The sequence below is a fragment of the Pogona vitticeps genome, chromosome 1 (genome assembly GCF_051106095.1).
Source record: "Pogona vitticeps strain Pit_001003342236 chromosome 1, PviZW2.1, whole genome shotgun sequence".
In the NCBI taxonomy this organism is placed as follows: Eukaryota; Metazoa; Chordata; class Lepidosauria; order Squamata; family Agamidae; genus Pogona; species Pogona vitticeps.
In genome coordinates this window covers 19,839,850-20,088,637 of record NC_135783.1, presented here as the reverse complement: position 1 = coordinate 20,088,637, position 248,788 = coordinate 19,839,850, and the positions used below count along the sequence as shown (strand labels likewise).

The 248,788-nt window shown below is 41.8% G+C and overlaps 5 protein-coding genes across 20 annotated transcripts; 1 reads left to right on the top strand and 4 right to left on the bottom strand.

Annotated features, from left to right (window-relative positions):
• Positions 1-17,166: 17,166 nt before the first annotated feature.
• On the bottom strand, positions 17,167-52,449 carry LOC110080739 (ribosomal RNA processing protein 36 homolog). Of its 3 annotated transcripts, none has more exons than XM_020796876.3 (8): positions 52,310-52,449; positions 46,902-47,371; positions 27,865-28,003; positions 20,723-20,789; positions 20,305-20,409; positions 20,130-20,204; positions 19,713-19,830; positions 17,167-17,838 (listed from the first exon to the last, which is right to left on the bottom strand). In XM_020796876.3, exons 2-8 carry the CDS (start codon positions 47,326-47,328, stop codon positions 17,699-17,701), a joined length of 1,071 nt encoding a protein of 356 aa, XP_020652535.3. In that variant the 5' UTR covers positions 47,329-47,371; positions 52,310-52,449; the 3' UTR covers positions 17,167-17,698. The 3 variants fall into 3 exon arrangements, with proteins under 3 accessions (XP_020652535.3, XP_020652536.3, XP_020652537.3); XM_020796877.3 differs by lacking the exon at positions 52,310-52,449 and adding an exon at positions 52,006-52,209; XM_020796878.3 differs by lacking the exon at positions 52,310-52,449 and adding an exon at positions 51,987-52,183.
• Positions 52,450-53,157: 708 nt separating this feature from the next.
• LOC110080736 (neuronal PAS domain-containing protein 4) lies at positions 53,158-92,347 on the bottom strand. Its single transcript, XM_020796868.3, has 10 exons — positions 92,140-92,347; positions 86,705-86,827; positions 74,271-74,437; positions 65,843-66,006; positions 64,821-64,926; positions 62,457-62,709; positions 61,035-61,144; positions 59,202-59,343; positions 56,161-57,116; positions 53,158-53,318 (listed from the first exon to the last, which is right to left on the bottom strand). The coding sequence occupies exons 1-10, from the start codon at positions 92,301-92,303 to the stop codon at positions 53,287-53,289; spliced, it is 2,217 nt and encodes a 738-aa protein (XP_020652527.3). The 5' UTR covers positions 92,304-92,347; the 3' UTR covers positions 53,158-53,286.
• Positions 92,348-110,864: 18,517 nt separating this feature from the next.
• Positions 110,865-178,721, bottom strand: KLHDC3 (kelch domain containing 3). Of its 6 annotated transcripts, none has more exons than XM_078382895.1 (12): positions 178,498-178,721; positions 165,476-165,581; positions 151,772-152,025; positions 146,536-146,712; positions 137,462-137,577; positions 134,801-134,872; positions 134,131-134,344; positions 133,629-133,715; positions 126,487-126,595; positions 112,382-112,455; positions 112,091-112,169; positions 110,865-111,739 (listed from the first exon to the last, which is right to left on the bottom strand). In XM_078382895.1, the coding sequence occupies exons 3-12, from the start codon at positions 151,923-151,925 to the stop codon at positions 111,673-111,675; spliced, it is 1,149 nt and encodes a 382-aa protein (XP_078239021.1). In that variant the 5' UTR covers positions 151,926-152,025; positions 165,476-165,581; positions 178,498-178,721; the 3' UTR covers positions 110,865-111,672. The 6 variants fall into 6 exon arrangements, with proteins under 6 accessions (XP_078239021.1, XP_072845042.1, XP_020652530.1 ...); XM_072988941.2 differs by lacking the exon at positions 178,498-178,721 and adding an exon at positions 178,151-178,281; XM_020796871.3 differs by lacking the exon at positions 165,476-165,581 and having other exon boundaries at positions 178,498-178,716.
• MEA1 (male-enhanced antigen 1) lies at positions 177,052-185,053 on the top strand. Of its 4 annotated transcripts, none has more exons than XM_020796883.3 (4): positions 177,052-178,377; positions 182,293-182,572; positions 182,692-182,788; positions 184,370-185,053. In XM_020796883.3, the coding sequence occupies exons 1-4, from the start codon at positions 177,905-177,907 to the stop codon at positions 184,531-184,533; spliced, it is 1,014 nt and encodes a 337-aa protein (XP_020652542.3). In that variant the 5' UTR covers positions 177,052-177,904; the 3' UTR covers positions 184,534-185,053. The 4 variants fall into 4 exon arrangements, with proteins under 4 accessions (XP_020652542.3, XP_020652539.2, XP_020652538.2 ...); XM_020796880.3 differs by lacking the exon at positions 177,052-178,377 and adding an exon at positions 179,898-180,046; XM_020796879.3 differs by lacking the exon at positions 177,052-178,377 and adding an exon at positions 179,902-180,096.
• PPP2R5D (protein phosphatase 2 regulatory subunit B'delta) lies at positions 184,934-237,734 on the bottom strand. 6 transcript variants are annotated; one of them, XM_072988917.2, is made up of 16 exons: positions 237,584-237,734; positions 233,947-234,057; positions 217,252-217,492; positions 214,791-214,990; positions 213,781-213,891; positions 211,277-211,369; positions 209,366-209,496; positions 208,793-208,852; positions 208,399-208,507; positions 205,818-205,871; positions 200,305-200,475; positions 198,748-198,875; positions 198,237-198,338; positions 196,611-196,683; positions 189,691-189,807; positions 184,934-188,583 (listed from the first exon to the last, which is right to left on the bottom strand). In XM_072988917.2, exons 1-16 carry the CDS (start codon positions 237,608-237,610, stop codon positions 188,446-188,448), a joined length of 1,866 nt encoding a protein of 621 aa, XP_072845018.2. In that variant the 5' UTR covers positions 237,611-237,734; the 3' UTR covers positions 184,934-188,445. The 6 variants fall into 6 exon arrangements, with proteins under 6 accessions (XP_072845018.2, XP_072845020.2, XP_072845017.2 ...); XM_072988919.2 differs by lacking the exon at positions 237,584-237,734 and adding an exon at positions 234,285-234,570; XM_072988916.2 differs by lacking the exon at positions 237,584-237,734 and adding an exon at positions 234,207-234,310.
• Between the last annotated feature and the right edge of the window lie 11,054 nt (positions 237,735-248,788).

Here is a 248,788-nt window from a genome sequence, read left to right as displayed (position 1 = left end):
AAATTTCAGCTCCCTTCTTTTGCTGGCCTGGCTTGCAACCCAGATGGCAAATCCAGGAGGTAAGCTGTATCTGTCCTTCAAGCATCCTGCTTCCTTGGCCTCTTGCAACCATCTATTCAAAAGTACCCTGGAACTTTCTCTAAACTACTGTCCCCTGATGTCTGGCCTAAAGCCAGGCCTTCAGGATTTAGCACTTTCTATAAAGACGAGGATCTATTTTTCCACCGTTCAAGGTGTTCATAATTCATAGTGTTGGCAACTTTGATATCATCGTTTTTAATACCATTTTCAGCAAGATTACAACTTTTTGAAAAAAAAACAAACCCAGAAGGGAAATGGGGCCAAAAGCTTAAAATAGAAGCCTAAAACACATTTCCTTGTATGGATTTTGAAAGCTGAACTGCAATCTTTCTACATGAGAACCGGGACAGCTATCGTAGAAGAGAAGGTGATAAATCTTGGGCACATTTGCTCATTAAATCATTTAAATGTACTTCTGGGATTGTCCATTTGCTAGTATTTGAGGCCAAGCTATGAAAAATTGCACATTTAGTCAATTCAATGTATGCAAATGTAAAACAGCCTTCTGGAACATGGGAAGTCGACGTATATCGAGTCATCTGTCCATTGAGTTCAGTGCACCAGCCCTTCTTAACCTGTTCTTTGTAACTGTGGTTGTTACGTGCCATCAAGTCACTCCCATCAAGTCACTCCCAACTCATGGCAGCCCGATGGATGCGTGACCTTTAAAATGTCCCGTCCTCAGCTCCTGCAAACTCAAGCATGTAGCTTCCTTTAGAGCAGCGGTGCCCAACCTTTTTGGGACTGCGGACCGGATGAGCCTCTTAGGAAGGTGGGGCATCCCCACCCCCATGAGTGTGCACTCTCTTGGGTGCATGCACAAAGGCGTGGGGGAGCGCGCGTGCACCCGCCAGTGTGAGTGCTTCCCCACCCCTTTGCACAAGCGTAGGAGCTCCTGCACACCCACCCATCCAGCCCTTTGCGTGGGCGCTCAGATGCATGCATGAAGGGGGGAGCACTCACATTGTCACTGGCACATGTGCACAAAGCAGCTGTGGGGAGGGGAGTGCATGCAGGCAGCGGAGGTCTGTCTTTGCAGCCCGGTCTGGCTCAGGCCACAGACCGGCACCAGGCTGCAGACCAGGGGTTGACGACCTCTGCTTTAGAGAGTCAGACCATCTCGTATTTGGGCTTCCTCTTTTCCTGCTGCCTTTCACCTTTCCAGTATTATTGTACTGTATGTCCTAAGGAATCCTGTCTTCTCATGATGCGCCCAAAGTAGCATTTTTCAGACTTGATTTAATCTAGAACCCATTTCTTTGTCTTTCTGGAAGCTCTCCTTCACTACCACATTTCCAACAATTCATTTTCTTCCCTTTCCAGGTGTTTTGCACCTTTACATGGTGATTGGAAATACAAGAGTATGGATAATTTTAGTCTTGGCCTCCAGTGACACACCCTTATACTTGACGAGTGCCTTCATTGTTGCCCTTCCAGGTCTCAGTCTTCTCATTTCTTGGCGGCAGTCTCCATTTGAATTGATGATTGAACCAAAGTATACAAAATCTTTAACAATTTCAATTTCTTCATTGTCAACATTGAAATTGTGTAGCTTTTCTGTAGTCATTATTAAAAGTCTTTGTTGCAAGCCCTTGAGCATCACTTTACTTTCAGGGGAAATTACAGCAATCCTCCAGTTTCATTTCCACCATCTCTAACCAGTGTGACTACAATGGCTGAGGATCATGGGGGTTGTAGTCCAACATACGTGAAGGACACTAGGTTAGGGAAGCCAGGTCTTAAATGACCAACAGGCACTTTCTATGGTTCCTTAGCCTTATCTGGAGCTATCAGTTATGACCTGGGATTTCTGCATAGAATGCAGGTGCTCAGTTCCACCACTAAGCAAAGATCCTTGGGTGAATTATGGTTAAAGCCCAGGCTAGGAAGAAACTCTTGATATTTTGGAAAACTGGTATGCCTGAATATCCCACCTGAGTCAATATCAGCTAGGTTAATTGCTGGAATGCCTATGTTCACTGAAGGCTTCTGGAAGTAATAATAAACAAACAAACTTCCAAGCTGTGCATGAGGCAAGGGTTCAGACAATCAAGCAAGTCAACTTAACTGGTTTTTCCATCTTGACCAGAACATAGTTATTGATAAAAATTTCAGGTTGTCATTGATCATGCATTAAGTTCAATGCAAAATACAGTAGAACCTCCATATCCATTGGGGATTGGTTCCAAGCCCCCCCCCCATGGATATTGTAAACAATGAATAATAGCAAATGCTATATAGCATGATAAAACGAGAAAAAAAGGAAACAAATTATTTTCACATGTATTACCAGAACTGGCCACTAGAATGTGCCAGAAACCATGTTACATACTCTTAACTAAATATTCATAACATGGACTCTGGTTCCCTCTAGTGGCCAGCTCTGGTAATGCGTGTGAAAATAGTTTTTTTCTGGATTTCTTCTTTTAATATTTTTAATATTTTCACACTATAGATAAGTGAATCAGTGGATACTGATCCTGTAGATAAGGGAGTCCTGCTGCATTCACACATTCAGCTGCATCTCATCATGTGTTGCCTAAATGAGTAATTTCTAAGGTCAGGTTCAGACCTGTAGGAGGAATCTATGATTCTGATTCAGAACAAGCCCATAACTGTGTTTCAGCATACTTTATAGCCTAGGGTACCTTTAGACACTGGGGAGGCTCATAAACACAGGACTCAGATTGAAAGATTGTGAAATGGACTCTAAGCTCTCCTTCTAAGTTGTATCCCAGGATTTTCTGTCAGCCCATAATCTCTGGCTTGCCCTTCACTAGTGCATTGCTTTCCACAGTGATGCAGGCCTCTCCAATTTATTTTTAAAAGCCAGGCCAACATTCTGGGGTGATTAAGATCTTTAACATCTTGTAAGTGAGCAGGATTGCCTAAAGAAACATGCTGTAGTACCACAAGTGGCACAGAGTTTCTCAGGCAATCCCACTCCCTTAGATAACAATGCAGGGAGGAAATTCATCATTGCTCCCAACTGGTGCAGGAAGGAAAGAAAAGCAGGAGCAGCAAACGTAAAGGGGTCCGGCCATGTGAGACCCATTCATTGTGCCAATTAGCACCCCCTACACATAAACAGTGTGCTCCTCCCAGCTCCTGAGCAGAATGCAAAAGCACAAAGTTCGCCTTCCCAGGACAGCTACTCATTAAACACTGACAAAACATTGAGGAAGCTGATTAGCTAATAAGGGATCCCATCCCTCCTAATCGCTATCCTGTCAGTCAGCATTGTGAAGTTGGGACCATCTGCCCTCTCTCTCTCTCTTGGCAACTGCTGTTAGGGGAACAGCAAACCAGGCCCAGCTTTAAAAAAAAAAACACAGCAGGGAAATCTCCCCTTTCCCCACCATGTGTGAACACAATGGCTGTGTTTGGCTAATTAGTTAATGAAGTGGCTATTTATTAATCACCCCAGCTGGTTTATTTGCAGTTGAAGGAGGAGGGCAAGCCTTTTTGGGGTGGGACTGGGGTGGAGACGGTGTACCTTCTGGCACGAAACACAGCCTGAACCTGAAGATGTTCAATCATGTGGGAGAGAAAGCCTGTAGAGGCAGGCAGTCCAGACTACAACGCCCACAAATCCTTACCTATGCTGCTTAAGGCCAACGTTTAGAAAAGTTTCATTTTCAGACAACAAAACCCAGCACCCCCCAGAAAGCATGGTCATGGGCTATGATGGTTAGTGGATTCTGGGAACTATAGTCCAATAACTGACCTTTCCACACTCTGGCTCAGGCCAATGTGAACTGTAAATGAAGAGCACCTGGAAGACCACAGTTGCCCGGCAGAGCGACCAGACAAGTCTTCTGTTCCTGTGTCTTTTTGTTCCCCAAACACCCTTTTTAATTTTAAGGATCCTTATGAAGTTGCTGGTGTGGGTTGGAAGTATTTGACAGCTCCTTCTGTATTGGAGGACCCCTGCAGTGTCTCATCATTCCCAGCATGAACAAATTATTGAATATTCAGACAACAGATGTAAGGAAGAACCCAAAAAAAGTTACTGAACCAGTTAAACATCAACAAGAAGAGTCTTCAAGGCGAGAGATATTTCTCAACAGGGGTGATGCTGCAGCCTGCACTCCTGCAAGAGCAGCTTTCACCAGGCGGTTTTCTGCAAACTTCAGATATGGCTCCTACCCCTCTTAAGCATGTATTATAGTTAGGGATGGCTTTGGCTCTGCCTCCCATTCACTGTCCTGCCCTCCACCCCCACCTGGTTCAGTGGGCACCATCCGCCACTGGAAAGGAGCACTAACAGTGAGGAAGCTCCAATCTAAGCTGTGTGTCAAGCTAGGCATTCTCAGGGTGTTTGGGGAACAGTTCTGGTGCCTGGCTGCTTCTGTCTGCACTCCATGCTCTGGCCCCAGGACTTCAATATGACCCAATTTGAGGCTGCAAATAATCAAACATTCAGCGAACACAATGCACAAGCCCTCCTTGCCAGGCAGATGTTGGCACTGGGCAAGGCCCCTTTGCACCATAAATAACTCAAATCATGCGGCGAGACCTTGGAACAGGTTGACACGACCAGGCAGTGATGAAAGTCGAGGGTGGCTTAGCAGAATTTCAAACAGCGTCAGTAATGAACACCAAACAGGCCCCACGCATAGGAAGTTGCAGGCTCAGCATGGAGACGTGAAATGTCAAAGAGCTGGCCAGGAGCAAGATTATTCCTAGGCTATAAGATGAGCCATTTCAGGTATGCGCTCAAGATAGTCTCCCATCATAGCACAGGTGGAAGAGCGAGGCAGCCTCTCTGGGGAGTTTCAGCATCACTAACTCTCCCAGCTGGGATCCTAGCAAATCGGGGGGGGGGGCGGGGGGGAACCACAAAGTGAAGTGTTGGGAATTGCTCTCTCCTGTAGCTTGATTGTGAATCTTAACAGCAAGGGCAGCTGTTCAAAACGCATTGTTTCCAAAGCCAGGGTTACGTAAGTGCTTCATTTTTAAATGAAGAGCAAGTGCGTCCGAGGCCTTTATGCGAGTGAAATGTTCATGCTTAATAAATGAGCAGGAGGCCTGGCGACAATGCCTTTCTTTCTTTTTGAAGTGAAAAGTAGAGACTTTTGAGTAGAGCAAACAGCCAAAAGAAAGGGGGAGGGGAATCGGTGGAATGGATCTTAAAGCTGCGAAAGAAGAGCAAATAAAAGTCTGCCATGGGGGGGGGGGAGAGAAGACTAGGAGGCAATGGGGCAGTAATGGGTCCTTAGTGAAAACTAGGTGATGAAGAATTACTACATATGTTCTAAAAGCAACTGACATGCTTGGCATGGCAGCTGCTACAGGGATTGTAATACACACAAGCAGCTTGCTATGCAAAGTGTCTTTGTTTAAAGGACAGCCTGATTAATCATGCCCCCCTTCCAATGTCTAGATGCGGCTGAGAAATTCTGTTCAATAGAACAATTACCTGTTGGAGCATCTCTTCCTAAAGGTGTCCACCTGACCCGCTAGGTCCTCCCAGGCCATGATCCCCTGGATAGCCGCTCCAAGGGAAGCCAAGAAATCCTCTGTTAGAGCAGGGCCTTCTTTGCTGTGGTTCCAACACTCTGGAATCAACTACCGGTGGAACAGCTTGGCTGGCCTCCTCCCTCCCAACTTTTCAAAGGTCTTTGAAAACACTGCTTTACGGAGAAGGCTTATTTTGGCAACCTTGCTTGTTCCATTCCTTGCTGCTCTATATGTTTACATATGCTCAATGTCACATTTTATTTTGATAGTTCTGCCTCTTGATGTGTTGACTGTTATTTTGGGTTTCATTTTACTTACATGTAGAGATGGGGATATTTGTATTCATAAATAAATATAAATGTTCCCATCCCAGGTGCATCCTAATGCAGGTCCGGCCCTTGGAACCAGTCGGTCCCGTTGAGGACGGGGGATGCGGAGACCTGCCTTCCCCCTATTTTGAGTTATCATCCCTCTATAAACATGTTGAATGTGTGTTCCACTGCCAGTCTGTGGAGAACCTTCACCCTGTCACATCATACAATTCCTGCCGGCCGCTGAGCTGGGTGGGCCAAGAGTGTGGTTCAGCATACGACAACATCCTACGTCGCTCTCTGTGGTGCTTGTGAGTCACTCAGGAAGATTCTTGCATGCTTTTAAAAGCAAGGGTGCTTCCTGAGGAGGATTGTATTATGCAATCCTCCCGCCTCATTCAGAGAAATTTCCAGAGAGTCTAAAAGACACTGTGATCAGCTCTAAAAAGCTTGTGTTTTCCTACTGCTGCATTTGACTCCCCCACCCGAACCACTGAAACATCTGGTCAAATAACAGTGGAGTTCTTATTATTAGCATACAACAGAGTTCTCTCTCTCTCTTTCTCTCTCACATTCACACACCAATTTCAGTGTGTCAGGGCCAGTGAAAATCTAAAATCTGAGAACAACAGGAACTGGAAACATTTAATGAAATCCAATTTGAATCTGCATGTGGAACCTCAAGAGTTAGGAAAATGTGTTTTATTCATTAACCCTCAACCAAGGTGGATTAATTCAAAAAGTGCATTCATTAACCTTTGTGGTATTTCCTTATCCCTTGGGAACTTCATTGTATTAAAATACCTCATGTTCACAGGAATTCCCTAGATACTGAAGGGCATTCCATAACACTCAAACATCTAGGGCCAGTAAACACACGCTGATATGAACTGGAACATTTGTTTCAAGTAGCTGACAGCTTTCCTCCCCCCCATAAAGTGTAAACAACACAAATTCCCTAAAATTCTAGTACTATCACTATCAATTTAAAATAATAAAAAACCTTGTTTTGACACCTCCCCATATCAACATAATCAACATTTAAATCTATGCTCCAACTACAGGTGCTGAAGAAGATAACACTAAAAGCTTCTATGCAGGTATCTGGAAGATAATTGATTACACACCAAAGCAAGACACGCTTATAATCACAAGTGAAGCAGCAGAACAACTCATATAGTTCTGTGACGCCAACAAATATATTCTTCAAGCAAGTAAACAGATGACTGTACACGTGGGCATCACCAGAGGGTGCTTATAGAAATAAAACAGACTATGTAACTGGAAGCAGGAGGTGGAAAACTGTATCAATCCTCTCTGTCAAAACAAGACCAGGAGCAGTGGTACTTTTAAAAGTGCCAAAATCTAATTTGAACAACATTCCTGATGAATTTAAACTCCACGTAATTTACAGATTTGCATTACTAAATTCAACTGATCACAAACCAAAAAACTACAGATCAAAACTAAAGATATTATTAGGCAGAATGCAAAAATACAATTCCTCTGGTTAAAAAAAGATAAAGACCTAGTTGGATGATTGACGGAACACACAAAATTGTAAAGGACGCATAAGAAGCAATGGTAAAAGGTGACAGGAATAGGGTCAGAATCCTAAATGCAGTTTTTCACCAACTGTCATGTAGAGACAATGAGAACTGGTACAAAGAAATAGAGAACAAAAGAGGAAAACAAGAGATCTCTTCCAGAACATCAAAGAAACCAAAGGGAAATTTAAGCCTAGATTAGAAATGCTGAATAACCAACAGGGACCAGAAAAAAAAATGAGAAGGGAAGACCAATATAAAAGGATGGCAGACTCCTTTGAAGAGGAATCCTACGATGAAAAACCTGCAATTCTTGAAAGTGAAGTGAAAGCTATTCTGAAAGTACTGGGGGGAAAAATTGCTAGGGCTAGATGGGATACCCATACTGTAGAACTAACTGCTCAAGCCACAAAGACTAAATCTGTCAAAATCCTAACAAGAATATGACAACAAATATGAAAATAAAACAATGGTCCAGAGGGTGAAAATATTCTATAGGCATTCCAATCCCCAAGGAAGGAGATGGCCAAGGAGTGCAAGAAAATATAAGGCCATTACTCTGACTTCCCATACAAGCAATGTGATGCTCGAAGTGTTGCAACAAAGGCTTTTATCTTATATGGAATGAGAAATCACTGATGCTCAAGCTAGATTCAAAAACAGAAGAGGCACTTGAAAGCGTATTGCAAAAATCCGCTGGCTACTGAAGAGCACCAAGAATTTCAGAGGACCAGTTTTTGCTATAATATAGCAAAGGCTTTGACTGTGTAGATCATGAGAAACTATCAGTTGTTCTGAAATACGTAAATGGTATGCTGCAGCACTTGATTGTCCTGATGTGTAAGCTGTTTGGTGGACAAGAAGCTACCATTAGCCTAATCTGTTCAATCTATATGCAAAACATATACAGAAAGCCAGACTAGATTCAGATGAAGGAGGAATGAAAACTGGTGGAAGAAACACCAGTAACTTAAGATATGCAGATGACACAATCTTAATGGCAGAAAACAGCAATGACTTGAAATGACTTCTGATGAAGGTGGAAGAAGGAAGTGCCAAAGCAGGACTGCAGTTGAACATTAGGAAGACAAAAATCGTGATTACAGAAGAACTACACAACTATAGTGCTTACAATGCAGAAGCTGAAAGTGTTAACAGATTTTGTATACCTCGGTTCAATCATCAATCCGAACAGAGACTGCAGCCAAGAATTCAGAAGTATTTTATCAAATATCTTATCAAATGTCCAAACGCAGAAGCAACAGCCAAAAAGAGGGGGGCATACATCTTCTTCTTCTGAACAGTGGCAATGGAAATTGGTTAGCAGACCCAGAATAAGTTTTATGATAGCGGGGACCATGATTCAACCAGTGTGGTAACCACAGTGTAGCCATGCCAGGCTGTGTAACTAAGCTGTATCTCTTTGTTTCAGAGATTTTCTGGCAAATGATGCTTTTGTGAGGAGCAGTTCAAAAGTGTCTACCACTTCTTGTGTACAACTTTCTGTGGACCGGGTGTTCCTAAGCTGTGTGTCCGAGAGCCTGACCGTGAACTGTTGGTGTAAGTCTAAACAAGGTCCTTCCATTCTTGCCTCTCATGATTTCAGTGTCTCGACTTGTTCTTTCCTGGACAGGATTGTGTAAGCCTACATATATTGCCCTCTGATCTATAGTTCTTTTACTCCCAGATGTTCATGGGTTCCATCCCTTTCATGGGTACTTGGAGCAGCTATTCCTCAACTACTTATATTTGAAAATACTCAGAGAACAGTGTCTTCATATTTTGAGCAGCGTTTGGCAGGCAGCACAATGTCTTCACCTCCAGATGTTGTTGTTATTCTCAGAATCCCTCTGAAAGAGGTGTTCCAGAGCTTCCTTTGAAAGATGTTTTCATTGCATTGCATTTCCAAACTGCAGAACAGATAACTCAGAAAAAGCTATGGGAATGTGTGCTTTTCTTTCTTTTATCAGTGAGGACAGACATTTATTCCATCTTACTCTGATATGAAGCAAGAGTATTGTAGGGCTTTTCCCCACTCCACTTACTTCACCAAGACTACAAAACAACAGAAATCTGTACAAACACATCTTGGTTTATTTGCTAGTGAATTCTGACTCTTTGAGGTTTTCCTGATTACCTACCTGTAAAGCAACTGATAGCATATTTTCACCTTCATGAACAGTACACTTCATTTTCTTAGTAAATAACTAGTATTTTAAACAGAAGTTTCAGATGGTAGTTAACTTCCACTTCCTCTCCATCTCATTGTAGGAGAGTCTGTTTCTCATCAGTACATTCAAACCACTTTTTCTGAATCATATTTCAAGCACAAATTAGCATAGGTTGCTTTTGTCCCAAATACATGACACTGTGTGGAACAAAAAGCTGCCTGGCAGGAAAAGGTGATGTATGTGTTAGGACAGTGGTCCCAAACCCCTGGGCCAAGGACTGCTCCTGGTCCGTGGCCTTGGAAGGACTGGGCCGCCAAGACAGATCTTCGAGGGCTGAAGGAATGTGTGTATCCACCCATTTCCGTGTGCATGTGCACTCCTGCCCACCTGCTCGCACTCTGTGATAGTGCAAATACTGGCAGTGATGCAAAAATAGTCAGTTTCTTTTGTCAAATTCAATGCTGCCATTAAGGAAATACAAATTGGAAACAATGAATTAAGGGAATCTCTTTGAAAGTCCAGAAAAGGTGTTGCAAGATTACAGATGTGAAAAACTTCTGCAATCTTCTAATCCAGTTATGAAGCTGCCCAGCAAATCCAGGAAGGGGATTTGAAATTGAATAAACCTATCCATTCTAAAGGAAATCAAGCCTGAGTGCTCACTGGAAGGACAGATCCTGAAGCTGAGGCTCCAGTACTTTGGCCATCTCATGAGAAATCTCCCTGGAAAAGACCCTGATATTAGGAAACTGTGAAGAGGAGAAGGGGACAACAGAGGACGAGATGGTTGGACAGTGTCACCGAAGCTACCAACATGAATTTGACCCAACTCTGGGAAGCAGTGGAAGACAGGAGGGCCTGGTGTGCTCTGGTCCATGGGGTCACAAAGAGTCGGACACAACTAAACGACTAAACAACAACAACAAGAAAACCAGGCAGGAAAGTTTCCTAGCTGCGTTGCAAAACTGAGCATAAATTCAGCACTGTCCCAGTGTAACTTTATGTACTTTTCCTCTTCTGGCTGGCATTCTTAATAATACATTTTTAAAGTACACAAAATAAGATGTTGAGGACATCAATTTTAAACTTTCTGAAGAAAGGATAGTCATGATCACAATGAGAACAAGAAGCTAGAACTGCCAATTTGAACACATTACACTTACTGTGTGGAAATAACATTATGAGATACACACACAAGGCAATAGCGGTCCTGAACTGCTTATGGGAAGTAGAAAATTATACTCATTTCTAGCGGAACAGCAATGATTGGCAGCAGTAGTGGCTTTCTAGCTGGAAGCACCCCAAGAATCTGGAGAACAGGAAAAATACAGCAAGAGTCTTAGGTGGGATGGCAGTGCCAATGGTCTTGTTGAACCAAGATAGGAAATGGGAGACTTTCCCCACTGGCTGCAAACAAAAACCTTTCTCCTGCTCTGAAGCTATTCAAATCTCAGTGAGGTTAAAATTCAGTATATTTCTTGGGGGCCTAGAAAAAGGCATAGCCAAAAATGTTAAGATGTGGTTTTGAAAGAGCTGAACTCAACACTGCATATAACTGTGCTTATGGAATTGCTTTTCATTTTCCCTAAGAGGCCAGGGACCTATTCTTTCTCCCCCCCCCTCCAGAATTGCTGGCTGCCCAGCATCCACTTTAAGCCAGTAGTTCAGCTCCAAGGTATTGAACTGGCAGATGTTCAAGAGGCATTGCCAGATCTGGAAGGGAAAAAGGGGGCAGACGATGAAGGATGCCGTTAGGGCTAAACTAAAACAGAGCCAAGCCTCTAGCCTTGAATTTAATTCACCATTCCTGCCCTTGTCCATGTAAGGTAGTTTTTCAACACATCCCCCTTCTTCTCAACCCCCCTCTTCCCCCCCCCCCACAGGCATGGTTACTTTTCATTGCTTTTTATTATTCCCAATTGCTGTTTTAATCTTTTATGATTTCCACTAATTTGAGAAAGTAGCTTTCTTCCTTGTATTTGGGTCATTCATTTCCATGAGTACGTTGCAAGGCAGCCCACGTTCCTTCAATACACTTGGCCCACTAAATAAAACTCCTCATTAACTTTGTAAATATATTCAAAAGGGAAGTTTTATGGTGAGGGGGAAACAGAAACAAACTGGCCTCGTATCTCTGTTTTCCTTGCACAGGCTTGTTGGGACTGCTATCGGTGGGGACACAAGGATGCTGACGTAGCGCTTTTGTCCCGATAAAATAGATGCAGGAGCTGCTTCAGCATCTGCTGATCTGTCAAGAATTACCCAGGAGCAGGCTAGCCTTACCCTGCTTTTCCTAGCATGAAGCCCTCCAGAGGTGTTTGATAACACCTCTGATTATCTGCAACCAAGATGACAGCAGCTGTAGTCAAACACATCTGGAAGACACCATGCTAGAAAAGGCTGGCCTCAGCCACGGCACACTTCATTGCACAAAGAAGCAGATTTATCATTCTGAGCACATTACGGGCCATAGGTATCTGGTACAAGGAATTTATCGGGAGCATAGCCATGGCCATCTGGTGCAGCAAAAACAACAAGTCTAGTGACACCTTAAGGACTAACCAGTTTCATTTGCCACCTGCACAGCCTTGGACAAGCTGCATAGTCCCTGAGTGCCACTAGAAAGGTGACTTATATTCATCTTTCCAGGATTTTCTAGGGAAAAATACTCAGAAGTGATTTAAGGATCCCTAACTGACTTGACAGAACATAAATAATAATGATCATGATGGTAATGATCATAACTAGCTTATGCCAGATAACTATGTCTGTCTTTAACATGCCAGTAGACCTTTCATTTTTGGTACAAGAAATGGACTTCATACTAGGAATCAGAAATGCATGGAAGAGTGTCAGCATTTCCGACTCCATTTAAATTATTCCATGTATGCAACAAAACCTTTGTTTAATGGTCAGTACTGAGGATGACCAATCACTTATGGATGAACACATACATGAATCAAATCATTTTACATAAACCAAGTGGCAGCAATAGGCCAGGAACATTTGCATTACGTTTCTGTGGTCAGATCATCATGGCTTAGCACAAGAATCAGCACAACTATTCAGAAGAAGAATTGTGCTCAGCCAGTACATATGCCTCCTGCAAAACATCAGCATCTATAGCTGGTTATTATATTGTTAATTGTTGAAAACCAATTTCATGTACAAGCTGCATTTGGGTACTTACTGGAAACTTCTCCTTTGCCTAAAAGTGGAGATATCAAACTGCATGTAGTGCAACGCACACAACCAACTCTCCAATACTGATTAAGATGCAAGGTGGATAAAAACCAATGATTTTTTTAAAAAGCAAGTCAATTTAAATTGCAAATTGAATCATGATTTAAATTTTAAAAATGATTTTCAATAATTTAAATGGTCAAAAATCCAATGTTTTATTTAAATAATTATTTAAAAATTTGATTTAAATCAAATCCACTCAGTTAAGAAGTGTAGTTAATAACTGTAACAGCAGCAGCAGCAGCAACCAATTTAATCCTCTCCTGTGCTCCAAACTAGGAGAACAAGCAACTGTTTGATTAAGATTAATTTTGCTTTTTGATTAGTTCTATTTTAAGTCTGTGTACCTCTCTCAGCTGGCTGACTTTTATTACATTTTTGGAATGTTATTGTCATTTAATGCTATTTACTTTAAATTCTCATGTTTATCATGATGCCTTTGTGAAATTTTATTATTGTTGTTCTGTTCCTTTCATCTTGCTCTGTTACCTGCCCAGAGCAATGGCTTTGCTGCTAATAGGGCAGGATACAAATGTAAATAAATAAATAAACAAACAAACTGTTGGCACCTCCTGTGACTATACAGTACAAGCACAGTATGGGATACTGAGCACAAAATTTGGCCTCTTGAGGGGAAATCTTATTAAAAACTAATTTTTAATATGCATTACGGAATGATAAGTGTTTGTGTCATAGCTGGTAAAGTTAGAGAAGCGGCATTCGGTGACCTTATGCCACTAAATAACAACTGCAGGGGGAGCATGCATAACAGTCAGAGCGAACAGTTGCTTTAATTCCCCACTTGTGGGCCTCACTTGAAGGTACCCAGTTGGCTACTGCAGGAAGCTGAATGCTGCACTAAATGGATTTTTCTCTCTCTTTCATCTATCAGGTCTGTTCTTATGTTAATAATCATAAATCTACTCTGTTCTGCACTGGCCAGACCATGTTCCGTTCTGGGTACGACATTTTAAGAACGACACTGACAAACAGGAGTCCATCCATGTGAGGCCAAGCAACATGAATAAGGAAGATTAAAGCCATTGGGAAATGTTCCAGAGAACTTAATACATTTTGCCTGGTGAAGAAAAGATAAAAGGAAGGCATAATAGGACTCCATATACGAGGATGAATTAGATCAGGATGACAACTTTGTCTGGTCTTTTTTTTTTCCTCCCAGAATCCCATGTTCCACCAGCCACAGTCAGACAAAAAACAACAGATCAACAAAGCAGAACTACATTATAGATAGAGTGCTTTTTAAAACATGGTCAATCAAGTAAAAAATTCCTGCAGGGTAGGCATCTTTATCGGATCTAAGGGACAATTCTGCCCCCTACCCTGATCAGTCAAATTTCAGTAGCATAGTGAGAAATGCCACGAAAACAATCAGAAAATGTTTCTTCTTATGGTATCTGTTATTCAGTTTGCCACCAACATTTCACAGCAGAACACAAAAAGACACATAAGGCGTTTTCGATTTGTCTTAATGGTATTTTCTGCATTTGTTGCCAAAGTCTGGTAACATTATTTACCACTAACGTTTAAAGTTTACCTGGGAATGCCAGAAACACAGCCTCAGGAGATCTGCATATGAGTTATCACTGATCTACTGGAAATTGCCCAGAGATCAGTAGCATATCCCAATTAACAATCTTGCCCATCCCTTCCCACTCTAAAATACCAAACTGCCCAGAGTAGATGAGCGGGACAGAAATCTAATGAATAAATAAATAAATAAATAAAATTAAAAGCCACAACATGAAGATCAGGATTTCCCCAATGTCATTTTCATTTCTCACATCCCCAGACTAGCCGAATAAATGGCGTAAAGTAGAAGAGGCCTGGTAAAATAATCTAGTAGCCTGTTGTTGTTTAGTCGTGTCTGACTCTTTGTGACCCCATGGACCAGAGCACGCCAGGCCCTCCTGTCTTTCATTGCCTCCCAGAGTTTGGTCAAATTCATGTTGGTTGGTTCGATGACACTGTCCAACCATCTCATCCTCTGTCGTCCCCTTCTCCTCCTGCCCTCACACTTTCCCAACATCAGGGTCTTTTCCAGGGAGTCTCCTCTTCTCATAAGATGGCCAAAGTATTGGAGCCTCAGCTTCAGGATCTGTCCTTCCAGTGAGCACTCAGGGTTGATTTCCTTCAGAATGGATAGGTTTGTTCTCCTTGCAGTCCAGGGGACTCTCAAGAGTCTCCTCCAACACCACAATTCAAAAGCATCAATTCTTCGGCAGTCAGCTTTCTTTATGGTCCAGCTCTTACTTCCATACATCACGACAGGAAAAACCATAGCTTTGACTATTCAGACTTTTTGTTGGCAAGGTGATGTCTCTGCTTTTTAAGATGTCATCGCTTTCCTCCCAAGAAGCAGGCGTCTTTTAATTTCGTGGCTGCTGTCACCATCTGCCGTGATCATGGAGCCCAAGAAAGTAAAATCTGTCACTACCTCCATATCTTCCTCTTCTATTTGCCAGAAGGTGATGGGACCAGTGGCCATGATCTTAGTTTTTTTGATGTTGAGCTTCAGACCGTTTTTTGCACTCTCCTCTTTCACTCTCATTACAAGGTTCCTTAGTTCCTCCTCACTTTCTGCCATCAGAGTGGTATCATCTGCATATCGGAGGTTGTTGATATTTCTTCCGGCAATCTTAATTCCGGTTTGGGATTCCTCCAGTCCAGACTTTCGCAGGATATACTCTGCATATAAGTTAAATAAGCTGGGGGACAATATACAGCCTTGTTGTACTCCTTTCCCAATTTTGAACCAATCAGTGTTTCCATATCCAGTTCTAACTGTTGCTTCCTGTCCTACGTATAGGTTTCTCGGGAGATAGATAAGGTGGTCAGGCACTCCCATTTCTTTAAGGACTTGCCATAGTTTGCTGTGGTCCACACAGTCAAAGGCTCTTGCATAGTCAATGAAGCAGATGTTTTTCTGGAACTCTCTGGCTTTCTCCATAATCCAGCGCATGTTGGCAATTTGGTCTCGAGTTCCTCTGCCCCTTCGGAATCCCGCTTGTACTTCTGGGAGTTCTCGGTCCACATACTGCTGAAGCCTACCTTGTATGATTTTGAGCATAACCTTGCTGGCGTGTGAGATGAGTGCAATTGTCCGGTAATTGGAGCATTCTTTGGCACTGCCCTTCTTTAGGACTGGGATGCAGACTGATCTTTTCCAATCCTCTGGCCACTGTTGAGTTTTCCAAACTTGCTGGCATATTGAGTGTAGCACCTTAACAGCGTTATCTTTGAAGATTTTAAATAGTTTGACTGGAATGCCATCACCTCCCCTGGCCTTGTTGTTAGCCAAGCTTTCTAAGGCCCACTTGACTTCAATCGCCAGGATGTCTGGCTCAAGGTCAGCAACCACACTATCTGGGTTGTTCAGGATATCCAAATCTTTCTGGTATAATTCCTCTGTGTATTCTTGCCACCTCTTCTTGATGTCTTCTGCTTCTGTGAGGTCACTCCAATTTTTGTCCTTTATCATGTTCATCAATCTAGTAACCTACCTGAAGTCATATGAACTGATCTAATTTTATATACAGTGGTGCCTTGCTTAACGAGCGCCCCGTTTAACGATGAATTCGCATAGCGATGAGCTTTTTGCGATCACAAAAGCGATTGCATTGCGATGTTTTATATGGCAAAACATCGCTTTGCGAAGATCGGTAAGCGTTTCGCTTACTGATTATCACATAACGATGTTTTAAAAACAGCTTATCGGTGGTTCCAAAATGGCTGCCGGGAAAAAAATGGCCGCCTGCAGTGTTTTCGCGCCCTTTCCTTGCTTACTGGGCAGCAAAAATGGCAGCCAGATGGAGGATTTCCACATAGCGGTGAGGTTTCCCCCCACAGGAACGCATTAAACGTGTTTTAATGCGTTCCTATGCGGTTTTCCCCCCGCATAGCGATGAATCCGGATAGCGACGATTTTTTCGGCACGGATTATCGTCGCTATGCAGGGCACCACTGTAAGGTAGCTTAAAAAGGAGCAAACAGTAATTTAAGATGTAAAAACCTATACAAAGAGCTAAAAACAAGAATAATGAATATACGCTAGTGTGACTCCCTCTAATTTTTGTGAATATGTCCAGAGAAAAATACAAGGTTCTTTCCACCAAACAATAGGACACAGCAACTATCTGATGTGCTGACAAAATTTGGAACACAACATAAAAACCTGAAAGTGATCTGCTTGTCTGGAATGAAGCCAGTCTGAAAATTACCAGTTAAAGAGCTGCTTCCATACTAAAAAACAGAGAGGAACAAAAAGCATGAGGGAACAGGAAGAATCATTTGCAAACTAATGAAATAACCAGTCTTGTGGATATAATCATATGGATTCAAATGCTCCTCTGCTTTTCAACAAAAGATGAAAGAAGTTTGGTTTTATTTAAAATAATAATTTTACTTTTTACATTCAGTAAAATGTTGCTGCAAAACATATTATCTAGCGACACAAGATGAAAACGGTCACATAATGAAACTCTGTAGGTAGAATCTTTGTATCCTAACTGGATTGCAGGCTGTTTCCTTGTTTTTAAGAAACTGCTTGCAGTCATTAGGAGCTGATACAGTCACAGCAAAAGGACTTTTCTGTGCTCTGAGAAATTGGATGAGAAAAGCAATCCCCAAACAATGCTAAGTGGAACTTAGCCCTCAGAAAGCTCCAGAGTTTTGTGAGGCTGGGAACTTCACAACATAATCCTGCTGAGACTTGTATCTATTAAATGGACCGGAAGCCTCCTTGCCTGGCAGCACAGGAACCTGGACCACTAGATGCCAGTTTGCTGGGAGCAACAGACTTGCAGCCACCACACTGTTACTTGTACAACTGCCATAGCCAGAGAATTTTTCTTACAGCCGGCGATTACACATTCTTTCTAAAAGGGAGCTTCTTTTTGTCCTTCGCTGCATTTCTTTTCCTCTTCTTGCTCAAAAAGCTCTCCAGCTTCCCACTCTTCTTCAGCTCTTTGTATTTCTCAGCCAGTTCCCATTTTTGCTTATCAGCTACGGAGCACAAAGAGAAGAGGTGGTTGTTAGTCAAGCCAGAAAGGTTCACAATGGCAAGAGCACTTCCCGTTGCTTTCCCACTCCTCACTCTCTCCTATTAATGCACTCTTTCAATAAAGTCCCATAACAAAAGGTCCCAGGGATATCAGCAGATTTGACTGCATGCTCCAAAATTAAAGGGACAGGTCTTTTCACTTCGCAATGTCCCCTACTGTGAATAGTAACTTCATCCTTTAAGAACAACACAGGAAGGCTCCTTTCAATGGGGTGGTAGCAGGATACCAAATATCAGGCAAGCAAACAAGTACAGAGAAACCACTTCTTTACTCTACAGAAGTGTACCATATAGAAAATAAAGAAGGTCAAAGCAAGACTGTTGGGTGCCCAAAGTCACTTGAGAAAACCTGAGGCATAGCTACTGCTCTCCTTAGTCTACTGAATGGATTCCAGGAAGCCCTACCTAAACGGTCCATACACTGATTATAATGAATCCTTCCACCTGGTCTGTTCAAGCGACGTAGCAAGGCAGACCCTGGAACCCAACTGTTCTGATGTCCAGTACTACAAGATTTTACGAACAATGAAGTAACCTGTTACCTATTACAGTGGTGCCTCGCTTAGCGAGTGCTTCGCTATGCGATGAATTCGCATAGCGAGGGGGTCCGGGCCATCGCTGGAGCATTCGCTCAGCGATGGCCCCTATGGCGATTTTTCGCTTTGCGATGATCGCTAAGCGATTCGCTTAGCGATCCTCGCAAAACGAAGCGGGGGAGAACAGCTGATCAGCGGTTCCAAAATGGCCGCCGGAAGGTCCGCGCCGCATTTTCGCGCCCTGCCCTCGCTTACCGAGGGCGCGAAAATGGCGGCGCTATGGAAGAAACATCGCTTAACGGTGAGTTTTCAAGCCATAGGAACGCATTGAACGAAGTTCAATGCGTTTCTATGGCTTTTTTAGTCCCGTTTAGCGATGTTTTCGCATAGCGAAGGTTAATCCGGAACGGATTAACCTCGCTATGCGAGGCACCACTGTACTTCAGTGGAACAATAAGGACATAACAATGCTATCTTCACAAACAAACAAAAATTACCCCAGCCCACAGCAAAGCATAACGGTCTTACAGTGGTGTCTCGCTTAACCATTTTAATTGGTTCCGGAAAAAACATCGCTATGGGAAAACATCGCTAAGTGAAACGCGTTTTCCCATAGAGATGCAATGGGAACGGATTGCCGTCCTTAAGCGAAAATCACCATAGGAAACATCGCTAAGCAAAACGTGGTTCCCCCATTTCAACAGGAGAGAAAAAAATCACCAAAAATTCAAAAAGAGTCAGAACGAAGCCAAATTTGGTTAACAACGGGTTTATTAAGTGCCCTAACAATTTAAAGCACTCTAAACCCTTTTTAAACAATTTATCACCTTTTAAAAATAGCGAAAACGGAGCTGTCAAAAACATTGCTAAGCGAAACAGGAGGACCTAAACTGTCATCGCTAAGCGAAGCAAGGTCCCGAACATCGCTATGCGAAATTCCCCCATTGGAAACATCGCTAAACGGAGTGCAAGATCGCTCCTAAAACCTCATCACTAAGCGAATACATCGTTAAACGAGGCAATCGCTAAGTGAGGCACCACTGTACTTTTCTTTTTTTGGCATTTATGTATTCACTGAAATACTGACTGCCCTATTTGAAAATATCTACCAACACCGATATGTTACTTTGTTGAAGCAATAAAGCACCAGTCAGTACCCACTGAGGGTTATCCACCCAGGTCTTCTATCCGACAATGTAAACTAATGCGATGTTGGTAACATGCAATGATCAAAACCCCAACAGTGAGTTGCTGCCTGGCTGTCCACAGCTGCAACTTACATTTCTTTAAGTAGAAGGGCTTCTTTCCTTGCTTGGCCAATTCCCGTTGCTGCCTCTTGAAGGCAAGGTCCTTTTCTCTCTCTTTCTGGCATTTCCTCTGTGCATCCTCCTGCTGTGTCTTAGAAGCAAAGACAGGCAAGTTGCAAACATACCAGAACAGACCAATATTACACATTCTCTTCCTTCCCACCTCATTTCTCTCACTGAAGCTTTCTGCTTGATGGCTGTTCTAATCTTTGGCTTCCCTATCTTCCACACCACAAAGATAGGGAAATAATGGTTGTTGTGGGTTTTTCGGGCTCTTTGGCCGTGTTCTGAAGGTTGTTCTTCCTAACGTTTCGCTGTTTTCTGTGGCCAGCATCTTCAGAGGACAGCACTCTAGGGAAATAAGCTGATTCAATTTAATTACCAACTTACCATTCGCTTAAGAAGCTGTTCCAACTTATTTTTCTGGTCTGTATTTCGACTTTTCTTCAGTTGCTTCTGAACTATCTGCAGGAAGATAGAGTAAGGTACTAACTCACTCTCCAGGGACATCAGCTTTCAAACCTGGGACTCAAGATACTCAGAAACAGGTTATTTGCAGCATTACCTCTTTCTCTTTCTTCCTGATGTCATTCAAGAAACCATAGGTCTTCTCAAACACTTCTGGCTTATATTCCCCAGATAGGTCATCGAAGCGTGGGTCTCGAGGCACCTGTGGAGCATGAAAAGGAAGTAAGCACAAACAACCGAGTGGCAACAGAAGCAGCTTCTTCCATCTAGGAATCTAGGGCACCCACCTTTTATAAGCAAGAGTAACTGAATCCATACCATTGTAGTCACACTCCCTGGTATTTTCCCCATCTCATCTCCAGCAGCACTGCACTCTGCAGAGCTTTCTAAGTAAGCCCACTTCTCCAACGTCACACAACATCTATCTGATTCTTTCCTTCCAAGCACATTTCCACATCTTACTCCTCCAAATTATTCAATTTTCTATCTCTGCTCGCGGATCCAAGAGTACTTACCTTCTTTTTAACCGGGACTACTTGTCGCAGAAAGGAGACTGGCATCTTGGCTGAAATTTCCAAAGGCCTGTAAGATAGGGCAAAAAACACTCTTGGATAGTGTAGATGAGGAAATCTGTGCTATTGGGTGGCTTGATTCCCTTGAGCTATCTCACAAAATGCGAGAGTCACATGAATGAGATCATGGTAGATTTACTTCCATTTTGCCATCTTTGCCTTTATTCAAAATACTGCTCAGATTCCTAGAGGACCACGAATGCCACAGGATTTTTGCACAAAGAAACTCAATTCTCCATGTATCTTCTTTAGCACTAGCACTATCCCAACACTTAAAGACCTATCCTTTTTTGTTCCTGCCCACCTACAGATGTAATATATTCCTTGTCCCTGTATGTACGTTGTGGGGAAGAGGGATAAAAATGAGTCACCTCAGCCCATCAATGATGGTTTCTGAGTTCCCATGTTTTCCTAGGGTCTCCAAAAAAAAAACAAAAAAAAAAAAAACATGGCCTCTAAGCAACACACACTGATAACTCTCCTAAGAGAAATGTTAAGAATTACAGAGTTTAGAATTACAGAGAGGAAAGGGGTCCCAATAAGTCATATTAGTGGGAAAAACGCATCTCATAACAATGATAAATGTCGACAGCATAGCAATATTTAAACAATTTATTGTTTTTAGCTATTTTTTTTTAAAAATTGGTAAGACACCTTGGATCCTTTTATGGGGAAAGGAGGGGTGAAACTATTATAAATAAATAAATGCACAAAAGGTAATTTAATGGGCCATTCCTCCTCCCTTAATAGGAAGATATCCTGTATCTCCTACTAAGAGTTCACCTGGAGAAAAGCAACCAACAGTCACTTGCTTCTCTTCAGATCAATGCTTGGCTAATCAGCTATCTTGGGATCTACACCCATCCATAGTTCTCTGCTGCCAACATTAACAAGCATGCAGACAAAGCCCTAAGCAGTCTCCGTTTGGGGAATGAAAGAAGTTGAGAGATAGCTTCAATTATTTTTTCTACAGGAGATCTTTACCTTTTGCAGCCTCCTTTTGGACTTAAGGATGCAAAACAATGTCAATGAAGTCAAGATTCTTGAGCCAACTATTCATTTTGCACTCACTGTGAGACAAAAGTATACCTCCCATGGAATTTTGCATATTGAGACTCTTGTGCTACATTTTAGAGAAATAAAAATAAACTCATGCATACACTGAAAATAATCCAAATGGTTAAAGACGTATACCGCTGAAAAGTACAAGCACACTTTAGTCAATGAGGAAATACCTGCAAAAATGCATGGACTGAGAAAAATAAGAAATGAAAACAAATTCTTACAATCTGATAGGAAGAAAGGAAAGGACAATGCATTCAAAGAAATGCAACAGAATTAGGACTGAGAGTTTTACACATTACTGCATGGAACTTGCCCTCTCCACTATTCATCCATCCATTTATTAAATTTATACCTTGCCTTTCTCTCAATAAGGGACTCAAGGCAGATTACAAAATTTTAAAAAGACAATGGTCCAGACAGTCATAATACAAAAAATTACAATATTAACAAACTAAGCATATTATGTAATAAAACTATTGAATAAAGCAATTTAAAAGCACATAAAAAGATGAAAGGAATGGCACCCCAACCATCCCATCTGTAAAATGCTTCCTTGGCTATCAGTTGCTTATTATGCCTGCTGGCACATTAATTTTAACTGTGCAAATGCAATTCTTGGCCATTAACAAGACCTGGACATCCAAGTCTTGTCTGAATTAAGTTTCAGTTTATTTGGCCTCATCCCATCCATTACTGACATGAAACATCTGTTAAGAATCAAAACAGCTGTTCGGATTTAGGTGGAAATGAAGTAAGGTGTCATCAGCATACTAGTGATGCTGCACACCTTAAACACTTGAGACAGCTCTGCTGGACACTTCTGTGCAGGGGCAGTGGTGGCAGAGAAGAATTTTACTACCATCCCTGCCAAAGAGTCAGCCTTCCAACTGATTCTAACCAGTTTCTGATTAGACCCACTCTGAGTTTTCTGCCAGCATTGCTCTGGTCTCCATGCCACTCGTTTCATCACTATCAGCTCCACAATAAATTATGTTTTATTGGTTTGGTTCCCCCAATCTGTGGGAATGCAAGGGGATAAACCACACTGTTGTTTTGGCTTCTAGTGCATCCACATACTCATCAGTTACTTTGCTAACATGCAGATGACAGTGAATAAATATAGAAACTAAAGGAAGTATTTTAATTCCATTGGTGCAGATGGATTCTGATAGAATGGCTGTCCTGTGTGATTGCAATCTGTAAAGCAAATTAATTAGTATCTTCATGTGTATAACAGGAAAAAGATGGCTAATAAAAAAGGCTTCCAGACTATGTGCATCTAATTAAGTCTTTCATCATGCTGCCCCTTCTCCATCTGCATTCATTACCTTTTAGGAAGGCTTTGCTCCTCTTAGAATTGGAGGCAAAAAAACTGCAACTCATTAAAACTACAATACTCTGACTAAAGGTGATGGATTAAAGTTTTTTTATATAAAAATAATATGATCAAATTTTGCAGAAAAGATTTTTTGTTGAAAAGCTGCTCCTTAATCTTCACTTGCATATTACAGTTTACTAATGATGCTTCTTTGCTTACATTATGTGGCAGCCAAACTGCTAACTGGGGCTGGTCACAGAGATCACATCACACCTTCTTACAGCAGCTCCACTGGCTGCCAATCCAGTTCTGGCCACAATTCAAAGTGCTGGTTCTAACCCATAAAGTTCTAAATGTCTTGGTCCCAAGCTATCTCAAGAACTACCTCTCCCTTTATGAGCCTGCCCAGGTGTTAAGATTATCAGGAGAGGCTTTTCTATCAGCCCCATAGCACCTTCATAGTTGCATTTGGTGGGGACACAGGAGAGGACCTTCTCTGTTGCTGCTCTCAGACGTTGGCACCCACAGAAAGCCAGGCTGGCACCATCATTACTGTCCTTCTGTAAGCAGGTGGAGGCCTTTCTCTGCAGGCATTTCCCTTAGTGATGCCTGAGTAGGGTTAGTTTAATGTACTGCTGTACTTTACTGCTTTGAATATGTTTTGGTGTTGCCTTTGTTTACCATTTTTAGTGTTATATTTGTTTGATCCTTTCAGTATTGTACACTCACTGTTACTAGCTTTACATACTGTATTTTAATCATGTAAGCAACCTTGGGTTTTTTCTAAGGAGAAAGGCAGGGAAATGAATAAATAAAATAAATAATTATTTAAAACATTACCCAACAGAGATTATTTTAAGACTCCTACAATACAAGCTGCATATTTCCATCTCAAAATCTAAAGGCAGGTAAATCACATATTTAGGATGGAAAATCCTTAGACTAATGGGGGAAGACATCTGCGTAATTCTGAAATTGACCCACTTCAAGGTGCTTCGGATATTTAGAATCAGAGTTCCCCCAACCTCTGGAATGCACGCCTACTGGAGTTGGGACTGGTCTCCACTATTTCATTTTCTTACATTATTGTATTTTTTTAATTTGGTGACATTGACTTGCTGAATTGCATTAAGATAGTACAGAAATAAACAGGGGCTGAAGGAAACCAAATACCACTCTTGGCTTACAGGAGGAGGGTTTTCCTTCTAATCTCTTTGTGCCTTTTAATTGTTTTAACTGCTTTGGGTTTATTAGTGGAAAAACAACATATAAAAGACAAAACTAATTAAGTACTACAGTAAAGTGGTGCAAAGCAAACATTCAGATAATGTATATAGTTTAGCCTTTTTTTACCTACTACTAACTACCTCTCTTCAATATTACATCTTACTATAAAACACTATCATTAGCCATATTCAGACATTAGAACAAACACAGAGGGGGAAGAACAAAACTGCTGTATATATTTTTGTCACTCACTGCATATGGAAGACAACTTTTGCAAAGAGAAATTGTAAATCCAGGGTTTATGGATAAAAGATGCTCTCTATTTCAGAAAGCTACCTTCCAGACAGAAATGGAAATCCCTAAGGGGATTAGCATGATCTTTATATTAGGTTTTTTACTTCCTGATCTGTTATATAATATCTGAAAGGTTTCATCTTTCAAATGGTCTCGAATGCCCACCAACCAATTATTTCACTGTACATGTTGGAACACCTGTCCCCTCCTCGTGGTCCTGTCTATGGGCCACACCTGGGGAGTCATGGTCTAAGCAAGTGTCTTCTTGAGTATGGCATCCTCTGGTTTTATTTATTTATTTTTTACAAATGTTATGCCACGTTGCAAGGCAAAGCTTGCTTCTGGAATCTTCCACCATTCAGCTTCTCTGGTTATTTAAGGTGTTTGGGTCCTTTAGATAAGTGCGTAAAGCACTTATCTGGCTATTGTTTGAAAGAGGAATCAGCCAACTGAGGATTTCAATTACACAGTTTTGTTGGCATTTGTATTTGTTTTTTTTTTCAAATTTGTATCTGTAAACTGTTCATGATTTCTTGTGAACAGTTTACAATATATAAACTTAAAGAATCAAAGGACTTAATAGTTAGGATTAATGATTTTTTTAAAAAAAAGAAGAGTATTTTCCCATTGTGGGCTGGAAAATCAGTTTGAGATACAGTTAAGATATAAAAATCCTTTTTTTTCTTTTTCTGAATTCCACACCGAATTCCACTAATTCAACTTTAACAAAAGGACTACTCGAAATTGTTATTCTAGTTAATCAATAGCTCAGTGGTTCAGGCATTTGGATGCAGAGCAAGAGGTTGGAAGTTCAATTCTCCATTCTATCTCCTTGACAGGGTGGACTTGATGATCCATAAGGTCCCTTACAGCTCTGCAGTTCTTAGAAGATGATGATGATGATTAATCAAATCACTGACAAGAAGTTGCAGATCGAATCCTGAAATTGAACTACATAAAGGAGTAAAGAGCTGTATCTGTTAAATCACTAGCTATGTGCATACAGCATAAACCCTACTGCTAGACCAGCCTTTGAAATATTATCAACACTCACATGGAAATGCTTCACTCTTTCTCCAACATACTGGTCTACTAGAGTCATCATGTCATCCTTTTGATCTCTTTCACTCTCTTGGTGGGACCCCAACAATGTTTACTTTCAAAATTTTAAAGATATTATATAAATCCTTCAGCAGTGTGATGATATGATACCCCTATTCCATTTGGCAGTAACTTTAAAAAACACCATTCTCTCTTTGAACAAATTATATCTTTGTTTAGTAATCTCTCAGAACAACAAAAAAAGGGAAGAAACAGAAAGAGATGGCTCTCTTAAAACCTAGCCTGGCAGAACTGAGGATGAAGATTTAGAAACAAACACAGTTATGAGGGATGAAGTCAACTGTTGTGATTAACTGTCATGAGCACGTTTTGACTTCTTGACTGACAGCCAGTGAGATGTCAGACGGCGTTTATGGGGGGCTTTATTAAATAGCTTAAGACAGCACCTGAAAGAACTGTCGTAACAGTCGTAACAGTTTATCTGTGATGGATGACATGATAACCACGTGAGGTTACAGTATCTGGAAGCTGAGTCACGGCAACTGGACTTCTTTTCAGGTTGAAAGACTCAGTAAATGTGCAGAGCTGCAGGGAGGTGACTGAGGAGGAATTAGGATGCTCTGCCTGCATTTCTGTCTCCTCTACTATCTAAATTAATCAAAATACCACTGACATTTACAAACCATACTGAAGAGTGAGAAACTATGAACAGAAGTCATAACAGTTATGTGAAATCTTACTGGTAGAACTACTAGTTCCTGATCCAAAGACAAATACAATGACAAAACCTGTTGTGTTTACATCCCTTGGGGAACAGTAAAAGGACACTATTTTCTTGCTGTTGCCAAGAATCCAGTTCCCTACTCTGTTCTTCTGCTATATTATAAGACAAAAAAATAGGATCCTGCTTCCTACAGAGGGGAGTGGAGGACCACAGGGAATCCACCACAGTCATGTGGGAGCAAGCCTAGGCATTCCAGATCCCCTCCCCAATGGAATTCTCATACTAGCCAGGCTCTGCATATTTCTTCACTTTCACTTCTATAACACAGTGAGTTGCAACTTGCATGTAGAAGACTTTATAAGTCCCACTCAATTCATTTAAATCAATCAAACAACAAGCTATGCTGTGTTGTTCCTGAATCTAATTCTGTTCTAGAATGCAGCACTCAACAAAGCAGAATTTGGGGAATGCTCCCTTGAGATCAATATGGTTCTTTAAAAAAGAAATGAGCAAACATTCACATACCCCACCAGATTTGGTTTCAGCTGCAGTGGAGTCTTTGTACAAAAGCATCTCTTCAAAGGCTTTGAAGAGTTAAAAATAGAAATAAGTAATCCATAACAGGAAAGGCATTTTCAGAAGCTTATGGCATTCATTGCCTGGAAAAACCAGCAAGAGCCTCAGGTAGAAAGAAGGTGAACAGCAAAAGATATTAATTCAGCTGAGAGGAGAGATGTTTCTAGTCGAAAGCAGGAAACAGACAAGGGAGAACTGATGAAATGGAAGAGTAAATGTCTGCTCATATTACCTTGGGCATGACACTTATATGGATTGAAGCCATGCTTTAAGATCGTGATGAACAAAGGAAAATGTGCCGAGCTTCAGGGTGGTGACTGAGGAGTAATTAGGGTGATCTGCCTGCATTCCTGTCTGCTCTAATGTCTAAACTAATCAAAACACCACTGACATTTACAAACCATACTGAAGTGCGAGAAACTATGAACAGAAGCGGACATGTGAAAAGATCCCAAAAGGAAGGAAGACATGAGTTGGGTGGTGTAGATGGTCCAGTGGGACAGACTACAAGGTGGTTGCTTAGTTGCTGAGAAAGGGCCATCCTCACAAAGTCTCCCATCTTCATGGAAAGAAGTGGAAAACAAACTTCAAGTTAAGCTGGTTCCTCCTTTCCAGACTGAAAGTCTTCTGCTCTAACTCTCCTCCAGATACAATTATTAAGCTCTGCACTCACTCATTCCTAAGCAAGCTTACTTAGAGGATAAGTCCAGTGAAGTTCAAAAACGATTATTTTCCAGTAGGGATCCACAAGATTTCAGATTTGACCAATGCAGACATGGTCTTTACTTTAGAGATAATCATCAGGAGAAGAATTTTTACCTATGTTTGCTTGGACACTGTCTCCTCTCTCGTATTTTTACATTTGACGATCTCTTCCCAGTAGCCATCTGATGATACGCCTTGGTTCCAACTTGGTTTCTCAACTGCAGAAGCTCCTCAAAAGGCACTGAAGACAACTCTGTAGCAGAAAGGCAAAGAAAACACAACCACCCACCAATGCACATACATTAGTCTCTGAATAACCATGAACTTCCTTTGTCTCTTAGTGTAAATGACACATCAAACGCAGCACTATCTTCTGCTTTCAAACTGCTAAGGATGCTGAACTGCTTCCCTGCTGTCTACTGACACAAAAACACACACCCCTGGCCTAGACAGCCATTGTAATACCCTTTCTTGCAACTTCTGACAATAATTCCACATCCCTGCCCAAATCCATTCACACAATCGCATGCAGTACCTTTCATCTCATGGTCTCTTCAAACAAGTACCAAGTTGTGCTGCTATTGAATGTGGTTGTGGCATGTATGCTGGGGCCACCACTGTGTCCACAGAATATGTGGGCTTTCTCAACCAACTGATGTCTTATCAGGAGCAAAAGATCCATGTGAAAGTCCTAAGCACACAGCTCTAGCATTCCTTTCACAGCTGTATTAGACAACACCATAGTGAATGTGTTAAGGGGACACTTGTGTACTGGGATTCTGTAGCCTGACACAGGCTTTTCTCTGGCAGTCTCCTGATTACTTAGCTTCTGCCTCCCTCCCTGCTCATTTGCTTGGTACCATCATTACTATCTTTTAGTGCCTAGCTAGAAGTGCATAACTAAATGAAATAAGAACATTTCCATACCAGTCAAGCTTAATCAGTTTTGGCTTGTACATCAGTCAATAACATAAACAGAAAAATGTTGCTTAGTACATACAGTTTCCAAAAAAATACGCTATTCAGTGCTTTTACATATGGCAGAAATAGTAGAAGAGGGACTCCAAGGTATTCTTTAGCAAATGTAATGGCAGGATGAGCACACCCCAAGTCAAAGAAAAATGGGATACATGACGCTCCACTGTGCCTCAAAGGAGAAGCCACTGGGATCACTGAACTTCTTGGTTGACTGGACATCATAGTCCATTTGAGCTCCTGGGTTGGGAGTTTAATTGCCTACTCATATCAAAAAAGCCAGCCAACATTGTTGACTTGGCAGTATATCATCAATTAGGGGGAAGATTTCTATGACATGTCATATTGTTTCTGCAACCTATGTTTGAGCTTATGGGTGGGTTTGAGTAATCTGTTGAGAAAGGCCAGATTGATTGATTGATTGATTGATTGATTGATTGATTTAACTTCTATACCACCATCTAGAACATGTCTACTCTGGGCAGTTTACATAAAACATAAAAAATAAACTAAAGGTAAAATCCGAATTAATTACAGAGTCCAAGATGGAAAACGAAGAAGAGGAAAAAAGGAAAGAAATGGGCTAGATTATTCATAAACATGTTTGAACTTGCTTGTGGGTTCAAATGTAGGTTGCAGAGAGAATGTGAAATGTCACAGAAATTCTCCGCTTAATTCAACATCATCGTTCTGTGCCTGTTATACTGAAAATGTGTAACTGACTGCTTGACTCCAGAAACATCACAGCAACACGAATTTTCTTTATGCTTTATGATCCAAGGGGTTTCTCAGTCTTAATTTTCCACATTGCTAGAGATTGCTTTGTAATACAGACAGTGTTCTGAGGATTCAGAAAAAGCCTCTCTAGCACCCCATCAACTTTATGATTTATGCCTAGAATACAGCTGTTTCTAAAGAGTGCCTTCCTTAGCACTTTCTGGCATGTAATTGCCTTTTTTACAAGGGTCCAAACCATCACAGCACCACCAACATACATGCTTTCTAGACGGAACGTGAACAAGTAAAATCAATCCTGAGGTTTTAAGACCTTTTGAGGAGGCCCTTCTCTCAGTCAAAGCACCTCCATTTTCCTTCATTTTCTGAGGATGCAAGAAAATGCATCTTTCCTCTTTCCTTCTGCTGTTAGGCAAAGACTTTCCTTCTTAAGCAGGCTTTCAAGTGATAAGTTGTTTTTTTAATGAATTAAAACATTTTAAAAATATTCCATAGAAAAAACTGATGGTGGTTTTTAATACTGTTATGTATTTTTTTTAGCATTGTTCTTATGGGTTTTTTAACGGTGGTTATTGTATTGCGTTAATCAATCAATCCTTACCACAATGTGTGTGACACAGTGGGGCAGACAGCAAGAATTATGGCAAGTACAGGAGAGGCAAGTAATTACAGAAGTGCATGAAATTCCCTTACATCATTTCATCCAACTAGCAAATACCCATCTGCTCAGACTAGCCTGTCTCATGATGGGGTTCCTTGTACTGGTGGTGATTTCCTTTCTTTCGACAGCAGATGCCAAGGATTAAGTCTGAGACCTTCTGCTTACAAATAATGTATTGAGCCATTGAACGAGGATCTACCTCCACCTTAAGAGAAGACTGTGGCCTAAAAGCAGCACCTTAGAATGTTCAAAAAGGCAGAAGGTGGTCAACAATGGCATTTGAACTAACATGCTTAATCGAGAGACTTTGGGCTTTATTTATTTATTATTATATTCATGTATTACATTTTTATCCCACATTTACACACATACGAAATTCAAGGCAGTCACACACAAAAAATAACTAAAAATGAATAAAATAATAGAGCCATTACAACTGACATAATGGCATCAGACCAGTTTAAAAAGTGAAAGTGACACATTTCTTCTTGAAAGCAGTGAGACTAACAATTAATTGCAAGGAGGAAAAAGTGCATTCCAAAGTCTGGGAGACAGACAGAAGAAAGCCCTCTCCAGTGGACTCAAAAGCACCCTTTTACAAATGCTGATCTTGTCATGCGGAGCCATGAGCCACTCAAATATTCAAAGGATGACATTAGGGACTAATGCATTTACACGTTCTTGGGATCTTTTCAGCCCTGTTGAGAAATTAAGCCAAAGGTGTCAAAGAAAAGGTGTGACTGGAGGAACCACTGAAGGATGAGATCTGACTGACAGTTATGTTTTAAGCTAAAAATAAGCCATTTGCTTTTTCTTGCTTTATGTACATTTAGAACACTGAGGCACTGCCCTTTGTCTTCTTTGTTTGAACATTAATACTACTGTACTAATATCAGTCTTCCACATGCCAAACGTATTATTGATCATCTAAATCCTTCCTGACACTAACCATCCCAAAACATCATTTCATCTAGAGGTGCCCTGGATAGGCCAGCAGAGGATATGATAGCAGCCTCCTAATGCAAAGCTTCAGAAAATGCCAGCCAAACATTGCTCTCCATTTCAGACATCAATATTGTATATGTCATATTGGATCAAGCCACTGGCCCATCAAGTCAGCCATCCTGCCCTTGGCAAAGACCGCTACCTTCTGCTCCAAAATATAGAGCGGGGGGAAGGATTTGAAGCAAACACATACCTTTAACAACATGAGAGAATTGTATATATATTACTTGGATTCCGCATCTTGTTTGTATGTTAAAAAAAAAAAGACTGAACGAAAACAAATGTACGTTCAATTTCTGAATTTTACAAAAATTGAATATTTTCTTTTACAACCTAAGTGTCACTTCCAAATAGAAACAATTACATTTATTCCTTTACCTGGCTAACTGTACACTGACTTCAACAGGTCAACTACATGCTTGACTAAATAGCATTTCCTTGTGTTAATAATCAACCAATATTACTATGTTACTCCCTTTGTTTTTGCCCCCTTCTCCTTCCCTCTTATTTATTCCGAGGTCTTGCAAATGTTGAATTACAGAAACTACAATGGAATGCAATTTTATTCTTGCAATGTAATAATAAAATAAAAGAGCATGCTGTTTGAAAGGCAATTTCTTGATCAAGGTTGTTTCAAATACATAAAAGCCTACAAATTGGTTTGGGTCTTTTCAGATCCAGACAGCCTGAGGCAAAGTCTGGCTTCTACAACTACAAAAAGGAACAATTACAAACCATACTAAGTTCCTGGTTGATAAAAAGGAAAAAGGATACTTAATTAAAATAGAAAAGAGATGTTCACAGCGCTCTCCATATTATTTTAGTGTAAAACCCCATCCATATGGAGGTAGGATTGCTTCCTAGACCATATATGAAAAGAAGTAATAAATAAAAATAGGGAAATCAATGTAAATACTGTACACCACTGGATAGCATAACTATGTTGTAAACTGCCCACAGAGTGCTTTGGCATTATGGATAGGTGTCTGGGTGTTTATACACACACATAGGTGAAGAAGACGAAGAAGAAGATGAAGACGAAGAACAAGAAGAAAACAAGTGATGTGCATTATTTAGTATCTCACCTGTTTCCTTATATCATGCGTGGAAAGTCTCAATCAGCAGTCTCATCCTCATTTTAAAACCTTCACATATCTTCTGTGAGGTAGATTAGGCTGAATGATAGACCTTTGGTCATCCAATAAGCTTTTGGTTAACCAGGGGCTTTAATTCAGGCCTCAGTCCAACACTAACCCTAGTTGCTATGCTCCTGGAAGATAGCTTGAAATAAAGAGCCTTACTTAACAAATTGAATTGGACATAAGCTTTCATGGACTGCAGCCCACTTCTTCAGAAGCATCTGATCAAATATATCTGATGAAGTGAGCTGCAGTCCCTGAAAGCTTATGCCAAATAAAACTGGTTAGACTTTACAGAGCCATGATACATTTTTTGCTACTCTTGCTCCAACAGATCAACACATCTATCACCTGGAAATTCAGGCTAGGAATAGGATGTGTGGATTGTCTGGGACTCAAACCAGAGCAACATGGTTTCAAATCACTGCTCAGTCATGAAGATACTTTTGGACTCCTGGCCAATCAATATCCTTTATAACCATTTAGAATATAAGGGGAGGGGTACCCTCTCTCCTAACTCTTCAGATAGGACAGTAATTTAATACATACAGAAAAAAGGTTTGGGGTTTAGCTTGATCCTGAGAAGCATGCATTCCTGCAGCATTTTTTTACATCAAGAACCCTACATGTGCATTATCAAGCTATACAGTATTCTAATAAAGGCAGTTGCTAAAGAGATTATTGCTACACCATTCCAAAAATTTAAATACTGTGTAGATATTTAGAAATTGTCCATATAAAGGAACAGAAGTTTTTAATTCAAGTGCATAATACAGGCATTTAAATTTAAAGGCTTATATACAGAAATATTATTCATGACAGCACTAAGAAGATTGCTCCTAAATGTCTAACTGGGTAGACCTTTCAAATGTTTTAAAAAAGATGCCCTGTTGCAGACATTTCTTCCTCAATTTTCCACTTTCTGATCTAAAAATGCTTCAAATGATGGCAAGAACACATGGCCTAGACACATGGTTTTGAAGCAATTTCCTTAATGTTTGGCACAGATGACGTGGTATCCATTCTGAAAAGAAGATATGAGGAAATAGACTGGTATAGTTCATTACAGTACATTCCTTAAGGGATTGTTTTGTTTTGTTTTTTTGCTTTGTTTTGTTTTCAATGTTAAATACAGTACAGGCCACTTCACTTTACATGGGTATTTACAACACCATGTTAAGTACTCAGGTTATAGGAAATGCAGCCGGAAACTACAGCATATATAATCTTGGATATACAGTCCAGGATACGAGAACTGAAGCCTTTCAGTCTTGAGTTCCATTTATGCTGTTCAACTATAATGGGAGTTGTAGTCCATCAGTGTCAATTATAATCTAATATAATACAATATGAAACATAGCGCAGCTATACCAGGGAGCCAAGGCTGAAAGGCTGCTCTAGCCAGAGACCTGTTGAACTGGCACGTCCACCTTCACATGCAAAGTGATTAAGAATGGTTTTAATCAACTACGCCACTTCTCACATGTCTCCAAGGTCAACTCTTACCTTACTCCCTATAAAAAATATGCCAGCCACACAATCCTATCATTTGAGATTGGCACTGCCACCGTATAAAGTACTTCTATGAGCACTGAATACTCAAGCTTTATGCTACCAATACCCCTAATTACTTCCAGATACTGTTGACTTCTTAAGAAAAAAAAATTAATCTCCCAGAGAGCACTATCCTAGCAACTATGAATATGAAGCAGAAGTGAAAAATATGCAGTTTTTAGATGTTGCTGGGTTGCAACTCCCATTAATTATAGCCAACATAAACAACAATGAGAGCCAATGGGAGCTGTAGTCCAACCAAATTTGGAGGGTGACATATTTCTCACTCTGATGCAGAGAGGCCATACACCAATACTACCTGCAGATATAAAAACATAAGAAGAGCCCTGCTGGATCAGGTAAAGGGCCCATCTAGTCCAGATTCCTGTATCTGACAGTGGCCTCATCAGATGCCTCTGGGAGCACACGAAACAATTATTCCCCTGCATCTGGTATTTTGGGGTACCTTCCTTTTAAGCTTGGAGATTATACATCCCCATCATGGCTTGTAACCTGCGATGGATATAAACCCATCAAGAATATTATCATTGGTGAACAGATAACCCTTGGGCTTCCTCCTGGCTCTAAAATTCTAAGATTTTTCACGATCACAGTATTCTAGGCGCCACTTTCTGCTCCCATGTTCTCATTAGAAATTACTTCAAATAGCTTGTATCTTCAGAGAAAAGTGCACTACCGTAGATATGCCAATACACTAATATCATTCGTAACATCTTTATCCTCTGGACTTACACTAGCAGGGGGCAGGGGGTTGGACTGAATGGCCTTATAGGCCCCTTCCAACTTCATTATTCTATGATTTTATGATTCTAAGATGGCCTTAGATAAATAGCATAGGAACCTCCGCAACTATCTTCATTAACCTGAGACAATACCAGTAAGTGTAGTCCTTACACAAATCCTTTCAATATTTGAGTATCAGAACACATTGCAAACAAATACTGTATATACCACACTGTAGCAGAATCTGCTGAGCACTTGACATGCACATGGTTCTACCAACTATATAAAATACCATGTGATGCATCGTCTAAGTAAGCCAAGCTCTAATACACAATTTCACTATTTCAGTACTTTGGACAGGGGTCTCACAGGAGAAGGCTTTATGTCAAGTATTCTTGACTACATAATAGTTTCCCAAGTAAAGTTAAGAAACATATTGAAAAGCCTCAGACTGGTCTCCTGGAGTCGCCCACTGCAGTCCAGGCTCCCAAAAGCAAGCTGTGGACTTGTCACCTCCTGCTGAAATGTAACATCAATGACTCACTATCAATTTGGGATTAAAACTGCTTCTCTCACACAAGCTGTGAGGCCCTGTCTCACTTCCAGAGAGTCCTTTTCATCTCAAATATGTCTGCACAACAACAGGTCAGTCACAACAGATGGCCCCTCCCTGTATCTAGTCCAGATGCTATTTTTACCACCATTATCTACTTAACTAATATTATGACATCAGCCATACTATCAGGAATTTATTCCCTTGCTGATCCTTAAGCAGCATATATGCAATCACCTGTCACCTCTATAAGATCAAATCAAACCTGAACTGTTTCTGGAGGCAAAATGTTGAAACTAAGGCTGTCCTACTTAGCGAACATTATGAGAGGCAGGATCCTCTAGAAAAGACAAAAAGCTGGGAAAGGTAGAATGCAGCAGGAAAGGAGGAAAACCAAATACCAGATGGACTAACTCCCTAAAGGAAGCCACTGGGTTGAGTTTCAAAAAGCAGGGGAGCTGAAGACAGGATACCTTGAAGATTGCTCATTCACAGGGTCTCTATAAGTTGGAGGTGACTTGATGGCACATAACAATAACAACAGAAGTGTTACAGATGCCCAAAATGCCATGGTCATTCTGTCCTTTAATTTGGTTCTCGGGCAGGGGTAAAAATGAGACACTTCCAGGCATCAATGAGCTTCACAAAATGCTGACTCTGTATAGACAACTAGGTATAAGAAGGCACACATCCCTTTATCTTTTTGTATTTTGTATTGTATTCCTCCATTCAGCAGGGAGTTGGACTTGATGGCCTTGGAGATCCCTCCCAATTTCACTTTTCTATGATTCTATGATTTATCTGAGGATAAAAGCTCTGTATGCAACAGCCCACGTCTACCATTTACAGGGATGGTAAACTCTTCTGAACTGTGTTTGTAAGCTACTATGACAGAGGACACTCGTGTCCGCCTCCCCTTGCTTGGGTTTAGCTTAGCCAAATCCTTGGCACACTGTGCTAGAGGACTAAAGACCAGAGGGGTGCCATTACAGAAAAGGGCTGTTGTGGCTGCTGATGAAGCTTGAGAGAGAAAGAAAGAGAAAAGGATGTTGAGCGGTCAATGTAAAAAAGATGGGAGCAGAACTCTAGGAAAGATTAGAAGAGACACAGTTAACTGAACATGAACGGTTGTTAGTCGACCAACATTGCAAGTGTTTGGTACAAACCATGAAAGTAACATTTGACCGTTTTGTGTTGTAATCCCCATTAAGGTCTATCTGACCAAGAGAGCTATTGGATTTTGACCACATACTGGAAATCCCACATTCCTATCCATTGTGGAGCCCCCTACTTCCTTTAGGAGTTATGGGAAGAGGATCCCCAAGCTGTTAAAGGATGCTTAGTCACTGCTACTTTTTAACTTTTAAAATACTGCAAATATCCCTTAATATTTGAGGGAGAAAAAGAATAAGAATTGGAAATATGAATGGGTTCTATATCTTCTCATTAAGTTTCTTTCTGGGATTTGCCACAAATCCATCCCTGGGACACCAGTGGATCTACCTCCTCATTTTTCCTTGAGCTTTTGCCTTTTTCTCCCACTGCTATCTCAATGACTTCTTCGATATTGTGCTTTATGATTGAACAGCCATCTTCTCTGAGGCTAACCTTCCCCAACACGGTACCCTTCAGATACACTGGGCTGCAACTACTGTTACTTCTAGCCAGCTTCAGCTCAACCCAATGAGTTCATCAGGTTGGTGAAGTATATGCTATTTAAACCACTCCCCCCTCATTCATTCCCATCCCTCCCCAAAACATGGCTTTTAAGCACAATTTTTCCTAATTTCACTTAGTCTTACGACAAATAATTACCACCGGGAAATGCATGTGGATATAATGTATTTATAACATTATTAATGGATTTTAATAGAGCCTGTGTGGTGTTGTGGATACAGTGTCTAATTAGGACTCAAGAGACCTGGGTTCAAATCCCACCTTGATCATTTAAACTCACTGGGGAGTGGCAACGGTAAAAACACTCCTTAAATATCTGACATACCTTGAAAACCCTATTAGGGTTGTTGTAATCTGAATGAGATTTGGTGGCACATTACAAAAACGTGACTTTCAAAGTGAGAATGGGTACACTCTGGAGGGCTATCAACTGTTGTTAGCAACGGCAGTTTAAGTCGAGCTCCCAAGTTTAGCAGCACTGTTTTTGAATAGAGCTGTGAAAGTTACTTGGTCATGCTGGCTTACAGATTCGGAGAACAGATCAAGAACAACAGCATTCAAATGGTGCCCAGCTATACAGATTTATAGACGTCTGTAAGCCTGATGAATAAAAGTTATCATTTGCTCCTGATATAACATGGGGAGCAAATATAACTTGCCATGTCATTAAGGCAAGTTATTCCAGACTAAGAAAACTGAGGAATTGCCATAGGACTGAAATCAACTAGTCGGGAAGGTGACAGTACAGTAAATAAGAAGCAGTATTGGCACATTCACAACGAGGCACAATAGGAAGAAGGATATAGAATGCTCTGAAGTTAATGGCCGCTAAATTATCTGAGATATTTCTGGGGAAAGATTAGAAATCTACTGCGGTCCAGTCAATAAAATCCTTTCTACTATATTCAACAGCAGACACAAGAAGACAAAGTAGTATATGAGTGCATAAGAAAAGGGCTGAAAAATAAAATTGAAAACCTATACTATTAAATAAACAAATGGTCCATTGCTCAAGCTGATCTTCTGTTCAACTCTCCTTGTTTAAAACTAATTAAAGGGGGAGGAAGACAAATGGGTGGGAAGAGATCAAAGTCGTTTAGGTTAAAAGAAACAAAATGTCCACAAAATAAATGTAAAGGAAAAGAAGACGAGTCAAGGACTGAGACTTATCACTGCAATATTAAGAGAGATGTTCAGGAAGGTAAAAACACAAAACCAGAATTTAGGATCTCAATAGCTGTCAGAATGTTTATCCTACAAAACAGATATCCATCCCACATGCTCTTTGCAGTCTAGGATGTTGAAATAATAACTCCAAAGGATGCCAAAAGAGTGAACATCAGGAATTGGCTTTCCAGTTGTGGCCCCACACCGCTGGAATAAATTTAGTAGTTTTCAAGACGTTAATGAAAAGAAAAACTGTTTAAAGTTGTCTGTTATTAGTGATCTTGCCTGTGATATCCATGTCGTTTTTAATTGTTTATTTATCTTAACATACGTTAGCTAGTTCAGTGGTTTGTTTGTGTGTTTGATTTCATTGTTGGTTGATATGTATTTGTATATTGTTTTGAATTTATTCTTTATTTTTATGCTTTGCTGTAAACTGCCCAGAGTGTGCGTTGCACTCTTGATGTGGTATATAAACTGAAATAAATAAATAATTTAAGCAAACTGAATTATACGACGAATTATGAAATATTCCCTGCAAAAGCCATTCTCGGATCCAGCAGTAAATTATGCAAATCATCCACTGCAGAATGTCCTAAGTATCTCAGCATTGTGTTTTCCAATATATAAGAAAAAACACTGGCAGAAAGTGATCTTCCTGCCCTTCATCAGCCTCCTGAGACTCCACCCCAAAATACAACTCAAGGTTCTAGGCTAAATAGGATGGGCTGTGGTGCCAACTGGTGGGAACAGCTGAAGAGGAAGGGAGAATTGTCAACAATTTGATACTCTACATCTGACTTTCCATTAATCTCTCAGTCCCTCTCAGTCACACTGTAACACCCACACCCCACTGTACTGAATGGGGTCCTCTGACTCTCAGAAACATTTATGGACTGCCTGTGGTAAGGACGGGGCTGCTACATAAAGAACAAATTAAGAAGATCACCCATCCTCTTCTGCCAGTGCTTCCCTGGATCCAATTTTCACATGAGATATCTAGGGAGCTACCATTAATATTCTTGCAAAGCCCAAAAAAACACATTTCTTCCAGCTTCTCACATAGTTTATGCTTCCAAATGAGGCTTATTATTGAGCAAATTGTGTTTCAAACTTACTTAACTGGTGTTTGTGCATAGATCTTATTAGCTTTTACTTCTAACATGCCTGGGGTTTCGCCCACCACTCATTATGTCCTTTTTTGCCAACTATAATCTATGCCCAGGGGAATGAAAAACAGAGGCAAATGCATGATGACTTTTTTATCAGTAGCTAGGAGCTGTCTGGCTAGAATCACCTTACCTCTCCCAGCTCAGGGGAATCTGGATGAGTCATTTCCTCTACCACCACTGACCTTTCTTGGGCCATCTTAGTTCCCATGGAAGCCCATCACCAGCTGTTAACACTTTTTCTTTCATGTCCCTGAAATGCAAGTCTTTTTATTTTTCTTTCAGGTCTGCAGATTAGGAAGGCTGTGTACAGAACTTTCACTTACACAGCAATCAGATATGGAATGGCCCTCAGGCTCGCAAGAAAGCTTTGGTCTAGATGGGATTTTGGGGCTGACATGGTCTACCAATTTCTAATGCACAGCACAATTTTATGCATGCTATTAGCAACCAGTCAGCTGTGACATACTTTCTATCTGATGTATTTTATACCAAAAGAATGTAAACTATATCATCTTCCTCATACTTTTTGTTCTCTCCTTCTTCATTTCCTACCGACCAGATGCTTTCCCACTATTTGTTCTTCATTCCTGTTTCTTTTTGCTCTCTGCTTAATCCTTTCTCCTTTTTCTCCTCCTACATTGTTCTTTACCTTTCCTATTCGGTGCATTTTCTTTCTCATTCACCCCAAATCGGCTATACCCTTAAAGCCTTTATTCTCTAAATCTTTCAGGCTTGCTCTTGTAGAATGTGTTCTCTTACATTTCTTTCTTTCTCATGGTTACCCTTATTATACTCTTGGATATAGCAGTCACTTCTAAGGCAGAGGTGGGCAAAGAGTGGCTCTCCGGCCCTATGCAAAATAACACTGGGAAGGGCTGCATTTTGCCCACCCTTCTTCTAAGACAACAAACACAGGGCCAAGCAGAAGAACCAAGCAAACTATCTGGTCCCAAATGCTTAATAGTGAAAGATAGGATAGCTAGTAGTCCTAGAACAAGCTGGAATTTTTAGCATGTATGTATTACTGAAACAGCGACGTCTACGTTGGTTCAGGCATGTCGTGAGAATGGCTGAAGGTCAGATTCCAAAAGATCTCCTGTATGGAGAATTAGTGCAGGGAAATCACCCCAGAGGGAGACCACAGCTGCGACAGAAGGATATCTACAAGCGGGATCTGAAGGCCTTAGGAATGGACCACAACAGATGGGAAACTGACATCTGAGCGTTCAGCCTGGAGGCAGGCAGTGCATCATGGCTTCTCCCAATTTGAAGAGACCTTTGTCCAGCAGTCCGAGGCCAAGAGGCCGTCCCGAGACCAGCAAAATCAGCTGGACAGGGGACAGACTGTATTTGTCTTCAGTGTGGAAGAGATTGTCACTCTCGAATTGGCCTTCTCAGCCACACTAGACACTGTTCCAAGTCCTCCATACAGAGCACGTTATCATAGTCTCTTGAGACTGAAGGATGCCTAATCGAAGGATGGCTAGTAAGTTGTAATTCTTACCCAGCAGAAGCAATATATACTTTTAAAATACAGATAATGACATGAAAATTGGATCTTTGGTGTACGCTGCTGCCTATAAAAAGAAGTGATAGAAAAGACATGTTTTTTAAAAGAACAGAAGGACTGGAATCTTTTGCTTAAATTGATTCTGATTTTTTTTTTGTTAGAAAACTTATTTGAAGTACAATATAGATTGCATCAGGACAGTATTCCTTTAGTGCAGGATTTGATCCAGTAGGTGAAGGAGGGGATGTTCCTGGTGAAGAGAACTGGCAAAACTAGTTATCAAAGCCAAGCTCCACTTAATAAGAATGGAAGCAGTCCTGTTCAGCATGGATTAGATTTCACACATGCACAGTTGGGCCAAACATTTTAGCTGCAAGTTACAGTCAGGATGAAAGTCAAGTTCACCAACTGGGTCTGCTTCTGGTCCTAATGATAAGTACCAAGATCTGACATTTCAGGCTGCACAACAGAAAAGAATTAAAGATTCAATACTGTCCAACATATTCAAGTTTATATCCTAAGCATGTTGGATCGGGAATAAGTCCTTCCTGAACTCAGTATGGCTTCTGAGTGAATGCATTCACACTCTCAAAAGAGCAATTGTTATGAATCTGAGAATCTTACAGCATTCATTTGCTTCAATTACCTGGATAAAGTCATTGCTAAATGCCAAAAAGAGGTACTGATTTTTGTGCAATTTGCAAAACATTAGATTGTCTCATGGCTACATCTACCAGGGAGAAACTACATTTCTCCAGAAATCTAGTGCAATACAAATGGAAAAGCTGATTAAAAACTCATTATTCAAATCTGATGTTTAAGCTTGCTTGCTTAAAAGAAGTTTAATTAAAAATCTATTCTCTGCAATTCCTAGCACTGAAAATATGGCAAAGTTCTGAGCAGTAGAAGCAGTTGCCCTCTACTAAAAGTTCAGAAGAAACAACTGTGCCAATTTTACTATAGTCACATTTGCTAACCTATGGAAGCTGGGTGTGTGAGCGAGAAGAACTGCACTCCATTTCCTACAGTTCAAACTACAGTTGAGTAGCATTCCAAAGCTTTCCTAAGCTGGCAGCTCAGTCTATTCCTCCTCATTGAAATCTCCTTTTTGCAAATCACAAAACTGAATTCATCCACTATAACTCATTTTGATTTATATTATTAATCCTCATCCTACACTGTCTCCTCTTGTGCTTTCATCACCAGCGTTTGCCTAATATAGATTGAAATCTCTCTAAAGCACTAGACATGTATTAATGCACTACAGAACCACTATAAAACAAAACTGCAATTAGAGCCTCCAGACTCACTTTATTATCTTCATGATAACTGGGGTCCTTCCTTAGGCTTTTCATCCTTAGAGCTTTTACTAAAAATATATACAATCCAAATTTAAAACACTACTGCAGAAGTCATGCATTCAATATATTTATTACTTTTCACTCTTTCTGTATACTTCTATACTCTATTTGAATAGCAGCCAATTGTCACAAAATTTGCTGTCCTGATACCAGAACACGACAAGAGAAGAATGTAAATAGCAGACAAACAATGGTAAACCTCGGCACCCAATCCATATTTTATGGAGCACCAAACTAGAACATGCTCATACAGACAGGAAATTCAGTGTGAAATTCACTTCTCTAGCTCCCTTGCTCTTTTTATTCCAAAGACCACCTGCTCCCTATTTATTTATTTATTTATTTATTTATTTATTTATTTATTTATCTATCTATCTATCTATCTATCTATCTATCTATCTATCTATCTATCTATCTATCTATCTATCTATCTATCTATCTATCTATCTATCTATCTATTTATTTATTTAATTACATTTCTATCCCACCCATCTAGACCAAAGGTCTACTTTACCATTTCTGTCTGAAAGGTTCTATTAGAACACTACCTTTGTTATGTTATCCCTCTCTTCTATCCCTACCTAGAGGTTCTTGGTGTTCTCTGGTAATATCACATCAAGGATAAACAAATTCAGTATTAATCAACACCCACACTTTGGCAGTAGCTAGTGAGATACAATGAGTTACTTGCAACTAATTACTTTTTGTTATTAGAATGTTATACTAAAAGCAATGTAACTGGGTAATGTTTTCTAGTTACCTTCATAGCGTAGGCATCCTTCAGTCTCGAGAGACTATGGTAACATGCTCTGAATCGAGGAGTGTCCTCTCCAGAGCATGAAGCCCGGGTAAGGTAATATGGAGGATAGGCTGTTACCCAAGCAGCAGACCCCCCCTCTCCACATTGCTGAAATGGTCCAATGGAAAGGCAAGAGCCAATACAACTGGTTCCAGCAATGTCACAGGAGTTGGCAGAAGGACACATGCTGCCTTCGGGACTCCAGCTCCGGATTTTGCCACGAGGTTAACTCCTGAAGCCTTTTCCAAGAGTGGATATAGCCACAAGGCAGTGGAGGTTTGAAATTGGAGTTTTCCTTCTGCTAGATGGGCTGCCTTCCATGGCTGACGAGCCCCACCTACCTGGCCTGCTCTTTCATACTTTTTTTACCTTCAGAAGTTATTAAAGATTTCTTAAGCTTCTAGCAATAGCTAGATAGCAATTTTTCACATTTCATGGTATCTGTTATGAATCCTGAATAGTCAGGAAAGTGTTTTTTTTGTTTGTTTGTTTTTTTGCATTTGTGTAAATATTTGCAAGGTATAATAACAGAAAGGGCCACGAGAGGGACCAAAAAAGTTTTTCCCTGTATTTTTCTGGCTTGGTGGCAAGGTCAATGCAATACAATGTTCAAAGTTATTAATTGCGCAAGAAGTGACTTACGCAATTTGAGGGATGACAGTAAAAACCTGGTTGCCAACAATTAGGACTACAATGAGCTCCCTTTAAAAACGAGCCTTCCAAGGTCTGCCAGAACTGACTCTCCTCAGCTTCAGGGTATATTTGATCTAAATCAAATTCATTTAAACCATAATTAATTTTTAATGGATTTTTTTAACAAGTTGTGATTTTAATCAATTTTATTTTTTAAAAAATCATTGATTTTTGTCCACCTTGCTTAGCATTCAAAACCAAATTAAAGTTTAGGGAGGTCTCGTGATGCTTTCTTCATATCTTTTACCTATGACACCTTGAGCCCAACTCCTTAATCCTCATCTTTTCTAAAGCTAAACTTAAGTACTGTACATGCAATTGAAATGAACAGTTTGCAATCTTGCTCTCATTTATATTTTCCATCCATGTTTCTGAAGTCCACTGTCAACCTAACATGGCCAAGTACAGACTGTAAGTTTCCTGGGATAGAAACCTATATTTTCTTTATTGCCAAGGACACTGTTCATCCTGGATAAATTTACTACTAAATTAATACCAGCTACAACATTAGGATGTCTAAGGAGTTGCCTCTCTTTCTGTATTATTGATTGATTGATTGATTGATTGATTGATTTGATTTGATTTATATCCCGCCCATCTGATACACTCTACCACTCTGGGCGGCTTCCAATATAAAATATATACATTAAGTCAACATCTTTCCTACAACAAACACATGTATTTGGCAGGTTGAGAGACCACGAAAGAGATTACAGAAGGAGCACCAGCTCTGCACCAGTCTCTATCCGTATACATTCTTGCACCCATCCTTCTATACATCTTTCTTCCTGATCCGTATTTAAAATTAATTTGTTCCTAATGATTTATTCTCTTCAAAAGAACAACTTTATGTGCCCATCTTCTGTACCACCATACAGCTGCCTATTATGATTTGTATGTCAAATGATGATGTTCTCACCTCCTCCTATTTTTATATTTGAATTTCATTAGTGGTCTTTGCTCCCTCTTCTAGATTAATTTATTATGCTAAATTAGACTTAATCCATGTCCCCGCTGAACTCATTAGACACCTTCCCAATGAACCACGCTGCTATTTATAATTGTGCTTTGTTTGTGGTACATCAACCATTTTTTAATTCATGTAAAAGCTTCACTCAGATCCGCCAACTCTCAATATTTTTTTAATTAAGATTTTTGCGATAACTGGAAATTTTCTTAGAGATGTAGCTCTTAGTAGCACATCCAATATAAAATGGATCTCAGTTATCATTTGAATCCATTTCTGGGCTTCACAAAGCTGATAAAAACATGGACGCTTGGAAAACTGAAAACAGAAGGAGGTGGCAGCAGCAATAACAAACAGTGAAGACTCATTATTTCAACACTGTAAAGTCACTTGGAAAAAGGCAGCCTATAAAGGATACAAAATAAGTAAATAAATAAATAAAGCACATTTTGAATATATTTAAGTTGCATGGCTTTTCATTTCATCCCATGTTTTTGGAAGGTAAACAAACAAAATTCTGATGGCTTGAATCTTAAAATGCCTATATCAGTTTTAGAGACTTCATCACAGGAAGTCTTGTTTTTGTGCACTGTGAACCAAGAATTTCAATGCCAACTTAAAAGTCTGCCTTAGGAAGTCTTTCTGAAACATGCAAATATCATGCCACATTATTATTGCATTTAGGAAGGACATTTTCAAGATGGAAAAACATGTTTTGAGTGGCATCATTTGTTCTTCATTAATGCTCCAGGCAGCTTGTTCTTGACAGTTCCACAATGCCTAATAAGCTCATTCTGTGGAAGAGACTAAACTGGAGTTTTCGCTGAGGCCTGAAGCATGCATTTAGGACTCCAGACTTCCGTCAATTCTCAACAGGCCTAACAATGAGAGGGAATCTGCACAATTACCAAGAGGCAAATGCGACTTTTATGTAACAACTTCGCTGATTTATTAGAAAGTCAGATGCTATCTGCAACAGTCAGCAAGACTCACATATATAGTTATTTTCAGTAACTACATTTGTATCCTAATCCTTTTTCACTGTTCAGTCTGCCTTGTCTCTGAATTTTCTACACCTTGCCTCAAGTCTGGGGGAAGTAGCAGAATGGATTTCAGCTCTGAAACCAATGGTAAATTATTTCAAATGACTATTTCAGAATCATCTGAGATCACTGGTTCTTAACCTTGGGTTACTCAGGAGTTTTGGACTGCAACTCCCAGAAGCCTTCACCACCAGCTGTCCTGACTGGGGTTTCTGGGAGTTGCAGTACAAAAGCATCCGAGTAACAAAGGTTAAGAACCACTGATCTGAGATAAGACAAGTTGGCATTGTCATAATATCTCACATGTACAAATCAAGTCTGATTACCTTTCTAATTGATTGGCTGAAATCCTGTTGGTTAACAGGACTAGAATAGACCCATTGGATTAATGGAACTTATGGATGAGATGACTCAGTAATTATCCACTGGCCATACTCTAGATGCAAATTACTACACCAACCAACAGGATTTCAGCCATTGTCAGGCCAACATAAGGAAAACCAGCCTGTCCTACTTATTTGATCTGTTAGTAGGCTTTAGAGACTGTAGTTTTTCAATCACACCAACAATTTCAACTTCCAGTAGCTTTCAAACAGCTCAACAGATGAGGTCAGGGAGAACTCTTTTAGGAGACTAATCCCCTAACATAGCGAGAAAATGTAATGCAATGTCTAACTAAAAGACAAACCCATACTGAGGCCATGGCACTGATGATTTGGCAATAAATTAGAACTGGCATAACGCAGTAACTAATGTATGAAACAGTTCAAATCTCTCTTCCTCATCTATGATCATTCAGTGATCCAGGGCAAGCCATGATTCTCCAAGTCTTTCTTCCCCAGATTCCAATCTGCAGTTGGGGCAATACTGATCTATCTTGTTTGCTGTTGCAAAAATTGACAAGATCACGTTAGCACCCGGAATGTTAACATTTACATTGTCCTTCATTTTACAAGTCCAGAACTGCTTACTCTATATTTTTATTACAGAAAAAGTCATAAATACTCGTATCCTAACAAGATGTTTCCATTACAGTTGCTGGAAGTTATTCAATTGGTTGATCCCCAACCTCTTTGATATCTGCGCAGAGCATATAGAAACACAGCATATTGCACAAAAACAAAAGACAGCCTCAATGCTGGCAGAAGAAGCATGAAACATATGGCACAGCAGAAGATGTAAGGCAGCTATGCTGGCCTATTATGCAACAAGCAGAGCAGTAATCAGAAGCACAAATGTATGGTGGTCTTAATACAAATTAACAGTTACTAGCATAACTACATCAGAAATGATTAATTAGAAGCAAAAGCCACCAGAGAAAGAAAAAGCTCAGAACTGCTCATAGGTGACACAGAGATGCACAATTTATTGAATTTTTCGAGGCTTCAGCATTTACCTTTTGTTAAATCAGACCTTGAAGAAGGCCGGCTTGTTTTCTCATGGTCTTCACTGCTACTTTCTGAGGCGTCACTACCAGTTACATCATCTTCCTCCTCACTGCTTGTATCATCACTGTCATCATTATCACTCTCTCTTCTCTCATAATCACCATCATCTGACTCCTCGTCTTCAGATTCTTGGCCAGGAGAAATCACTTCAGGTAACAATTTTGGCCTTTTAGCATCATCAGCGCTTCCTGCAGTGTTGCCTCCTGTACTGTTCAAATTGTGTAGAGGTCGCTTTTGAGCCAACAGTTTAGAGTTTAGGATGTTGATCTGCCCACTCTCTTCTGATGTCTGTCCTGGAGGGGTGCTACTGTCCTTACCAGAGGAGGAAACCTTTCGGGGGTGGCCCCCATTTTTATTCCCACGTAGCTCCTTCATAAGGCTTTGAGTATTTTGGATCCTTCAGCTCTTTGGCCTCAAGCTGAAAGAGAAGCTTCTCATTAGTTTTTTGACACATCAAAGTTTAACCAACATCTCTGATCATCTACCTCAACTCCTTGGTCTGAATGCCAACTGGGCACATGCAATACAGGATTAGAAATAACTTCACCAAAAGTGATTTTGCAAAGTGAAAGACTTTTACCCTGAAAGGGCAGTATGTGGTAATATTGCTATGTTAGTAAAAATTATGGTAGTAGACACATTACAGTACAAAAAAAGAGTACTGTACTGTATCAAGTTGTGCATCCATTAAATCCTGTCATCTCCTAAGCATATATATATCTTCCATTGTACACTTATTAGAGTTTGGCATGACTTAAGGCAGCCCGGGAGATGAAATTCATCGGCATGGCACCTCTCTCCCCACCTCATGGCTGGCTGGCCCACTCACAAGCCTTTGTGTACTGTCTGGGTTATCCCCCCCTTTGCCAGTTTGCCTTCCCCACTTCCTCTGACAGCTGACCATTCAGATGAGGAGGCAGGACGGGGATTCTCCCTGTGCAGCCATTGAGTGGTTGACTGCCAAAGCCAGAAAACGGAAGCCTGAGCTTCTTTCTTGGACTGGGCAGCTAGCAAAGGATGACAACCCAGGCAGCACATGGGGGCTTGGAAGGGGGACAGCCAGCCAGGAGTGGGTGGGGAGAGGGACTGTGCAGCACCTGTGGTGCCATGTTGATAAATTTCATCACCCCAGGCCGACTTAAGTCGTGCCCATCTTTATTCATTAAGGGATGCCTTCCTTGGAATGGAACTCTGTGGAATTTCGAGAATAGCAATTGTTTAGTTCTTCCAGGGCCCTATATTTTCACCTCGAAATTCTACACACAAAAAAGCCAATATGTAATATATTATGTCTGCTCCTACATTTGATACAAGTTGTAGACGACAATATTATGCCTGTTTACTTGGAAATAAAGATAATCATCAAAATCTTATTGGATTTTTATACTGCTTTAACACAACCCGTGCAACTTTTAAAGGTGAATTGTCTAAAACAGAGGTCCTCAACCCCCAGTCCGTGACCCGGCAGCGGTCCGCGGCCTATCCAGGACTGGGCCGCAGACATAGATCTCCTATCCCCGTGAGCATCCCCGTAAGCACTGTTGCGCACAGGCGTGAGCATGTCCCATCCCCTGCGCTCACACTGTGCACATGCACGTGAGCATGTTCCACCCATGACTGCGCTTGTGTGCATGCATGTGAGGCCCCTCCAGTGCAACGTGTGCATATGCATGCGCGAGCTCCGCTCCCCTGTGGATGCGCCACACACCCCCAACCGTCCGTGGTTGGGAAAAGGTTAGGGACCACTGGTCTAAAGTTAAGAAACCATTGCAGGCATTACCTATTGGGTGCCACCTTGTGCAACTCAATACACAATAATGTCAAAATGTTTTTATAAATTCAATTTTGTTCTGCATCATCCATAGCTTTATAGTGCCCAAGTTGAAGAAGACCTTGTATAGTTTGAAAACTAGTTTATGTTTGTGTTTTTCCAGTGGTCTAATGAAAGTATTGTGTACAAGAACCACATATCTTTTTGTCTTTGTGGTTGGGCTATGGAAGATATGCTGAATAGCCTATCAGGCCACCATGTACAACTATGCATGGCCATGAAACATCATCCAAGCAGGACTATGAGTTTAAAACAACTTCTTTCTCCAAACATTAATAATCTGTCTGAATTGGCTCATCTAGAGTGTAGAATAAATGTTCTCTCAACTACAGTGATGATATGCGATTTGCCACATTATGTGTACCTCTATGAGCAAGATGAAAAGGAAACTTGTGTTTCTACCTATGGCAGGGAGGGCAATGTTGAATGAGTGGCAACTCTTTGTCTAACAAGAATGGAAGAGCCATTTTAATCCACATCAGCAAGGATGGAATCTGAAACCCACACCTCTGACTGAGATTATAGCCCTCATTTTGCAACTTACTTTTAATAGAAGAGGCTAGCATATAAATTACAGTGGTTGCCATGAATTTTGGAACTTCCATGTTTTTTTCTGCACCACCCATAACTCTGTGGTGCCCAGCCTGACAAAGACTCACAAAGGGTCGAATGCTACCTTATGTTTCTCATTTTTAGGTGTCTTATAAATACTTTAGTTGTCTTATATTTAGGCTACTTATATATTTTTTGCATGCAATGACAACCATTCCTAACCAACAAAGCCTATGGTAAGGGACCAAGTTGCAGTCCAAAATAACTAGAGAGCAATAACTGTCTGTCCCAATATTATGACCTAAATTCAGCCTAAGAAGTCAGCCAAGATAAGAATCAGTGTAAGAATCAGGGTGGTGCAGGAGCTAGGGTGCTGAATTAGGATGTTTAAGTTCCAGGTTTTATCTTTCACTAGACCATGACATTCATTGGATGACCCTGGACCAGTCATTAGCTTGACCTACTGCACAGAACTGTTATAAAAATAAAGTGAGGAGGAGGAGAACCATATGTATGCTGCCTTGAGTTCTGTGCATGAAAGGCTTTTGTAATTAATAAGGAATAAATAACCACTAATCAAAATGGGAGTGGGCATATGTACATACAAACTTGCGTTTGCTTTTCAAATGACTGAAATAATGATTCAAACCAGACCAAGGTCACCCCTAGCTCTCCATCATCCATTCCATAAATTATACCATCACAATCTGTATGTCTATGTTATTGCATGCATTTTATTCATAACAGCACTTTTTTCCCACATGAAAATGGAGGAGAATGTATCTAATTCATGGGAGACTTACATGCTGTACAGAGACCCTGGGAAGCTGTGTAAAGACACTTATTCTGTCCTACAGAGATGTAAGCCCAACAAAGTAAAAAAAAAAGATCCAGTAGTCCAACAACCTATTTACCACTATTCCAATGCCTTAGCAGTTCCAGAATAATTCAAATGTAATAGATTCATGGATATGAATGACTATTTAATGACTATTCTCTATGTAAGTGGTGATCAATCTTGGATCCACATATGTTCTTTGTAGAGCCAGTGGTGAAGGCTTCAGGGAATTTTAGTCCAAGAACATGTGGTGCCCAAAGATTGGGCACTACTGCTCAATGTGAGATCTAAGAGGAGAACTTCACTCTTATCAAGGACATCTAACTTGTCACTCAGAGGCGGGACCAGAAGGAGTCTTGGTCTACTTAAGCAAGGCAATTCTTATATTTCCGGTTGTTAACAGAACATTGCTTGTGGAATGGAAGGAGACTTTCAAGGTTTTAGACACAGTTATGAGTCATATTCAGAGCAATTCTGGCCCACAGAGCTACAAGATGGTGTATTCTACAGACAAAGGATATTGCACACAGCAACAAGGGACCTTCTTTAATTTTTAATTGGAACATGGGTGGGTATAGACTGGAAGGAGCCAAGCACTGCATTTCAGTGGCTCTTCTTCCAAGTTCATTTCATTATAATATTCTAATGAAAATGGCTTGATTTTTGCCTAACATTAGATCTTCAGAATCCATCCACTATAAATAGCAATCCTGGGATACTTTCTCTACTTAAAATGTAACAGATTATTGAGGTAGAAATTTTAAATTTGATTTCTCCCCATTTTGCAGTTATTAAAGACTCAGAGCTGGTGCCCGTAAATAGATGACAAAGGCTTATGCAGACAGCATTGTTCTAGAAAGCATGTATTTAGGGATTCCAGTTTTACAAGACTTCAGATCTTCCACCCACTTGGATGCTTGCTGGCCAGGACCAGCAGACCGCATGGTTGCTTGAGTCAAAAAGGGAAACTGAAATTGTGATATCTGTGTGTCAACTACAAACTGCAAAACTCCAGATGACTTGGCACTCAGTGGTTTCAACATTTCTTAAAATCAAAAATCAAGTGGGGAGAGTGACAGAAGTGCCAGGTCTAGAAAGAGATACTGGTCAGTGTAATGACAGGTATTCCATGGGATGTAAGATTGAAAGCATAAAAGCCAGTGCTCGCTCAAAACACTTAGCTCAGCAATTGTCCATAAACAGCACTGACAGGCATAGCTAACATTCAGGTGATAAAGGGGTAACAGTGTTAGTTTGTAAACAGAAACAATAGCCCCCCTCATCATTCTAAAGATTAAGAGAGGTATTGAGAGTATGAATTTTCCCTACATGTAAAGGCAAGAAAAATTGATCAAGATATTTTGCTAAGCTAGTAGGTCAACAGGCCTACTCTTTGTTGTTGTTTAGTCGTGTCCGACTCTTTGTGGCCCCATGGACCAGAGCATGCCAGGCCCACCTGTCTTCCACCGCCTCCCAGAGTTGGGTCAAGTTCATGTTGGTCGCTTCTGCGACACTGTCCAACCATCTCGTCCTCTGTCGTCCCCCCTTCTCCTCTTGCTCTCACTCTTTCCCAACATCAGGGTCTTTTCCAGGGAGTCTTCTCTGAACAGGTATTCCATTTTGATGCAAACTAGAGACCTACTCTAGTTTGCATCAAAAGCTGATTTTAGGGTCTCGATTCTAGGCCGGAGATCCACAACACAGCAAAGGAGCTTTCCTTGAAAGTTTTGGCAGACACCACCCAAGCAAGCGAATTGTTTGCAAAAAATTCTGTTAAAGGGACTGCTATTTTTTAAAAAAAACCCGACGTACTTTTTGCGTTCGCTGTTACCTTAAGATATACTGCTTTTCGAACCTTGAGGTTCAATTTAGTGATAGTGGCTTTCTTCCGAGAAGGGGTCCTATCCAGCACGGGGCATGCGATGAGCTACCTCCCACCACCACAACCACCACTACCCCCCCCCCCACGGTCCTGACCTGATAGGCCTCCTTCCTCCACGTGCTACTTTACAGTTTTGGGGGGGTCACCCGAGAGAGGAGGGTGAGAAGAGACCATGAGTTTCCCACCGGAAGAGGCGGCGCCTAGGAAAGCAAGAACGAACTACCAGGGGCCTCCCCCCGGACTCGAGTGCTACCTGCCGCTGCTGACGCGCTGCCCGAGCTCATCCGCCTCCGCACGGCCACACTCGGGTCTCCCCCTTCTGGGCTGCCTCCACGCTCTACTCGCCCGGTCGGCCCCGCGGCCAGGCCTCTTTCCCGTGTCCTAGCAACGGGGTTGAGCCCGCGGGAGTCACAAAGGGGCGGGGCGCGTTGCTCAGCCCGCGGCGGCGCAAGGCGCGTGCGCGGACGCCATGTTTCCGAATGGACGGGCGACGGGCGCCTTTCCCGAGGAAGCTCTGAGCGACCTCAGCGCCCGCCTTCCGCCCGGCTTCCGTTTTGTGCGTCACCAAAAAAAAAAAAAAAAAGAACGAGCAGTTTATTATTTTCAAAGCCCTTTATTTACAAATGTCCGGGTGAGCCCGCTCTCCCAGCTGGAACGCCGCTACAGCGCCCCCTGAAGGCTGCTCCTCTCGAGCCGCTGACCTCGCAGTGAACAGCACTTGCCTCCGCCAACGTCAATATTAGGAATAGGTTTTCTCGACTAGCAATGGCTCCGAAGGGTTGTGCTCTAATCAGGGCCGGCCCTACTGTTAGGTAGCATAAGGAGGTTAGCTACTCATTTTCCGGGACGAGGGAAGCGGCAGGAGGAGGATGTCATAGAAAAGAGCTGTACATCACTGGCCCTGTCTTATGCCCCATAAATTAGCCTGCTGTGCAAATTGTCCCATAATCAGGGCTGAAGATTTAATTGACAAGCTCACCAGCTGGAATACATGGGAGAGGAAACAGATGCCATCTTGTCCTTTGCCTCAAGCAACAGCTTATGCAAGACCAGTCTAATGTCAATGGCCCTCCATTTGCTACTCTTGGGAGAGGACACAACACTTCTCTCCAATTATTTTTCAGCACATGTAATTTCGCTAATAACATAGAAGTTGGCTTGATGGAAATTGTGCATGGAGATGCACCCATAGTCCCCACTGGGCTCTGGAATCTCTGGACAAGGGGAGGGTCAGCAGAGCATGCCTTCCTCTGGAAGGAGACCTGTGGGATGGAAGAATAAAGAAATTAAAGGGCAGCACCTTGATTAGAGGGGATTTTTGTGATGTTCCCCTTCAGTTTTCTGTAAAGCTAGAGGAAGTCTGATGATTTTATTCAAATTTGGGAGACCCACAGAGTGAGGTCACATGGGATTCATTACAATGCCCCATCATTCTCCTCATAATTGATCAGTGACATGCGATCAGCTTCTGCCTTGTAACAAAGTCCTTTATATGGGATCCATTCATCTTTTATTGTTTGTTTCAGAAATGAGTCCTGAGTAAACTAGTCAACAGTATGTTGCCTTGACTATACATATTTGCAAATACCCTATCTAGCATTTGACAGCCCCTAATTTTGGATTGATAATAGCTGCCATTTATAGAAACATCAACACTGTAAACAAGAGACATCTCCAAAAGAAGAGAGAAAAGGAGTCCCATTTTTTAAATCTTAGAATCGTAAAGTTAGAAGGGACCTATAAGGCTATGGAGTCCAATCCCCTGCTCTTGAATTTTCTCTTGAATGCCTCCAGTATTGGATTGCTCACCATCTCCTGAGGAAATTGGTTCCACTGCTATAGCAGTTAAATTTTTCCTGATATTCAGTCTCAATCTGGCTTCCTGTAGCTTGAGCCCATTATTATATGTCCTGCACTCTACGATGACTAAGAACAGATCCTGCCCTTCCTCTGTATGACTACCTTTCAAGTATTAAAAGTGCTATCATATCTCCCCTCAGTCTTCTTTTCTCAAGGTTAAACATACCCAGTGCTTTCAGTATCTCCTCATAGGCTTGGTTTTCAGTCCCTTGATACATAATCTCTGATTACATGACTTTCCTAAATTTAGCAGAATAACTTCCATCTCAAACCTGAAACCAGACACCTTTTTCATGGGGGGCGGAGTGTACTCTGTCAGCTAAGATTGGAACTTGTGAACATCTCTGGGTATTTGTACTTTTTTTTTAGTCCCCAAGTGGTGTTAGGGTATTTTGTAGCAGTTGAGGCAGTGGTCAACAATTTTTTCTTCAAGCAGGAAAGCCCCACATCCACCTTTATTCTCTGTATAGATTTGTACCTGCAGCAGCTGTTAAAAAGCTTTTCTTTGGCATTGTTAACTATATGAAAGGCTAATTGTTATTTCCAGAGAAGCAGTATTTCTGAGCAGTTTGGGACACTGTAATTGGCCTTATCATATGAATGGAGGTAGGAAACAACTGCTTTTTAACATGCTGCAAGCAACCCACACTGAAGGTTTCTGTAAGCTGTTATGTGATTCATAGACACCTGATGTCATTCTGAATCAAACTTGAGTTGAGATCAATGCAAAACTGGTCTCAACAGGTTTAATTATTTTCTTCTAGATAAAGCAAACCAGTTTGGTATCTGCTGACTTTTTAAAAGCCTAAACTGGCCCTGAAAATTATCTCTAGCCTTGTTAATTTTAAAAACTACCAAGTTTTATCCTCTTTTTCCCATGTTAAAGTCGCAGGTGTGCTTCATCCAGGATGGAGACACTTCTGAATTTGCAGCTGGATATATTGTATTTTCAGAAAAAGCTGAAAACTAAAGTTTTCTCCTTTTTTCCCTCCCAGGACTCTCAGGGGTCACTTGAGAGGAAACCTAAAACTATGACAGCACCAGCAGCCAGAGCCCATCATACCACTCTGAGTACATCGAATCTCAACTGCTTTTGGAAGCTAAGCAGCATCAAGCCTGATTAGCTTCTTTGAATCCCTTTATTGGGGAAAAGGAGAACAGAATAAAAAAGAAAATTCCTGAATGAACTATTTGGATGGGAGACCCCAGCGAATATCTAGATTATATAGTATGTGGACAATACTGGGGCTTAGTATAAGGCAGTTTCCCATGTTACTATATCTGAAGACTCATTCCATCTCAAGACATCATGAATTCCAAATTAAGTCAAGTTTTCCCTCAGCCTGCTTTTTGTAACATCCTGATGACATTCAACTTTCTGGAGATCCCAGAAATGTACATACAGTGTCCTTTTTGCTGGCTAAAAAGATGTTACACTAATACGGATTTTTAAATTATTTTTGAAATATGGATACCCCCCCTTTCCCCCACTTAAAAATGGCTCAATGTGGCTTATACAACATAAAAAGCATAATAACAACAGTTTGTTGTTATTGTTACATGCCATCAAGTTGCTTCTGACTTGTGGTGACCCTATGAATAAGCAATCTCTCAAATGTCCTTCCTGTCCTCAACAGCTTTTGTAAACTAAAGGCCATGGCTTTCTTTATGGAGTCAAACCACCTTCTAGCTGGTCTTTGTCTTTTCCTGGCGCCTTCAACTTTTCCTAGCATTATTATCTTTTCCAGAGATCTTCTCAGCAATGTGTCCAAAGTATGACAGTCTCAGGTTTGTCATTTTTTGCCTCAGTTTTGTCATTTTTGAAAGACAAAACACAAAGATCAATGTTAATGGTTAATAAATAAAATGAAGTAATATGATCAAATGCTTGTTTTACAGAGAAAGGTATTCATGTGGGGGTAGCACACTGATTAAAAAAAAGAAGGTGGCCTTACTTCATGAGGTAGGAATTCTACATACAGTATAGGGCATTGCATTACTACTATATCTTGGAAAAGTTGCTTTTGGACTACATCTCTCAAAATCCCCCTGCTAGCATAGCTATTTTGACTCCAAAAAGTACCTTTTCCAAGATCTAACTCCCAGAGAAACAACAGTCTGTGTCTCTGAAGGCAACAGCATGTGCAAGAAGCGCATAGCAACCATTTTTAAAATAATAGGCAGGTTCATATGGGAACAGAGGATTTTACAAAATGTAGAATTATGTCAAAGAGGAAGCATTACCTTGCTCTAATGTGGTGTGAAATCTTTGATCCCACTGATAATCAGACACATGATGAGAATCAGGTGAGGAAAATAAAGGTTGCAGGGAGAAATTCTGGTCAAGGCAAGAGGTTGCTTCTGCTAAGGGTGCTTGGAGAAGAGAAAGCTGCTGCTCGGTGTTTGATGAGGGGAAATTGCTTGCTGATCCCAGCTCAGAACTGGGTTGATTCACACTCTCATTGTGTAGGAGGTTGTTCAAGATATTGGTGATGATTTCTTCATCCACAGAGATCTCCTCAAGGAAATCTAGAGCACCATCTGTTTCCCAGACTTGTTTAGGTACTGCGTGGGGGACCTCAGCAGGTTGTCCTTGGGCAGTGGACATAAGGATGGTGGATGACGCCTGGGGTGCTTGCTTTGTATACTGAGAGAAAACTTCAGCCAAGGAATGGATTTGTTCAGCCAGCACATTGATGGCCCACTTGTCAAAGTCAGGTCTTGTTCCCACTTCTGGGACTGTTCCTATAGAAGATTCTTCTTCAAATAATGAAGAAACATCTACAGGAGGGGTGCTGTGCGGGGAAAACAGAGTTTCTGTGGAACACAGCACGCACGGGCTCATGGGGGCTGGCCTGTCTCCTCTGTCTGCATGAGGGAGACCAGCACTAAACAAAGGAAATTTAGCTTCTTGAGAAGATGGCAGGGTGGCTGTGCTAGGAGAGACAGGCAAGTTGATTGGAAAGGGAGGGTGCAGAGAAGCAGGAAATATATTTTCTTCAACAGCATCAGGCAGCTGGGAGGGGTAGTACTTGACTCGTCCATTGCTATTTGTCACTGGTTCTTGAGGGGAAAGGCTGACTTCATCGAGCTTTGTCTGCTGATTTGTATCTCCGTAACAGTATCTTTGTCTGGAAGTAGTTGGAGAAACAACTTCATTCTGGGAGCGTTGGCTTTGGATATAGATGGCTTCTTCTTCCCTATAGGGAACATAAGAGGTTAGTCCAAGATCATCTGGGGAACCAAGGTTGGGAACTAGTGCTCTGCGAGACCCCAAATCAAACTCATATAAGCTTGAAAGTATATTCACAGAGGATGGAGCTGAAGAATCAAAGCTGATCCACAGACATTTAGTGGCCTAAAATAAAGAACAAGATGGTACCTGCTTCCCATTTCAACCAATTAGACCGACAAAATTGTCTGCCAATACTCAAGATCGGACAATGTTACTCATAATATTTGAAACAGCAGACTAGATAGGGGAAATGAGGGGTAGTTCAGAGTCCACACAGGTACAGTATCTCCTCAAACACCCTTCTACCATTTCTCAGAGTCTGCTGTTTGAGACAATTGGTGACCCCACTTTGGCTAATGATAAGGCAGGCCCCCTTGAGAAAAACTTCCAGAGTAGAACATAATACATCCAAATATAATTCAAGATGTGAAACACATGTACACTGGAACCAATTTAAATTACAGACATTAAACTGCAGATGCATCAACAGGATGCATAATGAAGCTTTCCTCTTAGAGCGTCTTTGCTCTAGGTGGTCACCATCATCTTATTTTCAAGGAATGTTCTTCCATGACAGATGATGGCAATTACTATTGTCTCTCTGATCCGGACCTGTTCTTTAAATCATAGCCCCGAGATGACAAATATCTTTACATTCCTCAATACTGTATAGCTATGGTTTCTCTCCCTCATTCTTCCCACTACAAATTTTAAGATATCTTCTGGTGCCCCCACTGGGCCATGCCTCCTAGAAATTTGTTTACTACAGAAACAAAATTGAACTTTTGGGAAGAACTGAAATATATGAAATACTTATTTCATATTGAACCTAAACTTTTTTTACTGCTCTATAAACTTTATTCTTGTTTTTGGGAGTTATAAACCTGCAGCGATGTGGATGCCCCATCACTGGAGGTTTTCAAGGAAAGATTGGACAGCCATCTATCCGGGATGGTACGAGGTCCAGGATGGTATGAGGTCTCCTGCCTTGGGCAGGAAGTTGGACTAGAAGACCTCCAACATCCCTTCAAACCCTTCTATGATTCTATGAATAGCACAACTCTGCTCAATTCTAATAGTTCACATGCTACACTGAACAAACAGCTGAAAACTGTTACTGCTGAACCTTATTCTACCTAATTAAACCTGTCTTGGTTCTTAACATCTGAGAACATTGGACAAAAGGAAAGCAAAAACCATACACTTGTTTAAAAACACACACACATACATCTTATTTAGGCATAAAGGCTGAAATCCTGTTGCTTGAAAGTTGCAATAAAAGTAGTTCCATTGAATCAGTGGAGATTTGGTAAGTCAGCTCCTCCATAAATTCCATTAATTGAACAGGTTTACTGTAGTTATAATTTACTCTGCTAATCAACAGGATTTCAGCCATTGTTTTGGACAGAAACACATTAGAGGATTAGGCTAGCAGCATATTTGGATTTGGTTTGACTTAATGCTGAAAATATTTAATTTTTCAGTATTGTATGGTCATCGCACACATATGGCACATTAATACAGTAGTGGAAAAAATGAATCACAAACAATAAGCATCTCCTGGAAAATACTAATATCACAGCCAAGAGTGGTCCATCCTCTAATTTAGTAGACTGTCTTACATATAGAGCCTCATACTGGTGTTTTCATTGAGCATGCTCTGTTGTAAAAGGCTTTTCACTCTTTCCAAAAGAGAAAAAATTTTTTATCAAGGTTTTTGTTTGCTTCCTTCTCCAAAGTTCCCAGCTTTTCCACCATGTATGAAAATGTTTCCTCGGGAAAAGAATCATCCCCCCCCGCCCCATAGTGGAGGCTTTATCTTTCTACTGCTGATACATCACTGTTTCTAGTGATGTATCAACAACAGAAAGTAGCACCAAGAATCATCAATACTTGTAGAGACTGCATTATTGATCCGTACGTGTTTGTTGTGCTTTAATTTTCTGCATTCTGAGAATAGATAAAAGAATGTGAGTGAAAGAGCCACAACAATTTCTTGCTAACCACCACCTACTGAAGAAGCACTCCTAGAATTCATCTGTGCCTTTACCTGAGGAGGTGGTTGGTGGAAACGATGAACTCTTGTCCATTTCCATTTTCTTTCAGTGCACTGACTTGCACCCAAGCCCAGGTCAGGTCTTTGCAGAGAAGACGGACTACTATATGCCCATTATGTCTCCCAGTACTATAGGCTGAAATTACAGCAAAAAGAAGACCACCTTAGTCCCAGTGAAACAGAAAGCTTGAGAACAAGATGATTGGAATGTGTCATAGTCACAAGGGTCTCAAAGGCCTACGCCAAGTGAATTCTGAGTCTCAAAGGTCAGCTGAAATAAATAAGCTTTATCCCAAAGATCCTCCACATTGACATTTTCTAAGGACTCAAAGCTTGTTATGCACTTTATTTCAGTAAAGCCTCCAACAACCCTATAGAGCAGTGGTCCCCAACCTTGGGCCTCCAGATGTTCTTGGACTACAACTCCCAGAAGCCTTCACCACCATCTCTGCTGGCCAGGATTTCTGGGAGTTGAAATCCAAGAACATCTGGAGGCCCAAGGTTGAGGACCACTGCTATAAAGTATGTACACCAAATAGTAATAATTCCCACAATTGTGGATGTACTGAAGCCAAGAGACAATGATCTACCTAATATCATCCAGAGAGTTTGAAGCAGGCTTAATTTTTTGCCAGGGTTGTCTAACTGTCGAGTTTTCAACCACTGTTACACCACATCCAAACGTTACTAGTGTAAAAACCAAGTTTTATTGCATTCACTTGAATTTACTATCACATATGCAAATTCAATCAGAGTTGCTGTCATGTTCTGGACAGCAGTCTTATCCACTACATTATACCTAATAAGAGAACGGCAAATCCAGGATGCAATACTATAACCAGAATGGTGAAAGTCTGGCTCTCCTGATGTTACTGGCATGCAGCTGCCATAGTCCTTCTTTATTGGCTATGTTGGCTAATAGAATACTAGTCCATCAAGATCTGGAGGGCCTCACATTTCCCAACCCTACTCCAAAGCCCAACTAGGGCTTCCCTGCCTCTATGTGCCACTGACCAATCTGGCAAGAGAAAAAAAAAGCAAAGCGTGCTGCTTATATACCGCCCCATAGCGCTTCAAGCACTCTCTGGGCGGTTTACAAGTTAATTATGCAGGCTACACATTGCCCCCCAGCGAGCTGGGTACTCATTTTGCCAACCTCAGAAGGATAGAAGGCTGAGTCAACCTTGAGCCGGCTACCTGGGATTGAACCCCGGGTTGTGAGTACAGTTTTGGCTGCAGTACAGTGGTTTAACCACTGTGCCACGAGGTGGGATGACAGGTCTCCTCACTCAGCTGCTAAGTGGTCAGCAGTGCAGGGAGGTGTGGAAGGACTGGCCAGGCTACTTCCATGATTGGCGCAGTGTGAACAATGATGGGTGTGCGTGCTGCACTGCAAGCGGTAAGTAGGCAGCCCGGTTCTGGGGGGAGGGTCCAATCAGGCTGGCCACCTGTGATGGCGATATACATATTTCTCTCTCCTGGGAGATAAATATGAATATCTCATCTCTAGTTGTGTGGTTCCTGCACCAATTATTATTTATGAAAGAAAGAATCTGGACTGGGCAGCTAGGATAGGCTCTTTCCAATGGATTACAACTTCAGATCACCAGATGTGTAACCTTGTGAATGGTGGCCAGCATGGTCAATTACCAAAGATGATATTTGTGATCCAACAATATCTGGGAACCCATCGTTGGGAACAAATTATCTCTAGACCCATTGCTGGGCCTCCTGTTGCTATAGCATAAACTGCACAAGCATCTCTTCACCTCTAGATCTAATCGAGCTCAACCTCTATGAATAGTTTGTCCCCAGCACAATACTCACTCAGGGCCTTGTGCATCTCTGCAGCTATTCCAGTATCTTCAGGATGGAGAAGACTGTACCAAGATTGGCCAATTAGCAATTCTCTCTGGTACCCAAGATGGTAAATAACACTGAGGGGAAGGGGGGAAATTGAAGAGTTTAATCAACATTGTCCTTAATACAAACATTTGTGATCACTATGTTAGCAGAGTACAGTTGGCTAGTAAAGTTAGTTTATGGCCATGTAATGGGAGTACAGTAGTTACTCAGGTTTCTCATGGTAATGTAAATGGGGAAACAATTTTTATTGTTCCAAGAAATCCACTTAGGTTAAAACAGAATCAAATCTCGACCTGAGTGCAGAAGTCCCAAGGACTGGCTTCCATTTGTGTGCAACTGACGGCTAACAGGGCAGCACCCATTCCTTGTAACCAAAGGAGAATACATTTTTTCAATGCAGAAGAGGGAAGTGATCTAAAAAGGAAGTGACTTAAGGGGAATAATCTACTGTATAAGCCATCACTCAATTACACAAAAGCAAGAGAGGCCAGCATGCCCAATCCAACCTGGCTACACATCTATTGCACCACATAGTTTACTTTTACAACTATGCTGCCCTTTTTTAAGGCTTAGATGTCTTAATTATGGGGAGGGAAAATTCAGCTGGAATTTATACAGAAAATAAACACTACTCATAATAGGGTTATCACCATATCACCCTGAACACACATAATCTCATTTGATGTTAGAAGATTACCAAGGTCAAGCATGAATAGTAGAGCAGGACCCCCATGTCTGTGGGTGATTGGTTCCAAGCCCACCCCCATGGATGCTGAAAACCATGGATAATAGCAAAAACTAGACAAGTATAAGAGAAAAAAAATCCAGAAAAATGTATTTTCACATATATTACTAGAACTGCCCACTAGAGGGAGCCAGAGACCATGCTAGGTATTCTTCTTGTTCATCATGCAGTGACCCGTTCTGGTGAATATATAATGAAAATACAAAGTTATATATATTTTCTTTTAATATTTTAAATATTTTCAGACTATGAATAAGTGAAAGCGCAGATAAGATACTGTAATTGGATAAGAAATAATCACAAATATTCAAGTAAGTCTAGAATGGAAACCTTCCTGAGACTTTGGGGAAACCTGTTACTGGTAAGGGTTGCTGGTATTAGGCTTGATGGCTCAATAGTGTGACCCATTTTTAAATCAGTTTCTAGGATTGCCAACTTTTTTTCTGGTCTTCATTTCTATGCCTATAATAGGAGTGCAATCTTCTGACAGTGCCATATGGTGATTCTGGCCTCTATGGTATGAAAGCCGTCACCTACTAATAACCCCAAATATACTAAGTATACTAAGCATTTTTCCCCAAGGTAGTTTGGCAATTCTATTCACAATGCCCCCCCTGCAAACAGCAGCTTGTGCTTACTTTTCGGTTATCTCTGCAATCTTCATATCCAATGTATGTTTGCTCTGGAAGATGGGGTTCTGGGAAGTATTATCCATGTCTTCCAGCACAGATGCGACAGGAGTGCAGAAGGCAATGAATGTCAAAGCCAGAGAGGAAGGAGTCAACTGTGTGTCACATGTGACAAATCTGCCTCGCATGGCCATAGCACGGTTCTTCCCTAATCTTGTCCGAAAGACTCTTGAGGTGCGCATTTCAGCAGCAAATTCTATTTCTGCAACAGTTTTTTGTAAAAGTTAGGATAATAGAAGAATCTCAAAACTACACTGAAGTTTGCTGTGGAGACAGAAATCATGTATTAACTATGGGGCTCATCTGGATTTCCCTTTTGCAAAACCTGTTCCAAATGTGGGTGAAACATCCGTGGTCCTCCAGATGTTATTAGACTACGACCCCCCAGTATTCCTCACCGTGGACTATGCTGGCTACGACTGATGAGAGATACAGTCCACCAGCATCTGGAGATCTGCACTTTCTCTATCCCACCTCACCCACCCTAACACATCACTTAATTTCTATCTCAACCAAGTTCAAATTTAATTTCTTTAGGTAGCCTTGGCAGATCATTTCAGAAAAAGTCACAAATTACATGGGGTTTTTTTAGATGCAGATATACATTTCTTTAGAATTTAGATTTTTTGGGGAACTGTGAGTCCCAGAATACTGAGGTCCAAGGTGTCTATTGAGTAGGGAGGAGAAAGGGGCACTTCTCTCCCCATGCCAGGAATCTTAAACTCATCTGTCATTTTAGTGAACACAAACACATACACCGGAAGAAATCCCGTTCAATTACATTCTGCAGCTTATGACGTCATTTCAGTTAGGGCAATTTTCTAGAAATTAAATATTTCCTCTTTGGTTGTTGTAGGTTTTTCGGGCTGTCTGGCCGTTTTATTCAAGTTTTTCTTCCTAACGTTTCGCCAGTCTCTTGGCCGGTATCTTCAGAGGACATATTTCCTCTTTCCTTCTCCTTCATTGTCAGGAACCCATGCAGTCATGGGATCCGAGGAGGAGGTCTTTAATTATCGAATCACCACTACCAGGACAGTGTTACAGTGTCATCCCTGGCACTATTGATTCTACACTGTTGCCCTGTGCATCTTATCTCCACTTCTGTTGAACTTAAAGATGCCAACAAATGGCAACCTTTATTTGAAATTTTGTAGGAAATATATATTGCAGCTATTGACCTAGATTTACACAGAGAACACTTTCAGAAAGGTATGCCTGCTTAAATCCTTTGTGACTTTGCTATACATTAACATGACTTTCTTTTCAAAAGACAAAAACAAGAAATTGCCTGAAACAAAGGTTTGATGCCTACTGAGCCAGGATTTTGTTTGTGTTTAAGATGTGGAAAATGCTGCAAGTTATTTACAATTTCTTTTTAAGGCTTTACAATTCATATTGTGTGTTTGTGTGTGTGTGAGAGAGAATATGATCGTATGAAGCTGCCTATTGTGTAAAAAGTTCAAGAAGTTTCTTCCAGACCCTATCTGCACATTATGCCTCCATTCTCCAGGGGATACTGGAATATCAGTAGCTTCTTGATACCCAATTCTTCTTCCTCAATGGAGCAAACATGGTGGGGACAGGAGGGGGGAAATGCCACTAAGGAATGAGATTATGAGTGGGAAAATAACTAGAGAGAAATCCCAGAGTGTAGGACATGCAACAATGGGCTCAAGTTATAAGAAACCAGATTTCGGCTGAATATCAGGAAAAACTTCCCAACTGTTAGAGCAGTACAGCAATGGAATTAATGACCTCGAAAGGCGTTGAGTGTTCCAATACTGGTGGCATTCAAAAGAAACTTAGGCAACCACCTGGCAAATATCCTTTGATTTGTATTCCTGCATTGAGCAGGGGGTTGGACTTGATAGCCTTAAAGGTTCTTCCAACTTCATGATTCTATATTTCTATGATTCTATTATTCTCTCTTCTCCATTTTCCATTCTCCAAAGACAGACATGTGGAGATGTGTCTCCACATTATATACATAAGAACAAAGCCTTTGATCAAGAAACATCCAGATGATTTTTCCCCTTTTTTCTTTTCTAAGGAAAGGGGTGAGTCTGAGCAGAGAATGCCATGTTTTTCTCTACACTAGAAAGGGAATAAGCCAATTCCATATCCCTTCTGACAAAAAAAAAAACTGTAGATAAAACTGATTTGTTAGTTAATTTGGTTTTGCTTTTAAAGTCATTGTCCAAGACACTTGGACTTGTCAATAGCAGAAGTTGCTTAATTAAACATTTAGTTCCACAGAAATATCAGCTGCTCTCTGGTTGGAAAGATCTTCGACCAATCCTTTGTGGTCCTTACCTGTTCCCACGTGCTTCCTGGCAAAGTGAAGCTTCTCCTCCATGACTTTGCACGCTGAGCTATTCAAGAGGTCAAAGATGGAGTCCCCATGAGCTAGGAGTTCTACCTGGTATAAGAATAAGAGGGAACATCTTAATTGGTGAGACTGACAATTGGTAACTTGTTTAAAAGTGAGGCCATGATAGTAATTAGTGTATTGGCACCCAATGGTCCAAATAGGATGGGGAACCCACCTCAATATTTGGAGGTTAGGTCCATCCCTGCTTGGACCATATGGTGCCCCTAAATATATGGCCATCTCATTTTGCACATGTAAGAACGGATACGAGAAACTTAGTAAAGGAAACATGGGACCTGCACTATCTTAACAAAAGCTTTGGGGTGTAAGCTAACTGCCCTATCTGATCTCCTTAAGCATCATCATATTTAATGCTACTAGTCTGTGGAAGCTGTCCATTGCAAACATTTTATGGATTGAGTCTTAAAGCAGATGTATGGCATGCAAAAGATCCCGGCCTCAAACCAACTGCATCTTTGGTGAAAATATTTAGAAACAGGTTTCAGACGGATTTCATATTAAACCACTGAGAGATTGGGGGTGTGATCAGATAGTGATAAAGGATTGTGTCTGATCACACTGGGAGGGGTCATATCACTGGGTGTAATCACCCTTAAAACAGTCCTTCTGTGTGTATAGAAATTGCTCCTGGCCAGCTTCAAAAAAAAGGAGCCCTGCTATCAGCTTGGAGCAGAGTTGGGCCGGCTGGTGATCTCCTAGACATTTGTTGATTGATGGGAAATAGCTTGCACTGGGCTGTGTCACAAGAGATCCAAAATGCAAGCTATTTCCACATCTGATTGCACCTTGAGCTTGGTAGGGTAGATGGAACTGCGTTTGATGAATGCTGATCTGACAGCCGAACAAGATAGCTTTATGATGCTTCTGTCACATCTAATCTCTATCACCTTGCAGATAACTAGAGAAACTTAGATGCCTCACTCCTGTAATATCCTTGTCTTACCACAGAATAGCCGAGGAAGTGGGACACGTTCTCAGAGATGTAGGCTAGTTTGCCATGAGCGGTGAAAGCCAAGATGAACCCTGGTAGGGAAAACAGCAGTTCTTGATCTCTCCATGCAAGAGTAGCAGCCAGAGGAGGCGGTGGTTGCATGAGGCCATGTGAGCCTGAGAAAATAAAAGGACAGTAAATTGCTTTCATTTATGTATTATTTGCTTGCCATATATTGCCAATCAGCCCTGCCTACATATTGTCTAGGCTATAAATAAAAATCAAATCAAATCAAATCAAATCAATCAATCAATCAATCAATATGCTCAGAAATTGGAGGTAACAAGTGGCATAGTTATGTGCATGTAGTTGCTTCTTGAGTTAACAGCTTAACATTAAGTTACATTTCAAAAACACAGCAAGCACATTAAGTTTCTTTCCCAGTATACCAAAAAACGCTTTCTTGTTTCCAAAAGTTATTTCTAAAAGGCATCTCAAAGTATTTTTAAATACATGTTGAGAACAATTTTTGCAAGTTTTATGCCATTCTATAATTAATAAAAATAATTGTGTGCCGTCAAGTGGATTCCCACTTATGGTGACCTTTTCCAGGGTTTTGTAGGTAGAGAATAAACAGAAGTGGTTTACCATTTCTTTCCTCTGGGGGTACCCTGGAATTATGCAGTTTCCCCAAGGTCACACAGACTTCCAGGAGGCACAGTGGGGAATTGAACTCCCAGCCACTGGCTCTGGAGTCAGAGACCTAACTCACTGAACTATCCACCCAGCAGGTCATTCTCTAATCAGCCCTAAATGGAAAGGATGTATTCTTTTGTTTATTTTTTTTTAAATTTCTGTAAATATTTCAAGGTGCCATGTCAGAATATTTCTCGTATTTCTGGCTACTAGCAGAACAACACAGTGCATTAATAATGTGTAACCAAATGTCTCTCTTTCATGAATGCAGCAGTTATGATGATAACCCGGCTACTGCAGAGCCATGAATCATGCAGCACAACACTACAAGGGCTGCCTCTGTGCTGAGACAGGAAAACAGAATCCTGACCTCACAATCTGAGAGCACACTTGGCATTCACACAGAAACACCATTACTCTAGGTACACAACTCCACTAGCAACAACATATAGGAGGGCCAATATCAAATATTGCCAGTGGCCTGAGCCAACCCTGCATGTGAGCTACTGGAGACCTGGGAGTTGTTTTGCCCAGTGGTGAAGCCTGGCTCCAGTGCAATGTAGCTCTACTGTGATGTTACATTGGTTCCAACAATTCATCTTGCTTTGCATAACTCTGTTTGCCAGCCCCTTTACAAATGGCAACTTCATTCGCCAAATGGCAATTTGGCCTTGAGCACAATCTACAATAATCACCAAAATAAAAATCTAAATGGGAAAGCAAAACTGTTATCAGTGTGATCAAATCCCCACTGATTCATCAATGAATCTACTCTAGTTGTGATTTGCTATGCTACGTAAGCAGCAAGATTTCAGCCAACATGCCATTGCACACAGCAAAATAATCATCACTGCCAGACAGGGGAAGCTGCCTTCCTTGTTCTTGCAGTTTTGCCTTGAATCAGGGGTAGGATTTACTGGCACTTGCATTCAAACTGTAATTTTAGGAGCAAAACTGTGTGTCTCCTATGAAAATCTAGAAGTCCTTTTCAAAATACAGCTTGTGTGTGTGTGTGCTCCTTCAGTCTCGAGTGACTATGGTAAGGTGCTCTGAATAGAGGTCTTGGAACAGCATCTAGTGTGGCTGAGAAGGCCAATTGAAGAGTGATAATCCCTTCCACACTGAAGACAAATACAATCCGTCCCCTGTTCAGTTCCCTAATTTGGCTGGTTTCAGGACAGCCTCTTGGCCTTGGCCTGCTGGACAAGTGTCCCTTCATAATGGGAGAGGTCTTGATGCACCACCTGCCTCCAGGCTGAATGCTCAGATGTCAAGGTTTCCCATCTGTTGAGGTCTATTCCTAAGGCCTTCTAATCCCGCTTGCAGATATCCTTGTATCACAGCTGTGGTCTCCCTCTGGGACTAGGAAGTAATAACCACAGGGATTCTGGGTGGGGATTCTGAGAGATAAAGTCCAAAACATCAGTATACAATGTACAGTATACATTTATAGAGAAGTAAATCCCACTATATTCAATTGAGCTTATTTCCTGGTCTTTGTTCATCACAAAAGCTCCACAGCCCAATTAATAAATGTATCTGAAAATTTTGGCCCGTTCGTTCGTTTAGTCGTTTAGTCGTGTCCGACTCTTCGTGACCCCATGGACCAGAGCACGTCAGGCCCTCCTATCTTCCACTGCCTCCCGGAGTTGGGTCAGATTCATGTTGGTTGCTTCGGTGACACTGTCCAACCATCTCATCCTCTGTCATCCCTTTCTCCTCTTGCCCATCAATTTTGGCCCATCAAGAGCATTTCAGAGCAGCTAACATCAAATCTGTTGGAGCTGATGTTGAGTTTAGTAGGTTTGGCTGGGAGGAATCTTTCTGGTCTGAGGTGAATTAATTTATCCAGCACTAACCAGTCGTTCCTCTGTGAGTTCAAAGAGAGCCCCACATCTCTTTTGTGCCTTTTCCCCTCTCAGTCGTCTCTTGGAAGCAGTCAGGGAGTCAGTCGAAGTTTGTTGTTGAAAGCAGTCCTGTATGTCAGTTTGCTGTTCGATCTGCTCAGTTGTAAGTAAATAATGAAACCTTTTATTTATTCCCTTATTAATGTTTCTGAGTGATTTATTGAGACTATAAATGCCAATTAATGAGGGGGAAAAGACTTGATGAGGTAACTTTAATCTCTTTTGCTCTGTGAATCCCTGCACTTCTGCTGCACAACTAGAGAAATTTAACCAGAAATTGAAAACTCTACAACAAATCTTCCACAGTACATGTTGAGGAGTTTAGAGTAAACTGAGATAGGTGTGAAGTTGTCTGTTCTTCTCTGCACTCACAAAAGACTGTGTTGGTACCAATGACCAATTTTCTTTGGTTCTGCCATCTCCCATCCACAGCCTCTTAAGATGCTTCCAGGTAACCCAATAGTTTATGTGGTCGAAGGCTAGACGTTCCCCGGGTTCCATATATTTTAAGAAGTGGGGAGTTCTTTCTTTCCCCATTATAGTCCTGCCACTCTTTGTTGTTCTTCAAGATTCACAAAGGTCCTGAAAAACCTTTTTCTTGATTTTGATATGGGAGAGGCTGGGTGGTAGCCAAAAAGTAGATGTGCATTTGATGTAGATGCTTTCAGCTTTTCTCTATTAGCTGCTGCCTCTCTCTCTCTCTCTCTCTGCATGTTGCTGGGTGCAGTACCTGCTTGGCTTCAGGCATCCTGTAATGCCTTTACAGCTTCCATTGGATGTTACATCTATCTGTTTTGTATGGTTTGAATTATACTACAATTATACTATACTGGAATATTTGCCTGCAGAGTAGCATAGGACCAAGGCTGTAGTTCTTAGTGCTTGCAGTTGTGTGCCTCAACTGGTTCCAGATAACTTTCAAAGAAGTAAGAGTATATATATTGCTGCAACTGAAATTAACCAATTTATAAGGGAAAATTCAGCTAGAATCAGATTATCTCAGGCTGTTTCCAAGCCAGCATATTCTTTTTCGTCGCTTTCAATAATTAACATTTTTACAAGGAGTTCTTCTCCCCACAGGGCTCCTTGCGTGAAGTTGATTTAGGTCTTAACTGTTCTCTGCCAACTGAGCTCCACGTTGTTACAGACTGAAAGAGAACAGCATCTTTCAGGCAATCTGGTGTGCAGAATAGAACATGCTTATCTTCGAACATAATTATATCAAGATCATCGCTTCCTTCACTTTTATCATGTGGTCTAATGGTTTAGCTATCAATAAATAAAGAAGAAGAAGAAAATAAAACGAAATGAAACTATAAGGGCACAACAACACCTGCACTGATCCTCAGGAGGAAATTTTAGACATGTAAAGAGAAGATGGAAAACTGTATTCAGGTAAGAGACACCTTTGGGGAGGTGAGACTGTGATGGATAATACATTAGGACTGATCCAACCATCTGTTGCACGCAGTATGGTTGCTTTTTACTGCCTCCTTCAACTAAATAAAAGGTGTAGTTAGACATAGTGAGGAAGATACACAACTAGAATTTCCTGACATTTTCCTTAATAACTGCCCCTGATAGGGTATGACAGAGATCCAATCGATACGACAGGGTTTGTGGGAAAATGTATAAACATTTTTTTTCTATGCTATTTTTATAAGCAAAAGGAACACAACAACCTATAACTGCTTTGAAACTTTGAGGAGGACACAGCTGGAATGTAAATGTACATGAAAATGCACAGTCCAACAAGATACATGCATTTGTGAATCGCAGCTATGACTGGACTGAAAAAACCAGATGCAGTGGTAATAGCAGCACAAATAACTCTCTCTGGAATGGCGAACATTGATTTGAGGAGCATACATGAAGTTCTTTGAGCATTCCAAAGTACTATATAAAGTCACGGAACTGTGGTTTGAATGCAAAGGCCAGCCATCCCGTGAGGCAGGGTGAGACCCTTGTCGAGGAGCAGATTAGGAGGATGATGGTGGATTGTGTACCCCTCCATCTTGTATCCAAAGAGCCACTCTTTCCCATCAGGTCCTTGACTAAATGGCTGTGTTTGTCGAGGCAGCTGCTGCTATTTGCCCACCACAGACTCCTCAAGAGATTGAGGTGTGGGGTGCCCACTCTGGAAACCTTAAGCTAGGTGCTCTTCAGAGCAGCTGAAAGATCTAACATCTGTCCAAGGGGTTTCTCCTTAGAGCAAGACATTGTGGGTAAGGCGACCATGGAGACCACCTGTGACGCCGTTGCATGGCGGCGCTGGCCATCTCCTTGGAAAATTACTCCACAATGCCTCATTATGAGGACCCCTCAAAGCAAAAGGCATGATAGTGCCTCCATGGCAGCAGTATCAAAACAAAAACAAGAAGTGAAGGCCTGCAAGGCTCTGCCCTGGCCCTGCTGAAGACACAACATGGTGCAACTTTGCTGAAGCTACATGCTGGTTTTGCCAGCATATAGATGGAACACCAACTGAGATTCTAATGCATGCTTCTTGGAGCTCAAAGGAAGAAAGCCAGGAAAGAAATGGAATTGATACTTTATTTAGTTATTTTCTGGCTAGTCACGGAGCCGACAAATGGCTTACTTTCACCAGGTGAGAGCAGTCTGGCTCTGCCCATTGACTTTATGGAGGCTCCCTGGCTGGGAGGCACAGAAAGCTGGAAGGTGTCACAGCCAGTCATGCAGGGAAGACAGAATCAAAGGCTTATCACATTTGCAGATGACACAAACCTGGGAGGGATCGCTAACTCAATGGAAGACAGAATCAAGATTCAACATGACAGGCCTGCACGCTGGGCTGAAATTGACAAGATGAAATTCATGAGAGATAAAGATTAAGTCTTGCATTTGGGTCCCAAATAAAAATAAAAAGCATAAGGAGAGGATGAGAGAAACCTGGATTGGCAGGAGTACATGTGAAAAGGATCTAGCTGATTACAAGCTGAACATGAGCCAACAATGTGAGATAGTTGCTTTGAAAGTAAATGTAAGCTTAGGCTGCGTTAACAGAATTAGAGCTTGGGAAAGATACACCTTTCTAACTACAAGTCCCAGAATGCCTCAGGTGTCATAGACAGTCACCCTACTGGCTTAGTGGATGCTGGGAACTGCATGGCAAAGGAGCAACTTTCTTGACCTCTGATCAACATAGGCACAGTGACCAAATAATGGAAAAATAATACTTTGACTCTGTACTCTGCAGGACAGGACACATACCAAGTACTAAAGGTAAAGGTAAAGGTTCCCCTTGACAATTTTTGTCCAGTCGTGTTCGACTCTAGGGGGCGGTGCTCATCCCCGTTTCCAAGCCATAGAGCCAGCGTTTTGTCCGAAGACAATCTTCCGTGGTCACATGGCCAGTGCGACTTAGACACGGAATGCTGTTACCTTCCCACCGAGGTGGTCCCTATTTATCTACTCGCATTTACGTGCTTTCGAACCACTAGGTTGGCGGGAGCTGGGACATGCTACGGGTGCTCACTCTGTCGCGTGGATTCAATCTTACGACTGCTTGGTCTTCTGACCCTACAGCACAGGCTTCTGCGGTTTAGCCCGCAGCGCCACCACGTCCCTCACATACCAAGTACTACTACTATATTTATAAAGGACACTGACAAATGAGAGTGTGTCAGAGAAGATCACCAGGATGGTGAAGATATTAAAAATATTTTGTGGGAAACAATTGGAAGAGCTGGATATGTTTAGTTTGGAGTACAGAAAATCCAAGAGAAATGTACTGTAATAGCTTTCTTCAAACAGTTGAAAATATGTCACATGAAAGACTTATTCTCTGAGAAGATCTAGAAGTAATGGGTGGAAATTCAATGGAAATGGATTTCAGCTAAATATTAGAAGAAATTAAGATTAAGTGGAAGTCACTGTCTTGGAAGGTTGTCAATTCTTCTTTGAGAGTATTTCAGCACAGCCTGGAGAGCCATCTCCCAAGGATGCCATACTTGCATAAGTTCTGTATTGGACAGGACTAAATAATCACCAAAGGTCCCTTCCAACTCTGAAGCCCTGTGATTGTATCTTTGGCAGTAGCTATTTTGAAATCTCTGAATATTTGTCAGCTTAATGGCCAATTATCTAGAGGAGGCTGGAGAGGGAAGAGCAGGGGGGAAAATTAAGAAAAAGAGAGAATGAGAGAGACAGAGAGAGGGAGGGAGATGACAGATTGGCAGCATCTCTTTCATCCCTGGGTGCTTGACTTGCTCTCTTCTTGCCCTTATTAGTCATATTGGTAGCACACGTTCTCATAGAGTTCTGGGGTGATTTGGTACCATATACCACTTTTCCAAATAACTTTCCCAAGCAACTCTCTTCTGTTTGCGTTCAAGGCTGAACCAGGAACTCAAGTCAGGCTGGCTCTTTCAGCACCTTGGAAAGCTCCAACTCCAAAACTAAAGAGAAGGCTTTTCTAAAGGAACCATGAAGCTCCCTCTTAAACTCTACTTCTTCCTACAACATGGGAATACTTAAAGGGAGATACCTTTTACCTTGAGCCTAGTGCACCTCCATGTCTCAAAGAGCCCATGTCAGGTGAGCCACCTAGCATTAGTATACCCGTTCCATGGATTGTGAAACTCCTGGTCAAAGATAGGTTGTCCAAGCGCTGGAACTAGGCTTGGGACGGCCAGCACTGGTTGAAGCTGAAGGGTCTGAATTGAGGGTAGATGGATGGTGTTTCTGGCCTCTTGGATTTAGGATGGTCCTTGATTTCACAAAGGCGCTCATGCATTGTGTATCCCCTGTAACGATAACTGGTTCTTGAACCTTTGATCTGTGCTCATGTCAGAGTTGGACATGGCAGAGGAAGAATTGAGAATCTTCAGCAGGCAGAGCAGGGCTGTTCTTGCATTCTGGTCATCATGACAAGCCGTCTTTCTCGGCCAGTGATACACATACCATTAATGGAGCATAGAAGCAGTAAACATGTGATACAGTTTTTTTTAAAAAAAAAACTATTACAAAGATAAATAATCTCCATGTCCTCCCTGCTCAACTCCTCCAAACTCCAGGCTGTGGCTTATTTTACTGGGTTAATCAATTTCTCACTTGATATTGCTCTTTTCCTGCTGCCTTCAATTTTCCCGGCTTTATTATATTTTCCAACCTAGACATGTGCGAAAACTGTCAAGAATATGCAAGGAGAGACCAAAACCTTTGTTGCCTAATATGATAGAGGGACCTCTCCCCTTATGTGTGCAAAAGACAAACAAGGAAGTCGGATCTTGCTTCAGTACTGGAAATGGGACATTGCCCTCCTTGTACCTGAAGGCAGCAGACTAGTTTAGGGACTGCAAAACAGGCTACATGGTAAACACACCTCTGCTCTACTCTAACACTGTCATTCCCCACACTTTAGCATTTGAGGCAGCAGCCTCAGTGTGCCTAAAGAAAAACGAAGCAAAGTGTGCTGCTTATATACTGCCCCATAGTACTTAAAGCAATATCTGGGTGGTTTGCAAGTTAATTAAGCAGGCTATACATCCCCCCCCCAACAAACTTGGTACACTCATTTTACTGACCTCATAAGGAAGGAAGCGTGAGTGAACCTTGAGCCGGCTACCTGCGATTGAACCCCGAGTCGTGATCACAGTTTTAGCTGCAGTACAGCAGTTTAACCACTGCATCACGAGGCTCTCATGGGAAAACTGCTTCTATGGGCATGAGATCCATGGAAGAATTCACGCCTCTTTTCACACTTGATCAGACTTCCTTGGGTGGGCTACAGCAGGTTTGAGAAACCTGAATACAGCTTGATTAGATAGAGAGCTGGCATTAAGTGTAACAGTTCTAATAACATGTTTTGTTTTTACCTGGAGAAAAAAGTTGCGCCTTTCGAATGTGGAAGCAAACTAGAGCCATGGTGTGAAGGTACGAGAGGCGTTCTTTCTCTTCCTCTGAGACAGGTAGGAGAGAGCGTAGGGTCTGAAGCTCAGCATTGATCTGATCCCGTCTAGCCTTTGAAGCACCTTTAGTTGATCTGCACAGACCAGAGTTCACAGATATGCATCAACTAGACAAGTTTATCTTCATATGCTCCCACTCTCTTAAAATATTTTCCAGCAGATCAGAACATAAAACCTTTTGAATTCAGAATACAAAAGCTTCATTCTTTCTGACTACATCTCCCAGAATCCCCTAGCCAGCATGGCCATGCTGCTTATGAGATTCTGGGAGCTGTAGTCCAAGAAAACAACTTTTCTGGATCTGATACACATGACAATTCTCAACTTTCAAAAAGTGCAAGTGTTCTTGTGAATGCACAGACCCAAGATAAGGTTGCAAAGTTAATTACTATTTTTTTTTGGCTAGAATCCTATTGCAGATTTACATTGGAGTGAAGCACAGTTGCATAAATCCCAGTGCTGAATGGCTGCTTGCATTCCTAGTCACGTGCCAGTCATGCAACTTAGCACACAACTAGGTATACGAGCAGCATTTTTTAATTAGTAGCAATTTGCCATCCTGATTCATGCTATTACACTCATACTGGCATCAATCCACAACACTATTCTGGCAATTGGTTTGTTATTTCCTAATACAACTATTTAAAAAAACAAAATGACAACAGCAGCAATAGATTATAATACTGAACCTAATGTGTCACTTTGGGGGTAAAACTACTTTCACACAACCCTATCACTTCTTTCGAATAAAAGATTAAAACATGTTTTCCATGTCATAAGTGGCTTTTTTAAATTAGACCTCAGTGAAGCTCTGTTTTACACTTTAGCTGGACAGGATGAATCATCACAAAAAAGCATGGGAAAGCAGCAAACTGGTGGGAATTGTAACTGGTGGGAAAGAATGAGAGGGTGCTTTGAAGTACGTACGAACACACACACACACCTGTACACATACACACACACGCACTAGTATGTTACAAAGAGGTTACAAGCCAAACTTCCACTTTCCTTTTGATTTGGTAAAGAAATTTCTACAAGGTTTTCCCTCAGTTTCATAGAGACAGTACCTCATAAGGGGGCTGAGCCAAGACATTTGGTGGCCCAAAGAGAAGAGCAAAATGGCACACATGCATCCATCTCTTACTACATAAACAGAGCGATACTGTAGATGAATCCTGAGAACTGGTTGGATAGCTCAGTGGTTTAGGCATCCACCGTGCCTCCTAGAAGAGCCAGCCTATGTGGCCATGGGCAAACTGCACAGAGTTGCCAGGGCACCCTCAGAAGAAGGGAACGGAAGCCATTTCTGGGTATTCTCTACCTAGACGACCCTGAAAAATGGTTGCCCTATGTCAGAATTGACTTGAGTCCACATTATTATTATTATTAAACTAATCTTATTTCAACAGTAAGAATTCTAGTACACCTTCCACATCTGAAAGCAGATTTCTGTCAAATGGGAAGGCTGGCTTTATCTCTTGAAGGTGCTTCTTTATCTGGTGGGAACTGGAATGTTCGGTTTTACACAAACGTCCTCAGAACTAAACAAGGCCTCTTAAGTGGTTAAATAATTCACCATATGGCACAGTGAATTGTTCCCCGCATGGAAAACAAATGAGATAAGATATTCTTGTGACAACTTGACCTCTTCTGTGAATATGAGAACCAAGCTTCACAGAGAACTATTTCAGAGGTGTGAACAACAGCCATTTCTGAGGTGTTCCATAACGTAAAGCTCAGTGGGAGTTTTGACTGAAAATAAGGCCTCTTCCCTATGTAAGTGATTTCTTTCTGAAGAGACAGTTTCGCCAGCTTTCAGGCACACCGTGGGCTCCGAGAGCTTGGGGGGGGGGGAGCTGCTTGAGAGAAGTCATGTTAGACCAGTATGACTCAGATTTAGTTCTCACTGAAATGGCAACTTCTTTGGTGTGGGTTGCACTTTTTCAGAACATACAGTAGGTGGGGTTTAACATAGTTAAATGTTCTTTCATACAAAACGAACAGACACCCACACAGAAAAACTAGATGTCAGGGAGAAGAGTTCTGGCCCAGACTTCTCCCTGACATGCTCCTTTTTTTTTTGTGGGCAGGGATTTGTGGGGGTGGGGGGAGTGTATGGCCATGAATTCCATTGTGTATGAACTGTCACATCCCATCAAAAGCAATTAGGGCTGCTTCAGGGACTTCAGGGTCCAAACCTGAGATAAGGAAGTTGATCCTTATGATGTCACAGAAGCGAGGAGGCAAGAATTAGAAAAGGAAGGTTTATTTCTCATAGTGGCCCTGTGTCACCGATGCCAGAGCCTGCATAATCGCAAGGCTATGAATTATGATGTTGATAGTCCTTTCCCTGCCTTGTTCCAAATGGCTCAGTTAGATATGGATATAGTTCAAAATCAACACTGTAGCATGCAGGTACTGGGACATTTTTAAAACAAAGAAAAGAAAGGAAAAAGGGGGGAGAAGCGAAGTGTAGTGCTCATATACTGCCCTACAGCACTTTAAAGCACTCTCTGGGCAGTTTACAATTAAGCAGGGTGCTTAATTGTACTCCTCACAAGCTGGGTGCTCATTTTACTGACCTCAAAAGGACAGAAAACTCAGTCATCCTCGAGCCGGCTACCTGGGATTGAACCGGGGTTGTGGCTGCAGTACAACAGTTCAGCTACTGAGCCCTGAGGCTCCTTTAAAGAACAAAGAACATTCTAAAAGGTGAGGTTTGGACAAGGAACAGAAGCTCAAGAAAGGGGGGGAAAAATTAAGACAGGAATTGAGGAACAATAAAACGGTGCAGGAAAAAAATAGTTTTATTTATATAAAGGATAGCCTGTTCTGGATAGTGGTGTTGGTGGTAGCAAAGGAGCGTAGAGGACCGTTCAGGTATATTTTCCTGGACAAATGTGTTTAGATGACCCCTTATATGCTTGAATGTAAAGAAAGATTTTTAAGTGGTCCACACATTTAACAGTGGCAGACTAAGAGTGCCATCATACAGACATGTAGCCTTATATGTAGTGAGGTCTGGCTAGAGCTATTTCTCAGATATCCCACAACATAAAGGGAATTGCACTCATTCTGACACTGATCCGTGCCAAAGCTGGACCTTTTTGGCATGATTCCCTGATGAATGGAAGAGTCGTTTGAAGGGAGATCATGCCCAGCAAAGCAACCCTTTCTGGTGCGATCAGAGGCAGACCTTTCTTGCTGTCTGATTGCACACTTTAACTTCAGTCCTGACTTACAGTAGAATGATAGGTATGATCAATTTGACTACTTTCACTGGGGCTTAATCTTGAATAAATGGATTGTTGCAGCCGCACATAATTCTAACACTTTTTCTCAGCCTGTTATTTTTATGCAGTAATAGCAGAACAGCTGTTCTTTGAGTTTGATTCTCCTTGCTTGTTAAAAAAAGCCCTGCTTGCTTTGATTATATTTTCTGCAAATCAAAAGCTTATATTAGCCCTATCAAAATATATTGCTTTGCCCATTTTATATTTCACTTTTCTTGGCAACCAACAAAATGGCAGTGAAGTAGACTGCTGGTGTGAATATGATCACAGAATGTGGAGTAGGGTGACAACAGAATTAAAGACTTGTCTGAAACACACATACACAGTTTTTAAAGTTGGTTGCCACTGACTGCTATACTTCACTGTTGTTTTGCTCGTTCCAAAGACAGTGGAATATAAAATGGGCAAAGCAATATACTATTATGGGACCAGTATAAACATTTGCATTGTGCAACACATCACCAGGATATCCAGATGTACTTGTTTCCTACTTTTAATCCTGTTGTGCTTTCCCATGGCTTCTACTTCATTTTTTTCTTTGCATGTACATGTGCACAAACACATGTGTGCACAACCACACCGCCAGTAAGGCGGGTGTCAGAACTGTTACGCAATACCATTGGACATGTGCAGAAAGAGTCGTCCATTCAGGAGCAGACCAAGACTTAGGCCCTTTTAGAGAGACAGCAATATTGATTCCGCTCAGTGATTCATTCCCACGCAAGCCAGCATCACCATGGCATCTTGAATACCCCAAACCTTGTCTGGTTTTGGAAACTAAGTGGAGCCAGACTAGGAAACCAAAATGGAATACCAGGGACCTCTAGGTAGGGGTAGGAAAGAGTTGTTTCTGAAACCTTGGAGAACAGCTGCCATTCAGAGCTGACAATATAGACAGACCACTATAAAAGTTTTCTATGTTTTTGTATTCCGGTATTCCAACAATGAAACTAAGCAGTTGATTCAGGACATATGAAAATTTTTTCACACAGCATATAGTTAGACGGCCACCAATGTGAATCACTTTAGAAGGAATTTAGAGGCAAATTAATACAGTGGACCTTCAACTTACAGACGACTCGACTTACAGACTTTTTGAGTTACAGTACAGACTTCTGTGGCCGCAAAATTTAGATTCGACTTGCAGCCGGAGAATCGACCTACAGACTGGAAAAAAAACCCAAAATGGAACAAAAATAGAACAAAAATGGCTGGTTATGGGATTAATCGGTTTTCAATGCATTGTAGGTCAATGGAGACTCGACTTACAGGCTTTTCGACCTGCAGCCACCGTTCCAATACGGATTAATTCCGTAAGTAGAGGGTCCACTGTAGAGAACCGAGTTACCAATGGCTATTTGTCATAATGGTTATATAATTTACCTACTGCAGTGGTTCCCATTCTTGGGTAACCCAGGTGCAGTCCAGGGACACCTGGTTACCCATGGTTAGGAACCACTGACCTATGGGATCAGAGGCAGCATGTTCTAAAGGGCTTGGGCCAGGTTTCTTGAAGAATCTGGTATATAGGTCTTCCCTCACACCCTTAAACAATCTGCAAACTCACCCCTGCCAAGTTAGTTGACATAGGTGACTACTAAGGCACTCCAAGAGGAGAATGCCTTTCCCAGAGAGACTTGCCCGGCATCTACATTTCGAAATGTTCAGGACCAAGTGAGTAACATTTAACTGTCTTGTTTATTTTTGGTTCTTCAATTAAAACAAAACAATGTTTAGTTTTCTCTGGCCCAAATTATACATTACAAACAACATCACCTCAGTGGTTTCAGCATTTCAGGGTTTCTGGAGATGATTCTAGTAGGCCTTTTTGTCTGAGCAATCAGACAAGGCAAGATAATTCACAAATTTCAGGAGTGTGAAAAGGAACCAGCATGCCAATCAAATGCTTTCAGCACTAAAGAAATGATTTGTGTTAATGCAGTGTTCTGTGTAATGTTTAGCTGGATCTGTGTATCTTTGAACTGCAGCAAATTTTTTCTTTGGTTTTATTCTATTGCATGTCACTTTCAGATGAGACTTTTATTGCACAATTGCTGTGCCTCATTCATAGAACTTTACAGAGTTCCAGATGCAGATTTCCACATCTCATCCTCCCCTGTTTTAGAATTTCTTCCTGTGCCCATTTTTTTTAAACCAGAAACCAGGCGGGGCAGAGTTCAATTCCAACCCCCCCCCCATATTTTTTCTTCCCTTCATGCTACCATACCCCATTCTGGATACCTTGATTCCTTCTGATTCCAGCAGCTAAGGAGGATCAGACCTGGTTTAGTATTTGGATAAGAGATCCTTAGGAAATACAAGGCAGCTCTAAGTAGAATCAGGAAAATGTCCTGCCAGAAACCTTGGAGGATTGCTGCAGGTCAGAGTTGGCAATAGTGGGCTAGATGGCCATGGCCTGATTCAGCATCAAGCAACTTCTGTTTTCTGTGTGCTTGGAAATGAGCACTTGAAGGGCATCTCTGGGAAAGAGGAGGGTTCAAAAGCTTTTCCTGCAACAGCACAGATAGGAGATTATAACAAGAGTGGGTGGGTGGATGGTCCTTCATGGGCTTATGCCCTGATCCTAATGTGATCTGTAGTGGGTATACTGAAAATCTGGATCTCTAGCTGTTTCTTCTCTAGCCTTTCTTTCTTCCCAAAAAAGGCCTGGGCTGATGCTGCAGCTGCTATTGAGTTTTCAGGAATTTAGGAAATTGAGGAAGCCCGGGGCTGTGTGTTTTGGCAGAACGACAACACTGCCTTCAAACAATTTCAATATCAGCTTGTTTACTCTGCCTAATAAGGATTGACATAGGACAGGCTGGATTTCCGGGCAGTCTGGAACTGCAGAGGTGGGTGTCAGTGCAAACCAAAATTAACCCAGTTTAAATCTGGTTTTTAAAATTTCCGGGCGGGGGGGGGGTGCTTTTAAAGAATGTTCTGATGTTTTTGTGTTTGTGCTTCTACAATGGCCTGCATGGGCTGAAAGGCACTAAACAAATGCTTGTAAATCCATAACTAAAAAAGAACAAGATCAAGGCTGCAAATCAGGAGATGAGAGCCTCCCTCACTTTTTATAACTGTGCAGAACACAGAGGAGATTTGGGTACGTGCAAATTTCCTGCAGAGCCGAGGGAGAAAAATGGCACAATCTGTTAACTAAAAACACAGAAAGTCTCTATCTTTTGCTGGATCTGGACATTTTCGATTCAGCTGGAGAGGGCAACTTTAGTCTAAAGCCAAGTTGACCTTTTGCTTTTAGAAAACAGATATTTCTCTTTGATAAAACTCTGCTCTGCCTCTTGTCCCAGTTATTTTTTTTCTTTGCAAGGGCCCCCCCAGGTAGATGTTAGAAAAAGACCATCAATAAAGAAACAACAGCCAACAACGAGGCAGACGAGAGACGAGGGCTGGCGGATTTGAGAGAATTCAGTGTAGCCAAAAATGGACCGTTCAGGCTGGAACTTTAAGATGCACTGCGGTATTATACGTGATGGTTCCCATGACAACCACCATGCAGCCATGTGAGATGCTAAACCATGCAAGGGGCTGGAAGCTGTGGGGGACACGAGTCGGAACACCCATTTCTTTAAGCTGAGAATTTACAGGGTTAGAAGAATTACTGATGCATCATTAGTTCAGCTTCCTAGCAGCCAGTTTTAAAAGGCCAAAGCAAGACTGGTGCAGTTTTACTTGTTCTTAAAGGACTGAGAATTAGGAGTGGGGCGTGAGGGGAGATGGTAAGGTTTGTCATTGAGAACTGCCAGGTCTCAGAGTGTCAGATGAAGTATGAAGACATTCCTGTGCTTCTGTGGATCTTTAATGGAGAAGACAAACCTCAACAGTTGCCCTTGGCCAGGGTTCCCTTCCCCTCCCTAACCCTGGCTTGTCATATTAACTTTTTAGAACATTTTTACCTGGATGTCAGGCCCATTTTAGGGTGACGTGGTGGCGCTGCGGGCTAAACCGCAGAAGCCTGTGCTGCAGGGTCACAAGACCAGCAGTCGTAAGATTGAATCCACGCGACGGAGTGAGCTTCTGTCGCTTTGTCCCAGCTCCTCGCCAACCTAGCAGTTCGAAAGCATGCAAATGCAAGTAGATAAATAGGTACCACCTCAGTGGGAAGGTAAAACTGCGTTCCCTAGTCACGCTGGCCACGTGACCACGGAAACTGTCTTTGGACAAGCTTGAAAATGGGATGAGCATTGCCCCCTAGAGTCGGACACAACTGGACTAAAAATGTCAAGGGGAACCTTTACCTTTTTACAGGTCCATTTATCCCATTTTCCTTTGCATCCATTTTCACAACCAATTAACCAACAGCAGTTCTGTGGCTGTTCTCTGCTCCTGTGACATCAAAAGGACTTGCCCTGGGTCCCACCCTAGGTCTCGCCTTCTGGCCCTCATATCTGAGCAAATGGGATGCCTCTGACCTGGCACATTTGGAGGTGATCACACAGCCAAAAAAAAAGAGTTGTGTCTTATTGCACTGTAAAGGGCAGTTTCACTGGGAGTGATCTTTCTTAAAGTGACCCTTCCACCCCCACAGGAATTGGTCCAGCCCTCCTCCAAAAAAAAGGGTAGCTCTGCTGCTGGACCAAAATGATCTAGCATGGAGGAGGGTTGGGCTGGTTCACAATCTCCTGTGTATTGTGTGATCACCAGAAAACAGTTCACACCAGACTGTGCCACAAACAGTCTGAAACGTGAGCTATTTCTCCCTCTGATTGCACCCTTTATTGCTAATATCACTAAATTGTTGTTAGAATAAACAAGGATTTGAAAATGTCCAAATGGATCTTTCTAAACTAGAGGGCATTAAAACAACACATATAGTTTAATGCAAGGACATATAAGGCGATGCACATCCGAGATGCAAAATCCCAGCTGATGAACTCTCTATGACTAATTGATGGCTCATCTACATTGGTCCTTTTGGGGCGGACTGGGGCAGTCTAAATAGGGTTGCTATTGGAGACACAATATGCCATTTGGTGCGAACATTGCATCAAAGCAACATACCAACCTCAAATGACCCTATTTGGTCAAGCTCCTTATGCTGTCAATTCCCAAAAGTACGAAGTGGCTTGATACAGGATTAAGCCACTTCATAATTTTGGGATATTGGCAAATCAAACAGAGGGCCAAGGGAAGTGAATTTTTTCACTCATTTAGACCATCACTGATGTGCTGCATCACTTAGATTAAATTAAAAAAATATTTTCACTGCCTTGTCTGAACTGTCAATCGAGAACCTGCCTGCAGCCGAATCCATGGACCAGTGACAGAATAAAGCCAGTTAATTTACAAATGACAAATTTTGGTTTTGAATTCATTCTTTATAAACACATGACTACCAAAATTGCATATTTACTCTGGAATAGGCCAGAGGAGATTTCATTCAAAGAGAATACATCCTACTCACCATGTCTCCCTAAAATGAAATACATTTCTGTTTCCCCAAATGGTGCCACCCTACTGATAAACAGAGCACCGTATCACTTCTGTTTCACTGCATCCTGGTTTGCCAAAAATGGCATGTGATGTTGTATTTTCCATCCCAATATGTCACATTACCTGGGGCAAATAATATCCTAGTGCAGAAAAAATAACTAGATTTTTGGAGACTTTAAAACAACCTACCTAATTTTTGTTTGTAAGATCCTCATTCACAGTTTCCAGCATTTCAAAAATTTGGGGAAATTGTGTGTAAACTGTTCCAGGGACAGAACACTTACATCATAAGTCCAGTTGTGTGCAGATTCTGTGGTTCACTGTGAACACAGGGGACTAAGAGATCCCATGCTGGTGGATCAGAATTGGAGAGGGAGTAATATGTGGGCTAGTTTTCCCACTGAGGGAGAATATTTCAAACATGCTGGGAAATAAATATTTGGTATTTGTACTCCATCCTGCGACAACATGTCAGAGAAAGAGCTGAGAAAGACACACACCCCCATCTGAAACCTTGGAAAACTCTGGCTAGTCGCTGTGCCTAGTCACTTAGTTGGATTGGCCCAGTGGTTCATCTTGGTGTAAGGCAGTCCCCGGTATTTCTGCTCTTATTTCTATATTCCTGCATGGCACTGTCCTGTTTTTACTTGCAACTGTTTGTGTGTATTTTCGCAGCAGGATGGCCCAAGACATTTGGGTGCCTGAGGCAAGGTGGCAATGCTACCTCCTGCACGAAGCGCAGAAGGTGACTGAACCGAGTTTCTTTAGGATTAGCAATAGGATGACCTCTTCATAGTACCTGAAAGCCTCAGGCTGGCATGAGGCAGTCCACATAGCACACAGCATCTGCAGCTTGGTGTGTATGTGTGTGTGTGTGTGTGTGACTGCCTCATTTTGCCTAGTGGTAGGGCTGGCCCTAGATTCCAGGAAGGCCCATGTAACATTTAAGTTACCCCTCTCAGAGAGCTATGTCCAGCAGGTGACCTATTAGCCCCTTCTTCACAGCGTTCATGAAATAGAGGCTCCTCGGCTTCTAGATTAGGATTCTACCTGAAGTGCTCCTTTAATTTGCAAGCTAGGGATGGATAGCTTCATAGCACAGCCTGGAGTCTGGCCAGGCAAGCATTTGTTATCTCAGTGATTCACCCCCCGATCACAATACCAAGCCAGCCTCTGCCAGCTGATGCCCTGCCACAGGTGTCAGGCCAGGGTTGGCACTGGCTGGCTGAACTGTTTCACTTTGCTCTCTGCTTGGTTCCTGGCATCCTGGGTTTGGCACATCTCCTCTCCCAACAGAGGAAGCTATTGCTTTGCAGACACTTTGGAACAGCTGTGCTAACCCTAAAACGCTGGCTGTGAACTTATAATGTTTACTTACCGGTATCAAAATCTGTTCAGAGCAGAAATCTGTATATTATACCCTCAGTAAGCCATAGCAGAAAAAAATGTTGGCTTGGAAACAACAGACTGTTCCAGCATAAAGGATGTTTGCTCTGAAGCTACTACTTCCCTCTGTGAAGACAAAATCATCCTAACTGGGCCTCCTGTGAGTTTATTCTTTGCCCTGGACAGGTACACAGACTCCTTTCGCGACTTGGGGCAGACATTCACGGAGTGAGACAACAGTCTTTATGTCAGCAAAACAGGAGATCGAATTAGATTAAAAAGTCAATTAAAGCCAAATTGACCATAATATCTAATGGTTAAAGGAGGTGGATTATAGATTCATGGTAAGGCTTCCTCTAATGGTCATGGAATTGGCCCCAGGTGACTAATCATGACATTTCTAACTCCAAAGGGAAGCGACCGTGTGATCCTTCTGTACCAACAGAGTTCTGCGTTTTGTGATACTTTCATTAGATCCCTAACAAAAGTACAAGCAAGGAGGTTTTCCAGAACTCCTTTCCAGACAGAGATGGTATAAAATCTGATGATAGACGAAGAAAGAGATAGTCAAGGAATAGGTCCAGATGGAATGCCCATTGTTATGTGAAAGTAACTGTGAAGCAAGAGGAAGGGGTCAGAACACTAGACCAGGTACATGGCCAGTATGTATGTGTACATGCACAAATCATAGCCATCCCTCTTAATCAAGAAATTGCTCTAGTAATTGGCTGTACTATTCAATTTGCAAATGACTCTCCTTAAAAACAGATTCTAAAGGGGGGAAAATCTAATTATTTTTTTAGATGATATATGCATGCAGTGACCTATTTTTCATTTTCATCTGAGAAGAGGCATTCTCTCTCACCGAGGATGGAATGCCTCTTTTGAACTGTTGTTTTATGGTCCCAGGGAATATATCTCAGAGATCAGAGGATGATTTGGGTCAACCATGCCCACCAGGTTGCCAGAAGTATTCTGACCCTGCTAGCATCTGCTACTGGAGCCCTTGCCTTCCAGGAACTGCCTCTGGATGACCAAAGTGAAAAACAGGACTGTAGCGAACAGCCCCGCCCTCACCTGTCCATCACAGCAGAAGAGTGGAGTAGGAGCCAATGAGAGGATGGAAGGTGGAACCAAGGTGGGAGGGGCTGGATATAAAGGCTGGTGTATGGAGTATGAGGAGAGATTCTGTGAGTGAGAGACAGTGTGGAACTTAAAACTTAGAGTGAGTTGGAGGCCTGTAAGAACACTGAATGGAACAGAGAGTTGATAGAGTTTTAAAGTTAAAGTAGGATTTACTTAGATACAAGTGATTAGCAACCTGTGATTTACCTATTGAGTACAGTGGACCCTCGACTTACAGACGGCTCGACTTGCAGACTTTTCGAGTTACAGACTTCTCTGGCTGCAAAATTTAGATTCGACTTGCAGCCAGAGAATCGACTTACAGACCAGAAAAAACCCAAAATGGAACAAAAATAGAATAAAAACCGCCGGTTATGGGATTAATCGGTTTTCAATGCATTGTAGGTCAATGGAGATTCGACCTACAGACTTTTCGACTTGCAGCCACCGTTCCAATACGGATTAATTTCGTAAGTAGAGGGTCCACTGTAATAATCCTATATGAACTTCCCTGATCTAATAAATAACTTAAGTTTTAAAAGCACATGTGTCTCCTTGATTGAATGGTATTGAAGCAGCAATACCTGGTGGCAGCGAAGAAAGAAGGGCGAGAACCTCGTGAAGACCTGAGGGAATAGGGGCTTCAGAGGGGATCTCCACAAGGACGTTAGACTGGGTAGCCTCTGATCTGATTCATCAGGGTTCTTCATTTATGTCCCTGAGCATAAACTAGGGAGGGAAACTAGTTTGTTAGAATTGCAGCTAGCAATTGGCTAAGAAGGAGGTGTGGGGTTTTTAACTGAGATAATGAAATATCTATATACCAGTTCACAGGGTCATCGTAAGTTGGAAGCGACTTGCCAGCACGTAACAACAAGGTGAAACATAATCCTTGTAGCTTGTTCTTGTTAAGCTGATGCAAAAGCTGCAAATGAAGTTTTGTCCTAAGAAGGGTTTCCCTCCCCCCACCCTCTTCAAAGAAAGTAAATTGGAACTAGCATCTAGGGATGATTCTGTGAAACACATCTTTCCATATGGACCACACAAGGAGGATGGGCATATGGGCTAGGAAGTATCTCTCACCTGAAAGGTTTTGTGGTCCTGAGTTCACGCCTGGAGAGAGATGTGGCAGCAGGACATTTAGAGCTGCAGCTCTCTGTCCTCCTGACTGGCTTGCTGCAGTTTTCACATAAAATGGTCATGATTCTGCAAAGGAATGAAAACATTAAGACAAATGAACCAGGCTGAGGCTGCTGTGATGTTCAGCACCGGAATAATATTTTAAATCCCCTTTGTGATGGCATATCCTCTTTGGAATGCTGAGAAGGAGCAGCTTGTAGGAGATGGCGACATTTTTACAAAGCCATTTGAGTGTTTTCAAGGCTCCTCCCATAAACAAATGAGAAAGCCCTCCAAATAGGTTAGTAAGGTGATACTCATCACAGCTAATGACAGCTTTCCAACTACTTGTGACAGTGTTCATTACCCTAAACAATTAGTTACAGGTGACTAAACAGTAACTTCTAAGCTCTGAGTGATTGTAAAGGTTTTCTCTGGAAGCGCCTTTGGCGAGGAGAACAGAAACAGAGTTAAAGGCATTTTGGGCAGGCTTTCCCTTAATAACTGGTGGTCTGAGAGGGGTTTTCAGATGGCTGGTTGTGCATGTTGCTTTAAATGTGATTTTATTATAGCTTTTAATGTAATACTTGTTTTAATTATTTTTCAATATTTGGATACCTACTGTTTTTAGCTTACACATATTGTCTTTTTAATGATGGAAGTCACCTTGGGTTCTTTTTAAGAAGAAGGCTGGGATAAAAATATTTTAAATAAATTATAAATACATAAATGTTATTATGACCAGAGTGCTTCTTCAATGCCTTCCAGCAAGCTGCTGGGAATCAGACTGTGATCCAGGGAAAAGGTGCCACGGATGTGATCCAAATGAGACCTCCATGCCTTTGCTTTTCGAGAAGGAAAAAAGGATGTAGAGAGTTTTATCCTGAAATAGCCGCATAACATCTAATTTGCCCATAGATATATTCTTGTTATCTGAACATTAAAACAAAATTACCCACAATGGACGTGGCTGGATTTAGGCATTTAAAGGGAATGTAAAACTATTGAGTTGAAACTCTCATTAATGTTAATGAGTGTTTGCTTTCTGTGGTTAATAATAGCCTCAGGCATGCAGTTTTTCTCAAATCATGGCAGCTGAGGGGAAGTAGATTAGCAGAATGTACATATGCGAGCGCACACGCATGCACACGTGCAACACACACACACACACAAGTGCAATCGAAAAGTCCATTCCATAGTGGCCATTCATAGCAGTGCTTTAAAAAGTTACTTTTTTTGGACGACAGTTCCCAGAATCTCTTAGCAAACATAGTTAAGGATCATTCTGACTGGGGTATTCTGGGAACTGTCGTCCAAAAAAAAAAAGGATTATTTTTAAACTTTGCATTGTAAATACCAGTATCAAATTCATTGTGTGAGCCTGGGTGCTTTTCACCTGAAACGGTGCCATCCACACAGGAAAGGGAAGTAGCACCAGGACCGGCGAGCTCAAGGTTCGTAGACATAAAAAATAATCTTTAAAGGGAGAATTTGAGGGGAAAACCTAAAATTGTCTGAGGAGGAAGGATCTGAGCATGCTGGGTAAGCACAGTTGGGGTGGGCAGAACTGGAAAATGGTGCTGATGGTGATGGAAAGGCACTTTTTCAAAAAGAGCGTGGCTGGATGAGTAGAACGTGGAACAGGAACCTTCTACGCTGTAACCTTTTGGCCTGTATCGCCTTGTGGAGCTCTGATGCCACAGCAGAAATGATGCCACCAGCAGCCGACAATTGCTGCTAATTGAAGAATTCCCTTGCCTGAGACTTTGTCTCACTACAATATCCTGAAATTAAAGAACAAACTCTTGTTCTACACCAGAGGAGCTCAACCAGAGGATGCTGGCCCGTCTTGCAATTTCCACTGTTAATTATGAAGAAACACATAGGATTCAGTGAATGTATTTAGTGTCACTTCTGGTCTGTCCTTGGTTGCTTATTATTTTGATTCACTCAGTCAGTTAATTAATTAATTAATAGAACTGAGTATCCACAAAATTAATCTAAAAATGGAGTACAAAGAAACACAGGAAAATAACGCAGTCTATAATAGAATAATAAATCACAAACTCTTCCATATACAGTTCAATAGTATAGTAACACAAATTAAATCTAAAACCTCAGATAAATAACCAGAAGCTCAGCTAACAACTGAAACTAATTAGTGATGTGTTGATAGGGTCATTTGCCTGCCTACGTGCTCCACAGTTCTTCAACAATGATTGACAAGCTTTTCGTAACCACTGTTTCTGTTATCAATTTGAAGTAAAATTTCCATTGCAAACTCTGCCTGGGCATGATCACAGCATTAAATTTTCAGTAGCCATCATCAAATTTTCAGTAGCCAACATCAATCTTTTAGAGGCCAGTCCTATTTGCTCTTGAGAACCTTGAATCATTGGGAAAGTTCCTGGGTTTCAAATGTATAGGAACATATATATGGGGACTGGCAGCCAGAAATAAGGGACTTTGTGTGGTGCGGAAACAGAGATCTTTAAAAGAAGGCATACACTGCTAGATGGCTCAGTGGTTTAGGTATCTAGCTGTGGAGGCAGATGTTCGAAGTTCCATTCCCCAGATTCCGGTGTGATGAGATGGTATATGTGATTAAAATCTTGTATTGAACATGGGTTTTGTAATTAAGAAATGTGCAAGAGAGGTTCCATCTTGTTTCTCTGTATAAGGGATCTTTGCAATGCTAACAGGTTGTTTGCTAGTGAGAGCTGGGAGAATGCTTTTCTGAGAGCATGAGAAGGAACTTTGTGATAAGATAGATGGGTATTGTTGTGACTCTTCGCAAAATCACAGAAACCCAAATAACATCTGTTACCCATGAGAGAGAAGGTCAGGTGGTACAACAGGACTGTTTGCCTAACGACGGACTGTGATTGGATGACATCGTGGGAAGGAGCAGATAAGGACTTACCAGTTACTCTTGAAAAAGGAACTTTTACCCATGGACAATGTCTTTCGTGACCCACCCTTAAGCATTTCATGACCTACCCCTAGGTCACCCATGGCCTACACACATGGATTACTCATACACGCACTCAGGGAATATTCTTGACTCTTTTCATGGACTATTCCTATGGACTACTCCTATGGACTATTCTTGTGGATTATTCTCAGGACAATGGGATATTTTCTTTTACCGGATTTTTCCTTTTGTACAGTATTTTTCATTTACAGGATTATCAAGAACTATGGACTTTTTCTTACATAATTGGACTATTTTGTTTTCCTGATGGATTTCCTTATTGGAACTGTTTTTATGCATTTTCTTGACTTTTTGAATTATTTTAATGTTTTTGGACACTTGCATATTTTTCATGTTTTCTTTGCCTCACTACAAGTTTGTCACTGTGCCTCCTTGATAGGGGCTGGACTCAGTGATCCATAGGGTCCCTTCCAACTCTGCAGTTCTATTTAATAATAACAACAACAACAACAACAACAACAACAACAACAACAACAACAACAACAACAACAACAACAACAACAACAACAACAACAACAACAACAACAACAACATTCAAAAATACCAGGAACAGTCAAAATTATAAAAGCATTGACTGGTATTATATAACAGATACAAGTTTTAACTAAAAACCTAAGTATCTATTAAATATCAGCGGAGTATTATGTTGTTCCTAATATTGCTGTTTTTTGTAGCTCTGATGTTGTGATTTCTGAGAAATGCAACTGCTTATAGTACTTAGAACATAAGAAATTAAGAAGAGCCCTGCTGGATCAGGCCAGGGGCCCATCTAGTCCAGCTTCCTGTACCTCACAGTGGCCCCACCAGATGCCTCTGGGAACACACAAGACAACTAGATACCTGTCTCCTGATGCCCCATCCCCATTCCAAGTCTTTATTTTCAACTCTGGTGTCCCCTGGAATTGCAACGTCAAAGATCCAGACATTTCTTTGTTCTATTACTACTACGTCTAGTGTGTTTTGTTCAAGGTGTGTGTCAGTTTGGAACCTGAAATCCCACAAGATCTTGACTTCCTCATTTTTTGATACTTTCTCTACCTGATGTTGGAGGCTGCCAAATTTGTTTGTTTGTTTGTTTTGCATAATGACCAGTACACTAATTTTGCCACTCTATCATGTCTAATTTTGTAATCTGTTTGTGCAATCTGTATTATTATTATTATTATCACCATCATCATCATCATCATCATCTTCATCATCTTGAAAGGCTAGCTATGGTGGAATATGTATTCCTCCAGCACAGACACCTTAGTACAGGCAATTTTTCAGAGCTTTGAAAAGTTACTTTTAAAGACTGTAACTTCCAGAATCTAGACTCTAGGGGATTCTGGGAGTTATAGTCCAAAAAACAGCTTTTCTGAAAACTGTCGTAATTTCTGCCATGCCTCAGTTTCAGTCACAGAGGTGAATCTAGGAATGTATGATCATAAAGAGCTCCCTTGAGCATGCACAGAGTACATTGAGTAAAGTGCACACAGCCTTAAACACCTGAATTGGGGAAGGTGTTATCTGGGGAAAAGATGCAAAATCCAAAGATACTTTAGCCTCCTTATTAAAAGGCATTAAAAGTAAGCATAACCCAAATTCTAGGGGGAAATCCTGTAGCTTTGGACTGCATCTCTCAACCAAACCCAGCTAAGACTGAACATCTATCAAGGGTTCTTAAGTCTTTAACAAATATGAAATGGAACAGTAATTCAGTTTGCCACTTGCAGCAATGATACTATGGTTACCTTTTAGACTGATAATTGACATTGTTCACAGCCTGATAGCCTTTTTTTTTTTTTTACTAACGAACCATCCCCACTTTGTCCATTATCTTTACCCCCACCTAGTTATGGGGCCATGAATAAATAGGGCAGTCCTACAGCCTCACTCTTAACGCGTGTGAAGGAGTACGCTTGACCCATGAAATCTCGCATTAAAACACAGCAGTTAGGTTTTCGTCTCTTGTTTTCACTTTTTTTTTAAATCGGATATCTCGACCCTCCAGTAACCCTCACCGGCCACTGGGTGGTACTGCTAGAGCTCAGTTGATGTCGAGTTACAGGTTCGCGACAGAGCCAGGCAATACATGGAATTGGTGTAACCATCAGCTGAAACCAGCAGGATAGTAGCGCTGTTGCGGAACAGCTGGATGTGCCGCCTTCTTTGCAAATAACAGCAACAGTAGTCATAGGTTAAATCCGATTTTAACCCCAGCTAGAAGAGACCCATCAAAATGAGTGGGGGGGGGAGGCTCTTAGTCAACAACCTGGAGAGTCCCGTTGATTTCAATGGGTCTAGTCCAGTTGGGATTAATTTTGGGTTGAGAGGAACAGCAATAATAATAGGAGAGGACAATCTGATGCTGAGATATGAGACCTCCACACACACACCCCATCACCTCTTGATGATTTCTTACCTCCTCCTTCTCTCTCTCTGGCCGAGTCTGAACTTGCCGGTCGACCCGGGCGTCCTCAGCCTCTCCCTCCTTTTGTATTCACCCCTCCTGGAGAGGAAGGGGGAGAAAGGGGCCGCCGGGCCAAATGGGGATAAAATTACCTCTTGTGACGCAATTCTACACATCTCCGGACTATTTTTAGAAAGTAGGCTTCTAAAAATAGTCGCCCTCCCCCTCCCCACCCCGCACCCCACAGTCTTGTCTGTAATCTGATAGGGGAAGCAATAAAGGGAAGCCTGGCTCTTTAAAGCCAGCTTGTCATCTCAGCAGGGAATGGGGTCTTGGGGGGGGGGGTTGAGACCTGCTCCCAATGGAAGAGGATTATCTTTGCTCCCCCTAATCCTGGGGATATGGGTGATGACGTAGGCATGATGGCACTGAGGCCCCTTCATAGCAAACTATATGGAATTCTCCAGACCGAAATAATATGGTTTGTGTTAAATACTATACTTAGTGATGGCATGGCACCTTTTAGAGTGGCGGAAAATAAATTTGATGTAGGTCTCCTCTGTGATCCTTACAAGAGCACTGTAAACAATTACTATTATATACCTGTGGCAGATGAGAATCTGACCAGAAAAGGAGAGACCATAGAATTTTATTGTTGAATCAGGCTGGCTCTATGCTTACAGTTGTGCCTGTCTGTGCCTGTTATTCACAATGTCCACACCCGATCCTTTTTGCCAGTCAAACCGTGTTTCTCTGTTTTTCCCCATCTAGCTTCTGCCACAGTCCACTCTCTGATTAAGTGTTGTAATGGTAATTAACGAGGAGGATGGGGACAAAACCCAAATTACTTGGCTCTGTCTATAATTTTGTCTGTGACCAAGATGCATCTTTGCTTGAAATGTCCACTATTGCCCATGTTTGGTGCCTACTCATGCTGAAGACATCTTGGATGCATTCAGAAGTCACAGAATAATGGAATCAGAAGGGGTCTATAGGACCATCAAGTCCAACCCCCTGCTCAATGCAAGAATCAAAATCAAAGGAAATCTGACAGATCCAATTTTCCCTTGAGTGCCTCCAGTATTGGAGCACTCACCACCTCCCAAGGTAATTGATTCCATTGTCATACTGCTCTAACAGTTATGAAGTTTTTCCTGATATCAATTCTATGTCTGGCTTCTTGCAGCTTGAGCCCATGCATGCATGTCCTGTACTCTGGGATGATCAAGAACAGATCCTGCTCCTTCTCTGTATGACTGTCTTTCAGTCATTTGAAAAGTGCTACTACGCGGGGGTGTTGATGAGTATTAAGCCTTTCCCAAAAAACATTGAGCTAGGAAGCTATAAATTACAGGATATATTGGCCTATTTGTCTGTATTCAATGGTGCAAAAATCAGCTACCTATGATTTTAACTTATCTTTCATGATCAGGTCCAAAGGGAACATGGCAGCACCTCCAGAAAAGTTCAATGTGGAAGAGCATAGGACCATAATCAAGTTCCTGTTTCTCCAAGGGAATGGTGCAAAGCAGATCCATGATGAAATGTCACAAACCATGGGTGACAGTGGCCCTTCATATGCAACAGTTAAATGTTGGGTTGTCAATTTTAAAACTGGCCATTTCGGTGCTGAAAGTGAGAAACCCAGTGGAAGGCCTGTTTCTGTCTCTGTGCCTGCAAATGTGAAAGCCATGGAGGACTGCCGAATATCAGCCAAAAGTATTGCTATATATCTGAGAATATCATGTGAGAGAGTTGGTGCCATTATTCACAATGACTTGGAAATGAGAAAACTGGCAGCAAAGTGGATCCCCAAACTTTTGACAACCAAACAAAAGAGGAAACGTGTGGAGTCATCGGTGGCTGTTTTGGAACATTTTGCAAGAAATGAGTCAGATTTCCTGGCCAAACTGGTAACTGGTGATGAGACATGGATCTACTGTTATGATCCTGAGACAAAAGAACAGTCTAAGGAATGGAGGCACAGTGGTTCCCCCAGGCCAAAGACGTTCCAAGTGCAAAGGTTGGTACAGAAGCAAATGACAACAGTTTTTGGGGATAAGAAGGGAGTTCTGCTGGTGGACTACCTCCAACAGGGTTCAACCATCAATGCAAAATATTACTGTGCTTTATTGATGAAGTTGAGGCAAAACGTCAAGGAAAAAGTCAAGGAAAGCTCTCCAAAGGTGTCATCCTGTTACATGACAATGCCTCGTCACACATTGCAGGTGAAACAATAGCAAAACTGACGTCCTTAGGCTTTCAAGTGATGCCCCATCCACCTTGTTGTCCTGACCTGGCTCCTTCTGACTATTATTTGTTCCCCGAACTCAAAAAACACCTAAGAGGACAACAATTTGGGAGTGTTCTGGTGGCAACTAATGCTGCAAATGAGTGATTACACCAGCAGTTGGAAGAATTTTATTTGCAGGGACTTAAGAAGCTGCAGGAGAGATGTCACAAGTGCATTGACTTCCTGGGGGAGTATATAGAATAGTGTGGCAGTTACAGCTTCCTAGCTCAATTTTTTCTGGGAAAGGCTCAATACTTATCAGCACATCCTCATATATCTCCCCTCTGTTGTCTTTTCTCAAGGCTAGACATGCCCAGTTCTTTCAGCCTTCACTGATAGTGTTCCTAGTAGGCATAGTTTCAGGCCCCCAACATTTTATTGATGGAGGTAAAGAGCAAGAGAAAACAACGGATGGTCCAAAGCATTCTGGTACTGATGAGGCAGAGTCAAGATTTGACGTTCTTGGATTAGAGCGCTGTCTTTTCAGACCTTTTCCACAGTAATTAGTTCATTTGGAAGACTGTTGGGGGGGGGAGTTCCCTTGAAGCTGATCATACCATGTTGCCAGCCAAATGTAACCATTAATTTGCATGTTCATCTAGTGATGCAGTATTGTCACATGCACTATTGAGATGAACTAAAAGAAGCCACATTTCAAAAATAACACATCAAAATAATATGACAGAAATGTTTAATAGCATTTCCGTGCATTGTTGGGATATTTTGGCAGGACTTTCCTAACTCTGATTAATCCTAATTCTTGTATTAATCCTTATTTAACCCAAAGAAAAGCCATATGTATTAAAACCACAAAACAAAATGGTTAATGCAACAAGTCACATCATTTCTAAACACTTGGAGGAAAAAAACCCTATACATCCAGCCATGGAGGAAACAGGCATTAATCCAGTTTATGTTTTGGCAGGACCTTCCTGCTGTCATTCTCCAGATGTGTTAGACTACAAGTTCCAGCATTCCCACCCAGCATAGATGAGGATTGATGGGAATCATAGTCCAACACATTGAAGGTTATTAGCATGGAGGAGTCTGGCTTAAGAACTGTTCATAATAATTTCTGGGCACAATTCAAAATAGTGGCCATGACCAATGAAGTTCTAGTTGGCTTGGGTCCAAGCTATCTGAAGGGCTGCTTCTCCCTGTACAAGCCTGCCTGAATCTTAAGATCTGCAGGACAAGCCTTTCTCTCTTTCCACCCCTCACAGGCACAGTTTCCAAAGACAAGAGACAGGGGTTTCTTAGCATCTGCTTCCAGGCTATGGAAATCCCTTCTGAAGAAGGCCAGGGTGGTCTCTTCCTTGCTATCTTTCTACTGGCTGGGGAAGACAGTTTTATTTAGACAATCCTTTGTCACTGATAAGGACTGTTTAATGGCAGATTTCATTTTGCTGCCTGACTAGATAGCTCAGTGAGTTGGGTACCTAACTGAAGAAGCCATGGTCAGGGGTTTGAGTCTCATGCTAGCAGAACCAGACTATTTAGACTTTAATAAGCTTCCCAGTCCCAGAGCATGAGAAACTTGTAAACCACTGGTGAATTCTCTAGACTGAGAAAACCCTGGAAAGAAATGTGGTAAGTTGAAATCAACTTGATGGCATGTTAAGTAAATTATCTGATTAAAACAAATACACAAGTACAGCTGTGTGTAGGGCTTTTTTTTTAGCAGAACTTGCTTTTTAAATGTAGATTGTTAAGTTAATTTGGGTTCTATGAAGGCACAATGTGAGCTATATATGAATGAATGAATGAACAAATGAATGAACGAATGAATGAATGAACGACCGACCGAATGAACGAATGACCGAATGAACGAACAAATGGATGGATGGATGGATGGATGGATGGATGGATGGATGGATGGATGGATGGATGGATGGATGGATGGATGAATGGATGAATGAATGAATGAATGAAATTTGGCTGAGGTTAATCATACTTTGGGACTTTCTTTCTGCTTAGGCATAGAAAGCAAAGTGCTCCCCCATCTTTCCTAATGCCTCCAGTTTCTGACATTGGTAGAAAGAGAGCCAAAAGAAATGCAAAGTGTGAAGATGTATTGTATTATTCAGGTATCCAGAGCTGTTGGATTTAATCCTCCTTTCATTGTCATTTGGGATGGTTTATACTTGTTGGCAGGTTGTACTGAAGCTTACAATCTATTGCTTTGATCTGGAAGACTACCGAGCACTAACATCTGGCACACTGCAATGAATTCATTATAGAGTATTAATATATAAATGATTTTAAAATAGATTAAACTAATTCATGGTGGAGGATGTAAGGATGTCAGTGCCTACTAGTCATAAATGCTACAGACTACTGTTGAAGGGTTTTGAATTTTGGTTAAATTTCTCTAGCTGCACTGCAGAAGTGCAGAGATTCACAAACAGAATTAGCTTCAAGTTCAACAGTTTAGTCCATCTGCTTTTACTCATCAGTTGGCACTTAACAGTCTCAATAACTCACTCTGGGACATTAATAGTAGAAAGATTAAAATATATTTATTTACTTACTATTGAACAGCTGTACAGCAAAACTAACAAACATGACTGCTTTTAGCGACAGGTTTCAACAGACTCACTGACTCCAATACTCTGGGCAGGTGGCAGAGCAGAGAGGCAGGGCTCTCTTTGAATCAGAGCCAGGGGAGGGACAATTGGCTAGTGCTGGATAGATTAATAGTCACCCCAGACCGGAAAGATCCCTCCCAGCCAAACTTACTAAAAACACAATAGGTAAAGGTAAAGGTGCCCCTTGACATTTAGTCCAGTCGTGTCCGACTGTAGGGCGCGGTGCTCATCCTCATTTCCAAGCTATAGAGCCAGCGTTTGTCCGAAGACAATCTTCCGTGGTCACATGGCCAGTGCGACTAGACACTGAATGCCATTACCTTCCCATCGTAGTGGTACCTATTTCTCTACTCGCATTTTTACATGCTTTCAAACTGCTAGGTTGGCAGGAGCTGGAACAAGCGATGGGAGCTCACTCTGTTGCATGGATTCGATCTTACGACTGCTGGTCTTCTAAACCTTGCAGCACGGAGGCTTCTGCGGTTTAGCCCACAGCACCACCACGTCCCACACTATGCAAGGTTGCTAAAAACTCCAACAGCTTCTTCCACTGTATTCAGCATACCTCTGGAAATTGGTCACTGGGGAACAATCTAGAAGAGGGCTCTTGTTTCCAATTCGGGGTGGGAGGGCTTCCCAGAATCATCTGAAAGTTGTCAACTGTGGAAAGCAGAATGTTGGAATAGAAATAGCCATTCAGCATGATGCAGTAGAGCCCTCCTTGTTTTTTTTCATTACTATTACATTAGTTAATGTTTGAGGCTCAAGTTGCTCATTTTGAACTCAAATAGGTAAGGTATGGTGCAACTGCTGAATAGCGCAGTGGTTTAGACATCTAGTTATGGAGCCAGAGGTTTGGGAGTTCAGTTCCCTAGTATGCTTCCTTGAGATGGACTGGACTCAGTGATCCCTTCCACTCTGCAGTTGTAAGATTATTATTATTATATTAATCATGTGGCAATATAGCTCATGTTTTAGACCATTTTTGTCATGGCACAGTTCAAGCTATTTTCCATTGACCAAATGATGTACAGGCCGTTGTGAACCAGCCTGACTTTGTTCTATAGCCCTCTGGATCTGTTTCATGTTCAGGAGCAGTTCTACTCTCTGTGTCATCCTTTTTTGGATTTGGGCTGAAGTAATGGGGGCTTTTAAAAGCCTTTGGCTGTGTGGACCGCAGCAAACTATGGCCAGTTCTTAAAGAAATGGGAGTGCCTGACCACCTTATCCATCTTCTGAGAAATCTTTATGTGGGACAGGAAGCAACAGTTAGAACTGGATATGGAACAATGGATTGGTTCAAAATTGGGAAAGGAGTACGACAAGGCTGTATACAGTATTGTCTTCTCTCTGCTTATTTAACTTACATGCAGAATACATCATGCGAAAGGCAGGACTGGATGAATCCCAAGCTGGAATTACAACTGCGGAAGAAATATCAACAACCTCTGTTATGCAGATGATACCACTCTGTTGGCAAATATGTAGTGAGGAGGAATTAAAGAACCTCTTAATGAGTGTGAAAGAGGAGAGCGCAAAAAATGGTCTGAAGCTCAACATAAAAAAAAACCAAAACTAAGATCATGGCCACTGGTCCCATCACCTCCTGGCAAATAGAAGGGGAAGATATAGAGGCAGTGACAGATTTTATTTTCTTGGGCTCCATGATCACTGCAGATGGTGACAGCAGCCACGGAATTAAAAGACACCTGAATCAATGGTTTACATGCATCTCACTGATTAAATTCCCCTGAATTAACATGGAACCAGCAGTAGGATGTGAGGGACATCTGTCACCCCATTGATCACCAGGGTTGATTCAGCTGATCTGGCTGGCTAGGCGGGTGCCCCCTTCCTCTCTTATTGCTCCATGTGCGTCCCTCCCAAAGCTGCACACTCGGTGGAAGAGGACGACCATCCCAGATAGAAAGAGTGTACCGTTCTTCAGCCAAGGGTATACATAGCTGCGCTCAAGGGTGGAACCAGCAGTAGGGATGGGCTTGGGTGTCTGCATCCCTCATTGTTTCCAATGATCCATTGGAAAACAAGGATCATTGAATCACATCTTTGCCACTCACAAATAATCAGCTGGATGGATCGCTCAGTAGTTTAGGTATATGGCTGTGGAGCCAGAGATTGGGAGTTTGATTCCCCCACTGTGCCCCTTGTGAGAAGAACCAGCCTGTGTAAGCTGCACAGTCCCGGGGCGCCCCCAGAAGAAAGGAGTTATAAACCACTTCTGAGTAATCACTACCTCAAACACCCTGGAAAGGATTACCATAAATCAGAATTGACTTGACAGCACACCATGTTGATGATGATGATGATGATGATGATGATGCCACTCACAGTACTGGTCTTTGTATCATCATCATCATCATCATCATCATCATCTTAGGCATCCTTCAGTCTCGAGAGATTATGGTAACATGCTCTGTATGGAGGACTTGGAACAGCGTCTAGTGTTTTGACGCTGTACGCAAAGTTGGAGTGTCCTCTCCAGAGCACGAAGCCTGGGTAAACTAATATGGAGGATAGGCTGTTACCCAACCAGCAAATCCCCCCTCTCCACATCGCTGAAATAGTCCAATGGAAAGGCAAGAGCCAATACAACTGGTTTCAGCAACGTCGCAGGAGTTGACAGAATGACACAAACTGCCTCCGGGACTCCGGCTCCAGATTTTGCCTCGAGGTTAACTCCTGAAGCCTTTTCCATCGGCGGATATAGCCACAAGGCAGTGGAGGTTTGAAATCAGAGTTTTCCTTCTCTTAGATGGGCTGCCTTCCAGGGCTGAACGAGTCCCACCTACCTGGCCTTTGTATCACCCTCTTAGCTTTAGGAGGGTTGTGGTGGATGCCTTGATTTCCTTACTCTCTAAGATATCTATTTGAAAAGAGGCCTGTTGCTCTGGTTCAGGCACCGCCTGTTGTGTTTAGAGTAAAAAGCATGGGGGGAAAGTTCTTGTCTTTTTCAGTAACTGTTTTAACTTCATTCCTTTTCATCCAAACGTTCCTAGTGGGATTCTCAGCCTGCATGATTTATTTAGCAGTGATCAGTAATACCGACTGTAGTGTTCTGTGTAGAAATTGGAAATCCTGCAGGAAGCCATGTTGTAGCCTCTGGTGAGATGATCCGAGGACAAAGCCTGAGCAGCAGCATCTTCCGTGGACAGAGCCAGACCTTGCTCTGCTTTTGGCTTCACACAGGGCTACGGTCTGTAATAACAGCCAAACAGGCTCCCAGTCGTTCTGCTTCAAATTATGACTTCTTTTTTAAATAAATCTGCGCCAATAAAGGTTGCCTTATGTGTAGGGTCTCAATAATATTTCACATGTTGCAGAGCCTGGAAAAGTTACTTTTTTGGACTCTAAGCCAAGACATGAATGGGAGCGTTGTTAAAATTTAAACAAGAAAAATAATCTCAGATCTAACTAGACGGGTGCTCTTTTTGGTTTTAAAGATCTCGAGGGTTTAAAAACTGAAAGTCAGCAAATGAGTCCCCAAACTGGCACTTTTTAAAAAAGAAGGCAACCTGTATCCAGGTAGTGAAACACTGACAGAGGAAACCCTGGTCTTTTTTTTTAACAAAGCTGTAGATTACACCTAGAAATCATCAAGAGTTCTTGCTCTCTCCCCATAATCACACATAGGCTGCAATCCAGCACAGATATACTGTGCAGTATCTGGGAGCAAGCCTTTGTCAAACCCAAGACGACACCCTTCCATGGAGACCTGCCTGGGATTGTCCTCTAAGTAGCTGCTATTCAATGGGTTTGTGCCTACTCTGCATTTTTCACCCATTTCCATGTAGTTCTTTATGGGTCTCTTCAGCAATCTGCTCTGGCTGGCAGATGCTTTTTGTGAGTCTTCCCAGTCCTCCAACTTGAGTCCTTCGAGTGATGACACCAATGTATCTTTTTCATGAAAACAACATACTTGTCTTCCTAGTGCAGAAGTAAACCTGATATTGTTGTACTGCAACTCTTAGCATGCCTCATCATAGTCTACACTTGGCCAGGGTGATGGGAGTTGCAGTCTGACAACAGCCAGGGTGCGTGCGCTTTGTCCCTCTGCTCCCTCGGTTACAATTTCTGCCCACCAAATCTGATGCTTCCTTGGGTAGACAGCTTCCAGATGTGGAGGGTGGTGGTGCACTGCATGAAGCACTGGAATCCAATCCAAGGTTCCCATTGCTCTTGCACTTGCTGCCAAAATTTGGTGGTTTTTTCCCCCCTTCTATACGAACCAACTCAAGGCACTGCATTCATGGCCTGACACTTTCCACTGGATCTTGCCGTCAGAGTTGTAATGATAAATTTTGGGACGTAGGTGCTTCCCATTACATTCCACAGAGTCCCACATCCAGATGCTTCAAAATTTAGGTAGCTGTCTTGATCCCTATTAATATATACATCATAGCAATGTGTATCTCCATCAAGAGCAGGTCTTTAGTAGAACTTATAGATCTCAACTGGTTCAGGATTAAACCACCCCAAAATATTTACAGGGATAGCACACAACAATATATTGTTACAGGGAAAATCTACTCCCTGCTTTCCAAGTTATTACGAAGAATATTGCTGAAATTAAATGTGAAGGTTGTCACAAAATGCCGTGATTTCTTCTAATCTAAACAGCCCAATGCCTTCACTCTCTTGAGTCCTGATTCTAGCATCATACTCTGTCCCACCCATCTGAAAGCATTCAAGCAACCACACAGAAGGCTTTTTGGCTGTGTGTGCCGAACTGGTGAAGAATCCCATAGCAGAAAATTACAATACATTACATTTGAAGCTGCTTTGCAAAATGCAGAGAAAGTTCAGTTTAGTACAAAATGTTGCTGTCTGTTTTTTTTTTTTGTTTTTTTTGACTTACACAGTTTGGCAGGAAGATATGGCACAAATCGTGCAATAGTTGTATCAACTGCCTGTATGTATCTAGACATCATTGAGGGGGAATGTTTTGGGCATCTGAAGCCCTGAACTGTTTGGATCTAATTCAGTTTGGAAAGTATTTTCAGCTGCACGAACTCCATATGGTTTAAGAGCTGCTGGCAGGGCCTGAGCTGAGCAGTTCAGTGAGTTAGGTATAAGGGGTTGGGAGTTCAGTTCCCCACTGTAAATCCCAGAAAAAAACAGTTTGTGTGGCCTTGGGCATAGTCCCAAGGGGCCTCCAGAAGAAGGGAATAGTAAACTGCTTCTGAGTGTTCTCTACCTAGAAAACTCTGGAAAGAGTCACTGCAAATCAGAATTAACCTGATGAAACACAATTTTGGGGGGGAGAAGGAAGCTCTGATCCAGGGCACAACCTTTTGCGGATATAAGAAGAACACAATCTAGGACCCAGGCGTTTTCTATTGATATCCTCATAGTGTAGTGGTTACATACATGGAAGATTTTGAGAGGCTCATGACCCGTTTCCAGGTGTCATTGTCGCAGCCTGTCTTGGTTTTGAAAGTGTTATGTTTGTGCTGGTATCACAGATTAGAAATTGCCAGGTTCGGGGCAGAAAGAGCTTCTCTATCTGTTTGTGTCAGCAGCATCCTTGAGATAAGGTGTTCCCAACTTCCAGAAGTAGGATTCCACCACCACCAAACCAACTCCGGTGCCACAGGGTTGTGCCTGCTTTGCTTACATATTCTAGCAATAATAAGAGAATAAAGTCTATGAATAAAATCAACAGCCCTGCAGCTTTGCTCTGGCTTTTGCTTCAGTTTCCTGGGTGCACAAATATCTGGAGACATTTCTACACTTGCCATAGCAAGGGAGCCCCTGTGGTGAATGAGTGTTGCAAGGTTTTCTTTGTTTTGTCTTTTCCATCCAACAACCATAATCAGAATTAATGTAAACTATTCATTCATGCAAGTGACTTCTTTGATCATCCCCAGATCTGGTTTGGTAAGACTCTGAGTTGACCAAGCCTCAGATTATGACAAATACCCCCTCATAGGAAATCTATTTAGTCTTGACACTTGGTTCCTTTCTGGAGGCAGGTAAAAGCATTTTTATTTTACCAGGCTTATTGAAAGTGAGATGCTTATTAGATGAGAAGTAATGATCCTGGAGCTGTTGAGATCCATTGGGTGAAATCCTGTTGCGTGGCACAGTGATTAAAATGCAGTACTGCAGTCAAGACTCTCAAGTTTGACTCAGACTTCCATCCTTTGGAGGTTAATAAAATAAGTATCCAGCTCACTGGAGGCAAAGCATTCTTTACATACTTATGGTGTGACCCACCCAAAGAGTACTCCAGCACTATGGGACAATATATAAATCAAAACAACAGTAACAACAATTATGGCATTTTTACCAGCAATAAATTGCTGCTGATTAAAGACTTCCTTTGGGGATTTTGCAGTGGATGCAAATACACTGCATGGCATATAAATCACATGCACCTCAAATGTCACCTTTAATCAGCAGTGATTTGCCACTGAAGACAACATCATAACAATTGCACACATGGAAATGTGCAGAAGGATTTCTGTCAGTATTTTGTTTGAGTTCTCTTGATTTGTTTTTAATGTGGCTTTAGATGCTGAATCAGGTGTTCCTGCATATATAAAACAATATAAAAACATGGTTCTGCATGCAAAGAAATAATCACAGACAAGGATGCGCTTTGCTATCAGCACTAAATGATCCATTTGAGCTCCAGCTGAGTGTTGTGAATTTAAAATGCGGTTAATCTATCCAACTTTTGCATCCGATGCTCCCTTGTTAGACCAGGCCGCTGGTGGTGGTGTGCGTATGTCTATCAGTTGTTTTTCCTGCTGATTACTTCCTACGCACTCTCATTTTTTTCCTTAGTAAACAAGCCCTCACAAGAGAAGAATTTTAAAAATGAGGAGATGACAGTGGGGTAAACTAATCAACAAGACTGCAAAGGTTAATTTGTGAGCAGAGAGGAGGTTAATGCACCTTTTAAATGAAAGGAGAAAATGATTTATTTGACAAATTGGCTGTCCCTTTGGTGTGGTTGGTTGCAAGAAAACGAAACAGTGCTTAAATAGCATAAATCAGAACATAGCTGCGGTTGAGGAAACAGCAAGAGAGGAGAATACCCAAATCATAATGGGGTAACCGAGAACAGCTTCTACTACATTTGAAGACAAAATATCTGCCATGAGAAATGGAAATGCTGCCTTTGTCATGTGTGTTCTGGAGCTATTAATTGACAAACAACACAAATAAATCTATGTACTAGAAAAGAAAGAAATCCCAAACAGCTTTCTGATGACATCAGCAAAGAAAATAGGTTATCATTCCATTAGTCTAAAGAGAGTTTAATAGATACTATTAAGAGACACTTATTACAGGAAGAGTTCGCTGTCCAGCATTCCACAGCTACATAGAAGACTCCATGCCTCAGATTCACAACTAAGATAGCGGCCTGAGTTTTCCCATATTGTTGTGGTGCTAAGGTGTCTGAAAAGCCCTGTCCTTCACAGATTCCTCCTTTAGGTTAAAGATATAGAATTATAGAATAATTGAGTTGGAAGGGGCCTATAAGGCCATCGAGTCCAACCCCCTGCTCAACGCAGGAATCCAAATCAAAGCAAATTTGATAGATGGTTGTCCAATCTACTCTTAAATGCCTACAGCATTGAAGTGCTCCCTACATCCCAAATTAATTGGTTCCATTGTTGTACAGCTCTAACAGTTAAAAGGTTTTTCCTGATATTTATCCTACATCTGGTTCCTAGTCGCTTGAACCCATTGCTACATGTCCTGTGCTCTGGAATGATTCAGAACAAATCCTGCCCCTCCTGTGTATGATTGACTCAAGTATTTGAAATGTCCTATCATATCTCCCCTCAGTCTTCTTTTCTCAAGGTTAAACATGCCCAGTTATTTTGGTCTTTCCTCAAAAGAGCTTGATTTCAATTTCCCTGATCATCTTTGTTGTCGACTGAACTTGCTCCAGTTTGTTAGCATCCTTCTTAAACTGTGTTGTGAACTGGACACAGTACTCTAGATGAGGCCTAGCCAGTGCTGAATACAGGAGGAAAAGTACCTCATGGAATTTAAAGATAATACTTCTCTTACTGCATCCTAAAATCACATTTGCCTTTTTTGCTGCCACATCACACTGTTGGCTCATATTCAGCTTAGTTTGTAAGAAGTTAAAATATATATACATATTATAGAACATATATATATATATATATATATATTTGACACATTAAAAAAATCTTATTAGCTACAGTGTGTACTACATCCTTGGTGCTTTTATACCATACAGAACATGCATCACACCAAACTGGACCAGTGAAATGGTTTGTTATTCTTTTCTCTTGTCAAAATTATGATTTGCTATGGTCTTACTCAGCCTGGGGCCAGAGTGCTACCACTTTGCATCTCAACAGAATAATTTATTCCTATTTTTGCCTCTATTTTCTGCCTAGAAGAGGTGTGCCCCTTTCTGCAGGTTTGGGGAAATGCAATGACCTGGGTCAGATGCAGATATTTTTATTTTTAGGACAGGTTTGTTTTTTTTGTTTAAACACGTCGCGCACAATAGGGGGTGGATGGACAATCTCGCAAAAATGGGCACATCCTTCTGTTCAATGCGCAGCTTCTGCATCATCTCAGGGTGCCCAATCCAGCAGTCAAGTTTTGACTTTTAAAAAGGGATTGAAGGCAAGTAAGAGGCTTGCAGCCTCTGAGTCAGCTGGGAAGGCAAGATTTTGGAACACTGCCCTACCCCAAAGTATGTGGGCGTCACTCTGGATCAAACCGCGACTTACAAAACGCATTGTCTAAACACCAAACAGAAAGTCGCTACCATAAATGACATACTTAGGAAACTACCTGGGTCAGACTGGGGACCACACCCCCAAAGAATAAGAACAGCAGCTTTCTCCCTGGGCTACTCCATTGCAAAATATGCTAGTGCCGTTTTACAGCAAAAATCAGCACATGCCAAACAAGCGGACGTAGCTCTTAATGAATCCTATAGGATTTTTACTGGTTGCTTGAAACCTACCCACACTGAAAAAGTCTATTACGGTATTTGCCTGGCATTGCCCTTCTAGAAGTATGTTGAGAGGTGCTTGCAAATAATGGGGAAAGGGGGGAAAAGGCAATACAGCATCAAACCCACCCACCTCACTGACACCAACCCCCGGAACCAGGCATTCTCAGCAGGGGCCAAACGGCCCCCTGGGAATCCCTGGCATATTTGAAGGGGGCCCACAGACTGGAAACAGTTCTTCACACACTACCTTACAAGATTTGTTAATGTGATTTATAATCCCGACTGTATACTGTATATTTCTTTCCTTTTATGCCTATGGCTGTGGCCAGAAAAAAAAGGTTAAGAATGGCCAGACAATGGCTAAAATTGAGGGGGGAAATTCCACCCAGATCTCAAGCTCCAAATATTAAACCAGAAGAGGAGAACACGAGCAATACACATTGCCGGATGAATGAATGCTGAGGAATATCTCCCAGCAGGACAGAACTCTAGCTGGACCATCTGGACGGCACTTAATAGATTCCACAGCAATGTAGGAAGATCAAAGAATAATCAAGTAAAATGGGGCTACGTGGATAGACAATTTTTCTGTGACTGTGGAGAAATTCAATCAATGTAGCACTCATAGCCACTTCTGGTCTAAATAGTCTAATTGTCATAACATTTTAACATGTTTTGATTTTATCTATATTCCACATAATGTTAAATGGTGCAATGCTCTGATACAAATAAAGAGCCTGATTCTATTCCTCTTCCACTCCTCTGTTCAGCCAGACCTCTTCTGTTCCTATAAAATCAGCAAAGTGTTCCCAAAACTCCATGCACTTTCTCCAGAGAAAACGATTCTATACTCTATATTCTATAATTTTATTCTATATAATTATTATATACAGTGGTGCGCTAGTTTTTCAGCTAAGAATTTTTTTCAGTTCCACCAGGATAATGCCAGAGGCTGAACTTGAGACTTTTTAACCTGCAAAACATGCTTCTCTACTACTGAGTCATGGCCTCTCCCACAAAAACAAAAACGAATTCTCCCACAAACACAGCCTGCAGAGAGGAAATGGCTGCAAACAGTTTACAGTGTCTGTACAGCTGTAACAATAGGCGATTAGAGACCAAAAGCTAGAAATCACTGAGCAAGACATGTAGTCAAGTTATCACCCATCTTTTGGAAATGGGTCATTCAGCTCAAAAGACTGTTTTCTTCTTGGGGGGGGGGGGAGATATATAATTGTCCATAGTCATCATCTTAGTTTGTATGTAAGTAGCAATACACTGCCATGCAGCTGGGAGTCAAGGAGGAGGGTCTTGTTTCAAGTTTGAGGAATAATGATTCGAATCAAAGAATTCTAGAGTTCGAAGGGACCTAAATGGTCATCTAGCTTAAACCACTGTCAAAGCAGGAAACCCACAGCTAAAACACCCCATGGAACGATAGTACTCTTCTTGTATTCACGAAGGCTCTCACTGCCGGGTTCTAATGGTTGTTGTGGGTTTTTCGGGCTCTTTGGCTGTGTTCTGACGTTTGTCCTTCTGTTTCGCCAGTCTCTGTGGCCAGCATCTTCAGAGGAGAGCATACTAAAAACAACCAGAAAAATCTGCAGTATCTGAACATGCCCTAAGACAAACTGGACATGAAATTCTATTTCAAAATACCGAAATACTGGACAACTCCAGCAATCATTACGTCAGATTGCACAGGGAAGCCACTGAAATCCACAAGCACCAGCAGAACTTCAACAAAAAAGAGGAAAGTTTGAAACTCAACAAAACTTCGCTCCTAGCTCTCAAAAATACAGCGTGCAAAAGGTCAAGGAACTCTACCCAGCCACAACGACGGGGGATCACTACACACAAAAGACCAGACACCCATCAACCACAGTGACAGATAATCTCTTCTCCTTAGCACAACAATACACCCACAAGACACACTAATCACCCATCTACACAAAAAGACAAAAGCCCATCTCACAGCCATAAATACTCCACCCCCAAGCCAACTACACCAGAGCACAGGTTGCTGTCCTCTGAAGATGCCGGCCACGAAGACTGGTGAAACGTTAGGAAGAACAACCTTCAGAACATGGCCAAAGAGCCCGAAAAACCCACAACAACCAGTACTCTTCTTGTTTGCACAGAGAAGTTGAAAATTATTCTGACTTCTAAAGGGTAGCCAGTATTTTGAGACAAATGTTTTTCCTCTAGCTTCTATTTTCAATGAAAAGAAACAACCATTAAGTACAGGAACAAAGAGACAAGGATAACTGATTTAAAAGCAAGTTACATTATGACTAGAAATGGCTCATCACAGTTGCTAGGGGACAAAAAGAAAACCATGGTGGGAAAAATATCAAAATTAAAGTAGAAGCATTTAGATCATTCTCTACAGCACAAACCCAACTTTTGCAAGTGACTAATTTGTGCCATTTAGACTCAAGGATATTATACAGGAACAGCTGGGTAAATCTAATGGTGAAGTGATTACAGTAATTTTAATCTCACTTGTTCAGAATAAATAGTTAAATAAATCAGGGCTGCCTTGTACGCCAATATTGTTGCATCTCCTAGCACAGGTTCCCAGAATTAGGTGACACAGAAATAAATAACAGTTAATGTATTTGTGTAAGGCTTTCATAGATTGATCTGGAAAACGAACAAACCACACAAGAGTGAATATTGTGAGTTAAGCATCCTACAGTCATTTAAGAAAAGTCCACCCAACAATCAAATCCATACGCTAAAAGCAAGCCAAAGAGGTAAAGAAAACATTATGAGGGGTTGTGACAGCCCTATTTATTGTGTGTGACAAAGATTTGCCTCTGGAATAGCTGACATACGTGATAAAGAGTAGCTGAGCAAGTAAAAGGCACTGGTTTTGTAAGCGCATGAAGGCAACACAAAAGATCTTTTTCTGATGCCTGATTCTATTATTCACACAAACCTGATGTGACGATTCTCTCTTATTCACACCTCCAGTGGCAAACAAGTGAACCAGGTTTGTTACTTTGTTGTCATGGAAAATGTAAGCAACAAATACTGTATGTGTTTTCATCAAGAGTCTGTTAGGATATTTTGCTTTGGTCTCATTTTATTCCTCACTGATATTCCAATATTCTTCAGTTGTTTTGTGTGTGCGTGTGTGTGTTTGTATGTGTGTGCCTCTCTCGTATACTCCCTCCCTCGCTCACACACACAACACTCTCACACACAATTTGCACCCATAACTTGATTGCATTGTCACCTAGATCAGATCCCCCCCGAGATATTGTGTGAATAAGGCAATGCATCACAGATAATCCCAAAGAATATAATGTATTGATTCTATGGTATATGAAAGCACACTTAAAGATAATGTACTTCCTCTACCCACCAAACCTCTTCCTTTTTGCAATTAATGATTTCTGTAAAATTTACGATGCAAACCTGCAGTTTATGTGAATACACACAGAATAAGAAGGGAGGGTGATATATCTGGGTGATAACGTTAAGCCAAAATTATCAGCTTGTCATTTTACTACCTCATAGGAAATTATTTTTCTATTAAATTATATACATTGATGGCACATTTGATGCAGGCATATTAAAGGTACCTGGCTTATCTTGGCTGGCTGAAAGGCTTTGTTTTACAAGAGTAGTGAAGAAACCCACTTCAATAATAAATAATTTGTAGCATTTACATAGCACCTCTGAATATATGAATCACTTAATCCCCCCACCCAATTTGTAATACTTATAATTCCCCTCTGAAGCTGGAAAGTATTATTCCTTGTGAGAAGGCTGGTGGAGACACCTCTGGCTCCAGGAGAGTGCTCTGCTTGTCTTGCTGAGGGTGATCCTACAAAGTGGTCCCCAAGTTCAGGACAGTGCAACACAAACAGAGAAGACAACTGAGGAAGACCCAGTGTTTGCACACATCCCTTAGGATGGTGCAATCCAGACAAAGGGTCTCCAGATGTTCTTGGACTACAACTCCAAGAAGCCTTCACCACCACCTCTATTGGCCAAGATTTCTGGGAGTTGAAGTCCAAGAACATCTGGAGGCCCAAAGGTGGGGACCACTGCTCTAAAGCAGTGATTACCAACCTTGGGTAGCCCAGGTGTTCTTGGACTGCAATTCCCAGAAGCCTTTACCACTAACTGTGCCAGCTGGGGTTTCTGGGAGTTGTAGTCTAAGAACATATGGGTTATCCAAGGTTGGGAACCACTGTTCTAGAGGAAAAGAAGAAAGAGGAGGCTGGCACTGGAGGTCGAAGGGGAACCAGAGATAAAGGGGCTTGGAGACAGCAGACCTGATGGTGGAAGAGGAAGAGAGGACCTGAGGAGATGCCCATGAGGAGTTACAGGAGGCTCTGCCCTCATTGCAGGCATATAGGCCCACAAAGGTTCAGAAGAAAGTGGCACCCACTGCTGAAAAGAACATTGAACTCTAATCCCCCAGTAAAGTTAACTTCGGGGAGTGGAAGAAACGAGATTAATCTGGAGCAAACGAAGTCAACTAGTCCTAAAGGCCTGCTAGCTCGATTGTTTTAATAAACCCTGTTGTTGCTACAAAAACTGGTGCCAACTCCATGGATCTAGGAATGGAGGAGGACCTGCCAATGAAGTCATGGTCGGTAGGGATCATACTCCCATAGTTTAGATGGGGCAGGCGGGATGGGGACAAGGAGAGCTGAGGCTGAAATTGTGATGGTTGCTTACAGAATCTAAAGTCTTGAGGTTCCAGTTCATGCCCTTAACCACTAAACTATCACCAGCAATCCAATTTCAGCTTCTACCTCTGGATTCAGGTCATTGGAGCACCAACCCCCCTGAATGGGCCCAGAACTCTCCTTTCAGTCACACAAAGCACTAACACACAAGGTAAGTCTACCAGTTTGGCTTTTCCTTTCAGCATTTATAAATTCAAAGCTGCTGCTTTGTACATAGCAAACCAAACTGTATAGCAGCATTTCAGATCTTGTTTTGACCTTTCCCACACCTGACACAGAAACGTCTCTGTTTTGCTCAGTTCCACAAGATGTTGAATGGCCACTCCTTCCCTAGCCAGGCAGTCATCTTTTTCTTCTCCTTCTTCCCAGTGAAGGCTCAAATCTCAGAGAAGTCTGCTCAAATACCAAGAAAGAGCAGGAAAGCTCTCAAGCATACTTTTCTAGGCCCATAGCTGAGCAGAGAACATGGCTTTAAGATAGGGCATCCAGTTTAGCACTTGGGTTAACAGTGAGGGCTAGGCACTCAAAACAGGTGAGGATGTAAAGTTGCAGAGCCTTGAACAATTCTTGCTTTATTTGATCCTGTACGATGTGAAACATATGCTGGTTTTATACCAGTTAGTCCTGAGATTTGTGGTTCTCTTCTTCCAGTTAATTCAAGTCCTACTACAGCAATAAGTGGATGTAAAACATAGCTTCCAGCTGTGAGAGCAAAACCACCCATCTTCCATTTTTTGTAGTGTGCAATATTCAGTTCTGCGTGCATGCAGCCTTTTGGGCAAATGTATTGTCGGGCAAGTATGGTAAGAAGATTGGCAAGCCATGCTCTCCTTGTGCTGGACAGTCAAGAAAATCTTTGTGACGAGCAGAGCCCAAAGAGGCACAGTGAGGGATATGACAGGAAATCTGCAAGGCGGTGGGGGGGAGGGAGGGGTGCTTTCAGGATTATGGGAGTGGCAGGAGGAGACCAGGTTATCCGTGGGAGGAGAAGATTGGCCGGCTAATGTTGCTGTTTGTTGTCATTGCCCCGAGCTCCCATCTGCAAAGCAACAAACCAGACTTAATTAGAAGTTTGAACAAAACCACAGCTAATATTTTCTAGCTGCTAAACAAGGACTGGGAGTACTAAAAAACTGTTACTCAGCTGCAGAGTATATGCTTTGGACATAAAGGTCTTGGATGCTATTCCTGGCATTTCCAATTAAAAATGATCTGGTGGCAAATGATGAGAAAATCTCTGTCAAAAACTGGAGAGTTGCTGCCAGTCAGGGTACCTAATACTGGGCTAGAGGGTTAAATAGTCCTACTCAGCTTATGGCAGTCTCTTACAGAGTCTAAAGCTCAGTGGTTGGAGATACAGAGCATCCTTTCATGGGCACAAGAAACCTACCTGATGTCATGAGGGAGACAGGACTGGTCCAGGTTGTATTGGATCACTGCCACCTTACACAGTGTTTTTAAGCTGGGACCTGAAGGAAGAGAAGCAGTTGGTGTGATAAAACTGTGGCATTTTGCAAAGAAGTCCCGGATAAAGGCAACCCAAACTTAATTAAAGTGATATGTGATGCATATGCTGGTTTTATACCAGTTAATCCTGAGGACAAGGGGCCTCAGTACATTCCCCCCCCCTCATTTAAAAAAGAAAATCAACAAAAGTAACTGGAAAAAAATGCTCACGTACTGAAGTCTAAGATGTACAGGTCTGAATGATCCATCAGGTCAAAATCATCTCCCATGTCTTCATCTGGGGATGGGCTGTGGAAGTCAACGAGAATCCCATCAATCACTTAATCTACCTCAAGTTAAGGTCAGTTACTAGCAAGTTTAAAATTATTCCATAGGGCTCCTCTGCATCCAATGTTACCTAAAAAGGTGTGCTGCTAGCAACAATGCATTCTCAACAACAACAACAATAACCATAGAACTGTAGAGTTGGAAGGGACCCTATGGGTCATCTCTGCTCTTGTTCCAAGTTCCATACAGCCAAACATTGATCTGTTTTCTAACCTTGTATTCTGTTTACGTTCAAGGATCCTGTCTCAAATTCATCTTACACTGTTGCTAATTCCTTTAAACCTGATGAATTATTCTCCTGGCTGCTGAGAAACGTACTGTATCCCTTCCTGTGGCTGCAGGGACCCCCTTGGCTATTACTGGCTGAAATCCTGTTGCACAGCAATGCAAAAGGCATATTTTTAGTGGTGAATTGCAACAATAAACCTCCATAGCATTCTCCATTGCACACCAAGTCACATAACTTAGTATGTGAAAAATAATGCCTATGGAGATTTCTTAACTGGTGGCAATTAGCTACTAAAAGTTAAGGCTTTTGCATAACTGTGCAACAGAATTTTGGCCACTGAATTCTTGCAAGTCAAAACATCTTTGATGCAAGAAATGGGGTCAGGTCAGGCCGTGGGCATATTTAAGGCAGCATTCTCTTCTCACATCCACCAACTGTGTGCCTTTGAGAAGCCCACAAACAGGAGATAAATGCAACAGCAGTCTCTTCCTTGTGTTTCCCAGCTATTGACATTCAGAGGCAGACACAGATAATATAATCAGTAGCCATTGACAGCCTTTGTTTCAGTCCACTGCATGCAAGCTCTCTACTGAATCTCACTTTGCACTGCTCTAATCATCATCATCACCACCACCACCACCATTGAACTGCAAAGCTGGAACAGACCCTGTGGATAACTGAGTCCATCACCTGTCAAGAAAACAAAGTAGGGAACTGAACTCCTAACCTTTGGCTCCACAGACAGAAACCTAAACTACTGAGCTATCTAACAATCCATTATTCTCTCCTGAAATAAGGTCCAGTAAAAGTCAGATAGACTTCCTCTGTCCTCTTCATCAGAGTTAACCTCACGGCACAGGCTTTGCTTTGAAGTCATCCAGTTAAATACTATAAACAATTTCAGAACAAGGGACGTAATCTCTGCTAGTCACATGCTGGATTTCTAAATGAACAAACAATAATGCCTGGAATAGATATGGAGAAGGAGATCCATCATCTGTGATTTAAGAAAGGAGAAACCTGAGCTTGTAAGAAAGGGGATACTTTGGTGCATGGGTCAGATCTGTTTGTACAAGCATTTGCTCAGTTGCTCGGTTTTCCTCTGCCCTTCTTCTTCCTTGGCAAACAACAAGGCTCCTTGCATTGACTTCTCAACAGGCAGGGCCGGATGTTCTGGCACCATCTGGAGATTTCATTATCACAGAAGGTCACAGAGATCATTAGCAAGTAGCCTTGGTAGGGCAGCAGAGGGAGGGGGCAGGTGGAATCAGATTTAGGTTTGGTATTAGATGACTCCAATATAGCAGTGACTCTTAGGTTCTTCTCTGAAGTTGAAAGGAGTCCTTCTTGTAAGGGAGAACAATATGTATGTGCAGGCACATTTGTTTATTTTAAAGCAAATCACATCTAAAAACAGGGAATGGAACTGGGTAAGGCAGATTCCTGACACCCTTGCATTTTAAAGAATTAAGTAAATTAGTGGGAATATTATTTCATACTAAAAAGCTAACTAGCCTCTCTGTTTACTGCACTGTATTAACATCAGGGTACACTGGATTCTAACCACACTTCAACAATCTCATGGCTTGTGACAACATAAGCAGTCTAATAACCACACTGATCTAGATAGCTCCACACTTGTGAAGATCTTGATTTATGGAGCAAGCTAGACTTCTATCTTATGCATCACTGTTTTGATGGAAGCAAGCCTGAAAATATAGAAACTGATTTTTCCTGGTCAATTGTTTTGAGATAATCATCCTATTCAATACTGAGTCTAAATATAAAGCCTTGAGAATGTCACTTGAGGTCTTTAGCAAGATAACAGTGTGAGGTTCATTTTTAATTTTTAGTTCCTGTCTTTTTGACACCTTTAAAATACAGTACAGTACTCTGGTGCCCAATCCATTGTACCTTGGCTTTCTCACATCCAGAATATCTGTTAGCTCCCATCTATATACTACTTAATGGATATATCCAAATGCATCCAATGGAGTTAAACAAGGAGATTTACATTTTATATTCTATAGGCCCATGGGGAATTAGTCTTAAAAGAACCAGTTCCTGCAACCACTCAATCAACAACTATTAGCTAAACTAAGGAAAGATATATAAGACAAGTACGGAGAGCGCTGCTAGATGTATGAACAATGCAGGGCAAACCTACAGAATGAATGTAAAGGAGGAGGAGAACCAAATGAATCACAGGATTGCTTTAAATAATTAGCAGACTAGTAGTGGATGGGAATAAGAACTGAAGGGTGAAAAAAAAAAGGAATACATACATACGCTTCTAAGAGCAATTAAGGAATGTAGGTAGACCTAAATGAAATAAAATGGTTAAGCTGAAGAATACCAATGCATAGCTAATCTGATTATGCTGATTTTAGCATAGGCTGAATAACTGTCATCATCCTTCTAAGTACTGTATACTATACATTTCTTAAGAGAACTGTGAAAAGCAGAAATAAAGTCCAAGATTGAAAGCCATTTAAGGTGGCTGTACATTAACATTTTACTTTAATACTGACTCCATTCATTCTATGATTTCATGAACAGGAACACCATTTTAGGTCTCAGATAACATATATATCGACAGGGAATTATCACTCTCCCACCAAAAAACGAGGGGCAGTTGACTTAATTAATTCTTACCCTAAGCAGCAAGATCATAAGGACAATCCCAACCTTGCTCCCTTATTCTTAGAGATCGGACCTGCTATAAGGGGAATTAACTAAGTTTAAAAAATATCCTTTTACGCACCACCACAATGTTATATTTTCCTAGCCAGAATAATCTAATCTTATTTCACATCCACAAGGCAGGAAACCCTAATGCATTTCTTATCTTTGTGGGGGAGAAGGAGCAGTGTCTAAAGTATTACAGACAAGCCTCTAGGGTTGAGAGCTGTCAGAGTTCAAGGCCAAAATGACTGCTGAAGAACAAGGCCAGACAACAGGGTGAATGCGTCCTAAGAAGGGCTATCTTAGGGCACCTATTCTTATCAGCCAGGCACTGGGGGCAGTCAAACTGGATGGACAACTTTCCTATTTCACACTTGCAGATCTGGGCAGTTGTTTGTACTACTGACCCATCTATTTTGTTCAGCCAAATTCAAGGGGAGGTGGTATTGGCAAAAGAAAGCAGCAAAGCGTCTCACAGAGATCTCAAGAAAGTAAATGCAAGACCTCTAAATTAATTTGAAATCTAAACTCAATCTATTTGAGAGACACCACCGCATACCTTATGGAAAAACAAAAAACAAATATGCAACACTCTTGGCCCCCACAAAAAAACAAGAAATACGGGGCTTAAGAGCATTCTATCATGTTCAGCATGCCTTTGGAACAAATCAAATACACCATAGATGGAGGAAGATAATACGGTTCCTCTATCTTCTTCCATCTATCACTAGGCTATACATCTGCATTATATCCCTCTTTTGCTGAAGTACTACCAACCACTGTTGGTAGAAACTACACTTCTATCATGGGGTAAAGGTAAAGATTCCCCTTGACATTTAGTCCAGTTGTGTCTGACTCTAGGGCGCAGCGCTCATCTCCCTTTCCAAGCCACAGAGCCAGCGTTTGTCCAAAGACAGTTTCCATGGTCACGTGGCTAGCACAACTAGACACAGAACATTGTTACCTTCCCACCGTGGTGATACCTATTTATCTACTCACATTTCCATGCTTTCGAACCCCTAGGTTGGCAGGAGCTGGGACAAGTGATGGGCACTCACTCCATTGCATGGATTCGATCTTACGACTGCTGGTCTTCTGAGCCTGCAGCACAGAGGCTTCTGCAGTTTAACCCACAGTGTCACCACGTCCCCACTTGTTATCATGGGGAGGAGGTTCCAATTTTGATATGTATACAAATTTTTCTATTTAGGAAGTGAATAGAATACTTATATAAGATTAATTACATGAAGTCTGCAGAAGGCTAAGGACAGCAATTTAGGGTGTGAAAATGAACTATGAGGATAGCTTTGTGATTGCTAGACACCATATTATCCTCCACAGGTCAGCAGACAGGCTTTGAGGATCTACTCTATGATTTAATATTTTTTTTCCTTTTTCTAAATGTACATATTGTTTTTCTACCAAAATCTGGCAGTCAAAGATACTAAGAATACAGTTGAAATAAGCAAATACAATTATGAAGTGTGAGAAAAAGAGTAAAAACACTGTTCAAAGAGAAACAATGGTCTCATTCAACAATGATCCACCCTAAATTCTAAAGGCATTTCTCAATAAAGAAAAAAGTCTGTCTGCCAGTGAAAGATCATCAGAGAAGAGACCAACCTTTTGCTTGTTGTTCCAGTGTCTAGGAAGGGCAACCAAAAATGCTCCTCCAATACGTTTCAGAGAGTAGTGGAATCAAAAGAAGAGTCTCTCTAGAAGATGTGACTACCCAGCAAGCCTGAATGTGTGAATGAGGTCTTTCAGATAGTCTGGATTTAAGCCATTTAGGGGGACTTTGTAGGTCACAACCAACATTTTTCTCCCAACAAAGAAACAGCCAACGAAGCTGGTATAACAAGGCAGCCCCATGCTCTCTGGTCAACAGCTGGCTGCTGCCCTCTACACCAACTTGATGTTTTAGAGAGCACTTTTCAATATTAGCTCTACACAGAGCATCGTCAGTAGCCACAGTGTTATGCAACAAAGGCATGTTTCACTGTGACTAGATATGACATCTCAGGCGGTAAATTAATTGAGAGTCTCATGTTGACCCTCCTTCCTCCTGTGAACCAGGTGCTGTATATACAATTACAAATCCACATCTGTGTTATCACAAAACTCTTGAAGTGTCCAGAAGAGCTGTACAACGAACTGAATAAAGGCAATCAATTTTAAAAGCAAAGAACACTGAGGCTAAGCAATAAACAACTGACACAGCCTTCAACTCCTATAATTCCTGACCACTGGCCACGCTTGTTCTAGTTGATGAGAACCGCAGACAGAGGGGGGTGGGTGGGTTTAAATGTCTTGGAAAGACAGATTAGTACAAGGCCAGCTATAGCACAATAAAACAGTCAAGCAAACGTTGAACTTTATGTGTGGTGATTGAATAAAAATGTTGCCCAACCTCTGATTTGGTTGCTAGGAATGGATCACACAGTCATTTTTTTGTATTTATTTCCTGTGCTATTGATAAACTCAAATGGAATCAGAACCCTTTGCTGGCCTCTGGCAACCACTTCAGGATCTACCTGTACATTCTGCAGTCTAATGGACTAGACAACTGGAAGGTTTCTTCTGAAGTTGCATAAGACATATAGGCTGAAACCCTGTTGCTTTGCTACATGCATGGCAAATACTGTAACATTCAATCACTTCTAGCTGGCAATTAGTCTTTGCTGAAATTCTCAAGTGTGTACCAAGGCAGGGGGGTGGGGTGCACAAGCCCCTAAGAATCCCAAACGCAGTTCATTATTTGTTACTTACGAGCTACAAGACTGAATATTATGCAGTTTGCCTTCTGCATATATAACAAAGCAACAGGATTTCGGCCATAATTTCTCACACCGTTGACGATGAATAATAGTAGACTCATTCCCCACAATTGCTTCTGCTAAATAAAAATTTGGAATTTTCCATTCTGTTTCAAAACTTACAAAACCCATCCGACCCCAAACAACAACAGAACAAAAAACATGTGTAGGTACCACAGAGAAAACCCATCACCTTCCCACTTTGAAAAGCTAATGTTTGTGCTGAGCTGCAGGCTGCCCATGAGATGTAAAATGTGGGCTAGGTGATGGCAGAGAGAGCGCGCAAGGCTCCTCTGAGTCTGTAAAGCAGACCAATGAGATTTGCCTCTCTCTCTCTCTTTGCTAATTTCTGCTCCCATTTTTGTGATGGATTCAGAGTCAGGCTGGCTGTTTTTTCCTCCAGTAATGTTCTCTTTAATCCTTGCTGCAAGCTGAAATTTTATCTCTTGCCTCCCCCCACCCCCACTTCCTGGGGATCTGTCGCCTTCAGGACAATACAAAATGCAGGAACCTCTTCATTTACAACAACTTCCTGGAAAATGTCTTATCAAGCCAGCCAGCTCCAGAGCATACCTGATAGCTGCTCAGAGGAAGTGACCCAAGCTCTTCCCCCCTACTTCTGTTCCTCTTATCCTCACTCTCCATGATAAACAGAGTCCTATCAAAGCAGCAAAAGATGTGGGAAACTGTAGTGTGAATTGAAAATTGTTCCAAATAATTAGACATAAAATAAGTACTTCTAGTGCATCTTTGCTCTGATGTTTGAGCACTTCAGACTGACGGCAAAAGTAGCACTCAAACAATTGCATTTCTCTGATAAGCTCGCAGTCTTACTTCATTTATTCAATTAAAGTGCCGCTAAAATTGAACCTACTGCTACTGTTGAGAATTAAAACTGCTAGCCCTAACAGTGCTTTGGAAATATATGTTGACCCTGAGAAGGATTTTTAAATGGATTGTTGTGCTCGGTTGTTTTAAATGTGTTTTAATATTAATTTTCTTTACCATTTTTAATATAATACTTGTTAAATTCTTTTAAAATATTTGTATATTTACTGTTTTTAGTTTTTCAGTTTAGTTTTTTTTAATGATGTGAGCCACCTCAGATGCCTTTTGGGGAAAAAGGCAGGAGGAAAATATTTTAAATAAATAAAAAAATAAATATATACTTGAGCGTATTCACTATTTGCAATGGTTTAATGAATTCGTTGTATTCAGATAGGAATATATTGCATTTAAAATTAAATATATGTGAAGGGATACTGTTTTCTGTTACTTTTTATTTTCTTTGTTTTCTTAATATAAATATATTATTATTAATAATTATTAACAATAACTAGCAGTACCATGATTTTATAAGGAACTGGAAAAGCAATTCTGAAAATCCCTCTTGGCTTGTATGTTAGAAGTAAATCCTATACTGTATAATGTTAACAACATATTTATGAAGCAGCTGTAAGAAAGAATAATAGGAAGACACTCATGCCATCCTGAGATGGAGTAATTTAATAAAGCTGTACAGTATTTGCTTTTAGGCTACAAAAAGCCACTCTCAAGGTCTATGTATTTACATAGGTAAGCAGCGTAAGACATAAAACCATCAATGGAAACCATCAGCAGTTGTCACAAATTACCCAGTCTGTTTCAGCCACAGAACAGACTGTCCTTTGGGGCAGATGTGACCCAGTTGGTTTCTTAGACATATAAGAATCTACAGTGCTTCTTACCCACTTTGGTAATCTTCTAATGGCACCATTTTGATCTGGAATATTTAAGGGTATTATACACATGTTTCTGCCCATATCTATATGTAAAGGAGAAAGGGCAGACTAATGCAAAGCATTGTGCTTTAGGAAGAGGTGTTTAACTTGCTGCCTTTTTGGTTTTTCCCTTTCAGGAGTAAGCAGGGCAATAAGTAACATGCAAAATCAGTCTAACTGAATAAATATGATAAATGGCTCAGCTGATCAAATCAGATATTTTGCCTCCCAGTCTTTGATAGCAATATATGCTCCAGAAGAAGGAAGCAGTCAGAGCAAGAGCAACTGTATGGCAAAATTGGATTGTCATTGTTTCCCTCAAGTTTCAGCCTTTAAAAAGAACATTTTGACCCTGGTGAGACCAAAACATATTGATTAATCTAAGATGATATGGGTATTTCAGACTTTTAGTCCTGTGAATGTTTCAGGTTACCGAAAATGCTTATTACAACAGCAATATTTACAGTGGACCCTCTACTTACGGAATTAATCCGTATTAGAATGGTGGCTGCAAGTCGAAAAGTCTGTAGGTTGACTCTCCATTGACCTACAATGCATTGAAAACCGATTAATCCCATAACTGGCAGTTTTTATTCTATTTTTTTCCATTTTGGGTTTTTTCTGGTCTGTAAGTCGATTCTCCGGCTGCAAGTTGAATCTAAATTTTGCGGCCACAGAAGTCTGTAACTCGGAAAGTCTGTAAGTCGAGCCGTCTGTAAGTCGAGGGTCCACTGTGTAAGATAACTGCATTTAAAATATACCCAGCATATTAATATTGACACTAAGTTACAAGATATACATTTCTGTTTTAAATAAGTACTTATTTATATATTATGAATTGGACTTCAAGAGATCAGTTGCCCAAGGGATTAACCTGATCCCTATTTGCTTGATGTCAAAAATCCTGTAGCTTCAAACACTCCCAGACCATTCATTTTTTGTAGTAGTTGTTTAGAAGCAGCAAGTGGAGGGCTGGGTGAAGCGTATGAGCATCAAATAAGCAGAAAAAGAGTAAGCAAAGACTGGTGCCAAATGAGGCAAGATTCAATAACAATGTCCATGCACTGAAACATTTCACTTCCTTTACGAAACAAAGACATAAAAATAGGCAAAAGACAATGCAAAAGAACCATCCACGAACCATTCTACCTTGAAGAACGGACATATTCTTCTACAGGTTTTAATCCATACATATAAAAATGGAATGATTTTATAGTGAATTTTATACATTCTCTCTTCTATTTAATTTTTACATCTTTTTAGTACTTTTGCTGACCTATTGACATCATGAGATTTTTTAAAAAGAGAATTTTAGGGTGCAATCAGATAGCAGGAAAGGTGCGTCTCTGCTTGCACCAGAAAAGGGTCATTTTGCAGGAAATAATCTCCCCTTAAGCAACCCTGCTGTCAGTCAGGAAATCGCTCCAGCCTAGCTCCAGAAAAGAAAGAGCCCTACAGCTGAACCAAAAAGGTCCAGCTTGGGCAGGGCTTGGTGTCGGACTGGAGTGCAATTCCCCATATGTAATATAATCACGGCGAAGCAGATTGCAACTGACCACTTCACAAGCAGCTCAAAATGTGATTTATTTCCCTGCGTCATTACACAAACTATTTGCATTTTCATTCTATCTGCTGTTGTACTGCAAAGACCTTAAAGCCGTTGGTTACTTTCTGCTGGGCATATTATCTAATTGGTATTCGCTGTGTCTTTCCACCTCTTCAGCTTGGGAAGGAGGAGGTGTTACTACAAAACACAGCAGCAGTGCATACAGAAAGTAGCTAAAAAATAAGATGTATTCCACCACTGCTCTTTTTCTTGCTTTGTTACAAAGGAGCATGGAGTTTACCAGAATCTGCATCCAAACTTCCTTTCTAAAAGCTGCTTCTCTTATCTTTAAAAAAATTGCTTTTCTTCTTCCACCTAGATCTACCCGAATCACCTGACATAGCCAGCAGGGACAGCTGAGGGGACTGACGCCGAGAGAGGCCCGGAAGGAAAAAACAAGAAACCGGGCCTTCTCAGCGGTGGCCCCTCGGGTATGGAACACCCTCCCAACTGAAATTCGGCTGGCACCCTCGCTGGGTGTTTTTGAAAGCCATTTTAAAACTTGGCTCTTCAAGCAGGCCTTCCCTCCAGTCAATTAAATGATCTTTATTTTTTTTCCTTGAGTGATGTCATCTTGGTAATATGTGTCTTTGACGATTTTTATACATGTCATATTGTTGTGTTTTTATCCATGTAAGCCGCCCCAAGTAGACATTGTCTAGGGAGGCGGGGTAAAAAAAATCTAATAAATAATAGATAGATAGATAGATAGATAGATAGATAGATAGATAGATAGATAGATAGATAGATAGATAGATAGATAGATAGATAGATAGATAGATAGATAGACAGACAGACAGACAGACAGACAGACAGACAGACAGACAGATAGATAGATAAAATTTTCTTTGAGCACGAACTGAGTGCTAATTGAAAGCTTCCAACCAAACTGCTCACTATGGAATCCACTGCAGTGGAAAGTACTCAGTGTCACACGTGGTACAAAATACAGTGGTGCCTCGCTTAGCGAATGCCTCGTTTAACGATGAATTCGCATAGCGAGGGGGTTTCTGGGGGAAATTACTGCCTCGTATAGCGAGGCTGTCTATGGAGGAAACTCGCATAGCGATGTTTCCCCCATAGGCCCCCGGCGGGCGCTTCGGAGCGGCCGCGGGGAGACCTCTCCCGCGGCCGCTCCGAAGCGCCTGCCCCGAGAATGCCGGCCGGTTGGCCGGCGCTTCGGAGCAGCCGTGGGAGAGGTCTCCCTGCGGTCACTCCGAAGCGCCGGCCAGCCTGCAGGCATTCTCCGGGCGGGAGCTTCGAAGCGGCCGCGGGGAGACCTCTCCCCGCGGCCCCTCCGAAGCGTCAGCCAGCCCCAGCTGGTAGCCTGCCCAGGCCGCCTACCCGAGCCGTTCTCGGACGCCTGGAAGTCCGAGAACGGCTCGGGTAGGCGGCCCGGGCAGGCTACCAGCAGCGGGGACAGAGGGGGGGGTGTCCGCTCCCAGCGACCCCCCACGGCTTGGATCCAAGCTGTGGGGGCAGGCTGAGAGGGTGGTGGGATTGGGATGCCTTTCAGGCATCCCGGGTTTGGATCCCACCCGCCGCCGGTTACCCTAACCGGCGGCGGGTGGGATCCAAGCCCGGGATGCCTGAAAGGCATTCCAATCCCACCACCCTCCCCCCGCGGCTTGGATCCGAGCCACGGTGGCTACCCCAGCCATGGCCGGACTCTAGGGAGTCAAGCCATGGCTGAGTTAGCCGCCGTGGGTCAGATCCAAGCCACGGGGGGAGGGAGAAAACCGGATAATCCATTCCTATTGGAACGGATTAACCGGTTTCCAATGCATTCCTATGGGAAATGGTGCTTCACATAACGATGTTTTCACATAACGATGTTTTGTTTGGAACCAATTAACATCGTTATGTGAGGCACCACTGTATTACTAAAATAAACTTCGTTTTTTAGAGGGACAAAAAGGAGTGGTAAGTCATGGACAGATAAGCACTGTCTGAAGCAATAAAAGGGGCAATTTGTATGGATGGCCAGAAAAATAACAATAACTTCAGTGAAGGAGGAGGTACTTTAAGGACAACAAACAGCCTGGAACAGCCTTGACATAAACCCTGACTCCCCAAATAATAGTCCAAACTAATTGTTTTGTAGTGAAGAAAACAACTATTGGAGGGTCAAACATTCCTAGTAGTTGCTTGGGGGTCTGTTCATCTAGCTCTGGACGTAACCTACTCTTATTTCTGCTGCCTTTAAACAGTATATTCACCTGTGTACTAACAAACTTACAAAATTACTTAAAATGTTTTGAAACATTAGTTACACTAGAGAGGTAAACATACGGTAATTTAACTTGTGATCAAGTTTGTCTGTAATCAGTCTACCTCCTTAACCCACAGAAGTGAACACATAATGCATAGTCATCAACATCTTCAACTTTCAAGGGAAAAAAATCAGCTGGCAAAAGTTCAGTCACACTCTTCCTGACTTTTAGCAGCTGGCAAATCTCTGGGCCACTTGCAAATGACCTGCATCCCTGAGGTCACTATTGATGTTTGACAACTTAGTCTCTAACTTTAGGATCCTTTCCACTGAGCAGACACATAACTTTGTTAGGAAGGAAAGTAATTCTGTCACTCATCTAGGATTTCCTGCTTTGCAGTCCTCAACACAGACAAGAGACCCATGACATTTCCTCATTCTATATCCATTTTGGGACTGTTTACAATGAACAAATGTACATTTACTGTGCAAATGAAGAAGCAAAATCTACATCTTTCAAGTCTGGCAAAAAAAAAAGAAAACAATTACAGAAGACAAAACCTTTGTGACACCTTGACTAACTGCTGTATTTTAGAGTGAACTTTTGTGTAAAAGTCCACTTTTTCAGACATGAAAGTGGGGCTGCATGGCAAATATTTATACAGTTATACATGGCTCCAGAACAAAGTCTTTTTTCCCCTGGGCACAAGCAGTTGAAGATGTGGCATTTCACACCTGGCAATGATCATTATGACTCCTTATTGATATTCAGTTCCCCTTCCAGGAAGCATTGCCCAGTAAACAATGAAAATACAAATGCAGGAACAGGGGATACCTTTATTGGACCCTTAAGAAAAAATAAAATAAAGCAAGCTTTCGATGATAATTCAGTTCTCATGGGTAGCTCCAAAATTGTTTATATGAAAGTACCAAACGGTTCCTGCATTTGTATTGTTTTTGAGGAACATACAGCTTTTTTTCATACAGCTTTTTTCTAAACAATGACAATTATTGGTGGTTTAATTAATCTCAGGTTATAAATAACAAAGGGGAACAACATGGTATGAATATCATTATCATAATGGGGCTTGTAAGGTGGCATTGGATAGTTAGTAAGGAAAAAGAGTTGAGAATTACAGCAGATGCAACATTTGATAATGGCCTAGGAATCCTTGGCGTATATTAAGTTCACCGAGATGATTATATTGGATCCATTGAGTCTTGGCTTATAGAGAGTCCCTTGGCTTATTTTAAGTCTCGTGTATGAAGAAGTAGACTTGTCCACAAAAGCTTATATTAAACTACAGCAGTTAGTCTTTCAGGCGCCATAACATTTTTGTTTTCTTTTTTCTTCATTTTGTTTTGTTTTTGCCTGACACGCTAGGACAAACATGGCTACCTCTTCTAAAACTACACCGGTACAATATTTTGTTCCCAGAAAGCAGAGTCTTTTCCTAAAGATTGTGTCCATTTCAGCCAGGACTGCTGTGCAGATAGAAGAGTCATGGGCACTTCTGGGCTATTGCGCAAGATGTGAAGAACAAAGAGTGCAGTTAGGGAAGGGAGTGCTCTTGTTTCCCTGGCAGAAGTCACTGTTCCCTGCCTTGTTTCTCCTGTATCAAGTCCAAAGGAGGAGATTAAAAGGCAGCTGATGTTCTCTGAATATCCCATCTGAGGTGTCACTGATTAGGTCTGATTGCCAGGCATAGAAGAACATGGATAGTTGCGCTGCCACTTATCTTTTCTTTATATTAAAAAGAGAGAGAAAAGCAGAGGGAATGCTCATCTCTCCCTTCTCTTAGACACTGAAGACTGTTACAATTTAGTACAATTTCTCCTTACAGCAGGCAAAGAGCAGTGAGCAGAGAAAACAACTACAATAATTACTTTTGTCAAGTTGGAGGTAAGAATACTTTAGGAGTCCAGATGCCAATTTCCAATCCAGAGCACACTAAATCCAAAAAATGTGTGTTGTGGAAAGGAAGGGTATGTGAAGGGCACCATAGGAACGCCAGTCCTCTACCAGGGGATGGGAAAGTGCTGTCATTCAGATGGTGCTTTTTTTAAATGCAACTCCCATCAGCCCTAGCCAGCATAGCCAATGGTCAGCGATGCTGGAAGATGTCATCCAAAAACATCTGAAGGTCTACATTTTGCTTCCTCTACAGACCAAAGTGGTGAGGTACTGAGAGACAGACTGTGTGTGCATTCCATCAATCATCACTAGAACTAGTCAGTTCAGAGGAACTTACACAATCATATTTCATGAAGTATTAGCCACCACAGTGGGCATGCTAGGCAACTCCTGCATCCTCAAGGACCAGTTTCAACTGGATTTCCTGAATGTGAGACCGTCCAAATGTTGTAGACTGCAATTCCCATCACCCCAAAAAACATGGTCCATGGTCAAGGGAGATGGGAGCTATATCTAGGATAGCATTGGGACTACAGGTTGCGGTTGACTACTTTAGGGTAAAATGGCTGAATAATAACTAAGGAGAAATCAGAACTAATCCCATACATCAAAAAGATTGAATGTAGATTCTGAAAAGTCAATGCTATACATTCAGGCACACTTTCACATTCATATGGGGAAGGTTAGAAGGAACTTTGTTACGGCCTAAGAAACCTTCAGATCCACAGGAATGGGAACATCAATCAAGCCAATAAGGTGCACCACTCACCTGGTGCCTCCGAAGAGGATGATCTTGTCCCCTACTCTACAACAGCATTGCCTGCGGCGAGGACATGGCCCTTTCCCCTTGGGATCGATTTTCTTCCAGGTGAAAGAAGCTGGATAAAACATATACACCATGAAAGCTCAGTATTTCAAGCAATCCTGGCACAGATAAGCCATCTGGAGAAGGTTTTAAACATACTGTACGTAATATACAGAACCCAGTCTCTTCCTCTCTGCATCTTCATTTATACACAGCCGCCTAGAGTGGTCTTAACCAACTAGATAGGCAGGATATTAAATAAATAAATAAATAAATAAATAAATAAATAAATAAATAAATAAATAAATAAATAAATAAATAAATAAATAAATAAATAAATAAATAAATAACTTCTCAATCAGAGCAAAAGGACGCATCCTTTGAAAATACTGCACTCCAGATTCTGTACAGCTTAGTATTTTACTCGGTAGGGATGCATCAAACCAGATATCACATCATTTTTGCCTGAATAAGTTTCAACACCCAAGTATTCAGCATGTCTGTGTGTACGGAGGCATGTATGCAAGGATCTCTACTTACAAATATGAGAGGTGTTCAGGGTTCCGAATGTCCTCAATCTTTTCCATACAAAAATGTTTCCTTGTACTTTAGATGTGTTATTTCCAGTGGAGCAAGGTATTGCTAGCAAAGAAACCTGCAAATTCTTGCTCGCACAGCAACATGTGCTTTTTCAGCAATACAAGGCATGTTCAGGCAACGTCACACCTACGTTAGCATGCAGTACTTTTTATGCCTCACAATATGTACAATGGAAGACTTGATGTTAGCTGCCTAAATGCTCTTGATGTTGACCAATATTGAGCCAAAGTTATTTAATATACTTATTTATTGTGCAGTGGTGCTTCTGACAGAAACGAAGACCAATAGAAGGCCAAACTAAGGACAGATGCAAAGCTTATATGCATTCTCACATAATATATTAGCTGAACATCTTCAACACTTCAGAAAGTGAACCCATATTTCACACTTTTCATGTCACAGAAGCAGGACACGTCCTTAAATAAAAAGAACTCTTCCGATTTACCTTGAAAATCCAGAGATATTACAATTTAAAACTTTCAAATGATAATGTTCCAATTTCATTAAAAATGGATTTTTTGTTCTACTACAGTCTTGGGAAAAGCTACTATACTGGAGGGCAAAGAAAAAGAAGGTGAAAACTGTATAATTTGGAAATGAGAAGCCACATAGCATCTTCTGTAAAAATCCTGCCGAAACAGCTTTGTGGAGGACTAAATGCAGACACACTGCCATCTGCTGGCAGTTACACAAAATGCAGGCACCCTGCATATAGAGCCATACCTTCTGAAAGCCTCCAAATGTCTACTTTTGAAAGGGAAAGTGGGCTAGATTGATGGAAGAGGACAGGTTACTCACCAGTAACGGTGCTGAGTGGTCATTCTGTGCATTTACACACCTGGATTAGTGTGTCTGCACAGTACACTGTGCAGAATCTTCACGAGCCTGCTCGCCCAGAGCTTTCTCCTCCTCCCTACTGCACATGCCCTTCCCATTCACCTCAGTCCTAACTTGTTCGCTGCAAAGCCACCAGGAAAAATTATGGGCAGATTATCACTGATGACACTACAGCCTTATTCTTCCTTTGTTTCTTAGATCTAATCACCACAGCCTTCTCTATGTTTACTTTTTTATTAGACAAGATTTCTTCAATTTTTCGTCCATCAAAGAATTGTGAGGACCCAATTCTCTCTATTTCAGTTGCAGAGTCATTGGCTTCGAAGTCGATGGTGCTGGATTTGAAGTTGGAGGAGCAGCAACCAAAGTGACCGCAGGTAATTCTTGAGCAGGGGTGGTGGCTTGAAATGAGCCAGAGTTAGTTGTCATGGCCTTCAGAGGTGACACAAGAGTCTTTGGGATGAGATTCAGTCAGCACAGAATGGCTTCCAATGACTTCTCCATGGAAACCATTTTAAAGGAGAAGTGCTACTTTTGTAAATCCCTTACAAATCGAACAATTTTTCACTAAATGTCCTTCCCCAAGCAACAGAGGCATTTGGAGTGGCTGTCAGCCTGAGGGATTTTTGTTCCACAGTCGGTTTACTTTTTCATTACGGCCACAGCGGGCATAAAAAAATTGACAAGAAACCACTGAGGAAAACGACGGGGTGAAAAAGGAGGAGGGGGGCAAGAATTCTAAAATGAGGAAGAACTAACTTTTTTCCCCCTTTAGGCAATAATAAGGACAAGGAAAGGAGAAAAAATGTAACTAAAACTAGCAGTAAGATTAAAAACTGGGCAATAATAGATGGTTTTCAACAGACTCCAGGCTTCGAGGTATTGCTATTATGGTGGAGAGAAATGGACAGAGATGAGGAGAGGCAGCATGCCCAGGTGGCTGGGCAACCAGGCTCTAGAACAGTGGTTCCCAACCTTAGGTAACCCAGGTATTCTTGGACTACAACTCCCAGAAACCGGGAGCTGGTGTTGGAGGCTTCTGGGAACTGCAGTGCAAGGACACCTGGGTTTCCAAGGTTGGGAACCACTGCTCTAAAAGATTCAGATGATGTACTGCACAGGTGTGCCAACCCAGATGTGTGAATCAATGAGCATGAAGAAGGAAGAAAACTTGATAAGATATCAGTGCCTGGAGCATATGATGAGAAATCTTTCCCAGGAATATTGTATCACAGCATGTAAAGAGGAAGTTTCCTTCCTCTCAGATAATTCTGGAACTTAAGAGTTACCCAACAACAGTGAATAGCAGATTCAAGACAAGCACAAATACTGTTTCATACAACATTTAAAAAACGTACGAGATTCACTGCCACAAAATCCGTAAATTCCACTAGCCTAGATTTTTTTTCTTTAAAGGATGTTAGACTGATTTACAAAGCATAGATTTATTACTAATTAACAGTAAGTATGGAGGGCATGCAATAAAACTGGAGCACATACTGTAGCGCTGCTATGCTGTATGCCAGCCAGCCAAGATCTCTCCAAGGTATTCCATTCCACTACCAAACCATCACCACACAGCATTCTGTGTTCACTGGGAATGCCAAGTCCTCACTGGGCTGGATTCTGTTTCGGCTTTTTGTCCTCTGAGGTTTTCATTGCCCGTTAAAGATTAATGGCATTTTGTTTCTTTGAATAGACCTCGTTCCTTCTAGTTGCTCAGTGGTTTTGTTTTGGCTAGAAAGTTGTTGGCATTCACTAGCAGAATCCCTTTAATAGAAGGAATGATGACAAAATGGAATTTCCAGGTTCAGAAACAGCCTGTCCTTGAATACAGTACTGGAAGGGAAGTAAGCAGAAGATTGTGGGTGGCTCTAATCTACACACTTCAGATTGGCCACTGCTAGAAACAAGGTGCTAAACTAGTTGGAACTTATAATTTGTGTGTGTGTGTGTGTGTGTGTGTGTGTGTGTGTGTGTGTGTGTGTGTGTGTGTGTGTGTGTGTGTGTGTGTGTGTGTGTGTGTGTGTGTGTGTGTGTGTGTGTGTGTGTGTGTGTGTGTGTGTGTGTGTGTGTGAGTGAGAGAGAGAGAGAGAGAGAGAGAGAGAGAGAGAGAGAGAGAGAGGGAGGGAGGGAGGGAGGGAGGGAGAGAGAGAGGCTGGAAAGCCCATTATGTTAATTCCTATTACCTCACCTCATACGTTCTAATCTAATGTATAAAATGTTATTTTTATATAGCTTGGAAAAGTTAATTTTAGGGGCTATAACTCATAGGTGCTGGAGCTGTAATTTTTCAGAGCTGTGAATTAAAAATAGACTGTGAAACCAACTACCTAAACACTGCTGTACCTAGCAAATGTCACGCTTATTCTTGCCTGTTTCCACAGATTTTGGCGACTGACAGGCCCTTTCAGGGCATAATGCCTAACTTGATGAATTCTCTGCACCTAAGCTGCCTGCTTGGTTTTTACCTTGTTAGCTTGGAAGTGTCAAACCAATACAGTTTTCTCCACCTCAATCTTTGATGGCTAAGAACAACAAAGGAGAACAAAAGGAGTGGTTTGAAAATATAATTTCTCCTATACTGTGAATATTATTAGTTGGTGTGTTAATTTTACTCCTCTGAATGACGCCATTGAGGCTCTGAAAAAAAGGAGAAATTATATATGATTTGAAGCCAGATACTCTAGAACTATCCAATGTTTTAATCCGTTAAATCTCATAAAAGGACCAGAACTCTCTGCAGTGATAAAGGAGAAGACATCTGACAGATTTTAGAATAGAGCGGGTTTATGTTCTGTGTTGGGTGAAAGTACAATATAGAGAAATGGTGGCAGTGCTCATGGGCAAATATACATGTGTGTCTAGTCCCTGAGTAATTTGGTGAAGAAAGGTCCAAAGCCCATTCTTGAAGGGGATCTTTCTGCACAAAAATCAAATTGTTGAAATACTAAGCTATCAGCTATGAACAAATTTCCTGGATAAAGCCAGATTTCTCTGCATCTTTTTTCCCCTCCAGGTAGTTAATGGTTGCCTGCCACATCACATTATGATTCTAGTACTGAAAAGCAACTGCAAATGAAATACTTTTCATGTATTAAGCTTAACCCCTTCACGGATTGCTGCCTTGTCATGGCAAAGAGGCTTAAGTAATTCAGAGAAGCTATGGGCTATGCTGTGCAGGGACACCCAAGATGGACAGGTCATAATGGAGAGTTCTGACTAAACACAATCACATGGAGCAGGGACTGGCAAGCCACCCTGGTATCTTTGCCAAGAAAACTCCATGGACAGAAACAAAAGGCTAAAAGATATGATGCCGGAAGATGAGCCCCTCAGGTCGGAAGGCATCCAACATGCTACTGAGGAAGAGCAGAGGACAAGTACAAGTAGCTCCAGAGCTAATAAAGTGGTTGGCCCAAAGCCGAAAGGACGCTCAGCTGCGGACATGCCTGGAAGTGAAAGGAAAGTCTGATGCTGCAAAGAAAAATACTGCATAGGAACTTGGAATGTAAGATCTATGAATCTTGGTAAGCTGGATGTAGTCAAACAGGAGATAGCAAGAATAAACATTGAAATCCTGGGCATCAGTGAACTAAAATGGATGAGAATGGGTGAATTCAATTCAGACGATCACTATATCTACTATTGTGATCAAGAATCCCATAGAAGAAATGGAGTAGCCTTCATAGTTAACAAAAGAGTGGGAAAAGCTCTACTGGGATACAATCTCAAAAATGACAGAATGATTTCAATATGAATCCAAGGCAGACCTTTCAACATCAAAGTAATCCAAGTTTATGCACCACCCACCAATGCTGAAGAGGCTGAAATTTAACCATTCTATGAAGACTTGCAACACCTTGTAGAACTGATACACAAAAAAGATGTCCTTGTCATTATAGGGAACTGGAATGCTAAAGTAGGGAGTCAAGAAATAAAAGGAACAACAAGGAAGTTTGGCCTTGGAGTTCAAAATGAAGCAGGGCAAAGGCTAATAGAGTTTTGTCAAGAGAACAAGCTGGTCATCACAAACACTCTTTTCCAACAACACAAGAGGTGACTCTACACATGGACATTACCAGATGGGCAATACTGAAATCAGATTGATTATATTCTCTGCAGCCAAAGATGAAGAAGGTCTATACAGTCAGCAAAAACAAGACCTGGAGCTGATTGTGGCTCTGATCATCAGCTTCTTATAGCAAAATTCAAGCTTAAAATAAAGAAAGTAGGAAAAACCACTGGGTTAGTCAGGTACAGTGGTGCCTCGACTTATGAACGTCCCTACTTATGAACATTTCGACTTGCGAACAGCTTCGGACACAACATTTTGCTTCAACTTGCAAATGGAGCTTCCACTTACGAACAGAAACAGGCAGGGAAAAAAGGCGGGCAATTCAGATTTCTAACTGTAGGTGGCGACAAGGCTGCTTTGTACTGTAGATCTTTCACTCTTGGCAGTTAGAGAGTGTGTTCTCATCGTCGGAGGCTTGAGGCTGCCTCATTCTGCTTCGGAGTGAGTGTGTGTGTGTGTGTGTGTGTGTGTGTGTGTGTGTGTGTGTGTCTGCAAGGAGGTACGCTGCTGTTTTCTCCTTTTAAAAAACTGTTCTGGGTGGGTTTGGCTGGGGCGGGTATGTTTCTGTGTTGTGTTGGTGGTGGTTTTGCTGTTTATTTTTGGAGGTTTTTCCCTTCTTCTTAAACCTCAGCAATGGACTGTCTTCCAACTGGGCTTACTGTGTTCTTTTTTTTTTTTTTTTTTTTTTTTTGGTGATTTTTTTCTTCGGCTAGAACAGATTAATCAGTTTTCAATGCATTCCTATGGAAAATGGTGTTTCAACTTAAGAACATTTCGACTTACAACATTCCAATATGGATTAAGTTTGTAAATCGCACCACTGTATAATATAAACCAAATCCCTTATGAATACACAGTGGAAGTGAAGAACAGATTTAAAGAACTAGATTTGGTGGACAGAGTGCCTGAAGAACTATGGATGGAGGCTCGTAACAGGGGCAGCAACAAAAACCATCCCAAAGAAACGGAAATGCAAGAAAGCAAAGTGGCTGTCCAATGAGGCCTTACAAATAGCAGAGAAGGGAAGGGAGACAAAATGCAAGGGAGATAGGGAAATACACAGAAAATTCAATGCTGACTTCCAAAGAATAGCAAGGAGGGACAAGAGGGCCTTCTTAAATGAACAGTGCAAAGATATAGAAGAAAAGAATAGAAAGGGAAAAATCATAGATCTGTTCAAGAAAATTGGAGATATTAAAGGAACATTTTGATCAAAGATGGACATGATAAAGCAGAGGTCCCCAACCACAAATCCGTGGCCCAGTGCCGGTCCGTGGCCTGAGCAGGATTGGGCCACTGAGACAAACCTCCCGCCCCACCCCCTGCATGCACTCACCCCCGCACAGCCCGTTTGCACCTGCATGCACACTCCAGCACTGATTCCTTCATTGTTGACTTCATGAGCTGCTCCTAACAGAGCCTCTATTTACACTTCTGTGAACATACATCACATATACAATGTGTGTCATACAAAACATACAGAAACTCCTGGAATATGGGTGAGAAGTGCCAGGTTATAAGTGCTGTTGAAAACAGAGATACTCAGAGATTCTTGAAATAACAATTATAGAAAGGAGTTTCGTCAAAGTACCTGGATCAAATTTCCAAAGGTCGTGGAAGTGCCTGTCCAGACGTCCATTGTATCCACCAAATATATACAGCTCTCCATTGTAGCCAACTGTATAGAACATGGAAAAGATGTGTCAGATTTTCTAAAATATAGCCATTTCATATCAGGAGTATAGTTATGTCACTCTCACATCCTATCTCTAGCATGAAAGTTATTCATTCATTTGAAATTATGAAATGTTACAGATGGTTGGTGAGGAAAGAACATGGTAAGAAACTGACTCACTGTGTTAGTTCCTCATTCTTTACCTCTTGACACATGCACCCATGAGAGATACATTCTAGAGAGATGGGTTTTAGATGGAAAAGTATAGGGAAGATGACAGTAGCAGATTCCTTCCATCAAGTTTTCTCACTTATTCTAGAAGAACAGGGAAAGGGATGATCTTCTGAAGATGTTTGCCTGACTTGCCAAATTCAGACCTCAAACTGCTCATATTCTATCAAGTGTCATGATAGCTTACATGCTGAGTGGCTCCTTCTGCCTTCAGGGAGAACGGGTGTAGGAGGGAAGTCCAGCCAAGAGTTCGTGTCTGTGTCAAATACTTTGATTTGATTACAGTAGATCTCATTGTTGGAGTGAAATGGCCCATAGCGATCTGCTCTTCCCCCAAATACATACATATGTTTCCCGATGATTGTAGCCGAGTGGAAGTCTCTCCAACAAGCTGGGGTGCCCTGAAATAATAAAGTCTTGTTAAGTAAGTCAAGGGAACGGAAATTAGGGTGTGATCAGATGAAGATGAGGCTGCATATCTGAAGACACCAGAAAGTGTCGCTTGGCTACGAGGGCTCTCTTAAAGAGATCTTTCCATCAGTAAGGTAATTGCTCCAGCCTGGCCCCCAAAAGTAATAGCCCTTCTGCTGGGCCAAAAATGTCTGGCTCTGGGTCAAGCTGGAATGCTACTGCCTGTACATCATGTGAACACCAAGAAATAACTTGCACTGGACCATGCCACAAGTGGTCCAAATTATGAGTTATATGACTGTGTGATCACACTCTTACCTTTGGAGTGAAAGATGTGGTCTGAATGCCCGCAATGCACTTGGGCTCCAAAGCAAAACATACTAAAGTTAAATAGGAAAGACAGTCTCACATATAGGACACAAATACACAATGATACCAATATTTACCTTAGTGCAGATCAGACTCCATGTCATGTTGCTGCTATCCAGCTTGTGGATGTCATTTGAAAAACAATCGGCCTGAAACAAACAGCAATTATTAAACCAAGGGGCATGCCAAAATTAGAAATACTGATTGCATCATGGGTTCCTAACGAAGGCCATGCTAACCTTGTCCTCCAGGATTGAAAACTCTACAAAAAGTAATTCTTCAGGATGTCCCCATGGAGTGAAAATGCATTCACAGAACTGGAAAAGATGACTGAGGAAGCTAAGTAGCTATTCAGTCGCACTTACTCACATTGCTGCATGCTGTCCAAAGCCCATACTGAATATGGAATTATGAGCCCTATGGGATTTGCTAGAGTTACCTGATATCATAAAACATCTCCCCTTTATAGACAGAAAAGGAAGCAAAAAGATTAAAGCTATCATTTGCAGTAATATTCACTGGTTCCTAGAGCAGGCTTCAAATGGCAAAGTCTGCCTCTTTTCCTTCATTTTAAAATAAGTACTGCATAAGTTACTCTCATTAATTTCAGCGGGAGTTGTTAAAACATTCACTAAGACAGGCCAGAAAAGCCTTAAGCTATAATATTCTGAGAGGAATGCGCAATTATCAGCAACCTGCAAAAGGTTGCTAGATTGTAAGAACAGTATCTATTAACAGCCAGTGAGAGAGAATAGCTGGGACTCAACCAATCCCTCAAACCCCAAGGCCGTCTTCTATTTTGCTTCAGTACCTGCCTCACAGACTTCAATTAAGGCTACAGATCCACTGAAAATGGACTCAATCAGCACATGACTCCTGCCACTGAAAAGCTAGCGGAGTCCAAAAGGAAGCATACTGGACAGGCCACAAAGGCTCTGTCCAAGTCACAGACTCATCTGATGGGCTTTGGTCAGCAAGTGCTCCAAATGATTCCGTTCCCCTAGCAGGAAGCAAAGACAATGATTTCCTTTCAACAAATGTAAGAATAACAAGGAAGGAAGGCATTCTACATGCTTAGGTAAAGGTAAAGGTTCCCCTTAACATTTAGTCCAGTCGTGTCCTACTCTAGGGGGCGGTGCTCATCCCATTTTTCAAGCCATAGAGCCAGTGCTTGTCCGAAGACAGTTTCTGTTGTCACGTGGCCAGGGTGACTAGGGAACACCATTTTACCTTCCCACCAAGGTGGTACCTATTTATCTACTCGCATTTGCATGCTTTCGAACTGCTAGGTTGGCAGGAGCAGGGACAAAGCGATGGGAGCTCACGACTTAAAACTGCTGGTCTTCTGACCCTGCAGCACAGGCTTCTGCGGTTTAGCCCACAGTGCCACCACGTCCCTACATGCTTAAATTAAAAAAAATCATTGTCTCGGGAATCTGTACAATCTCCTCGGGGTGCACTTAATAGTCATCTGGTAAGGCAGGAAACTGGACAGCTCTACCCTTTAGACTTCTTTTCAAATCCATTTCCATGCGTAGATTCATTCCGTCTCTTAAGAAGTTTATGACATTTACCACTGTAACTTAACATTTATATGATATGGGCAAAAGGAAGGAGAAAGAAGAAAGTTCAGTAGGACCCCTGTATCTGCGGGAACAGTATCCTCGTTTTCACTTTCCTGTGGTTTACCGCAGCCCCGTATACAACATATGCAACTTTGTGGTCTTTGTCCCTCCTCCTTGTATGTTTTATATAGAGTTATAGCCACAGTTTCAGGTGTTCAGAGTACATTGTGAAACTGATCCCCGCAGATAAGAGGGACCTACTGTACAGATCCAATGGATATGACTTGCTGAAAAGCCTGATACCTGAAACAGTAACATAAGTTTATTTATTTTTCTATTTATTTTGTAACATCTGTAGGCCATCTTTCTACCAATGAAGAGACCCAAGGCGGCTCACTGTTAAAACAAGTAATACTAAAACCCAATAAACTACAGATTAACAAGCAATTAAACAACAAAAATAATTATAAATCTATTTGTCAATTTGTTAACTTAAAAACAAACAAACAGAAAAACAAAGCTTTTGCTCACCAGTAAAAGCTACAGGAGCTTGCTCTCTAGAAGCGAGATTCAGAGGTGAACACTCAAATATTTTCAGTAATCAGTTTTTAGCTTTCAATACATGTAGCCCATCAGAAAAGTTGCAGATTACAGTTTAACTGTTAACCAATTGAAAATCAGTGCTACCAAGGGCTTGATCAGATGGTCTTGCAATCCTATTTGTAAACTGTATTTTTTTAAAAAATGATTTCCCTAGTTTAATGCTATAATGTTAAAATTAGCACTATAGCACTAAACTGATACAGCACTGATTCAAATGCTTACCATATTCAGTGTTCTTTCAGCACTGTGATGATGCATGATGTATGAGCACTTGAAATGCACCTCTCCAGAATAACCTAACATTTCTGTGTGACCTATGTTAAGGATTTAAATGCCAGGTTGCCATTCACATCAATATAGGACTAACGTCTGTGTATTCGAAACCCTGTTTGTACAAGCAAGCAAGGATGCATGTGAAACTATTACTCTGAAAGCAAAAACTGGCTGAACAGTGAGATACTGGATGCCTCCACACATGACCTCAGAAATATACAAGTATTTGTGTACTCAGGATTTGTTCAAGCATAATGCCATTAGAACAGAAAAGACAATCACTATGGGAAAACCTACCACTTGCTCATATCCTCCAAAGATGTACATGCTCTTATCCAATACGCAAGCTGAATGTCCATCCCTTGCTCCTGGGACCGCTCCAGAAACTTTTGGTGTGAACCATTTGTGCGTATCTAATATGTTTTTTTTTAAAAAAAAGAGAGACAGAGAAAGATTAACTATTACTAGTATACCAAGAACACTATGCTCAAGACTGAGTGACAAAAAACATAGTCTGAAGGGAAAAAAATCATTCCAGGCATACAACACATATCTCCCTTTATAAGAAAGGAGTTCAATTTTTATGCTGGTCTCCACAAGGCAAAGTGTCAAGATTGCAATTCATACGGGAATTAACTTTCTCTAAGACAAATGCCAGCTGTGACAAACATAGGCTTCTGATTTTTGTCCAGAGCTCTTAGGAAAGTGTTCAAGCTTTCTGATCTGACAAAAGGATTTATGGATATCTGGGAGCTACCTTCTAACTCCTCAAAAAGCCTGCAAAGCTCCCCACCACACCCTGTGAAGCTTCAATATTACCCTACTCTGTTCCTAATCTTCTGGAAAGTGATTAATTTGTAAAGAGTATTTCTCATGGCCTCTGAAAAATATTCTTCACTTAGGACACTACTGCAAAGTTTAAGCAGACACCTGTCTTGGAAGCCCACATGGAAAAAAAGGGGGGACTATAATCCTTTGAGCAGCAGGAGATTCCCTAACCACAGTTGGCAATCAGCCTCAGTGCTGATTCCAGGAAGCAGCAACAGAGTGGCCGGTTGAAAATCATTCCCTCATCAAGATCCTCCCACTGCCTGGCTTTCATCCACAGCCAGCCAGCCAGACACACAAGAATTGTACTGTAGCCCAATGCAAGGTCAACATGAACTCTGTGGAGATGATTAGCACGAAGGGAAAGTGAGCCTTCCTCCTAGTGGGATGCTTGCCATGCCTGGATTCTAAGTTCAGTCATGTGCTAGCCCTAAAGACCTCGGCCAAACGCAACACATGAAACTGGAGACTGAAGTGAGCAGTGCATCTAATCTAGATGGCATTTGCAATGCCAGCAGAGGACAATGCCCTGCAGAACAGCCTGAGGGTTTTGCCCAGCCTGGACTGACTCATACAAAAGGGCTTCCACCTTTTTCCTTGAGAGGAAGAGGATTAGTCTGATTGCTTTCCAGGGATGGCACGAAATGGCCCCAGAATGTACATATAAGGCCACAGAGGACTCTGGGCAGCAACAGCTCCTCTGCAGCTTTTCGGGCACTTCTCATGAGTAGCAACTGCGAAATCAGTTTGGCAGCCCTCCAACGGCTGCCTAAGCAACAGACTTTACCAAGATGGAGATTTTGCCTCTGCACATATCTCAAGATACCAAGAAAGCAAACATGTTTTAAAAAAACTAGCCCTGGAAAGACAGTCCAAGCACAGACAACCTATTCCCATCTCTTATCACATGGGTGGCTTTGCCAGATATTAGTGTTCTTATCTTTTTCCTCGTTATGACTAATTTCCAGAGAATGATCTCATCACCCTGTTCCATGTCTAAAACCTGAACATGGAAAAGGTCTCCTATATATATCTAAGTACTGCAATGAATGATGTACACATACCAAACAAGACACTTTCCTTGGAAACGGACATGATATGCCACAAAGCCTTCCCATGATTTTAGACATGGGGGCCTTTTTTGGGGGGGGCCATAAAATAAAATATGAAACTCTTGATGGATTCAGTTTCAGTTATACCATGGCATATGACTTGTAACGCCCAAGATGCTGTTGGAGGCGGTTCCCATCATCTCTCAAAATTCACCTACGCTGTCTTGGGCTAATGGGTGCCGCTGCTCATCAACATCTTGTGGGCCAAAGGTGCTCACGCCACCTTCAGTGCAACCACATCTGTTTCTCAGAGAAGGAGCAATCTTCAAAAACAATATTTTTATTTTATATCCCATCCTTCCTGGTGAGAGGCCAGGGCAGCTAGCAAGTCACATAAAAAAAGTCAAAATCACAAATTACAAATATTGCCAAGCATACATCATCATTGAGCAAACAGGCATGTTATCTGTCACCCTTCCTATGGTACATGCAAATCCATGTCTTTGAAAAGCAGTGTTAACTTGGAAAGAGAAAATAACCTAGGTAACATAGAGCCAAAAAGTCAGTCTGTTCCATATTTTGCATCATTTCCTGTAACATTCAGACAGCTATTAAAAGAATGCTGCCTAAACCAATCAATATAAAATTATTCCAACTTATTTTTTTAAAAAAATATCGCCTTTCTCCTAAAAAGAATCTAAAGCAGCTTACAGTATTGAAACAATAATAGACACTAAAACAATAAATTATTGTAATAATTTAACAAATATATTTTAAAAAAACAAATATATTAAAACCAGTAGATAAAAACAGTAAACTGTAATAAAAATATATTTAAAATAACAAGAACACCGCAGTTCCATCAAAAAAATATTCTTAGCCAGTCACAAAGAAAAAGCCTGCCTTAAGAGAAAGGTCTTTGCCTGCTTGCAGACACCCAGCTAAGACGGAGACCAGCCTGGTCCTGAGTAGGAAGGAGTTCCAGAGTCTAAGAGCAGTAACAGAGAAGGTCCTCTCCTGTGTCACACCAGACTTGTGGATGTGCTTTGTATCATCAATTCATGAAGCAATGGTCACTGTAGGTTTTTTGGGCTGTTTGGCTGTTTTCTGGAGGTTTTTCTTCCTAATGTTTCGCCAGTCTCTGTGGTTGGCATCTTTAGAGGACAGGATTTGGAACTTTGTCTGTGTTCACCAGAACACAGTCCTCTGAAGATGATGGCCACAGAGACTAGCGAAATGTTAGGAAGAAAAACCTCCAGAAAACAGCCAAACAGCCCAAAAAACCTACAGCCACCATCGGATCCTGCCCGTGAAAGCCTTCAAGAATACAATTCATGAAGCCTTTGTATAATACTGTGGATTGTACAATACTCAATATAGAATCCTGAGTTTGATTCCATACTGTTTTTAGTGATTATAGAATTTTTAAAAAATGTAGATGTAAGATGTATTTAACAGTAATGATGAAAACTAAAAGCCTCAGTGCAAAAAGAGTTGCCACATGCACTAGCTCTACCGTTTTATCCAGAAAAGAACATGATTGTGAATTAGAGCAGTGGTTCTTAACCTTTTTGAAAGAAACGCCCCCTTGAGCCATTGAGGAAGTTATCATCGCCCCCCCTCCCCGCAGTGATGATTTATTTATTTATTTATTTATTTATTTATTTATTTATTTATTTATTCATTCATTCATTCATTCATTCATTCATTCATTCATTCATTCATTTATTTAAGACACTTAAATCCAATGACCCCTGAAAACAAAATTAAATTCCAAGAAAATGAAATGCCCCCCCAAAAAGTAACATTTAATGATTTAGTTGCAAGTGAATTTTAAGACGCAAAAAGAAATATAAAAAGGGCATAAAAACAAATGCAGGAACTAAAAATTTCAAGACAAAAAGTCTGAAACTAAATTAAAATTGGAGGAAAATATATATTCATGCACACTGTAAAAAGGCTGCAGCCATCTTCACAGGTTTGGCTTGCTCCAGCGCCCCCCCCACCGCCCCCCTTCTGCTCCAGCGCTCCCACGCCGCCCCTTTTCGTTTTACCGCCCCCCCTGAAAAATGAAACCGCCCCCTGGGGGGCATTATCACCCACGTTAAGAACCACTGAATTAGAGGACACAGTCAATGGAAAAAGAAGCCTCCCACTGGAGACTTTTCTCAGTGGCTGCTTCCCAAGCTTTCAGCTCTCTGCCAAGAGAAGCCGGTCTGGCCGCCTTCCTGTTGTCCTTCTGTTTGCAGGCAGAAACTTTGTCAGCCAGGAAGACCTCGAGCATCCAAGCCGCTTGTTGTTGAAGGGGTCAACAATTTCCTGGTCAGTGTTGCTTCCTACTGATGTATCTTCAGTTTCAATGTTTATGTTTATATTTATTTGTTTTTACGACACTTAGCCACACTGATTGTCATTTCTTGCTAAAAAGACAAGTTATAAATTTAATTAATAAAATGAATAGAAAAAACACAGGAAAATCGACATCACCTTTTACAAATGTGTATAATTATTATTACCTTCGGGCCAAGTGTACTGTACTGTGTTTTCCTGTCATGACTAATACTTTGGACCCTGCAATTGACCTATACAGCCTGCTTGCCCTGGACTTGGCCTCTTAAAAGCACAGTCTGAAAAAGGATTCTGCATATATTTCCACACGAGATCGACATCGCCTTTCTCATCACTGATGCCAAGAGATGGGGAAGAAAATCACATTCATTTTTCTCATGGAATCATAGAATAATGGAGTTAGAAGGAACCTATAAGGCACTAAATCCAATATCCTGCTCAGTGCAGGAATCCAAGTTAAAGTACATATATCTGTCAGGTGGCTGTCTAGCTTTCTCCTGGATGTCTCTGGAGTTCCAGCACTCATCATCACCTCCTGAGGACATTGGTTCCATTGCCATGTTGCTGCAACAGTTGGGAAGTTTTTCCTGATATTTAGCCAAAATCTGGCTTCCTGTAATTTGAGACTCTTATTATGTGTTGTGCACTCTGGAATGACTAAGAACGGATACTGCCCCTCCTCAGTATGACAACTCTTCAAGTATTTGAAAAGTGCTATTCTATCTCCCCCTCAGTCATCTTTTCTCAAAGCTAAACATGCCCAATTCTTTCAATATTTCCTCATAGGGCTTGATTTCCAGTTCCCCGATCATCCATGTGGCCCTCCTCTGAACCTAATATGCAACAATTCCAAGATATTTTCTCCATGTAGTATTACTGAGCCAAGTAGAACCCCATCTTGTAACTGTACATTTAGTTTCTTATTCTTACATGTAGAATTTTGCACTTATCCCTGTTAAACGTCACTTCTGTCGTTTTTATTCCAGTGCTGGAGCCTATCGAAAATTCTCTTGGGATTTTGTTTCTGTCTTCCAAGGCATTAGTTATTCCCTCAATTTGTGGCATACACACATTTGTTAAGCATTCCCTGCACCTTCTCATTTAATTTGTTAATAAAAATGTTGAAGAACATTGGGCTCAGGACTGAGTCCTGGGGTACCCTACTTGTCACCTCCTCCCAGTTTGAGAAGGAACAATGGATAAACACCTCTGAATACGATTCTGTAATCATGTTCTCTTATCATTCTCTTCCACGAATACAGTCAGACAACAGGAAATAGGAAAACAAATGCTGTTTTTATTGTAATAATTAAACCCAAAACAGGTTTTTTAAAAAAAGAACCGAAACCACAAAGACATCACATAAAATCTTTCTTCCTTTCCTATTCATTCCCTCACCACACCAATTCAGGTGTCATTTAACTGTTTTGCCTGCATTTTTTAAAAAATCTCAAGCCATGCAGAAGATACTGTATTTATTTTAAAAATCCTATGCTATCCCCAACTGGCTCATTTGCCAACTGGAACAGTTGGGCCCTTGCCTCCCTAATGTTAGTTTCAACTAGATAAGCACTCTTTATCTCTGGTCCCTTTAACAGTGTGGATAAAAGTCAATTGGTTATTAAAATGTAAATCATTTTTTCCATTTAAACTGGATTTTAAAAAAATGTATTGTTAAAATGCTTTGGAAAAAAACCAATGTGATTGTGGTTTTAATATAAAATGCATTATAGGTCAAATATTTCATTATGGAAAGAATCATAAATTCTAATTCTATATTATAAGACAATGTATTTACACAGCATTACTTAAATTGTTTTGTAACAAACTTCCAATATTTCTTCGGACGGGGATGTTAATTTTATTTATTTATTTACAATATTTTTTAGCCGCACCATTGCGTCCATAAACTTCTACAGGCTTCCATATAGATTATTTAAGTTAATTTCTCTTTCCCTTTTTGTATGCAGCCTTGCAGACACCATAAGAAAAATTTGCAGCTCTCTTAGTTTTGTGTTTCAAGAGGTGAAGAGCAATATATACAGATGTGTAAGAAGAAACCTGATCACCTTTTTTTTTAGCTTTAACTAAAGCCTTTTCTGGAGCTTCTATTAATACAATGGTGGGAAATTTTGGAAGCCCTATCAAAATTCTCCAAGACTGTTTTCAATCATCTCCTTGAGTGACGGTTCTTCCATTAAAGTGTTCACTCTAGTTATTGTCCCTCTCCAACTCTGTGTAGGCAAATTCAAGTCATCACTTTTGTCTCTAGTGCACACCTTTAGACACTGGAAGTATCAATACCGTATTTGCTGGCGTACAAGACAACTTTTTTGGTCCAAAAAACATGCCTCCAAGTGGGGGGGGTCATCTTGTACGCTGGGTGCACTTCATTTGGGCCAGGAAGGAGCTGCCGCCGCTGTCGCCGTTGAGTGACACGGGGCTGCGCTGGCCGGGGAGGAAGGCAGTCAGTCAGTCCGCCACCCACCCGCTTCCCCTCTTCCTCCTCCTCCTCCTGCAGCCGCCCGCCCAGCCTCTTCCTCGCCCTCCTCCCCACTGGCCATGATCTTCCCAGAACCCTGGGCAGCCGCCACCGGCGCCACAGCAGAGCCGTCCGCTCTATATTTTGAGTGGAAATGTTGGGGGGTCGTCTTATATGGCCAGTCGCCTTGTACCCCGGCAAATGCAGGTAAACAGAAGATTACTGAGGGTCAAGAAGGATAGTTAAAATACTCACAGGCAGTGGCCTGGCTTCCCCACCCTGCCTCCTCTGGAGGCTGCCTCTGAGTGGGCACCTACTGGAGGGGGCAGGGCTTTGAAGCATCAAACACCTGTTCAGCCACTAAATGAACCGACACACACAGCTGAACCGGCCATTTGTGGCCATCTCCAAATAAAAATAAATGTGAAAAATACTGTATGTATCATGATAGGACAAGTCTTCATGTTTGAAAATAACATGATTAAATCAAGTCCTTCTGAGAAGCAATTTCAATGATTTATATCAAAATAATTAAAACTAAATCTATCCTGTTCTTTATTGAACTCCTAACCAATCTTTCTTTTCCCACACTTCTTTTTCCCCCCTCTCATGCCTCCTGAACATGCCTACTCTCAATTTGTAGTAATACAGGCGTACCTCGGTTCACATAATTTTCAGTTTACAAATCAAAATCCGTAAGAAATAATACCTCAGTTTACGTTTTTTCCCGGGGAAGGGGTTTTTTCGCTGTATGAAAAGGAAGGTTTCTTGCACTGTCCCTGTTGCTACGGCAATCTGCATTCCGGTTTACGTAATTTCCACATTACGTAACGTCCCGGGTGACGGATTAATTTCATAAACCAAGGTACACCTGTAGTTAGTTTCGGCAGCAACTCCCCTCCAACATTTTCATCTCATTGTCACTGTCGTCATCATCATCATCATCATCACCACCACCATCACCATCATTTTAGAACTGCAGAGTAACTCATATAAACTCAGATATCCACTCATGTACAAATCTGCCACCCTGAAACCCTCCAACTGGATGCCATTCACATTTAGCTAGTCTTTGCTCCCCTTCTCACCAAAAATGAAACTATTTTATATGATGACTTTCATCTGAATATTCTAAACAAACAGTTTATTATTAAGTGTTTTTAATCGTCATATGTCTATCCTGTTTTTTATTTTCAAAATCGTGGCCTACAACTTCTTGCTTCTGGTGCCCATTCCCAATGGCATTCATTGACTCACCCTCCAAAAAATTCTCCATCTATACTCAGGCTGAGCATGTGAATGTATACACAGATCAGCTAATAGACATAACAGTAAAACTATCAGACATAAGCACTGTTGACAAGAAGGCTCAAAAGCAATTGCCTCCCCTTCTCTCTCCCCCACATTTTTCCTATTTTCACTCTGGAGATCTGTATTCTCCCATTCAGGTTTTTGATCCAACACAGACTTTACTTACCTCCATCAGCACAACATCACTGAGCGTTGCCAGATCATTGACCAGACCGATTTTTTCCTATATTCACTATCAGATCCTTCTCCTTTTGTATGCCACATGTATAGGTCTGTGTTTACCTGTGGTATCTGATCTTATTTTTGCTCACTAATCTCCATCTGTACTCTTAGTTTCCTTGCTCTGTATTCAGGGACTGATATAACTAAGCAAATAATCTCTTTTCTCACAGTTTGAATCTCACTCTCTGCAGCAGCTCATCTTGCCTGCTGCCCACAATACTGTACAGATAACTTTCCAGAAGAATCAGCCATGAAGGTACTGGATATACAAGTCATCTGGAATTATCATGTCTGTTGAACGCAATATATGTGGCAAGAAATAAAGTATATTTATTTATGTATTTATTTATTTATTTATTTATTTAACTTATATGCCGCCCACACTACCCGAAGGTCTCTGGGTGGCTTACAGCATTTAAAATACAATAAAAAGGCAAAATAAAAGGGCAAAATAATTAAAATGCAATTAAAATATATATTCTAAAAATTGCCATCAGACCCACATTTGATGTTATTTCAGTTAAAAGCCATTTGGAACAGGAAGGTTTTGACCTGGCGCTGAAATGTCATCAGCGTGGGCGCCAGACAAATCTCAGTCGGGAGGGCATTCCATAGTCTAGGGGCAGCTGCCGAAAAGGCCCTTTCTCTACAAGCCCTCCCTCTTATCTCCTTAAGGGATGGCTCTTTCAAAAGGGCCCCCTGGCTAGATCTTAACTGCCGGGTAGGTTCATATGGAAGGAGGCGGTCCTTCAGGTATCCAGGGCCCAAGCTGTTTAGGGCTTTATATGTCAAAACAAGCACTTTGAATTGGGCCCGGGCAGCAACTGGTAACCAATGTAAATGAAACAGAATCGGCTTGATATGATCTCTAGCAGCTCCACCACTCACCAGCCGCGCAGCTCGATTCTGGACCAGTTGCAGTCTTCAAAGGCAGCCCCACGTAGAGCGCATTGCAATAATCAATACGAGATGTTACCAGTGCGTAATTTATAAAGGTTATAATCCATTAGAATAAATAGTTTCACAGCAGCTGGCTCCAGTTTCAATATGGAGCCAGCCATAAACTTTTCAACACAACCCACATCCATCAATATGGGGGTGGGGGGGTGGGGGCAGAAAACACTTACTGACATCAAAAGCATATAACACATTGCAGGCTCCCTCGGTGTCATTACGGCCACCCCAGATGTAGATGGTGTCATCAATGAGCACCGCAGAGTGTCCATATCGCATGTAGGGAACTTCCCTCACATGGTCCTCGCTCTCTGTTCGTACTGGTGGCAGCTTGGTCCAGCGTAGAGAGACTAAAAGAGAGAAAAGGATCTGAGAGTATGACTTCACTTGCTTGCTTTCATGGTTTCAAGACATTAGGCAGCCATGGGTATAAGCGACATGAAATATAATTGAGAAAAGCAATTCAACTGCTTGAATTTAGCAAATCACAGAAGAATTCCAATTCTCTTCTATAAAATCTTGGATTGCATATGAGAAGTAAAAGACCAAAAAGGAAAGTAATCTAGCACTATTTAGAAACAGAACATAAGCAATGTAAAAAAGTGAAGATCACTAGTTTATTGTGAAGATGTCATATTCTGTGTCAATGCACGAAAAAGAAACCAAAAGAAAACAATATTGCCAGCCCTAAGGTTCTGATGGGATTAACATAAATAAACATATATCAGAGAAAACTAAGGGCCCTGAAATTCTGCTTTGTCTGCTGTTAAGTAAAGTTAAATACAGTATACAGTTTATGAACATGGAACAGAGAGTGTTAGCAAAATGGCAAAACATCCAAGGCAACACACACTACAGAGGAGTGCTGACTGTTATTAGTAATTGAAGCAGCAGTTTTCAGATGACTTACAAATCCATTGTTTGTTTTCACAAAACTGTTGCTGGGACACCTGCCAAAAGCTACAGTATTACACAGCCCAGTGAACATTTGCGCCTGGATTTCCCATATCTGAATCTGCCAATATGGTTCACTCTGCTGCTTGCCTTACAGATTTTGCTTTTCTTTCCTCCTTCCTTGTGATTAATGGAAACCTGCATGTTATACAATACTTCTGACCTCTTTGTTTTCACCTGTTCAGAACTACCTGGTTTGAACTACACTGCCTCAAAATAACCATTAGGCCCATTCAAAACAAAAAAAAATTTTTTGAGATGCAGAAGAGACGTCCTTGACAGACTCAATAGACCAAAGACAACAAAACAGAGCATTAGCTTTTGATTTTGTTCTCCTCAAAAGGCGATCTGCAACTAATGTGGGAACTTTTGGACATTACATCTTCCTTGACATAAAGGTCTTCCCATGTGCAGCATACTAAGATACACATACTGTTTTGTGCTGGTGTGTATATCTGAATTTTTATTCCAATCTATTTCTCCAAGTTAATTTACAACCTGTTCAAAATTAATTAATGGCTGAAATTTTATGGCTTAATGTAGCAAATCCCACTAGAGTAGACCATCAACTTCTATGAAAGTTCTCTTGATTCAAATGGACCCACTCTAGTTATATCTTACTTTAGCATAAAGTGAGTGATATGAAATGCTCCTCTGGTTAAATTGCAGTACAACAGGAAGGGTACGCAGGAACTCTTAAGAAGTGTGGAAACTTCATGATGAAACATACAAAAAGTCTGCAAAACAATCTAGATGCTTGTCAGTGTGCAAGCAATAGCACTGTGATCCTGAACTAAATTTTATCCTCTACAGCAGTGGTCCCCAACCTTGGGCCTCCAGATGTTCTTGGACTTCAACTTCCAGAAATCCTGGCCAGCAGAGGTGGTGGTGAAGGCTTCTGGGAGTTGTAGTCCAAAAACATCTGGAGGCCCAAGGTTGGGGACCACTGGGAGGAAATGCCAGAAAGATACACATTAGCAGCCACTGAACAGCAAAAATAAGAGAACAGGTAAAAGAAAAATGTGTAATTCGCTGATAAAACTCTATGTCTCAATATATCATTGCAATCAAGAATTTATCTGGATTTTAAAAAAATGAATGTATGTGTATGTACAATTTTATGTGTGTGTTTCCTCTTGTGTTGTATCTTGTACTTATGTTAATAATAAAAACAAACAAAAAAGAAAGAGTGGAAAATATATTCAGTGCATTTTTTTAGAATCACAGAATAATGGAGTTAAAAGAAGCCTATAAGGCTATGGAGTCTAACCCCCTGCTCAATGCAGGAATCCAAGTATATCTAACATATGGTTGTCTAACTTTCCCTTGAACGCCTCTAGCGTTAGAGCACTCACTACCTCCTGAGGTAACTGGTTCTATTGTCACACTGCTCTAGCAGGAATTTTTTCCTGATATTCAACTGGAATCTGGCTTCCTATAACCTGAGCCCATTATTATGTGCCCTGCACTCTGGGATGAACAAGAACTGATCCTGCTACTCCTCTTTATGAGAGCGTTTCAAGTATTTAAAGAGTGCTATTACATATCTTATCAGACTTCTTTTCTCAAGGCTAAACATGCCCAGCTCTTTCAGACTTTCTTCACTGGACTTGATTTCCAGTCACCTGATTATCCGTCTTGCCCGCCTCTGAACTTGTCCAGTATGTCAGCGTTCTTCTTAAAGTGCAGTGTCCAGAACTGGAAACAGGACTCAAGATGAGGCCTCGTCGTCGTTTAGTCGTGTCTGAGTCTTCATGACCCCATGGACCAGAGCACGCCAGGCCCTCCTGTCTTCCACTGCCTCCCAGAGTTGTGTCAAATTCATGTTGATTGCTTCGATGACACTGTCCAACCATCTCATCTCTGTCATCCCCTTCTCCTCTTGCCTTCACACTTTCCCAACATCAAGGTCTTTTCCAAGGAGTCTTTTCTCATGAGATGGCCAAAGTACTGGAGCTTCAGCTTCAGGATCTGTCCTTCCAGTGAACACTCAGGCTTGATTTCCTTTAGAATTGATAGGTTTGTTCTTCTTGCAGTCCAGGGGACTCTCAAGAGCCTCCTCCAACACCACAATTCAAAGGCATCAATTCTTCGGCAGTCAGCTTTCTTTATGGTCCAGCTCTCACTTCCATACATCACTACAGGAAAAACCATAGCTTTGACTATTTGGACTTTTGTTGGCAAGGTGATTTCTCTGCTTTTTAAGATGCTGTCAAGGTTTGTCATTGCTTTCCTCCCAAGAAACAGGCATCTTTTAATTTTGTGGCTGTTGTCTCTGTCTGCAGTGATCATGGAGCCCAAGAAAGTAAAATTTGTCACTGCCTCCATATCTTCCCCTTCTATTTCCCAGGAGGTGATGGCACCAGTGGCCATGATCTTAGTTTTTTTGATGTTGAGTTTCAGACCGTTTTTTGCACTCTCCTCTTTCACCCTCATTACAAGGTTCTTTAATTCTTCCTCACTTTCTGCCATCAGAGTGGTATTATTTGCATATTGGAGGTTGTTGATATTTCTTCCGGCAGTCTTAATTCTGGCTTGGGATTCCTCCAGTCCAGCCTTCCGCATGATGTATTCTGCATATAAGTTAAATAAGCAGGGTGACAATATACAGCCTTGTTGTACTCCTTTCCCAATTTTGAACCAATCCGTTGTTCCATATCCAGTTCTAACTGTTGCTTCCTGTCCCACATATAGGTTTCTCAGGAGATGGATAAGGTGGTCAGGCATGCATATTTCTTTAAGTATTTGCCATAGTTTACTGTGGTCCACACAGTCAAAGGCTTTTGCGTAGTCAATGAAGCAGAAGTAGAAAGTAGTGTCAAATCCACGGGATCTGGAGACTATAGTTCTCTTAATGCAAACTAAAACAACATTTACCTTTTTTGCAGCCACACTGTACTGTTGGCTCATATTCAGTTTGTTATCTAGAACACTTCCAAGATCCTTCTTGCAGATTGCTTCTACTATATGTTTTAGAAAATTGGGGATTTTTATGGGCCTGTCCACACTGGCATATAGATATGATCTCTGGAGAAAAGGTTTGGATTAGGGGGAAAAGACTGTTTTCACTTGTCTTTCTACTTTTAACAATCTATCTTTCCATTTTAAGAGCTGTCCCACACCTTTCCGGCCCAGCAGTAGGGCATGCAGTTTTTTCTGGCATGCTCATTGTTGAGTTTGATTAGCTGGGAAATGAAACCTGAGCCTGCTAGAGGATGTTAAATGCCATCGTGGATGCAGATTCAGAGGGAAAGTAGGGACAGAACAAGGGAAGGGAAGCAGGGCGAGGAGGAGGAAAAAAACAAAATGGACCAACAGAGGGAGAGAGCAAGGATGGGGGGGAACCAATCAGCTTAGTTGACAGTTGACTGGGCCATAAGGGATTGTTTGCTGTTCAGATGGGAAGAGCACACTAAATGACATATCGTTCCTACCCCCTTGACCTCAACAGATCTTTTGTAGCCCATTGTCAAGATGATCTTAAAATACCTTTCCACATCTTCCTTAAATAGCTTTGGGACTACCCACTCGTAAACATGATATCAATATGAAACAAGGCAATAATATAAAGTGCAAAGCTACAGTACCTTGCTTTGTTAACCTGAATTGATGCAAGCTGTGAAGAGATCTTCCATTGTTAATAATGCTTAATAATCAGCTGGGCAACATCAAATTATTTTTGTTAGATAGTATAAGTAACAAAAATTCAGTTTAAGAACAGAACAAAAGATGTATTCATGCATTTTATATAACCATTTCATTTCACTGTTTATGCCCCTTTCTGTCGAAGAGGACCAAGGCAGCTAACATTTCGTTTTAAAATTGATTAACATTAATCAGCTTAATGTGCTCCAAGCTGGTGGTAGAGACATTACACTGTGCTAACATGGCTATGCATGCTTTTGTTTTTTGACTGGTAGCGTAGTTCATGGAGTATACATTTTTCAAAGAGAGCCAAGACATGAGCCTAGTATTTTGGACAGAAAGGTAGTAACTCAAAAATTATCTTCTCTCTGAACACCTCCTGCTATAGAAACTGAAAGAATGAATGAGTCCCAAACAACTGAACTTCAACCAAGAGATGTACAGGTATGATTAAAACAAATTATGTGTGAAATGGCTGATTAATGTACCCCTCAAATGAAGAGTTCAGCGGTTTAGGCATTCAGCTGTGGAGTCAGAGGTTGGGAGTTCAATTCTCCACTGTGCCTCCTTGATAAGGGCTGGACTTGAGGATCCATAGGTTCTAAGATTTTAAGAATCATTTCTTTTTGTGTTTATCCTTTTCTTGAGGTCAGTCAGAGAACATTTTCATTATTACAAGTGGATCTCCCATTTAAACTCCCTAAATAGAGAAAATATGTTTTAATATCTAATATCTAATATTACATCATATCTAACAACATAATCAAGATATACTGGAATGCTAGCTTCTCAGAACTTCAGGACTCTTACCTGCATTAAATACATGAACATCGATCTGTCGCAGAGTTCTATAGTCTTCACCAGAACAGTAGCCACCAAAAGAGTACACTTTGTGGCCAACTGCCACTGCAGCGTGGTTGACTCTTCGGGGCCCACCTTCTAAATGCACTGTCCACCGTAACATTCCCTTTTGTGAGTGCTCAGTCCCTCCAAGCTGGGGGTGGAGGCATTACACTTTTAGAGCTACAGGTCTGGCAGCCATATTGGTCCGTAGCCTCAGAATTCTGCAGAGAAAGAATGCAAATGTTATATATTAGTATGTCTTTTCAGGTGCACTACAAAATGAATCTGGATCACCTTACAACAGCCTTCCTACTCAATAATATGTTCTAAGAATATTAGACCACATTTTCCATTTTTAAAAGAATTCTTGGGTGCCAGAAAGCAATTATGAGTTTTACATATGTAATAAGTTAATGAGAACAGAATATAGAAGGACATAATATTTAATGAGAAAATATGCAGTACAATATGTAACCACTGCCTAAATAGAGGTTAAGAACTCTTCACAAAGGCCTAAAATCATCTTAAGACTAGTGGAGGGGGGGGAGGTAGCACATGCCTTGAATGACATTGCTCTCTAACCCTCTTATCCAAACAGCTAGATGCCACCATGACACTAATTCTGAAAACATACAGTTGAGAATGCAATGAGTCTTGCACTAGCGCAATAACATCACTGGATGCAAGTCACTGTGTCAATACCAACCTCTTCCTCACTGATCACTGCTTTATACAACACATATTTAATGTAAACAATGATACATTTCTGGTATCACCTGGCAGGACAAAGTTCCAAATAGAGTAGTCCTAGAACGATCTGGAATTTTTAGCATGTATGCATTACTGAAACAGTGACATCTACGTTGGCTGGGGCATGTCGTGAGAATGGCTGATGGTCGGATTCCAAAGGATCTCCTGTATGGAGAATTAGTGCAGGGAAATTACCCCAGAGGGAGACCACAGCTGGGATACAAGGAGATCTGCAAGCGGGATCTGAAGGCCTTAGGAATGGCCCACAACAGATGGGAAATGTTGACATCTGAGCAGTCAGCCTGGAGGCAGGAGGTGCATCATGGTCTCTCCCATTTTGAAGAGACCCTTGTCCAGCAGGCCGAGGCAAAAAGGCAGTCCCGAAACCAGCAAAATCAGGGAGCTGGAGAGGGGACAGATTGTATTTGGCTTCAGTGTGGAAGCCAAATACAATTGGCCTCTCGAATTGGCCTTCTCAGCCACACTAAGCGCTGTTCCAAGTCCTCCATACAGAGCACATTACCATAGTCTCTTGAGACTGAAGGATGCCTAATCTAAATTTAATGTAAATAATGGCTACATTAATATATACAGTGGTACCTCAATTTACGAACTTAATCCATATTGGAATTAAGTTTGTATGGCGAAAAGTTCACAAGTGGAGTCAAACTTTCCCATTGGAATGCATTGAAAACCATTTAATCCGTATCTGCTGTTTTCCGTTCGTATGTCAAGGCGCTGTTTGTAGGTAGAGGCATTAGTTCCCATAGGAACTAATGCAAAGCTGGTTAATCTGTACTCTACCACTAGGGGGGGATTTTTAGATTCTTTTTCTTCTTTTGACTTAAGATGAACTTAGGTTAAAAAAAGGGAAGGAAAGGTTTTTCTTTCTTTCTTTTTTTTGGTTCGGAAGTCAAGGCTCCGTTCGCAAGTTCAACCAACTTTTTGCGAATGGAGCCGTTCATAGTTCGAATCGTTCACAACTAGGGACATTCTCAAGTCGAGGTACCACTGTAGTGCCAACAATAGTTCGTACTCTGTACATTTGTTTTACAAGAAGGTGTTTTCGTCTGCCCTGGGGAAAACTGTAAGTACTATACGTTTACTGCTAAGAACAGCAGCCAGGGGACAAACCTCCTTCCCTCCACTCCACATCATGGGCTGGCACTAGCAAGGAGGTGAGTCAGTGAGTGTGTGTAATGACATCAGAATACAAGGTGAAGTGCACTGCACAAATGTAGGGAAGGAGGTGGGGACTTAAGGTCTGCCATTTTTGGTGGCAGCCTTTTAAAAAAATAATATATAATTCCACTCTCACAACAGAACTATGAACCCAACCAGTGTACATGCTTCTAGATGCCCACAACCTTTTGCTCCCATAACTAGAGTTTCTACAATACCAGTCTAATTATTGTGGCCCTGTATGGGTGTGAAAGTTGGGAGAGTACAGAAGCCTGACAGGAAAAAAAAAAACACTATTTGAAATGTGGTGCTGGAGAAGAGCTTTGTGGATACCCTGGACTATCAGAATGACAAACAAGTAGGTCTTACAGCAAATCAAACCAGAACAACCTCAGGAAGCAAAAATGATGAAATTGAAGCTTTGGGCGCATCACGAAAAAGTAAGATTCTTCAGAAAAGATAATAATGCCAGGAAAAGTTGAAGGCTGTAGGAAAAGAGGAAGGTCAAATCTGAGATGGACCAACTCAATCAAAGAATACACTGCCTTGAGTTTACAAAAGTTAAGAAGGATTGTTAAGGACAGGACATTTTGGAGACTGTTTATTCATAGGTTTATCATAAATTGCAGGCAACTTGACAGCACAAAACAACAATGCATGAAGGATCACAAAAGAAGCATAAAGCAATTAAGATTCCTAGTAAGACTAACTAAGCTACACTCAGTAACAGAAAACAATAATAAATAATCTGAGTAATAAAAAAAGCTCCAAGGAAGGTCGCTGTCATCAACAGTCATTTGAAGTTGCATTACAGTTGTAAACTTTTTATAGTAATTTTAACTGTTCTAGGCAGACTTTTAAGAAAAAACCGCTCAAGGTGGCTTATATAAAAAGGATAAACATAATATTAAACATTAAGATTAATACTAGAGATGGGCATAAATTGAACTGCGAACCAGAAAAAAAAAAAAACGAGGAATCAGGCTGGTTCACAATTTAGTTTCCAACCTGGTTTGGGGAAGAGGATGGGCAGGCATCCGTTTTGCTGAAGCAAAATGAAACACCGAGGGAAAAAAGAGTTTGGCACTTCATTTTATTTGGATTCCAGAACTGGGTCATGAACTGAACCAGCCCAGTTCCTCAGTTTTTCTGGTTCACGTCCATCTCTATCTCCCATCAAAGAATGAGTACAACCCTACATCCACTTCAAACAGATTGCCTTCAAACAGATTACTAGCAAAATCTGCCGCAAAGAACACAATGATGGCAAATGTAGAACTTCAAATAGATTTGTAATTCCAGCATTTCACCTCCACAGGTGCAACAGTTGCAAGGTGGGCTGTAATAATGCCTTGTCCCTTTCATTCATTAATAACTGCATGTTGATTCGCACATTACTAGGGGCAGGCGATATGTATACTGTATAGCCTTACTTGAAAATTATTGTTACAGGCAAAGATTCCCTTACACCAGCGGTTCACAACCTTGTGTAACCCAGGTGTTCATAGACACCTGAGCCAGGACAGCTGGTGGTGAAGACTTCTGGGAATTGCAGTCTTGGGTTACCCAAGGTCGGCAACCATGATCCAGAGGTGCACACCGGTAATAGAAAAGCACCAGTAATAGTAAAGCAGGTAGGTTATTACAGAAGCAAGTTGGAAAATCAACCCACAAGAGAAAAATCAGGGGTTAAAAAGGTTTAAACCTGCTCACCTCTCTACAGCTACTGTATGCATCTAAATAGAAGGAAAATAAAGAGCTGCTTTGCACTTTGCCATCACTATGGTGGGAGTTCTTGTCTAAAACCTAGCTTGATTGAGCAATTCAGAATGTTATTATCAGGTATTTCAATTATGTGGGTGTTCATAAAATGACAGAATATGTCCTATTGTCTTCGCTATTCCGTTCCTGCCTAGAACAACAAACTCGGTGCTAATCTATGCTTGGAAATCTCTGCTTCAAAAAATATCTAGTTTTTCTGAAAAACAACCTTTTTAAAAAAAGCATATGACCTTAAAGAAATCCAGTAAAGCAGCTGATGTCATTTTTTTCATTCTGTACAGCATTAAACAAAGGATAGCTTATGCTAAATCAACATCTGTGAGATTTTTGGAAGATGTCAAGATTTTCATTTTTGAAAAACCTCTCCAATACCTTCTCTTCGCATAAAAATCCAATATTTAAATGTGAGTGCTTTCATGTCTGACAAATTCAAACATAGACACTCATAAGAATTAGTAGATGAGAATGCAAGCATAAAATATATGTTAGGAAAAGTGGTTAGGAAAAGAGGCAGACATCCAAGCAGTTAAATGTAGTGAAACCCAATGATGAAAAGAAACAACAACAAAAATAGTGTAAGAGTGGGAGGTGTCAATATTTTTAATTTTTGTTTGGACTAGGAAAAATGTTTCTTTGAAGAATAAAGCTAGCAATGCAGCAATGAGTTTAACATTAGAATCCCAAGAAGAAAAGATCATTGTCCCAGATAGTGGCATGTAAAAGCAATTTTGTTCTATACGCTTCACAATATAGGAAATAATGAGGAATATTTCAGCTTCCTGAGTTTCTTTCAAAAAGGAATTGATGTGGGACATGCATAAAAGGGACTCAAGGAAAAATATTTTGTACAGATTAGTAAGGGTTTCCTTTCAAGCAGCTTGCACATTATAAACACCATTTTTAAAATTTATGCAACAAGAACGTAGTTTGGTATTTTACAGGGCAATGTTATGTTAGCCTTTTGGCACACTTATGTGTGAACATATACAGTTTTTTTAAATTTACATTTGTTTTTGTTATGTGTTAACCTAACAGGGTTAACAGAGTGCCTCTTGTGAGTCCAATTAGCCTGCGGGGCCTTGGGCAAGTGACAGCCCCAGATTAGCCCCAGAAAAAGGTAAAGGCAAATCACTTCTGAGTATTCTCTGTTTGGTAACCCTGAAAAGGGTTGTCACAAGTCGGAATTGATGCCACATGATGATGATGAATTGGGGATTTTAAGACATGTCAAATGCTCAAGAAGCTTTTACTAACCCTCAGTTATTTTCCATGCTCAAGCAGGGATTCGATCCCAGGTCTTCCGAGCCCTGTTCTGACACTATCTACTAACCTACATTAGGAAAGAAACACAAAGTGAAACAACTTTCACTTTGTGAGTGAATACTACTAGTGGCAAACTGTTCTCATGACTGAAACGACTGCTTAAGATTATGTAGCTGTAGAATATTTTATCTATACTTTTGCAAAAAGTAAAAACAAATATTTTGCACCACCTAACTTGAGAGCAGCTGATTCCATATTTAATTATATTCAGTGCCATACTCAACTCATTATAGGAACACTGAGTCAACAATGGTTAAACAACTCTGCTGGATAATTTTTGCTCACAGTAAGTACCGTCAACAGACAACGCCGCTGATTTACTTCCTGTTCTTTCTACAAACACACTCTTTAAAAATTGAGAACAGCATGGTACTATTACACTGTAAGTAGGTAACCTAAAATGACTATTTAACCAACCATTGCAGCAGCTACTTAAAATTTATTTAATACAGTACTGTACTAGCAATATATTACAGGCAGATCTGTACAGTGTCGTAGTCATCTTTCCACCAAGGCCCATTAGGAAGAAACATAGTTTGGCGGCGGACGAAATTGCCAATTATAGGCCCGTCGCCAATGTTTCTTTCATTAGCAAAGTGGTTGAGAGGGTGATGGCTGACCAGCTCCAGGTGCATTTGGATGAAACAGATGCCCTGGATCCATTTCAGTCGGGCTTCAGGCCGCGCCACGGCACAGAAACGGCACTGGTTGCCCTGTTTGATGACCTCTTGAGGGAGGCTGACAGGCGCAAAGTGTCTCTGTTGGTCCTCCTCGACATCTCAGCAGCCTTTGAGACCATCGATCACGGTATCCTCCTGGGGAGGCTCTCTGAGTTGGGAATTGGTGGTCAGGCATTTGCCTGGCTCCGTTCCTTCTTGGAGGACCATCCCCAGAGAGTACAGCTTGGGGAGAGTGTATCGGCACTGTGGAGTCTCAATTGTGGGGTTCCACAGGGGTCGATTATCTTCCTAATGCTGTTTAACATCTATATGAGGCCGCTGGATGGAGTCATCAGGGGGTGTGGGGCATCGTGTCATCAGTACACTGATGACACCCAGCTCTACATCTCCTTTTCACCAACTGCAGGAGATGCCATTCTGTCCCTTCAGCACTGCCTGGGGACTGTACTGCAATGGATGCAGGAAAATGGGCTGAGGCTGAACCTGGACAAGACGGAGGTTCTAAGGGTGGGCGCCCCCACAGTAGGTGGTTTGGGAAACTCTCTCTCTTTCGGGGGGGTGACTCTTGCCACCAAGAGTGGGGTTCGCAGCTTGGGGATCCATCTGGACCCAGCGCTTGCTATGGAAACTCAGGTGGCGTCGGTGATCTGCACCGCCTTTTTTCACCTTTGGCGGACAGCCCAGCTGTGACCCTTTCTCGATGTTGGGGCGCTCACTACCTTGGTGCATGCGCTCCTAATCTCAAGATTAGACCACTGTAATGCGCTCTATGTGAGGTTACCTTTGAGGCTGATGAGGAAACTCCAAGTGGTGCAGAATGCGGCGGCCAGACTCCTTAGTGGAGTAAGAAAATACCATCATATCTCACCCACTCTGGCCGCACTGCATTGGCTGCCCATTCGGTTCAGTGTTGATGCTTACGTATAAAGCCCTAAACGGTTTAGGGCCTCAATATTTGACGGAACGCCTTCTCCCACCAAGATCTACCTGTATCACTTGATCGAGTCAGGAGGTGAGGCTGAGGAGCTTGACGTCGAGGGAGGCCCGAAAGTAAAAAACAAGAAACCAGGCCTTCTTGGCAGTGGCTCCTCGCCTCTGGAACAACCTCCCTCCAGAGATTTGTGCGGCCCCATCGCTGGGTATTTTAAGACCCATCTAAAAACTTGGATGTTTAAGCAGGTCTTCCCTCCAGATAATACTTAATTTTTCTTTTTCCATCTATCCTTTGTCATCTCACCATCTTGAAGAATCTTCTTATTGTTTATTGTTTATTGCTTACTGTCTATTGCTTTATATTTTTATTTTGCTATATGTATATGTTTTTGTATTTTTATTTGTCTGGAAGCCGCCTAGAGTGGTCGCAATGACCACATAGGCGGGGTACAAATAAAATAAAATAAAATAAAAAAAACACAGCAAAAAGAATCCTAAATTCTAGGACATTCTCCAACTTTGTGTTCTCCAGGCATGCTGGTCTACAACTCCACCATTCCCAGCACAGCCATTCACCATGGCTGCCAAGCATCATAGGCATTGTAGTGCAAGAATATGAAGGGTGCCAAATTGCAGAAGGCTGTTCTAGTGGATACCCAGACATTGAAATTTCTCAGCAGTGGAGATCGATGATTTTTTTCCTACTTATGCCTCATTTAGAGCACAACTATTATTTTGAAGAGCCATTCTCAGATACAATAACACAGTCAGTGATGGAAATCAGAATAGAGAACATTATCTCTGGTAAAACGGGATCCAAACATTAAGCCAAACTCAAGTCAGCAATTTAAGATGAGAGGAATCCAAAGTACAGTAGATGCCTGGCGCTCAACTAAAATGTTTCCAGTAACCTCCAACCTCCAAATTATATATCCTGTAACACTTAATGTTTCTGAGTTATCATCAAGTACAACTCCACCAAGAAATGAAGTACTTATTACATACAAAATTTACTATTTTATAGAAAGGTATGAATGAAAGTTCCTATATCTGAGTCTTATAAAAATAGGAGCTTAAAAAAATAGTGATTTTTAGCTGAGTCTTAAATAAAACAATAGGTATAGCAACACTTCCAAGTTACATACAGTACATGCACATGCTGTGCACACACACACAACCAAGGGAAGATTAATTTTTACCAGTTGCAGGAATCCAAATCATCTATGGTGTAAACAGGACTTCCTACTCCAGGAGTAGGAAAATCCCTAGAGCATTCAGAAATCCTTTTGGTCCCTTGGTTTATTTTATTTATTTATTTATTTATTTGATTTATATCCCGCCCATCTGGTATATTCTACCAATCTGGGCGTGGTTTCTGAGGGTGAACCATTTTTGTAGGTCTCCTACCCTTGTAGAGATTATACTTCACAACAAACCAATTCTCTGTTAGATAGTGATCTGTTTATGACAAGTTCACTACCTAATAGGTTACCCACCAACCACCATCAAAGGGCAGCAGAAACCACACCTATTGCTAACCACTGAGTCAATATTTACTGAAATAGCCCTATGGTTGCCATGAAACCCAGATCTTTAAGCGGCCCTCACAACGTGAATGGTAAAATCCCCCCAATATGATCAAATTGGGGGAGCTCAGCACCACGTTCTAGACCATGTAAATCAAGCACTGAGACAACTGGTCACTGGAGCAGATGGAACATAAACAGAACCCTAATTCAATCTCATTGCCCTGTTGCCAGCTTTATCTCCACAGCAGGATACATTCAGCATAAATCACTGTGACTTCACCTCACTGCTGACTTTAGCTTGCCTGCTATTTTGCATCCAGAAACAACCATGGTAAGCTGAAATGGCTCACTATAATACTGTCTTTCCACCTAAATGTGTTTCAGTCGCACATTCCACGACAGAGAGTTCATCCAGGAGCAATCACTGGATTATATATTTCTCTTAATTCACTGAATTGGCATTAAGCAGCAACACTTTTGACCCAATTGGGCTCCACTTGAACATTCAGGAATCTGGCAGCTGGATGGAAAACCAGAAGAAAGAGCAGACATATGAATTTCATATGATCTATACAAGTTTGAGATACTGTTTTATTATTGTTCTTATTTTACCAAGCCTAGTAAAACACAATGTGCTCAACACAATTGATCAAGACACACAACTTGAGTCTCCTCCTCTAATCTGTTCATTTGATCAACATCTTTAAAAAACTGATCAACATCTGGCTAAAACTATGACAAAGCCATGTCCAATCAACTATTTATGGTGTTAAAATGGATTAGATCATAGCATTCACACCTATTCATTATTTTTAGACCTTATACTTGTACACGAACATTCAAGAAATGTATGCCTTTTCCAATCACTCTGACATAGTCTGGTTAAACTGCAATATATAGAAAGGTTTTTAGATTCATGTCTAAAAGTGTTCAACAATTTTATCTGCAATCAACAAGACTAGAAGTAGTTGTTATTTCATGTGGTGACATCCTTGTCCATGAGTCTTGAGAAAGTACAAGAGAGGAAGTCCCTTCTTCAAGGAGATTACAATCTAAAAATTGACACTAGGGAGAGAGACGAAAGAAAGAAAAATGAAGAAGAGGTGGACAGAGGAAGAATGTGAAATAAACTACACCTCTAAAAGGAAAAACACACTACCAGCACAAGACCCGGGAAAACATAAAATGAGATAAAAACATTTTATGCCTAAATTTTAAGAAAGAGTAGAACAGGAATCTAAGTAAAAGTGCTACATGTCTGGGTGAAAGAGAAAAAGACTTATAACATCCATTGCACTCTTGGACCTGGCTTGTTAATACTACTCTATGTTTGAAGTGGTTTCAGAATGTAAGTTCTAACAACAACTACATGAGTTTACTCTGCAGCCCAGTAATAGAGAACCAAGATCTTCACATGCTCATCAAACCACAGCAGTAATGAAGATCTGTTTCCCCCAAAATTAATGCAATCTGACATTATCATTTTTCAAGTACATACAATTATAAATATAGATCTTACCCTTCTGTTGTCTCTCCTTCAGAATATGGAACCTGAAAGGCTGTGGTTCCAAACACATGGTGCAGCACTTAAAATAGCCCCTGCCGGCTTGAAGCAGGCCATATAGACCGTTCTATTTCAGGCACATCCCAACTCACTGTTACATCCAGCAGAACAACAGTCCAATTCATTTTCTCACATCTGACATTTACTTACTCCTTCAGCTGTTTATTCCAAGACAGCAGGAAATAGAAGCAAGTACTGTATCTACATATGCATAATTAGTGGCCTTACATAATGAGGTGCAGCTATATTAACTCTGGACTGATCACTAGACAGAATGAGTCACTTATACAGCTGCTAAAATAAAACCAAAAAACTTGTGAATTGCTTCAGCTCTATAAGACACACTATTTGACAAAATGCCAGAGGCTCAGGGCTTATTCTCATGTTACTGTTTTTGCATTCAAGATGATGACTTCTGACAATTGCCTGCATGCCTCCAAATGTGCTCAGATCCACTATGAAAGAATAATACTTGCAACTTGCCTTCTAGATGTGTATGTTGTGTGCCATCAAGTTGGAATCCACCTAAGTGACCCCAATAGGGCGTTCAAGGTAAGTGAGATATTAAAGAAGTGGTTTCACCAGTTCTATGCCATCCCAGTTAGTTTTTGTAGCCAAGAGGGGATTAAAAACTGGGTCTCCTAAGTCCAAGTCTGTCATTCTACCCGCTAAATCACACTGAATAAATCCTCTGAAAGATCCATGTATAGAATTTCAAAGTAGCCGTGTTACTGTCTTAAAATGGGCACCAATATTTTTAAGAGCACTATGAACTGTATGTTTATTGCAGCCAGAGCAAATCCAGAACCCAGTTTGCCATTGCACAGTATATAAGTTACAAGCAAGGAAACCATGGAATAGCAATTTGTTGTTATATGCAGCCAAGCTGCCTCCAACTTATGATGACTTTGTGGATGAGCTGTCACCAAAATATTTTGTCCTCAGCAGCCCTGCTCAGCTCTTGTAACCTCAAGTGTGTGGGTTTCTTTTAGAGAGTCAATCTATTTCTTATTTAGTCTTCCTGTTTTCCTGCTGCCTTCAAGCTTTTGCAGCATTATTGTCTTTTCCAGAGAAAAGACGTGACGTGCCCAAAGTAAGAGAGCCTAATTTCATCATTATTGCCTCAAAAGATAGTTCAGGCTTGGTTTGCTCTAGGACCCTGTTCATCTTTCTCACAGTATGGGGTATCCGCAAAGCTCTCCTCCAGCACCATATTTCAAATGAATCTTTTTTTTTTCCTTTCCAGATTACTTTACTATCCAGCTTTCACACCCAAACAGGGTTATTGGAAATACAATCGTGTGGATGTTCTTGGTCTTGGTCTCCAGTGTCACATCCTTACACGTGATCATTTTTTTAAAATAATTCCTTCATTGCTGTCATTCCGAGTCTCAGTCTTCTTCTGCTTTCTTGGCGGCAATCTCCTTTTGGACTGATGATTGAACCAAGGTATCGTAATACCAGCCAGGAAAATAAGCATCCATGAAGAAAGGGAACCATTAAAAGTGCAGAGGTGGAATATCTCCACGGAAGACATAAAGAGGGGATGTTTCATGAAAAATAGTTTCAGAAAACTGATCCTTAACTTACTCACTAGTACAAATGGAAAAATGCAAGGTAGCCACAAACCCTGAGAGACAGTTTACTGGTAATCTACAAAAACAGGTTCTGCTAGAACACATGGTACTAGCCAAGCTCATTCCATGTCTCAAGTAACAAGGAATTTTTTCCTATTTGCAAACTGAAAATGAGAGTCTACAGAAGAGAGGACCAAGGCCACAGCTAATCCTGCAGTCATGTTGTTTTGTCAGGAGCTGCTGGGCTCTGCTGTAACCTTGTATGCCCCTCCACCTCTTTTTTTATTCTTTGCCATTGGTTGGGGTGTGATAGATGTTTACCCCATATGTTTTGATACTCCTTTCTGATTCAGCGTCTCCTCTTCAGTGAAACTGAAGTAGTGACACACCACAAGCGAGACTGCCCACTACCATTACAGTGGGGTCTTGACTTGAGAACTTAATCCGTATTGGAAGGCGGTTCTCAAGTCAAAAAGTCTGTAGGTCAAGTCTCCATTGTCCTACAGTGCACTGAAAACCGATTAATCCCGTAACAGGCCGTTTTTGTTCCATTTTGGTTTTTTTCTGGTCCGTAAGTCAATTCTCAGTCTGCAAGTCAAACCTAAATTTTGCAGCCAGAGAGGTCTGTAACTCAAAAAGTCTGTAAGTCAAGCCGTCTGCAAGTCAAGGGTCCACTGTAATAAGAATACCAACTGTAGAAAGGCTGATGAAAGAAAAGATTATACATCTGCTACCCTTATGTAACCTAGGTTAACTAGATACCACCCACTAACATCAAAAGGAACCGTCCTCTAACAGTAAGCTACATTTAAGCCCCACCCACACCAAATTTATTCATTCCAAAATTCCAATCACTTCCCACCTCATAAATTTAGGCCGGCTTCCATTTGAAGCTGCAGCTGCCAGTTAAGAGCTGGTTCTCCTCTGCTGACCACTTAAAGCATCTCAGAATCTTGGGGTTAATAATCTCTTGTCCTATACTTCCTTCTGATGTCAAGCACGACATTCTGACATCACAGACAAGCAAACACTCTAGAATTCCAAAAGGGACACAAGATAACCAGGTTACTGTAACCTCAGACTAGATTTCTATACTTTGTTGTGCCTCAGGCTGTCCTTAAATATTATTCAGAAACTTCAAAAAGTGTCTTCACAATATATTAGCCATATTGATGAGTACTATATGTTCAGCGGTCAGCTTTCTTTATGGTCCAGCTCTCACTTCCATACATGGCTACTGGAAAAACCATAGCTTTGACTATGCTGACCTTTGTTGGCAAGGTGATGTCTCTACTTTTTAAAATGCTATCTAGGTTTGTCATCACTTTCCTCCCAAGAAGCAGGCGTCTTTTAATTTCGTGGCTGCTGTCACCATCTGCAGTGATCATGGAGCCCAAGAAAGTAAAATCTGTCACTGCCTCCATATCTTCCCCTTCTACTTGCCAGGAGGTGATGAGACCAGTGACCATGATCTTAGTTTTTTTTAAATGTTGAACTTCAGAAGATTTTTTGCGCTCTCCTCTTTCACCCTCATTAAGAGGTTCTTTAATTCCTCCTCACTTTCTGCCATCAGAGTGGTATGGTCTGCATATCTGTGAGTGGAGGCAGCGAAGTGAGCCGTCCTCGCAGATGCCAGAGAGAGAAGAAAGCGAAGGATGTGTAAGTGGGGGAGTTGATTAAATTAGATGACAAAGAGGGTATAACGAATAAAGCCATAGAAGTGTTTCTGGCTGAGAGAACCATGGACTGGGGGGAGGAGTCAGGAACTTGGAGATGGGATGAAGGTATAAAAGAGGAGAGGGAGAAGGGAAGGGAGAGAGACTTGGGTGAGGAGAAAGCTACACAGACGGTGGAAACTGGAATAGAGAGGGAAAGGATTGTAACGTTGGTGAAGACCTTCCCAAACCTCATGAAGGAAGACGGATTGCTGCCGCTACCTGCAGCAGTCGATAAACCCTTGGGAGGTGAGCCTCGTAAGGAATGGAGACAGGGAGGGGGGTCGAGTCCTTCCCCTATGATGAACAAAGGGACCCCTGGTGGAGTCAGCCCTTACCTCCCTCGTCTGGAAGGTTCAGTAGTAATCCACCCGTGTTGTCGGACCACTTGTACGGTGCTGAGTGCACCCCTCACCGCTCCGACCACAACTTTCCCCTTTGGGGGGAAGAAAGTGTAAAAGTTAAAGATATGGGACCTGGGGTAAAACCCAAGAAATACAACTTGTTTGGTAATGAAGAGAAAACGAACCCGTTTGGTTCAGAATTGTTTAATAGCAATGTTAATAAAACGAATCCTTTTTTGACGGTTACTTCGACTCCGGCTGTCATTCTTGCCGAATCCCTGGGCCCGCTTACCTTACAAAAGGAACCCAATCACAATATCTGAGGTTACTGATATTTCTTCTGGCAATCTTAATTCTGATTTACGATTCCTCCAGTCCAGCCTTTTGCATGATGTATTCTGCATATAAGTTAAATAAGCAGGGAGACAACAGACAGCCCTGTCATACTCCTTTCCCAATTTTAAACCAATCAGTTCTAACTGTTGTTTCCTGTCCCACATATAGATTTCTCAGGAGATAAGGTAGCCAGGCACTCCCATTTCTTTAAGAACTTGTCATACGTAGTTTGTTGTGGTCCACATTGTCAAAGGCTTTTGCATAATCAATGAAGCAGAAGTAGATGTTTTTCTGGAACTCTCCGGCTTTATCCATAATCCAGCGCATGTTAGCAGATAATACCCATCTTTCTTGTATATTGTGAAACAACTGAAGTTCCTGAGAACTTCAGATGATTTTAATTAGTTTTTGCTATTGAATGCTAGATTATAAATGTTCTCTTCTATACAGTATTATACATTGCTGTTTTAAATGCTTCAGCTGAAAGGCTGCCAAGAAATCATTTCAGTTAAAGAAACTGAAGATTTCATTCTTATACCCCTGTCTCTTCTGTGCCTATCAAAGAAAGTATTTACCTCTCACAACCACAAGATTATGCTGAATTATGGATAGTTTCTATTTAATTACTTAACAGAAAACCATCGTATTAGGATCCTACTAAAGAAAACTCCGTTAAGTCTAGTCTGTTCCATGTACAGAGTCCTTCTCATCCTGAAGCAAAGATCCCAGGAATCTTACAAGAATGTACATTAGATACAAGTCTCCAAGAGAACCGTGCTATGAACAGAAGTCATGAAGCAAGTCAGAAATTCCACGAATGCCACTATTCATCTGAACAGGAGAGAGAGGAAATAGCTATAGAAGGGCAGCTCCAGCCAAAGGGGAAAAAAATACAAAAGCCGTTGTTCAACCTTCCTTCACCCTTTACCCAACAAAATATTAGTAACCATTAAACCCATCCCCATCCCACAACCATAATCTTGTAACACTAGTATGCATACAGACAGACAAGCAATGTTGTATGTTTGCAGCGGCTGAGGGAGAAGACAGGCACAGGAGAGGTTTAGTCCTGAACTTGGAAGGCTGTGGAAAGAAAAGAGCATTTCTACCACAGAGATTTGCTGTAGAATCGTTAAACTTTATTCTCCCATTTTCTTCAGGGAATCCACACGAGGCAAATATCTGATCCTTATCAACGAGTATCCTCCTGATGCGCTTTCTCTTTTCAGGCTAGTGGAAGCCTTCCTCGGTAAAACTACAATACATGTTTTTTCTAAATCTTCTTGCTGAACTTTTCTTCATTTTCAATAATCCTCTATTCACTGACAATTCCAGAATCTGAAAGTGTGCTCAAACTCATTCACTAGCCAGATAATTGAAAACGTCCACATCAAAATACAATAAATTCATTAATTTAAAAGATACACTATAGAATAACTAGCAGACATACTATACAGAGCTCTATAAGGGCTTCCAGAAGACTTTTAGTTCACCCACCTACCCAATGTTTTCCTGCTTCTCTCCCACATCTCTCAATCTTTTTATTTCCTGCTATTCTTCTCTCCCCTCCGTTGCCTTTTCCTTTGCTCACTCTCCTCCACCTTATAGGAAACAGGTCATTTTGTCCATTAAAGTCTGAAGAATTGGGAACCCTGAAGAAGGAAGTATCATGTGGAGTTGCCTAGAAACACTCAAGGAAAACTAGTACCTCAAACCCAATGACAGCATCCTTTCTACATCCTTAGGCACTTGTTAGGTAAGACTAGAGATAGTCATCTACTAATTGAACATGGTACTGCAGGCTACTGACAGATTTGAAGACCCAAGTTGTACACTCCTGGATTCACTTTGATACCAGAATCACAGCATGGATACTAGTTTCATAGACTGAAATTCTGTTGATTAGCATAGTAAACTACACTACAGCAAATTCACTGAACCAATGAGGATTTGGTTAGTCAACTCTTCCATAAGGCCCACTTATTCAAATAGTCCTACTCTAGTTGCAGCTTACTTTAGCACAGTAAGCTGCAACTAGAGTAGCCCCATTGGAATCAATGGACTCATGAAATTCTGACTGGTACAATGGGCTCTCTAGTGTGACATACTAGAGAGCCCATTGTACCAGTCAGAATTTAATGAGTCAATTGATTCCAATGGGGCTACTCTAGTTGCAGCTTACTGTGCTAAAGCAACAGGATTTCAGCCACAGTCTTAAAACTTATGCAGAGATAGTCAGACTCATTCTATTGCTACTTAAGAGAAACCTGCACTGCTGGAAGGAGATAATAATGCATTGTACTATACGACTGTCATATTTACACATGGCCCAATGACAAGGTGGTGATATAGATAACAAACAAAATGACAATAACTTGTTAATAAAAGAATAGGCTATCAGGCTGTGAATAATGTCAACTATCAATCTACAAGATAACTGTAACATAATTTGGCTCTTGATAAGAAGGAAAAGGAATTTTAACAAACAAGGAGTGGAAAAGGAGGACTTTTTTCTTTTAACTTTTTCCAGCCTGCTTTCTAAATTTTTGAATCAGTGGGATTCAAAATATATAATTTTATATACGGTAACTGGAGGATTATGAGGCTTACTCCACAATTCATTTTCATTATATTCTGTGCAATTTTGTATTTTCATTGATATGTTTACATGTACATGTAGTAAAAGGGCAAATATGAAAAAAAAAACATATTTTGCCCTTTAACATTTATTACATCCATGGTTCTTTACTAATTTTAAAAAGACAGCCTATTCTGGCAGAGAATCTAGCGATCTCAAATAACTGAAAGTTTCACCATTCCTAAATGTTGTGAGTTACAATAAGAAACATCTAGTCAGCATTTCTGTTGGGTTTATGACAAAAGATGACATATGTCTGAAGCTGTTTCATTGTCAAAAGTCATCCATTCTGAACATGTGGCAAAGATTAAATAAGTAAGGAAGAGCTGAGTGTAGGAAACACTCATGGCAAACCTGTGCCTATTTAACATGCTCCTAAACAGACTGCAGGATGTGATATCTGGCATGGAATAAAAAAACCTCAAGAATCTTGTTTTCATTAATGTACAATTTTAGTTCTTCCGGCTTTAATTGGTGGAACCTCAAAGGCTCACACAGTTCCTCCTGATGTCTTTTGGTTATAAAAAGCACAGAGAAATGGAATATTACATATGTATAATTGGGCCACTGAATTTGACACAAGATTTAGCAATGAGAAATATTACTTTACAAAACCAGTTTCTATTGCTTTGCTGCAGCTGACTGCTTCAAATACATGCAGTATTATTATATGGATACAATAAAATAAAATATTACTTGCAATAGAATCAATAGTTTTATAACATGCATTCACCCTTGATAATTTTTTTTGTCCAGTCGTGTTCGACTCTAGGGGGCGGTGCTCATCCCTGTTTCCAAGCCATAGAGCCAGTGTTTTGTCCACAATCTTCAGTGGTCACATGGCCAGTGCGACTTAGACACGGAACACTGTTACCTTCCCACCGAAGTGGTCCCTATTTATCTACTTGTATTTGCATGCTTTTAAACCGCTAGGTTGGCGGGAGCTGGGACAAGCGACAGGCACGCACTCCATCGCGTGGATTCGATCTTACGACTGCTGGTCTTCTGACCCTGCAGCATAGGCTTCTGCGGTTTAGCCCGCAGCGCCACCATGTCTCCCTGTGGACAGCAGGAGGAAATTAATTGGCTTAGTCTTGAAAATAAGAATGTGTAAGCATAAACAGAAATGAAACCATGCAGTGTTCTGAAATACTTTTGATGTAGATACAAATAGGATGACAATGAATAAAAGGTAAGCTTAATAAATTCCACCTCATGGTGTGAATAACATGAATGTGTCTGAATCTAAAAGCAAAAGGGGCACTTCATGGAATACAACTATTACTTCAGTGTTAAAATACTGCATGAACTGCTGCATGTGCATAGATTTTGTGCACAGTGCATTCCTACTGTGTTTCATATATATGTAACATAAAGCATGACTACAGTATATATAAGGTGAAACAGACATGTTAACATTTATTACATTAAGATGCAAGTATATCAAATTCTGGGTGGAAACACTATCTCTACAGAAAGCTTCTTCATTAAACTTTCAAGGTTCCATTCAGATAGCCATGGTAAACTGGAGTTGTGGCAAACATAACAGCTATTCCAAACTAGCATGGATGTTCTTTCAAAGGGAAGCAGTAAGTTCTTTTTTCAGCATTAAAAACAAGTAACTGAGATCCAGCTACATTTCTTATTTATTTATTTATTTATTTATTTATTTATTTATTTATTTATTTATTTATTTATTTACACCCCGCCTATCTGGTCGGTGAGGACCACTCTAGGCGGCTAACAACAATAAAACAATACAATAAAAATAAAGCAACACACATATTGCCAACATGACAGATACTGTAAAAGATGAACTATTATAAAGGTATTAGACATTTAGAGGGACATGGTGGCGCTGCGGGTTAAACCGCAAAAGCGTCTGTGCTGCAAGGTCAAAGACCAGCAGTCGTAAGATCAAATCCACGCGATGGAGTGAGCTCCCGTCGCTTGTCCCAGCTCCTGCCAACCTGGCAGTTTGAAAGCATGTAAAAATCCAAGTAGATAAATAGGTACTGTTACATACAGCACTGATGTTACCTGTCTGTCATGGGTTTGGAGGGAAAGTTCCATCCTATGGGGAGTGGAAGGCGGGACATCAGGAGGAGGGGCTGTACTGTATATATATGTGATGCGGGTGTGGAGAAGCTAAGCAGACGAAGCAGCAGCTGGGAAGAAGGAGTTGGTGTGGGAGTCTGTGTGTCAGACAGGGTACTACTGTGTGTCAGAGTACCAACCTGATAGGTTCAGGTGTCTGTTGGTTAGCCAGAACTGATAGGTTCAGGGTCTGGGCTTTAAGTTAAGGTTCTGGGTGAACCAAACTGTATGCTTGTATGAGTGAGAATAAGCCACGTTCCTTTATCCTATTCACCTGATTGTTTTATATTTTTCCCTGTGTGTATTTAAAATAAACCTTATTCTTTTTATTGTTTAAAAAATCCATCCCTGGTCTGTGTGACTTCTTACAGGGAATGGTTGGTGGCAGCTTAGTAACTGTGTGACATATCCCAGTAGGTCTGGGTTTGTCACATTGATTGGTGTCCAGCGTGTGGGATACGTCTGGTCCAGTTGTCCAGTGGTCCAGCAAAGCCTTGGCAGGTGTGCCCAGAGCAAGGGGGGTCTAGTCAGGGACAGTCTGAGGCGCGTAGGTAATCTTCTAGGTGTACCTCACGGGGAGGTGCGCTAGTAGAAGAACGTGCCAACTGGGGAGACTTAGATTAAGGTGCTCTGAGGCAGCCTAGTTTTGGCGGGAAAAAGCTGAGGCAAAACTGCATAGTAACAGTGAGCTAGCTTGCCAGCTGAGAGGCCCAGCAGAGGGGGGTAGGCTCTGACTCGATACTGTTACAAGTTAGTGCTGAAGAACAGCAGCAATCTCTAGGGAGAGCGGGTTCTGAGGCAAGAAGGAAAAAAGTGGTCGTTTTATTTTGAGGCTTGACTTTTAAAGCAGCCTGTTCTGAGGGGGGATTATGCCCTTGACTCGAAGCCAGATGGCAGAAATGAGTGATGTGAAAGACCCCCAGATTGACCAAGGTTCTGAGGATGAATTTGGCTCAGTGCAGGGTGACAGCACAGGAGAGCAGAACCCAGAACTTAGAAAATTGCTCATAGCCCAACAGCATGAACTGAGGATGAGGCAATTTGAAATGGAGGAAAGGGAAAGAGAAGAAAGGGAAAGAGAGAGACAGAGACAATTTGAATTGGCATTGGAGAGAGAGAAAATGGCGTTTGAATTAAGAAAACTGGAACTGATGAACCAGAACAATAATAATAATAGGGATTCTGAGGGAGGCCAACTGTCTAAAGCTGACCTGAAGAAATTCCCTGTGTACCACAAGGGAGATTGTCCTGAGGTGTTCTTTTCCTTAGTGGAAAGAGCGTTTGTGGACTTCTCAGTGAGGGAAACTGAGAAGATGACCATCATGCGATCTTTAATCAGTGGTAGCCTGGCTGAGGTTTATGCCGAGATGCCTGAGGAACTGATGAAAGATTTTGCAGAGTTTAAAAAACTGGTGTTTGCCAGACATGGGATAAATGCAGAGCAGCTGAGACAAAGATTCAGGTCCCTAACCAAGAAGCCAGAGCAGACTTTTACCCAAGTGGGGGCCCAATTGGTGAGGCTGCTTGAGAAATGGCTCTCTCAGGAGGGGACAGAGACCTATGAGCAGCTTAAAGACTTGATAGCACTGGAACAGTTCTATTCAGTTCTGCATGGGGAATTGAAATTCCAGGTGAGGGAAAGGAAACCGAAATCTGTGGCAGCAGCCGCAGAGATCGCGGATTTTATTTCCCAAATAAGAAAGCCCTTGGGTGAGGGGAAATCTGTAGGTAAACCCAAAGAAACCTACAGCAAGTACTCTCAGGGACCAGGGAAAAGCCAGCAAGGGGGAGGGGCCCATGGTGAAGGGAAGCCCTCAGACATGAAACAAAGACCTCAGATTTTGGAGGGAAAACCCAAACAGGAGGAGAGAGAATCAAAATACACCCGGAAATGTTATTTCTGTCAAGGAAAGGGTCATCTAATCTCAGAGTGTGAGAAATTAAAGCAGCTAAAAGGAATGGTGCCTCAGAATTCTAGTGGGACCAAGCCAAAAGCTGTGTTCTGTGTCCAGAAAGAGCAAGGCTCAGTGTCACAGAGGGAGCCTGTTGCCATGGCTACTCAGTCTGGAACAGCTACCTATGCTGATCAGGCTGAGGAAAATGGTCCTCTTGTGGAGGTAAAGCGCTGCTTGCTGATAAAAACAGATTCTCAGTTGTTTGAGACAGCAGGGGTGGACGTAGGAATACTTGACCGTCAGTATAGGGGGCTGCGGGACACTTGTTCCCAGGTAACCCTGTGCCATCCAGATGTCATCCCTAGGGAGTTTATAATCCCAAATGAGAGCATAAAGGTGGCAGGGATTGAGGGGCAGGTAATCTCTCTGCCAGTAGCAGAGGTACCTGTCAACTTTCAAGGCTGGAGGGGAGATTGGCGGCTAGCGATTTCATCGACTCTGCCAGCAGCCGTGCTCGTGGGAAATGACCTGGCTGAACATGTGAAACGGGTGCTAGTGATTACACGCTCACAAGCCACCACAGGGACAGTTCAGGGGGGTAATGATGAGCCAGAGACGGAAGCAGAGGGGAGTTCAGAAGCTGTGGTGGAAACCTTAACCACAGACAGCAGATTTGGACAGGAGCAAAAGGCAGACGCCACTCTCCAAAGGTGTTTTGAACAGGTGACTGACGCCCAGCTAACACCTGAAACCCCAGTGAGATTTCTGGAGAAAAAGGGGATTTTATATAGAGAGACCCTGAGGAATATCTCAAAAGGGGGAGATGGGATCAGAAGTCAGCTGGTGGTACCTGAAAAGTATCGCCCCATGATCTTACAAAGGGGTCACTCTGACATGGTTGCTGCACACTTAGGGGTGAAAGGGCCCCTTGATTTGATCAAACAAAATTGGGAGCAGATCACCCAGGATGACCCACAAGACGTTGTGACTTACATAGACACCTTGATGAATGACCTAAGGAGAAATCTAGAGCTGGCAGCAGAAAACCTGCAAGCTCAGAAGGTCAGACAGAAAACATGGTATGACCACAAAGCTAGAGAGAGGCACTTTGACCCAGGGGAGGAAGTGCTTTGGCTTAGGCCCTGCAGAGAGAATAAACTGCAGCTCAAATGGGCAGGACCATATAGGGTCATTTCCAAGATGTCAGACCTGAACTACCTAATAGAGCAGGAGGAGAACCAAGCAAGGAGGGTGGTTCATGTGAATGCCCTAAAACCCTACTACAGAGGGGAACAGAGGGTTTTATTCGCGATAAAAGCAGCTGAGAGTGAGGAAGCTGAATTACCCTTCTGGGAGGGTAGAGGGGAAGTAAAATACAACCCAGAGGAGGTAAAGATCAGTCCTGCACTCACCCAAGACCAGCAGCAAGAACTAAAAATGCTGCTTAGTAAATATCAACAGGTGTTTTCCAACAAGCCGGGGATAGTGAAGGGAGTGATGCATCGGATCCACACAGGGGATGCACCCCCGCAGGCAGTATCCCCATACCGAGTAACGGGACCCTATAGGGACAAGGTGCGGAAGGAGCTGGACGAAATGCTGAGGGAGAACATAATCGTCCCCTCTGCTAGTCCTTGGTCCTCTCCGATAGTCCTTGTGGACAAGCCTGATGGGAGCATTAGGTTTTGTGTTGATTACAGGAAATTAAACCGTGTAACCACTCCTGATGCCTACCCAATGCCCAGGCTAGACAACCTGATTGAAACCATAGGGGGTTGTCGGTTCATCTCATCATTGGACCTGGTAAAGGGATATTGGCAATTAAGAATTGATCCCAGGGATCAAGAAAAGACTGCCTTTTGCAGCCCTTTTGGTCTCTATGAGTTTCGAGTCCTGAGCTTTGGTCTCAGAAATGCACCAGCCACATTCCAAAGGCTGATGGACCAGACCTTGGCAGGGCTCAGTGACTTTACAGTGGCCTACATTGACGACATAGGGATCTTCAGTAATACCTGGGAAGATCACCTAATACACCTGGAGTTAGTGCTGCAGAGGTTAAGTGCAGCAGGGCTAACAGTAAAGGCCAGCAAGTGTCAGCTGGGTAGCCCAGAAATAAAATACTTGGGTCACATGGTAGGGGGAGGAATGATAAAACCCCTGGAGGCCAAAATAGAAGCTGTTCGTGATTGGCCTAGACCCAACACCAAGAAAAAAGTCAAATCATTTCTTGGGTTGGTGGGCTACTACAGAAAGTTCATCCCGAGGTTTAGCGAGATTGCGGCTCCGCTGACCGATCTGACGAGGAAGAAGGCTGATGACCGCATCCCGTGGACCAGCGACTGTGAGGCGGCGTTCCAGAGGTTGAAGGAGGCGTTAATCAACTATCCTGTCCTGCGTGCTCCAGACTTCAACCGGGAGTTCATCATCTACACCGATGCGTCTAACAGCGGGGTAGGAGCAGTTCTGTGCCAGGAGGATGAGAATGGTGACCAGCATCCAGTGTCCTACCTGAGTAGGAAACTTCAAAAAGGTGAGAGACATTTGGCAACCGTGGAGAAGGAGTGTTTGGCCATAGTCTACGCGATCCAGAAGGCCAAGCCTTACATCTGGGGGAAGACATTTTATTCTGTGTACTGACCATTCACCACTGCAATGGTTAAAGACAATGAAAACCCACAATAGCAAACTTATGAGGTGGGCTTTAAACCTACAGGACTATGACTTTGAAGTGAAGGTGGTCAGAGGGTCAGTGAACTGTGTTGCTGACGCCTTATCAAGAAGACCTGAAGAATGAAGACGGCGAAAGAACATGGACTATGTGTATATAATGCTGATAAAAAGTAAAATGTACCTGGTTTTGAATTTGGTTTGTATTAATAAAGGTAAATGGATGTATTGTATATGGTAAATGTTTAAATGCTTATTTGATATGGTTAACTTGGAGTGTAAGGATAAGTAAGTATTATATGGTATGTATAACTGTTTTTGTATGTATTTTATTCAGGTTGTTTTTTTGGTGAAAAGCACTTTTAGCTTTCCCCCTACAAAACAACTTATAAAGAGGGGAGGTGTTACATACAGCACTGATGTTACCTGTCTGTCATGGGTTTGGAGGGAAAGTTCCATCCTATGGGGAGTGGAAGGCGGGACATCAGGAGGAGGGGCTGTACTGTATATATATGTGATGCGGGTGTGGAGAAGCTAAGCAGACGAAGCAGCAGCTGGGAAGAAGGAGTTGGTGTGGGAGTCTGTGTGTCAGACAGGGTACTACTGTGTGTCAGAGTACCAACCTGATAGGTTCAGGTGTCTGTTGGTTAGCCAGAACTGATAGGTTCAGGGTCTGGGCTTTAAGTTAAGGTTCTGGGTGAACCAAACTGTATGCTTGTATGAGTGAGAATAAGCCACGTTCCTTTATCCTATTCACCTGATTGTTTTATATTTTTCCCTGTGTGTATTTAAAATAAACCTTATTCTTTTTATTGTTTAAAAAATCCATCCCTGGTCTGTGTGACTTCTTACAGGGAATGGTTGGTGGCAGCTTAGTAACTGTGTGACATATCCCAGTAGGTCTGGGTTTGTCACAGGTACCACCTCAGAGGGAAGGTAACAGTGTTCCATGTCTAGTTGCGCTGGCCACGTGACCATGGAAACTGTCTTTGGACAAACGCTGCCTCTATGGCTTTGAAACGTGGATGAGCACCATACCCTAGTGTCAGACACGACTGGACTAAATGTCAAGGAGAACCTTTACCTATTAGACATTTGAACCTAAATGTCTGGTTCAGAAGACAATAATTCTGATTGGAAAACTCATCAGAAATCATGAAGCCTTCATATCTCAATTCTGACTAGACCAGAGAAAACCTGTATCATATGCATTCTATTCATTCCTTCATTACATTTTGTTTAAGCCTACAGCAATTAAGTCTTAGTATATAAAACATTATATCCTGAAAGTTAGCAACAACAGTATTTACTGTGACATGATGACCTCTCATTACCTTATGAAAAATTGATGAAATGAATTAAATCTGTCATTAGACAGCATGAAAAGCCAGGTAGGACTCTTTTGTAATTGGCAGCCATGTCAAAAGAGGAACATGCTACATGAAGCAAATCAAAACAATGTAGAAAAGAGGGGGAAAGGAGAGCATCCACCCATATCTATATTGCTTGTTTTTTCTGATCTTTTTAACTAGCAACACAATACATGCAACAGAAAGAAAGTTCTATTTGCAGTGTTCCATTCACACAACTGAGCCATTATTTGATGGTGCAGACACCAAGAATTGTGCCTGTACGTATGATCAGATGTATAGCTTCTGGTGAAAAAATAATTCAGAAAATCTGAAATATGCTGGTATTTCAACTTTCAGTTCCTACAACCTGGATTGACCGGACTTAGCACTATAGGATATACAAGATACTAGCATGGTTTTTACAGCCATTTAAAAATGCTACAGATAAAGTGGGAAATCTAATCTGCATTGACAACACATAATTAGAATATTCCAGAATTATCTGGCATTATAATAAGGAACAAGGATGAGTTTTGATATACAGCAACACTGTTGCTACCATGAGTGGCATTCCACACTTCCAGTATGGACCAGCAGGTGCAGTGGAGATTTTAATAGATCAGAGATTACGTTCATCATTTCTTAAGTGATCACCGATCCAAAGTGGCAGAATTATCCCAGATTAAGTCTTTACTTCATCCTCTTAACTCTTATTCTCAACTGAGCATCTATTACAGTACAGTATTTGCCCACACCTCCCCTCCTCACCTGTGTCTCATTTACCTACCCACCCCTTACCACTTTTTCTTCATATAGACTGTAAAGTCACTGGTGACAGGTCCCAATCTACCTTGGCTGTAAGCCTTAGGTCACTCATATGGACAGTGTACAAAGAAAGAATGAAAGAAAGATGACATCAATTAAAAACTTGGCAGAAGAATGTGATCTTCAGCCCAGCAACCTAGTGCCATCCAGAGGCTGACTTCATCTGCCATCAGCACATGATCAAAGCCAAAAATTATGGGGATTGTGGCTCAAATTATCTTGAAGACACTGGGTTGGGGATTTCAGTCCCAACCCCCCTAACAGATGCTCAAAAAGGCTCAAAAATACATTAGCACCACAATGTAGACAAGCACTTGCTCAGAAAATGGATCAAAGCAATTTTACCCACCAGCTTGGAGAAAAGAGGCTTGCCTAATCAAAGGTATACTACATTAAGCCTGGCCCTGCTAATGAACAAAGCAAGGAAGGCACCTAATCTAGCATGATATGAAAAGCCACCAAAACGCTGGTTATTTAATTTACCAGTGCTGTACATATGTTAAATGTCAAAAGGCAGGGATGAGCAGGTTTGTGGTGTTTTCTAGTTCAGATGTCAAAGCAACACTGCTAATGCTGGGGAGCAAATTATTGTGGGTCCCTTCTGGCCCTGACCCACTATGGCTTGCCTTTTTCACATCCCAAGAAACAAACAAACAAACAAACAAACAAAAACAGACCAAAAATAAAAACACCAGCACCCCCCCAAAATTCCAGGCCCCGGTTCGGACTACCCCCAATGCTGCCAACAGGCGTCTATCGTATCAACTGCATGTGTTTGTGTACGTGCACGTGTGTGCGCGCGCGCACGCATCTCTCTCTCTCTCTCTCTAACACACACACACACACACACACACACACACACACACACACATCTCGAGAGGGGGGGCTATCAGATACGAGGGCTAGCAGATATGCGCGCGCGCGCACACACACACACAAACACACACACACACACAGTTCGCCTTTCCCGGATGTCTCCCCAGCCCGGGACCTGGCGGCGACGACCCCTTCCACAACACACCCTTTTCACACATGCAGCGAAGCTCTCGCTCAAAAGCTCCCACGGGCATCGCTGCCAACGCGGTCCTCCTGCTCGCCTTGCCCGTCTGCCCCTCAAGCGAAAGTCCAGCCTCGTCTTGCCACCTCAGCACCATTACCTGTCCCGGGGGAAGAAGGCAACGGGGCCGGCCGGCCGGCCCGCGGCCCCGCCCGGGTCACACGCCGCCTGTTGCCGGCCCTCCTTCGGGTCTAACGGCCCACTCCAACCGGCCCCGGCTTCCCCCGCTCCCGTCTCTCCGTCCTCCCCTCCCACCTTGTCTATAACAGGCCTGGGCGAAACACGGCTCCGGCGTAAAAGCGCCACCGGCGAAGGCGTCTGGGAAAGGTAGTGTTTCATTGCGCCCCGCCGAAGAAGGGGGGGGGAGAGAAAAACCGCGAAAACAGGAAAGACCAGTAAGCTCTGGCGCGTGAAAAAGGAGAGAATAGTGGCTAACGTTGGCCTGACCTTGTTGAGGGAGGCAGCCTTCTCTGCGCGGGAAACGGCGAGTCCTCTGCCGACCACATTCGCTGCTTCCCCAGCTCTTTTGTCATCCAGGCAGAAAAGAAAAGGCGGCGCTTGGTTTTGTTTTTAGATTCTTCCGTTGATATCGAAGAAGTGGGGAAATCTCGTCTGAAGGACTGAAAGCAGGGAACCGGCGCTTATTCGTTTCGCCCCGATTGAAAGGAATTGTATTAAAAACACCGTGTGTGTGATAACGTCCACAATTCTGAACTGAATTTTTTTTTTTGTATTTTCTGGGCTACACACTTAATATGTTTATTAATTGTATGAGGCTTGTGCTTTCTTGACTGTAATTGGGTTTTAATTCTCGCCTCTTCCTGAGTTGGTTAAAACCGAAGTGGGGAATTCCTTTCCCCCCCTCGACTTTTGGACTACAGCTCCCACAATCCTTTTCATTGGCGCGGTGGTTTAAACTCCTGGGAAATGAAGTCCAAAACATCTGGCAGGCCGAAGATCATCTCCCGCAACCTAAAAATAACCTAATAAACTTACATGGCGTGATCTTCGGCTTTCCAGATATGAACACAAAAATACTGACCTCTGTTTCTCTCACGTTGTCTGATGATGCCATCTTATATGTAGCTACTCAGAAGCCCCACCGAAGTCAGTTCTTCTTAACTGTGTACAGTATAGGATTGTAGCCTAAGAACCACACTGCTTATTCTTAACTTCTGCTTACCTGTGGGTATTAATCTGCTATTGCAATGCATCGCTCATACACTTCAGATATCTGAATTAAAGAGATCCATGTGGAGGATGCTGAAATCAGGGAGGAGTTGAAACTTGGACAGTTTTAGGATATATTTATCTACGGTGCTGCATTTTTTTAAAAGGCATCTACAGCAAGAGCAAAATAAGTATAATTTTTGAGCAGAACCTCTCCCCCCGCCCCGTAAGTAGTGCTTTACAATGACTGCCAAAACCAGCTGGGTAGGAACAACGGGTTCATGAGTATGTGTGGTCTGCTAAACTGATGAAAACAATAATAAATGGTGGTCTTTGTAAACTAAAGGCCACGCCATACGGCTGAAACAAGAAACTGATCGGCACCAAACAGTCCCGTGGTGTCTCTAGAGACAACTGATTTATTTTTGCTTCAGGAGTTTTCTGCTTAATTCAAGGGTCAATTCAAAAGAAAAGATCGTGGCCAGTCTTTCAAGCAATCCCGTGAATCAAAGGCAGGAATGTGCGGGGTAGGAAGATCCTAATCTTTGTTTGGAATCATTGTATAAAACCAGAGGCAGATAATTATCTGCAAAGAATATCAAAAGTTTCAAAAGCTCAGACGGAGTAGGGATCTAGAAAAGGAACAGTAAAGCACACGAACACTGCAGGAGGTTGTCATAGTTACGGCGGATCTGCCGCCGCGCACGGTTACGACGTCATATTCAGTGGCCTGCTGCGTCGTCTTGTTTCCGGAGGCTGAGCGGAGAAGAGGCTGAAGGGTTTATTTGGAATTTACAGCAAGAAGGCGGATATTTTTTTTGTCTCGGTGAGGCCGTCGACAAAGGGGTGTTGCGGGAAGGAGGGGGCTTTTGGCAGGTATTTCGTCGCCTTTCTGCGGGTGAAAATTTATTTATATAAGTAAATAATAAATAAATGGGAGCGGGTGACGTTGGAAATGGAAGTCTTTGTTGCGGGGGGGCTCATATGACGTAGCGTATAGAGAGCGCTTTCGCTTCGTCTCTCCACCCGTTTTGTGTATTTATTTAATTGGTGGATTATTACCTCTCCCTTCCTAGAAAAAGATGGAGGGGGACAAACATGGTTCATTGTTCTCCTGGCAACAGCCCTGATTCCTGAAAGATACGTGAGGCTGAAGGTCTCTGCCTGGCCGATGGTCGTCCAATGAACTGCAGATCGAATACGGATTTGAACCCTCGTCAGGCGGGGTCTCTGATCAACTGGGGCACCCTTTGCAAATGTGGGTTTGGGTCCGTTGGATTTAGGGGAGAAAAAGGCGAATAATGGGATCATGACAAGAGCATGTACAGCTATGGACAATGTGGGGAAAGTGGGTGGAAAAACTGTTTTCAATATTCCAGAGGTTCCAAAGGAACTAAATGGTGAAAAATTCAAGCCAGACCTTAAGTGGAACACTGGGTGATTATAGCAGTTGATTCTAAGCTGTGGGATGCACAAAAGGAAGTACTTCTGCCTGCAGCTCATAGTTTAAAACGTGGAATTAGTTTCTTGCAACATGAGAGTGGCCACCAATTTAGACAAAGGTCTTGGACAAAGCTGACATTGGATTTGGCTGTGGACGATATCTAGTGTGTTGCAGCAGACAGAGTGAGAGGCTAGGACTCAGGAGGCCTTCCTTCAAATCCCTACTCAGCTGTGAACACTCACTGGGGTGTTTGCGGAACTGGTAGAACTACATAAATCTCTCCCTTACCTTGAAAGCCATGTTATTTATTTATTTCTTAAATTTATATACTGCCCCATTAGTGTCATGCACTATTCTGGGCAGTTTACATAAGGTTCACTTCTCCCCCACCCACTTTGTGCATTTATTTAATTGGTAGAAAAAGTGGGGGGGGGGAGGTGGTGGCAAGCATGGTTCCTCTCCCCATTGCTGTCCTGGCAATTATCCTGTAACCATTATTTATTAAATAAGCAATTAAAGCCACAATCAAGAGGCATCAATTGTTGGAATAAAATGCAGAACACAAGGCATATAAACAAGTTATCAAATAGGAGAGAAAAAATTAGGGTTGCTTTAAGTTGGTTCTGACTTGATAGCACATAACATAAAGTCAGGGTGGCTGTCTGCTACTCCCACCGCTAAAAGAAGCATGCCTTGAAACAGTTGTCCTGCAAGCATCTCATGGGTTTGTATAAACAAGTTTTCAGAAAAATCGTATTTTCTTCCTTTTGAATCTGGGAGGATATTGCAGAGCGTGTGTCACTAGTGAGAAGGCTCATTTTTGTGATGGTAATGTTCCTTTGGTTGTTGGATGGTTGTTCCTCTATGCCAGTGGTCCCCAACCTTGGGCCTCCAGATGTTCTTAGACTTCAACTCCCAGAAATCCTGGCCAGCAGAAGTGGTGGTGAAGGCTTCTGGGAGTTGTAGACCAAGAACATCTGGAGGCCCAAGGTTGGGGACCACTGCTCTATGCCATCACATCATCTCTGACTTATTCCTCTATCAGTGCCTCTTCCCAGCAGTTTCCATGGCTGAACATAGAATCCATGTCTCCTGAGTCCTGGTCCAACACACTATCCACTACATTATGCTGGTTTTCCTCCCGAGGATGGGTGGATAATATATCTGGGGCAAAGTGCTGCTGGGTAGACTAATCAGTTTGTTGAGGATTTGCACATCATTAACAAAATATTGAATTACCTAACAGGCAAGAAAGTAAGTTCTTTTAACAGACGTGTTTGTATTTGTATAGCCAGGTATCCTATGGAGTATCCTAGTTGTCAAACTCAGCACTAGATCACAGTGTCCTTATTAGATCTGTTGTAGAGCACAGACTTCCCTGAAAGATATCTTTAAAACCACTATCCTAGTCATATTATGTATGTGGTCTCCCCCAGTATTATAGCTTGAAAACTGGCAAAGTATAATGACTAATCTCTTGAGAGAGCTCCCTAAAAATTGATCTTCTCTCCTTGCAAACTTGTGTTTTTCAAATTACTGCTCAAACAAATACTGTATTCAGGTTTTTAACAGATTAAGTATTTTGCTATCCAAAGCATAAGAGATCCATCTGCATGTTCTTCTCACAGATCCCAGTGCATGGCCTTGGAGCCAGTGGTGGCACTGAGAATGGGTCCAGAGAGGATTTGTCCAAATGAACAAGAAGAGCTGGGCCTCCAAGAGGCACCAGATGGAACCCCTGATCCTGCTGGGGAGTGGAGTAGTGAAGAACCAGAAGAGGAGGAGGAAGAAAGCAATAACGGCTACCTGTACCAACCTCTTAACCAAGACCCGGATCAGGGACCAGTGATACTTGAAGAAACTGTGCCTAGTACAGAGCCAACTCTCGATATCAACGAGCGACTTCAGGTAACAGTTTTGTTACATAAGGACATGTCCTTAGAAGGGCGGGGCTATAAAAATAACCTTAGTAGAGCATCATTTTCTTTCTGCTTAACATTTCCCATGACATTGTGCACTGCATACAGGCAATGAGATTGCACTTGCCTGACCCACCTGTGGACAGTGACGAGGAAGAGGGATCTTTAGCTCAGAGCAGTCACACCTCTATCCCTATGGACCCAGGTAACTCAACAAAATATATAACACTTTAATGTCTTTTTAGCCTACACAGATTGCCAGCATGATAGTAATGAACTTCACTATGGATACAGAACCCTGACACATTCAGGCTATATATGAGTTTTTCCATTCTCTTTCTTAATGTCTGTGATTGCCTTGTTTTGCCATGTCTTTAAAGTTCCTGATCACATCCATGATATTTCTATCATATTATTTTTTAGAAAGCCCATGATTGCAGAAGGGGTATTCCCTCTTGCTTCAGTCCTTTGAGGTGAACTGGGGTGGGTTTATTCACTCTTCCTACTCCCCTTTTCATATGTGGCATGTAGGCTAAAGTGATGGTTGCCAAGCATGGGTCCCCAAGCATTGTTAGATTTCAACTCGTAGAAGCTCCAGTTGTGCAGTCAACAATCAAGGATTCTGGGAGTTATAGTCCAACACTTAGGTGAAGAGCTAAGAGGGGCCATAAGATGTAGTCCAGTGTGTCATCTACCTAAGAGGTTTATTTTATTCGTTTCTGTACAGAATCAAATTTGAGGTCTAAACCTGGTTCCTCCTTGCTCAAACTGAACACTCTGTACTCTTCATTTCTTTCATTAACATGAAATTTCTTATCCTCAGTTTTCTGTAAACTCTATACTAGTGTATACTGCAAGGATGAGAATCTTTTGGTACATGGGTCTCATCCTGTCTATGAAGGTGTTCCAGCTGAGTACTGGGCCTTGATTCCTTTCCCTCCACTAGAGAAACATAGATTTTTTTCCAGTGTGTGAGAAGAAAATTTTCTATTAGATCTGATCGCTGTCTTTCTGTAGTGCTAGCAGGCCCTGTCCTTTTCACAAATAGGCACTTTTCAGTGTGGAGAGAGGGTTCCCTAAGATTGGGCAAGGCTTCAGGAAGACCCATCCCCAACATCATCTGTTTGTGGGGTGAGGCAATCTGGAAAATAGTTCCCTACCTTTGAACTCAGGAGTTTGTTGGCCTGAGGCCAAATCAAACCCTTCTGCAGTTTGCCTGATGCCTGTGCCCTCTTTTTCTTTTAACAGCTCATTTGGTGTTTTCTCAGCTTTTGTGCCCTCCCCCTTTAGTAAATGGTTGACATGGCTCTCCTTAAGCTTAGTTGCTGGCAGAAAGGCTTCTTGCTAATATATGCCGGTATGTTTTTTTCCTACCTTTTTGTTTTTGGCTTCACCCACCGGAATGCAGCACTGACAATGTTTCTGAAATTGAAATCCTCTGCTCCAGATTTTAAGTTTTATGTATTCAACTCTCTGTATGGTTTGGGTTATTGCTGTGCTGATCTTTCCTGTTTATAAGCTTCCTCAAGCAGTCTTTAGTTCATGCCCATTACTGCAAATGCACCATGATTCATGAAGTGACATCCCCCCACACTGGCAGTAACCCAGAACCTTTGCACTGCGCTGGTTCTCACCTTGGGTGAGCTGCCCCTTTCTCCATTCAGAGAAATGCATGGAATCTGAATCTCCCTTTGAATTAAGCACCATTTGAATAGGGGAATTCTTTAACACAGCTTTTTCTTTCTTTTTGAGCTGTCTCTCATCCTTTGACTTCCTTTGGCTTTAGAACATGTGGAGCTGGTGAAAAGGACGATGGCTGGAGTCAAGCTGCCCACACTGGGGATCCCTGCGTGGGCTAATGAGATCTCGGACGATCAGTGGCAGGATATGGTACAGCGGACGCTACAAGCCAGACAGAGTCAGAGTGGCTCTAAGCCAGAATGGAAATGAAGACTGAACCGTGAATTTGTCCCTGCTTGCATAGGAAGCAGCTAAGCACAAAGTGCTGCACTTTAAACAGTCTTCTCTGAAGTGGTCAGGTAGATGTTTATCTTCCACCAGCATTGATATTCTGTGTTCATCTTCACATGCTTTAAATTACTGCCTACTCTGTCAGCTGTTTGTAATGCCCAGCGACTGAGCAGTAATAATGATGGCAGAAGTTTCCTAATTCTGGGGAGCAAAGGGGGCCTGTCAAAGAAATAAACAACCCCTGTGAAATGATCTTGGGAGATGCATGTTTTAGCCCTGTTGTTCTCTTCTTCCCCACCCCCACCCCACCCCTAACCCTTTTTCCATGTGATACATGGGCTGACGAGCTAGGAATGGCCATGAGGTGAAGTCCAGTGTGTCATCTTTTCAAGAGATCCATTTTATTTAGTTCTGTACATACAGGGACATCTGTACAAAATCCAACACTGTCATACTATGTAATACTCTACTGAAAATAAAGTACACCATATGTACATAATGAACTGTAAAGCAGCTTAATACGTGTGTCCAGGGAGTGAATGCATCTTAGTTTTGCTTTTCCCTTTCAAGAGGGGCTATGTAAAAAGTGAAAGAGGCAGCTCTGCCCTCTCCTTGTAAAAAGTAAGGGAGGTAAAAGCAGAAACCAGGGCAAATGCTAGGGGAATCTTAAGTAGAGCTGGGTTAATGTAAAAAGTGACAGCATTGTGTGCTTTTGGTGCTCATTTTGGCTTGAGTCAGTAACATTTTTGCCCAGTTTCTCACACAGCTCCTCCCATCCATCAGATACATAGGACACTGGAATGAATTGGCGGCAAACTAAACTTTAATGTTAGGTACCAAACACAAGTTCCCTGACCCCAAACAAAGATTAGACAGGCTATATTTACATCTAAGCCGTACAGCACATGATGCTCCATTACAGCCCTGCTCCACCCGTGCCAAATAATGCCAGGCAGAGAAGTGCTGAGGTGGGTAGATGTGGGAATGGAAGGTAGAAAGATTTCCTACACTCATCCTTGTTTGCAGAGCCCAGCCTCAGGGGAGGAGAAAGGAGAAGAGACAGAAGAATGAACTGCACTTACAGAAGAGCTCCAAGCTGACTTCCCTCCAGCAGCTAAGCTACACTTGAAAACCATACCAGTGGTATTTCCCCCTTTTCACTGCAAGATGGCAAAGAGTTTAGATGCTCCCCATCCCCCCAAAAAAACCCAAAACCATTAGCCAGAGAAAGCATCTTCAAGAACCAATACTGAAAATGTTTTGGTAGCAGACAGTGGAGGATTCATTTAATCATGTATACTTACAGCAATCTCAATTCTCTCGAGTATGAGTCATTATGTAGCCAAAAGAGCACCACCCATTCATAAACCAAGCTTTGCCTAAGTATAAGAAAGTTGGTGGAAACACCAGAGGAAGCGGAAGGCAGGACCAGTAACAGACCAGTGAGGATTGCACATGCTTAGTGGCCACAAAGTTATGACTACTGTTGAGTGGGGCATCCTACAGAGGAATGAACTAAACAGGAATACTCCAGGAGTTCCACCTCTAATTGATTTGATGGACTAGCAGTGAGTACTAGTAGCAAACTATCTGCCACATCTCACTGCTTACAGCAAGCAACTCCATTCCTGTTCCAACTGTGTTTTGCAGCTAAAAGAAAGCAACACTATGGCTTAGCTAGAGTGAAAAACTGGAGAAACCCTCACCTGTCTGAGATTAACTCTTCAATCTTCCAAGAGACGTTAAGAACACAAAGGTGCAGCAGGACTAAGGGATTCCCTGAGAGATGTAGGTTCATCTCATGTAGTGGGGTTCCCAAATGTGGGTAATCCATGTGTTCTTGGACTGCAATTCCCAGAAACTGGCCAGCACAGCTGGTGGTGAAGTTGTCGATATTGCAGTCCAAGAGCACTTGGGTTACCCAAGGTTGGGAACCGCTGATCTAACGGTGAAGGGAAAGCAGAGCAAAACAGAAATTAAGGGAAAATAGAAGAGGGTTAGCACTGGTAAATAGATAAATAAATTGCAGGCAGATATTAAAAGTAACACTATGAATACTATGTAGGATGGAAAGAGGCATACAGGCTGATGCTAAAACATATTTTTGCTGATGCCCCATTGGCTTCAATGGAGTTTACTTCCAAATAGATCAGACTTGCAGCCTTTAAAATACTACAGGACTGAAAACTAGAATCGTATAAGCTTTCCAAAGCTAGAGTCAATAATCTACAGGTAGAAGGTGGGTGAAGACTTGAATGCACATGAGGGTCTTTCACTTTTGCAATGTTCCATGATCCAAAAATTCATTCACAGCCTGTGAGCAATGGCAGCACATTAAGCAAATTCAACATTTATTTGTGTGACTTAAGTGGTATCTTGCCAGTTGGCTGGATAGCTCAGTGGTTTAGGTATCTGGTTAGGTTAAGTATCTGGAACCAGATGTTGGGAGTTTGATTCCCCACTGTGCCTCTTGAGAGGAGAGCCAGCCTGTGTAACCTTGGGCAAGCTGTACAGTCCCTTGGCTCCCCCCAGAAGAATGGAATGGTAAACCATTTCTGAGTACTCTCTACCTGGAAAACCTTGAAAAGGGCCACCATAAGCCAGAATTGACTTTATGGCACATGACAATGATGGTAATGAAGAAGTGGTATCTTAAGGAAAGCAGCTTAATCCTTTCAACTGTACACCACCTTGAGAGGTGTCTGCTGTTTCTCTCCACCTTGGGCTAGAACAATTGATATGATTATGAGTTTCCTGGGTTGTGTAGCCATTATCTAGTTTCTGATATGCTTAAAGCTCTTTGCAAAAAAGTTCAGTAACCTTCTGTTGCTAGTAAGTATTTAGTCAGTGGTCTCTTGAGCTAGAAGCCAAGAGTGGAAAAGAAAGTGGCCATTATGGAGAGATTCTGTTAGGAGTCACTCATGCTCCAATTCCAGCTGAGCTAAAGAGGAAAAACACACTACTAAATGAGCCTGTGTGGTACAGCAGCTACACTTCAGCAACCAAGTGCAGAGATGAACTGATGGGATCTGTCTGGTGGGACAAGAACTACGGTGGAGCTGAAAATAGGATCCAAACCAGTAGCTCTAGAGACCTGCTTATCTGCACTGCATCACAATTTGCAGGACAGGAAAGAAAGTGCAAACGGTTATTCATGTTGACCAAAACAACCAACATTCTTCAACAGATTAACCATTTATTCCAAGTATGCGGGGGCAGTGGGGAGGCAACACAGTGTTCCCAATTCTTGCCCGGTCCACCAGAAACAAGCCTGCCCTGATCCCTAGAAAATAACCTATGTTGACCTCAGTCAGTTTCAGATATAGCTGCTGCTATTCAGGCCAGATGATTGGGGGATGATGTGGGAATGGAAATCAAACTAGTGCTGGAAGGCTGTAGTGAGGCACTACTGTAATGTAGGCGTGTGGGGGGGACATACCGCTCTTCGACTGCCACTCCCATCGGCCCCAGCCAGCACGGCCAGTGACAAGTGAGGACAGGAGCTGCAGCTGGACAACACCTGGAGGGCTCGCGTCTGACCACCCCTGCTGTAGTGCATGGCCGGTAAGTGCTCGAACTCTCAAAGCTTTGGTCCTGGGGGTTGGAGTCAATTCAAAAGAAGAACAGGGACCAGGATGTTCCCCTGTGTGAAATGGTACTCTCATGGATTGGCTAGGTTCCCTTTGCACGTGCACACGAAACACAACCCTTAAGAGGATAAAGCAGGAGGAAGTGACAGTGTGGCGGGACATGAGGTACAATGTAAAATCAAATCTAACCTGAAAGAATGAGAATGGAGCGGAGGAGAGGCACAGCTCACCATGTTCATTCCCTAGTTATACATTAGAACAAAGTGCATTTCTGTGTACCCTCCAGGGGCTCCCTAGCCCGTCAGAGTGCCTCCTGGCTTGAGGTGAGAAATTCTTCCGCTCTCTTGTGCGCTTCCAGGGCCTTTATGGTGTAGACATCCTGCGGAAGCTCCGATTTCCGACGCAGCAAAACTTTCTCCTTCTTCATGTCCTTCAACATCTAGACACAAATTCATCACAGATGAGGAGTCATGTTCTGAGTTTGGGCTCCTGACGAATATTGCCCACTTCTGTTTTGGGGCTTACTTTCCATCATTTACCAGATGATAACTTGGAATTAATTTCAGCCAGGTCTGGGATCTGTAGCCCTCACCACTCAGTCTTTACCTTTGCTACTCTTAATAGCAGTTCAACATGAAAGGCTGTGTCTCCAATCCCACAGAAGCCAGGGGCTTGTAGTTTGGTGAGGTACATACATTCCCTGCTACAAATGCTGGAACGATCTCCTTAGCTAAGCAGAAATACCACAACAAACTGCAAATCTCAGCATTCTGTAGAATGCAGCTGCAACAGTTAAGGTAATATCAGAATTACTAGAACTGTGTAATGTAGGGACAATTCTAGTTGCTCTCCCTTTGTGCCACTCTCCACCCTGAGACCACATTATGAGAGGGATCCCTATCATGTATGCCAACACTTGAAATGAAAAACAGCCCAGCAGAGAAGCTGCTAATTCACCTAGGCCTGCTGGATGAATAAACTGATATAGACTCCAGTTTCTACAGATTCTTTCCAGCATGGCCAGTAGTCGGGGACAATGCTAGCTGTAGTCCAACAACATCTGCAGGGCTCTGACGGAAGGTATAAAGTCACTGCATTTTTCTTACAAGTTCCTTGCCAACACAATTAACAGCATCTGTACACAATGCCAGATCTCTAGAGGTCACAACACAATTATGGCAGAGCTACTGTGTCTTCAGTAACCCACCTCCAATTTGGAACTAAACACAGCAAACCAATTAAGGGTGGAGAGTTAGTTCCTTTCCATACCAGTGCTCTTTTGCACACAGAAACAAGGCAGCCAACTATTTATTCAACATGGACAAAGCTGACTGGTTAGTAAGAAACCCCTGATCATATAGCAGGCTTGGGGAACATGTGGCCCTCCAGGTGCTGTTGGACGACAACTCCCATTACCCATTCTCCCTGGCTCAACTAGCTAAGGCTGATGGCAGCGGTGTCCTGCAATGTCTAGAGAGTCACACTTCCCTGATTCCCGTTCTACAGAACAGCTCCCGTTTCCATTGGGGACATATAGGTAAGTCACCTGCACAGCCTCCGTTTCCATCGTTTTCTTCAGCAGCTGAATGTCCTCTGCAGTAGGGGTCTCCGTCTCCATGCAATAAACAGGAGGCAAAGGTGGGGGTGCGCAATACATGGGGTACTGCAGGAACGTAGCACACACAAAAGAAGGGAACTCAAGCTCAGCAACTCATGTACGGCAACGCCAAAAGATGTAACACAGGCCCCCCAAGGTAATTTCAACACATATCTATCTTTCACTCTCTTTTATAGCCTATCTTTCCAGTATCGATAGCACTCAAGGTAACTAAATAAATTTTTTTAAAATGTTTGGTATCTGTCTGCCTTCTGTCCATCGGTTAACCTATCTATCCAAGCACCCACTCGCTCCCTAACCTTCTGTCTTTCCATTAAAGACAGCATTATAACGCTTATTTAATTCTTTTTGAATATGTGAATCATTTGCTGTTTTTAGCTTTTAATATTGTGTTTTTAGTGATATAAGCTACCATGGGCCCTTGTTTAGGAGAAAGGCAGGGTAAAAATGTTTTAAATATTTTTAAATATCTACGTTTCTAAAATTATTTTTTTAAAATAAACAAACCGGACTAATTATAATAAAATAAATAATTATAACACAAATCAGTCAAAACTTGTCAATGAACAAGACCTAAACAATGCCTACTAGTCAAAATTTAATTCAGAAGGCAAGGCAGTTTAAAAAGCCCAAAACCTATCTGAATAAAAAGACATACAGTGGGGTCTTGACTTGAGAACTTAATCCGTATTGGAAGGTGGTTCTCAAGTCAAAAAGTTCTCAGGTCAAATCTGCATTTCCCATAGGAATGCTTTGAAAACCATTTGATCCGTATCTGCTCTTTTCCGTCCATAGAAACTAATGGGAAGCTGCTATTCCGCCTTTGACCACTAGAGGGGGATATTTTGTTTCTTTTTTTTCTTAGGTCAAGAAAGATTCAGGGAAGGCAGGGAAAATACAGTCCAGGCAGTACAGTACCAGGCAGTCTGAAGACTGTCTCCCAATCCACTCTCTAAACGCTGGGAGGACTGAGGAAGCAGACAGGCACCCTTTTCACTGGCCAACAGTTAACTGAAAGTTCACTTTTTGCACTTTCCCTGCCTCCCACGTGGGTTTTTTTCAGTTCTTAACTCAAATCTAAGTATGCAAGTCAAGTCAATATTTTCCTAAGAGAGTGGTTCTTAAGTCAAAATGTTCTTAACTCAAGCCGTTCTTAAGTCAAGACCCCACTGTATTTGATTGCTAGGAGGAGGACAAGAGAGATGGAGTTGGTTGGCGCTCCCTTGACAGGGGGTCCCAGAGCTGGAAGCAGTTGCTGAGAACACCTTCTTTCAGAGCACACCAACAACTGCATTTATAAAAAGCATGGGGATAGTATTATACCTGGCAGATTACCTGCTTTGATTTGGATTCCTGCATTGAGCAGGGGGTTGGACTTGATGACCTTATAGGTCCCTTCCAACTTCACTTTTCTATGATAATACCAATTCCTCCCCCTTTACAGAGCAAGGGGTCCCTTCTTTGAAATAGCATGATGAATATGAAACTATTTAAAATGTCGCCTCTCCAATTTCTGCAGCTTTCATATTCAATTTGAAGAGCCTGATTTTTCTGTGTTGTTTCACGTCTCCATCTCTTGGTATTTCTTTCTCTTTTAATTAGAGAGAAACCATTAAAATCGCATCATTATCAGACGTCAATTAGGATGAATGAAGGAAAATGAAATCCAGCATTTCCAAATTACTGAGGAGTCTAAATAATCCCAACATGGTTTAAATGTTTTTTTAATGCCCTTTAGCTTTACTGCTTTACCGTGAAACAGTAGTTAAGATAAAGAGCTGCCAAGCACTCTATTTTGATTATAATTTTGATTGCGATTGGATTAATCACACCTCCAACAGGCTTTGAACTAAAATAAAAGGTGTGTGAATAACTATCAGTAATTTGCAAGGTCCTTCTGGAATTAATACAGACCACATTATAATAGCACAAATATATCAGGGTAGTATTTTACAAAATGATCCTTTATTAAATTTAATCTGTGTTAAAAGTAATTTGGAAGAGAACTCTGGAAGAGTTACTTTTGTGGACTATAACTCCCAGAATCCTGGACATGCTAGCTGATACTGGCAGCTGTTGTCCAAAAATGGATTGTTTATGAGTTCTAGAGTCATGATTAAATCTGTTTTTAAAATAAAACTGACTGGGCAGGTAAATTTGACTTGTGTATCTGATAAGCAATGTGCTTTTCACAACCAGAGAGTGTTAAAGTTAAGTACAGTGGCGCCTCGCATTACGAGTGCTCCGTTTGACAACAAAATCACATCACGACGAAGATTTTGCGATCGCAAAAGCGATCGCAAAACCATGTTCCCTATGGGGGAATTTCGCTTTGCGATGATCGGTCCCGTTTCGCTAACCGATTATCGCAAAGTGATGATTTTCGGCCAGCTAATCGACGGTTTCAACATGGCCGCTGGGTGAAAAACATGGCCGCCCACTGTTTTCTGGCATGGATTTCTTACTGCACGGGCAGAGAAAATGGCCGCACTATGGAGAATCTTTGCTGGACGGTGAGTTTTAAGCCACTAGGAATGCATTAATTAGGTTTTAATGCGTTTCTATGGGCTTTTTAAAATCGCACGATGACGTTTTCGTTCGACAGCGATTTTTTCGGAATGAATTAACGTCATCATGTGAGGCACCACTGTACTGCACTGCTGGACATTTAACATTTTGAGTGTTTCTTTTTATATAATGACCTATAAAGTATTTCCTTCCTTGATCACAGTACTCTCAGATGCCTAATATTCCCAGCATCCCTACAAAAATCTTTCTGCTTGGAAAGTCCCCTTGTGCCCCCTAGGGGGCATTTCTGCCATGCTACAAGAGTCACCCCATCCTCCTGAGAGTCTTTTAAAATACATATATCTATATTTTGCAGGGGAAAATGGGGATGACATTCAGAGGAGCTGTCTAAAGTTTGAGAATGTGTGTGCACCTACTAGACTTCTAGAGAGTATTCATCCCTGTTGTAGACAAATGTTGACTTAGACAGATTAATGATTATGAGGGGGAGAATGTGTGGCCTTCAAGATGCTTTTGAAGCATAGCTCCCAGCACTCCTGACCGTTGGTTATGCTGACTAGGGCTGATGGGAGTTGTAGTCCAACATCATCTGGAGGGCCACAAGATGCCCTCTCCTAATCCAACTAACTGAATATAATGCCGCTTCCTTTGTTTCTTTGACATTTTAACAACTTAATGGTTTTGAAGCACATCTCATAGCCGTACTGTAAATACAGGCAAAAGAAGTAGTACTTGATACCTGTCTTGAATGCTTGAATTTTGCTTTGCAAGAAGAAAAAGAGGTTACCTACCTGTAACTCTGGTTCTTCGAGTGGCCATCTTTGAACGCACACTAATGAGTTAATCTGCGCCTGCGCAGAGCAGCCTTAGGATCTTCTAGAGCTCAGGCACATGGTCCCAGGACCTCCCACACGCTGGCTATAACCCTGCCCCCAGCACCAAATGCCTCATTTCCATGGAATTGTCCGCCGCTGCGCAGCATGCCATATGGCACAGTGACATACAGCGGGGAGTGTGAATTCACAGATGACCACTCAAAGAACCAGAGTTACAAAAATATGTCTCTTTTTGTAAAAGGTAATCTCTTTTTCTTCTTTGTGGTCTCTGTGACTGCACACTAATTGGTGACTAGCAAGCTGACTTACCAGGTGGTGGGCATCACAAAAAAACAGATGCGAAGACAGCCTCTGCTTTGGCTCAAACATCTAGGTGGTAGCGGGTCACAAAGGTGAGTGGCGTGGACCATGTAGCAGCCTTGCAGATACCTGCCAGGTCTACCCCTCTAAAGAAGGCTGTGGAGGAGGTGATTGCTCTAGTAGAATGGGCCCAAACTGGAGCTGGCAAAGGTGCATGCACCCAGTAGATTTGGAGTGAGTGGTATTACAGTGTGTAATGTTTATATTGAGCCCAGAAACTATAAAGATGTTTTGAAGCTTCCTGATTATGAGAAGAATAAGTGGTTAGAGGCCATGGAGGAGGAGATGAATTCCATGAAGGAACATCACGTGTTCACTGAAACCAAACTACCAGCAGAGCATAAGGTAATAGGTAGTAAGTGGGTGTTCAAAAGAAAATTGCAAAATGATGGAAACTACAGATATAAAGCAAGGTTGGTTGCACAAGGTTTTACACAGAAAAGGTTTATACATTATGATGAGGTATTTTTCCCGACAGTCAAGTCTGAGACATTGAGAACAACGCTTGCCTTTGCTGTCAGTAAAAATTATGTAATTTACCACTATGATATAACAACTGCATACTTAAACGCAGACTTAAAGGAAGAGTTATATATGGCAAAAGCACCGGGTTTTGAGGGTACTAAACCAGAACTAGTGTACAGGCTAAACAAGGCAATTTATGGTTTGAAACAATCTGCTAAAAATTGGAATGATTGTTTACACCAAGTTTTGATGAAACTAGGATACAAGAACGGTCTAGCAGACCCTTGTTTATATACCAAGAAAGTTGGGAATGATTTAAATATACTTCTGGCGTATGTTGATGACCTATGTTTTATAGCAAAAGATCAAAGACAAGTAGAGTTGTTTGAAAAACAATTAAAAAAGGAATTCAAATTTAAAAATCTAGGACCAATACAAAATTATCTGGGTGTACAAATAAAGAAAACAGAACATGGACTTGAATTAAGTCAAGAACACAAAATAAAACAAATGTTAGAAAAATATTGTATGGGAGAGTGCAAGAATGTGAGTACTCCCATGACAGTGGATTTTCAAAAGGAAGATGAAATAAGTAAAGATTTTGAAAATAAAGATTTATATCACTCAGCAATAGGGAGCCTAATGTATCTAGCGAACTGGACGCGCCCGGACATAGCGGCGTCAGTAAACATACTCAGTAGATATATAGAAAAACCTAGTGAAAAACACTGGCAAGGATTAAAAAGGATTTTTAGATACCTAAAGGGAACATATAATTATCATATAACTTTGCAACCATCAAAAAATTTAAAACTGTCAGCTTATGTGGATAGTGACTGGGCCAACGATGAAAAAGACAGAAAATCTATGACTGGATTTGTCATAAAATTTGGAAGTAATATAGTTGGTTGGAAATCACGAAAGCAGAATTCTGTAGCAATCTCAACTTCTGAAGCAGAGTTTGCTGCATTGTCAGATTTATGCTCTGAATTAATTTGGTACAAACAATTAACAAAAGACATATTGACTAAACCGTTGTGTGCTCAAAAGCATGAAATGTGTATAGATGCATTGGGAATGTGTAATGGGTTCAGGCAATTTAAAAATTAGGAGGAGTGTTAAGGTATATAATTTTTATATAGCCTGAACATAATATGTGTGTGTGCAGAACAAGATTAAGATGACGTCATTCCTTCATCCCTGGCTGATGCAATTCACTGCAATATGAAGATTGCCACACCTGTGTGCATGAAGTCACCTTAGACGGGATTGGACCAGACTGATGCCAGAATTGTATTTAAGAAATGAACTCTGTACAGTCTTTCTCTTCTCCTGTATATTGATGTCTGCATGTCATGCTGCTGGTTTGAATACTGAGCCACTGAAGTGCTGTATGTATGTATATCCTGTATATATTTTGTAAATACACTGCTGAAAAGAAGAAGCTGTTGTGTGCGTTTATCTGCTCTTTACTCTGCGAGAGACAAGATAAAGTCACAGACGCACACTCCCTTAACAGTTTCTTTTTCTTCCTTGGCATTGAGGTCAAAGGGGGCTTCGATATCAACCCCAGAGCAGTCGACCTCAAGCCCGAGGACGACGGTTTAGCTGCTTTGTGACCACGCTTAGGTGAACGACTGGCAGTTGAAGAGGTCTCAGAAGGGGGAGCTTGCGGTGGTTCCATGGCCAAGGCTCATTTCTCCCACAAGTAGGAGCGAAGTCACTGCAGTCTCTGATTTAGGACAGGCTTAGTAAAAGCCTTACAAATGGTGCACAAAGCAGGCTGGTGCTCCTCCCCGAGACCAGCCAGACCTGTGAATGGCCGTCAGAAAGTGGGACCTTGTTAGAGCAGGACATGCAGCGCTTGAAGGGCCTCAAAGTGGCCACAAACTCACAGAAAAACATTCAAAAAACACAGTTCTATTCTGAACCTTAGACTCATAAAACCAGAAGAATGGTGAAACAAGCCAAGTCGAAAAAGCCGGGAGGTCCAAGAATATGATTTAAGTGATACTGAAGGGAAAAAACAAACACAAAGCGCCGATCTGAGTAGCTGCAGTAGCGGCGGCAGATTAACCCATTAGTGTGCATTCAGAGACCACAAAGAAGAACACCTGAATTCTCTTTTGCTAGGAAGAACTAAACCATGCTCTGGCCAAAATCCTGTTGCTTTGCTACACAGGCAGGACCCTAAAATTCACTGGCTTCAGGCCAGTAATTAACAAGTCCCTGCTGGGATCCTCAAGTACGCAAAGCCAGTGGGTGTGAGCATCCCCAAAAACTGCAGTGGCAACTCATCAACTGCCAGCTAGAAGTAAATGAATGTTACGACAATTCCCTTCTGCCCGAGTAACAAAGCCATGGGATTTCAGCCTCTCCATTCTAGGAAATACACCTTAAAGATGTGTATCCCACTGAAGGAAGACATGTGCATTCATGATTATGGTCATTTTACAGAAAGTAACCTGAAACCAACAGCAATTCATCAAGGGCTATACAATGGCCACACACTTAAAAAGTCAGATACTAGTGCAAAATAACTACTGGATCACACACAATTTTTTAAAAGTGACAACGATGTCTAGTTATATAAGCTATGAGAGAGTAAGTGCAGAAACACTTACAAAACGCATGCCATCTGTTGATAATGGCCATTACCTGAGGATTTTGGCGGGCTAGCTCCTCAATCTTGTGCCACATTTCTTCTCGTTCCTTCAATCTGAACCGCCCTCTGAAGATGGAAAGGAATTTATTGTTTTCATTTAGACTTGCAAACCATCCTCTAGAGAGCTCAGGCCCAGTTTATACCATTCTAAAAACCACAGCCTGAAAAAACCATTAAAATGCCCCACATTAAATATTGCCAGCAGAATTTAAATCTAAACACACCTATTCCTTTCCCATCCACCCCCTTTTTTTTTCAAAAGCTAAGGATAGGGAACATGTCACCCTCTGAATGTTGTTTGTTTTTAACTTCCCTAGCAGTAACCAGCAGCCCATGAACCCATGATTATCTGCAAGGACCACCTATAAGGAGCCTCTTGGCGCAGTGGTTAAACTGCTGTACTGCAGCCAAAACTGTGCTCCTGACCAGGGGTTCAATCCCAGGTAGCCAGCTAAAGGTTCACTCAGCCTTCTATCCTTCCAAAGTCAGTAAAATGAGTACCCAGCTTGCTGGGGGGGGGAGGGCAATGTGTAGCCTGCATAATTAACTTGTAAACCGCCCAGAGAGTGCTTTAAGCAATATGGGGTGGTATACAAACATGCTTTGCCTTTTTTTTTTTAACAAGGCCAAATGTCTGCCATCTCTGCTTCTAACAAAGATTGCTAGGGAGTTGCTGAAGGACGTCTCATAAGAACGGTTTCCCCTGGCTTGTCCTCCTACCTCACACATCTGATATACCATAGATGCTCCTACCACATCTACGTACATACATAACAGCTCTCTTAAATCATGTTCTCTTTAAACGCCATACCATCTGGGACATATCGAATCCTGTCTGATTTCCAAAGCAGGCCCTGGTTAGAACTTGGACAGAAGAATAACGAAGAGTACTAGGGGTCACCAGTTGGGGTTAGGAAATAAACCTGCTTTAAACCTCCTAAAAGTTGTTGCCAGACAAAGTTGGTGATCTTAGGTTAGGCAGAGCAGTGAGATGATTCAATATAAAGAGAACATGCTCCTATGTTTATATATGGAGGATAGGGCAATCTAACACTTATGACCTAACTCGTTACCTGGAAAATGGTCAAAAAGCAAGTTATCATTACCTGAACCTTTATTTCCTACAGATACAATGTTGTGACTGGGGGTTTCATTCCTGTCATGCCACAGAAATACAGGAAATGTAACCAATCTGACACAAAAATTAAGAGCAATAGCTTCTATGTCATCCTCTACTATATACAATGGTGGCTCTGCAATAGTAGAACCTGGAAGACAGGATGATAAATTTTCACACAGCCAGTGCTTCAACAGCTGGCTGAGTCTCTACTGTAAGACTCAGCTGTCTCTAGAATCATTGGTAAAGTGGGTTCAGCTTGTCCTGTATCCACAAAAAAATCGAATTTCTCAGACATATCAGAACTCCTTTTTTTAAAAATTTTGCTCCATCCCTTCAAACTTCTCTGTGTCAGCAAGTAAGACAAGAAAGCTGTCTTCTAGTGAGCTCTACTCGAACAGGCACAGCTTCTTCAAAGTTGTAGTTAACCACTACCAAGAAGAAAAGGCCTCGAATGTCATGGGATTATCTCTTGGCAGAGTGTTCCAGCCAGACTACTCACTTCTGCTTCTCTGCCTTGTACTGCTGTGTGCAGTCATCAAAGAGCTTCTGGTTCATCTCCATGAACAGTTTCAGTGCATTATAGATCAACCCATGGATTGTCCTGCAAAAGACAGAGGTGGATGAATGTGATGTTTGACTCAATGAGCATCTTGCTGGTGTATTTTGCTGCGGAGATGGTGTATTTCAGTGGCACAGCCACAAAATGAAGGAAAGCAGCATGCAACCCATGATGGCTTTCAGACGGCAGTAACCAGATCATCCTCAGACACTGACTACCTCTGGAGAACAATTCAGAGGAAAGGAACCAATTTCCCCCCTTATATATGTATTTCGAGTTCCAGAAACTGTCAACAGCACTCTTCTCCTTCTCTCCGGGGCAAATATATATGAGCAGAAACCATGCTTAGCATTAGCGCTGGCACAGCATCAATGGCCAACAAAGAATGCCCAGGCCACGGCTCTTCTATCTGTCCTGCAATTCATTCCCACTGCACACACTGAACACCTACTTGTTCCAGTGACTTTTGGAATTCTTATAGAGGGCTGGAAACATGATAGGGAGTATTTTGGCTGCATTGTCACTGATCAAACTCATGATGTATTCATTGTTCCAATAATATAACGCTCTCTCTGCGACCTGTGCCAAAAAAAAAAAAAGGAAAAACAGACATAAATCGTATAATGAAAAACAGGCTTGGACTCCTGATGTTGCTTCCTGTCCAGAGCCATGTATATGCACCCAGTTATCATGCTCGGGTCTCTGGTCTGCTAAGTTCTGGGGAAATCCTCAACCCTACAGAGATGGTTGATGACAGGCCAATCAGAATGACAACAGGCCTGGGATGGCGGGTGTTGAAATTCAGCATACAATGTTTGGAGGGTTGCAGATTCTTCACCCCAACACCTAATCTAAGAATTTTAAAAACTTACACTAAAAGTTTGACATTTTGTTCAACCCAAACAAACCACACGTACATTTTTAAACACATCGAAGCAGCTCACCAGAGTTGTCTGTGGTGGTGGGACAAAAAAAAAACTTGCACAGCTCTTCATAAAAAATAAGTATTTCCCTTAAAACAGATATCCATCTGGACATGCCAAGAAAGATATGAAGCAGTCCAAGATGTTCCTTCTCTTCCTCCTCCTCCTCTAATATATCTCAAATCTAGAAGCAAGGAAGAGGCAAAACTGCATGTAGCTCATGAAGTAAGACAGAAAAGTGCCATTTAGGTTTTTTTTTACTATATATCACTTATTTCTACATTCTGGGAGTTCTACCTGACAGACAGACACGTAGACACCTAAATATGGCTCACCTGACAGAAAGGCCTGGACTGGGTGGCTCTGTGGCCTAGCTATTAAGAAGGAAGCTTCCAGCTAGCACTGGACTAGTTTCCTTTCTAAACAGGAACCTTGGGTGAAGCTAGGCCTACCTAAGACACAAAGCCTTTCCACTTAGGCCTTTCTCCAAGGTGAGCCAAACATTTTGATGTTTCTATGTGTCTGCCTGTTAGGTGGAACTCTGAGAATGCAGCAGTATGGAATTTATAGTTCCAAAAAATTCAAATGGCACATCCCTGCTTACAGACTTAATAGCCATTTCAGCCTTGTAGCTTTCCCAGCAATGCTTCCTTGAAACCTTATCTTGCCTTAAACATCTTAATTCAGAAATTAAACTTCCTGTTAATCAAGAAAACAAGTAAAATCTCATTAACTAGTTACTCATACTCCTCTCCTTTCGTCTTCTTTTTTCTTGTAACACAAAACTTGTGAGATCTGTTCAGTCACTGCAATCACATCCAACTGTTGTTTAATCTTTGAAGACAAACCAGGTTATCAAACAACAGCTTGCACATGAGAGAAGTGGGGATGAATCACACACCACTCTTTCCTAGTTTACTGAACCTAGACTGTTACATTTGAACTCCTGTCGGTCAGCAAAGTGAACTTTGTGTAAACTATCACTTTCTGTTGCAGAACTGCCTGTTTTATGGGCTAACCGCTAAAACACTTAGGAATCACAAAAAATACCCTCCACATATGAACAAAAACTGCTGTGCACCTACTTGGAAATGTGGGCTGGAGACACACTTGGCCAGCTGCCGGAACAGAGGTTCCATAACCTTCACAAACTCAGAAGGCTCAATGACATCCAATATTTCTTCCAACTCATTCAGAAACATAACCTCCTTAGGACTGTGCGTTTTGGGCCAAAATTTCAGCAAGCCCATAATTACCTAAAAGAGGAAGAATGTTATTTTACAAGTCAGAACTAACTTCTTGCAACCCTAAAAGGGATTTCAAGGTAAATGAGATATTTCAGGAGTCTGCTTATCAGTTCCACAACAGGCATTTCCATGACTTGGCAAGAAATTGAACTCAGGTTTCCTGAGTCATAGCCTTTCTATCCACTATACTACACTGTGGTGTAGAAGAAAGCAGAAATAGGCAAGCACTCGCACTGGTTATATACTGTAGCCTACATATAATCCCACTTCTTAATGGGACATGCATTTCAGTGTTGCCTTATTTCATGTATCTCTACCTCCTAATCTAATTTCAACCAAGAGGGTCTTAGAACTCTCGTTTCAATACTACCAGGAAACACCAATAATAGTTATTATACTCTATGTTTAACATTTTCATTATTACCATAACCTTGCAAAAACAGTATAAAGCTGCAGTCTAATCCCCTCATTTGTATGTAGGGAATTGAGACACAAATGGTGCAGCCTGCCTCAGACTTTCTAATGAATTCATGGCAACACTGAAAATTTTAAGCAGAGATGCTTGTTTTCATACACTGCAACAAACAAGATGTTAATGTAACTGGTTGGTTTATGTTTTCAATTGCCCTTCTTTACAATGTTTAAAAATGTACTTAATGGGGGGGGCATAAAATATACTGTTAACTTGCATAACTACAGGTTTTTAGATGAAAATTATGATGGCTTTTATTATATTCGTGAATTTCAATGTAACATCAAACCACTGTTTGTTGGTACAGTGGTGCCTCGCTTAGCGATTGCCTCGTTTAACAATGTACAGTGGTGCCTCGCTTAACGAGCGCACCGTTTAACGAAGAATCCGTATAGCGATCCCTTTTTGGGGATCGCTATACGGATCTGCCCCAATCGCCGCACTCACTTTGCGACGATTGGGGCGTCTGGCGGCCATTTTGGAGCCGCCGAACAGCTGATCGGCGGCTCCAAAATGGCCGCCGGATGACCCGAAATGGCCCCCTATCAGTGTTTTCGCGCCCTCCCCTTGCTTACCGAGGTCGCGAAAACGCTGCGGGGGGGCATTTCAGGTCATCCGCGGCCATTAGGCGATGAGGTTTCTGGAGCGATTTTGCGCTCCGTTTAACGATGTTCCCTATGGGGAAAATTCGCATAGCGATGTTCGGGACCTTGCCTCACTTAGCGATGACAGTTTTAGGTCCCCTGTTTCGCTTAGCGATGTTCCGTTTTTGCAATTTTAAGTGTGTCTTAAAAGGTTCAAAAACGGTTTTAAATGCTTGGAATCGTTAGTGCACTTTGTAAAACCTTTGCAAACTTAATTTGGCTTTGTTCTGACTCTTCATTAATTTTTGGTGAATTTTTTTCTCCCCCATTGAAATGCATTGAACCCAATTTTGACAGCTGTCAAGATCGGGTTCAATGCTTTCCAATGGGGGAGAAAACAATTCACCAAAAATTAACAAAGAGTCAGAACAAAGCCAAATTAAGTTTGCACACATTTTAGAAGGTGCACTAACGATCCCAAACATTTAAAACCGTTTTTGAACCTTTTAAGACACACTTAAAATTGCAAAAACGGACATCGCAAAACCATTGAAATGCACTGAATAGGCTTCAATGCATTCCAATGGAGGATACATTGTTTCGCTTAGCGGGGATTTTCGCTTAAGGATGGCAATCCGTTCCCATTGGAAAGGATTAACCGGTTTTCAATGCATTCCTATGGGAAATGGTGTTTCGCTTAGCGATGTTTTTCCATAGCTATGTTTTTTTTTTAACCAATTAACATCATTAAGCGAGGCATCACTGTACAAGAATGAACAGGCACATGTGTGTGTGCTCACTCTTTCTTGCCCTTATGCTCATGGATTAATAATTTTAGATACTAGTTTGCACATCAAAACACATTAATCAGTTCATCCAAATAGGTGAACTTCAATTTGTGATTGCTTGCAACCCTATACTGTACTTATTATGACAATCAAGTAGCAAACTACAGCTTGTCACTAACCAGCATAGGATTTTACTACTTGATGCATTCAAGGAGAAGCATGTGAAGGAAGAGCATAATGCTTAGACTTTAAACAAACAAATAAATTCCAAAATGTGGTCTAATTGTAGCATCTGAATGCTTCCTGTCCCTTTTCACCATAACTTCCAAGTAATATACAATAATGGCATTATCATACAGCAAGGACGGGAATCATGTGGCCCACTTCTGTGGTCCCCATGAAACCTTTCCATGCCTTCCTAAAAGCATCTTTGAAAAACACACTGCCAAAATTTAGCAGAAAATTAGAGCAACGAGTCAAAAACCATTTAACACAAACACTATAGAGATTTACTGTGGAATTTACTACAACAGCTGTAATCTAGCAGTAAGTCACGAGAGGCCCATTGAATCAATGGAGCTTATGGAAGATCCCCACTGATTCAATGGGCCTTGTCTAGCTGCAACTTACTATTGGACTTCCAACAATGAATTTAAAGCAAGCATGTCAGAATAATGAATGGAGGATCTCACAATGACATGTCATGGTTTCACAGAGACAGCAAGAATCATAAGCTGCTTTATATTATTTATATATATTTAGCATTGCAAGCTTTAGTTTGTTTAAGCAGAAGATTAACCAATTATGGCTTTAGTTTATCAAGCAGTGCAGGGCACTCTTATTCAACAAATATAAATCTGAAAAACAAGCTTGAGAATTCAGAGCATATAACTGTGTTGGGTTTTTCTGTCTTAGCAAATAGGAAGACATTAAAGTCTTTGTAACAATAGTTAATACTTTATTACATAGCTGCACCCTAACAGTGCAGCAGAACTGGAAAATTGTTCCTAATTAATATTAATAACTGCACGCTGTTCAAGTTGACTCCAACTTGTGGTTACCCTTTCCAGGGTTTTCTAGGTAGAGAATACTCAGAAGTATTTCTAGGGTTTCTAGGTAAGGAATACTCAGAAGTGGTTTCCCATTCCCTTCTTCTGGGGGGCATCCTGGGACTATGCAGGATGTCCAAGGCTACAGAAGCTGACTCTTTTCCCAGGAGGCACAGTGGGGAATCAAACTCCCAACCTCTGGCTCTGCAGCCAGATACCTAACTCATTGAGCTATCCAGACAGCTGGTCCTAATTAAAGAGTTCCTCATTTCATTTTGCACACAACTCATGTGCAATGAGACAAGGTTGTTTGCAATCTGAAATCAAAGCAAGAGCTCGTTAATTGGTGGCAATCTGCTAGCTACATCACATTGGCAGAACCATGCAACAGAATTCTGGCCAGTGAACTTTTGCCCACTGCATTGTGTGGTCTCATAGTTTCCTTGGACTTCTCAAATAGCGTAGTATTAAATTTCTGAACTGTATACAGATTTCACAAATTGATTAAATAATAAGTATGTAAGAAGACAGATAATCATTCATCCGAATACCCTGCACACGGGCTCTTTGCCTCTCCCCCCCCCCCCCGTGTTGTCCTCTCAAATGAGAAACAACACAGCAACCCTAATAGAGCTTTTAAGGGAACTGAGGAGTAATTTTACTAATTCTACCCTCTACCCATGAAATTTCAAATCTGATCAGGGCTTTGAACTCAGGTCTCCTGAATCTTAGTCCATCACTCTATCCCCTACATCAGTGGTCCCCAACCTTGGGCCCCCAGATGTTCTTGGACTACAACTCCCAGAAACCTCCACCACCACCTCTGTTGACCAGGATTTCTGGGAGATGAAGTCCAAGAACATCTGGAGGTCCCAAGGTTGGGGACCACTGCCCTACATCACACTGGCCAAATGGCTTACACCTTCACTATTTTCATCTATGTTTATCTTGTACTCTCCCTTTCTTGATGCTTTGAAGGAGAATTTGCCCTTACCTTTTTAGTCTGATCTCGACATTAATGGTATTGGAGAATGGTTCGCTTTTGTGGAACAAATTTAATAAAGCAAGGCCTGTCAGATCTTTGACACAACTTTCAATGAGGCAAACTTTATCCATACACTTCTAATAACCGATTCCCAGATATTTTACTAATACTACCAAGTTATTCTAAATTTAAGTTCCATAAAACTTAAAGAACAGATAAACTCAGCAATTCAATGGCAATCTGCTTGTCTTTTTATACTGTTCCACAGCATTAAATGAAGTTACCTTTTCTCCTAAGCTGCTACACTTTCACACAAAGAAAACATCACTTTGACCTATTGGATTTTGAAGACATGAATGTGAACAATGTGCTCAAGGCCAGGATCGGTCAAAGACATCTGAAGACAGAATTGCTTTCATCACAGACTCGGATGAAGACCACCACCCCTTTTCTAAAGCATCCCTCCTCCTCAAGTGCACCCAAAAAGTGTGCTCTAAAGGGCTATTAGCCATGATGCTTGAGGAATACTGGGAAATGTAGTCCAAAAAGCCATTCCAGGCTTTAAAAGATCATCACTGGTACTTTGATTAGGACCTGGAAACAAACTACTACATGGGGAGGTTCCTTTTTGTTTGTTTGTTTGTTTTTCCACTCTGCGGCCAGGTTGGCTAGGGGAATCTGGGAGCAGCTCGTTTCCAGGCTCTGACAAAGACAGCTACTCACAATGGAGCAGTATCAGGTAAATATAGGTGGTCTCCTTGCAAACAGCAAGCATTTCACATCCACAAAGTTCACTGGGCTGTTTTGGGTTTCCACTTTTCCATTCTTTTCCTTGCAATTTTTAAAAGATATATTTTTAAATAGTTCTACAAAGCTGACAAGTTCCCTAAAGCTGGGTTTCCTATGGGTGAAGCCGAGTCACCAAGATCTGCTCCGGAGGCTCTTATCTGTGTCCCACCACGGAAAACAGTTCACCAGGTGGAAACTTGGGAGAGCCCTTTTTCCACTGTAGTACCCAAATTGTGGAATGCCCTCCCCTCGGAGCCTCAACTGGTGCTGATATTGGCATAATCTTGGTGCCAAGTCAAAACATACTTATTTATTAGAGCCTTTGAGGATTAAGGGTTGTGAACTGCACCAGTTTTTATGTTTTAATATCTGACTGCTTTAATTTTGTGTTTTAAATTGTTTAATTTTGAATAGATTTAAATATCCTACCTTTTAAAACCATTATATACAGCTCTGTAACCAGACCTGAGAGCTTGTGATATAGGGTGAGCTTTAGATATTTCAAATAAATAAATATAGATCTTTGCTCTGAGTTCATTATCAATATGGGATGTTCTGAATGACCAGCTCTTGACAGCAGCAGTGCTCCATACCAACCATTGCCTCAAACAGAGTGGATCATAATACCGCCTTACACAATGACCAAAAATAAAAAATAAAAAATAAAAATACAAGAAAACTTACCGGTTCAGTCAGACTGCTGTCTTTCTCCAAGAACTGCACAACACAATATGCTAACTGCAATGAGAGAAGAGTACAGTCAAACACATCAGGTACTACAGAAATTATAGAGGCAGCCAGCAAGCCTATTCATAGTATCTAAAGCAGTGGTTCTTAACCTTGGGTTACTCAGGTGTTTCTGAACTGCAACTCCCAGAAACCCCAGCCAGCACAGCTGGTGGTGAAGGCTTCTGGGAGTTGCAGTCCAAAAACACCTGAGTAACTCAAGGTTAAGAACCACTGATCTAAAACATGAATTTTTAGCTTTTTCGTTAGCTTTGTTTGTTGCATTTATAATTCCACCATTTCTCCAATGATTTCAAGGTCGTATACATGGCTCTCCTCCCCTGACAACCCTGCGAAGTAAGGCAGGCAGAGAGACTGTGTCTGTCCTAAGGTTAGTTGCTTGGTCTTATGAATAATAACTGTGTGCCATCAAGTTGATTCTGGCTTGTGGTGACCCCTTCCAGGGTTTTCTAGCTACAAAGTGGTTTACTGGTCCTTTCTTCTGGGAGGACACTGGGACTGTGCAGCTTGCCTAAGGCTACACAGGCTGGCCTCAGAAGGAATCAAACTCCCAACCCCTAGTTCTGCAGCTACGTAAGCAACTCACTGAGCTACCGAGCCAGCTAACCTGCTTTATAACAGTCATTTCTTCATTTGAGAAGAGGAAAAGACCCCCATAAAAGCTTAACCACCAAATGATGGGTACTGAGGAAGGGTGTATGATCCTCTAAAGAAGTACAGAGGGTCAGATTTGGAAACCGGGGCAGCCATATTTGGTTGCAAAGCCCACAATTTCCCAAAACTAATTGGACAGCCCATCAAATCTGCCAGTAGTATTCAAGCCCGTAAACTAAGCCTGCAATCTTATACCACATTTATTTGGAAGTAAATTCTACAGGATTCAATGTGATTTAGTTACGTGTAAAGAACCAGATGAAGTGCTGTAAAGTCAATGGAAAAAGGACGGTGCCTTGAATACATCATACGGGGTTGGATGTCTGGATTTTCTGGGCTACAAATACCGTAATTCTCCCTCCTGGGAGTTCTACCAGCCTTACAGTTACATCACAAACATCTACATGTGATGCAAGTGGGAGAAAGGCCTACATTTCATGGCTTTGAGGCTAAGCTGGGCCTAGTTCCACCTAATCTTCTTGTTCCTGCCTCAGTGATACCCGAGCTTTTTTTCTGAGCACGAAGCTCGAGCAGAACTAGGCCTAACTAAATTTCAGAGCCTTCGAATGTAGGCCTTTCTTCCAGGTGCATAATACTTCAGTGTTTGTAAAGTTGGTACAACTCCCAAAACCAAGAATTATGCCGTTTGTAGTCCAGAACATCCCAAGATTCCATATCCCTACACATCGCCTATTCTGGACCCAAGACAGTACTACTCTATGAACAAAAGTCCTGCAGTCATTAGTGTAGCATCCAGGGGGGAACTTCTGGAATATCAAATAAACTCATAAATTTAAAAAGTTCAAAGACAATAATCGCTCCTGTGCCACTTTAGTGCCCGTCCAGGCCATCTAACTCGTTTACATGATGGCAAAATAATCTAAAGTCGTGGGGTGAACACCAAAGTTACCGAATTACTCAGGCTGGTGAAAATCCAAAGAAACATCTCCAAACTATGTGGATGGGGAAAATGAACATATGAATGGTATCCAAAATAAACAGAACATACTAGGACAACTAAATTACATTACACTGATGTGCTAATTTCAAATCATGTTGTGTGAAATCAAGTCACTTCTGACTCTTTGCAGTATGTGAGACTGCCAGGGGTGGTTTATCACTGCCATTTGAACCCGTGTCTCCCGAGTCCTCCTATGGCACTCTATCCATTACACCACACTGCCTCTCCACATTTCACATACAGAATTTGAAACAGCACGGATTAGCAAGGAAAGAGGTCCTGCGGTTGGGCAAGCACAATTCGGTGGAAAAGGCAACTCAGCATTTTCTAACGAAAAAGTTCTTGTGAGTTTTTAAAAAATGAAACATTCAAAGCTTCCCCGCCCCCAATCTGGAGAAATAAAGATGACTAAAGGGGGACTTACCAAACCAAAAAAAATCTGAAAGACGCAGACAAAGAGGGATATGCCTTACTTTCTCTCATAACCCTAAAACCCAAGATCACTCAATGAAACTGTGTGTAATAGATCCAGAACTGATGAAGAACAGACTTTCTGTGATATATGGTCAACTTAGAAGATGCACTCAGACTATGAATGGGGAGAACTTGACCCACAGCGTAATCCACTAGAAAAGGGCAATTCCAACTTTTCCTCTGTTCATGTTATGCATTTTATGGAATTAAAAAAGCAAAGCAAAGCATGCTCCTTACATACCACCCCACTGCGCTAAAAGCACTCCTTGGGCAGTTTATAATTTAATTATGCAGGCTACAAATGCCGTTCCCCTGCAAGCTGGGTATTCATGTTACCAACTCGGAAGGATGGAAGGCTGAGCCAACCTCGAGCTGTCTACCCGGGATTGAACCCAGAGCAGAGTTTTGGCTGGAGAATTAATGTTTTACCTGGGGGTGGTAAACACTGAGAGATTTCACTTTGTGCAATGGCAGCAGGACCCGGATAAGGAACATTTTGTGCTCTTCTTTCAGGGGCAAAGCAAATCCATTGATTATACTGCAGAGAGGGGGAAAAAAGAATTATCAACATCCAGGATTTGTGCATGCGTGTGTACACAATGCTGTTCCCAAACTCCACCTTGCTGTTGCCACAACATCAGGATATCCTGCAGGAAACATCTGCAAAGCTCTCAGGGACTTAGCTGCACAGTTCATACCATGCTTTCTTAGAAACAACTCCTAGCAAGAGGAGAAAATGGAAATCTCACAGAATTGTCTGGGCAATCGCCACTGATGCCTGCGCCAAGGAACTTCCGTCAGAATGGGAAAAAATTTGTCTCACCTCCCTAATATCTCTAGCAGTTCTGCAATCCCATTGTGATGCTCTGTCTCATAGATAAACCTGTAACAGACAGAAGTCAGTATCAAACACAAAATGTAGCCACTGACAAACTGGTCTCATAAGAGCAATTCAGAACCTGGACAAGGAGTTTTTCTGGACTACAATTCCAGAATTTCTGGACTACAATTCCAGTGGCATAGCTGGTGGGTTTGGGCAGCTGTAGTCTAAAAAAATAACTTGCCCCGCCTTGGCTGATCCATACACTGTACCTATAAAGAGGTCTGCATTTTGTTCCAGGAGACTCTGACTTCATATATTTGCTTATGTTATTCTAGTGTCAAGACTAGACTGCCCATGCACACCAAGCTGCCTGTTTCTGGGCAAGAAATATAGTGACCAAGGAAAGGCACAGAAGAGTACACATGAAAAGGGTGTCTGTATTCAGGATGACCCAGAAAGGAAAAGGAATTGCTCTATCCCTGAGATGCTTCCTTGACAGCAGCTAGACTCAAAGATCCATAAGGTCCCTTCCAGTTCTGCAGTTCTCAGATTACCATTGTAAGCCATATTTACCTGTAAAATATGTTGTTGATCTGCCTTCGTATATAGGCTCGGAGGCCCAAGAATTTCCCGTAAATCCTATGCAAAATGGTCTTCAGAAAGTCCCGTTCTCTAGGATCCTCGCTGTCAAACAAATCCAGCAGCTGCAGAAAGAAGATTTCATCAGCCTTTGCATCTTGAGCAGGGACACACAAAGGAGTGCCTCCAGATTGCAGTTCTTTTTACATTCATTTCACCTTCTGAAGACTATGGCATCAGCAGAGTCAACATCTGGCTCGTCTAGATGTAGCTTTTATTTATTAAAAGCTGTTCTAGACTGTTAAACTTGTGCTTGTCCTAAAATCACAGGATGATTTCTTAACAAGCTGGACATCCCGTGGAGGTGTGAGTGTATATCTTGCCAACACATACAGGCAACATCTGAAGCTAGGGTGCCTCCTGAACTGCACTGTACATGAAACTGTAACTCTTTTGTATATCCAATTACATACGTACTCCAGTCACCGCAACTACCAGGAGCTTGCATACGCACACACCGATACACATCTGAACACAGAGAACAGCTTTAAATGAGAAAGGGTACGTGGAAGTAAAGAGTTTCAAAGAACACAGTTGCTTCTACTACTAAGGGACGTGGTGGCGCTGCAGGCTAAACCGCAGAAGCCTGTGCTGCAGGGTCAGAAGACCAAGCAGTCGTAAGATCGAATCCACGTGACGGAGTGAGCACCCGTCGCTTGTCCCAGCTCCCGCCAACCTAGCGGTTCGAAAGCATGTAAATGCAAGTAGATAAATAGGGACCACCTCGGTGGGAAGGTAACAGCGTTCCGTGTCTAAGTCGCACTGGCCATGTGACCACGGAAGATTGTCTTCGGACAAAACGCTGGCTCTATGGCTTGGAAACGGGGATGAGCACCACCCCCTAGAGTTGAACACAACTGGACAAAAATTGTCAAGGGGAACCTTTACCTTTACCTAGTTGCTTCTACTGAGCTCTACCTCCCCTTTTTCAGTGATGAAGATAGAATGAACTTAAATTCTAGAATTACTTAAGTGGGGACAAAGTTACTTCACTGATCTAATGAGAAATATTCTCTAATTACCTTTTAAAATTACTTTTAAAGGGCACTTTCACAGTGACAAGACTTTCTCCAAGCTTTATTCCATTCTCTCATCTAACGACGCTCTTTTTTGTCTTAGAAACACTCTCATGAATAACAGGAATGAATTATTTTCACAACACTGCAGCTAGAACCCTATTGCCAATTTAGACTTGGACAAGGGAAATTGTGTTAATTTGTAGCAACGGTTGTTTCTTTAAAAACTGCTGGCTGTGTTTCTGGTAAGCCGACTAACCTTCTTAATGAATCACCATTTGCTGCCATTTCTTACGCAATTTCTCTTACTGAAATAATAAATCAGCAACAAGATTCTGGCCACTAATAAGCAATTGGAACGAAGTAACTTTACAAACTTTATTCTTCATCCACAGGAGTCATTTTGAGTCATTAGCACCACAGGTCATTTTTTTAAAAGGTATATATAACTATATATTCATAGTTACACAGTCACACTGCAAGGAAAGCCAACAACTCGAGATTTTTATCAGAGATGCAAAATGCTGGTCATCTAAAATGGTAAGATTAAAAATAAAACCAAAGGCAAGAAATGTGTGGTTTGCATGGAACTCTGCAGAACAACTGCTGTTGAAATGAACAAACAGCAGCAAAATCAAAGAGCCAGCACCACATGGACTCTTTCTTCTGATATTCAGTTCTCATCCTGATTGCACTTCTAGGTTCTCACAAGAACGTTTGGTTTGTTCTTCTGTACTCTCATCCATCAGACCTGCCTCCTATTTCTGCTCAAGACCAAAGGTGAAGCAGGTCTAAACGCAATGTGGAAGGAAACTGTAAAAACACTTACTGACAATACAAACTTCTGGTCGATGTATTTCTTAGCTATGTTTGGTTGGAAATCTGGTGACTCCAGGAACCTCAGAAAGAATTCATACACTAGCTAAGAAAGGAGGGAGAGAAAAAAAGAAAAGATTATTTAGAAATACAACACCTGTCATTTCTATTGCTGTGACACTATCCAGTCCTATTGCCACCACCCATCTGTCTAGATATAGGGGGGAAAAGAGGAAGAAGCCAAACTATAGGGACAGCAGCCCTCCCATTTCAGAAGGCACAATTTTGGCCAATGCTCAGCAATTTGCACTCCGCCTCACAGGTCTCTGTGCTTCCCAAAACTTAGAGCTGGAGGTTTTCAAGTGGTACATGTGGCTGCGGAGAAGGACAGGATGAGGAAAACATTGTTTCATTAGTGATTGTCCAGTAGCACAAAGTTGTAGGCAAGCTATTGTCCAGAGAAACTTTCAGGGACTTCAATATTATAGTATAAAAGCAACTGTGACACCAGTACAGCAAGCTTCTAAAGAAGACATGCCAGCTCTTCCTTCCTTGAGTTCAAAGCAGATTTAGTGAAGTTTGCAAGGCTTATAAATTTAAGTCTGAATACAGATATACATCCAGAGAAGTTACATTCTTAGACGTCAGTTCCTAGAATCCCAGCAACTAGCCTGGCCAGTGGATGTACATATTGCTTGAGTGATGAGCCAGCTGTGGATCATGCTTTCCCCTCTGAAACCAGATGCCCCCCCTTTTCAAGCCGTACTTAGGTTTTCTATGAGGGGTACAGGCCAGAGAAACAGCAAGCTGGCCTTCCCCATCCCCCACCCACCCACAAGCCCTGCTATCCTAGCTCTCCACACGTGAAGAGTTAAACCAGAAGGTGAGAGTCATCTCCATCCATGGAGCTTCTTGAAGCAACCCAAATTTCTGAAGTGTGAGGCTTCCAGATTATGTGGAGATACTCCACAGACTGAGTCAACTCTCCTCTAAGTAAGGAACGGCCAGGAAGAATGGCTTTTAGCAGTCTACAGCTTTAATGTGACAGGTCTTCAAAATGATAAAGGAGATGACAAGATGGCAGGCAAGACAGAATGGGGATAAGACCATCACTGATATGTAAAAAAGCTCTGAAAGACAGAGGAGGAGGAAATATGTAGTATCAGAGCGATACGACTGTCGATTGGCACTGGAAAGAGGAGCTGAGTTGATGGTCTCTAGAGAAAGCTTTTATCTTTCTTTTGTCAGGCAGTGAAAGGACAGGATGTGTCACAAGAACTCTGAGAAAGAAAGTTGGTGGAAATTTAGGCAACTCTTCTCGGCAGGGGTTGAATTCAAGGATTAAAAGGCCTGGATTATCATACTGGTTGGAGCAGCAATTTCATGCCAACACAAAGGAACTGACAATCTAACTATGAAAGTTTACTTGGTAGAAATCAGTCTTACCGGTTCAAAGAGACTTGCTTCCTGGTAACTGGGCATATGACTGCAGTCCAGGTGGGATGTTTGCAGATACTCAACAGGATTCTACCTCTCCCCAGTACTTGTTCAAGTGATGGCATGGCAGGTCTACATCCCCTAGAGCAGCGGTCCCCAAAACAAGCTGGGGGGGGGAGTGCATGCGGGGGGGGGAGGTCTGTCTCTGCAGCCCGGTCCAGCTCAGGCCACAGACCGGCACTGGGCCACAGACCGGGGGTTGGGGACCTCTGCCCTAGAGTCTACACAGTCTCTAGAAAGTTTCTACTTAGAACAGGGGTGGGCAAAATGCGGCCCTCCAGATGTTGTTGAACTGCAACTCCCATAATTCCTAGCCCACACAGCCAATAGTGAGGAGAGTTGGGCCTAGCCCACAAAGTGAGGAATGTTGGGATTTGCAGTTCAGCAACATCTGGAGGGCAGCACTTTGCCCAGATCTGACTCAGAAAGATTCATGCATGCTCTGCTACTTTGAAGTTTAGCAACATCAAAGCTTCTGCTTAGAAACATGGTCTGCTATTTCTCTCTCTGTCATGCACAGGCACCTAACGGACTGTTGCCTTTATATCCCACCTTTCTGTCAAATACCTCCTTCCAACAACCAGGTAAGTAAGATCCAAGGTCACTCAGTGAGATTTGAGTCTGGTCTCTCCCCACTCGTAGTCTAACATTCAACGCTCTGAAGTTGCTAGTTCTCCATCGACCCACAGAACACACCAGGATGTAGCACTTTTGCTAAAGGAAAGCCAGCCTGGGTAGCAAAGTGCCCCAAAATATTATTTACCTGAATTTTCTAATGGAAGGTAAGCATCACATAACAGTAACAACAACAGTGCTCTCAAGTTGATTCAAACATGGCAACCCTTTTCCAGGGTTTTCTGGGTAGACAATAATCAGAAGTGGTTTGACACTCCTGGGGGTGCCCTGGGACTGTGCAACTTGCCCAAGACCACACAGGCTGGCTCTTCTGTGGCTCATCAGCTAGATACCTAACGCTTTGAGCTATCCAGCCACCATCATATACATGCAATAAAAGAATACCTGGAGGTGAGGCCAAGCAGCTTCCAGTGTAGGTTCATCTTCTTCAGGATCAAACTCTGCTCCCGTTGGATTGGATGATGGGGGAAGCGTCCGGAAGAGGTTCACTGAAAACTAAGATATGCAGTCAAGAAGTTGAGAGGGTTCTGCAGACTAAATAAACAATGTGACCCAGTTCCTCTTTAGGAGACCAATTACCCAATACACCTCATTAGTTTTCTCCATATGCCTACCCAGCTATTATGATATTGCCAGTTACGAAATACAGATGTGAAACCTAAATAGGAATGCTATCAATTCACTTAAAATATGGTGCTCCTTTAAAGGAGAGCTTTACAGATACCATGGACTGTCAGAAAGACAAATAAATAGGTGCTAGATCAAATCAAGCCCGAGCTCTTCCTAGAAGCAAAAATGTCTAGATCACTAAACTAAGTCTACTGTATATTCATGAGAAGACCAGACTTGCTAGAAAAGACAATAGTGATTGGAAAAGTTGAAGGCAGAAGGGGGGGAAAGCCAAATAAGAGGTGGACTGACTCAGTAAAGGAAGCCACAGCCTCGGGTTTGCCAGATCTGAGCAGGCCAGTTCACAACAAGACCTTTTTGAAGCTCATCCATCCGTAGGGTCACTGTAAGTTCAAAGTCACTTGATGATGTATGATGACAGTAAGTTCACCAAACCACTCATAGCTTTGGGAAGGCAAGAAATGCCCCACGTCATGCAAAATCAAATCCATAAGAGTCTATTGTGAGACAAATTTTGCTCTTATTCTAAGCACAATCCATCTCTCACCCTATGAATACAATCACATTCAGCTTGTCAGCCACTGACCAATGCTGCAGCTAATGTTCACTTTGCACAGCTGCCTAATGGCGTCCCCTTCCATCAAACTATTTCTAACAGAAACACAATGAATGTGGGTTTCAGCTTTGACCATTCCCCCCCTCCCTTTCCTGCTTTTGAGATGTTGCTTCCAGGAATAACACCTAGAAAACAGGTCCGTCCTCACCATGATAACAGCTTCAGGGTAAATGGTCTCGGTGATGACATCCCGGTTGTGTGTGATGTACTCCACCATTTCATTAAGACCTGCCCGTTTTACTTCCTTGAACTTCAGGTCACTGAGCGGGTCAGCCACGAAGTCAAAGAGGACACAGCACTGCCGTAACTTCTGTATAAAGAGCTCTTCCCGTTCATGAGGAGGTGCATCTGAGGGGAAGAGGACAGAGGGAGGGGGAAAGAGTCTCTTTTCTGTACCAAGAAGCCTATTGCATGTCATTAGCTCGAAACCATCAAATTGGCCAAGATGTTATTGTAGGAACACTGGAAGCTACAGAGTCAGAGCATGGGAAAGATACCTTTTTGGATACAGCTTTCAGAATCTCCCAGCTAGCAGAGCCATGTTAACTAGGGGAGTCCAAAGTTGCAGATTTAAAAAACTAACTTTTCCAAGCTTTGGTTAGACAATTGGTCCACCTAGCCCAATATTGGGAACTCCAGAGTCAGGGTACCAAGCAGGCTTCTTTCCTTGCCCAACCAGGATGTGATGGGGTTTGAACCTGGGACCTTGTGTGTGCAAATCATGGACTCTACCGGTAAGCTATAGTATTAGCCCAGCATGACCCCTTCTTGCTCCCATGATGCAGCCCTTTATGGTCCCTTCTGTTCCAGGCAAGCTCACCAAAGATATATGCTGTAGTTAAGGAGATGCAACCATGTGCTAAGACAATCCTAGTTCAACCAAGTTATGGAAGACGTCAAGCAAGCCATGCTTCCAGAGAATTTTATCACCCTATTCTCTTACTACAGGGATGCTGCTACTACCAGCCTACCTTATGATGCGTGAGACAATCCACCGTCTTCCCAAATATGGAACACCTAAGTCTTCAATTTATAGCAAGAATGTGCCAAATCAGTTCACTGGTGAGCAAAATGCTTCCACAGATGAGAAAAGTTACTTTTTGCCAATATGTTCTATTGGCTGAGGTATTCTACGTACCATAAACCAAAAAAGTGACTTTTTCTCCATCTCTGAACAGACATCCCTAAGGAACTCTGCATGCACACAGGTTTCTGAAGACCTCCTTAGAGGTTTTCACCTGGACCTGATGTCTGTGCCCCTCATATGCTTCATTTGTTTCCTTGCTTTTCAACAAGGGTGTGGCAAGTGATGTCCTTTGCAGAAGGTATCCTGAGTGTAGGCACTGTTGAATAAGTTGGAATTTGGGAGAGCCTGGTACAGAACCCGTAACCTGATAGCAGAGAAAACACTGGCCAACGTGCAGCTTCCACCATGGAAGGAAAACTATGATGGCTTATTTTATCTGCCCCCACAAACAAACAAACGAACAAACAAACAAAAAATCACAGAGAAGCTTAAGGAAATGTAGTGTTGATGTCTTCCCATACTTCAGAGATGGTCTCTCCTCAGCACTGCAATTAGTCCCTGAGTCATAGTGACTCATTACTGAATCAATCCTGTCTTTACCTGCAAGAACCTTCAAATGTGGCACACCAGCTAACTAGCCATAGCTCACAAACCTAAAGGCTCCTGAACAAATTTATTGCTTCCTTTTACATTAAAATCTCCTGAGAACAGAGGTTCTCCAGATATGTAACCCTAATGATACAAAACGCAAGCCATAAACAATTCATAGAGACAACATAGAAGACAAAGATAAAGTCAGCAGTGAATATAAAAAATAATATGGCATATAGAACTGAAGTAAAACAATCAGGAAAAATGAGTGGTGAGAGTTAAAAGCACTCACAATAGTTCTCACAATGTCTATAATAACAAAAAAGTCTTCACTAGGTACCAAAAAAAAAAAAGGGGGACACTATTGCACAAAACACCATTCTCGCCAACACTATCAAAATCCAAGAGAAGAACGCTGGTGTTCCTAATCTTCACCACAAGGATGAGATATGAATGGATTTACAGTAATGCCTCGCATAGCGACGTTAATCGGTGCAGCAAAAACTGCTGCAAAGCGATTTGGTCGCTATGTGATTTTTAAAAACCCATAGGAATGCATTGAAACCCCTTCAATGCGTTCCTATGGGCTTAAAACTCACCTTTAAGCGAAGATCCTCCATACGACGGCCATTTTCGCTGCCCGGTAAGCGAGGAATCCGTCCCAGAAAACAGCGGGCGGCCATTTTTTTACCCGGCAGCCATTTTGGAACCGCCAATCAGCTGTTGGGAAATCATCGCTATGCGATGATCGGTAAGCGAAACAGGGTACCGATCATTGCAACGCGATTTTTCCCTATTTAAAACATCGCAATGCGATCACAAAAAGTTCGCCGGTATGCGATTTCGTCGTTAAACGGGGCGCCCGTTAAGCGAGGCACTACTGTACATCCCTACTCTGAATGAAGTGCCACAAATGAAAACACACACTCTTTTCTAAATACCAATTTCCTCTCATTTGGCAGGGACACCTGTGGGAAAACACCATTCTCACCTTTAAGGGCAGGAAGCTTTTGAAGCTCCCGGTTTTTACTCAAGTTGAAACGAGAGGAGCTCTGCCGTCGCTCCTTCTTTACAATCTGGGGTCCCCCTGAATACTTGATCTTATTCAGTTGTGTTGGTGGAGGGGTACTGTTGCTAGGACGCTTGTTTGAGGTCTGCTGTTGTTGTTGCTGTTGCTGTTGTTGCGGCGGTGGCGGCTGCTGCTGCTGTTGTTGTTGCTGCTGCTGTTGGACCTGAAGACAGAACACAAGAAAGTATATAGAATTGCTTGAAAGAAATATACAAGTCACTACAGAGTAAAAATTTATGAGAATAAATTATATAAGGAAATAAATGTTCAAACCCAACTACCACCACTGAGATTTCAAAAATGCTGAATACTGGCTACCGATGGTGTAATTTGGTGGCTTCCGCAAGCAAGGAGAGGAAGGTAGATCAGAATCCAGGAGTAGAACACATCATGGGATCAACAGGTAGATCTTTGAACATTTGCAGTACATAAACAAAAGTCTCCAGCTTCCAATGAACTAGCTACAATGACAATGATTTCTTCTTTTGCCTAAATCATACTAACATGAGGTTAAGAGTGCTTTAGTTTTTTCATTTGGATGACAACTGGGAGACAGAAACAAACCACCCAGTCATCAAGCAGCAGATCCAAATCTACCTTTTCCTTACCCTTCCTCTCATCAACTATACTTCCGGCTAAATTTATTTTTATTCACTAATGCATGAGACTTCTTAGCTCACACTGAAATCCATCAGTAAGTCATAACTAGACCAAGCCCACTGAATCAGTGTGGATTTGGTGAATCAACACCTATGTAAATTTTACTGATTCAATGGGCCTACTCTAATTGTGACTTACTACTGGACTATAGCTATTAACATACATCTCACTGATTCAAGTAAATCTACACTAGGTGGGACTACAGTTGTATTATTTCTTTCTCTGAGACAGGGAATAATGTTTTCCTCCTTTAGAAGAAGCAAAGTTATTAAGCCACAGTTTGAAACTGATTTAATATCCTGACTTGTTCTATCACTTTTCCAGTTTGGATAAATGGGACACTATTGTGAATTAGAGATTTCTTGGTTTGATTGCCTGTGCTAGGAAGGAAGAAGTGGCATTCTTAAAATGACAATCTGGAATGAAAAGAGTTTAGGGACAGAAGGAGCTCTCAATGTCCCATAAAGAGGTTACTTGAAAGAAGTAATGATCACAGTTTCTGAAACAAAATCGAAAACCAACATATGGATGATCTCCTTGTTAGGTTGAACTATATACATTCATGTGCAAGCTTTGGAGATTGTGGAACTCTTCATTAGACTAACATATTAAAAGAGAGAGGGGGGATTGAATAAATAACAGATGCTGAATTCCAAAAATCTCTGAGGGTTTTTAAACTATAAAAAATGCAAACAAAATAATTTTTATCTGCAACATTCTGTAGATTGTTAAATGCAGATGCAATATCTGCTGGATGCTGATACTTCTGAAGCGGATAACAACAAAGCTAACTAATTTAGAATTCTTTATATACTCAGACATATCCAATCCAATGAGGGTTAATTTCCTGTGTTCGACTGAGAAATTTATGACTTTTTATGAAAAACTGGGACAAAAGATCATGCTTAAGAATTTTTCAACAAGACACAGCTTGGTATTTGGACTTTTATTTAATTTAAACTTATCTGCTCAAATTTAAGAGCTCTCGCTTTTGAGATAATTAGTCGCAAACTCCACCTCGCCCTGAATGCACAGCACTATTTTTAAACGAATTTTCTGTTTATAATACCCTAACTGTTTAGGGTAATGATTTTAGGAAAAAGTAGGTCTTATAGAAAGAAAAATACCGTAATTTAATATCTGAAGGAAGTCTAGTCAGAAATGCTGTTATTTCCACATATAGTCCCAATGTGAGACATAATAAAACCACTATGGTCGATAGTTTTATCTAAAGTAAAAGTGGTGCCTGCTAGACAGTTAACCCGCATGAGTTTTTTCGCTAGACATTGCCTTTTTGCGATTGCTATAGCGATTCGCAAAACAGTGATTCCTATGGGGGAATTTCACTGGACAATGTTTAGTCCCTGCTTCGCAAACCAATTTTCGCTAGACGACAATTTTGACAGCTCCCTCCGCGCTCGCAAAATAGCGGCTTTCCTATGGCCGATCTTCGCTAGACAACGACGATTCTTCCCCACTGGAACGCATTAAACAGGTTTCAATGCATTCCAATGGGGAAATGCTTTTCGCTAGACAATGATTTTGCTAAACAGCGATTTCAGTGGAATGGATTATCATCGTCTAGCGAAGCACCACTGTATAAATTATGAATGGAGTAGATTTACAGCACACTTTTATAATAATGCTGTTCAATTTTTATACAAATTCTTAAGTTCTGATTGTTTCTCGATGTTATTAACAGCAGTCCAAAGCATATGTTGCAGATAACTGAGATCTTCAGAAACTCTCAAGGGAAATATAAAGATGGTTCAGACATTATTCCAAATCATGATTTTGTGTTATGTGAATGAGTAACATGAGGTTTCAACTTATGAGCACTGTCATCCTTTTGCATTTGTCAATTCTCGTCCTTTCTCTCTCTCTTTTTTCCTTTCAGTACAGGTACAAGTAAATCTACCATTGAACTGGGCCCTAGCCTGTCTCTACTGGTTACTTATGCTAGAAGCTATAGGCCAAAAATCATCTAAAGGTGCATAACTATCCATCCTGCTTTAGGTGAAAGATATTTTCATCTGTTGCGAGATCTTACATAGCAAAATGTTTTGGACCTATCCTGTCCGCAGCTTATCATCTTATCTAATCAAGCAAGTATGGCTTCTACTCATCCAGCAAACCAGATTCAGAAACCAGGATTAAATTCTGGTTGGGATGGCACTTAAACCATTTTTCAGGGACAAACTAAAGTTTGGCATGAACTATTTTTTGGAAAGTTTACCCATGAGAAAATAGCTCTTACAAAGAAAATCAGCTATCTGACACTCCTTTGTTTCTTCCATGAACTCTGACAACATACACAGAAGTGGGCCCACCAAATTTTGTTCTTGTTTCTTCCAAGAATGTGACACCTGTTCTAATTAGTGACTGACTTAATATAATTTTGCAGGGAAGAGGCAACCAATCCTAAGCCACAGTTGGGTGAATTTTCTGCTCTTTTCTTCTGCATGTTATTGTCATGGCTGTTGCTTATGCTGGTTATACATCTCTTCCAGTATCAGAAGCAGTAAAATGCCTATTAATGTTGGCTGCTGGGGAACACCGTGGAAGGATGCGCTTGCCCTCTTGTCCTATTTTATATCCGGTTGGGCACTCTGTGAGGAGAATGCTAGACTAGACAGGAATTGATCCTTCATGATGGTTCTTCTGTTCATAAGATTTCATTTTCCCATTTGGCTGGTCCCTGCCTTTTAGGAACTGCATTCTTTATTATAACACAATAGCACACGTTAAAAGGTGCTTTGAAAAAGAAAATTAAACCATATCCTCTGCAAGGAGGTAGGCAAAGACTAAACCTTCGCAGACGACCAAAATGATCAGCATCTTTTCTTCACAAAGCTCTGGCTCCCATGCAAATACCTCATTTACAGTATTTCTTGTCAATCAACTACTAATATTAATACTATTGTTCCCATTACCACCACCAATTTTTTTCTCTCCTTCATCCAAAGATAAGTGTTGCACACAAAACAAGATGGTGAAATGCTCATGCAATCCCAGTACAACAAAAAGCAAACGCCATGAGATAATAAAGCAATTCAAAGGCAGTAAAATGTAAATGGGCAAACGAACCAGCTAAAACAACCAAGCAAACAGAAAGGTTTTATGATGACATCAAAGGGATTGTAAAACTGGCTCAAGTCAAACTTCTATAAACGTATATAATCTTAGAACTGCACAGCTGGAAGGGACCCTATGGATCATCAAGCCCAGACTCTGTCAAGGAGGCACAGTGGAGAATCGAACTCCCAACCTCTGGCTCCACACCCAGATGCCTAAACCACTGAGCTATCTATCAATGGAGATGATGTAAGAAAATTCTCTCCCACATTAATGCATAATAGGTGGGAGGTATTTCACCAAGAGTTTCCTGTAGAAAATCTTAAGACACAGGCAGATTCCTATAACAAGAATTAGATTTACAGAGATAGGAAAGAAATTTGGAGAGACAGTGCTTAGACTGGGGATTCTGGGAGTTCTAATTCAGAAAAGAAAATTTTCCCCATCTTTGTGACCTTGGAGGTATTTGAGTCTTAATCTACATGAAAGTGCAAAGTCAAAACAGGTATCTTGAATCAGGCTCACAACAACCTGTACCTCTCAAAAACCAGTGTTACAGCAACTTAATAATCAAAAGAATTGCTAAAGAATAATTAAGTAAGACGGGGCTATTTCAATATAAGACAAACGTTCTGTGACTGTGGAGAAATTCAATCTATGCAGCACTTGTGTGCATGCAATTGATGCCTCACAACATATACAAAAGAAGATCTAGCATATGGTCAGGATAACACTATTGAAGTAGCCTGTTTCTGGTCAAAAATAGTATAATTATGTTGACATTTGGATTTGTTTTTAATTTTACTTATATAGTCCATAATTTTAAATTCTGCAACACTTGGACGGACGGACGGACGGACGGACGGACGGACGGACGGACGGACGGAAGGAAGGAAGGAAGGAAGGAAGGAAGGAAGGAAGGAAGGAAGGAAGGAAGGAAGGAAGGAAGGAAAGTGATCTCAAGATTAGACCACTGCAACGCGCTCTACGTGGGGCTGCCTTTGAGGTTGACGCGGAAACTTCAGATGGTGCAGAATGCAGCGGCCAGGCTCCTTACTGGAGGGAGAAAATTCCATCACATTTCTCCTATCCTGGCCAGACTGCACTGGCTGCCCATTCGTTTCCGCATCGACTTCAAAGTTCTAATGCTCACTTATAAGGCCCTAAACGGTTTGGGACCTCGATACTTGGCGGAACGCCTGCTCCCACCAAGATCTACCCGGATCACCCGCGCGAGCCAGGAGGTGAGGCTGAGGAGACTGACGCCGAGGGAGGCCCGGTGGGAAAAGACGCGAAACCGGGCCTTCTCGGCGATGGCTCCTCGCCTTTGGAACAATCTCCCTCCTGTGATTCGCGCGGCCCCTACGCTGGGTACATTTAAAACACAATTAAAAATGGCTCTACACCCAGGCCTTCCCTCCTGCCAGCATTTTATTTGACTTAATTTTCTTTCTTTTTTCTATCTATCATTTATTATGTTTACGTATTTTTATTTTAATTGTATATCCTTGCTGTTAGCTGCCCAGAGTGGTATGATATACCAGATGGGCGGGATAGATAGATAGATAGATAGATAGATAGATAGATAGATAGATAGATAGATAGATAGATAGATAGATAGATAGATAGATAGATAGATAGATAGATAGACACACACACACACACACACACACACACACACACACACACACACACACACACATATATATATATATATATATATATATATATATATATATATATATATATATATATATATATATATATATATATATATATATATATATATATATATATATATATATATAAATGAATAAATGAATTCTGTCTGGAAACATTTATGAGCAACTAGATGCATTCAGCCTATCTGCACCTTCCAGGTAATTTTTCCTTATGAAGCCTTATAGTAACCCAACTGGAAGATTACAGCAGCAAGTCCCCACCTGCTGCAGGTGTGAGCAAGCTTCCACAGATCCACCTACCACAAGCCGAACCTTTGTGTCATTACACATCAATTAAGCACATTACTGTGCTTCCAAATGGAAATATCTCATGCATTTGGCTGAGAGTCATTGAGACTAGAGAAACCTTAGCGACAAACATGCCATCTATGACTCAGACCTGGGTGTGTTTAAATTCACATCTGTATGCTTGTTAGTAAGTGGACTCTAATCACAGAGGATAATTTCACATTTACATAGGGTAGGTCTTCTTATCAGTGAAAATGAAACGGATGAAACAGAAGATTAGATTACCCTGAAGTGGTAGACTATTCTCCCTTCTTTGGGTACACTCTGGGACTGCACATTTTGCCCCAGGCCACAAAAGCTGGCCCTTTGCCAGGCAGGCACAGTGGAGAATCAAACTCCTGACTCTGCAGCCAGCCAACCACCCAGGTTCACTGAGTTCTCCAGCCAATAGCCACACAAGAAGTTGCCTTTAATATCCCATCTTGTCCACTGGCCCATCTAGCTCAGTATCATCTGCATTGATGAGCAGTGGTTCTGGAGTCATTTTCTGGCTGGATTCTTTTTAAACTCAACCTGCAGACACAGATGTCTGAACCTGGGACTTTAAGCATGCAATCAGGCATACTGCACTTAGCTACAGAGCAGACCCTTTGACTAATGTTTTTGCATCTCAGCAAAACCTCATTCTAGTAAGTCCTGAATGTAATTACTAGTGGTATCCTTTGTGCAGGACTTCCTTTTCAAGCTTCTCCTTCATCTCAACCACTTTACACCTTCTTTCTTTGGACAGTTCTTCTAGAACTTGTTTCTTTATGTGAAACTCTTCTCAGTCGGACTCTCCCAATAGCTTGTTTGGAAACTGGGAGAATTGGTTCCCAAACTCCATGAAGGAAAGAACTAGTAAGCTCTTCACAAGATTTCCTACAGGCAGTTTCTCAGACTTCAAAAACTCCTTCCTCTACAGGTTCAATCTGAAGCTTTTGGGGTGGATTTAAGGAGTGAACTGTGGATTTATAATCATGAATAAAGTTGTTAATGATGAGGCTGGAATAGCAATATTTGTAGGAAAGGAGGAATCGAGCCACCAAAGACCTAACCAACTGATGATAATCAAACAGAATAGAACAGATCAGATAACAAAGAACTGAATATGTATTGAGAAAATCACGCAAGAAGAGAGCAAAAAAAGAAAAAAGAAAGAAAGGCTATGCAAGAATGGTAGCATACAGAGCTCAAGTAAGTTACTTGCTGAACTACAAGTTCCAGAATCTACCATGATGTAGCCATTATGGGCTAGCCTGTGAGTCAGACTCCAAAAAAGTAACTTCTCCAAGTTCTCTCTCTCTCTCTTCCACATACACAATGCTTTCCAGAAACCTGGTGAACAAGAAAGCAGAGGGGATTACACCGGTGCTGCTGTAAACAAATATATCAAGAGATGAGAAGAGGGCTGAAAAGGCTGGGATTTCACAGGACAGAGAGAAATAGAGAAAGAAAGAACAGCACAGAATGAAGAATGAAGCAGAATTCCAAACAACATCCAGCCCCTGAAAGCTGTCCTCATTTTGCAACCCAAACTAAATGACCAAGGGCTGGCAGAACGTTTCACTGGAAGCCCTCCAGCAGCTCTAACTTCATTTCTTGCCTCACAAATCCAACCCTTAGCAACTCGCAGGTTAATTCAAAACACTGCAATAAAGAAGCTTCAAAAAAAGAGGAAGCTTTCTCCTACGAGCTTGTATGCCTTCCCTCAATAGGGAGAAGAAAAGGCATTATGGGGTTGGCGTGGTGAGGGAGTTGCTGTAAGAAGAAACAGGGGAAGCCCACAGAGGCCTGAGATCAGAAAAAGCGCTGCGGGAAGCAAATGGCACATCACAATACTTCCCAAAGACATCTGGAAGTGGATGGCATGTGCCCCCACTTTCCGTTGCCCAGAACCTGCTGCCCTCTTCTCTTACAAGGCCCGTGGGGCACCTCGCCAGCCCATGATGTCGCCTCTGCATATTAATAAGCTCTTCTCATAGCCAGTTCATTATGAGTCTGACGAGGGCCTGTGCCACTTTTCAGCTCATCCTTTCCAGAACCTTGAATGGAGTATATTAAAAGATGAGAGGGAACATTGTATCAAGCTCCTTAGAAAAACAACAACACAACAAGCTTAAAATAAATACCACAAACATGGTTCACGGAAGGTTCCTGATGGGATCACACCATTAACACAGTTTGCCAACCGGGCCCAGGAGAAAGGGGCATCGGGGGCTATTTTCATTATTTTGTTAAGAGAGAGGCTGCAAAGATTTCAATGCAACAAACAGAATTGTTACATCTAAATTGCATCTTAAATGGGTGAACTTTTATCAGAAATACATTTGCAGAAAGGTTAGTGCACACTTCAAGGGGGAAGAGACCCTGATTTTCAGGGCTTTTCAGAAAAAGAAAAGATTGCTTAATTTCTGGGCTAAAACATGACATGACACAACTCACTACTTGATGTGCCTTTTAAAATTGTTGCTGAAGCGATCAGCGGCAGACCAAAAGAGGTCACATTTTCATCAGGACCATGGTGTACAGCAGGGGTCTCAAACATGCAGCCCGGGGGCCACTTGCGGCTCCCCAGATGATAGTTTGTGGCCCTCACCTTGCCTGCCCCCCCCAAAGCGCTCACACATCCTCTGCTGTCAAGAGTAAAAAAAAAAGCCTTGCCTCGCTCACCGGCTCTCTCCCAAGACAGCATCTCTTGCACCCTCCATCCAGAACTGCAGCCTGCCAGCCAGCCCACCTGTCTGTCGGCTAAGGAAACTCCTGGGCAGCTTCCTCAGGCTCTTGCTCCGCTTGGCGGATAATCTGATGCGGCCCAGCCTCACCCAAACTCTGCCTCCAGCGGCCCCCAGGTAAATTGAGTTTAAAACCCCTGGTGTACAGGATCTTTACATTTCTCCTCCATCAGTCCCAGGGAAAACTGCCCTCCTTGGCTATCAGTCTCAGGACCAAATTCTGCACCTGTACCAGCAAGATCGCCCCTCGCAGGATTAACAGCAGTTCTGCATGTATGTGTAGGAGGTGCTGCAAAATCTCTTCATTACATGTTGTACTCCTGATTGGAAAAGTGAAGGCTAGAAGAGAAGAAGAAGAAGAGGGAGGAGACAGACCAACTAACTAACTAACTAACTAACTAACTAACTAACTAACTAACTAACTAACTAACTGTCGTGTTTCCCCGGTGTTATATTAATTTTTGCTCCAAAAATGCATTAGGACTTATTTTCAGGGGATGTTTTATTTTACAGTCATGTCATCTTTTTCTAGTTGCTGCACAATGGTGGAGGGCAGGGTTTCACTTAACTGGAGCTTATTTGGGGGGTTGGGCTTATATTATGAGCATCCTGAAAAATCATACTAGGCCTTATTTTCAGGGAAATAGGGTAATAGCTTCTCCATTTTTTTCCCCTGAATAACAAGAGAAACACTGAGAGGGGGAAACTAAAATATATCCCTTTTAAAGTAAGTAAAATACTTTTAAAAAGAAAGTTTTACCTAATAAAAAAGTGTTTTTTAGCAAAAATATAACACTATTATACAGCACTAGAGAGTAATAGTTGTGGACAATGTTGGCCAGCCTTTCCCATCCAGCTAGGGCCTCTAACAATGCCCACAATCATCACGGGTCATGTTGGCTGAGGATAAGGGGAAATCCTTTCAGATGTTATAAAAACCAGCATAGTTGGGGGGGGCACCATTTCTATTGTCACTTTCTCCACACAAACGAGGAAAAGTCTGAAGTGATGTTCTTGCTCCTGTCTATGCACAGGCAAGTAAGAGCTACTCCTGTTGAGACTGGGAAGAAAGTGACAAAGGAGGGAACTCTCATTTAAGCCTACTGAAGGAACTGCATTCTGTAATGGCTGAATAGGGCTTTCTCTCCCAGTGGCCTTGGGCAGAGCAACAGTAGGAAACCCCTGATTTGTTTTCTAGGGCAAGTACAGCTGAGGATACTTTCACATTCAGAAAATAAAAGAACAGCCTTGAAAAGGTGGTTAAAAACAACAGCAGCGGATTGAAAGGCCAACGGATGGGTAAGGAAGAATGTTGAAAAGGAAGCCAACGTAAGCAAAGACATCTTCAAGAACTAACACTGAGATAAAAGCCATGCATTTCTAGGCCCTCAGAAATAGGACTGTTAGGAGAAACTGCCCTTACAGTGTGAAATGGAGCATTCCAGCCGCTGCTACCTCAATTAACCTGTGGTTTTCCTTTCTTAGAAGGAAACCTTGAGGGCTCAGATACCATTGCATTTCAACTACCAGATAACCCAGACAAGCATGGCTAATGGTGAGGGAATCTAGGAGTTATAATCTAACCTCTGAGGTAAACCAGATTGGGAATTAACTATGTCATACTTCTCTAACAGTTAGGATGTGTTTTTTTTTCCTGATATTCAACCAAAATCTGGCTTCCTGTAACTTGTGCCCATCATTGCATGTCCTGCACTCTGGAATGATTAAGAACTGATCCTGCCCTTCCTCTGTATGGCAGTTTATGTGCCATCATATCACTTTTCTTTTCTCAAAGCTAAATATGGTCAGTTCTTTCGGTATTTCCTCATAGGGAAATGTTTCAGTCCCCCTGATCATCCTTGTTGCTCTCCTTTGAACTTGTTCTACTTTGTCTGCATCCTTCTTAAAGAGTGGTGTGGATACAGTACTCAAGACAAAATCTCATTAGTGTCAAATAGAGGGGAACTAGTACTTCACAGAAATTTGGAAACTCCACTTCTGTTAATGCAGCCTAAAATAGCATTTAACGTTTTTTGCAGCCATATCACACTGCTGGTTCATATTCAGCGTGTGATCTACAATAATTCATAGCTCCTTCCCCTTTTTGTAATTGTGCATTTGGTTTCTTTTTCTAGGAGTAGAATTTTGTACTTACCCCTGTTGAATTTCATTCTGTTGCTTTCAGTCCAGTGCTCCAGTCTATTACAATCTTTTTGAATTATGTTTCTGTTTTCCAAGGCATTAGCTACTCCATCGAGTTTTGTGTCATCCACAAATCTGATAAGCATCCCATACACTCTCTCATCCAAGTCATTAATAGAAATGCTGAAGAGCACCGGACCCAGAACTGAGCCCTGTGGTACCCCTCTTGTTACCTTCTCCCAGTTTGAGAAGAAGCCATTGATAAACATTCTCTGAGTATGATTCTGTAACCAACTGTGTATCCACTGGATAGTTGTTCTCAATTATAAATCACCAGACAATCTCCACCGATTCTTTTCACACTTCCAAAAATAGCTTTGTGCTCTGCCTTTGCTTGCTTGTGCCCTTTCTGAAGCCATAAAACAATCCCCAAGGTATAAAAATGTGTCCATTCCAACAGCAGTGCTATTAAATTATTCCAGTACATTTGTACCATCAACTGCATTTCATCAAGGGAATGAGCTTCCTAAACTCAATGGCCAGTCACCACGCCAAACATTTGCTGTTATATGTAGACTTCTAAGCAAGGCCTACCACCGAGGGCTTATAGCTCAGGAATTATACAACAAAATACTAGGATAACTTATACCAGTGCTGGTGCAATAAAAAGTTCCACACTTTCAATGGATTTTTATATCACATTTTCCCCTTCTCCTGGCAAGCTAGAGTAGTCATGTTTCCATTTGTTCTTGCCAGAAGCTTCATTAAGGCAGGGGAAATCTCTGCTTGAGAACTTGGACACTGATCGATCTATCAATCTGTCTGCCACCTTTTTCCCCATAAGGGACCCAAGGCAGCTCACAACAATTAAAATCACACAATAATAACAAGTCAAAATGCCATACAAAACTATATACAGTGGTGCCTCGCTTGACGAGGATAATTCGTTCTGTTCAAATCGCTGTTAAGCAAAATCCTCTTCAAGCAAAATTTTAAAAACCATTGAAATGCATTGAAAACCGTTTCAATGTGTTCCAATGGGCGAAATACCTGCTTGTTTTGCGAAGATCCTCCATAGGGCAGCCATTTTCCGGTGCCTGTAAAGCGAGAAATCCGTCCTAAAGCACAGCGGGGAGCCATTTTGCACAGCGGGTAGCCATTTTAGAGCCACCGATCAGCTGTTTTAAAATCATCGTCTAGCGAAAAATTAGTTCCCGAAGCAGGGAACCGATCATCGTTAAGCAACATCGTTAAGGAACATCGTTTTGCTCTTGGCACCTTTGCATCTGTGAATTGGTTCAGGGTGTTCTTTGTTCTCATTTATAACATAATAGCCTGAGGCAAGGAGTTGCAAACTAACAACATTTGGAGAGTCAGAAGTTGCACAGCATTGATAGTGCAGTACATGGTTGCTCTGATAACTGCAGCATTCTCCTCTATATAGCTGCACACCTCTTAATAACTGTCAGAAATCATTCTGTGCCTGCAAATGACTGCACGTCTCTTTCTAACATAAAACAGACATTTTCTCAGCATCTTCAACATATTCACTAACCTAGTTACTTTTAGTCCAAAGAACAAGTTGCTAATTGACACGACTTGTTCATTAATTTGCATATTTTCTTTTCCCTGTTGAACGAATATCTGGAAAAATTCCCAGGTAAAAAAATTGTTCTGATTTTGTTTTCCATTTCACAAACTCCAGGGATGATTTCTGAACAATTAATTGGATGCACCTAGGAAACACTTTTCCCATTTGGTTTGAAAAACTGAAAGTTTCCTAATGGATGCCAACATTAATTCTTTCTAATAGTTTTCCAAATGAAATTAACTCCTTAGTCCAAAGTCAGCAAATTGTCCCTCACGCACACCTCTATTCTCAGAAACTTTCAATGCTAGTTTTAGCCAGCTGTCACATCAGATATTAAAGTGATCATCAATAAAAACTGTGTTTAAAAAATATGTGAAGATTTCTGGCAATAGGGCGAGTTTGGCAAATGTACTATAATCATATCACATAATCATGATGACGCTGATGATGCTAACCATGACGATAGCAATGATAATCATAGCAGTACTGACAGCAAACCTAGGTGGCAGTGCTGCTACTATTTTCAACCCCTGCAAAAACTTAAAATCTTGTGGCATCGTGATGGCTAATTTATTTCTCAGGGGCCTGGCTTCAACTCTTCATCTTTTTTTCTGTATGATAAATATAGCATCTGAGAATAAACTGTTCACGCAGCTTGTAAAACACATCCTCCAAAGTTCAGAAGTCTTTAAAACATCACTGGCATTTTGTTCTGCGTTTCTCTCTGTTCCACCCTATCTAAATCTCAAATCTAAAAAACAGGAGTGTGTGTTTTTTCTTCATCAAAAATCCCATTCCTGCAAAAGCACTCTTTTAAGGCACCCTATGCTCCCAGAAGGCTGACCACCGAATAATTGATGCTTTTGAATTGTGGTGCTGGAGGAGACTCTTGAGAGTCCCCTGGACTGCAAAGAGAACAAACCTCCATTTTGAAGGAAATTAACCCTGAATGCTCACTGGAAGGACAGATCCTGAAGCTGAGGCTCCAAAATGTGGCCATCTCATAAGAAGAGAAGACTCCCTGGAAACGACCCTGATATTGGGAAAGTATGAGGGCAAGAGGAGAAGGGGCTGACAGAGGATGAGATGTTTGGACAGTGTCATCAAAGCTACCAACATGAATTTGACCCAACTCCGGGAGGCAGTGGAAGACAAGAGGGCCTGGTGTGCTCTGGTCCATGGGGTCACGAAGAGTCAGACATGACTAAACAACAACATGCTCCCAAGTGGATGTGGCCAAAGCCTGGTGGGAGTCATGTCTTCCTTTCTCCGCCATTCATATACTCTCTCTCTCTCTCAGCTCCAGGGATAGGGATTTGCTCCGTCTTTCCAGAGCTTGGAATTGATCATTTACAGAAACCTTTCTAAATCATACCAAAGACTGTGTGACCTTAAGGTCACAGATTCTCCATCCCTTCAACAACTGCTTTTATGACCGCAAAAATTAGAATGCTTTGCTTCCCGCAATACCCTTGGTGGAATTAATCACTAAGAACAAAGGAATATGACTTTGAAAAAGCTGGTGCTTATGACCACTGCAATTCAAAATTGGGAAAGGAAAACCTTTTGCCTCCACAAAGCGTGAGTCACAAGGCCCACAAGCTACAAAGAGCTTTATACCCCAACATTATCAAAGTTTTTCTTTTTAAAAAATGGTAATGTCCAGGAGCCATGGTTCCCCTTTTAAACAGGTTGCATCTTTCTACATATTTAACATTAAGAAAGCATTTTTATCAAACTAGCACTGGACTTCCAGACAATTCTGGCTTTCTTTTTGAATTTCTGTTTCATAGTTTGGGCTTCACACAGCCCACAGTGTGTCCTGGGGATGGGAAAGGAGCCTCCATAACACAGAAACTTCCCCAGCCTTGACCAATATTGTTATGGAGCTATTCCAGGAGCACTGCCCTTATTCCTGCATTGGTAATTATCAAGAGGAATCTAAAATTCCATCCTAAACAATCCAGAAGCAAGTGTTTCTCTTTCTACTTGGAAGCCCAACATACACCAAGTGACCTTCCTAAATGTCTTCTCATATTTGTGATTATTTCATAGAATGAGCCTCCCTGAAGAGTGGATATGCATTGTGAGTACACCTGGGTGGCCCCCGGGGCAAAGATATGCAGCCAACCAATCCTTCACTTCCAGAAGCATTGCACTGCAAACATGCTGATGAATAAAATAACCCAACAGCCCTTTTTAGGACCACAAATGACAATACATTAATCATGTAATTTTACTGTATATTTTATATACAGTACTCCCATAATTTTAAATTGTGCACTGCTCTGATATGAATAAAAAAGGAAAGAAAGAAAGATTTCGTTTCAAGTGCAACATCTTATTAAATTGTTCTGAAGGAAGGTCATAACATTGGAAGTCTCAATAAGCAGGCGAAGACCCTTCACTTCAAGCAAGTGCATTGCTGCCTGAGTGGGATTTTTAAATATATTGTTGTACCTTACTGCTTTGAATGTATTTTTGGTGTTGCTTTTGTTTACCATTTCTGAGTGTGGTATTTGCTTGATCCCTTCTAGTATTTGTTAACTTACTCTTTTTAGCTTTAAATACTATAGTTTAATGATGGAAGCCATCTTGGGTCCTTTTAAAGGACAAAGACGAGATAAAAATATTTTAAATTAAATCACTGAATCAATCATCTCAGTCTAAAGACACAAAGCAGATCTCTTCCAGAGGTGCAGCAAGCAAAAAGTGCATATGCTCAAATAATAAACTTCCATTCTTTGGAACTTATCATTCACTTTTTTTAGATGTCTGCCCTACAGAGAACTGAGAAAAAGGTAAAATTCTCAGGTTTTAGTAAAGATATCAAATTCCATACTTTTTTTAAAGAACCAAAGAACAATGCGCCTGAAACATTTCTTATCATGTCTGCAAGTGACCAGTGACAATATGATATAGAGGCCAATTTGAAGTAAGTCTCCCTGGTCTAAACTCAATTACTAGTCTATATCAAACAGACAGACTATATATATATCCTGCAGTCCCACTGCTGTTTTTAACCTTATTATTGTTTTACTTCAAATGCTTCTTTTTGATAGATAAAGATATAGGCTTTCTATTTCTTTTTCCCTTCCCCCCCTTTTTTTTAAGCTTTAGAAGCCGGAGCTGATGCAATCTGAAACTTTGCCGTTCTTGTGCATGTTCTGCAACAATCTGCAATGGGCTATTCTTCTATGCCACAGACGACTCAATTAATGCCCTCTACTGAAACATACATCACTCCCATATATTCCTTTGCCATTAATACTGTGCGCCAATGGGCTTTCGGTGGCTCTCAACTTTCCAGGCTACATACATGCTCCATTTACTTCCCTCAATGTTTTGGTCTTAATCTCTGTCCCATTTACTTAAGACGCCTCACCTTTTGATGTGAAGAAGCTTAGGAAATAATCGCAATTACTGCTCCTAATACAAACCACATAAATAATCAGCAACATTTACATACTGTTTCAAAGCATCCCGAATATTTCAGCACATTAGCTCACTATAATATTTAGCACTGCATAATAGGTCTGTATGACTTTCTCCAAGTTGCAAATAGGGGATGGGTGATGCTCTAGGAGCTGAGGAACTTACTTGGAAGTCACTTTAAAGTTTCACCGTCAAAGCGAGACTCAACTTTCATATTTTAGTCTCTTAGACACCATACTTACTAAACAAGCATATAATAGAACGACTCACATTACTTCTCAGTATTTTCAAGGCTTTAATTTCTCCTGTTTACTTAAACCTTCCCTTTACTAATTCCACCCCTATTCCCAGCACCAAAATTAATTCCTGAAACTTGCAACAAATTACTACACCAGAAGCAGGACATGAAATAACTCTGGAGAGCTCTAGAACATGGGGATTTTTCAATGCCTCATCCACACCAGAGCTTCCTTAGGGACATTTGAAATATGGTCTACAGAACCAGATACAGACCTCTCTGGTCTTCAGTCACCCATCTTACATGTGTTATCTAATTCAAATGTTAGCAATGGGGATTCTGACAATTTTAAACCATAGCATCTTTTAGCCCACTAGCTGGATCTGTACGCCTGCCTGCTATACGTGCGCACAGAAACACACACAAACACACAGAGTGTGTTCTTTTTGAAAGCAACAATATATAGGCAAGATGCTGTTGCTTGCTTCCTGCGCAGAGATAGAAACTTTAACTAAATGTTTCAAAGTAAAATCTTATGCAGTTGTCGACCTGGAAGCAAATGTCATTGTGTTCAATCGGACTTACACTCCAGCAAATGTATACAGGATTGCACCCTTTAAAGTCACTTTCAAGAAGTGTAATATTCAGATTGAATTTAAAACCAAGCCAGTCTGCTAGGGACTCTACATCATTCAGAAAAGGACTTAATGCTTCACAGAATAAATGCCCGACCTCGTCTGAATTCTCTGTGCCGCCATCTTTCCCGCTGGTACCAGTGCTGCTGCTGCTGCTGCTACTACCACTGCTGGCTTTTGTAGTGTTTTTAGTAGACTTTGGAGGCTCCTAGGAGGAAAGGAAAAAGAAAACAAAACAAATAAAGCATAAATTCATATACGATGGTCCACTAATTCATGACTGACATCACAAAACTGAAACACCAGCCCTTGAGAAGGAGACACACCGTGCCCCCAAACAGAACCTCTAAAGCATACCATGCTCCAGAAGCTGGTGCCCAAGACGCACACTCCTCCCAACCCAAAAGAAAAGTCTCCGTACAGCAGCAGACTAACCATCATCTACATAGTCCTCCTGCAAGCGTGATCAATTCTCTCTCTTTTCACAGAGGACGCCTGACTCCCTAAGCCCTTCCCCTCCCACCCACTGGGTGGGGAAAGCTGCCCCTTTAACCACAGCCAAGAACAACAGGCTGAAGAGCTGCTGGATCCTTTGCTGCCGCTCCCCAGGCGGGAAAGAGCTTGTTTGCCAAGCAGAGGGATTGCTAGCAAAAAAACTGGTCTTTTGGTAAGACATTTGCAATGCAAAGAGAGAGCCAGGATGGGGGGGTGGGGATGCAGAAGGAACGGATTACAAAGCATTGCATATGGCTGGAGTAGGGCTGGAGTTTGAGAATGATAGAGTCACAACAGGGAGCCACAGGGTTGGACAGTGTCATCGAAGCGACCAACATGAATTTGATCAAACTCTGGGAGGCAGTGGAAGACAGGATGGCCTGGCGTGCTCTGGTCCATGGGGTCACGAAGAGTCGGACACAACTAAACGACTAAACAACAAAAAGCCATATGTAGAAAGAAGGGCAGAAATGTTTCTAGCCCACGGGGGGGGGGGGGGGGGGGAAGGATGGAGTGAGTGGCTTAATTCACTCCATCAGCCTTCCTCCATGGAATACCTTCCAGCTTTGTTGGATTACAATTCCTATCCTTCCCCTCGAGAATGGGCAGCTAACAGGCAACGGTGGGAGTTGTAGTCCAAAGCACCTGAAGGGTGCATAGTTCAAAAAAGTTGCAATAACAGAAACCAGAAACTGAAAGCTACTTCAAAACTTGTTTCCTAATTGCAATTTGGAGCCAAACTGTAAAATTTGGGCTTTATGGTAAACTATGGTGCTCATGAATCAGTAAGAGGAAAATAATTCAATTATGTCTACTCCTAGACAAATGTTTACGTGTTGCAGCCTAAATGAACTGTATCCCAGCTAATCACAATAAGTTATGTTACCTGTATTTTGCAGTACTGATCAGTGAAAAACTAGCCTGTGAAACTACAAATGTTCGGGGATTTGTGGCAAATGATACTCTAATACACAAATTCAGGAGTTACCAAATATTTGGAGGTGTGATTGCTGAACAGGTCCTATTGGCATAGGTTATGCTGTCAGGCTCACATCTTCTCTCACATACTGCTCCAACAGAACACACATGCTCTGTAGCACGTGCATCACAAACATAAACCATGATGCACAGGAACTTGTAACAACTTAGACCACTGATCCATTTCACCTAGCCATCTTGTTTCAGACATGGGATCTTTTCCAGCCCAACCTGAAGAAACTGAATTCAGCCCCTTCTACATGTAAACATGTACTCTATTGTGCTCATCATTGCCACATGTGGAGCACATAGCATGCCCATGTGCTCCATAAAGACTTCTTCCTTTCTACAAGTGATCAATTCATTTCTACTTATGTATCCACGTACTGGACAAAAGCACTACATTGTTACATGGTGATGCATTACTTCTGGAGTGCATTCTGTAATGCACAAAAAACTTATGTATCTGGTCTGAATTCAGCATGATACAAATTTGTGTGCATTTCTTGTTCTTCCGCAGCACACAGTAGCTTTGTCTTCCACTCCCTTATGTCTATATGCAACTGCACAAGCCATGGTCCTCAAAAATGTCTGCTCACGACATAGAGTTCAGTACCCGCCCTTTACAGATGTTTTTACTAAAAGGGCAGGGCCTTCAGCATCTCGCCATAGTACAAAGGTAAATTCTATTTCCCATACAAAATGCAGAAGGGCACATTGTGTTTTTGGATCACAGCTCCCAGAATTCCCGGGCGGCATGGGGAATTCTGGGCCCTGTAGTCCACGAAACACAAATTGGCCCACTTCCACAAAATACTACTACTAAATATTGATTTGCGAGCCACATCCCTCTCCTAGCTGCATTCTCCTTCTTAAATCCCATTAAGAGCAGTGTAATTCTCTATATACAAGGCCTTGAATTGATCTCCTCTCCAGGCTGATAATGGCAGAGGCGGGGAACCTAGGCTAAAATCTGCCTCAAGCTCTTAGGTGTGGCATGATGTACCACAGATGGAAACAACAAATCCAGTGTCTGTCTCAAAACCTCATACCCAAGTATGAAATTGAGGGGCAATCTGTCCTATGTGGGTACGTGTAATACATACGTGGTGGTCACTATATGCCCAAGGAGGCCTGCATGCATCCAACAGGGCAGCCGCCTTTACACTTCTCCATCCTCTAGTTCGGCACCAATACACAATCGATGTGCACAAAGCACACAATGGGCACCCTCCCTGTCTACTCATCATCTTCCACGTCCTTCGGTTGAAAGGGGTTGATTCCCACCATCGCCATCCCGCTTAATCGCTACGTTGTGTACCCCAAGGGCAGACACGGCTAGCTCCCCACTGCATTCCCCCCCCCTCCACTCTCCAGGAAATGTCGAGGCATCCTGCAGGGGCCTCTCCCTCTCTTGCCCGGAGCGCCGCAAGGCTGGGCCTCCGGCGGCAACCGCAAAAAGACGGAGGAGAAGGAGACCCTCCGACGCCCTTCCTCCGCCGAGGAGGCTCCTGCTACGGCGTCTCTTATCGCGAACCACCAGGCGAGTTGGGCGCCCGGGCGCGCGTTTGCACGCGCGTGTACAACACACACACACACACACACACACACACACACACACACACACACACACACACACACCCCTCGCCTCTCCCCCGGTGCAAGGATCCCGTCAGAGTGCGGACATTTCCGCCGGGGCGCCTGCAACCCGCCCGTGGCCTGCAATCTGGTGTGTGTATTGTCTGGGCAACATGCCGCCCCGGGTGCGTTTGCGCGAGCGCTCCTTCCGTGTGGGTCGCAAACCCAGATCCTCCCTCCCTCCCTCCCTCCCCGCATGCAGGTGTGTGTGTGTGCACTCATTTGCTCGCTTGCTCGCTTGCCGATCGTGTGTGTGTGTGTTGGGGTGTGTGTTGGGGTGGTGTTGCACGGCCACCGAGCCTGCGACGACCAAGAAAAAAAAGGTCTTCTATGCCTTCTTCGTTGCAAGTGCAAAAAAAAAAAAAAGGGTAAAGGCGATCGCCGTTGCCGCAGCAGACGCCCCCCGCCCCGCTGGCCGACGGCCTCGGCCCCGGGCAGGCGGGTGGGAGGCTCCTCTCCAAGCAGAGGCCCCGGAGCTTAGTAGCTGCCAAGGCCCAGCAATACCCCCGCCCCGTCTTTTGCCGCCTGCATCGGGCTTTTTTTAAAAATGCATGCATTCATTAAGGGGGGGGGAGGCTTCGTTGCAAGCCCGTTTGGTTCCCCCCACCCCACCCGTCCCTCACCTTCTCTTTCTTCAGCTTGTAGGGCATCCCGGATATTCAAAGAGCGGGCTGACCCGCTCGGCCTCTCCCGCCGGCCCGGCCTCCTCGTTCGGTCCTTCTCGGTTCTCCCCGTCGCCACCGCCTCCTCCCTCCTCTGCGCTGGAGGAGCTCTTCTCCCATTGGGCCTACCTTCACCAATCTGCCTGGCAACCGCTTCGTTTGTTCCGGCTTATTGGACGGAGGCTGCCGCGCCGATTTTTCCTATTGGCCGCGGGCCTCGGCGATGTGTTGAAAGACAGCAAAGAGGCGGGAGAGGTTGGTGTCAATTTGCAAAGCACCACAATTGGCGGCGGGGGGTTGTGTGGGGTAGGTGGGGGGTGGGGGAGACGCGAGGAGGTTTTCCGCCGCCGGCTGCTCTGAGCTGCCAGAATATGCATATAGGTCACTATGGCTGCTTCAAGGAAGTTGCAAAAGGGGTGTGTGGAAATGGGGGTTGGGGTGGAGAGAGAAACGCCGGCTGTGGAATAAAGGACCCCCCCCCCCAGTAGCATGTAGCACACAGGTCTCTCTGTGTCATTGTCAAGGAGAAACCTCCACAGACAGGCAAGCAGCCCCGCAGAGAAAATGGTCACGAAGCTACTCCGAAGAATGACAACTGCATTGCAGTTACAATTCTTTGCACACAAAATATTGCTGTAGTTTTTAAAATTAACAGGAGTGGATGCATTTTACTCGTTGCTTCTCATTTTGGTCATTGTTCTGATATACATAGGCAGGAGTTGGTTATAAAAAGGACCTTCCTTTCTTTCAAGAATACCACCAGGGACTGTAGAATGGATTTCCTGGAAAAAAATGTAAAAAAGTATGAGGCCAAGTAGGCCTGATAGAAGACTAGGAATGACGATAATGGTTGTGATTAACGAGGTAGCATGAAGGAGATTCAGTCCACAAAGCCTTGCGTCATAATACATGTCTTGGGCTTTATGATACTGTACGACTCTATGTTGTACAGACGCACCTCTGGGAAGTCCCATGTTTTGCTAGCAATGCCACGTAATATTTTACGCAGGATTAAAAGGCCAATTTCTGTGCAAAACTACAAATCAGCATAAAAGTGACATCAGAAGCAGTAATATCCAAAAACAATGGGAAAACACTTCACACTCCCAGGACACACTAGGTGTATATATACTACCCAGTTATAACAGTACAGTATCTCTTTCACTGGCATGGTTCTATCCTGTGGAATGCTGGGGAGTGCAGACGCCCTGCCAAAGTGTCCATCTCTGGATTCTGTAGGATGTGGAACAACAAGGTAACTTAATTGCTTTAACTGTATATACACTCTCTGTCTGACATTGGGGTGGCCCTCCTTGAGCAAAATAACTTCAAAGGTGGATTCCAGAGAGAAACAGATAGATACGAATTCATCAAGAGGTGCAGCTGTATCTCCCATAACTTGAGTAGGGAGTTTACAAGAATGAGATTTATTTCACTATCGCTATTCTTTCTCTGCCCAGCGTTCCCCATACTCTTGGCTTTTGCCTAGGAGAAGTTATGATCCTTCAGGTTTTTAATGAGTACTTCAGTGGAATATGCAGTCAAAGGTCTCCTATGCCACCCTACTTTTGCTTGTTTTATGACCACTCTTGGACAAATCTCTCTACCTGCAAGGTTTGCATTTCGGTCCTCTCCAGTCCTTTTCATTGTGATCCCAAGCAGTGGGAGACTTCAGCAGGTCCTGTAACCAACTTTGTGCCCTTGGGATCCTCGGGGACCACAATGACCACCCAATGTGAAAAACCAATGCCAGATATGGCCAAAAGTCTAGCCTGGTTTTCAAAACTTGGAATGGAGATTAAATACTATGGGAGTGTGGCCGGCTGCAATCAATGTAAAAGATTAACTGCTACTCTTGAGGTTTTACAGGAGGGGGAGTTTACCTTTTTTCCCAGGGGAAACTATTTCTGGGAGTGAATTAGAAGTGAAAGTTTGACCAGACCAGGGGCTGATTTAACAGCCTAGCATACAATCTCTCAGCACAATGTACTGAAAGACTAGCCTCTTCCTTTATAGTTACTGGTATATTGGACAAAAGGTTTTCTTCATCACACATGTGTTAATCTGCTTATCTATTCTTGGATGTCCATATCAATTGAAATCAGTGGGTCTTAAATTACCTTCCCTTTTTGCTGTATTGGGCACCCTGGAAAAGTGGATGAAAATGGAAAGAAGGCTGAGAACACCTACCTGTAACTGAATCATGTTTTACCCTGAGATTGTCAGAGAAATAATATAAGACCAAAAAAATTAAAAATACTGAGGATTAGTCTATTAATGCAAATACAGTATCTAGAAAATAAATATGTGTGGACATGAATGCTCCTAGTTAATATTTATTTATATTTTTGTTTGTTTTATTTGTAGGCCACCTTTCTCCTGATAAGAGGGCCCAAGGTGGCTCCCAATATTAAAAGAATAGAATTACTGTAAAAACATAATAAAAAATTAAAATCAATTAAACTATACACTAATTAAAATACAATTTAATAATTAAAAGCAAGTAAACGTTAAAATCTACCTTAACTTTAAAAAAGCATTCAGGGACTCAATCATAATTGTTAAAAGCCTTCCTGAAAAGATGGATCTTCAGCTGTCAGTGGAAGGATAAAAGGGAAGGGCCAGCCAAATCTCCTGGGGGAGAGCATTCCATAACCTGGGAGCTGCCACAGAGAAGGCCCTCTCCCATGTCCCCATCCATCGTACCTGCACTGCCAACAGGACCAAGAGAAGAGTCTCCTTTAACGATCTTAAATGCTGAGAAGGCTCATATGGGGAGATACGGTCCTTCAGGTAGCCTGGACCCAAACTGTATAGGGCTATATAGTTAATGGCAAGCACTTTGAATTGGGCCTGGAAACAAACTGGTAACCAATGCAGTTGTTGTAGGAGGAGTGTTATATGAGCCTATAACTGGCCACAGCCAATAGACTTCTGCATCATAAACGAGCTGAAGTTTCTGGACCATCTTCAAAGGCAACCCCACACAGAGCATGTTACAGTAATCTAAGCAGGATGTAACTAAGGCATTTGTCACTGTAGCCAAATCCGACATCTCAAGGAATGAGTGCATCTGGTGCGCCAGTTTCAACTGCAAAAGTACTCCTGGTCACCACCAAAATCTGGGAACCCAGGGTTCAAGGATGAATCCAGGAGTATACCTGAGTTTTCAGGGGGAGTGTAAATCCATCCAACACAGGTGGTCTCCCTATTCTCTTACCTGCCTTCTGACTGACCAGGAACACCTCTGCCTTGTCTGGATTCAGTTTTGTTTGTTTGCTCTCATCCAGTCCATTACAGTACTGTACTGATATCAGGCACGGGTTTAGAATCAAGACAGCTTCCTTGGAATTCAATGGGAAGGAGAGATAGAATTGGGTGCCATCTGCATAATGGGTGCCATCCGCATAATGGTGACACCGAACCCCAAAACTAATTTTGTCATTTGGTCAAGTTGGTCAAAGTACAGAGAAAATCAGTTAAAACTATTAGTAGGTGGTGGTGGTTGTTTTGACTTATATACTGCTCCATAGTTCTAAAGCACTCTCTGGGCAGTTTACAACATAATTATGCAAAGAGCACTTTGCCCCCCCCCCAGCGACCTGGGTACTCATTTTGATAACCTTGAAAAGATGGAAGGATGAGTCAACCTTGACCCAGCTACCTGAGCCTGTCAGGATTGAACTCAGGATATGACCAGAGGCTTGACTGCAATTCTGCAGTTTAACCACTGTGCCAAGTGCACTATTCATATACTGTACAGAAAGATTGTAAGGGGGTAAAATGGTGAAGGGACACGATTAAGATGTAAAATAATTATGAATGTGAAAACAGCACAATCTTCAAATCCACTTTATTTTGACAGTGAAAAGGAAACAGAATTATTTGTATCAAAACAGAATGTATATTCCTCTCTTGGATGCACATGGGGTGTGTGATTTTGAGTGTTTGAGGGAAAGTGACCACAATACTGTCAAAAGGACAAACTCAATTTTCAGTCTACACTTGTAGTAGAGTCACCCAAGGTTGAACCATCAAAGATGAAACACAATTCCATCCACTTCAGGAATTAACCGTTGTATCAGCAGAGAAAAATTGATGGTCCCTATGGTGATAAAGGCAGATAAGCTCTTGAAGGGCAATTTTTGAGAAGAAGCTGTCGTGGGAGGTGGTCCCAGTGGAGGGTCTATCATAGAAAACAGCAGTGACAGTTAAGCTAACCCTGATTAGTACTGTGTAGAAGAAGCAAATGGTAAACTACTCTGAATATTTTATCCCTCAAAACAATATCCAATCCAGTCCAATCCAAACCAAAATGGGGAAAAAATAGTTCTAGATGATGAAACTTCCTGTACAGAAGGGACTCAATCAGTTACTCGGGAAAAGCAAAAAACAAATATGGACAGACTTGTAGCTAGTGAGGCAAATAGGTTAAAGCTAAAAGTACATCTAGTTTCCAATGTATACAGAAGCAAAAGGAAAGCACAATATATATATTTGGAACATGATAAATTTGAATCAAGGTAAACTCAAACCCATCATACAAGAAATTTAAATATTTAAATGTTGCAGTATTTTATTTACTTATTTATTTATTGTATTTATTTGCCACCTTTTTCCCAGAAATGGAACATAAGGCAGCTTACAAAAGTATACAAAATAATAGAAAATGCAAATACATTCAATTTGCAAATATTAAAATAGAACTAAATTCATTATAATATTAAAATCAAAATACTGGCAACAGAATAGGGTATTCTCGTGCACTTGAAGGCAGTAGGTTAATTTATTGGGTTCAGCAGGAAGGTGGGAGAGCTTAAAAGCAAGAGGCAGCTGTTACCTACTGTTGCCACCCAGGAAAGTGGTTGCCTCGTTCTGTTAACGTTGGAATTAACCCTGCTCACAAACAGTATTTTTTTTTTAAAGTTCTAGTGAACAAAATTAAAAGCGTGATGAAATCTATGAAGCTCAGCTTCTGATCTTCAAAGGGACACATGGGCGGCTGCTGTCAGTGTACTTTTAGATGACTGAGGAGCACTCTTAAATTACTATCCTAAATGAAATGACCTGGGAGAAACTGAACCTGAACTCAGAGGAACTTACTTTTGAGTAGACACACACACATATAATTGTACACTTAAGCATAGTTAATAATAATCACGTGCCATCAAATCAGTTCTGACTTACGGCAAACCTTTCCAGGGTTTTCAAAGTAAAGAGTACGCAGAAGTGGTTTACATTTCCTCTCTTCTGGGGGTGCCCTGAGACTGTGCAGCTTGGCCAAGGCCAGAAGGGAGAAAATCATGTTGAACTTTTTGGGATATATTTCTCTGAGTAAATATTTCGAGCCTGGATGTAAGCTTGATTCAGCAAAGCATTTGATTCTTATGCTCTTAAAACTGGAGGTTATGGAGGAAGGAAAAAAAAAAGTATGCCTCACAGCAATCTCATCATCTGATCTCTCAAGAGAACCATAAAGGAGAATTCTAGACATGAAAATTCCAGGCAATTTTTCTGCACCATCTATGAAGAGGGGATGCTTTAGAGCAGTGGTTCTTAACGTGGGCGATAATGCCCCCCAGGGGGCGATTTCATTTTTCAGGGGGGCGGTAGAACGAAAAGGGGCGGCATGGGGGTGCTGGAGCAGAAGGGGGGCGGTAGGGGGGCACTGGAGCGAGCCAAACCTGTGAAGATGGCTGCAGCCAGGGTGCTGGCAGTGGATCCGGTGGTGCCACTGCCAGACGATCCCACTCTTTCTGCCTGCCACGTCTCGCCCTTCTCCCTTAGGGGAGCACTGAATGTGGATCGGGTGGAAGGAAAGGGTCTTTTGGGTCCCCGTCCTCGCCCAGTGAAGCTCTGCCTCGCACCCAGGTGGGGAGGGAGAGACGAGCCCCATTTGTCTGTCCTGCCTTCCCACCCACCTTCCTGCCCGTTGCAAGGGAAGCGCGGAGAGAAACGGGACGGTTTGGGGTGGCACAGCATCTCTTTGGGTGGGATCGCAAATGCACTGCAGTAAGTCAGCCGCTCCTCTTTCTCCCTGAATTTAAGGAATTGAATTCAATCATTGAATTTAAGTGTCTTAAATAAATAAATAAATAAATAAATAAATAAATAAATAAATAAATAAATAAATAAATAGGATATCATAGCCGCGGGGAGGGGGGCGATGATAACTTCCTCAGTGGCTCAAGGGGGCGTTTCTTTAAAAAAGGCTAAGAACCACTGCTTTAGAGGTTGAGGAAAGCAAAAAAGGAAAATGTGCTGCTTATATACCACCTCATAGTGCTTAAAGAACTCTCTGGGCAGTTTACTCCTTCTATTATTATTATACAGGCTACACAGTGCTGCCATCCCTCCCCCCCCCCCCCCAGCGAGCTTGACACTCATTTCACTGGCCTCAGAAGAATGTAAGACGAAGTCAACCGCAAGCCATGTCTGAAAATTCATTGGTATCAAATGCTCACCATGAACAGAGTTTTGGCTGCAATACTATAGTTTAACCACTGGATCATTTCATTCACAGAAGCTTGTTATTTGTTTTATTTTTTAAATTAAAGCCCGATAAAAGGTATCGCCTACTCTTGCATTTGTGCAATCTTCAGCACTACGCCAGCCCTTTCCTTTTTAATTCTAGACATGGGATGGATATGACGTGCTTTTCCCAGGAGAGGCAGTAGGGGACATACATATAGCAATGAGAGTAAATCTAAGACACATTCTGCTCTTTTACTGTACATTATTTAATTTGTTTTGTGAAGTTCCCTACCACTTCTTTGGCTCAGTTTGGCATCACTATTATAATATTTTCTGCCAACTTTCAAATATATAGAAATACACCATGGGAAGCAAAAGAACTTTTGCCTTTGGAAGGAAGAATGGAGGGCTGAAAGGACAATCAATCCCTCACAACTTGACTGCAAGAATTAAATACAGCGCACACAGGTTGTGCTGCCATGTTACCCTCCCAGTTGTTAACATTATTTGGTATTTGTCAGCAGAGTGCAGCAGCCTGGGTCTGAGGTTGTGACTTTTGAATGAACTTCACTAGTTTGTATACTGATTCTAAGAGAAAAAGAAAAACATACTGTTTATTATTTAGAGAATTAAGGATGATGTGGGAGAGAAAAGACTCAGTAACCATAGTTACAAAAGCTACCAGAGCCGGCTTCCATATGTGCAGGCTGCTGCTCCGTCTAGCTAAGATGAGGCACAAGAAGAATCAGGAAATGCCTTTAGAAAAGAAGGAAGCATAAGAGTAGCAATCTTCACATGGATCTAGAAAAGATGAGTTGGAGAAAATATATTTAATCTACCCATCCGAGTATCCCTCTATCCCATCTGTGTTCAAAATAGTTGCTACTTGGTGTCAGGCTCAGTTTAGAGAACAACAACCCTGTGGGGTATGTTAGGGTGAAGAATGGTGTGTGAGAAACTAAGGTGCCTCACTTCAAGTCTTTATTACACACCACCTTTCTGTAATGATTCATGCTCCTACTTTTCTCAGTCACTGAGAAGAAACAAGCTGATACTTATTTCCTATGTGAAAAGAGAGTAGTGTAATGTCTTTACCTATTTGAAGCGTTATGCCGGTCCCAGAACTGGGAGAAAAAGGCGGTCAGGGCTCAAGAATCCATTCCCTGTTTCAGAGCAGCATCAATCTGTAAAACCACTGCTTCCCAAGATGATTTTTCTTTCTTTTCGGCCAAATTCAAACCACTTACACTAGGGCAGACCTCTTTTAAATCACATTTGGGGGTGCAATCCTAGCTGCTTGTACTGACACTAAGCTGAGATTCTGCTTAATTTAAACCCTGCCCATCTTAACAAGACCTCAGTTGTGATCTCTGACCTAAATTGGAATTGGCACAGGGGCTATGAGTCTGGGCTGAAAAGGATTTAGATCTGGTGTAACCCACCTCCTCCTCTCTTTTCTCCTTCCCTACTTCCCACTCTTTTTTTTGTCTCTTCTGCTGGGTTATCTGAGCCAGCAGAGCAGTTGTGATCACAGAGCCAATTATGCCTGAGGATCTGAGATCAAGCAGCCAGGACAAGGGGGCTGAGCCAATACAAGAGCCTATATCCTGGCATAAAAGGCTTCTGCCCATTGCAACCCACTACAGCCAGTGTAACATTGAGTCTGGATTACACTGCTGGAGCATACCCTCTCAAATCAGTGATGTTACTGATGACTAATTAAAGTCCAAATTAATTTTATTTAAGTAGGTCTGAGTATCTGCTCAGAGATAAGAAACATTACCTTTTTTAGCAGAAACTCCTACAGTCCCACAGCACAGCACATAAGTGGCCTCCGTTCCTTTTTAGAGGTACTCGCAATGACCGTTAAAGTTGCCATCCTGCGGGAATTTTGCATAACTTTGCCTGTGCAAAAGGAGTGAATGCCATTAGCAGATTGCTGCTAATTAAAGTGTATGTTTAAAAAAAATTAAGCTTGGTTTGCCTAAAATCATTATGCAGTCTTCCTTTTTTCCCCTACTGCAAAAATAGACTGAATAAGTTGTTCATTTTTGTGTTCTAGGGTGACTCTATTAGAGGGAGTTCGAAATGTTCTTCATTCAGGACCCAGTGGTGCAGGGAAAATGACCCGTATTAGTGCTGCCCCTTAATTTCCATTTGTTCAAGGTAGTTGGAGTCATTTAACTGGATCTTTAAGCGCAAATCTTTTTTCCCCACACATGGTAAAGTGATCGCTAATAAATACAGTAATGGCTAAAATCCTGTTGCTTAACATACTAAATTCCATTAGAATAGACCCATTGGGGACTCCTCCATAAGTTCTGGTGATCCAAATGGGCCTACACTATTTGCAAATTTCCATGCTAAAGTACTGTAGCAGTTTATTGTTGAATTTGCTACAATGGATGAAAACCAACAGTAAGGTGCAACTAGAACAGACATATTTGAATCAACAGAGGAGGTGAATCACCAAATCACCATTGATTCTAGTGAGATTTAAGTATGGAAAGCAACAAGATTCTGGCCAATATTCATAATTATGCATTGTATGTGGATTCTGACATGATGACCTTCCTAGGGTTTCTCAGGTATAAAGTATGTAGTCAGAAATTGTTTACTAGTTCCTCCTATTAGTGGCACTCTGGGGCTGTATAATGTACTCAGGGCCACACAGGGAGCAGGACATCCTGCATACTTTGGATGATCTTGACAGGTCTAGCCACTGGGAAGCATCAGTGGGGATTTGAATTCCTGACCCTTGGCTCTGGCTAGCCAAGCACTCCAACCTAGTGAGCATAGTCCAACAAAAAAGGACAAAGCTGTGTGATCCTGTTGCAAAATCCAAAAACAATGGTGGGTGTCACCTTTCCTGAACTACTAAGATTTCATAAACTAATTAACAGTTTGTTCTAATGGAGAAAGAAAATGAAATCTATATCCCCTACAGCAAAACCTGCTACTTTTCTCTCTTCTCTCTTCTCTCTCTCTCTCTCTCTCTCTCTCTTTTTTTTTTTTTTTTGGCTATTCCATCTTGGTAATCTTCTCTTTAAATTAATTGTTTTAAATTGAAATTTGTAATTTTATGATTTTATATATTTTTATACTGTTTTGCTTTATTTTGTAAGCCGCCCCGAGTAGACATGGTCTAGAGGGGCGGGGTAAAAATCAAATAAATAAATAAATAAATAAATAAATAAATAAATAAATAAATAAATAAATAAATAAATAAATACTTCAGGTAGATTCTAAAAGACTGGTGACTCCACTTTGAAACTTTTTTTATTTATTTTAAGTGTGTCACAAAGTTTTAAAATGCTTTTTAATTATAATTTCATAATTAATTAATTGATTGGTTTCTAATTATGATTGCATGCTTAATTTTTTCAACTTTGTAATTGATTGTTGTTTTAGCATATTTTTTTTTATCATTTTGAACAAAACCTAAAATAAAAGAAAGAAGACAAAAATGTTGTGGCACCTAAGAGACTAAATGCTTAGTCTTTCATGGACTAATCCACTTATTCAGACTTTTTATCATTGTGAGTCACCTTGGCTCCCCTCATTGGGAGAAGGGTGGGAAATAAATAAATGTAGCAAATAAATAGATAAATACTTTATACAAAAGCAGCTCAATATCTGGCCAAGATGATTTTTGAGACTTCTTTGGTTTCTTCTCCCCATCCCACACTTTACAAAATGTAGCCTGGGGGATCCTGCAGGGCTTGAAAGATAGCATGTCTGTGCAGGGTGTAACTGCATAGTGAGAGAAATGTGAATTAACTCACATTCTTTATGAAGTCACACTGGGGCATTCAGTTCTCTTTGATATAAGTCACAGAGGAAGGGAGGGGAAGTCTTCTAATTGCCATTCTATTTGAAGCCCCCGTAGGTGACGTGGTTCAAAGGAATTGCCTTAAGAAGGCTTTCCTTCCTTTGTCACTGATTTCCTCATCTTTAGGAGCTCTTTCAGCTGTAATAAACAAACAAACAAACAAACAAAAAAACAGGAGCTCTATCCTGGAGTAGCTATTTAGGAAAAAAGGAAGTGCCTTGGAAGAGAGGCTTTGTGGAGAGAGGTTAATGCTGGTGCTGCTTTTGCATGTGTGTTCATGCTCCTTGTCCTTCCTCATGAGGCAAGAGGTAAGGTGCATTACTACAGCACTCTTTTGTGTGTCCACCCACTCAATTGGTCTTTCCCTTCTGCATCCCTGCAATGTAATCACACACTTTGAACTGAAAGGAAAGGGTTTGACTTTTTAAAAGTAGGAGAGTCTCTGGTGGGAAAGAAAAACTAAGGATTGGGGATGTGGAGTCCAGGCTGACTTACATTTCTAATTGTGTGATGTGATCAATGGGAAAAATGCAAATCAGTCTCCCCAAACCTAAAGTATTTCCCATGTTTTTTTTCCTGTGTAGTCCAAGCTGTGTATAGTCTACTCTAATAAACATCTTTGTTTTTGGATTTTGACACCATGTTTCTCTCATGCCAAATAAAAGCAGCATCTGCTTTTGGAGTTAACCTAATTCTAAGCTTTATAGGGAGCAAGTCGAGAAAGACATATAATCCACAGATGAAGTAAAGCCCCATTCAAATGTTGCCAGTTTACCCCTTTGGATTCTACCCTGCGAGCCCAAGGTGGCAAAGAAGATCATCTCTTGCTTTTACTGCTACCAGACTTTTGCTAGGCTTGT

Coding starts and splice junctions, on each gene's coding strand:
- LOC110080736 (XM_020796868.3), bottom strand. CDS start 92,303: ATGTGTAGAATTGCGTCACAAGAGGTAATTTTATCCCCATTTGGCCCG. Junction 62,710..64,820: donor CAGGAAGCACGTGGGAACAG/GTAAGGACCACA, acceptor AAACTGTTGCAG/AAATAGAATTTGCTGCTGAA. Junction 59,344..61,034: donor AGAGATGCACAAGGCCCTGA/GTGAGTATTGTG, acceptor CTGTAATTTCAG/CCTATAGTACTGGGAGACAT.
- LOC110080739 (XM_020796876.3), bottom strand. CDS start 47,328: ATGAAGGAGCTACGTGGGAATAAAAATGGGGGCCACCCCCGAAAGGTT. Junction 19,831..20,129: donor AACAGCTTCTTAAGCGAATG/GTAAGTTGGTAA, acceptor TTTGCTTCTAAG/ACACAGCAGGAGGATGCACA. Junction 17,839..19,712: donor GCCCTTCTACTTAAAGAAAT/GTAAGTTGCAGC, acceptor TGTGCTCCGTAG/CTGATAAGCAAAAATGGGAA.
- MEA1 (XM_020796883.3), top strand. CDS start 177,905: ATGCGCGCGCGCGCACACACACACACAAACACACACACACACACAGTT. Junction 178,378..182,292: donor GGCGAAGGCGTCTGGGAAAG/GTAGTGTTTCAT, acceptor TTCTTCTCACAG/ATCCCAGTGCATGGCCTTGG. Junction 182,573..182,691: donor ATATCAACGAGCGACTTCAG/GTAACAGTTTTG, acceptor CACTGCATACAG/GCAATGAGATTGCACTTGCC.
- PPP2R5D (XM_072988916.2), bottom strand. CDS start 234,290: ATGATGGTTAGTCTGCTGCTGTACGGAGACTTTTCTTTTGGGTTGGGA. Junction 213,892..214,790: donor ACCCTGAAGCTGTTATCATG/GTGAGGACGGAC, acceptor TGCATATCTTAG/TTTTCAGTGAACCTCTTCCG. Junction 196,684..198,236: donor TACAAGGCAGAGAAGCAGAA/GTGAGTAGTCTG, acceptor TTCCATCTTCAG/AGGGCGGTTCAGATTGAAGG.
- KLHDC3 (XM_078382895.1), bottom strand. CDS start 151,925: ATGTTACGGTGGACAGTGCATTTAGAAGGTGGGCCCCGAAGAGTCAAC. Junction 134,873..137,461: donor TTGGAGGATATGAGCAAGTG/GTAGGTTTTCCC, acceptor TGTTTGTTTCAG/GCCGATTGTTTTTCAAATGA. Junction 111,740..112,090: donor TGTCTCCCTCATGACATCAG/GTAGGTTTCTTG, acceptor GTTGCTTTGCAG/ATGGGAGCTCGGGGCAATGA.